Source organism: Syzygium oleosum, unplaced genomic scaffold (genome assembly GCF_021117445.2).
Source record: "Syzygium oleosum isolate NSW1041296 unplaced genomic scaffold, Sole_v2.1 Sole_v2.01, whole genome shotgun sequence".
In the NCBI taxonomy this organism is placed as follows: domain Eukaryota; kingdom Viridiplantae; phylum Streptophyta; class Magnoliopsida; order Myrtales; family Myrtaceae; genus Syzygium; species Syzygium oleosum.
The window spans coordinates 32,322,333-32,608,259 of record NW_026607485.1 but is presented as its reverse complement, the minus strand read 5'-3'; the positions used below and the strand labels follow the sequence as shown (position 1 = coordinate 32,608,259).

At 40.7% G+C, this 285,927-nt stretch overlaps 21 protein-coding genes, 5 long non-coding RNA genes and 3 pseudogenes across 33 annotated transcripts in view; 14 read left to right on the top strand and 15 right to left on the bottom strand.

The window, feature by feature from the left end:
* LOC115668662 (B3 domain-containing protein Os11g0197600-like) overlaps positions 1-798 on the bottom strand; it is a 4,134-nt gene extending 3,336 nt beyond the window's left edge. Inside the window, exon 1 of the mRNA XM_056319062.1 lies at positions 1-798. This exon is cut by the window's left edge and continues 453 nt beyond it. The gene's annotated coding sequence lies outside the window, so the exon portion shown is untranslated.
* A 973-nt stretch (positions 799-1,771) lies between these two features.
* Positions 1,772-2,352, top strand: LOC115682558 (ribosomal protein S2, mitochondrial). The gene has a single exon (XM_030606816.2). It carries the CDS (start codon positions 1,798-1,800, stop codon positions 2,350-2,352), a length of 555 nt encoding a protein of 184 aa, XP_030462676.2. The 5' UTR covers positions 1,772-1,797.
* Positions 2,353-4,076: 1,724 nt separating this feature from the next.
* LOC115665958 (cytochrome P450 CYP82D47-like) lies at positions 4,077-8,174 on the bottom strand (annotated as a pseudogene).
* A 4,652-nt stretch (positions 8,175-12,826) lies between these two features.
* Positions 12,827-17,360, bottom strand: LOC115665957 (cytochrome P450 CYP82D47-like; annotated as a pseudogene).
* Positions 17,361-29,315: 11,955 nt separating this feature from the next.
* Positions 29,316-34,293, bottom strand: LOC115682522 (B3 domain-containing transcription factor VRN1-like). The gene is made up of 7 exons (XM_056308919.1): positions 34,075-34,293; positions 33,004-33,448; positions 32,422-32,600; positions 30,620-30,899; positions 30,115-30,243; positions 29,847-30,019; positions 29,316-29,588 (listed from the first exon to the last, which is right to left on the bottom strand). Exons 1-7 carry the CDS (start codon positions 34,291-34,293, stop codon positions 29,316-29,318), a joined length of 1,698 nt encoding a protein of 565 aa, XP_056164894.1.
* Positions 34,294-41,598: 7,305 nt separating this feature from the next.
* On the top strand, positions 41,599-47,273 carry LOC130137823 (uncharacterized). The gene is made up of 2 exons (XR_008816270.1): positions 41,599-41,828; positions 47,115-47,273. It is a non-coding gene; the product is annotated as an uncharacterized LOC130137823 (long non-coding RNA).
* Positions 47,274-50,030: 2,757 nt separating this feature from the next.
* Positions 50,031-54,469, bottom strand: LOC115682502 (B3 domain-containing transcription factor VRN1-like). 2 transcript variants are annotated; one of them, XM_030606735.2, is made up of 6 exons: positions 54,334-54,469; positions 53,958-54,228; positions 52,535-53,102; positions 52,142-52,329; positions 51,189-51,474; positions 50,031-50,480 (listed from the first exon to the last, which is right to left on the bottom strand). In XM_030606735.2, exons 2-6 carry the CDS (start codon positions 54,099-54,101, stop codon positions 50,272-50,274), a joined length of 1,395 nt encoding a protein of 464 aa, XP_030462595.2. In that variant the 5' UTR covers positions 54,102-54,228; positions 54,334-54,469; the 3' UTR covers positions 50,031-50,271. The 2 variants fall into 2 exon arrangements, with proteins under 2 accessions (XP_030462595.2, XP_056177447.1); XM_056321472.1 differs by having other exon boundaries at positions 54,348-54,467.
* A 1,916-nt stretch (positions 54,470-56,385) lies between these two features.
* LOC115682490 (uncharacterized) lies at positions 56,386-60,344 on the bottom strand. Its single transcript, XM_030606718.2, has 5 exons — positions 59,967-60,344; positions 59,006-59,242; positions 57,976-58,059; positions 57,334-57,463; positions 56,386-57,237 (listed from the first exon to the last, which is right to left on the bottom strand). The coding sequence occupies exons 1-5, from the start codon at positions 60,266-60,268 to the stop codon at positions 56,617-56,619; spliced, it is 1,374 nt and encodes a 457-aa protein (XP_030462578.2). The 5' UTR covers positions 60,269-60,344; the 3' UTR covers positions 56,386-56,616.
* Positions 60,345-63,707: 3,363 nt separating this feature from the next.
* Positions 63,708-65,790, top strand: LOC115682492 (GDSL esterase/lipase At2g23540). Its single transcript, XM_030606720.2, has 5 exons — positions 63,708-64,242; positions 64,468-64,598; positions 64,689-64,937; positions 65,025-65,280; positions 65,436-65,790. Exons 1-5 carry the CDS (start codon positions 63,972-63,974, stop codon positions 65,657-65,659), a joined length of 1,131 nt encoding a protein of 376 aa, XP_030462580.1. The 5' UTR covers positions 63,708-63,971; the 3' UTR covers positions 65,660-65,790.
* An 8,959-nt stretch (positions 65,791-74,749) lies between these two features.
* Positions 74,750-76,077, top strand: LOC115682491 (dof zinc finger protein DOF3.4-like). The gene has a single exon (XM_056316185.1). The coding sequence runs from the start codon at positions 75,094-75,096 to the stop codon at positions 75,853-75,855; it is 762 nt and encodes a 253-aa protein (XP_056172160.1). The 5' UTR covers positions 74,750-75,093; the 3' UTR covers positions 75,856-76,077.
* A 2,840-nt stretch (positions 76,078-78,917) lies between these two features.
* LOC115682576 (uncharacterized) lies at positions 78,918-83,687 on the top strand. Its single transcript, XR_008816307.1, has 4 exons — positions 78,918-79,344; positions 80,281-80,350; positions 82,544-82,695; positions 83,184-83,687. It is a non-coding gene; the product is annotated as an uncharacterized LOC115682576 (long non-coding RNA).
* Positions 80,362-80,999, top strand: LOC130137859 (uncharacterized). The gene is made up of 2 exons (XR_008816308.1): positions 80,362-80,507; positions 80,591-80,999. It is a non-coding gene; the product is annotated as an uncharacterized LOC130137859 (long non-coding RNA).
* An 18,378-nt stretch (positions 83,688-102,065) lies between the features above and the next one.
* On the bottom strand, positions 102,066-110,632 carry LOC130138258 (uncharacterized). 3 transcript variants are annotated; one of them, XR_008816654.1, is made up of 6 exons: positions 110,357-110,632; positions 109,322-109,413; positions 108,654-109,027; positions 108,462-108,528; positions 102,529-102,694; positions 102,066-102,452 (listed from the first exon to the last, which is right to left on the bottom strand). It is a non-coding gene; the product is annotated as an uncharacterized LOC130138258 (long non-coding RNA). The 3 variants fall into 3 exon arrangements; XR_008816653.1 differs by having other exon boundaries at positions 110,248-110,369; XR_008816655.1 differs by having other exon boundaries at positions 102,529-102,649; positions 110,248-110,369.
* Positions 110,633-116,748: 6,116 nt separating this feature from the next.
* Positions 116,749-121,607, top strand: LOC115682549 (nuclear pore complex protein NUP58). 2 transcript variants are annotated; one of them, XM_030606799.2, is made up of 6 exons: positions 116,749-117,202; positions 117,762-117,876; positions 118,473-118,946; positions 119,233-119,767; positions 120,987-121,027; positions 121,205-121,607. In XM_030606799.2, the coding sequence occupies exons 1-6, from the start codon at positions 116,934-116,936 to the stop codon at positions 121,241-121,243; spliced, it is 1,473 nt and encodes a 490-aa protein (XP_030462659.1). In that variant the 5' UTR covers positions 116,749-116,933; the 3' UTR covers positions 121,244-121,607. The 2 variants fall into 2 exon arrangements, with proteins under 2 accessions (XP_030462659.1, XP_056172627.1); XM_056316652.1 differs by having other exon boundaries at positions 116,749-117,206; positions 117,766-117,876.
* Positions 121,608-123,643: 2,036 nt separating this feature from the next.
* Positions 123,644-125,201, top strand: LOC115682486 (methyl jasmonate esterase 1-like). Its single transcript, XM_030606713.2, has 3 exons — positions 123,644-124,097; positions 124,551-124,682; positions 124,850-125,201. Exons 1-3 carry the CDS (start codon positions 123,720-123,722, stop codon positions 125,135-125,137), a joined length of 798 nt encoding a protein of 265 aa, XP_030462573.1. The 5' UTR covers positions 123,644-123,719; the 3' UTR covers positions 125,138-125,201.
* Positions 125,202-130,704: 5,503 nt separating this feature from the next.
* Positions 130,705-134,285, top strand: LOC115682487 (methyl jasmonate esterase 1-like). The gene is made up of 3 exons (XM_030606714.2): positions 130,705-131,082; positions 132,966-133,097; positions 133,995-134,285. The coding sequence occupies exons 1-3, from the start codon at positions 130,705-130,707 to the stop codon at positions 134,283-134,285; spliced, it is 801 nt and encodes a 266-aa protein (XP_030462574.1).
* A 2,027-nt stretch (positions 134,286-136,312) lies between these two features.
* Positions 136,313-173,433, top strand: LOC115682519 (methyl jasmonate esterase 1-like; the record flags this gene model as incomplete). Its single annotated transcript, XM_056308914.1, has 3 exons — positions 136,313-136,702; positions 164,376-164,506; positions 173,082-173,433. Coding segments are annotated over 3 exons (873 nt in total), but the record flags the coding sequence as incomplete, so codon positions are not given.
* Positions 173,434-177,990: 4,557 nt separating this feature from the next.
* LOC115682563 (methyl jasmonate esterase 1-like) lies at positions 177,991-182,264 on the bottom strand (annotated as a pseudogene).
* On the bottom strand, positions 182,133-184,991 carry LOC115682561 (methyl jasmonate esterase 1-like). Of its 2 annotated transcripts, none has more exons than XM_030606818.2 (3): positions 184,514-184,991; positions 182,789-182,920; positions 182,133-182,651 (listed from the first exon to the last, which is right to left on the bottom strand). In XM_030606818.2, exons 1-3 carry the CDS (start codon positions 184,760-184,762, stop codon positions 182,367-182,369), a joined length of 666 nt encoding a protein of 221 aa, XP_030462678.2. In that variant the 5' UTR covers positions 184,763-184,991; the 3' UTR covers positions 182,133-182,366. The 2 variants fall into 2 exon arrangements, with proteins under 2 accessions (XP_030462678.2, XP_056170952.1); XM_056314977.1 differs by having other exon boundaries at positions 182,813-182,920.
* A 2,000-nt stretch (positions 184,992-186,991) lies between these two features.
* Positions 186,992-194,498, bottom strand: LOC115682562 (methyl jasmonate esterase 1-like). Of its 2 annotated transcripts, none has more exons than XM_056314964.1 (4): positions 193,868-194,498; positions 190,722-191,124; positions 189,024-189,140; positions 186,992-187,475 (listed from the first exon to the last, which is right to left on the bottom strand). In XM_056314964.1, exons 2-4 carry the CDS (start codon positions 191,097-191,099, stop codon positions 187,185-187,187), a joined length of 786 nt encoding a protein of 261 aa, XP_056170939.1. In that variant the 5' UTR covers positions 191,100-191,124; positions 193,868-194,498; the 3' UTR covers positions 186,992-187,184. The 2 variants fall into 2 exon arrangements, with proteins under 2 accessions (XP_056170939.1, XP_030462679.2); XM_030606819.2 differs by having other exon boundaries at positions 190,722-191,101; positions 193,895-194,498.
* Positions 194,499-196,630: 2,132 nt separating this feature from the next.
* Positions 196,631-200,687, bottom strand: LOC115682564 (autophagy-related protein 101). The gene is made up of 7 exons (XM_030606821.2): positions 200,400-200,687; positions 200,202-200,238; positions 199,766-199,851; positions 198,854-198,949; positions 198,302-198,464; positions 198,052-198,217; positions 196,631-196,904 (listed from the first exon to the last, which is right to left on the bottom strand). Exons 1-7 carry the CDS (start codon positions 200,430-200,432, stop codon positions 196,829-196,831), a joined length of 657 nt encoding a protein of 218 aa, XP_030462681.1. The 5' UTR covers positions 200,433-200,687; the 3' UTR covers positions 196,631-196,828.
* Positions 200,688-214,601: 13,914 nt separating this feature from the next.
* Positions 214,602-216,088, top strand: LOC115682554 (dof zinc finger protein DOF5.6-like). Its single transcript, XM_030606813.2, has one exon. It carries the CDS (start codon positions 214,698-214,700, stop codon positions 215,784-215,786), a length of 1,089 nt encoding a protein of 362 aa, XP_030462673.2. The 5' UTR covers positions 214,602-214,697; the 3' UTR covers positions 215,787-216,088.
* A 5,817-nt stretch (positions 216,089-221,905) lies between these two features.
* Positions 221,906-226,050, bottom strand: LOC115682548 (L-ascorbate oxidase homolog). The gene is made up of 9 exons (XM_030606798.2): positions 225,766-226,050; positions 225,535-225,689; positions 225,306-225,415; positions 224,470-224,740; positions 223,651-223,747; positions 223,187-223,532; positions 222,565-222,930; positions 222,400-222,478; positions 221,906-222,285 (listed from the first exon to the last, which is right to left on the bottom strand). Exons 2-9 carry the CDS (start codon positions 225,676-225,678, stop codon positions 222,082-222,084), a joined length of 1,617 nt encoding a protein of 538 aa, XP_030462658.1. The 5' UTR covers positions 225,679-225,689; positions 225,766-226,050; the 3' UTR covers positions 221,906-222,081.
* Positions 226,051-228,619: 2,569 nt separating this feature from the next.
* Positions 228,620-233,135, bottom strand: LOC115682547 (pentatricopeptide repeat-containing protein At4g37170). Its single transcript, XM_030606794.2, has 2 exons — positions 230,177-233,135; positions 228,620-229,650 (listed from the first exon to the last, which is right to left on the bottom strand). The coding sequence occupies exon 1, from the start codon at positions 232,978-232,980 to the stop codon at positions 230,932-230,934; it is 2,049 nt and encodes a 682-aa protein (XP_030462654.1). The 5' UTR covers positions 232,981-233,135; the 3' UTR covers positions 228,620-229,650; positions 230,177-230,931.
* Positions 233,136-239,569: 6,434 nt separating this feature from the next.
* LOC115682587 (transcription factor HHO5) lies at positions 239,570-241,991 on the top strand. The gene is made up of 5 exons (XM_030606846.2): positions 239,570-239,790; positions 240,081-240,232; positions 240,334-240,685; positions 241,233-241,309; positions 241,402-241,991. Exons 1-5 carry the CDS (start codon positions 239,592-239,594, stop codon positions 241,669-241,671), a joined length of 1,050 nt encoding a protein of 349 aa, XP_030462706.2. The 5' UTR covers positions 239,570-239,591; the 3' UTR covers positions 241,672-241,991.
* Positions 241,992-255,634: 13,643 nt separating this feature from the next.
* LOC115682500 (LOB domain-containing protein 36-like) lies at positions 255,635-259,275 on the bottom strand. Of its 2 annotated transcripts, none has more exons than XM_030606733.2 (3): positions 259,128-259,275; positions 257,230-258,279; positions 255,635-256,018 (listed from the first exon to the last, which is right to left on the bottom strand). In XM_030606733.2, exon 2 carries the CDS (start codon positions 258,204-258,206, stop codon positions 257,307-257,309), a length of 900 nt encoding a protein of 299 aa, XP_030462593.1. In that variant the 5' UTR covers positions 258,207-258,279; positions 259,128-259,275; the 3' UTR covers positions 255,635-256,018; positions 257,230-257,306. The 2 variants fall into 2 exon arrangements, with proteins under 2 accessions (XP_030462593.1, XP_030462591.1); XM_030606731.2 differs by lacking the exon at positions 259,128-259,275 and adding an exon at positions 258,761-259,036.
* Positions 259,276-266,526: 7,251 nt separating this feature from the next.
* Positions 266,527-268,356, bottom strand: LOC115682518 (protein LATERAL ORGAN BOUNDARIES-like). Its single transcript, XM_030606760.2, has 2 exons — positions 268,242-268,356; positions 266,527-267,638 (listed from the first exon to the last, which is right to left on the bottom strand). The coding sequence occupies exon 2, from the start codon at positions 267,579-267,581 to the stop codon at positions 266,685-266,687; it is 897 nt and encodes a 298-aa protein (XP_030462620.1). The 5' UTR covers positions 267,582-267,638; positions 268,242-268,356; the 3' UTR covers positions 266,527-266,684.
* Positions 268,357-279,929: 11,573 nt separating this feature from the next.
* LOC115682553 (uncharacterized) lies at positions 279,930-280,855 on the top strand. Its single transcript, XR_004005897.2, has 2 exons — positions 279,930-280,389; positions 280,504-280,855. It is a non-coding gene; the product is annotated as an uncharacterized LOC115682553 (long non-coding RNA).
* Positions 280,856-284,203: 3,348 nt separating this feature from the next.
* On the top strand, positions 284,204-285,866 carry LOC115682551 (peroxidase 10-like). Its single transcript, XM_030606810.2, has 4 exons — positions 284,204-284,571; positions 284,830-285,021; positions 285,145-285,310; positions 285,403-285,866. Exons 1-4 carry the CDS (start codon positions 284,359-284,361, stop codon positions 285,807-285,809), a joined length of 978 nt encoding a protein of 325 aa, XP_030462670.2. The 5' UTR covers positions 284,204-284,358; the 3' UTR covers positions 285,810-285,866.
* The last annotated feature ends 61 nt before the right edge of the window (positions 285,867-285,927 follow it).

The window sequence follows — 285,927 nt, the reverse complement described above, 5'->3', positions numbered from 1 at the left end:
AAGCACAAAATTTATGTGACAAGTGCTGGTCCCAAAAGACAAAACACTTTTACCTGAAATTGGATGCTAACCCATGCTGCATACTAAAAATGCATGATGGTTGAATAAAGAAAGGTCATTCCATGCAAAGACACTGTGAGTGAGAGAGAGAGAGAGAGAGTACGAGTCTTCCATCTTGAAGGGCATCAGACAGAATGATCTTGAAGAAATGGGGAGTCTGGGACTCAAAACATCTCCCTCCCATCATCTCTTCAGAACTCTAGAGAAGTTTTACGTGCGCGCGTATGTGTTTGAAAGAGGTCTGGCGAGTTACGTGTAACGATGGAGTGAAGGGTTCTCGGGTTTTGTATCCTTGGTTTTAAATTTTCGTCGTTTTTCAAAGAGAAGGGAAAAGAGGTACAGTAAAAGCTCCGAAGGAACATCTGTCATAAGTCCTATTGACCGCTTCAACAACTGGTGTTGAACGTCAAACCGGCAGCCCTGCATTTTGCAGCATCCGGAAGGAAGACTCTGTGAGGCGTGCGAGCCCACTGTCAGTCTCCGTTTGTGGGTCACCAGAAACTGAAACTGAGGAGGAGGTGTCAGAGTCCCAAGTTCTTCCATCTCACGTTGACTTAAGCATTCATGGTAACCGGAAAGAACCCGAGAAAATATTAGGTGGTCCTTCAAAACGCTTGCATCTTTTCTCTCTCTTCATTACTTGCTGGTCTTCTTTTCCCTTCGTTTGCGCGAAGCCCCCCTCACTGACACTACTCTCTCTCCTCTGTCTTCTACATCATCTTCTGAGAAAAAGAGGAAGCCCGCTCTCTTTTTTTTCAAAATACTCTCATGCGTTTGATTCGGCTTTTCAAATGCTATTTGGAGGATGCAAATACCTTTAGGTGAAAATCACTTGAAAAAATATAAGTGGTGTTTGGTAAAAAAAAATTTGTAAAACTACTTTGGCCTAAATAATGTTTGGTAATTTTTTTTTTTGTAAAGGGCTTTGACAACTTTTATTTTTAATATTCCGATTTTGCCCCTATACTGTTTATCTTCTTCACCGGCGAGGGTGGCCGGCAAAGGGCCGACGAGAGCGGATTTGGGCGGCGAAGGGCCGGCGAGGTCGCCCGACCCAGGCGATGGTCGCATGGGGTCGGGCAACCGCCCGGGCGCCGTCGCCTGGGTTGCGCGAACCCAGGCGACCCAGGCGACGGGGTCGCGCGACCCAGGTGACGGCACCCGGGCGGTCGCCCCACCCCAGGAGGCCGTCGCCTGGGTCGGGTGATCTCGCCGGCCCCTTGCCGGCCCTTCGCCGCCCAGATCCGCCCTCGCCGACCACCCTCGCGGTGAGGAAGATGAACAGTAACAGGGGCAAAATCGGAATATTGAAATTTGAGTGAGGGCAATTTGGGAAGGGAAAAATAGGCTTTAGCATTCCAAATGCTAGCTTTCGGCTTTTCGGATTCGAAAAGCTGAACCAAACGGTTCAGCATTTGGCCAAGGGGCTTTCGAGGCCGAAAGCCCCTTCCAAATGCTGAACCAAACGGGCCCTCTCCCTCTCTCACTCCCAAGAGCCCGCGGTCGCGTCCCGAGCTCAGACCCGCCACCTCCAGCACGTCGCCTCCGCCTCCGCATCCACCGGCGCCCGTCAGGAGCCACACTCCCTCTCTCTCTCTCTTGCTTCCAAGAGCCCCCGCCGGTCGCAGCTGCCGGGTCCCGAGCTCCGCGAGCCATGAATTCCACGCGACACTCTCTCCCTTTCACTCTCCAATCCTGAAACTCACCCCGAACTTCCAAACAAGTCTCCTCCAAAACATGACGCTCCACTCCATCGTCATCCAGAAGCTCCTGAGCACGAACTCCCACCTCGGCCGCCGTGTCGCCACCCACAACTTCAAGCCCTTCACCTACGGCAGCCGCAACGGCATGGCCATCATCGACTCGGACAAGACCCTCGTCTGCCTCCGCAACGCCTGCGACTTCGTCGGCTCCATCGTCCGCCACCGGGGCCGCTTCATGTTCGTCAACACCAACCCGCTCTTCGACGAGATCGTCGAGCAGATGACGCGGCGGATCGGGTGCTACTCCCCCAGTGGCAACGCCCTGTGGCGGACCGGCGGGTTCCAGACCGACAGCTGCAGCTCAAAGAAGTTCCGGTCCCGGAACAAGAAGATCTGCTTCGGGCCGACGCAGCCGCCCGACTGCCTCGTGGTCATGGACATCGAGCGGAAGTCGTCGTCGGTGATCCAGGAGGCCAAGAAGCTGCAGATCCTGGTGGTGGCGCTTGTGGACTCGAGCATGCCGTGGGAGTGTTACAAGAAGATCACGTACCCGATCCTGGCGAACGACTCGGTGCAGTTTGTAATATGATCACCAAGACCTTCCGCCAGGGAGAGAATGAATATACGAGAAGGAGAGAAAGCTCAGTTATGTGGTAAACATAACTTTGGTTCTATCCGTGCCACCGAATTGACTTGGAATCGGTGAGACATCATGGAATTACGTCCGATATATAATTTTCCATACATGAGAAGAGTGATTAAATGGCGTATATTGCCTATTCTTATTACATTTCATAATAATTTGACAGGCAGATAGAAGTATAAAAACATATCTTATAAATGTGTAAGAGTTTCGAGGATCATGTGACAAAGTAGGTCCCTCTATGCAAAGAAAGAAATTACACACATTTACGAAAACATATTGCACTTGAAATGTCAAATCCTTTTCATGTAATATTACTTGTCCTCTCATAGTTAAAAAAAAGTTTTTATTTAGATTGTGATCTATAGCCAATGTTATTTTGCCCACTCCGACCGTACCCTTTCCAAACACTAGAGTCAAAATTCACAGGAATTCGAGCTTGTATTTACGCACTGCAGTACTAGAGTGAATATGATCGACACTAGATGTACGTAAGGCTTTAGCCCGTACTCGAAAGTATGTAGCATGATTTTTTTGTCTATGCCCAATCGGTCCAACAGCCGCGCTGCAGCAAAGGAAAGGCGAAAGGTACGAAAGTAGGAAAATAAAAAAGCAACAACCCTATCTTATATGGTCGACGTCCATTTCTTCATTCATATTCAATAGTTGAGTCTATTAAAAGAGGGACCGGCCTCGTCGTGGTGATTAGAGACATAAAGATATACTTTAGTCTTAGCTCTTCCAATCGAATATTGCAAATCATCTATGTCACTGCACATGAAAAAGAAAATCTTCACTATTATGTTAGAAGTGTCATTATTTTTAAGGATTATTATTGCGTCTACTGTTAGGGTAACGAACTTTTTTACATATCTACCGTTGGATGCGTGTTCTGCGTAGTTGAAAATATTAGTGCGATCGCATTCATCCATATCGGTGAATGTATAAAAATTTCTTTATACGGACGGTAGTCCTGATAAAAATCTTATTTTTTATGATTTTTCTTTTACTTTGAAAAAAGAAATACTTTATGACCTGAAAATTATTCATGCTAAATTTGGGACTTCTACGATTATAAGTCTATTCTTGCACTGCGAGTTCTTATCAAGTTCTTTTACAATGACAAGCAGTTCCAACAATAAAAAGAATAATCTGATTATATTTAAGTTTAGAAGAGATTTATAAATAATGTGCAAATTTAATATAATTGAAAAAGTGCAAGCAAAAGAAAAAATTAGGAGATTTTTTTTAAAAAATCAAAAGGACTTTTTAATCTTTTCACCATTCCTTTTATATAAATAAAAAATTGCATTGGGTAAGAGAGGCCAACTGAAGATTATTAGAAGGAGATGCTGTGATTGTTTTTTCCCCGAAATACCTTCCACTGCAATATTGAAACTGGTCATTGATGCGATGACAATTTGGAAACTAAGATTGTGTTTGTTTGAACGAAAAAAAAAAATTTCGCGAATTAATTTTCTGAGCTTGGTACGTGTTTGGTTTTATGAAAATGATCGGTCAACGGAAAATTATTTTACGGATAAAGAAAATATGCATGCTGAAAGTTAGGAAAATAAATTTTTTAACCTGAAAAGGCGAAAAAAATTTCTTGAAAAAGAATTTCCCAAAAAGCGTTGTCTTTTATTTTGAAGTTTTCTCCGAAACAAACACACCCTATCAATATAACTAAAAACGATTATGTAAGCAATTGGCTTCAAGTGTAATATAATCGAAAGTCTTTGTTTTGTTCCTAATTGCAATCCTTATTAGCCACTGAGGTGGAAATATTTACATTCAAGTTTGATTTGCTAGAGAAAGTGGAGCCTGTGGCTCCCCTCATAATAAAGTGCTAACGATAGTCAAGGGACTACAAACTCTCTTACTCGTCTCTTTCATAAGCCTTCTGATCAAGGCGCGGAATGAGCAGAACCTCAAGCGGGGTCGTCTTCAAATTCGTCAAGCCAGGGCCCTCGGTCATGTCCACCGGTTCGTCCGAGACCGTGTTGATTTCGAAACTTTGCAGCAAGCTAGCCAGGGTCAGGTGCATTGTGTGAAGAGCCAGCGAGGTTCCGGTGCAGGACCTCCTCCCCGCGCCGAAGGGGATGAGCTCGAAGTTCTGACCTCTCACATCCACATTCGCATACGTCGTGAGGAACCTCTCGGGCTCGAACTCTTCAGACCATACTCGCTCATCCCTCTGTATTTTCCAGTAGTTGAACAGCAAACGCGTACCTAACCATTGACACAGTACATGGGCTTTTCTAGAAATAGTGCAAACACGGGGAAATTTATCACAGATATTAAGGAATGAAGATGCAGGTTAAAGTCACAGAGAAATTTTGGCAAGTTAGGAAGGGGACTTGCCCTTTTGAATCAATCGACAGATTCAAATTCTGAGTTTAAAGACATAAAAAGTTTTTGGATTTTGACATGGTACAAAGACTACGTGACTCATTGTTACACAACTCACATCCATCAAGTTGGCACGAGTAGTTGTGATTTGAAAAATTTACTAATTACCCAAATCAATGGTAATGTATATGAATTGTATAGAAGAAGATACCACAAGTTGTATATTTAAAACTAATCCAAAAACTTTTTCTACAACATCGTGATTGGTTATGGTCTAGACTTCTGCTGCTAGACCCGACCATAATCCTGTGTAGCAACGTGGTCCATTCACGACCCCATGAAAAAAGACATGGACTGCATGTTTATTTCATGAATTGGCCCCGATTTATCACTTCGATTTTAGAGTATATTTTTCAATGCCAAAGAGATCGTACTATATATCGACGTCCTATATGCTATCGATTTCTGCTAGCACGCAAGGGCCACATACCTGCAGGAATGCGGAAGCCGCCGGAGAAGGTGCAATCTTCCATGGAACTTCTGAGACCGACGATCGGAGCCGGTGGATACAAACGCAGTGTTTCCTTGACGATGGCTTGGAGGTAGGTCAAGTTCTTCACATCGGACTCTTCCACATGCCTGCTCTTGCCGACATGGGTGTCCAGCTCTTGTTGCGCCTTTTTCAATACGCGGCGGTTGTTCACTAGCAGCGATAGCGCCCAGGTGGTGCCCACTACCAAAGTATCCGTCGCAGCTACTATAATGTTCTATATCCAAAAGGAAATGGGATTAACTCAATTGCTTTAACATGGAAAGGTTGGAAGATGTCGGATGATGGTGATATGGACTAGATTTAATATGATTTTGATGTATCATGTCTCCTATTCAGATGATTTGAACAAAGTAATTGTAAACGAACTTAAATCAAACTAGATTCGAAAGATCAACATTTCACACAGATTGCATCTCGAAGAAGAACAGACTTAAAATAAGTAGTCTAAATTTTTATTTGCCCTCAAATGGTTGCTGAAGTTGAAAGTGTTTTCGTCCTTTTAGTTTGAAGCCTAATTCATCATCTTACTCCACTTCCATAATATAAATCTCATGGAACGTGAGATGGGGAATTGTTAATAGCGCACAGAAATTCGATACCTTCAAAAAGCTGAAGTCTGAACTCGTCATCATATTCAATTAAACTACCTTTACTCAAAATCTTAAAATAATGAGTGATGGATTAATTACTATATATTAACTGCTTTATATCATATTAATTTTTTTTAAGACTTTTTTAGCACAACTCAGTAACGGGAATTATCAGTTAGCTAAACAAAGAGTCCAAACCTTTTTGCCTAGGCGATGGATTCTTACTTAAGAGGTACAAAGTTATCTGGCGCTTTGTGCCATTTTCTTTCTACTTTGGACATTTTAGTTGGTCTCTGACTAATCTCCTCCGTCCAGCGGAATAGAATTCATGGTTGATAATGATACAATTAACGCTATCTTTCAAAAGCAGTCAAGAGTTCGTCTCTTTGTGTTGAAGAGTGGACAGATGTCGTTACAGATAAGACGTAAACTTCTGACTTGTCAACTATTTTGTCAAGTTAAGAACAGAAGTAGGCCAAATAATGCTAGGTAGGAAAATTGATGGGTACCGATCGGTCACAATACTGTCTTTTCCTAAATCGGATGGTTGCAATCGCTCCTCGAGCACAAAAAAAATCTATTCAGGAGCATCTGGCATTTGCTTCAGATGAACATACTAAAACTGTATTTTTCTTTTGCCAGATACTAAAACTGGATTACTAAATGATATTTGAAGACCCATTTGCAATCAGCGGTATATCTTAGTTTACTATGTTAGTAGACCGATCTTAATATATTTAGCATCGTTCTTCATGTCTCCTTGTTTACAACTTCCTATGGAGTTTCTTACAGCAACTAAAAATTTATACTGACCATAAAAAAAATTATGATTCTGTAAGTCCTAGAAGTAGATAGCTCACACAAGTTTAAATGTTTCTCTATTACCGGTGTAAAACTATTGCAAAATCTTGATATGATCAAACTGTACTTCGAAAAACATGTGAAGTTGTGAACATGAAATAAGTTTATTATCATTAAATTATAAGTGGATTTTGCCAAAAGTACTATACTTCTGCTGCTTATGGATGAAATGACAATTCCAACAGAATTGCATTCATGAAAAAGAAGCATTAGAGAATGCATTAGCATGATCTCAGATCAAATTTTATGCACACAGTTCTAGTTTCAGAACATTGTAAGCTAGATACTCACCATACAAGTTGCCTTAATAACTGTATCGGCGTCAAAATCTGAAAACTTCACACCTTCGACGACGTTCAGCATCAAATCCATGAAATCCTGCTCTCCATCGCCCCCAGGGCGGGACAACCTCTTCCTTCTACGCTCCTCTAGCCACCCCTGAGCCAAAACATCCAACTCTTTTGCGGTCTCGTTCATCAATCGTTTATAGCCACCTAAGTCCAACCAGCCGAGAGCTGGGATGGCATCTGACAACACGACGACTCCGTATAGATAGAAAAACCTCCTGATTGACCTTTGGAACCTCTTTGCCTCGGTGTCATCACAGTTAGCGTTCGAACCACAGTATCTTTTTCCTCCTACCATTTTCGCCTATATATTGAGCATCAAATCTCCTAGCCAAGACTTCATTTCCACCAGCACTCCACTTCTGGGCCTACCCTTTTCGATCCAGGCCTTGAACAAGTCTTTTATGGCTGTCTCCACCTCGAAAGCTCGTATGTGCTTCAGGGAGTCAAGCCGGTGGTTCGACAGGAGCCCAGCTGTCACAATCTTGCGCATCTCTCGCCAGTATACCCCATAAGGAGCGAATGCGAACATGGCACCGTTGAAGGCCATGACTTTTGTGGCGTTGATCATCGGTCGATCGGAGAAGGCCTTGTCGTGGACGGTGTAACACTCCTTAGCCACTTCCCAACTGCTCACAACGATTGCTCGATGAGAGCCTAATCTTATGGTGAAAATTGGTCCGTACTTGTTGGCCATGGAACCCAACTTTTTGTGCATCAGGTCCTTGTTGCTGAACAGAGGAAGGTGGCCGATGATAGGCCAACCGCCTTCAGCTTCGGGTACATCGTGACGGTCTTTGGACATGTGTGATCGGTAGAGAGAGATGGGCAATAGCAGGGCCAAGGTTGAGATCAAAATTATCAGCAATTCAATGAGAATTGGCATGATGATTGATTCCTGAAGTATAGCAGCGCGGAGTTGCTGCTTTCCTGGGAGTTTCTAGGAGAAAAAATGGACTATGGAATTTCAAGTCCAATGGACATACTTATATTCTAAATGAAGTGCTAAAATACTTGTCTTTTTCTGGATTTTGGGAAAATTCCAAATTAGTACCCAAAGTGGGGTCATTTTCTAAAAAATGGTCCAAAGTGGACATAATGTCAAATAAGGACGTGAAGTGTCAAATCAATCTTAAATAGGGGCCCGAAGTGCCCAATTAGTCTCAGTAAGGGCTGGTTCGCCGTGGCCAAAATCTTCATCTGGCCAGCACGTCATCGTCATGTTTCGATTGCCGGAATAAGGGCAATTTCGTCTTTTACTTTTTAAATTTTTTTTGTTTCTTTTTTCCTTTTGTTGTTTTTTTCTTTCTCTTTTCTTTTTTTTTCCTCTTTTCCCTCTGCCGGCCATAGCCGGGGCTGGCGGAGGTCGCCAGCCTCAAGCGGAGGCCGCCCTCGCAGGCGTCGGGCGGTCTCCGCCAGCCCTAGCCAGGGCCAACGGAGGGAAAAGAGGAAAAAAAAAGAAAAGGGAAAGAAAAAAACAGTAAAAGGAAAAAAGAAACAAAAAAAAATTAAAAAGTAAAAGACGAAATTGCCCTTATTCCGCGCGATCGGAATAGTGACGTGCTCGTCGGTCGGTGAGCATTTGATCGGCCAGCGAACCTAGGCCCTTATTTGAGACTAATTGGGCACTTTGGGCCCCTATTTGAGACTGATTGTGCACTTCAGGCCTTTATTTGACATTATGTCCACTTTGGACCATTTTTTAAGAAAATGACCCCGCTTTGGGTATTGATTTGGAATTTTCCCCTGGATTTTTGGTGTTGCGAAAAATAAGCATTCGTACACAATAACATACAGAGTGAGGAAGTCATTTAGGGAGAGCAGTATAAGATTCCACTTTAGATTATTGCAATGTAATGAACGCACTCAAATCACTCAGTATTTTTCAGCCGCCAATTATATCCGATAATTCACATAATGTTTAACCTTGCCAATTTATCACGAAACAATATCAATTTGATAAGTCAATTACACAAATTTTTTGTTCAAAACACCTTTCAAATTGCACTTTGGATGTCAACACGATGAAGACCACCTTTGTGAGATTTTGTGGAACTATTGCTAATTATTCTTGAAGTTTAAACTGTTAAATGAAAGCGTAATTTAATATTTAAATATTCTAATACTTCCCTTTACGTATAGACTGGACTTTGACCTAAATCATAGGATCTCCAACTCTGATATCATGTGAAATTTTGTGGGATTACTGCTAACTGTTCTAAAAGCAGAACATATTGTCACAACCTTCCTAGAGGTAAACCAACAAGGGAAAGCTAATGGATTACTAAGCAAACACTTAGTACAAACTCTCACAAGCCCGTACCAATCGCAACTTTGAATTTTTTATTTAATTAATTAAATATGTAATTTTAATTCATTTAGAAATTGCCACTAATCTATTATACGTCGATTAAAAAGCCAAGTATAATGCGGGAGAACATTTTACTTTTGCGAACCTGCGATTTCATGGATACGGGGACTTGACTATGCTAAATAAATCAAATGCCCTTTTGATACATTTTCTCTTTATTTCAAAAATATTTTGCAAGCAGTCTTGGTCGATTTTGTCCTAAACCATTAACATGCGGGTGATCAAGCGGGTGCGCAAGTAAGAATCTAACATTCAATAATCAAAGCCATAAATAAATTGCGAAAGGATTTGAGTAACCTTGATGCACTAAGCAAGCCAAAAGCTCTATTATGTCCATATCCTGCAAAATGTTAACTGAAGTCCAAACAACGTATGCATGACCGGGACATGATTTCTAAATGCAATGTCAATTAATTCTTTGTGGGTTTTTCTTGTTGGAAATTAAACTAAGTGCTATGACTATATGAGTTCTAAACTAACATGCATTAATGAACTAGAATAAAGCTCTAAATGACATGTATATCATGCTCTAGTAAATTAAATGCAACCTATGTGCAATGCTAATGATGATATGGCATGAACAACAATTTCTTGAACCAATCCCCCGCTCATTTGCAGTGGGCCTAATGTAGAGTGTAGCAATTGAGCATTAGAACTTTCAATTAAACTCTTACTGACAATCGAATAAAAGTTTCCAGCATGTCTATAATATCATACGGCCCTTAAGTTTAATATCTTCGGTTGCAGGTCTTCATGCGTGTGCTTTTATCCGGTCATCAAAAGCACAGTTTGGACTTTTATAATATCCCTTTGGCCAATCAATCTGAGCTTGACTAATCTTTATTATGAATTTTTATCCTAATATGCAATGAAATGCATCCCAAATGCAAATGCAAACCATGTGAATGATATTTTTGTTTAAGGGTCTGGGTCGATTCCTAATTTTCTTATGCAGTAAATGACTATAATGGGATCGCCAAAATTTATCTGTCAACACATGCCCAGGGCTACATGTAGAGCGCTTTTAAAGCACTCACATGGCATGGCACTAACTTAAATAACCCATAAAAATGCTGTGTTTTAAGCATGGGAAAAAAACACAAGTTGTTCTTGAATTTTGGTCCAATGTACATTATCGTCCATAAATTTTTAATTTATTCAATGTGTTTCCCGAATTATTTGTAAATGCTCAATCTAATCCTTAAACGATATGAAGATGTTCAGTATCGTCCTTCCATTAATTCAAGTTGACGGAATCAATTGATGTGGTTTTCAATCAGTTAAGTTTGAATGGCGAACAAAAAAAGTATATGCGGATTGTTCGAGTAAGATATTCATCTCATATCAGAAAAAGAAATTTCCACTTAGGATTTTTGAAGTCCCTGATTTTTTTTTGTTACCTAAAATAGATTAATGAAAAAATTGGACATGCTGACACGTCATTTTTAAAAACCCAACTCAGCAAATATAATTTATGTCGTCAAATAATGTCCGATTTAATGTTTGAGCAAACAAAAGTGTTATATTAAACATTTACCGATAGTTCAAGGACCACATTAAACAAATTAAAAGTTCAAGAATGATATTGCACATAGGGTAAAAGTTCAGGGACCATTTGTGTTTTTTTTTCCCCTTTAAGTATTAGAAAACATAACTTAATCCGACTCTAACTTAAATTATAAAAGTTGACTTCTCTATTTTATTCCGAAACTTAGTACAATTTGGACTTCCCTTTTTAATTTCCAAATTCGAATGTCCATTGGACAAAGGCCGGACACCTCAAAGAGGAAATCTTCTATGTGAATTCGGAATTTCACTTAGGGGCTCAAACTCAAGTCATATTCAAACGCTTGGAGTGTTCGTGAACAAAAGCCAAAAGTCAGCCTAAGACTAAGCAAATTAACCATTGACCACCACCTAATAACTGCTCACTATTTAAGTAAAACTTCTGTGGCAAGATGACCATCACTTCCCAAATTGCTTGTTCTTGCTGCTTCTTCTGCTTAATTATTTCGATTACGTGCGACGAACTACACTCAGAGTTGGGTGTACTTCACTGTTCAACCTGATGATTCCCCCAAAAAAAAGAACTTTTTGTATGCAAATTTGCCAGTAACTGTAGCAGCCTCAGATTGTTTATGAGTCATATAAGTACTTGGCTTTGGTTCTGTTTAGTTCTCTGATAGTTGCATACATTCAATTCTTGTCTGATCAAGAAGAGATGCTCTTCTTCCAGATCATGTAATTTTGACCTGCAGTAGGAGGAATCTTTGACTTTTATTTAAAGATGACACGCATGTCCTCGGTTCATCCTGCGTCTGACGAAATGAAGGGCCTGAAAAAGGATTTCCAACTTGTACCTTGCCAAAATGAACACAGAAAGACATGGACCATTGCAGAAATTAGCTTTCAAGCGAACCTGTGCAAAACTACTCGAAACTGCTCCTTCCCCGGAAGAGATCTTCGGTATGTACTCTGCCTCAGATTGTGTCTGCTATCAGTGTAATGAACTTTTTACACAGCTACCGTTGGATGCATGTCTTGTGTATTTGAAAATATTAGTGTGATCACGTTCATCCATATATGTGAATGTATAAAAATTTCTTTATACAGACAGTAGACCTGATAAAAATCTTTATTTTTATGATTTAGCTTTTACTTTAAAAAAAGAAAATCTTTATGACCTGAAAATTATTCATGCTAAATTTGGGACTTTTACGATTAGAAGTCTACTCTTGCACTGTGAGTTATTATCAAGTTCTTTTACAATGACAAGCAGTTCAAACAATAAAAAGAATAATCTAATTAAGTTTAAGTTTAGAATAGATTTATAAATAATATGCAAAATTTAAATAATCGAAAAAGTGCAAGCAAAAGAAAAAAAATTAGGAAATTTAAAAAAAAAATCAAAAGAAGGAAGTGCCATTTAAAGATTACGATTCATACCACGAAAAACCCAAAACTGGTACACCTGTGACAAGTTTAGCTCAAACTAATTTTTTGATCACAAAAAGCCCTAAACTGGTATACCTGTGACAAATTTACCCTCCGTTAAATTTTACCATCAAATTGCTGAGTTGAATGAGACATGACAATTGACGGGTGTATTAGTTTGGGGTTTTATCCTCCGTTTGTCATAAGTGTACTAGTTTGTGATTTTTTGTAGTAATACTCCAATTAACAGATACTAACGGAGGGTAAATTTGTCTTAATTATGTTTGTTTGATCGAATTTTTTTTTTTGCGAAACGTCACATTTTCCTCAAAAAGGATTCCTAGAAAGGGTTGTCCTTTATTATGAAGTTTTCCCTGAAACACACATGCCCTAACAATATAACTAAAAATGATTATGTAAGTAATTGGCTTCAAGTCTAATACAATTGAAAGTCTTTGTTTTCTTCCTAATTGCAATCCTTATTAGCCACTTAGGTGAAAATATTTACATTCAAGTTTGATTTGCAAGAGAAAATAGAGCCTGTGGCTCTCCTCATAATAAAGTACTGACGATAGTCAAAAGACAACAAATTCTCTTACTCGTCTCATTCATGAACCTTCTGATCAAGGCGTGGAATGAGCACAAGTTCAAGCGGGCTCGCCTTCAAATTCGTCAAGCCAGGGCTCTCGGTCATGTCCACTGGTTCGTCCGAGACCCTGTCGATTTCGAAACTTTGCAGCAACCTAGCCAGCGTTAAGTGCACAGTATGAAGAGCCAGCAAGGACCCGGGGCAGGACCTCCTCCCCGCACCGAAGGGGATGAGCTCGAAGTTCTGACCTCTCATGTCCACATTCTGATGCGTCGTGAGGAACCTCTCGGGCTCGAAGTTGTCCGGGTTGGACCATACGCGCTCATCCCTTTGAATTTTCCACGCGTTCAAAACCAATCACGTACCTAACCAATGACGCAGTATAAGGGCATTTTTACTAAAAGTGCAAACACGAGGAAATTCATCACAGATATTAAGGAATGAAGATGCAGGTCAAAGTCACCGAGAAATTTTGGCAGCTTGGGAAGTTGAATTGCCCTTATGAATCAACTGAAAGATTCAAATTTCGAGTTTGGAGCCGAAAGAGACAAAAAGTTTCTGGATTTTGACATGGTACAAAGACCGTGCCTCATTGTTACACTACTCATATTCATCACGTCGGCGCTAGTAGCTGTAATTTTTAAAGTTTACTAATTATGAAACTCAATAGTGATGTATATGAATTGTATAGAAGAAGATACCACAAGTTGTATATTTAAAACTAATCCAAAAACTTTTTCTACAACATCGTGATTGGTTATGGTCTAGACTTCTGCTGCTAGACCCGACCATAATCCTGTGTAGCAACGTGATCCATTCATGACCCCATGAAAAAAGACATGGACCGCATGTTTATTTCATGAATTGGCCCCGATTTATCACTTCGATTTTATAATATATTTTTTCATGGAAAGAGATTGTACTATATATCGACGTCCTATATGCTATCGATTTCTGCTAGCATGCAAGGGCCACATACCTGCAGGAATGCGGAAGCCACCGGAGAAGGTGCAATCTTCCATGGAACTTCTGAGACCGATGATCGGAGCCGGTGGATACAGACGCATTGTTTCCTTGACGATGGCTTGGAGGTAGGTCAAGTTCTTCACATCGGACTCTTCCACATGCCTGCTCTTGCCGACATGGGTGTCCAGCTCTCGTTGCGCCTTCTTCAATGCGTGGCGGTTGTTCACTAGTAGCGATAGCGCCCACGTGGTGCTCACTATTGTAGTGTCGGTCCCAGCAATTATCATGTTCTATATCCAAAAGGAGATGGGATTAACTCAAGTGATATAACTTGAAAGGTTAAATGATCCAATTTAATTTTGATCTATCAAATCTCCTATTCGAATGATTTAGACAAAGTATTTGTGATTGAACTTAAATCAAACTAGATTCGGTGGATCAAAATTTCACACAGACAGCATCTCGAAGAAGGACAGACTTAAATAAGTTTCTGAATTTTTTTAATTAACCTCAAATGGTTGCTAAAGTGGTAAGTGTTTTCATCATTTTAGTTTGAAGCCTAATTCGTCATCTAACTCCACTTTCAAGAGTATAAATCTTATGGTGCGTGGAATGGCAAACTATTAAGAGCATTTGCAGAAATTCAATACCTTCACCGAGCAAATTGCTAAAAAGGAGCATAAGTCTGAACCCGTCATCATATCCGGTTGGACTATGTTTACTCAAAAGCCTAAAACCAATGAGTTACGAGTCAACTAAGTATATTAACTACTTCACATCATGCCAATTTCTTCTGTGGACTTTTTTAACGGGAAAATTACCAAAAAAATCGTAAACTTATTGCAATTGTGCCAATTCAATTCTAAACATTTATTTTTACTAATTGAGTCTCATGACAAAAAAAAAATCCTAAACATCTATTTTTACCAATTGAGTCTTAAACATTTTTGCATTTGTGCCAATTCAGTCCATCTGGCCGTCTTGCATAGCGCGACTGACGTTGACAGGATAAATTTTAATAATATTTTAATATTTATTCGATTTTTTTATTTCTTTTTTATTTTCTTTTTCTTTTTTTTCTACACTTCTTTCTCTAGTTGGCAAGGTCAACCTTGTCAGCCACTAGCGAGGTCGAGCTTCGCCCCTGCGAGCCTCAACCTCATCGGCCCTTGCCTTTAGCTGGTCGCTAAGGTCTGGCGATTCTAGAGGTAGTAGGGAAGAAAGAGAGAGAAAAGGAAAAAAGAAAAGAGAAAAAATAAATAAATAATTCAAAAAATGTGAAAATATTATAAAAAAATTTGTCCACGTTGGCATCGGCCGTGTCACGTAGGACGGCTGGCGTCCATGTTAGCAATTTCTAGCCAAAATTGACCGGATGAACCGAATTGACTCCAATACAAAAGGTTTAGGAATTAATTACAAAAAAAAGGTTTAGAACTAAATTGATACAATTGTAATAGATTTAGAATTTTTTTGGTAATTCTCTCCTTTTTTAACACAACTCAATAACCATTATTAGTTAGCTAAAGAAAGAGTGCAAACCTTTTGGTCTTCCTCGGCGATAGATTCTCACTTATAAAGTACAAAGTTATTTGGCGCTTTGTGCCATTTTCTTTCTACTTTGGATATTTTTGTTGATCTCTGACTCATCTCCTCTGTCCATTGGAATAGAATTCAATTCGTGGTGACAATGATAGAATCAACACTTACCTTTCAAAAGCAGCCAAGAGTTCGTCTCTTTGTGTTGAACGGTAGACATACAGTTTTAGATAAGACCTAAACTTTTGAGTGGTTAACTATTTTCCCAAAGTTAAGTGATTTTTTCTTCTGGATGAAAGCGAAATGTGGTTGCCAGTCCATCCTGGATTGAAACTGAGGACAAAAAATAACGTTTGGTGCAACAAAAGTAAGCAAAATAATGCTAGGTAGGAAAATTGATGGGTACCAATAGGTCACAATATTGTCTATTCCTAAATCCGATGGTTGCGATCGCTCCTCGAGCACAAAAAAACACGATCTATTCAGGAGCATCTGGTATTTCCTTTAGATGAACATACCAAAAACTCCATTTTTATTTACCAGATACTAAAACCGAATTACTAAATGATGAAATGATATTAAGTTTATTAGCATTAAATTATAAGTGGATTTTGCCAGAAGTACTATACTTCTGCTGCTTGTGGATGAAATGACAACTCCAACAGAAGTGCATTCATGAAAAAAGAAGCATTAGTGAATGCATTAGCATGACCTCAGATCAACTTTTATGCACACAGTTCTAGTTTCAAAACATTATAAGCTAGAATTACTCACCAAACAAGTTGCTTTGATAACTGTATCGGCGTCGAAATCTGAAAACTTCACACCTTCGATGACGTTCAGCATCAAATCCATGAAATCCTGCTCTCCATCGCCTCCGGGGCTGGACAACCTCTTCCTTCTATGCTCCTCTAGCCACCCCTGAGCCAAAACATCCAACTCTTTTGCTGTCTCGTTCATCGATCGTTTATAGCCACCTAAGTCCAACCAGCCAGGAACCGAGATCGCATCCGACAACATGACGACTCCGAATAGATCGAAAAACCTCCTGATTGACCTTTGGCACCTTTCTGCCTCGGTGTCGTCACAGTCAGCGTTCGAACCACAGTATCTCTTTCCTCCTACCATTTTCACCAATATGTTGAGCATCAAATCTCCTAGCCAAGACTTCATTTCCACCAGGACCCCATTTCTGGGCCTACCCTTTTCGATCCAGGCCTTGAACAAGTCTTTTATTGCTGTCTCGACCTCGAAAGCTCGTATGTGCTTCAGTGAGTCAAGCCGGTGGTTCGACAGGAGCTCGATTGTCGCAATCTTGCGCATCTCTCGCCAGTATTCTCCGTAAGGAGCGAACCCGAACATGGCACCGTTGTAGCCCAAGAGTTTTGTGGCGGTGATCATCGGTCGATCGGTGAAGGCCTTGTCGTGGACGGTGAAACACTCCTTAGCCACTTCCCAACTGCTCACGACGACTGCTCGATGAGAGCCTAATCTTATGGTGAAAATTGGTCCGTACTTGTCGGCCATGGAACCCAGCGTTTTGTGCATCAGGTCCTTGTTGCTGAACAGAGGAAGGTGGCCGAAAATAGGCCAACCGCCTTTGGCTTCGGGCACATTGCGACGGTCTTTGGGCTTGTGTGATCGGTAGAGGGAGATGACCATTAGCAGGGCCAAGGTTGAGAATAAAATTATCAGCAATTCAATCGGAATTGGCATGATGAATGATTCCTGAAGTATAGCAGGACAGAGTTTATCTGGAAAACTCCTTTTAAGAGTTCATTTGCTGCTTTCCTGGCAGTTTCCAGAGGAAGAAATTGTGTTTGGAGTTTTAAGTCCAATGGATTTACATATATTCTAAATAAAGTGCTCAAATCCTTGTCGTTTTCTGGAAGCTTGGAGTGTGTGGGGACAAAAGCCAAAAGTCAGCCTAAGTAGATTGTTCTGAAGCAAATTAATCATTAACGACCACCTAAATAACTACTCGTTGGTAAGTAAATCTTCTGTGGCATGATGATCATCACTCCCCAAAATTGCTTATTCTATGCTACTTCTGCTTAATCATCTTGCTCACATGCAACGAAATATTTGTGCGGTCGGGTGTACTTCATTGTTCAACCTGAAGTTCCTCTCATATCAATGACTTCCTATACGCAGATGTACGAAATATTTGTAGCTGCCTCAGATTGTTTATTAGTCATGTAAGTACTTGATTTGGTTCTGTTTAGTTCTCTGATAGTTGCATAAAATCAATTCCTAGATCAAGGAGAGATGCTCTTCTTCGAGATTATGTAATTTTGACCTGAAGCCCGAGGAATCTTCGATTTTTATTTCAAATTGACATACATGTCCTCCGGTTCATCCTATGAGTGATGGAATGAAGGGACTGAAAAAGGATTTCCAACTTGTATATCGCCAATGGACAGAAAAGACGCAGAGCATGCGTAGACCACTGCAGAAACTAGCTTTAAGCGAACCTGCGTGAAACTACTCAAACTGCTTCTTCCCCTAAATAGATCTTCGGTATGTACTCTGTTTGGTGACTCATTCATATCTTCCCTGAAGCGCATTTGACCCTCCACCCGAAACAGAGAGCTACAGCCAACTTTCACAGTGTGCAAATGAGCTCTCAGACAAACCACTCTTATCTCATTGCCGGCATGACAGCAAAAGAAAGGTACTATGGAATTCTTGTAATTAGACACCAAGGTAACCTGTCTGAAATGAGTATGAAATGTTATGAGCTAAATCAAGAGTGTACTAAAATCTCAAACATTCATTTGAACAATCTCCAAGAACCTTACTTTAGCATTTCTCATTTGCTAAAGCCTCGCTCAATCAATGTTTGTGTGAACGGATACCTTGAACACGATTTCTTCGCCATCAATCAACTCGAACAAACTGGTATCGCCAGACTGCAGATTACTGCTCTTCGTGAAATCAGTCCAACCTTCAAAGAATCCTCCCTGGAAATTTGGATACGCACACAACCTCACTGGCCACGATTAATCTGCATACTGAAGCTTCACGGTTTGCTTCCCAGTTTTGAAGTAACTCTTAATGAATTGCTAAGGTATACGCTGAAGAAAATTAAGGAGAAATTTGGATGATAGCTACATAATCAAAAATAAATTTTACGCATGGAATTTATCTTCATCCACAATCACAATAACATATAGTGAAGTGCTTTGAATCTCGGAAAAAGCCTGTTCGGCCTGAAAATGAATACTATAGTCTATAAGAATGGCTAATCAAAATTCATTATAGTTAAATAGGGTCCTGAACCTACCAAATATCGGGGGTTCCTGAGAGAATTCGATGTGAGAACCACTTTGAAGCAGGCATGAACCACCCCATTCACATCCATGTCATACAGAGCCTCTTCTGCATCCTCTCCAGGTTCCGATATGACATCGGCATCTTCATGCTTGAGATTCGGTCCTAATGAATGAAACGCGTCGTGCTCTTCGCCGCTTGTGTTTCCTCTAGGATTATTTTCATCGATCGGAGCAGAATCGCCGCGTTTGCGCTTCCTAGCGAACTAATGGGTTATATCCTAATTCGAATCAGAACAATCACACAGATAATAGAAAAATTGACACTCGAGTTTACCACCTCAAAATAGGGTTACATCCTGTAAAGGGATTCCACTATGATATTTAGGTTTACAACCACAACCTCTCATCACACTGATCTCTCATATGAGTACAATATATAGGACTTAAAATGGATCCAAAGCCCAAGCCTATCCGAATCCCTTTGATCCCGCAGTAAAAAGGTCAGCTTAAAACACAAGCCTATGGTCCCTTTAGTCACATGTCGTTGGTTCATACTTCGATTTTCCGACATTCCCGACAACAAGCGGGACCACCGACATTCCGTGCGTAGGGGTCAAATGTTGTCGGTTCATACTTCGATTTCCCTAAGCTCACGTGGGCGTGCCTGATATGAGAAACAAAAGTCTCCAAAGTATTCGCCAACTCCAACACGAACGACTGGACCTCCTTCTCGCACTCGTGCAATCCGCACACCCTCACAAAGAATTTGGACACTCCATCGTGAGGTGGCTAGCAAGGATCACCTAGAGGGGAGTGAATAGGTGATTTAAACAATTCTTGACCAATATAAAGCGGAAGTAAAAGATCAAGAACAAAGTATGAATATCGTTCAGATTTTAAACAATCTTTTATAGCAATTGTGCAAGTGTGCAATAAATAGTTAAAAGGAGCTTTAAGGGACAAGAAAATCTGCACACAAGATGTATAGTGATTCAGCTTAGATCAAGTCAAGTCCACTCTCCTACGCTGACAGTCTATCGGCTGGATTCCACTAGAAGATCAATCAAGAGATTACAAATTTTGAATTATAATACTCTGTGAAAGATAGGTCACTGTATCTCACTCAATCACTTTACAAAAGGTCTCTCAAGATTGTAGATTTTAGATCATAAAAGACAAGTGACGCCGATTTGCTCAGACTTTGAAATGGATGATTTTGGATTCCATCTCTCCTTCTACTCCTTGAAATGTCTCCTCTTATACTCCTCCACTTCCAAACTAGCCGTTGGACAATTTTCAGAAGATCATTTTCCAATCCTCACTTGGACATATTTGGTAAAAATGATTGAGTAGCCGTCGGATGATAAAATCTGAATCCCACTGAATATGGTCTCCCATACAACCAAAACTTCGGTTTCCGTAAGAAGAACTTTTCCGTGAAACTTATCTTGGGTTTGATTGTCAATCAAATGTTAAGATATTTTGCTATAAATATTCCTTGCAAAATATCATTCAAGATCGAAACAATCAATACTTTTCAATTGTAAACCCCAAGCCAGATTACTAGCCGTTGTGTACGTTCTGAGTTAGCGTCAAAGTCTGGATAAAGTTTGGTTCTTCACTCGCCTTGAGAACTTAAGTCAGGATGGGTTACTCTACAGAACTTTAATCTTTTGATACAAACTGAAGTTCTTCATCAGCCATATATAAATTCTAAGCTTCATCTTTGTGGTATAGAATATGAACTTCTCCTTCTAAATTATGTAAAGTCTGAACTTCCAGATTATAACTCCTTGGATTTAAATATTGCACATCATTTATCAGACTTACAAAATTCTCATAAACAGTTTTGTCAACTTCAAAATCTATTAGGAAGTTTTCTCAACACATTGAACTTGAAACCAGGAAGTCTCCGAACTGCAATGAATTGTCCTGAGCAAATACTTTCGAACCTCTTGTGAAGAAAAGCCATCGTCGACCTTCTCAATGTTCACGCGCCAAAATCTTCCGGCACAATTCGTTAGCTTGAATCTTTTGGGATTTATTAGTCCAGGAAGATGCTTGACGACAAACCTTGAGGGATTCGCTGCCAAAATATAAATTGTAGGAACTGTATTGAATTCAGTAGCAATAAGGCAATTAATACCGAAAGAAACAGAGGGAGAGCAAAACTTATCAACTGGGTGTCGAAGCCATCACGAATAAGAACCTAGAAAAATCTAGTTCTGGAGCTCCTTCTTTTGCCGTCCATTTCCGTTCTGTTGATAAACGATCATGCTGAGAGATCGAGAGAATTTCAGAGAGTCACTAAACAAGGGAGCGATAAGGATGAGATTTCCGAGGCATCGGAAAACGAAAGGGCATGAAAACTTTTGGGTATTATGCAAATGATGGTGATGATTCAGAAATTAATCACTTTATGTGCAGTCTCAATGAATGCTACTGACTACGGAGGTGGGGAAGGAAGAGGGGGAGAGAGATGAAACATCAGCTTTAACTTTGAAAGTGTCGATCCATATTCTAGGATCGTGAACATCAATGTACATGATTGTGATGAAGAACAACATATTTATCCATCGGGGTCTTGCCTTGGATTTTTTGTGATGGTTACCGAGGTTACCTCACCAAAGTAGGGGAAGCAAATGCTTCCAATTGGGGCTGCCCTGCTTGTCCAGGTGTAAACACAGGCTAACAGGATTGCATTCTTTATTTTAACATTCCGATATCCGTATGTCTAGCCCTCCAAGTTGGGGATAGTTTTTCTTTCCTCACCCCAAGGAATATCCCATGTTTAACGTCCCAAAGTTCAAACGAGATAGTTTAAGGACTTGCTCAGGTCCAATATCAATGTACACGATCGAGATGAAGCACAACACATTTATCCATCGATTCAAAGACCATCCATGAGTCATTCTGAGTCAAGTATCAACTTTTAAGTGTTGGGGACCAAACGGGAAAGTACTCAAAACCAGGAAGAATTGGACGTCCTTGATTTGCTTATTTGATTTTGCACTTGCGGATGGAAACTTCAGGGACCATGAGGTTTGAATTTATGTCCTCAGATATGCAGATATCTCCCGTTTGAGGACCATTGTCCCTTGCAAAATTGAACCACCCTGCAGAGATTTTACCCTCGTTTACTATCCATCAGTTGCGGGAGTTGCTTCTGCATATGGTCCCTTTAGTCTTTTCAAGTTTCCCGCTCAACTGACCGTTCACCTTCTACACTCTAGTCCTTCCAAGCGAATTGATCTCTTCTTATTCCACACAGCTGTTCACCTATAATTGGTCTACCAAGCCTTTAACAAGTCCCTCGTTGTATAACTTGTTCATCTTCTACACAGGTCCATCCAGCTTTAGATACCATTATAACGTCCAATACTTTGTTCGTCTTCAGTAGAAAGCACTACCAGCTTTTAGACGAGTCTGTTGGGACTCTATCTGTATATTGTCCTGTGCATCCACAAGCTGACTGTACACAACCAATTGAGCACATTAGAAGCATTTGCTTAGTTTGTCATCTTCAAAACAACATAGAGAATGGTCTCAGCAATCTCCCCATTTTTTTTTAATGAATATGCATATGTTTTCACGCAACAAATGATATGGAATTTATATTGCGCGTAATTAAAAATGAGATTTGCTTATCATGCCAATACAATGTGAGTTCGGGCATCATAAGCAAGCATTGAAATCTCTAAATTATAAGGTATTCAATGAATATTACAGGAGATATCCATGTAGAAGCAATATGAGCAAAAATATAAGTTTTTACCGGCTCTTACTTCTACACAGATTACTTAGTCACATGATAATCAAATGAGAGCACTATCTCATCATTGGACATAAATGGTTTTCAAAATGTTGTCTACCATTTTTAAGGATTAATCAGAGTTACTCTCATTTTGCAGAATTCAACATATTCACTAATGCTTCTGCAACCTTAGAATTATTCAAAAGTTAACTGCTCCTATAAACACGGGACTCATCTCTTAGAGCTTCTGTAGATACAGGGCCTTCTGCAAAGTGAGTATTTATGCTTATGCACACACTGCACCTTCTGCATATATAACTTTCGTGCATCTATAGGTTAAATATCTTCCAAGTTGTGCAGACACGAAACACAGTTGCATATATATACCTTCCCCCCTTTCTGTCATAATAAAAAAGCGATAAGAATTCAAAGATAAGTCAAGTGAGGAATATTCAACTTCATTCATTCATTCATAGCAGCTGGTCAGTCAAAACAAAAAGACAATAAGACTGAAAGCCATTTGATATTAGGGAGGAAACAGGGCCTTGATACCTAGAAAAAATTTCGATCTTTCTTCATTTTCATGTTCTGCTGAGAGGTGAGAGATGATTTTGAGGTCTGAGTGGGGTCAACGTAAAGGTCGATAGGATCGAAGCATGATAGAGATTGGATCATTTGTTTCACTTGAAAAAGATGATGGCCAAATGCTCTTTGCAAACTTTTCACCTTGATCACAAAATTGGCAATCTCTGTATCCTGGACCTTCAGCTCATTGAGGGTACTCATGACCGGACGGATAACAGGCTCATACTTCTCAGCATCACTTATCAAGTTAGACTCCCCTTGAGTCATAGCCTTTCTTTTCTTTGTTGGGGTTCCCTTTACTGGTTTTGCCTTCATTGGTGTTTGCGTCTGCATAGTAATTGGTTCCTTCTGTTTGTGCTTCCTGCTCACGTCTCATTCGGTCCCTCTCATTCACTGCAACCTCATCTTCGTCAGTTACTCTCAGGGAGTAAAGAAATCATGTTCATATCCGATGGAGGCAATTATCATATCTGTTATAGAAACCAAGTTTAAATTGAATGACGATCCTTTGAAGGTGTAAAATTATGTGCCACTCACCGTGCTTGCAAGAAGGGCGCTGACTTGCATCTATATTGGCTCTGAAAATGACGATTCTGAAGGAAACCTTGTCGATCCTTATCAATTCAAACGCACAAACATCGCCAACCCTCAAAAGATTGTCCCGCACAAATGCTTTCCAACCTCGACAGATCTTCACTTGTGGTTTTCCGTTGTATATCCCAAAGTAGTATTGAGCAGGCCACATTCCCCCGTTCGAATCATAGAGATCTACATCAAGGTTTTCGTTCACGTTACGTACGTACGTCATAAAAAACCGACCGGTAAGTTCTGCACAAAAAAGAAGAACAGAATCTCAGTTAGAAGTATGTAAGTGTAACCATCAGTTCAGGATATACTGTCCTCCAAAGGGAAATTCGAAACTGTCAAGAGTGCCCACTATCTCAAAACTCTCACGAAAATATTGATCTATTAATCTTTGAAAATTAGTTTGATTTCCCAAGCACTGAGAAGTTAAAAGTACTTATTGGACCCATCACACTTTTCATTACAATTTATAGGACAAACATGTTTATGTTAAAGCTTTGTGTGGTTTTATTTCTTACCAAAGTACATATGGGATGAAGGAAGGATGGTTGGATGAGAACCAAGAAGAATGGATTTGTGGATTGAAATGAAGCTGCTCTTTCCAACACTTGACGCCCCGCGTCACCGCGGGTCGAAAGTCGGACCCTTCTCCAAAACCCAGATTCAATGCATGAATTATTGGCACAAGAAAAGCTCCCACCTCTTTTTGCTACAAGGAGAACTTCCCGACGTTAGTACATAACTTTGAGTGTCACATCCCTCAAATAATTATGTCAATAAAATTGATTTCACAAATGTTCTATAACCGGTTAGAACCGACGGTTCCGACTGTAGAACCGAGAACCCCAACCAGTTCTAGGTTCGCAAATTCAGAAACCAAATCGGATTGAACCGACCGGTTGATGGTTGAACCGAATCCGGTGTCCACTCTTATCGCAAAGAGTCGTGAACATGGAAAATGGGACAAAAAATCGTGATATTCTTTTTTGATAACTAAGAGGCGTTATCTGATAATTGTTTTTTGTGCAAAACAAATGGCAAGAAAAATATAAAATATTCTAATAGAGAGGGCAAATAGTCGGGTTGTAAATTCATACCTCCGAGTTCCTCTTCCTTCGACCTTCGTCTTTTCTTAACCCGAGATCTGTCTCTGCAAATCGAAGAATAGCCCGAGCTACCTCCAACCCCATTAATGGCTTCCTCATTCGCACGTTCATCATCAGAGGCTTGTGAGCTTGTTTTCTTCTTCTTCTTCTTCGAAAGCGGAGATAATGCCGGCAACGATGGCAGGTCCTCGAACCTTTCTTCAACTAACACGACGTCCCCTTCATCTCCAGCCTCCAGTTTTGGCGACAACAAACGCTTGCCGTCGCCACCATTTTCAGAGAGAGCGGGGTAGTCAATCTCCGATGCACTTTTATTGAATATGACCACGCGAAACACCGAGTCTCCTTCGTATCTGAACACTAGGAAGTGACCATGTTCGATCGAGTAGTGCTTCACAAAGTCTGGCCAATTTCGTTGGAGCCAAACGCCGTCGTTCTTTCGCAGCAGCTCCACTTCCCAGGAGACGCCGTTGGCCAGCTTGAGGAAGACCGAGTTCGACAGATTGCTCCCGTATTTTCTTACGAATCTCTTTGGAATTCCCTGTTGCATGAAGGACACGAGAAGAGAACAATTTTATGCATGAGAAAGTGTGTGCTCGTCCCGAGAAAATTTACGTATATTTATCAAAAGAAAATGTGGTACGAGCATTAAGTAGCCATATCTGTTATTTTTGTCGCGTGATTTATGTATCAAACCAAAAACTTTGGTGTGAATTTGGTAACATCTCTCAAAAGGGTGAATTTACAAGTCTAGATTTGCAGAAGAAATACAAAAGATAAGAGAAGAAAACAGAGGGAGTGACATTACAAGCCGGCCATTTTGGATGGTATCAGATAGAATAATCTTGAAAAAGTGGGGAGTTTCGGACTCGTAAAATCTGCCTCCCATCGTCTGAGCTCGGGGACCGTGATCGCCTTTTGCTAAATCTTAAGAAAGGAGTCGATGGTTTTTCGTTTTCTGGATCAGAGAAGTTTGTGTGGGGTGTCTGAAACGAAGACTTTGGGGCAGTTGATATGAAGGCGTGTAGCAAACGTTGAAGTAATTGCATGCATGTCCATCTTTTAATTTCGCTGTTTTCCAAGAAAGGGAAGAGCAAGACCATTCATTCGTTCATTGATTGCCGTCTCTGATCAAAGTCCTCAAGTGCTGCAATGTATTTGCAGCGATGGTAGACTCTTAACCATTGTCAGGAAAGGATTTCAGACGCAGCAAGAGTAAATTTCTGCCGTGCAATTTCAAATGAACCACCTACCTTGACAAACTCGGATTTGAACTCTCGCTTAACACTCCAAGTGAAAATATTAAGTTTCTGTTGCATGTCCCCATAGAAATGGAATTGAATGATTGTCGTGCAACCCTTGCAGACCAAAATCGTTTAATTAATTCGTGGTTGTATGAAAAACATAATATTGAGAAAATATTCTAATATATATTTTGAAGTTGACAAAACTATTTATAGTTGAATCTGATAATTGCATAGAAGTTTTTCTTACAGGAACTACTCATGAAGAATAGTTTATTCAGATTCTACTTAATGTTGTTTGAATATTGTGGCCATGAAGAGAAGTCTATATTAATCTTGATGTTATTCGGACTCCATTTGCTATTGTTCAAGTATAGTGGCTGACGATTTCTTCTCGGATATCATCAATGTTATTGCATGGATATCATCACAATAACAGCATGGATATCATCAAATCAACAGTATGGATATCAGCAAAATTTACACACGGAAAATATCGCAACAGTTAGTGATTTGATTCGGATTTCCAACGTAGAAAGTATTGAAGATTGTTTTACAAAGTGATTTCTCAAGCAAGACATCCTTACTGATTGGCAATCATTCCAAAGACAAGCTATGTTTCTTAATTGAATAACTCTACTTATGAAAATCAAGATTTGTTTGTATGAGCGACCGAATCAACAGAGATTCAGATCTTATCACTCAATGGTTACTCAATTTTCTTTTGAGCATTTGCATCTAACAGGTTGCTGGGAGAATGATCCTCTGAAAATTGTCCAACGGATAGGTTAGAAGTGGAAGAGTATAAAAGGAGACGAAGATGCCGAAGAGCAAGAGAGATTAAGAATAAAAAATTTCAAAGTTCAAAAGAGTTTCGATCTCACATATTTGTCTTTTGTGAGTTACAAACTATAATTCTTAAGAGGCATTGAAAGAGAGATTGAGAGATATTGTGAAACCTGTCACAAGCTTGAGTATCATTACTCACTGTTGTAACCTCTAATTGATTGACTAGTAAAATCCAGCCAATAGGCTGTTAGCGTGAGAGAGTGGACGTAGGCTTACCCTAAGCCAAACCACTATAAATTCTTTGTGCAATTTCTTTTATCCCTCAACTCTTGTTCTCTATTTTTGATAGAATTTTGCACACTTTTGAATATCATCGTATCTCTGTCAGTGTTCAGACTCTGATTTCTCTTGAGTCTGATATTACCCAACTTGACTTTCTTAATTCCACACTAAATTGTCAATTAATTTTTTTAATATCACATATTCACAACCCCACCTCTAGGTGATATTGCTAGCTGCAACACATGACAGTCTTTTTTTTAATAGAGAATGTTGGGAAGGCATGAACAATACTGACAACTTTTTGGACGTTATGATAGGAGTTCCACACTCACGGTAAAAATATTGGGTTTGATTTATAGTTACCGCTCATTTTGCACAAACCCATCACTGTCGCACAAATGAATGCAAGTTAAATGAAATTGGAGTGATCATTTCGCCTGACACACAAGTTGAACTTACACTAGAGAGGAATCAAGATTCTTGGTGATCGATGAGTGATTGAAAAATTCAAACTTATGGTGATAAAAAAAAAGGTTCTAAATTAATTGGAAATAAGAACCAACTCGACTAACTACCTTGATTGCAAAAAACAATATAATTGGTGTGTGGGATATGTAAAGTTTTATTTGGCGTGCAAAAATGAAATAGAAGATGAGGCAATAACATCTATAGATATTGATTCAAACGGTGTTTACTTGTTGTGGCTGAACATTCGTATTGGTTTCAATAGGCATCTTATGCTCTAGTGGACCTTGGGAAGGGTAATTTTAGGAGTAAAGAAGTTCTACTCTTTGGTACTTCCATAGGCGTGTTTTGGCTTTAGATTTGACATGGATTTTACATTCAAGATCCATATTTTCCAACTTTCGATTGTTGTATTTTATTTTTTTCTTAATTAGTCTAATCTGATTGAATCTGTAATACGTGACATCGCATACATATATTTCCGGTGTTTACTAACTCAAGATACCAAAAAAAAAAAATAGTCCGCGCGTCTTTTTCCTCACAATTCAAGATACCGGAATCTCTAGATCATGCATGTATAATTGATGCACGTACATCTAAAATTATACTCTGACAACTAGTAAGAAGGCAGTATATTGCCGAGCACTAGAGCAATGCATTTTAGATGCAATCCATCTATAAACATAGTAAGATCAAGTACTCCATTACATAGGCCTAGGAATTTTACATTCAAAATAGATTTCATGGTTAAAATCTGCAAAAACTACCCAACCCAGATTTCTGGAATTTTTGGCATATGGAAGAGCTTATACATATTTTTTGTTGCGGACGCCAAACAATCGAACAATAAAATTGACAGAATAAGAAAATAAATCGGACACCAGATTTATGTTGTTCGGTCGTAGTGACCTACATCCACGGGGAGAGCAGCACGGAATTCCACTCTAGATCAAGCGATACAACGGAGATTACAACCACACTCGAGTCACTCAAATACTCTCGATATTTCCCAAGCCCCAATTACACCCAATAGCTCACGCAGTGTTTAGCCCCACAATTCCTCACGAAATAATCTCTCAATCTCACGAAGGAATTATACACAAATCTTACCACAAGAATTTCGCTTGAACACTAATTTATCTTGGATGTAATTGCATGAATGAAACCAATGACAAGCGCTCGCGTCGAAAAGCGACGCTCCCAGGACACCTTCACAGCCACGATGAAGTCCTCTGCGATTCAACGGCTGCACCAAGCACTCACACAAAAAAGTGGCGCTTCAAGACCATATCTTTTTACTCCCACGAACAGAAGATATATATGTGGCCACAACTAAAAAGAAATAAACCCTTAATTATGTGCAAATAGCCACCGCCAGGAAAGTGCATATTTCGGTCAACAAAATCCACCTTTTGACTTTCCTATTTTGTCTTCTTTCTTCACCGAGTCCAACTCGTAGAAGGAAAGAAATACGTTCTTGATCGTGAATTCGTTACCGATGCAATTTCCGCATTATATATTGCTCAACTTCAAATGTCCATAATATCCAGCTCAGATTCAACCTCCACAAATAACAATTAATCTCAGGTTAAGTTTCGTTCATGGGCTCAAACTCGAGACATATTTTTTAACATTTTTCATGGTATGTAAACTACCATGTGCAAACAGCAACTGGTTTACAGTCCCGGCACGCTGCATAAGGGAGACAACCAGTTGTCATCATCAGTGTAACTTAGTCGACACCTTCCTGAAGATGGAGACTTTGAGAACCATGAGGTCTGAAGTGAGGAGCTCGAATGTGCAGATATCTCCTGCTTGAAGAGCATTGTCCCTTGCAAAATTGAACCACCCTGCAGAGACTTTGCCGTTGAAGCTGTTGGAATTGCGCTGAGGATACACACAAAGCTTGATAGGCCAGGTTCTGCGGCCACCTCTTAGAGTCCCCATTATGTGTCTATGCCCTGAGAACCTCCTGGCAAAGCCTGCCGGTAAATTCTGCACGCAGACCATCAGTGCATGTTAAATAAATTGGAATCGAAGAATGTGTGTGAGCTCGGCTCAATTTGGTCCATCTAGAAGATAAAACAAACTACAGTACATCTCGCAACTGTTTTGGGCAAATGACTACTTGGATTCTTATAAGGATGGTCAGTTCGTGCGAAACTTGCTTGCAGTTTCCAAAGAACTTGTTCTTTTTTTATGTATGGCATGTATTTTCTACATATGGCAAATGTATTTGGTATTGTCACTAACCGGAGTAGATCTGCGCAAGTGTTTTGGGCGAATGACTATTCGGAAGGATGGTCGGTTCGTGCGATACTTGCTCGCAATTTCAATAGATGTTATACCACTTGGCGAAACCATTCCACCGGTGCCTTCCTCCTCGCCGTCGCCGCGTGCTTCAGGGAGGGCGTACATTTGCATGGCTGTATAATACATCAAATCATCATGATGTTATATTGTCTACATGTTATTTTCTGCCAATGGTAATCTTCTAAATTTGGATCTCAAGCTCTTTTACCTGGTTCAACCTCAAAACTTTTGCCTGCAGATTGATCATGAGAAGCGGGTTCTTCATTTTTGGCCTGGCCATGCTCAGATTTATCCGGTTCGCTGGAGCTTGTTTTGAGCTTATGTTGAGAAGCCTCTTCTGTTTGAATTGATCTCGCCCATAGAGGCAAAACGAAGAATGAGGATTGGACAGCAAAATCCAAAATCATAAAGACCGTAATGGATTATGTCCATTTGGAGCTGAAGAGACTTTGATTAAAACAACTATGCAAGCTCAAGAATTGGATTAAACAATGTAGTTCAACAACTTGGTTGAAAAAATGCTCAAGGTTTCTAAACTTTTGAGTAGCTTTCCGACATAAGGAAGCAAAAGTGAGAATGAACTAATTTCCAATACCAAATGCATCGTATTCCAACAGAAGGCACAAATCAAAGTAGATACTCATATGAGCACCCTCCAAATCGTAAGTTATTGAATGAAACAAATTTTAATGTGCAAATTATATGTCGCCTACCGAATTCGACTGCATCTTGGTTGGCTCTGAAGATGACAACTCTGAATGAAACTTGGTCAACCTTCCTCGTCATTTCAAACACACAAACATCACCCAACTTGAGATTATTGTCTTGCACAAAATGTTTCCAACCACGGTTGACTTTGATTTGTGGCCTTCCGCTGTATATTCCAAACTTGTACCGGACCGACCAAAATCTCTCATTTGACATGTATAGATTTATGTCTCCACCGCTTCTGAAATTGGGAATGTACTTCATGAAAAACCTAGCCGGTGCACTCTGCAACATGTCGCATAGTTGAAATATTTCATCAGAACACTATGGCAATAGAAAATTTTCATTTAATTAAGGACACGAATGATAATCATTCTGTTCCAGAAACAATTCTTGGAACAAAAATAATCTATTTCTGTTCCCAGGATGAGTTTCTGAGAAAAGAAATCCGTTTGATAACGACCAAAAATTTCTATTTCTAGAACAAAAACCCGTCTGATAACAGCAAAAAATTTCTATTTCCTCGAACATAAACCCGTTTGATAACAACACAAAATTCTATTTTCCGGAACAAAAATCCATATTTTTAGAAATGGTCTCTAAAATGAAAACCAATCAAAACACCAAAACCCTAGTAAAGCCCTAAAGGATTATTCATTCAAATGATTGTGTTGTTTTTTAGGGTTTTAGGATTTTTTAGGGGTAAAGACCCATTTTGGAGGTTAAACTCGTTTTAGGGTTTTTTAGGGGTTAAAACCACTTTTAAATCCCTAAACTAAGGAGTCTTCAAAAATATTATTTGGGCACCTCAAAAAATTTAAATTTCACTCAAAGTGGGTGACCATAGGTATTCTAAGCCATTCTATGAAGTTAAGAAATTTTTTATTTTTTGAAAAAATTCACCAAATTTCCTATTTTCCCGAAATCTAACTTTTTTTTATTTTCCGGAAATTTTTATGAATTTTTCTGGAATTTTTCAATTTTTATGGATTTTCTGAAAAGAAAATTTGAGATTTTTAGGAATTTTCCAGATTTTCTATTTTTTTATTTTTTTTATTTTTTTCTGATTTTTCTGAATTTTCTAGTTTTTTTATTTTCCCGCCGGGACCGAACCAGTTCGGAACGGTCTGACCATGTTAGACCGGGGCCAAATTTATGAAGAGATGTGTTTTGAAAAGAGAAGACAGGTTCTTTCAGAAATGATTTTCATTTCTCGTCTAGAAACAGAAAGCCTACTTTTTTTTTTATTCTGATCTTTGGTCCAGAACCAGTTCTGAAACAAAAGGTTGTTCCAAAAATAGAAAAATGGAATTGCATTACCAAACAGGTTTCTGTTCCAAATCTGTTCCCGAGAACAGAAAACTAGTTCTGGGCAGAAACAAAATGATTATCATGGACGCCCTAAGAGTAATGCTAGATTTGTTAAGGCTGATTTTAAAAAAATTTAGTGAGTGAATAGTACGAGCGCTTGAATAAGTGGACCATTTTCTGACACTCAATAACATTATCATTCAACAATTGAATGATCCATATAGACTTTATTGTTCGTAAGACCACTCAAGAATTGTAACAACAGAGCATCTCACCAACAATTTTTTATAACATTAGAGACAAACTCTAGTAGCCTAAACTTACTCAAGCAGGCGAACCCACAACGTATGTTTAACCAAACCAACCATGATTTTATTTTCATAAGACTCCATCTCCATTTGACGCATCTTTTATTAGCTGATAAGGTTTAACGATGATTCGAATATCACTCTTAACTCTTAGGCATTGGCTAGAGCTTAGTGATTTGATTCCTTACCAAAGAGTGGTGAATGAAGGATGGTTGCATGAAAGCCAAGAAGAATGGATTTGGAGACAGGAAAGAAGTAGCTCTTTCTAGGGCCTCAGATTGTTCACTGCCTCTGAAAGGATGATACCTTCTCCAGTAGCCAGATTTGAGGCCTGCACTGACATCAGAGACACTATAGCTGCCACCACCTGAAATTTCAAACAGATGAACACAAACATGTTAAAGATCGGGCAGAGATTTATTAGATATGGCCTGTTCGGTTGCCAGAATAGCCTTTTCACCCTGAAATCCTGTTATAACTAAAACTATAGGAGGTATGGCGTAGTTTTGTGTCAACCTTTGCTACATTAATTGCTTACTAGAAAGAATCTAATTAACATTCGGATAATGCTTGATTTCCTAAAACTGTTTTGATAGACTTTTATAAGAGAACATATGTTTTTTTATGGGTCCACTTGCTTAAACGCTCTCTAATAATCTAACACGACATTTAGTACACTAATCTTGTGCATTGAGATATAAATACCGTTGCTACAAAAATGTATAGTTGCTTCACAATGTTCCAATAAATAGTATAAAATGAAGAGCTACCTCCAACTGCTTGCTTATTCAAGCGCTCATTTGTTTTCTTCTTCTTCTTCGAAGATGAAGATAATAATGTTGATGAAGGCAGCTCTCGCCTTTGGTTTCGGCGTGACTGATGGGAATGATCCTCAAATACTTCAGCTAACGTGTCCCCTTCATCTTCTTCCATTCTTGGATCATCATTTTCAGAAATGACGGGGTATTCAATCTCCGAAGCACTCTTGTCGAATATGACCACGCGAAACGCGGAGCCTCCTTCGTATCTGAACACTAGGAAGTGCCCTTGTTTGATGGCGAAGTGCTTCACAAACTCTGGCCATCCTCTTCGGAGAAAAGCGCCGTCGTTTCCTCTCAGCAGTTCCACTTCCCAAACATCACCGCTGGCTACCTGGAGGAAGACCAAGTTCGACAGATTGCTCCCATATTTTCTCACGAACTTCTTCGGGATTCCCTGTCGCACGATGAACATGAAAACATCGAATTTATGTGAAGTGCTAGTCCTTGAGGGACTCGTTTTGAAAGGGGAGAAAGAGAGATAGAGATTACAAGTCTTCCATTTTGAAGGGCATCAGATAGAACAATCTTGAAGAAATGTGGAGTCTCGGACTCAAAATGTCTGCCTCCCATCATCTCCTCAGGAACTTGTTAGAAGCTTACGTGCGTGAATGTGTTTGAAAGAAGAGTTGCATTACATTGAGGGTTCCGTGTCGATTGAGTTGCGTGTATCCTTTGTTTTACTTTCGTCGTTTTCCAAGGTAGAATGCAATGCAACTTCAGTCAATTTGAACTGTTCAACGTCAAAATTGCTGCCATGCGTTTTGCAGGATTTGGAAGATTTTGTGTCCTTTGTCAGTCTAGTTTTGTGGCTCACGGACTTGACAAAAAATTGAGGAGTTGCCGAGTCCCAAGTTCTTCCCTCTCACGTTGACGTAGAGCTGTTTCTTTTCATTGGAAACTACGTAGACCCTTTACGCTTGACTTAAGCTGTTCACTCTCACATCTCTTTTGTTTGACTAAGATAAATCTTTAAACATAGAGAAACCCAAATAGTTGGACAAACAGAACAGAGAACTATACCTTGATGTTGTTGTATCTTTTTGCTTGGGATGGAGGGTACACTTTCCTAAATGGCTCATTCAGTGGGTCATCAATGGCTGTACTTGCTTTCATCTTCTTCCAAGTTCTGCGTCGCCTTGAAAAACATGATGGTTGTTCTTTCCTTTTCTCGAATTCCGTTTTCGAGTGACAAATCCCGCTCAATCTCATCATGCAGGCTGCATTTTTTGCCATCTCCATCCCTAGCTTGATATTGGTCGATCAGGACGCAAGTTCTATCAAATATCATCATGTCGAGTTTCCTTCGTGTCTGAAAACTAAAAGGTAATCGTATTCGTTTGAGTAGTACATTACGAAGTCGGACCTATTGTTTTCCAGCCAAACGCAATCATCTCTCCTTTGCAACTGTACTTTTTAGAGAGCGCCATTTGGGACCTTGAAGCAGATTGAATTGGCCAAATTACTACGCATTAATCCACAATTAGCTAAAAAATGATGGTGACTCCAAGAAAACCGAACTCATCTTTCCTTGAGAACAATGACCAATCGTGAGTATGAGTTTTTTCGGTCTCTCGTATCTTTAACTCTCCTCTCTCTTTCGGGCTTTTGCTCCGCCACTTTGCTAGCACCGGAGTCAAACAGTGCACCTTCTCTTTTTCAAGTCATTCTCTTCGCCTTTCACGGAGGAGGAATGCCAAACGTTGGGAAAATGCGATGGTCCACGTTATTTGCATTAGAATTCATAATCTCATGTGTTAAAATATGTTTCGAATTTGAGTTCGCGAACGAAACCCAACATAAGATGAATTATTATTTGTGGGTGTCTTGAATCGAGCAAATCGGATTACAATTTGGAGTGGGTGCAAGAAAGAAAATAAAAGACAGACAAGGAAAGTCGTTGCTGTCAGAGAAAGAAGAAGAAACAAAAGACTCTGAAATCCACTTTCCTAGTGCGTGTGAAGTCACGGTCAAAGATTTGAAATGTCCAACATGGACTTTGAATTTGACCTTGATTTTCTTGTACATATTAATACATGTTTCCTGCACATTGGATCATTACGAATTGAAGCGTCGATTTCTCATGAGTGCCGCTGGTGCGCAATACTGTCAGTGACCGCCCATAGGTGGTGGGTGCTTGGCCATGGGTCTTCATGTTGTTCGTATAGCGAAGCTTTGTTCGTGAATTGCATCCAAAAGACCAAGAACTTTTTCTGTTGAAGCCGATCAAATTCTTATGTTAACAATTTGTGTATAATTTCTTGGTGAGATTATGAGATTATTTCGTGAGGAATTGTAAAATTGGATCATTACGAACTGAAGCATCGTTTTCTCATGAGTGTCGTGGGTGCTCAATATTGTGAGTGACGTCCCATAGGTGATGGGTGCTTGGCAGTGGGTCTTTGTGCTGTTTGTGTAGCGAAGCTTTGTTCGTGAATTGCATCCAAAAGACCAAGAACTTTTATTATTGAAGCCGATTAAATTCTTGTGGTAAGAATTTATGTATAATTCCTTCATGAAATTGTGAGATTATTTCGAGAGGAATCGTGTGACTAAACACTGCATGAGTTATTGAGTGTAATTGGGGCTTGGGAAACACTAAAAGTGTTTGAGTGACTCGAGTGTGATTGTAATCTCCGTTATATTGCTTGACCTATAGTGAAATTTATTGCTGCTCTCCCCGTGGACGTAGGTAACTATGACCGAATCACGTAAATCTGGTATCCAATTTATTTCCTTGTTCTATCTATTTTATTATTCGAACGCTTTCTTCCGCAACATCATGCAATTTGATACTTATGGTACTTGCTACATTAAAACGAACTTTAATGTGCTTTGATCATACAAAAAGGTAAATTTTGCTTGCTTGTTCCCCCAAGATTACCTTCCTCATTTTTATATCCAAAACAACTAGAAACCCTAAATCCATCGTCCAAATCCTGGCTCAGCCCCTCATTTTGGACGTTGTCCATCTCTCTCTCTCTCTCTCCGCAGCCGCAAATAAGAGAATATACAAAACGAAACGTCCATCATCTCTACACTATGCCGTGTCGGAGACTTGCAGGACAATGCCCCTGGAATGGACTGGAAACGAGATGGGCCAAAAAATAGAATAGAACTGAAGGTCAAATGAATCAAGTCGATGTTTGAATTTGGTATGTTTATGCGCGACGACCATATATGATTGGAGCGGAATAGAAATCATAGCCCTGCACCTCATTTGGTTTGACTAAGTGTATTCTGCGAAATACTTGACAATAAGATGTTCGAATATCCTTTAAGCGACAAAAAAGTAGGGGCACGGAGCAATAGGAATTATGTTTCTTAGGAAAAACAAGCAAAGGGGATCACAAAAAATGATGAAAAACAAAGCAAATCAGGAATCAGGCATCAATCGATTCAATCCTAGTCCCCTTAAATCCTATGTCACCACATAAAACGTGCTCACCAAAACCTTTGAGGCATGCAGGTGCATATGCCGAAAGAGAAAGCAGTCGCTTCGTTAAAATGAAAAAAGAGGACGAAGACTTGATTATTGGGGGCGATTCTTGCATGCCTGCTAGGAATCCTACTTTTACGCAAGATAACATGAAATGCATCAGCTTGTTTATTACGCATTAATGAGAAATGCTTAAATGGCTGTCATTAATCTATTGTGAAAATAACAACCTGTTTTGGGTCAAAAATAATAATAACAAAAAATTGAAAATTGTTGTGGGATCCACTCTTTCAATAATTTGTGGCTCACAACATACTATTATTTTAATAGTGGTCAAAAGACTATTATGCTAGCAAAACCCCGCATTAAGCTATGTCCCCTTAATCGTCGCAACACAACTAGGCCTATATGCACCCGTCAAGCAAAAGGAAGGAAGTCGATTCAATACTTACAAGCCAATGCATTTCATTTTTTCTCGGGGAGTGTGCGAAATTAGGATTCCTAACGGGCAAGCAAGCATTGTCCCATCTAGTCTGTGTCTTCGTCCTCTTCTTTCACCTAAACGAATCCACCGCCTTCTCTTTTAGCATATGCACCTGCACGCCTCATAAGGATTCCGTGAGCACATCTTGTGGGAAAATTCAGCTCAAATGAACAAGGAACACACGGATTTAGAGCTCACAAGGTTCACTTCTGAATCTCTTAGTGAAATTGGTTTTTTTTCTTGCAGCAACTTGTGTCATAAGTGGCCACTTCATATGTCTCATGACCAACCATTGCGAGAACCACCAAGTCCCCTACTTCTAAGTGCAACTCCTTCACAAACTTTGCGAAACCTTGTGAAAAGTCGAAGCCTTCATTAGTTTCTCCTGTCTCAGTGAACCGCAACCTCTTGTCGAATTTCAAGAGAAGTTTCCTCGGTAAATTTCCTTGGAAATTCTTCTGATGGCAGGATTCTCTTCGCATAAGCAAATAATTTTCCCATGCATGTTTCTTGTTTATCCTACTTTCTAATCAAATCTACATGAAATGAAACATAGGATGTCAATTTGTCACATATATACAAGTTTGGGATTTTTGATGACCTAAAAATTAGTTTTGGGTAAATTTATCACAGGTATACTAGTTTGAAATCTCCATTTTTAACTTTATTGAATCCATCGGCGAAAATTCAAGTGTCAACATTCGCAGGTTAAGAACATTTGCATGGCCAATGTTCTCATCACACTCTATGCCATCCCATAAACAAAAGCCCCGGTTTGGTTTCCAGGTTAGAGTATTTGGATAAGTAAGAGGATCACTCAAAATTTTGGCGAGTAATAAGATTTCCTTAAATTGAAGCAGAGCACACATCTCTTCCATACGACACTACGGCTTTGAGCTTAATTAGAATAAACCCATAGGGATTAAGTCTATTATTGAAAAAATTAAGATTAGACCTAGGATTTTCGATATATATGTGTGCGCGCGTGCACCCCTTGGTTCTCACAATTTAAGGAAGATGGCTCACAATTACACAAACACATAGAGCGAGCAAGAGAAAGACAGAGAGAGAGAAGTCGTGGATCCCTCTCATGACCGTGACCTTGGCCGCCTCTCTGCCGGCGTCTGCTGCCACCACCAATAGCCGCTGCTGCTGTCCATCGCCTACTACACTTCCCCCGGATCAGCCGAGACTAGCCCCGATGCCGAAGCTCCCTTGCCGCACCACTATCATGATTGCCAATCTCTATCACTAAACCAGATCAGCCGACAACTAAGTTGCTTGTGATCCTGCACCGAGAAGCCTATTGTCACATCAAATTGTCCCTCTGACCCATGTATTGTCTATTTCCACAGTAGTCCGATTGTAGGTGATTGAATTGTTCAATGAATGCAGAATGGTTGAAATATGTGATTAATGGTGGCTTGATGATAAGCAAATTGCAGCATTGTTTTGAGGATGAATGAACGTTGATAGATCTTGAATAACCTAAATTTGATAATGGTGGGTGGCAACAATAATGGACAAAAGTGATAGTCAGCCGTAGGGGGTGTACTTTTGGTAATGGTGACAAATCGGTGGTCAGTGGGGGTAAACGATGAGTTGTGCTATTCACGATTTAGATATGTACTTGTGTGGGACTGTGGCTAGACGTTAAGAGCAGCGAATCAGTGATTGACTGTGATCAATAGTAGTTCATGTTATCTTTGATTTGGTATGAGATATGGATATGTCATTGTTGAAGCTTTGATGTTCCAGAATCAATAAGTGTTAAAAGCTACCTGGTGAGTAAAAGGAGATAGGATGGGAGGAAGACGATGGAGGAAAAATAAATAAATAATATAAATAAGAGAAGAGGGGAAAAGAGAAATAGAGGTGTAATTGGAATTTATATTAGGAAATAGATTTCATAGGAAGTGAGGTATTATCCCGTACCTCACTTGGTTTTTAGCCTATCTCAATAGAATAGTGGCAACTCCTCATATAGAATTCTCATAGGATTGATCGAATTAAAATGAAAATCGCAACGTTGCGTGAGGCAAGGGTTTGGGAGAACCCACACCGATTGACATCCATTGGTCCCCAACTCAACATTACCTCTAAATCCATATTTCGTCGATCCCTGAGTCGGGAGGGTCGCGACAGTGGGTATGCATACTAGTTTTAAAATATCCTTGCGGGCCGGTCACCAGCAATATAGGTGATGACCTAGCCAGGGGAGATTTTGGTCACCTTTGTCTTGGGTCATTAAGCATGATCATGGTTAAATATCCGAGCACAAGATTGATCAATGGAATGGACCATTGATGTGTGATTTGATGAATTGATCAATGGACTGGATTATTGATATTGGTTTTAATATTATTAATGAAATTGGCATTTCTTCTATGAATATGGTTATGTTGAAGCAATATATAACTCATTTTGATCTTGTATGTTTGTTTTATTCTAGATTTGGTGTAATGATTTATGTTTTTGTGTTTCAAACGTGCATAGTGAATGCTCGATCTTCTTAGAAGAGAAGCACTACTCATTGGGCTATAGCTGCTCATTACATTCGTCATCCATGGTTTTCAGGTTCCTTTGTTAGTGGCTCCTTTGTTAGTGGCAGATATAATGAAAGTGTTCGTATTATCGCCGGGTTTTGTTTTTATAAGCGGAATTTTGGTTATGAACTTAGTTAGTTGTATACATCTGAGTTGTACATGATTGAGATGAGTTTGCTGGGTCTAGTTGTTAGTTGGTGATGTATATTTCTTTACGATGGATTATAAAAACTCTGATGATGTTGTAATTAACCTGTTAGTTTATATATATATATATATATATATATATATATATATATATATATATTAAGATATATATTTTGATAACAGATTATTGGTTTATGTTTGAGGCTGCGTCCTTTAGATGAAAGGACAGCCGTGTCATTCCCCCCCTTTTTTTTTGTTTCGAGGTGTGACATTTGTTGGTATCAAAGTATGACCTCCTCTGGTAGGTGTGTGGTTGAGGAACAAACCACGCGGAAACTGGTAGACTCGTACAACCTAGTCCGACGAGAGTGGGGAGTGATCGTCGAGGCATGACGGCCTGGATGAGGAGCAACTTTTGGCAGACTTTTAGGATGGTGAAAGGGGCACCAAATAGGAGGAGAGCGATTAAGGGATATGTGTGTATTTAACTCACAAATGGGTCTTTTGACGTACCAGCAAGCTTTGCTTTTGAATTACAAAGTTAAGCGTGCTCAGACTAGAGCACTATTAGGATGAATAACCTCATGGAAAAGTGCACGCATGTACGCCAAAGGACAAAACATGGGATGGGCCAAACCGGACAATATCTCAAGTGAGTTAACTTAAGGATGTCACAGTAAATACAAAAAATGATCTACGCCATCTCAAATTAAGGAACAAATGCAACTTATTTTCTAGGCCTCTATCGATAAAGTCCTAGTTTGATAAACTCAATTCAATTTACTCCTTGATACACATTATTTAGTATTCAGAGGATAACACGATATATCAGGGACTTAAAAGAAAAAAAGAAAAAAAAACATTTCTCTACTTGCTTGGGGGACTTCTCCAAGGAGCTTCATTGGGGACCAGAATCAGATAATTTGTCAAGGATTAAATTGTATTTATTTGGAAATTTAGGGCTCTTTAAAAAGAAACTTATTGATAAAATTAAATTTGTCACGCAGAAGAAATTCTCACAATAGATGGCAACTTATTGTTACCTTTTTACTAAACCTTAGAAATCCATATCATTCGATTAGATGATATATCAACCAGATCCTCATTAGATGAAAAATGATAATCTTTCTCCTCTATATACCAATCTAGTTATCAATTAATTTAGCAAAAACCTTTCTCTACTCGCTTGGGGGACTTCCCGAAGGAGCTCTTCAGGGGACTAGAATCAGATAATTTGTCAAGGATAAAATTGAATTTATTTAGAAATTTAGGGCCCTGTAAAAAGAAACTTATTGATGAGATTAAACTTGTCAAGTACCCAAGAAGAAATTCCCACAATAGATGGCATTGTCACCTTTTTACTGGACCTAAAATTAGGTTAAAAATCAATATCATTAGATTAGATGATATATCAAGCAAATCCTCATTAAATGAAAAAGGATAATCTTTCTTCTCTACATACCAATCTAGTCATCAATTCATTCAGCAAAAACCTTTCTCTACTCGCTTGGGTGACTTCCCCTGACTTCCCCAAGAAGCTCCACTAGGGACTAGAATCAGATAATTGGTTAAGGATTATATTGAGTTTATTTAGAAATTTAGGGCCCAGTAAAAAGAAACTTATTGATGAGATTAAATTTGTCAATTACTTACATATAAGAAGAAATTCTCACAATAAATGGCAACTTATTGTCACATTTTTAGTAGACCTAAATTAGGTTAGAAATCAATATTATTCGATTAGATGATATATCAAGAAGATCCTCATTAAATGAAAAAGGATAATCTTTCTCCTCTACATGCCAATCCGGTCAACAATTCATATATCAACTTGAAAGAATCTCTAAGTATATAAAGGTACCATACTAGGTTCATCTCAACACATCATTGCACTAGTTCACAAAGCTATCAAGACTCGTTGAGAAAGAGAGAGAGAGAGAGAACAGTTTAGGTGGGAATAGCCATGGTGATAACAACATCCAAGAGAATGGGGTCAATGATGCTTGTGGCGGCTCTGATACTGTGTTTGTCTATCGGTGCCAACGCCAACTTTCTGGACGACCTACTGCGCCGGATTAAGTGTTTGACGTACTGTGGCCCGTCAAGAGCTTGCATTATAGAATGCCTCCGGCATCATTCCACAAGGTCCTTGACCATCCTGGTAATGATCTTCATATCAAGATTGAAAATACGTAGATTCGTATGAGAAGAAAGTCATTGTATAATTATTTTCTTTATCAGTGTTTCATTGATATATTTTAAGAGGATGGTTGTGTACTAAATCATTTGATTTCCTTGGACTTCGATATTTGAACTTATGTAGACGCCAAGGAAGTTGGAGCAAACGTGAAGAAGGTTGGAGCTTGTGCGGATTCATGCTCTCGAGGTTGCTAGAAAACTTATGCATTGCACTAAAGTCGTTGAAGTTTTGTAATGCCTTTGTGGTTTCATTCCTCAACTAATAAAAAGTGCATTTTTTAGTTATTGCTTGGCCATGAGTGAAGTACATTTTTATGAAATTTCAATTGTGCTAAAATGAGCATGCTCTCTATTATCCATAATTTGATTATGAAATATAATTACAAAAGAAAAGGTAACCTCTACAAGATATCGAAGTAGGTTTTGTCATGCTTCTTTGGATTCGCATCAAATCACAATGTATGTCTTCACACAATCAAAGTTTTACGATGCGGATAAGATTGTCAATCTCTGGCACGACGTGACATGAGAGCATGACTTGGTGGTGCTGCCAACTAGATGAATGAAATGATATGTATGAGCACCTGTTAAGCCAAAAATAAAGAATTATATATATCATTCACCAAAGTTAACTTTGTGAAATATGTTTGGATGGAAATTTCAAATAAGACAAGATATCAAATATCTTACGGTCACCCATTTAAATTCAGCCTAAAATCAGGGAAAAAAGTCTCTCCTCATAAGGGCGATGTTCTCCATTCTATTAAACGAATGATGCAATGGTTAGCTCTTTGACGAGTCATGTTGTCTTCTTTGTAGTTAGCTAAACATTTAATAACGCTCTTTTCAGTGTAACTTAAATAGGCATAATACCCTAAAAAATCCCAATATTAATTTCAGTCCCAATTCTATCATAAACTTTTTTCCATCACATAAAAAATTCCTAACTTTTGGTCCAATCCCAATTTTATCCTAAATTTTTCTTTATCTCTTAAAAAACCACAAACTCTATGAACTTTTTTTGTCTTATAAAAAACCACAAACTTTTACTTGAATTAAACATTTGCCTCTGTTAACCCTCCGTCCAAAATTGTCCTTAATGATATGGCATTTCCACGTCATTGCTCTAGTTTTTTCCCCAAATTTCATATCCAAGAAGATGTCTTTTAGAGATGAATTTCTATATCAATCCAAACGACATCTTATTGGATCCGAAATTTGCATAAAAACTAGAGCAATTATGGTTGGTTTTTCTCAATTGCCCTTACTTTTAAGAGAGTCTTCTTTCTATCTTGCTCAGGGATCTTCCGATTTTACGCTCAGTCTTCAATCTCTCATGCTCGGGAATCTTCCATTTCTTGCGGTCAGAGAGCTCGCACTAGAGACAATCGTTTCGGGAAGCTCAAACAACTTGCGCTCGCGATTTTTCCATCTCTAGGTGTTCAGAGGGTTTACGATGATAGATTTAGGACTCAAGTAAAAGTTGACGGTTTTTTATCAGACAAAGAAATATTTTTGGTAGAATTGGGACTTAACCTAAAATTGGGGTTTTTTATGGGACAAAAAAAATGTTTAGGATAGAATTAAGACCGAACCTAAAATTGGGGATATTTTAGGGTATTAGGCCTAACTTAATATAGATTTAGCTATCAAGCTACAAGATAGAGAAGATAAAATTTCAGTGTGGTGGAAGTGCCGTTGCTAAGTTATCGTTATTCATAGAAGTTTCCACAAAAAATTTAAAAAAATAATCTGAATGTCGTTATTATTTTTATTATCGAAAATTTGTTATGGTAATGTTATTATTGATCATCTCAAATTTCTTGTAGAATTGTTATGGCTCTTGCTTAAAAGGTTTAAACGTTACCATACCACAAACTATTAGGGACATTTTACTTTATTTCACAGTTGTAGCGGTAAACATTCTTATGCTGAGGATGTGGAATTATTACCTACATCACTCTTTTTTCATTTGTTGCAATGCTTTTCCAATGTCATAGATAGCATATTAAAACAGGCATTGGTTGGTTTAAATTTGATTTGGCCAAAAAAAGGAATAAAGAGGTTTCACATAGGCAAATGCTATATTTACTTAATATATTTCTCAGAATTTGTACGCCGATCATTCCTAAAATTTGCATTAGTGAAAAGTGAAGAAGCTAAAAAAATCTTATTTAGCAGCCAACATCTCAAGTTTATCTTCACAAAATTTTATTAGCTCTAAAGCCCTAGTCATCACATAAGGCCAAACGTATATGTGCAAGAACTATCCACTTGTACATCAAGAACCAGACTTAATTATACATGGTCCCCAACTCGACATTACCACTAAATCCATATTTCGTTAATCCCTGAGTCGGGGAGGGTTGCGACAGTGGGTATGCATACTAGTTTTAAAATATCCTTGTGGACCGACCTTCAACAATATAGGTGGAGATCTAGCAAGGGGGAAGTTTGGTCACCTTTGTCCCGGGTCGTTAAGCATTATCATGGTTAGATATCTGAGCACAAGATTGGTCAATAGAATGGACCATTGATGTGTAATTTGATGAATTGATCAAAGGACTGGACTATTGATATTTGTGTTGATATTATTAATGAAGTTGACATTTCTTCTATGAATATAGTTATGTTTAAGGAATATATAACTCATTTTGATCTTGTGCGTTTGTTATATTCTACATGTGGTGTAATGATTTATGTTTTTGTGTTTTAAACGTGCATACTGAATGCTCGATCTTCTTAGAAGAGAAGCACTACTCATTGGGTTATTGCTGCTCATTGCATTCATCATCCATGTTTTTCAGGTTCCTCGGTTAGCGGCAAATAGAACGAGAGTGTTCGTATTATCACCGGGTTTTTTTTATAAGCGGAATTTTGGTTATGAACTTAGTTAGTTGTATGCATTTGAGTTGTACATGACTGAGATGAGTTTGCAGGGTTTAGTTGTTAGTGTGTGATGTATATTTCTATTTGATGGATTATAAAAACACTGATGTTTTAACCAAGCTTTTTGGTTTATCGGATAAATATATATATGGATGGAGATATATATTTTGATAACAGGTTATTGGTTTATGTTCGAGGCTGCGTCCTCTAGATGGAGGGACGGCCGTGTCATTCCCCATTTTTTTGGTTTCGAGGTGTGACATTTGTTGGTATGAGAGTATGACCTCCTCCGGTAAGTGTGTGGTTTAGGGACGAACCACGCGGAAACTGGTGGACTCGTACAACCCGGTCCAACGAGGTGGGGAGTGATCGCCGAGGCATGAGGGGCTGGATGAGGAACAGCTTCTAGCAAGCTTATAGGATGGCAAAAGTGGCAAGAATGAAGTGAACCATGCACCGAATAGGGGGAGAGCGATTCAGGGATATATGTGTGTGTGTCTGTATCAATGAAAACTAGATTTAACTCACGAAGGCGTCTTTTGACGTGCCAACAAGCTTTGCCTTGGAATTCCAAAGTTAAGCGTACTTATGCTAGAGCACTATTAGGATGGATGACCTCCTAGAAAACTACACGCCTGTACGCCAAAGGACAAAATCGTGAGGCTCGGCATGGAATGGGCCAAATCGGACAATACCTCGAGTGAGTTAACTCAGAGATGTCACAGTAAATACAAAAAATGATGTACGCCATCTCAAATTAGGGTACAAATGCAACTTATTTTCTTGGCCTCTATCCATAAAGTCCTACTTTGGTAAACTCAATTCAATTTACGCCTTGATACACATGATTTAGTGTTCAAAGGATAACACGATGTGTCAAGGGCTCAAAAGCAACAAAAAAAAATCTTTCTCTACTCGCTTGGGGGACTTCTCCAAGGAGCTCCATTAGGGACTAGAAGCAGTCAATTTGTCAAGGATTAAATTGAATTTAGTTAGAAATTTAGGGCTCTTTAAAAAGAAACTTACTGGTAAGATTAAATTTGTCAAGCAGAAGAAATTCTCACAATAGATGGCAACTTATTGTCACATTTTTACTGAATCTTAGAAATCCATATCATTTGATTAGATGATAAATCGAGCAGATCCTCATTAAATGAAAAAGGATAATCTTTCTCCTCCCATACCAATCCAGTCACCAATTCATTTAGCAAGAACCTTTCTCTACTCGCTTGGGGGACTTCCCCAAGGAGCTCCACTAGGAACTAGAGTTAGATAATTTGTTAAGGATTAAATTGAATTTATTTAGAAATTTAGGGCCCTGTAAAAAGAAACTCATTGATGAGATTAAATTTGTCAAGTACCTACGTATAAGAAGAAATTCTCACAATAGATGGCATTGTCACCTTTTTACTGGACCTAAAATTAGGTTAGAAATCCATGTCCTTCGATTAGATGATATATCAAGCCAATCCTCATTAAATGAAAAAGGGAGAATCTTTCTCCATTACATACCAATCAAGTCGTCAATTCATTCAGCCAAAACCTTTCTCTACTCGCTTGGGGGACTTCCCGAAGAAGCTCCACTGGGGACTAGAACAAGATAATTTCTCGATGATTAAATTGAATTTATTTAGAAATTTATGGCTCAGTAAAAAGAAACTTATTGATGAGATTAAATTTGTCAATTACCTATGTATAAGAAGAAATTCTCACAATAGATGGCAATAGTCACATTTTTACTGGACCTAAATTAGGTTAGAAATCCATATTATTGGATTAGATCATATATCAAGAAGATCCGCATTAAATGAAAAAGGATAATCTTTGTCCTCTACATATCAATCCAGTCATCAATTCATTTATCAACCTGAATGAATCTCTAAGTATATAAAGGTACCACATTGGGTTCATCTCAACACATCATTGCATTAGTTCACAAAGCTATCAAGACTCATAGAGAGAGAGAGACTAAGAACAGTTTAGGTGGGAATAGCCATGGTGGTAACAACATCCAAGAGAATGGGGTCAATGATGCTTGTGGCGGCTCTGATACTGTGTTTGTCCATCGGTGCCGAGGCCAACTTTCTAGGCAAACTAATCCTTTGGATTAGGTGTGTAGCAAGATGTGGCGGGGGAGAGGGTTGCATGGCGATTTGCCTCCATGATCATTCCGCACAATCCTTAACCATCCAGGTAATAATCTTCACATCGAGATCGAAAATATAACGTAGATTTTTATGAGAAGAAAGTCATTGTATAATATTATTTTCTTTATCAATGTTCATTAATATATTTTAAGAGGATGGTTGCATAATAAATCATTTGATTTCCTTGGACTTCGATATTTGAACTTATGTAGACACCGAGAAAGTTGGAGCGGACGTGAAGAAGGTTGGAGCTTGTGCGGATTCATGCTCTCGGGGTTTTCTAGAAGGCTTATTCATTGCACTAAAGTCATTGAACTTATGTAATGCCTTTGAGGTTTCATTCCTCAACTAATAAAAAGTGCCTTTTTTAATTATTGCTTGGCCATGAGTGAAGTAGATTTTTATAAAATTTCAATTGCGATAAAATGAATCTGCTCTCTATAATCCCGAATTTGATTATGAGATACAATTACAAAAAAAAAAAAAAAGATAACCTCTACAAGATATCGAAGTAGGTTTCGTCATGCATTTTTGGATTCGCGTCAAATCAAGAATGTATGTCTTCACACAATCAAAGTTTTACGGTGCGGATAAGATTGTCAATCTCTGGCATGACATGACATTAGAGCATGACTTGGTGGTGCTGCCAACTAAACGAATGAAATGATATGTAATATATATCATTCACTAAAGTTAACTTTGTGAAATACGTTTAGATGGAAATTTCAAATAAGAAAGGATATCAAATATTTGATGGTCGACCAATTAAATACAGCCTAAAATCAGGGAAAAAAGTCTCTCCTCATAAGGGCGATGTTCTCCATTCTATTAAACGAAGGATGCAATCGTCAACTCTTTGATGAGTCATAACATCATGTTGTCTTCTTTGTAGTTTGCTAAACAATTAATGACGCTCTTTTCGGTATAACTTAATAGGCCTAATACCCAAAAAAAACCCCAATATTAATTTCAGTCCCAATTTTATCATAAACTTTTTTCCGTCTCATTAAAAATCCCTAACTTTTGGTCCAATCCCAATTTTATCGTAAATTTCTCTTTGTCTCTTAAAAAACCACAAACTCCGTGAACTTTTTTTGTCTTATTAAAAACCATAAACTTTTACTTGAGTCAAACATTTGCCTCTATTAACCCTCCGTCCAAAATATTTCTTAATGATGTGGCATTTTCACGTCATTGCTCTAGTTTTTCCCCAAATTTCATATCCAAGAAGATGTCTTTTGGAGATGAATTTCCATAAAACGACATCTTATTGGATCCGAAATTTTCATAAAAACCGGAGCAATTAGGGTTGGTTTTCCTCAATTGCTCTTACTTTCAAGAGAGTTTTCCTTCTATCTTGCTCATGGATCTTCGATTTTACGCTCAGTCTTCAATCTCTCATGCTCGGGAATCTTCCATTTCTTGCGGTCGGAGAGCTCGCACGAGCGATCTCGGTTCGAGAGGCTCAAACAACTCGCGCTCGGGATTTTTCCATCTCTAGATTGTTAGAGGGTTTACGAGGACATATTTGGAACTCAAGTAAAAGTTGATGGTTTTTTATCAGACAAAAATATATTTTTGGTAGAATTGGGACTTGACCTAAAGTTGGGATTTTTTATGAGACAAAAAAATGTTTAGGATAGAATTAAGACCGAACCTAAAATCGGTGATATTTTAGGGTATTAGGCCTAACTTTAGAGATTTCGCTATCAAGCTACAAGATAGAGAAAATAAAATTTCAATGCGGTGGAAGTGCCGTTGCTAAGTTATCGTTATTCATAGAAGTTTCCAAGAAAATTAAAGAAAAATAAATAATCTGAATGTCGTTATTATTTTTATTATCGAAAATTTGTCATGGTAATGTTCTTATTGGTCATCTCAAATTTTTTGTAGAATTGTTATCACTCTTGCTTAAAAGGTTTAAACGTTACGACACCTCAAACCAACTAGGGACATTTTACTTTATTTCACATTTGTAACTGTAAACACTCTTATGCTGAGGAAGTGGAATTATTTACCTACATCACTCTTTTTTCGTTTGTTACAATGCTTTTCCAATGTCATGGATAGCAGATAAAAACAGACATTGGTTGGTTTAAATTCGATTTGGCGAAGAAAAAGGAATAAAGAGGTTTCGTATAGGCAAATGCTATATATACTTAAAATATTTCTCCGAATTTATACACTGATGATTCCTAAAATTTGCATTAGTGAAAACGGAAGAAGCTAAAATCTTATTTAGCACCCAACATCTCAAATTTATCTTCACGTCATTTAGTAAAAAAATTGTTTCAACAAAATTTTAGTAGCTCTAAACCCTAGTCATCACATAAGGCCAAATGTATATGTACAAGAACTATCCACTAGTACATCGAGAACCAGACTTAATTATACATGGATATTAGGGATGAGGCCTATCTCATTTAAATTTACATGAACCAAGCAACAATATTTACCACCAAAAAAGAGAGGTACAAGGGTATGTCTACATGCCCATATAAAACTCTCTGCTCAACATCCATCAACAAAAAGAACAAAAAAGAAAAACCTATTTATGCCTGAAAAGCATCTACTTTTTAGCCCGTTTGCCATGAGCACGCCTAGGTCCTTCTCTTCCTTCTCTGCTCTTGATTTTCAACTCCATGACATTACCCTCGCCCCTCACCGGCAATCAAGGCGTTATAAAAATTATAGGTTAAAATATACTTAAAAGAAGCTATCGTAATATCTATAACCACAAAAAAGGTAAAAGGATAATTAAAAAAGCATATTTTTTGTTGATTTAAAAAATAAATTGAAATGAAAAAATATTGGAAGATCCAAGCAGTTAGTCTAATAATGAAAAAACTTGGAGCAGTAGATTGATTTGACTTTGTATAACGAAAGTTGATGACTAAACTAAAAAAATTGAAATTTGATGAAATAAATTGCCCATTGCACAATAGTTTAACTAAATCGCATAATTTGCTTAAGAAGTTGTGATAAAAGGATTATATTGAACATTGAGAAATAATTCGATTTCCACATTGGACAAATTGAAAGTCCATTAACGACAGTGCACACGTTGAACCAAAATTCAACCATGAGCATCATACTCTTGTAAATTATACTTATCGTTGGTCTGAGCATTGTCGAATTGCGCCTCTTATTCGTGAATAGTAGTTCCCTTAAGTATAATAATTGTTATGGACGAATCTTTTGCGCCTATCTGATCTCACTTAACTTGAAGCAAACTCAATTGTCTCCATAAATATATATTCTTCAATTTGAAGCAAAGATACATGCCTCTGTTAAGGATCTGTTCGAGGCATACCACAAATTCACCATGCCTCCTCTTCCACCTTGTCTACCTTTCTAGGTCTTCCCCTACTACGCCTTCTTATTATGGGTTCTGATCACTTCGATCTTCTCGTCGCGTGGCCGCTTCTTTCTAGGTCTTCCTCTGCCCCTTTTAACTGGAGCCTCCGCCGGAGCATCCAAATGCCTCCGTTGAGCTTCTTTCGGCTTCTCTTCAATCGCATTCTTGATTGGGTCTTTGGTTTGGTTCTTGATTGGCTCGGGATTGTTTCTCATCGTATCTAACATGATCAGATCACGGATCAATCAGAGTTCATAGATCATCTAATCAATGAGACTGTTGGATGATACATACAACAAAGATAAGTAGATCAACTTGTGCACAACAGAGTCAATGCAAGGGATGAACTGTAAACATACAGTTAGGTTCAAAAACAATCTCAAAATATCCAAAAAATTATTTAGATCGTAACCCAAAAAATAAAATTAACATTGAACCAACACGAACGACTAATAATTTTTCAGCTAAGATTTCCCATGAATGAAATGATGACCATAATTCTTCTCAATAACAATAATGACCATTACTGAGGCAAAAATTACTGATTCATTAAACAAAATACAGCTGCCGCTACTCATATCACTCCGGTTGATTCAGCACTGTTGATAGAACAAAGTCCCTCACATCATATTTAGTTTGTATACAAGCAAATCGCATTTCTTTTTTCCCGTCGTGATAATCCGCGGAAAGGGTAATGTGTTTATTTCGACATATTTTTAAGTAAAAAAGTTGCCCACTGTTTAACTCATGAAAACTTGAAAAATCATTAAAGTCTAACAAACATGGAAAAGTCTTATGGCAATTTACATATCACGTTCGCATGTTTTCAAAGGTTTTCGGATGTTTAATCCTAAACAAAGTCAGTCCTAAACAAGGTCAAGTAGCTTGAGCCAGAAAAATGGACAAAAGTGAAGTTTCTGTGACTTACTAGATGAAAAACCACGACTTGAGCATTGTTTGGCTCTGTAGATGACGACCTTGAACGAAGCTTTACCAGCAGTCGTCAATTCAAAGACACAGGCGTCGCCTTTCCGCAATCTGTTGTCCAGCACAAATGCTCTCCAACCGCTTTGGGCCCTAACCTTTGGTTTTGTGTTGTACATCCCAGAATGGTATCGGACAGTCCAAACCCTCCCGCTAGAGTCGTGTAGCTTCATGAAACCGATTCCGCCAGCCTTAGAGATGTGCGTCTTGAAAAATGCAGCTGGTATATTCTGCAAAAGAATTGGAGGGGAAAAGGCAAATGTCATTCAAGGGTAAGAAAATCTAATTCTCCTTCACAGGCTTGGTCCTGTAATTGGTATTATATTTTTACTTGATCTTTTAAGTCGAATCAATCCTCTAACTCGTTCAATTTATTTTTTCGCCGTTCGCATTGTACGCTCTTACTAACTGTAAGAAAAAGGGCTATATCATATAAATCAAGTGAAACAACCAGAATGTACCACAAAAGGCTAAAGCATAAGACTGAAGACATAAGAATCATGGTGTAGTGATATATAAAAGTGCCATCCCCTGAGTCTCCATTATATCAACTGTTAGTGACCATTTCGAGGCGCATCGATGATGTTTCTGTTATGTTTATTTGAAAGCTACACCAATTGCTGAAAGTGGTAAGGAGGAATTCATGAGGTACCCTTTGGGTATCTACTTCCCTCAGCTGCCAGAGTAGAGGGGATTCTATTCCATGTTTACCGCTTGCCTTCCTTAGCCGGTTTGGAGGTACGCGCTACATTGAGCCCTAAACCTTTGCGGTTATAAAAGAGCATGTATATATATGCCACCACCCTAAGCTAATCAAAGCATAATCAAGTGCACCAAACAAATTGTGGTCCTTAAGAGATTCCAATAATTGTACTGCGCACCCGATTCATTCCTCACCAATGCATATGGACTCTGAACATAGGATGATTGCATAAGGACTATGAAAAATGGATTCGTGGTTTCAAAAGAAGCAGCCCTCGAAAGCACTTCAACCTCTTCTGGGACTCTGAACCGTCGGTTAGTCAAACAAGGCACCGATTTCGGGCGATTATTACCGTCGGAGATGTGTCCATCGCCGTGTTCATCTACAACAAAGATATGTCATTTTATTTTAAATTAACTACCAAATATATACACATGAAATACCTTTCTACTTAGAATAAAAAAAAATAGCAGATTCTAAGGAATTAACAGATCCACAGGGTTTAGTAGGCTTCCGGTGTTTTTTTTCCTTTTTGATCTTTTGACTTTTTCTTCGACTTCTAAAGCTTGAAATTAGATCATTTTTACCTTTCTGAGCTTGAGGTTCTTCTTCGTTTGAACTTTTAGTCCATTCTGGAGACCCACTATAACTGCTTGTTTCCATGGATGGCTCATACAAAGAGTCATCATCATCATCTGGTGAATTTGTCTTCCTCTTCTTCTTCTTCTTCTTCAGGGATCGAACTTGTGTTAATGATGGCGATTCTCTCCCTTTACATTCACATGACTGAAAATCATCGTCCGATATTTCAATTATAATGTCCTCAGTTTCTTCCAATTCTTGTGACAACAAATGCTCGTCACTGAGCTTGGATTTCCCACAATTTTCTTTAGAAACCATAGGGTATTTGATTTCTGAAGCACTCCTATTGAATATGACCACACGAAACACAGAGTTTCCTTCATATCTGAAGGTTAGGAGGTAACCGTGTTTGATTGAGTAGTGCTTGACAAAGTCTGACCAACTGTCTTGTAGCCAAAAGTCATGATTTTGCCTCCGCAATTTCATTTTCCAAACATCACCACTAGGCACATTGAGGCACACGAAGTTGGAGAAATTATTCCCATATCTTCTGGCGAATTTTTTTGGAATCGTCTGTTCAAAAAATCAGAGTATAGTTTAGGCAGAAACTTGGAGTCAGGCATGCAGGATTTTATTGTTTGCTTGGAACTATTACTCATTGAAGATGTATTCATCACACCGTAAAAAAGTGATTATACATAAGCAGGAAGATCTTTTGACAAACAATAGATGGTTATTGAAAACCCATCACCTGTCAAAAGATTCGCCCATCTCAAGCAATCAGATTGTGTATGCTACACATATAGTATAACTCATTGATTTAAACCCAGTATAGAATACTGCTAAAAATACACATCGCTTGAATGTTAAATATGATGACACCCTTTGCAATCTATCCATGACTTTCTAAACCAGTTACTTCCGTAGATCAATCACAATGCACCCACCATTACTCTCCAAAAAGTATCACCTAACTCACCACAACACAGTGTTCCTATCCAAATGTCTGATTATGTGAAAAAAAAAAAAATTCAGAACAAAGCATACGAAATGAAGTCCCAAAAGAGACAGGTCGTATATCTAAAAAGGAACCACGCACAAGAACAAGAAAAGCAACCAAAAGACAAGAACAGAACAGGCTCATATACAGAAGGAAAGAAAAAGGACAACCCCCACCAAGGAACTAACAGCATAACCCAAAAACAGCCAATTCTTACTCATGGAACTAGTAAAAGATTGCTTCTTTTTCTTTATTTGGGTCACAGAAAGATTGATCATGCAACCAAAAGGAGCTGCTAACTATTAGAGTTGATTAGAATCTGCATTAACTCTAATACCTACGGGTCAAGAAATGGAAACAGCAGCAGCAAAAGGGAGTTTCCAGAAAAGAGAAAATTGCATGGGAACCGAGACGAATCGAAGGCTCACAAGCTTTCCACCCTGGATGTGGCGGGCGCACATGAACTTGAAGAAGTGGGGAGTCTTGGCCTCGAAAAGCTGACCATCTTCATGGGCACAAAAGGGACCAGAGTTGCTCCAGCGCGCATTTCCCTCCCCCACGGCGGACGTCATGAACGAGGGCTGTTGGCGGGAGCTCGCAACAAGAATTCCTCCCCCAAAGCCTCTCCCTGTACCTCTGCCAATCCAAAGCTGGAGGGTCTTTGATGCGCAGCGCTATCACCCGCCGAACATATAGCTACTATACTCCAATCCAAAACCCAAAAAACACCGGAAGGATCGTAAGGACGCTAACAAGAAGAAAAGTGATGATAGTCACGGCCAGAGAAGAAGAAAAAGAAGTTACCATGATAGACATACTTGCTCCCGAAGTTCTTCGAGAACTCGAAGCTCCTGTCGACCCCCGGTGACCAGCCCCTCCGCCTCACTCGCCTTCAGGGAGAGCGCGGCCCTTGACGTGCTTCGCCGGCCGGCGGCGGGGCGAACGGCCGCTCGCTTTTCTTGAGAGAGAGAGAGAGAGAGAACGTGACAGCGTGCGGCAGGAGATGGAGTAGAGAGACAGAGGGCGCGCGTGAATAATGAAGAGACCAGGCGGTGAAAGAGCTCGGAGGTGGGACCCGCGGAGCCAGGTGTCGCCCATCGAGCGGTCCGGGACCACAAGTGATGCCTTGTCTCTGCTTTTCGGACAGGACTGAGTCAAACTGTTGGTCAAAACAATTTTGTCGTTTACCTCGCAAAAAATTGTTGGTATTTTCATATTGATTAATATCATAAAAAAAATCCAAATTGATAATGCTACAGAAATTAATTATTCCATAAATTAAATTAATATCACGAAAATAAAAGATAAAATTTTAAATTAGTACACATGTCAATTGTCATGTGTCATATAACTCGGTAATTTAACGGTAAAAATTAGCGGAAACTAATGGAGGGTAAATTTGTTACAACTCTATATGTTTGAAATTTTTGTGATTAAAAAATTAGTTAGCGATAAATTTATCATAACGATTTGGGTTTTTTTTTTGGATCAAAATAACTGTTTGGATTTTCCCTGTCATTATCCCTATTATATTCATGGCATAATGCATTTAAGGAGCACTTATCTAATGTAATTCCTATTTTTCTCGATATATCGATAAAAAGAAATTAAATACCATGAGAAGAAGAAGAAAAAGAGGATGAGAAAATAAAGTCATGCACAATGCATTTAAGTAAGAAAAAGGAGGGAATCATCGTAAGCGCCAAATTGCCTTTTCAAATGCTTTGTTCTCCTTTTTTTTCGACCAAAAAAAAATTGCTTAGTTCTCTTGGACAAACCCGTACGATCCCAAGGAGGAGTTTGCGTGAAAAGAGGACAAGATCTTTGCCAACAGCGACACCATTTATCATCCCCGATATCAATAAAACAGAGCAAGCAAGACAAGACAGAGGGAGATGGTACTTTGGGGCTGTCCGATTTGTTGTTTTCTTATGTGGTCGAACACGTTTCATTCCAATGCACCAAGAAAAGGAAGGTAGCTATAAGCCATGTCTCCCTGTTTAATTTAATGTTTGCACAAACAGAAAACGTCACTTCCTTTTCCCTTCAAAAAGAGAGCATCCGGGATCTAATATGTCCTTAAACTCTTCCGTTTGAAGTCACAAAACAACTAGATGATAGTCCATCCGTCGTGGGAAAGAAAAAGATAAGGGGGTGGAGGGGAATAAGGAAGGATTGACGTGCGGATATCAACACGTTAAAATAAAGAATACGGTCATGACAGTCTGTCTAATATATACACCGCAATTTCCATATAGCCCTTTTACACTTGAAGCTGCTTTTACTTCCGCTCAAGATTCAAGTCCCTGGCATTAGCAGTGCAGGTACTTTCCTTCCACCAAATGTCACCACCCGGTCCACGCCACAATAGCAATCCGGCAATTGATTTTCGCATCGGACCGACTAACCACATCCTTGCGTGGGGTTCTACGATCACTGCGCTACTCTTCTTCCCGAGTCCCATCTCTGTAGCAGATTGAAGCTGCTAGGAGATACTGAAACACTCCGAAATTATTTATCGAATTATTGAACTTCCTTGGAGCCAAATGGTGTCTACAACTTGTTAAACCTCAATGAAACCCCGTCCCCCTTTTAGAAGATGCAAGAAATGGTTTACTGAAAGGCGTTTTACTAAGAGGAAGAATTTTATGGCATTGCGACATGTTATTTTTGATACCTGAAAATCACGTATTTCATTGTCAACAGGAGCCTGGAAATGATCTAAAGTCAAGAAATTTAGAAACCATGATATTGGTCGATTGAGCTGCTATACTAATCGGTTCATCTTTTCTAATAGTCCTGATGCTCTTGTGCTCCTCTTACATGCAAAATAACCACGAATTGAGTTGTAACACCAAAACTTACAGGCCAAAAGCTGGATTGCTAATCCGGGGACCAAAATGCTTCAGAACAATGTTTTGGCCTAAATCTAGAATCATCAGCAAATGCTAACCGAGAAATACTATATACCACATCCCTTTCGGCCTATATGCTATTCAAAATGTTGCCTGGCCACCACGCAGTTTACCCGATCAACCAGAGATTACTGCTGGGTTTGCCCTCAAACCCTACATCGATATATGCGCGTCAATCACTTACGCAGTGGATTTCCTTCTCTTCACCTTCGTCCTTTTCCATCACGATATCGTGAAGATTCTTGCCATCTGAAACTTTTCCCTCATCTCTCGGCTTGTCCAGATTTCCCTCGCTAATCCTGCGCCTGAGCCTCAATCTTCCAGCAATGCTATCAGATGAAGGATCATGGCGGCGGTTCCTCTTAGATACCGGTTTAGGGCCTTTCACTACTTCAGTGCAATCCACATTGAGATCTTTGACACCATTTTCTAGTCCTTGTTCGCATTTGGGCTTGGACAGTTCACAATTTTCGTTGTATTCAGCAGAACATAAATCATCAACACTTTGAACATGTGCTTCCTTGCCAGAAAAGGGCAACGACCTTTTCACAGAAACGTGACCAGCGGAGTTTTCTCGTACAACTTGAGGATCAGACTCAGACTCTGACAATGCAATGGCATCATCATTGGAAAGCACGGAAGATGCATTCACCACTGTTTCCATATCCAAGAAGGGCAGCGACCTCTTTGCAGAACCATGAACAAGAGAGTCTGAAGTTTTTTCATCCTGCGCTTGCAAGCTGCGGGTCTGAATTAGATAATGTGCTACAGACTTAAACCCCAGTCTGGATACCTGAAAGAAAGGCAAAGGATTTAGTCTAGCTTGGCATATATGATCGATCACTTGGTCAGGAGAGAGAGAGAGAGAGAGAGAGAGAGAGAAGATGACCTTCTTATAAAGAGGACCAGTAGGAGGCCACCCTTTTGCTTGCCGGCACAAACTACAATTGCATATTCCGCGACAAACTGGACATACCCAGTTCGGGTTTTGCCGGGCTTCCAGCACATGTTCCCCATATCTGCAAGATACATGAACCAGAAGTATGACATATGTAGTTAGGATATGCTAAAGCCTCCATGCATACGCTTGCCAGCAAGTTGCAAGTTTGGCAGCCTAATCTTGATCGACCGGCCAACTTAACATCCAAACGGACTCTATGACACTGTCTCCAACACATAGACCAGTTGCTAATCTATTCAGAATATGTAAAGGATCCTCTTACTAACTGTATGAATAATAGTATATTTCACATGCAGCTTCCAGCTAGGCGTCTGTTTAAAAATAGTCAGAGATAAAAAAGAAGACTTGTTGATCCTAGGCATGTCAAAGAAGACAGACATCAAAAGACTATAAATGAGTTGCGTATGCAATTGTTAACGTTATGCATGCAGAATTAACAATCCAGAGCATAAACATGTTTTTCTCCCTGGTTGTCAAAATCAGGGTTAGAGCATGGTAAATGGCGTCAAAAAGCCTTGGAAAAAAAGAACTCAACAGTGAGAAACTGATCGGGGTGTCCAAGAAGCTCACCTCATGTACAAACAATCTCCACAAAACTGTCCCTGCACCAGGGTACATTGGCTGCATTGAGTTCGATAGCCAAGAGTTTTCTGCCTGTTGAAATGAAAGCAACTTTATCTTGGGATTGAAAGACATCACATGAATTATATGTGCAATTTAATCACCACATAAAAGATCGATGTGGTGAAGCGTGCTATAGTGGGTACCTCATACTCATTGGCACAGTGATTTATATACTCGCTGATTCTAGCAGAATTTGAGAGATTTTTCCATCAATAAATTCCCTATTCCAAAGACGCTTGTCTTCATGGCAAAGCAAAGTAAAAAAGATGCCATTTTCCCAAATCATAATAAATGAAACTAAGATTGTTTCCAAGTACCCGTTGCCATATACCAAGAGAGACAAAATCTACCAATAGCACAGATATTCAGAATCAACAAAAAGTGATTGAATTCGACTCAAGAGCTCAGCCTTCTTAGAAGAGATCATTATGTATTTGGACCACGATTGAAGTTTTAAATGAACTGCTGATATCTCAACTGGAGTAAAAGTACTTAAGAGTCAGCAATGTGGAATTAATCTCCAACTTGAGTATCATATCACAAGCTCTTAGCATTCCATGTGACACTTGGGTGTTAGGGTGTCATATTAAATGATTTAAGAAGACCAGAATACTAATTAAAAGAGTATGAATCCAGTTTTGGTATACTCCATATTTGGTAAAACTCTATTTGCAAAAACTAGATGAAAGAAAACAAAACCAGTATCCGACATCAGTTGCATAGAGTTGAAACCAAAATTTTAATCGTTAAGCCAGGATAACACTGTCCACTTCAGGCCATGGGCATAAAGGGAACTGAAGCAAAATCATCACTGAATGCAGAACTTCAAACAGTAGTATTTCACAAAACTAATGGTTGCAGGTTTAAGGTCATATAAAGGAAACCTCAATGTTACTTCATCTTTGTCTAATATAGAGATATGATTTTAATATGGTGTGTATCGTGCTCAGATGACACACAGAAACTACCAACTTACCTACATTGATGGCAAGTCTTGCCTCGGATTTGATCATAAATACGCTTCCCGTCTTTCCCACACCCATCCACGAAAATTTCCCAAGTTTTCTCAGTGTTGCCCAACAGCTTCTCATGCTCCTCTGTATAAATCTCCGGCTTCGAGCCCTCTTCCAGAACTATTCCCTCATCTTCTAAAGACCTGTCCTTCTTGTGCAACCGAACTTCTGCATAGCTTATCGGCATGACGCTCTGCAACCTAGCTCCCACAATATTACGGACACAACAGTATGCGAACACAAATTAGAAAACCAACAATGTGCGAAACTCCGCAACCTAGCTCCACAACATTACAGACACAAGGCTACGCATACAAAGATTAGAAAAATCAACAATGTGTGAACTTATACCAGAATTGAAATACGTTTGTTTGGTGCAATAGGATGAATAAAGATCCATTACTAGAAAAACTCTACAGAAACAGGAAAAAAACCAGAATTATATCCGCAAGGCTACAGTTGAATTCATCATCTTGTCAAACCAGGTTAGGAGCAAAATACTCAGCAATTTCTCGTTTTTTCACTTTTTTTTTCATCTATAATCAGAAAAGCAGGAGAGACACTGGTAAGTGAAGCATTTTCCATCGAACCAGCTTCACAAGATACATGCGCATGCATCGGAGCCAATGCCTTGTTCTTAACTTCTCAGCAAACCATTCTCCACTCCACAACTGTATTTTCTCAGTAAACAAACAAGACCACGGACAACCCACACGCGAAAGCCGAAAAGGAACGAAGAAACAGTCCCATCGGTCGGGAAAAAAGAGCATCTAAAAACCTCGTAGACCGTAAAGGAGACATTTTTACCAAAAACAAAACGCACGAGCGTCCCTCATCAAACCACACAAACCTCCACCACACCACCGCATTCTCCTCAGCCACCAAACGAACCCACAGGCACAACCCAAACTCCCGACGACCCACCTGGAAGACCGCCGGACGGGACCGGAGGGCGGGACCGGAGCGCACTTCTCGGACGATCTGCGGCACGGGGTCCGCTTGGGAGGCGGCACGGAGGAGGAGGAGGAAGACCGGAGCTTCTGGGAGAGGTCGACGATGCCGAGCTTCTGCATCCGCTCGAGGTTGGCCCTGATCCGCTCCTCCCTGGACTGCTCGTAGAGGGAGATCTTCCCGGACCCGGCGTGGTCGTCGCCGCCGCCGCCGGCGTGCGAGCTCGGGGTCGAGATGGGTCCCTGGGTCCTCGCTCGCTTCCTCATCGTCGGCATCTTCCCGGGTTCTTGCCGCACAGAGAGAGGGAGTCTCCAACGGTCGAGTTTTGAAAAGGGGAGAGAGAGAGAGAGAGAGAGGGAGAGGGAGGAAGGAAAGAGAAGGGCTGTGAGCTTGTTTTTGGTTTAGTGCTGTAATGGTGGAAATGGACAGGCTTCTGTATTTTTTCTCATTTTCTTTTGTTTTTCCCTATTTTTTTACTCCTTTTGGGTTGCTTTTTGAATATGAAACATAATGAAATTGAGTTCTCAAGTTAGGTGCTATTGCACTTGGAGACCATATCGTTTTTTATATCCTCAATTTTCGGTATCGAGTACACCCTCCCATTAGTTTTGTTTATTATTTGCTTTTGGCCATACCCTTTTGTTTAGTTTATTCTCCAGAAGAATCGAGGCGAATCCGCAGTGGCGATGGTGCCGATGGTCGTCGAGGCCATGGGTGGCGAGATTCCAGTAGCAATGGGGAGGCCATGCTGCAACGGGCCGTGGAGAATGAGGGCTGGTGAGGGAAATCCGAAGTACGCGGCGATTGCATTCCTCTCGAGATTTGAAATATTCATAGGTGTAAAAACAAATAGTCGTGCATACCTTCAAACCATTTCCACCTCCTTTCTCTATAATTCTTGGGCTAAACACTATAAAAGATTTCTTTTTTCTTTGTTATGATAACGATGGCATTAAGTACTTAAAAACTCAATCTTCCAACGATTTAATGTTATTCAATATATTTGATAACCTCTAGGTCATGCAACTTCATTTATCAATTCAAGGGACAGAAGCACATAATACTTCCACTTCATTGACATGTGTCCTTCTCATTGTAGATGATTATTTATTTTCTTTTGCCAAAGTAAATAATCACTTGTGAAGAAATGTGAATTTGTAAGGTTATAAATACAGCATATTTTTACCTCTTCAAGCCCACTGCCTACATGGGCCAAAGTTCTTCCATGGCCCTGGCCCCTATTGGGCTTGAGATGCCAATCACAAATCAGGCCCACAAACAGGTAGCAAACCCAAAATCACCCTCCGCAAGGCCCATAAAACGTAGTCTCCGGCGGGCCCAGGTCAAGATGATTGGCTTGTGACCATTATAATCCTCTGGCATCTCAATCTCATCGGGACAATCATTCAATCAGTCCCAAACCTATAATTCTTATGTCAATTCAGTTGTAAACCTGTCGATTTTGTCGATATAGTCATAAACCATCATGCAAAATTCCAATGTTACTCCTTCTGGCCAATTGCTGTCCGATATCGCTGATGTGGCGTCCGATCATCGCGGGCATAAGACGTGGCATGCTGATGTGGACAATTTACGTATCGCCACGTTAGCGATTTCTTATGACAATTGGCCGAAAGTAGTAGTACATTGGAATTTCGCCCCAATAGTTTAGGTTTAGGATTATATTGGCAAAATTGAGGAAAAGTATCGAAAGAGTCATAAACTTATTGCAATAATGCCAATTTAGTCATAAAGCATTTAATGATGCCAATTTAGTCATAAACTTTTTTACTTAGAGCTAATTCAATCCTTCCGCTAATTTTGGCCAGATATTGCTAATGTGGACGCCGGTCATGTCATGTAGGCCAATCAGCATTAACGTGGACAACTTTTAATAATATTTAAATTTTATTCTAATTTTTTTCTTTTTTTCTTTTTTTTTTCCTTTTCTTTTCTTTCCCTTCTATCTTCCTCCAATCGGTCGCCAGACCTCAGTGATCGGCCACTCGCCTGCCACTAGCGAGGGACAAGCCTCGCCCAGCCACTGGCTAGAGCAAGCCTCACCGACCCTCACCTCTGGCCAGTCCCCGAGGTCCGGTGACCGGCTGGAGGAAGAAGGAAGGGGAAAAAGACAAGAAAAGAAAAGAAAAATAAATAAATAATTCGAAAAAATATTAAAATATTATTAAAAGTTGTCAAAGTCAGTGCCGGCCATGCCACGTAGGCCGGCTGGCGTTTGCATCAGCAATATCTGGCCAAAATTAGCTGGAATGACTGAATTAGCTCTAGATCATAAAGTATGACTAAATTAGTACAAATACAATAGGTTTATGACTTTTTGATACTTTTCTTGACAAAATTAGAAAGTTTAGAACTAAATTGGTATTGTGCCATAGATTTATGACTGATTAAATAATTTTCCTCAATCTCATATGTTTTCGAATTGTTGACATGTGAGGTCAAAATCGAGCCATGTATTTCACGACATAATAACCCTTAATTTGACCCAAAATACAGGTGAAGAAAAATGAAAAACCCTATGCATGCTAAAACGATCATGTTGGCTTCTTATAAATCTTTAAAAAAAAAAGGAAAATGACACAAACAGTCCCTGAACTTTGATCCAATGTGCAATTTGGTCAATGAACTTTTAATTTGTTTAATGTAGTCCTTGAACTTTAACCAAATGTGCAATGCGGTCCCTGAACTTGTAATTTGTTCAATGTCATCCCTAAACTTTTGGTACATGTTCAATTTAGTCCCTGAACTATATGAAAATGTTCAATGTAGTCCCTGAACTTGAATTAATGGAAATAACTGTATTGAACATTTTCATATAGTTCCTTACTAAAAAAAAACATTTTCATATAGTTCATGGACTAAATTGAACGTGTACCAAAAGTTCAAGGATGATATTGAACAAAATAAAAGTTCAGGGACCATATTGAACATTAACCTAAAGTTTAGGGACTATATTGAACAAATTAAAAGTTCAGGGATCAAATTGCATATTGGGCCAAAGTTTAGGAACTGTTTGTGTCATTATCTCTTAAAAAAACGAATCGGATGACAAGAACCCAATCTAGCCCTCAAAAATGCGGAGAAGCTGGTGAATGCGCCCCCGCTTCAATTGGCTCGGTGCGCAAGATTTGTCAATCTCATGTGGGTTCACACGATCCAATGGACACGCACGGATCCGGCCTATATGATCCGGGCGTAACGGGGCTCGTGGATCTAAGTCCTCTCTCGATTTTGTCAAACATGACTAGGTAGATAACCGGAGGAGACCTAAGTTTAGCTACCACGAGGATCAATTTTTGTGAGCATTAAACTTGGTTCGAGTCATTTTCCAGCCTCGTGACCAAACACACACCTAAACTAGTACTCCCACAACTGTCTCTCCCTCTCTATTTGTGCCACAACCACACTAACACAAGCCTCCACCGAGTAATAGTTAAGGTGATATTCTCTGTGTTCTTGGGCGGGACTTACAATAAAATGTGCGTACGATCAAGCAGCATGCCATCTGTTCACTGCCCAAGTGACCATAATTTCGAAAAATTTCTGCCATTTTCAACGGAAATCCCGATTGTCACATGTGACATGGGAATCACAACTTTTCATTTGACCGAATCCAAAGTGGGTGGGACCTTTTCTTGAGACGAAAGCAAGACAAACTCTGCAAACTTTCATAACCGTTCGAGGACATGTTCTAAGTGTCGATGAACCACCACCACCAATGAAACTTCGCACGATCCAACCCTTCCTGTCCTCTGCAGAACAATGTCAAACCAGATTTGCAACTCCACCATAAGCTAAGCTCAAGCTCACAAGTTTCACCAATCGCCCGTCCCTCTTTTTCTACTCTAATGTGTCGACAAGAAGGTTGCTTATAACTAGCGTCTCAGCGCCAGACCAACATGGTGTTCTAGGACTTCCTGTCTAGGACCAAGCGCAAGATCAGCGAAGAAGCTAACAATGGCCTGGATTCGACCTCGTTCTCTGATCTTGGCTCTTTTGCTAGCAAATGCCATTTGCTTCCCGGGCAAAGCCGATGACACCGGCGACGATTCTCTTGGGCTCGGAGCTTCATACATCTTCGGTGACTCGTTAGTTGACGCAGGAAACAACAATTATCTGCCAACTCTGTCTCGGGCAAATATACGTCCAAACGGGATCGATTTCGCAGCATCGGGAGGGATACCGACCGGGAGATACACCAATGGGAGGACAATTGGAGACATTGTGGGTATGTGCTCTAGTCCTAGAGTTAAAAACCTCTTCCGGGTCATTGAAAGGCTGGGAAATATATGATGTCTAAACTTTATCTCACGTTATGGGATCTTCGTACTATTGAAATTGATGAATGGACAAATGCAATTGTCGTGATAAAAACAGTGCTACATGACTGTTAGTTTGGCAATAGACTTTGCTGTTCTTAGATATATGTTTTCTTCGTTTTTGCTTTTTCCAGGAGAAGAACTGGGACAACCACATTATGCGGTACCCTTTTTGGCCCCGAACACGACCGGGAGAGCGGTATTGACAGGAGTGAATTACGCGTCCGGCGGAGGAGGCATTCTGAATGCAACCGGAAGAATATTCGTCAGAACTCTTAACTCTTTCCTCGTTATAACGGGAGATTATGCATCTTCTGCAATGATTAATTGATGTGAATAAGCATTTCTCGTGCAGGTCAATAGGCTGAGCATGGACATCCAAGTGGACTACTTCAACATCACAAGACAACAGATTGATCAGTTGCTAGGCTCTTCAAAGGCCAAGGAGTACTTGATGAAGAAATCCATCTTCTCCATCACAATCGGAGCAAACGATTTCCTCAACAATTACATGCTTCCGGTTCTCTCCATGGGCGCCCGGATCTCCGAGACCCCCGACGCCTTCATAGACGACATGATCAGCCACTTGCGAGACCAACTTACGGTGCGTAAATCTCTTCACATAGTCGACCTCTGTGAGATGACCTTGGAACTACGTTTGACAGCATCTGTTTGGCCATGTCGATTACAGAGGCTCTATAAGCTGGATGCTAGGAAGTTTATACTTGCAAACGTCGGCCCGATCGGGTGCATTCCTTATCAGAAGACGATAAATCAGCTGAGCCCAGACGAATGTGTCGACTTGCCGAACAAACTCGCAAAGCAGTACAACGGAAGGTTGACGGATCTGCTGGCCGAGCTCACCGACAACCTCCCAGGAGCCACTTTTGTCCATGCCAATGTCTACGACATGGTCATGGAAGTCATCACCAACTATGACAAATACGGTACTGTCTTAATACTTACAGAGAAACTTACACTTCTTTAACGATACTCAGCATAAACCATGTTCTTACAAGCAACACAGGCCGATTCACAGACACAAATTTAGTCTTTAGATTTCTTTATTGAGAGAGAATGTGCACTCGGGTTCAAATCTCAGGATTTGAGACGGCAAACCGGGCATGCTGCGGAAACGGAGGCCAATTCGCCGGCATCGTACCATGCGGCCCGACCTCTAGCATGTGCTCGGACAGGTCGAAGCACGTGTTCTGGGACCCGTACCACCCGAGCGAGGCCGCGAACGTCATACTCGCCAAGCAGCTGATCGACGGCGACAGCCGTTACATCAGCCCCATGAATCTCAGAAAACTCCGAGATCTTTAATCGTAATTATTGGCGACCAACTGAGGCCGCATTGTCGATTGTCGCTCGTGCATTTACATGCACGCGTTGCTTCTTTGTAGCCAGATCTTGAAGTTTCAATATACTTTAAAGGACATTTGGTTTTATTTCAATCTTCATATTTATGGTTCAATGTTCATGTTGCTTGAGAAGCAAAAGATTTCTATTTAGCTAACAATGTCTAGCGCTGAGAAATCAATAATCATCGGCCTACACCCCTTTATTAACCTCTAAGTATGCACAAGTTCATCATACTAACCATTTTACATTTTTTCTAGATTGATCAATGGACATCCATTTGCTCTTCCATTAGAATCTTGAATTAGACGTGATATTTTTATTGAATCTAAAGCGCAAAGTACACTAAATTGCTCACGCACTCTTTTCTAGACTCCGTAAGTGCAGTTGTGGGTGGTTGATCTAGCACACGATGAGCTTTGGAATTTGTAAGACTTAACCCAAAGCTGCTTATTGTTGGTGAGCTACTACGGTGCATAGTCTTACCAAATCTTGACTAATGTAATGAAAGGTCCATGAGGATAATTACCGATTCAGTCCTAAACGCATTATAAGAAGCCCAATTCAGTTTTAAACTTTTCGATTTTGCTAACGTAATCCTAAATTTTTGCGCGAAATTCCAACATAATCTTCCCGACCATTTGTCGTCGAAAATTGCACGTAGTGTCCAGTAATCATCGGTTGTCCTACGTGACATGCTAACATTGACAACCCACAGATTGCCATGACAGTGATTTCCGGCGACAATTGGCTGAAAATACTACATTGAAATTTCGAACAAAAATCTAGGATTAAATTGGCCAAATTAAAAAGTTTCGGATTGAATTGGCATCATACAATACGTATTGGTAATTTTCCTAAGGTGCATGACTTGACCGCTTACGTAGTCATCAAAATTCATTTTCCTGCTAACTAAAGATTTGACTAGAAACAAGGAGTCTTTCTTCAGAGGATATCAGTCATTCCCAACAATTCCTTAATAGTAGGAACAACAGTAAAACGACTCTGGTACGTTTTTGGATACAAACAGCAAAGGATTAATCGTCTTTCATTGTTTTTTAAACTACATCTCCTAAGTTAAAAGCTCTGGCGACCTCTCAAGGAGAAATTTGTGACACGAGTTCAGTATAATATTACACTCGATTTAGATTACTGAAAGGGTGTGAATCCCATGCGAGTCTAACAAAATATAACAATCAATGTTCATTTTAGAACTTTCTAGCAAAAAAAACGTTCATTTTAGTACATGCATTAGGATCCTACAATAATTTTTTCCTCACATTGGGATTATGTTATATGTACATGAGTCGCGAGCATAACCAACTTGAATAGCATCACCCGCAAAGGTATTGCCTCCGAGTTGGTTTTGTTTGGGGAAAATCTTGCCTGGACTCGTATCCAATAATAGATGGGATCAATCATAATCTCTCGTGGCTCTACTTGTGGCACAAGATTGACCGACGTGATCGCATCCAGTTGGACGCCACGTCGGACCCATAATAGAAGTTGGGGTTATGAACCGGATGCGGTACAATCATCGATTTTATGAGACCAAAAGGTGGAGCCTCTTTCTCTGGAAAATTATCTAAAAAATCATAAATTTATTATATTTTTACCAATTTAATCATAAATCATTTAATTTTATCAATTGAGTCATAAACATTTTTAACTTTTGCCAATTGAGTTAATCCGATCAATTTTGGCAGAAAAATCACGAACGTGAACGCCGACCGTCCTACGTGGCATCGTCGGTGTTGATATGAAAAAATTTTAATAGTATTTTTTTGATTTTTTAATTAAGTTTTATAATTTCTTTTGCATTTTCCTTTCTTTTCTTTTCTTTGTTTTTTTTTTTTCTTGTTCCTCTACCGTCGTCAGCCTCCTCGATGACCGGCAATAGGCCACAGGGGAGAGCCAATGAGGGCTAATCTCGCCAACCGAGCAAGGTTCACCTTGTAGAGCCTCAACCTCGCAGGGGGGAAGTCGCTGAGGCGGGCAAGGTGCTCTCATCGGTATTTAGCTAGGGCCAACCTCTCTAGCCTTGAGCAAGGCTCGGCCTCACCAGATTCGATCGAGCCTTGACAAACCAACCTTTGTCGAGCCTCACTTGAGGCCAACGAGGTCGACCCTCACCATATACCGCCTCGGCAACCTTGCCCCTGTGAGGCTTTGTGAGGCGAGCCTCGCTCGGTTGTCAAGGTCAGCCCTCGCTGGCTCTTCCCTGTGGTCTATCACTAGCCGTCAAGGTGGCCTACGATGGAGGAAGACGAAGAAAAAAAAAGAGGAAAAGGAAAAAGATTATAAAAAATCGAAAAATTAATAAAATATTATTAAAAAGTTTCCACGTCAGTGTCTATAGTACCACGTCAGCAATTTCTGACCAAAATTGGTTGGATGGACTTAATTGATAAAACGTGAAAAGGTTTATGACTTAATTGGCAAATTTGAAAGATTTCGAACTAAATTGGTAAAAGTGCAATAGATTTATGATTGTTTGGACAATTTTCTCCTTTCTCTCGAGAAAACATTCACTCTCTGAGGATGTATGTGCACACGCACCTGCCTCGTGACTAAGGTTTGCAGCCTCAAATCAGCGACCACCTTGAAGTCAAGCGATATAAAACTAATTTTAAAAAGCTCAATAACTATATTGAAAAAAAAATCAAGATTTATATTGAACAATGAGGAAAAACTCAAAGACTCATGATGTCACCACTCTTTGTTTAAATTCAGAGCGCAAAATTGGATAAGCAAGGTAGAACCAAGGTCGCTGATCATGAAAACATAGATTATCTTCTCAAGTTATCATCCAAAAGAACCTCAAACTTCCCATGATGCAAGCTGAAAGGAACCTTGAGGAGGCCATCGACGCAATAGCAACATGCAAGGTAACAGCAAATGATGGTCATTAGATATGATGCTTCATTGCAATCATTCAATTAAGAATACCGGTGAAACTTGGGTAAACCCTAAAATCGACTTTGGAATTTGCGACCAATAAGTTTCAGGTGACAGAATATGCAGGTATCTTTCAGGTCCTAAAAGTTTGATAATTAGTTTCGATGAATAAGTTCCAAATGATATTTCGATTGATCCTAAAATCGCTCGCTCCTAATGCAAAGGAAGGGGGAGAGCGAGCGAGAACTGTGGTCATGGTCATCAATTACCGCACATAATGCGAAAGGGGGACACACAATGGCGTACCCTTTCGATAATGATTGCATCTTTGCATGAGGGAAGGAGAGAGAGAGGTGGAGGGGAGGGGAATCGCTGTCCCGCAAGAAATGGCCAAAAAGAAACAGGATGAAAAAGGAACAGGATAAAATCATCGAATCCGAAACGGGAGACTTACGTTGGGGAAGAAGGGAAGGAAAGGAAGGTAGAGAAGGGAATAGGGGCAGGCGACAGAGAGAGACGAGAGGACAGCAACATTTGTCAGTTCTTATGGGGCGACCGAACGAACAGGAGACAGCCCTCACTCAGTCACACTGTGTTCGTAGACTTGACTGGGAAGGAAGGAGTAGAGAAATTTGCAGAGAGAGAAAGGACGTCGTAGCGATGTAGATAGGCAATAGCGACAGCGTTCTCGGAGGCGAGACATATACAGGAAAGCGACTCGTGATGGGGAAGGAAGGAGGCTGACGACCGCGCGTGCCCGGACCCCCCCACACGAGAATCTTACCGACAAATGCCTCCCTCCGTCCCTTCGCTGTCACAAACCAATATCATTCTCAGTCCCTCTTCCTCTTCCTCTTTCTCTTCCGTGCGGTGCGGTGCGGGGAGGGGCGGTGCGTGCGGGACCACCCACCGCCCTTCGCCCAAGAAGAAAGCCTGGCCTAGCCATCCCCCAGAGACAGTAAAAGTCCATGGAGTGTAGATGATTTTGCATCCTGCACTGTGGGGGTGGTTTGGCTTTTTGTATGGATCAAGTGGCGACACCGGCTGAGGCTCTGTCCTTTGCCAAATCATGCTCTGTTGCTCCAACAAAAAGGGTTAGACCTGTTCAAGGATTTGGGCTTTAACTGAAGTCCAAGTATTGAATCTAGGGTTGAGTGGCTTCATAATTGGTAGATTACAAATCTAGAATCTAGAACCTATCTTGTTGATACCGGTCCCCAATTTTTCAGTTTTTGGGACGTGGAATCTACTTTGTAGAACCTGGAATCGACTATGTCGGTTCGGTTCGGTTTTAGATCTACTCGGAAACTGGCCAATTCTTTTCTTTTTGTTTCATTTTTTTTTTATTCCTTAAAAGGATAAACTAAAGTAAAACATCGTTTTATTTACAACCAAGACAAATAGCACTTACAGAAAAATAATAAAGCAACAAAAAGGGCAAGAAGTACAGTACCACAAGAACACAAGATCCAAGGTAAAACTAAAAGGAGATAATTAGAATTTCTCGGTCCCGTTCCCCGGTCTAGTCCGAATCCTCGGTTCAACCTAGTTTCGAGAAACTATTTGATTTCAAGATTAACCCTAGACTGGTGCTCACCCTTATTTGAATCTACCCTTTAACAATAAAATTGAAGAGAACTCTTTTATGATGGCAAATTTCATCTTACTTTACAAAATGTTGCCGAATAGGATCGGTCATTTCTGGTTCCAGGGTCTACCCTAAATTGGTGCTCACCCCTAGTTGGATCTATCCTTTACCTACGTGGCAAATTTCATCTTACTTTACAAAATGTTGTCTCCATTCTCGAATTTTTGGTACATCATAAGAAACTCGAAGAAAGATTAACTCTCCAACCAAAAGTGTCCAACCATGCTCTAAGGAACCCTAATTGTGAGTGCCCTTGACTCCCTCATCGAGTATATGTGTATTTTAACTAGTTCATAGATAGGGTGTAGAAGACTAAATAAATTTCACCCTTAATTCTTCATTGACCAAAAATAAAGAGCAAGAAAATGGTGTTACCTTGGTCCACCGCCACCATGCATCAAACCACCACTATCAACCATCTGTGTCGATTGCCACCGGCTATTTAGCAGCTGTTTGATGTTGCCAATGGTTGTCGTTGTTTGGGTCCTTAGGGGTGACCCGAGATCCCTCTGGTCTAGGTAACCATCGGTTGGCTCAAGACATCGTAAATCAGTTGGTCCTATATCATCGTCAATTGGAGTTGGATTACCAGTTGTAAAGGTAATCATTGGCTTGGCCTAAATCAAGCCCGCGAGGCAAGCCTAATTTGTTTCTCGGGGTTGCCCATTACCTAAACAAACGGTAAGTACATTTTAATGCGTGCATTACCGTATAAAAGTTCATCCATTTTCAAAATATTTCTCAATCGAAAAAAGATGTTTTGCATGAATAAATAAGTTCAAATCCTTCGATAGCCTATCTAAGGACTAATTCCCCAATTTCCATCATCATTGCAGGTCGTGATAACATACATCCCGATCATAATTAAAACACTAACCATCAAAACAAACACTAAAAACTTTTAGTGCATTTTGTCAAACCCAACTTCGAATTTCGATTGGATCGACTCTATCACGATCATTTCATCTCGTTTTCCAATTCCACGTGTGAAACCCGCGAGATAAATCGTTGATATTCTCAATTCGGTCCACATGCTGAACCGGCTAATGCCGATCGCCGCCGTCGGATCGGCCTGGGTTCGAGACAGGAGGAGATCATCGGACGGTAGAGGGAGGGGGCAGGAGGGGGAGTTTGGTGAGCGGGGAATGCGCCGGTGAGGGAGGTGTACGGAGGAGGAGGAGGAGGAGGAGGAGGAGGAATCCCGGTGGTGCGGACAAGACGCGTCCGGAATCAGAGGGGACGGCCCCCCAATTATTTCTCCCCGCACTGCCCCGACATCCATGATTCTCCTGTCGCTCCCTCCCCCTCTCCCTCTCTCTGTCTCTGCACTCTGCCCTTCCTTATCTCCATCTCCTTCTCTCTCCTTTGACCGGACGCGAGGAGAGAACGAAAACCCCATTCTCTCTCTCTCTCTCTTCCCCGCCTTTGACCATTCAAACCTGATCCCGCTCTCACCTTCTTCTTCACCCACCCCCACTCCACAACTCACACCCCTCACGCACGTACGGCCTGGTTCATGGTTACTTAACCCTAAAATCTTGGGTGAGATCCCCATGAAGATTTCATCAATTGGGTATGAGTTACAAATCGCTCTCGATGTTGCCATGGAAACTACTGGAGTCTTCCAAGATCTTGGAGATGGGTCTTGTATTTATCTCCAGATTAGTTTGGAGTGTCAGGTGAAAGTAATTAAATGGTCGACGTCCGCTGTTATTTTCTTGTTAAGTTTTGTCATCGAAACAGCGACGTGCCGTGGTTATAGGGCCGATCGACTATGATTTTCCAACCAATGGAATATCGGACGGTGGACTAAGGACTTGATTCATCAAAACACAGTGTATAATCATGTGTGCTCAATGAAAAATAACTAACTTTGGTACTCGTCCCGAGATTAAGTGCAAACGGGTCTTACGAATTTCTCAAGAAAATATGGTTGATGTTAGAAGATGTATATATGTTGATGATGATTTATTTTTTCTCATGGTCTAGTAGGTAATCTTGTACAGCTTTCTTTAAGTAATTTCAGCTGTGAAAAGGGTGTTATAACTTTTAAAGAGATATCTCTAACTCTTGCAGCAACCCTAATGTTACCGGTAACTTGTAAATGGCTTTTGAGAAGTAGCCTCGCCCGGTATAAAGTTACCATAGCTTTAGAACATAAATTTACAACACTTAACGAAGCAACTACAGCTATATAGAACAAGCTTTACATTTGTAGCACTTCGCAGCCATCCGTGTAATATCAAGAAAAATTACATGAGAGACCTTCGGTTCCGATGTAATTAACATCGTGTAAATGTTCCTCGAAAGAAAAAGTAAATTTGAACACAAATCCTATAGTATATAAGTTCAATATTATGAGATTTCAGATTATTCGATAACTATAATTGCGATCCGTTTAGTTCACTTAATTTGTGCAGTTGCCAATCAATCTACAGCTAACATAGATGTAAATAATTAAGAATCAATGTGTGCAATTGTCAATCAATCTACAACAATATACAACGCGCCAAAGATAGAAGCTTCAGGGCAATTATTAAGGAGTGTCTCGAGGTACTTGCTGATTATCCAAATAAAGTAATTTTGTCATTCTTGAAACGTTGTTTTCTTCGTTTTTGCGCTATAAGTGTATTGAAAATGAAGACCTTTCTTTGTTAGGTGCGTTTTCCCCTGAGGGCACTTGTTAACAAGTGTCGTTGATACTCGCCGACAAGACATTAACACAAAAAAAAAGAGAGGACATCACTTCGTCTCTAAATTCAGGAAAGGGGTGATCCCGATACGGATACGAAAAATAAAACCCGAAGAAATGGCACGACGAATTAAGCATACCAAGATTAGCCACTAAAATAACTAATAATAGCCCAATGAGTTCGAACTTATTAATCAATCGTGCGTTCTTACATCTCGCAATCCGCGGCATTAGTTTACCCTAGAACAAATAGCACCTCTAACCATTCTGAAGTACTAATAAAATGCCCTGAAACTGGCCGTTGAAGAATTGCAAAACACATAAAGTTTGGGAAGTTTGTCCCACCAAAGTTTTTCTAGCTTAAGTGTTAGGAAACAAGTGACAAAACTTGACAATGAAGCAACTCGGCGGATACCCTTTTATAGGAAATTATATGGCGGAAAGGTCTACAGCATCATCAACAAGGAAGTTGCACCAGAAGCTTCCACTCATGTAGGTTAGCAGTGCCTTCTCGAAGTGGGTCACCTTTGAGGAACAAGTCGTTTTTTGCATTTTAGTGCTTCTTTTCATGTGCGTGAGAAAAGATTGATCTTGCACATTCCCACGAGTTCGAGAGACAATAATCCGTATAAGTTGTTTTTACTTCCCAAAAGGGTTTATGCAAGCGAGGGTTTTGATTGTATTTACGAAGCTTCGTCGTTTAAATATGCAATTGCAGACGCATTTATTCATGTATGTATGTATATATGTATGCTATGCATATTGTTTTAGGGAAAATGGCTCGAATAATCCTTGAACTTTTAATTTGTTTGGCGTGGTCTCTGAATTTAAACGTGGTTTCTATAGTTTTAATTTGTTTAATGTTGTTCCTAAGCTTTGAGTAGTCCATGAACTAAATGAAGATGTTTAATATTGTCCTTGATTTTGAATTAACGGAAGGACTAGATTGAATATTTTCATATAATTCAAGGATTATATTGAACATATATAAAAAGTATAGGGACCACATTGAACAAATCAAAAGTTCATGGACCGTGTTGAACATCGGGCTAAAATTTACGGATCACATTAAACAAATTAAAAGTTTCAGAAACTACGTTGTACATTGGGTCAAAGTTAAGAGACAATTTGTGTCATTATCTAATTGTTAAACATATGAAACAAATACATGGGCAAAATCGATACTTTTTGTGTGTGGAAGCTAAAGAACATTTGACACGAGTCTATCTCTCTTGGACAGGAATATCTATGCTACTTCTCTGAGGAGGCATCATGCTGTGGTTTTCTCAACATTGGTTGCTTCAAACCCAATTTATGATGATAACTTTAATTTGATCTCAAATGAATGTACGGTCAATTATCATGATTAGATTCTTAAAATCGAAAACCACCGCCAACCGCCGCCGCACACTCATAGCTTTTTAACGGGGAAATATTTCATCTTCCGAAAAGCCAATCGGGGGTAAACCTTCAGTTCGTCCAAATGGCACGCGCATCATGTGTGGTTTCCTTGGACTGCGGACCCATCTGCGAACAGACGGCAATTAAGGCCTAGGAACCAAAACCTACGACAGACAAAACTAGAACAGAAGCATGGAACCATTTCATCAAATTGGCTTGGAGTTCGTTTAGTTTAGGTGATCATAATAAATGCAAGGACCAATCCAAGAGCCATCCCTACAAAGATGCTAGCCCAAGGTTTCGAACCGACGACTGACTAGCTTGTTGTGATTTTGTCTCATGTGAAGGAATGATGAAGCCGCACTATCCGCTGCAACATCTACTGAAAAACAGCCGACTCAGTCAAAAATTATTCTCCCCCACCCGAAGACAAAACAGAGAAGAAAATGAAGAAAGAAAAGCAGAAACGTGAATTTTCTCTTCTTTGAGCCGTCTGAAACCAAACAGCATGATGTCGTGCATAACAGAAGCCTGTGCTAAAGCTGTGCACTCCCCTCTGCACATATCATCTCTCTCTCTCTCTCTCTCTCCCTCCTCTCTCTCTCTCTCTACGCTACCAACCATAAAACCCCACCTCCACCACCACCCTCCACCACCAGATATCAAGAACTCGGCCACCAACTTGCCCTAGCATTTTCAAGAACTCCCCAGAGATCAAAGAACCACCTGATACTGGTGTCTTCCTGCTGCGTGCCCGATATGCCGTCGGAGTGCGCCGACCGCAAGCCTGCGAAGGCCCCCCAAGGCCACGGCCACGCGGCCGGGGCTGCTCCCCCGCCGCAGCAGGAGCAGGAGCACCTCCCCTGCCCGCGCTGCGACTCCATCAACACCAAGTTCTGCTACTACAACAACTACAACTTCTCCCAGCCCCGCCACTTCTGCAAGTCCTGCCGCCGCTACTGGACCCACGGCGGCACCCTCAGGGACATCCCCGTCGGCGGCGGCAGCCGCAAGAACGCCAAGCGCTCACGCACCGCCCCCTCCTCCTCCGCCTCCGCCGCCGTCGTGCTCCCCGGCGTCGCTCCTCCCGACCACCACTTGTCCGCCGCCTCCCTCCTCCTGCCCTTCGCCGCGGGCCACGGCGGGTCCGTACACCTCGCCGCCGGCGATGGTAACGGGAAGCCGAGCTTGAACGTGTGCGGGAGCTTCACTTCCCTGCTGAACGCTCACGGGCCTCCTGGGTTCCTGGCCCTGGGCGGGTTCGGGCTCGGGCTCGGGCCGGGCGGGCTCGACGACATGGCGTTCGGGCTCGGGAGAGGGGTCTGGCCCTTCCAGGGTGTGGGAGACGGTGGCGCCCACGCCGTAGGGGGCAATGGCGGGCCGGTGGGGATCGGGAACGCGTGGCAGTTCGAGGGCGGCGAGGAGGGCGGGCTCGTGGGCAGCGCTGGCGGCGGAGGCGGCGATTCGTGCTTCTCCTGGCCGGGCCTGGCAATCTCCACCGCATGGAGCGGCCTCAAATGAGCGTTGTTACATGTTACATTCCCATCTCTTCCTCTTCAATATTACTCTCTTTCTTTTTTCCTTATAGAGTTTTTTAGGGTTTAATCAGTTTGCTAGGTGTGAAAAGAAAAGAAATGCAAGATCTTTTAGAGATATGTCCGATCCCCATCTCCATGTAATTTGAGGAGTTTATGCTGTACCGTTTTGTTGATGCTTGTATGGCATGGAAAATTTGCTCTTTAACATTACCCTCTTAGTATAAGTCAGTCTAGCTTTTTCTTATTATTATTTCAAATTCTATTAAATGAGGTATGAATCCTTACAGGAAGTTTGAAAGTTGGATTGATAAGTTTGGCCAAATTGTGGTGATAGAAAAAGTTTTGCAGAGGAAAGCTTTTTTTCAATTTGAATCTTAAGGAAAAAAATTGCAATATGTGAGATTCTTTTTGGCCCAATTCCCTTAAAAAAAAAAAGTCTACTTGGGTCCTAAATTTTCAGAGCATCGATTCGAGGTGTTATTTCACGTGTACTCAACGACTTGCAACATGGTTGTTGTTGCCGGAACCATTGTCAAAATCCTAACCAAGCAAGAGGAGATAACGTGCACATGAAGCTTGGATTTTGGCGACAGAAATGGAAATGGACAGAGGAAATGACTTCTCTCATGGGCAACCGAGGCACGAACATCGATTCGCTAGATCCGAGCATGTTTGAAAATTGAGAAAAACAGAACCTTGAACTCGCGATCGGTAGCTTTCGAAAATAGGAGAAGCTCTCGGATTGTACGATCCTTCCTCTTCAACATAGCTGTGAGTTGCTGAATACGTGTGGAATGACACGTTGCATCTTTCACAATATCACTGAACGAAAGCTGGATGGGGTTCATACTTGGATACCGACCGAAAGTTGGTACCCTTTTATGAGATAGAATTGCGATCCAGTTTAAAGTTGGTATGATTTTTTTTCATGAGACAAAAAGAATTTGGAACATCATCGAAACATGAGGTAAAGTTGCGGCTTTTGAAGTGAATATGGCCGATTCTTTTCATGTTCTTTTTGGGTCAAGAAAGACGAGCTTCAGGCATAAAATTTTAAGAGCAAATTGGAGGACATCCTTTGTGTTTTGTCAAAAATGGAAAATATGCCTTCAGAGTTTGAAAATGGATAGTAACACTCTTGCTCTCAGTTCCAAATTTTGCCACACATCGTAGATTGCCATATTTGAGAAAGAGGATCCACCACTAGATGGGCCTGACAGCTCGAAGAGCCCACTGAGGCCCAACGTCCATATATATCCGTTGAAAGAGGGTCCGCCATTGCCCGACCGGGTCGCCGATCATCTTCCGACACCGGAAACTGTCGTAAATCCGCTCAAATCGAAGAACGTAGAAAGAATTCGTCGGTTCGATCTGAACCCGGATGTTCTCGGGTCTCTTCAATGCTCCGAAATGCAAGTCATTCCGGGAGTCGTGGGACTCGGATCTCCCGGCCTTAGCCAATAGTCCATCCTTTGCCACAACTTGGGATCAGACCAACACTGTTCCCTATATCAAGACTTTAAAATTCACTTGTGTAGCTGTCGGGAAATGAGTTGATCCCTTGTGATTTAGCACCCTATTTGCTCTCCGCAATGTGGAACTCACAAAAAACTTTAGACGATGTGGCGATTTTTGTCCCAGTGACCACGGTTGTGTCTCGATCGGTGTCGACATCGGCCTACCCTCCTTCTGCGTCGAATTGGAACGCCCACGTGGCTCCATTCATGCTACCTTTGGCTCAGTTATTAGTTGCCGACAATTACCCTCTTCTTTGCAAAATGTACCCTTACGTTGTCTGCCGCGACAGTCCAGTTCACGTCCCGTTGGACCATGCCCTGATCAACACGATAGAGGTGGTCACGATGGACGGGGCTCTCGGGTACACAAACTTGTTTGACACGTTGATCGATGGGTTTTGTTGGGCGTTGGAGAAGGTATTAGTAGTCTGCCCTAGGAATCAATCAAAATTGATACTTTAATATTAGTTGTGGATTAGGTTGTGTCGGAAAACCGACCTTCATTATACTTAGATAGTCATAATGTCTTGCTAGAGACTGCTTATGACTTGTGGGTCAAAAAGGGTTTTGAGCACACTGCTAATGTTTAGTGAACCTACAGGGTCGCACACAATAACGAACTGAGTTAATATTTTCTGTGCACCGGGATCTACTTAAAATAAGAAGTAGATTTTAATTTATTCTCCTGTTCAACTTATCTACACGGTCGTGCACGTTATGAGATAACGATTAAACGTACGATTGAAGTGGACAGTTTGGCGGGCTCAAATCGCCCGGCCCCACTTCTTTTAATTCGCGTAGATAATGAGGCTATATATATATAGCGTGTGGGTGAAAAAGAACCCTAAGAAAAAATGCCTCCAAGAGAATACGAAAAGAATCGTTTTCTATTCAGAGATCTTTGAGAGAGTCTCGAAGATCAAAGGCGATCAGGAAAAAGAAGTTCAAGATCTTTAGCTAGCACTTGGATCGTTGGAGACTTCCGTTCGTGTGTATGGATACCGGTAGAGGCGCAACACTTAGGGCGCTAATCCAGACACAATCGATTGTCAATTTACCTTCGATCTGCAAAAAAGTATGTGTCGAACTTCTGTTTAGATTTCAATATACGCATGAATCCTGTCTAGGGTTTCGGTTTATAAATTTCGCTGCGTTTTTAGCACTTGAGGAACCCAACAGAAGGTCGGAGCAGCAAGTGTCACGGTGGTCGATGAGTAGTCGGTGACACTAGGCGGCTATCGATCGGGCCGAAGAGATGGATACATGGTTGAATGCCTGGACCTATAACAAAAACTTTGGTGGGTCACATCATATCCAATCTAGGGACACCAAAAAGGCCAGAGAAGGTGAAAATATTCACTAGTATCATACTACCAAGTCATTGTCCTACATGGCAAATATGCTCCATTAAAAAAATGACACGTGTCAAGTGACGTGAAAATTAAAAAACAAAAAATTAAAAGTTTTCAGGCTTGCCAGCGTCTCCTCTCTCTCCTTATTAATTACATGCGCGCTCTCTTTCTCTTTTCTATGTCTTCTCCCCCATCTTCTCTCTTTTTTTATTTCAAAATTTCACGCCTCACACCTCCCTCTCTCTGTCTCGCAAAATCTGATGATCATCTCTGGACGACCATCTCTGAATGTGTTGCTGGAAATTGATGGAGGCTTGGTGGAGTGGAGTCGGGGTCGGAGGGTTGATGGCATGAGCTTCCCTCTAAAGAAAAGGTCGTTGGAGAGAGAGACAGATGTGAGTCGTGATTCTAGCCGGACGACCCAAACGAGAGGCGAAGTCAAACTCCCTATCGATGTCATCACCGTCCTCGTCACCATCTCCGCATTCACTGGCAGTAACATCTTCTTAGTTGCCCGCTTGTTCTGCTTCCGTCTCTCCTCTTCCTCCCACTCCTCTGCCTCCGTTATGAGGTGATTAGGTGATTAGTTAAGCAACACCATCGGTAAGCTTACATTTCTGCCGCTCTTGACTAGTGCAACCTTACCACTGCCGCTGCTGTTGACTAGTGCTTGAAATTTGTTGCCCTTAGTTGCCCTTGATTTTGTGCATCGTTAAGGGAGAGAGAAAATCGCTTGGGAAAAAAAAAGGCCTTTTTCCTAAACGTGGTTGAACTTCGCTCACCTTTGCCCGTTGTCGTTAGCCATTAGGTCTCGAGAGGGTACAAAACCAACCCCGTTCTTTTTTGTTTTGTGTCCGGAAACATTGAAGAGGCGAAGCCGTGCTTGATTGTTGTTCATAGTTTGGACATGAGTCGAAAGTGCAAACGACCTATTCGACAAATTGTTCATGAGATTTATTTGCAAAATAATACTTTCTACTGTCGAATCCGAAGATTAATCGAAGTAGTTTGCATGTTATAAACCGATTAATGGTCATTGAGTGTAATTTCTTAGTCACCGAGAGTCTCTTCTGTCTTGTATTTTTTTTTTTTTTTAAGAATGAAGAAAGCCTTGACATGCTGAGAATCAGTTTAGCGTAAAGCATTTTCATGAGCATTTTGTTTCATAACAAAGGCTTGTGTGATGTACCTTCTTCGCCTATCTTCTATTTTGTATAAAATGACGGCTTGTCCACTGGTGGTAAACTTGCCATAGCCATATTGTGTCTTGTTGTGTTCCATGTGCTGCTTTAGGTGGTATACATATGCTGCATAAGGAGGGGAGGCATGATTATGACTTTGCACTGCCCTTATCTCTAATGGCTGGTTTTAGATAGTACGTTTGCTTGGTCAATTTATAGTAGGAACAGAAATTAAAAGAAATCACCACACCGAATCCTGAACACAACACAACCAAGCAACTATTCTCGTCCTATTATATTATTACTCCTTTTTGTCACTTTATGTCATTAACACTTTTTTTTTGGCATTTATACATAGCACTCTCGGTGGTAGTCACAGTGTACTAAGAGTACACTACAACGGTTGACAAGGTGATTTCTATGCCATGGTATGCTGCTATTTCCTTTTTGGTCTACAATATCAGACATTTTCTCCTATCTTCTTTTAAGTTGTAAACGTCTGTTTCATGGTAAATGTTGATTTGAAGAAGTGGAAGCATATTCTAGTCCCCCGTAGCTAAATCGACTTGTTCTCGGGATAAATGGGTATGACTTCATCTTTTTAGAATGAAATTTGTTTCCATTTTATCTTTCTTCTCTAAATAATTAGATATTTTTTAAAATTGTAGAGGCTCCATAAGATAATATCATCGTGCATAATGTTGATCAAGAATTTGAATTTAGAATTGGCATGGTGTTTGCTAATGAGGACGAAGCTTATAATATATACAATGCATATGCAATTTGCAAAGGATTTGGAGTGCGAAAAGGACAAAAAGCAAATAATAGCAAAGGAATACTGCGATGATGCAAATTTGTTTCTAATTGTGAAGGACATTCTCCACCGATCCCACCTCATGAGCAAAGAGATGTTTATAGGACAATGAAGAGAACTGGATGTCAAGCTTATAGTAAATTCATAATTGAAGATAGAGTTTGGGTAGTTTCTAAGTTTGAGGATGTCCATAATCATCCCTTCATTGAAGACAAACAAAAACATCTTACACGATCATATCGACGCATCACGGATACTAGTAAAGGTATATTGACTTCCACGTTAGGGGCTGGTATAAGGGCTACGAAAGTATATACCTACCTTAGTGGTGAAGCGGGGGGACCGGAAAATGTTGGCTTTACATTACGCGATTGTCAAAATTTCTTGCAATCTAAAAGAAGGAACTTGATTAGTGCGGGGGATTGTCAAAGTCTTATTAACCATTTTAATTGCTTACAATCAAATGAAAGCAATTTTTCTTATACATTTCAATTGGATGAGGAACAAAGACCGACCAATTTCTTTTGGTCCGATGGTATATCCAAGTTGGACTATGAAAATTTTAGAGATGTGTTGATATTTGATACCACTTACAGTACAAATAAGTACAATATGATATGTGCACCATTTGTTGGCTTGAATCATCATTGGAAAAATGTTCTATTTTGTTGTGCTTTTTTGTCAGATGAAATTATTGGTTCTTTTGTTTGGGCATTTTGATCCTTTTTTGAGGTGATGGGTAATAAAACACCTAAGACTATTTTCACCAATCAAGATCATGCCATGCCAAATGCTATTAAAACTGTTTTTCCGAATTTTGATCATCGCTTATGTGTATGGCATATTGCGAAAAATGCTACGCATCATACTGCACATCTTCTTAGAAAGCCGGGTTTTCGTGACAAATATTGGCAAAAGCTTCTATATCATTGTGAATTTGAATTGGAAATGGAGAACACTTGAAAAGCAATGTGTCAGGAGTGGAGCCTGGGTGACGGCAAGTGGTTGGATAGTTTGTATCAACTGCTTCATAAATGGTGTCCTGCATTTGGCCTTGATTTCTTTTATGAAGGAATTAGATCTACACAAAGAAGCGAAAGCACAAATAGTGTCTTTCAAGATATGGCATGTCAGACCATGACCTTGATTGGATTTGTCAAACATTATGAAAAGCAGGCTGAAAAAATGCGCAATGCTGAAGTTGTTGATGATTTGGAGTGTGCTCGAGGAAAGCCACGAATTATGGTTGACAATGCAATTTTGCAACATGCTGTAAGCATATATATTCATGTCATTTATAGGAATTTCCAAGCCGAGTTCATGCATGTTTTGTCTGTACATGTTCTTAGATCAGAAACTGATGGGCCGTTGCACACTTATATCATGGGAACCGGAAGTAGTGAATGGAAGCATATTGTCCATTTTTGTCCAAGTGATTTTATCATTACATATAGCTACAAGTTATTTGAAATGCGAGGATAGTTGTGTAGGCATACTTTATGCATCTTGACCCGTGTTGTAAATGTTACAAGCATTCCATCGCAATACATTTTGAAGAGGTGGACAAAAGTCGCAAAACAAGGGACTTATTGTGATGATGTTGCACAAAGCTCTCGTCATGCGGTTAAATCAAAGACATTGCGTTTGAAGAGGTTGATGCGGTTAGCTTTCAGTGTTATGAATGACAGTGCCAATCATGATGTTACATGGGAGCTTGCAACTACAACCTTGTTGCGTCTTCGCTCCCAAATCACAAAAAAAATGTAATCTTTAAGGGGTAAAGATCATGTTGATTTCTTGGTGGAAGGTGATGAAGCTGAATATGCAAAAAATCGTGGAATTCAAGTACTTGATCCACTTCGGATAAGGCCAAAAGGTGTACCAAATACTCGGATCAAGGGCGCTGCGGAAAAGAGAAAGAGAAAAGCGTCTTCATTCACAGGAGGCACCTTGCACAAGGTATGATGCTTGTTTAACGTGACAAAATGATTCCATTAATTATTTTAGCTCATTTTTGCATGAAGTAATTCTAATACTCTCATTTTTTTGCAGGATTGACATTTGACAAAATTTGTAGTTATTAGTGTTGATCTTTCTCAAGGTAAGCCACATATGCACTGCGTAGACATATCTCAAATTCTTCTCAGTTCATTATTTGAAGTAAATCAAGTAGAATATGTAGAGGAACGTTGTTACAACTTGAATGTCATTTTAACCTCTGCCATAAGGCAATTCAAGTTGCCTACCTAGTCCTGAATCGCCCATTTTTTCCGCCCTGGTTTCTACACTATGATGCCTTCATTGTTTGGATTGCTTTTTTTTCACTCTGGTTTTGCTAGTGAACATGTTTGACCTGTCAAAGATGAAATTTGACATTTTGGAGCATGATTTGAACTTCAACATTGTAAGTAGAAGTAATGACAAGAAATGTTTGCAATATGTTGCAGCCACTTGAGGGAATTTTGTACGACGAACCGCCGTGAGAAGGAGGTTGCCATCGACAAGTTGAGAGAGAAATGGTCCACAAAATCAAAGAAAGTTGGAGGAGGGAACGCAGCAGAATGAGCAAGATGAAGGATGGCTTTTGACTTTGAAATGATGAGACTAGTTCTCCTGAAAGTGTAGGTAGTTAACTAACTTCAGTTAGTGCAGCTTCTGGGTCTTTTTGCTATGAGCATGCACTTCTACATAGGGTAGGATCGATTGGCAAACTATTTTTGGGACTTGTACAGTTCACTGCTCCTTCTAGAATCAACAATGCCATATTTTGATGTTGAATTGCTGTTGATCAATACAACAATATGCTTTTGGGTGTAAGCAGTTATTTATTTTGGAAATTACGTCTCGGGTATTATACCCACTGAACTACTATTGGCACCCTCTAATGTAACTAAATATTCGTCAAATGTTCTTTATGTATGGATTCATGAAAGTGATGATTTGGATATGTTCAGGATTCAGTGTGGTGATTTCTTTTAATTTCTGTTCCTACTGCAAAATGACCAATCAAATGTTTAGATGCAAACTGCACCGAGGGTTCTTGAATTGTTGACTCGGATGCCTCCAGTCGCTTTAGTACTCGAGTGTTCATGTCTTCAACAGACTTTAGAACAGGAGAGAGGTCAACATACAAGCCCTTCACATTGTTGTCACTTACATTCTCTTCGCAGGAAATGCGTTTGGATGAGACAAGCTTGGAAACTAAAGACCAACCATTAGTATGAATTCTTGGAGATTACTTTCTGCGGTTATTGACACCTAAATTTGGTCTAATCATTTAGGGTTTTATCGCATAGAAAATTAGGGTTTAATTTTTAACTCCTAAACCAAAATATTTTCATTAAAATTGCATGGCATATAGAGATTAGGTGCATTTACATTAATAGAGTCTATTAGAACATATAAAAAAAAAGGGTTTCCGGGCCAGGTTAGTTGGCCCATTCTTTTTCTTCTCTTTTTATCTTCGCGCGGCCCATCCTTTGTTTTATTTTTTTTTCGCGCGGGCCGGCCTTCTCTCCCCGGGCCCCGGCCCGCGTACTGTTCACCTTCTCTCCCCCCAGCTTGCTCAGCGTTTCTGAGCGTACGGGGGAGAGGGAACAGAAGCCAACAGAAGCCAAAACGAAAAAGGGGGAGCGGAGGCCAGAGGCGCGGGGCATACCGGCGTGATCCTCGGGTTGGGATCAGGACCGGCCGCGGTAGGCTGGCGGTGGCAGGGGTCATGCTGGCCTGCCTGCTGGCCAGCCTTAAATCGGGGGAGAAAGGAGAGAGAGATCGGAGGGAGAGAATGAGACCGAGAGTTCTCGAGAGAGTGAGATTCGGTGATTAGGCAGCCTTCCGTCGGTGACCGCCACGTCTCAGCTGTGGCCGGTGAAGCTCCGACCCGTTCTATTTCTCGTGGTAGGTCCCGGCCTCGAGTTTTCGTCGAGTTTTTGTTCGATTTGATTCGGGGTCGATTTTCCGAGGATTTTGGCTCAGAGGCGTGCGGGGCGACTGGACGAAGTCCGATCTATCACATTCGCTCCCCGTTCGCCGCCGCCAAGCCGGATAGGGAGCGCCGCAACGGCCGCCCCTCCTTCCCCTGTTTCTCGGGCTCACTGGTCGGAGCTCACAACTGTCCGGCTCGCGCGAGTTCCGGCCAGTGATGCCTCATGTTTGCTCCCGCTTGCTCTTGTGGCTTGTGTTGAGAATCCTGGTTCGTTTTGAGCCCCGGTCGAATAGAGAATCTTCCGTTTTCGCGGCACACCCCACCTGTTTGTTGTAATGTCCCAAAAGGTTTATTTTTCACACTTGGTCGGTAATGACGAGACGAACAGCGACTGGGCATGGGCTCGACTGCAGAGAGACGAAACCCGACCATGTAGGCCGGGCGGACATGGGTCGAGCAACGGCTGAGCCTGCTTGGCCACAGGACCACAGGCCCTGACCATGGAGGTCAGGGCATGTTGAACGGCGGCCGAGCACGGGCTCGGCTGCCAGACCAGAAACCCCGACCGCGGAGGTCGGGGCTCGAAAGAGTCGATACACGGGCCGGTCGGTGCAAGCGCGGCAGCAGGAGGCGTGGCATCGGGCGACGGCGGGAGGCACGGCGTCAGGCGGTGGTAGGAGGCACGGAAGCTGGGTTTCCAAGCGAATCGGGTCGGTAGCTAATGCTCGGTTGGGCACTCGAGTCGCGAGCGCTAGGGTTTTGGCATTCGGGTCGGCGGCCGCGAACCGGGTCGGTCGAATGGGTTGTAATCGGGTAGGGTTTGGCTCTAAGGTTTCGTTTAAATGGGCTAGAATGGGTTGTGGGCCAGTGTATTTAGGGCTTTAGGGTTCTATTTTCTTGTTGGGCTATGGGCTTTTGTTTTTTTCTTTTTTTAAAAAGAATTTCGGGTTGGGCCCTTTCCCTTTTAAAAAAAAATTTGCCAAATCGGGCTCAATAAATGAGCCCGGTTCGGTTGTGGACACGGGCCGGTGCGCCCGGGTCAGTCTTGATCCGGGTCGAATATGGAGATCCGACCCGGGTCCGTTTTTATATTATTTTAATATTAAAAATGTTTTTTTTTAAAAATTTAAAAATTTTAAAAAAATTTCGAAAAATCAAAAAATATTATTTGGACTTTGGAATTGGTTTTTCTTGCCCTATTGTGTGATTGGTGTCATGTTTGATTGCACGTTACTTGATTCACACACTTTGAATTGCGCGTTTAATTTAACATCGCATGTAGTTGATTAGGCATGTTAGGTTCTTGTGTTGATTATTGCTTACCCTAGTTTGGTTAGGAATCGAATTTTGAGACTTTCGATTAGTGTGATCACATTAGGCGGTAATTGAACAAGGTTAGGTACTGAAAGGGCACTAATTGGTCAATTAGTGTAATCAAGTCCCACTACCCATTGAATCTCTGGTTCGTAAAAGTGAAGCATTTCTCCCGTGTTTTACTTGGGTGTCTAATCGACCTACCAAAAACTGATTAGTGACAACTCCTAAATGAAATTGATTTGCATGTTAATAACTTAAACTTAAGTCGCGAATTGGTATGGGCTTGGGAGAGCTCGAGCTAGGTTTAACTTAGTAATCCATTAGCCAAACCACTTAGGCGGCGAGCGCCGGTTCGGGGAGGTCGCGACAGTTTGGCGACTCAGCTGGGGAATTTGAATAGAATTCTTAGTGGACTTAGGCCGTTTATCTTGTTCAATTATGTTCCTAATGTGAATGTTGTTGCAGTTGGGAGTTATAAGGTGATGAGTAATTGTTGACCCCTTGTTTTGTAGGTTTGGGGTTTGGGAATAAATGTTTATTTTTTTGAACTCTTGAAGTGTTATTTGTTTATAAACTATTGTGCATGCTTTAAATGTTTTAGCACTACATTGTTGCACACACAACCATGCTACCGGACTTGGGCCGCGATAGGATACTTTAGGATGGTGTTAAGAAAGATACAACCTCGAACGCGAGACTGGGATGTAGAGGTTGCCTTTTTTTTCCCCGAAAATTCTCTCTTGGTGTCGTAAGTGTTTATCCTTGTCCGCGAGACTGCGTGACTATAGGATACTCTTTCGACTGAGCCGGAGTTAAGAGGGCTTGACACCAACACAAGACTGCGACGGTCAAATCACCCTCTTAGCTTCACCTTGTTAATCTGTCTTGATAGAAATCGAGCATCACTCCTCATGTGCATGTCCTTGTGTTTGCCATGGTTCTTGATAGAGTAAGCCTTTTTATCCCTGTTGTTACGCAATTCATTTATTTCCTTTCGTTGGCCCATGGCAAATTAGGTTGGTCGTTAGTCTCAATCTATATACGATGGGGAGAGCCGATGTCCAATTTATTTCCACTCCCAAGAAAGAGCTCATAGGGTGGTGGCATCAGTTGGATCAAGGTGGCCGAAAACAAGTCGAGGCAAGGATTGGTCGTCTCCTCCAGTTACTCGAGATCAACATCCACTTAGGAGTTATACAAGCAATAACACACTTTTGGTGCCCCCAGACATCAACCTTCATATTCAATGAGTTCGAGCTAACTCCGACCTTGGAAGAATATAGCACTGCCATTGGAATGCTTCTTGGGACCGAACTTGTCAAGCCACCCGTAGGTATAGACCCCATGTCTGAGTTGTCGCAATTCCTGAGAGTTAGAGCCGAGGTGGTAAGGAAGGTTGTTAAAGCTAATTGTTATGCGTGTCCATTCTCGTTTTTGGCCGAATGCTTTTCAAATCAACCGATGGCTCAAAAGAGTAGGATTTTCATTTTAGCATTTGTCGGGCTCATAATTTTTCCTCATCGTAAGAATGTCATAAATCCTTCAATTGCTTGGGTAGTCAAATACATGTGTCCCGGGTTAAACTATGTCAACATGATTTTAGCTGAAACATTTTTGTCTCTTAACCGTTTTAAACAAAACGGAGAAAAAATCATACGGGCTTCTCTGGAAATTTTGCAAATATGGTTTCTTTCTCATATAAGGGGATTTGGGCACCTTATGCAATTGTTTCAAATAGACGAGTTTATGCACCCAATACAAAGGTTTTAGGTCTTAGAGAAGCATTCTCCTGACAAAGAATATTCTCGTTGGGTAAATTTTCTAAAAGACCGAGTCTCAAGGCATTTCTATGGCATGCTAAACGGTTCCGGGTTGAGGAAACCCGCTTCGCTCACAAGTTTACCAATCTGATCCCGCTGTTCGGTCTCTCTAACGCTACTTCATATTACCTGTACAGGGTGGCCTGCCAGTACCGAGCTCTTCAAGAAATCCCACCACCTCTCAAGACGGAATTGTTCTAGGCTCGCTTCACCCGGACAGACTACGACTACTTCGACGAAATTCGCGCAATCGAGATTGCATGGAGTGAATGCCATCCGGAAAGAATTGTCGTGCCCAAGAAGTTGAAGGAGTAAGAGGAGATTCACCACGCCTCCACATATTACATTCTCAATCACCGGATTCCGGCCATTCTGCGGTCGATAGTCCCGGAGGTGACTGACAAGGCCACTCAGAAAGCGCGGATTGAGCGTCTTGAAAAGAGGGTGAAAATGGACAAGACTCGCATCTCGAAGTTAACTCAAGAGAACAAGTGGCTTTGCAAAGCCGTGGACTCCCCATCACATATAGAATGAGTTGCCTCGAGGAGTTCGAAAAGTCACTTCCACTCCAGTTTCGATGTTTAGGAGGTTCCGTTTCTTTTTCTAGTGCCAATGTTTAGGGAATTCCGTTTTTCTTATGTTCTAGAAGTTTCATGTATTCTACTAGTTTAGGTGTTTAGGTAATTTCTTCCTTTCTATTTTAGAGATTTAGGACTTGTTATGTACCTTCCTTGCTTCAATGTCCAGGGAATTTCATTTTCTAATTTCAATGTTAAAGAGTTTTCATTCCATTTATTATCTTTAATGTTTTTTTTAAATAAAAAAAACGTCCCAATCTCGATATTTAGAAAGTTTTCTCTCGAGGAGCATAGAACGCCTAGACCATTGCCATGAGCCAACCTTCTATTCGAATTGTGTGCTCACGTATTCTCATTTTTTAGGTGATCACAAATCGTCCATATTCTCCAATTTGAGCTCATTCAGCATGCGAGGAGAGGAATCGAGAGACCAAGAGGTCGGGGAGAGAGACCTTCCGGCAATCACGGTGTCCATGCCGAGGTTGACAACCCACCAACACCCCTTTTCTTCGCCAAACCAAAGTTACGGCTTCGAGACAATCGCCGATTCGTACACGATCAAGGGTTGCACGATTGAATATTGAGGAGCAAAACGCTCGTTTCACCGCTCTCGATAACAAGATCAATGATCTTGCTGCCCAGCTCACTCAATTCACCAACAATATGAGGGCCGCGTTGCCGGCATCAAACGCTAATCAAGTCGCACCACAAGTTGACCCCGAGCCCGTAGAAGAACCTGTGAAAAGGAATGTTGTTGAGGAGGCATTGGGTTCTACACCTGTAGTGGTCGAACTAGACCCCATTTCGGAAGTTGTCACAGCTCGTTTGGAGGAAAAGCACAACAAAAGGTTCACGAAGATGGAAGAGAAACTTCGTGCGCTATGAGGATATGGGGAGCACATGATCAAGGATCTGTCTCGATATGCAAAAATGAACTTTCCTGAGAAGTTCAAGATTCCCGATTTCACTAAGTATGATGGGACTGGCGACCCAAAGATCCACTTGAAGTACTATTTGAACCAAATGGCGAGGTATGCCTAGAATGTCCCATTAATGGTTCAAACTTCCTAAGAGAGTCTGATGGGACCTGCATTGCAATGGTATGTGTTGTCGGAGCCCTGAGAAGTTCGAGAAGTGGGAGGAGTTGGCTGAGGCGTTCGTCCTGCAATACAAATACAATATTGAGATAGCCCCCATACGTGAAGTGCTGACTCGAACTGAAAAGAAAAGAAGTGAGTTCTTCAGAGTCTTTGCTCAAAGATGGCGTACTCTCGCCGCTCAAGTTCGGCCCCCGCTCAATGAAAAGGAGCTACTGGATCTCTTCCTCAAGGCCTTACCTAATGATTTCTAGTTAAAGTTGGTAAGTTCTTGATGCCTGACCTTCTCTCAGTTGGTAGATGTCGGACAGAGGGTAGAGGGGGCCATGCATGATGGTAGACTGAGCGAAGGGACTAGTCGGAAGGTCCCGAATAGAAAAGAAAAGAATGTGGAGATCGCGTATGTACAAGCGCCGGTTGTGATGAAGCCCCTTGCCTCATCCTCTTAAGGCCCGTCTGTGTTCCGAGAGAGGACATATCAGAATTATGAATTTAAAAGGAGAGCACCGAGGCAGTTCACTCCCCTGCCTAGACCCCTATCCAAGTTGTTGCCCATGCTGTTGAGAAGGGGAATGATAGCCAAAGAAGTACCTAGAGATAATCCTCCAAAATTCCTCGGGTTCGATTTGTCGAAGTCCTGTGAGTTCCATAGAGGCGAAAAGGGTCATGATGTAGACAACTGCTTCACCCTTAAGATCAAAGTTTAGGATTTGCTCGACAAAAGCATTTTATCCTTCAAGGATCCACCCCCTAATGTTCAACAAAACCCGTTGCCCAATCATGCTGAGAATGTCAACGTGATTATTGAGAAGGGTAATGAGGGTAAACAAACCTTCGAGGTGGATGTTCATAAATTGTATGAGCTATTAGTGTTAGCTGGACACCTTGAAGAAGTGGATGATATTTCGATTGTGGATAAGTTGAAATATATTGCTTGGACTGTGGACATGGGTATAATCTCCAGTATGAAGGAAGATGGTACGATGGCCCTGACAGCTGTTGTTGACTCGTTTTGTAAGAATGAGTCAGAGGAGACACCTGTTGAGCTTACAGAAACTAACGAGCCGACTGGTGATGGCGCGTCGGAGAGTCTAATTGTAACCGACAGTGAAGGGGAGAATTCGTAGGATGATTATGGGCCTCAAGCTAGCAATGTTGATTGGAACCACGAATTCATGAGGATCGCCCGCGAGAATAGGGAGGTGCTTGACACACTGGGTCAACTTAGCGGCAAATTCAACTAGTTGGTAAAGTATTCGCCCCCATCAAGTTTCTTCATTGATCCCAAAAATGTTGTTCCTGATGGATAGGGGGGTATGGATGACCTACCCAAGCCAGATGAGGAAACGGTTAGCATGATTACCCCCGTAGTCATTGACTTGTTTGTTGAGGAGGATTTATGCACGCTTGATGAGGGAGGTGCCGAGCATGTAGTCATTGACCTTATGGCCAAAGAGTTCGCTCTCGCCGGAGGATGAGGAAGACATGATAGTAAAAAAGAGCCCGAGTTACAATCCCAAGGCAGTTCCTAGAATTATAGGACGAACGAGATTGATGCCGTCACACGTTTAGGCCGTTGCTACGCACCCGGTGGGGTAGTTGAAAAGAAAGCAGTATTAGATGAGGAAGCGAAACAATTCTTGGCAATTGTCAAGACGAGCGAGTTTGACGTTGTGAACCAGTTGAGAAAGATGCCTACCCAAATCTCTCTCTTAGATCTCTTTAAGTCGTCCGAGAAGCACAAAAATGCACTACTGAAAGTCCTTAATGAAGTGCATGTACCGGAGGACATCGATGATGGTAAGTTAGAAGAGTTTGTTGGGTCTATTCTACTGAAAGATCAAATCTCGTTTGCTGATGAGGACTTCCCCGCTAAAGGCCACAACCATACCAAGGCCCTACTTATTTCGGTTAAGTGTCATGATAGAATGGTGGCAAGAGTGCTAATTGATAATGGGTCTGCATTAAATATTTGTCCACTCGCCACCCTTCATCGTCTGGGAGTGAGTGAAGAAAAAATTTTGTCATCTAAATCTACCGTTCGCGCTTTTGACGGTATGAAGAAGGAAGTTATTGGTGAGGTCGAGCTTGAACTGCTGATTGGTCCAGTCCTTTTTCTGGTCAACTTCCAAGTCCTAGATATTCTTAGTGCATTTAATTTTCTACTGGGACGACCTTGGATACACACCGTCGGAACTGTGCCCTCGAGTTTGCATCAGAAGGTCAAATTCATCGTGGATGGAAAGTTGGTAACTGTTTACGGAGAAACTGACTTTAAAGTTTTTCACAACACTGTAATCCCGTACATAGAGCCCGAGAATAAGGCTGAATCGAGCTATCAAACTTTGGAGTTAGTATCGGTGGTCCATGTGCCTGTGGGAACTATTATGCGTAACCCAGAGGTGGCTAAGCCTTCGATGATGTCGAGCAGGGTGTTGCTCGAAAATGGTCATATTCCCGGAGCCAGCCTAGGACTGCATGGACAAGGCATCAAAGAACCCATTCAGGTTTTCAAGTGGCACAAAACGGCATGCCTAGGTTATCATGGAGGTAATTTTGGTGGCCGAGATAATCACGGAAAACGAGTCGATTTCGAAAGTCGAGTTAATCGTGGAGGTCGTGGTGGCCGTGGAGGCCATACTAACTACGGAGGCCGTGGAGGCAATGAATGTCGTGGTGACTATGAAGGCCTAGCTACTCATAGAGGTAGCGGAGGTCGTGGAAATCTGTTTGGACTAAAGGAAGGTCAGAAGGGCTTGCTTCTTCTAGAGCTGAAAGAGATATTCCCAGGTCTACCCAAGCTGCTGCAGGAAGAGGAGGCCATCCTTGGTCTAGTTGATTTGTTCGAGGAGGAGTTTGCTTGTGCTATCATGGAAAATGAAGAGGCCGAGCCTTTTGTGGCCACTGCCAACCCTTATAAGTAGAGATGCTACTTTTCTTTCCGGTTTCATCTTGTTTAAGTCTATGTTTATCCCTTCCATGGGAAGTCTGTTTAGATCTAGTTGCTACTTTCCTTTGTAATCAAAATCTTGAATTGCGAGCCGTCGGTTCAAGACCTCGAGTCATGTAAACGGCTTTATTCTGTTAATAGAATCATGAATGTGTTTTATTAAGGAAGTGTAGAAGTACCCAAACTAGTCTAATGATGATGCTTTAAGGCCTGGACTTTCACACGCTTCCTAGTTTTCAAAATTCTTTGTGGATAGGGACGTCCAAGGATATAAGGACGGATCTCTCATTTTCTATGTTGAAAACTCTTTCAAAATGATTTCAAAACAGATGCATGTCATCAATTGCAATAATGTTTGCCAATCTAATTACTAACCTTCTTTGTGGCATCTCAGGCATAGCATTCCACATGATCATGATAGGTGCATTTGTGAGTCAGATTTGCTTGATGAAAATTCCTCCGGGTCTGATGATGACAAGGATGACTGTGATCAGAGAAGCATCGAACGAGATTGGATTCGCCATGAAGAATCTAAACCGTTGATTGCAGAGCCTACAGTTACAATAAATCTGGGTGATTCGGAGAATGTTAGAGAAGTTAAGATTGGAGCTGGCTTTTCTGAGATTAAGTCTAAAAGGATGGTCGGGCTGTTGAAGGAATACCAAGACGTGTTCACATGGTCGTATGCGGATATGCCGGGATTAGATAAGGAAATCGTAAAGCATGCTCTCCCAACTGATTCGAATATCCCGCCTAAGAAACAAAGGCTCAGAAGAACAAAGCCCGAATTATCCAAGAAAATCGAAGAAGAAGTCATGAAGTTGTTAAAAGTGGGCTTTATAGAAGTGTCGCACTATTCTGATTGGATCGCCAATGTTGTCCCTGTCATGAAGAAAGATGGTCGGGTTAGGGTTTGTATTGACTATCGCGATCTAAATTGAGCAAGTCCAAAAGATGATTTCCCGTTACCTCACATTGATGTGTTGGTCGACAGTACTACAGGGTTCGAGCTATTTTCCTTCATGGATGGATTTTCTGGCTACAATCAAATTCGGATGAAAGAAGAAGATAAAAGTAAGACCTCCTTCGTTACCCCATGGGGAATCTTTTGTTACAAGGTAATGCCTTTTGGCTTGAAGAATGCCGGGGCAACGTACCAAAGAGCAATGGTCACCCTGTTCCATGATATGATGCATAAGGAAGTGGAGGTCTACGTAGACGACATGATTGCCAAATCCAAACATCGAGAGGATCACATCGAGGTGTTGCAAAAATTGTTTGACCGACTCTGAAAGTTCAAGCTGAGACTTAATCCCGCCAAGTGTGTGTTTGGGGCAAAGTTTGGGAAACTATTGGAATTCATGGTTAGTAGTCGAGGCATTGAAATTGACTCGTTAAAAGTTAAAGCCATTTGTGATTTGAAACCTCCTTCAACTGTCAAAGAAGTTCAGAGTTTGCCAGGGAGACTGAACTATGTGGTGAGATTCATATCTCAATTGTTTGAGACAGCTAAACCTTTCTTCAAGCTCTTAAAGAAGAACGCCAAAGTTGAGTGGAATACCGACTGTCAAAAGGCCTTTGAGGAAATAAAACAATATCTTTCTCATCCGCCAGTTCTAGTGCCACCTGTTCTCAGAGTGCCATTGATACTCTATTTGACTATTCATGATGAGTCGTTGGGAGCTTTGCTAGCTCAAAAGAGATTAACTGATGACAAAGAATGTGCGATATACTATCTCAGTAAAAAGTTTACTTCTGCCCAAATAAACTACCCCGAAGTTGAGAAAACGTGTGTGGCTTTGGTGTGGGTGTTACACTATTTACGCCAATACACACTCCATCATCGGATTCTGCTTGTAACTGAGAATGATCCCATCAAATACTTGCTAGAAAAACCCGCATTGGATGGAAAGTTAGCAAAGTGGCAAGTTATGGTGTCCGAATTCGATGTCCACAGCATGACGCAGAAGTCCGTCAAGGGAAGAGCCATAGCTAACATATTGGTAGAAAACGTCGAAAGGTCGGAAGACCATGATCAGTCAAATCCCATAGAGGAGCGCATTTCAGAAATAGTAAGTGATAAGTGGACTATGTACTTCGACGGTGCTGTTAACCTAGCGGGTTCTGGGACTGGGGCAGTTCTTATTTCCCCGACGGGTCAACACCACCCTGTGGCCGCCAAATTGGTATTCCCTTGTACCAATAATATCTCAGAATACGAGACTTGCATACTCGGATTGCAATTGTCCGTTGACATGAAAGTTAGGAAGCTGCAAGTCTATGGTGATTTCGCTCTCATCATTTTTCAGATAGAGGGCCAATGACGGACTCGTGACCCCAAATTGATTCCTTATCACGAATTCCTTGAGGAGTTAATAAAGGAATTTAAGGAGATTTCTTTTGAGTATTTACCCCGATCGCAGAATCAGTTTGCCGATGCCCTTGCCACGTTGTCATCAATGCTACAAGTTATGGAAGGGTTGGACATCGAGCCACTAAAAATTGAAATCCTAAGACGTCCGTCTTACTGTTCGGCAATCACAGATGAACCTGATGAGAAGTCGTGGTATTATAATATCATGAACTACCTTCAAAAGGGTGAATACCTTCGTAAGAGTGAACTAGCAGATCAGAAGTACATAAGGAAGCTAGCGTCAAAGTTCTTCATAAGTGGCAATGCTCTTTATAAGAGGTCGTTCGACTCAATTTTGTTGAAATACGTTGATGCTAAAGAAGCTAATCAGTTGATGAGAGAAATACATGAGGGAGAATGAGGTCCGCACATGAATGGTCATCTTCTGGTTAGAAAAATCATGAGACTGGGATATTTTTGGATGGCTATGGAGGCTGACTGTATTCGGCATGTTCGTTATTGTCATCGGTGCCAGATTCATACAGATAAAGTCAACATATCGCCCAACGAATTGCATCAAATGTCTGAGCCATGGCCCTTCTCAATGTAGGGGATCGATATGATTGGGCCAATTAATCCTAAGGCCTCCAATGGACATCGCTTCATCTTGGTGGCCATTGATTATTTCACTAAGTGGATTAAGGCGAATTCATATGCCAATGTCACTGCTAAGAATGTGGCCAAGTTTATCCGCCGTGACATCATCGTTCGCTATGGAGTCCCAGAGGCGATCATCACTGATAATGGCTCAAATCTAAACAACAAGGTTGTGGATGACTTGCTCGACAAATTTCATATTCGTCACCTGAATTCCTCGCCTTACTGCCCACAAATGAATAGGGCTGTGGAGGCAGCTAACAAGAACATAAAAAAGATCCTGTTAAAGACTGCCGACAATTATCGAGTTTGGCATGAACGGTTGCCTTATGCATTGATGGCATACCGAACTTCAATTCGCACTTCGACAGGGGCGACTCCTTTCTCGCTCGTTTATGGTATGGAAGCGGTCTTGCCCGTGGAAGTCAAAATCCCTTCATTAAGAATTCTCTCACAAGCTGAGCTCTCCGAAGAAGAATGGACTCAACAGAGATATCATCAGTTGAACATGATCGATGAGAAGAGACTAAAGGCTTTATGCCATGGTAAATGCTACCAAAGGCGAGTTGCAAAGTCTTTCAATCGCAAAGTCTAGCCTTGACATTTTGAAGCTGGAGATCTCGTGCTAAAGAAAGTGTTGTCCATCACACTCGAATTAGGTGGGAAGTTCGCCCCTAATTATGAGGGCCCGTATGTCATTGGAAAGGTGCTACCTGGGGGTGCTTTAATTCTTATAGAAATGGATGGCCAAGAGTTGCCAAAGCCTGTAAACGCCGATTCGGTGAAAAAATATTTTACTTGAATGAAATCCAAGGCCCAAGAGCCATTTTCGATGCAATCCAAGCCATTGTAGATTATTCACATCATGCATATCATGCATACATGCATACATGTTTGTTTTGTAGGTTCCAAACGATCTGCAAATGGATTCACAAATGACTGGACAGTCTTGGCAAGCATCCAGCAAGCCAAATGCGAAAGAGGGGTAATAACGTATCGTTCTGATCTCGCACTCCTCAAATGATTCATAATCCTTGCTCCTTTGTCCTTCGTAGGATTACCAAGTCATTGGGCTACAGATAAGTACCATTTTTCTCAATGCCAAAAGAAAATCAAGTAAAAAATTTTCTTTGCAAAAAAACAAAAAAACAAAAAAAAGACAAAAGAAAAATGAAAAGGAAAAAAAGGTTTTGGCGGGTTTGAGAAAAACAAGCATAAAAGTGGAAATTGCGAAAACAAACTTTTCATAAAAATTTTGAATACCATCCTTATCCAAAGTTGTCTTGCGCTCGGTGGATCATTCATTTTGAATCAAAATTCCCTGCGGAGATCAATCAACTTAGGTGATCTTAGCAAAACGAGAGGAAATATGTTAATCATGCCAAACGAGGAGCACTTAGAAAAAAGAAAGGCGAACCATTCCCAAACACATCCTATAAACACTTTGTGAGTTGAGTGTCGAAAAAAATCGTGTTTTAGGACAAGGGATTCATTCGCAAATGGTATATGGATCAAAGTGAAAAGAGGCATTTCTTTCATCCATCCTACACATTACAGGTAATCATAATTAAGCCCATTTAAGCCTTTAGATGTGAAGAATTCACAAAAATACCCCTGTCACGAATCACCCCACAATAGGGCAAATTTGAAGATTGTGGTTGACACTATTTGGTAAAGAAGATGGGAAAGACTTCTTCGCTTTTACTTGCATTAATCTTTTGTGGTAACTTCAAACGAGTCCTTATGGAAGCTCGAGGCGTCCCAAAATGAAGAAGAGCATTTCTTTCTCTACCCAAACACTCATACCCTTTGTTTAGCCAAGTTGAGCTTGAACATTCATTCCAAAAGCCTGAGTGGTGATTATTTCCCCACACTGGGGCAAGGAACATGATTTTCCAAAGCAATTGGCGCATGTGCAACAACGTGTAAAAAAAAAAATCTCGAAAGTCCTAAGAGCTCAAAGGGTTCAAATGAGCAAAAGAAAGCTAGGGAGCATAAAAGAGCAGTGTGCCTGGTAAAAGCAAGGCCAATGCCCATGAAAAAAAAAGAGAAAAGTTCCCGTGTGAAACAAAATGTCAAAAGAAAAATACTGGCGAGAAAAGAAAAATCATTGCAAAGACAAAAGCCATTAGAAAAAGAGCAAAGCTCTTATGTTGAAATGATTAGCCGATGGACTCTCGAGACGAGTCAAGGAGTCATGCGCTTTTTGAAAAGATTAGATGATATGGTAATGATGCGATGATAATCATCAGCTCTTGAATCTCTTTTGAAAAAACTTGAGCCTTTTGAGTCTTTCACCAAATTAATGTTACAACCTTTTCCAAAGTCTCTTCTGATTGGGATGGTTCAAGCAGAAATTTGGACTTCCAAAGAAGCTACCGCTTGAAAAAGTGAGGGCAAGATTCTCTTATCTCGTCTTAAGGTTTCTTGACTTGTAAACTTGGTGGAGATGATGATCGATGATTATTTCATTTCCCGGCTGATAATGTTTATCCTTCATTGAAACCATGACCAAACCTGCATTACAATCCTTAAAAGACCTCTCCAATTGGTCAATGTGTACTTATGCGAATAATTCTTGAAGCCTTCAACATTGGTAATGTGAGGTACATCAGAAATCAGACTATTTCCTACATCAATGGATGGGATCAAACAACCTTCTTGAGAGTATTTGAGAAGCCCCTTTCGATTAAGGAGCTCTTGTTTGGCATATTTAATGAGCCCTCTTCATGGATCAAGGTCTTTTTTCTGACAAATATTTATCTCTTAAGGGAATTTGATGATTAATGACATTTCCCAAGCCCTGATGGCAATTTTGTGATATCGAATGATGTTGAATGTTTTCTAAACAATTGAAACTAGCTTGAATTGCTCATGCGATCAATACTTCCTTAGTGATGATATTCTTTTGATAGTGTCTTTCATGACATTCGAATGATATTGATCTCGCCCGGTATGCTTCCCCTACCAGGGCGCCTATTATAACATATTCCGTTAGATGTGCAGTGGCCATCTCGGAATCTTTTTTATTACTAGATTTACAACCTCGTAATTGCACGGTGAGCTTTCGCAGCCCGGAGCACCCCATCAACCTAGCGAGCTTTCGCAGCCCAAAGCACCCCTTTGACCTGGCGAGCTTTCGCAGCCTAGAGTCTTTTTCCTTGTACGGTGAGCTTTTGCAGCCTGGAGTCTTTTTCTTTACACGGTGAGCTTATGCAGCCCAAAGCATCCCTTCGACCTGGCGAGCTTTCGCAGCCCAGAGTCTTTTTCTTTACACGGTGAGCTTATGCAGCCCGGAGCACCCCTTCGACCTGGCGAGCTTTCGCAGCCCAGAGTCTTTTTCTTTGCACGGTGAGCTTATGCAGCCCGGAGCACCCCTTCGACCTGGCGAGCTTTCGCAGCCCAGAGTCTTTTCCTTTGCATGGTGTGCTTTTGCAGCCCATAGAACCCTATTGACCTATCGAGCTCTCGTAGCCCAGAGTTTCACTCTTACATGGGGAGACTGCATTTAGCCAAAAGCCTGTTCCCATACGGTATGGCTTCTTTTTTGGTCAAAGTCCATTTTTGCACGGCACGACCTTTTCTTTTGGTCGAGACCATTCTTACATGGTAAGACCTTGTTGAGTGGGTATAAAAAAAACAAAAAAACAAAAATTCAAGTCAAATCATATCTCATGCTTCTTCTGATGCCCTCTATGAACAAAATTTAAGTGTCTCTTATCTTTGAAAGGAACCTCTTCGAGCTCCCCTTCAAAGAGGGGCAGCTATTGACACCTAAATTTTGCCTAATCAGTTAGGGTTTTATCGCATAGAAAATTAGGGTTTAATTTTTAACCCCTAAATCAAAATATTTTCATCAAAATTGCATGGCATATAAACATTAGGTGCATTTGCATTAATAGGGTCTATTAGAATATATAAAAAAAAAAGGGTTTCCGAGCCAAGTTAGTAGGCCCATTCTTTTTCTTTTCTTTTTATCTTCCCGCAGCCCATCCGTTGTTTTATTTTTTTTTCGCCCAGGCCGGCCCTCTTCCCCCGAGCTCGGCCCGCTAACTGTTCACCTTCTCTCCCCCCAGCTTGCTAGCGTTTCTGAGCGTAGGGGGAGAAGGAACAAAAGCCAACAGAAGCTAGAATGGAAAAGGGGGAGCAGAGGCCAGAGGCACGGGGCATGCCGGTGTGATCCTCGAGTCGAGATCAGGACCGGTCGCGGCAGGCTGGCAGTGGCAGGGGCCATGTACGCTTGCCTGCTGGCCGGCCTTAAATCGGGGGAGAACGGAGAGAGAGATCGGAGGGAGAGGGTGAGACCGAGAGTTCTCGAGAGAGTGAGATCCGGTGATTAGGCAACCTTCCGTCGGTGATCGCCACGTCTTAGCCGTGGCCTGTGAAGCTCCTACCCGTTCTATTTCTCGTGGTAGGTCTCGGCCTCGAGTTTTCGTCGGGTTTTTGTTCGGTTTGATTCAGGGTCGATTTCCCGAGGATTTCGGCTCGGAGGCGTGCGGGGTGATCGGACGAAGCCCAATCTGTCACATTCGCCGCCCGTTCGTTGCCGTCGAGCCGGATAGGGAGCGCCGTAATGGCTGCCCCTCCTTCCCCTATTTTTTTTGCTTCCCCTATTTCTCGGGCTCACTGGCCTGAACTCGCGGCCGTCCGGCTCGCGCGAGTTCTGGCCAGTGATGCCTCGTGTTTGCTCCTGCTTGCTCGTGTGGCTTGTGTTGAGAATCCCGGTCCGTTTTAAGCCCCGGTCGAACCGAGAATCTTCCGTTTTCGCGGCACACCCTACCTGTTTGTTGTAATGTCCCAAAGGGTTTCTTTTTCGCACTTGGCCGGTAATGACGAGACGAACAGCGACCAGGCATGGACTCGACCGCGGAGAGACGAAACCCGACAATGTAAGCCGGGCAAACATGGGTCGAGCGGCGACCGAGCCTGCTTGGTTGCAGGACTACAGCCCTGACCATAGAGGTCAGGGCATGTTGAATGGCGGTTGAGCACGGGCTCGGCTGCCAGACCAGAAACCCCGACCGCAAAGGTCGGGGCTCGAAAGAACCGATACACGGGCCGGCCGGTGCAGGCGCGGCGGTAGGAGGCGCGGCGTCGGGCAACAGCGAGAGGCACGGCGTCGGGCGGTGGTAGGAGGTACGGAAGCTGGGTTTCCAAGCGAATCGGGTCAGTAGCTGATGGTCGGGTCGAGCACTCGGGTCGCGGGCGCTAGGGTTTTGGCATTCGGGTCGACGGTCGCAAACCGAGTCGGTCGAACGGGTCGTAACCGGATAGGGTTTGGCTCTAGGGTTTCGTTTAAACGGGCTAGAATAGGTTGTGGGCCGGTGTATTTAGGGCTTTAGGGTTCTATTTTCTTGTTGGACTATGGGCTTTTGTTTTTTTCTTTTTTATAAAAAAAATTTCAGGCTCAGCCCTTTCCCTTTTAAAAAAAAATTTGCCAAATCGGGCTCAATAAATGAGCCCGGTTCGGTTGTGGACCCGGGCCGGTGCGCCCGAGTCAGTCTCGATCCGGGCCGATGCGCCCGGGTCAGTCTCGATCCGGGTCAGATATGGAGATCTGACCCGAGTCCGTTTTTATATTATTTTAATATTAAAAATGTTTTTTTAAAAAAAAATTAAAAAAAATTTTATTAAAAAAATTAAAAAATTAAAAAAAAATTCGAAAAATCAAAAAATATTATTTGGACTTTGGAATTGATTTTTCTTGCCCTATTGTGTGATTAGTGTCGTGTTTGAATGCACGTTACTTGGTTTACACACTTTGAATTGCGTGTTTAATTTAACCTCGCATGTACTTGATTAGGCATGTTAGGTTCGTGTATTGGTTATTGCTTACCCTAGTTTGGTTAGGAATCGAATTTTGAGACTCTCGATTAGTGTGATCACATTAGACGGTAATTAAACAAGGTTAAGTACCGAAAGGGGACTAATTGATCAATTAGTGTAATCAAGTCCCCGTACCCATTGAATCTCTGGTTCGTAGAAGTGAAGTATTTCTCCCGTGCTTTACTTGGGTGTCTAATCGACCCACCAAAAACTGATTAGTGGCGACTCCTAAATGAAATTGATTTGCATGTTAACAACTTAAACTTAAGTCGCGAATTGGTATGGGCTTGGGAGAGCTCGAGCTGGGTTTAACTTAGTAATCCATTACCCAAACCACTTAGGCGGCGAGCGCCGGTTCGGGAAGGTCACGACAGCGGTCTCTTCTTAGATTTGATGTATGACTCGACTTCACTTGCTAGGCTAGAATCACCTCCTCTCTTTCTCCTAAGTGACGACTCTAGCTCCTGAACACATTCCTTCATTTGCGAGAACACGTCTCTGATAGTTCTACAAACATCCTTTTAATTTCTTTTAATTTCTGTTCTAAAGTCTGTTGAAGATATGAACCCTCTGTGTAATGATTTGGATGTGTTCAGGATGCAATTGCATCTCCCAAAGTTATACTTTTACAAATGAGAATATGAACCAAAGAGGCATCAGCCCTCTCATTGATTTAAATGTGACAACTATTGCAAAAGCAAACATTGGGTTAAACTGTCACTCTAATATTTGATTTTGATATCCTATTCATTTGCACAAGATGAAAACGATATTAAACACTTCAACTGAAGAAACATTAAACTGAGTTCAAGAACAGTAGGCTTAATCTCTGCTCATTCAAAATTGCAAACAATGCCACAATAGATGAAACAAAAACAAAGCATATTAGAAGGGCAACTTTATATGCCAAAAGTTTCCTGTGTCCAAATATCAATAACTAAATCCTTCAAAATAACCTTATTATGCCCCAAAACAATCATGACAATTAAGTAGAAGCTGGTGCTGCGTGTTTCCTTCACATGTGTGCACGGAAAAGCCGAAGTTTGAAGAGTCTCATTTGCGAATTTTCTTCGTGTTCTACTGTGAACGAATGCAGCTTGGTCCCACGTTGCAGCTGTTGCTTCTATACAATATCCAGAGTCCCATCACCGAGGAATACCCTCACTGGGATAAAGGAAATCTAGTTCGAACACCTAAATAAGAAAGGGTTATATTAGCAACTTATGCATGCGTACAATAACAAGCAGAAATTTTCACCATTTGCAAGACCTGATAAGAGAATCCTGCATCGCGAGGCATAACTATTGCCCATCTACTATCAGCTGTACCCATAGATGTCACGTACAAACCCTCCTTCCACTTTTTGTAGATCCACTTGAACGGAATTGATCTGCTAGTGGACAAGCCGCCATTTAATACAAATATGCACTGATGGCTATAGTCAGCATAATGAACACAACAAGACACTTCATCAAAATTAGACATGGGAGCTGGTTAGGGGGCAATGCAAAGATACTTCCTACATCACTTGTTGTTCCTGAGTACAAAGATTAAAAGGGCAATGCAAACTACAAATCAAAAGTTCGAATGATAATGCTTTTACTCCATAATCCATGTAAGTAGAATAATGATGTATATTTTTATTGATCAGAAAATACGGTATATATACACATCAAAATCCCAAAGACCATTATACCCTTTAACACTCCCCCTCAAGCTAGAGCATGGATATCAAGCATGCCCAGCTTGTTACAAATATACTCAATCCCACTTCCCCCTAGAGATTTGGTAAAAATATCAGCTAGTTGTTCACCAGTCCTAACATGACTAGTAGAAATAACTCTAGCTTGAAGTTTCTCACGGACAAAGTGGCAATCAACTTCGATATGCTTGGTACGCTCATGGAAAACTGGATTTGAGGCAATATGGACAGCTGCTCGATTATCACACCACAACTCCATCGGTGCAGGGTCTTCAAATCCAAGTTCAACTAATAATTGACGCATCCAAACTAGCTCACAGGTAGCTTGAGCCATAGCTCTGTATTCTGATTCTGCACTTGATCTAGCCACAACACTTTGCTTCTTACTCTTCCAAGATACTAGGTTTCCTCCTACAAAGGTACAATACCCTGATGTAGACCTCCTATCTATAGGAGATCCTGCCCAATCAGCATCTGAGAAGGCTTCCACCCTTTTGTGACCATGATCCTGATAAATGAGACCACGACCGGGAGCTTTCTTCAAGTATCTCAAAATTTTGATTACAGCAGCCCAATGTGAGGTACGGGGAGAAGACATAAACTGACTCACAACACTCACTGGAAAAGAAACATCAGGTCGAGTGATAGTCAGATAATTTAGCTTTCCAACAAGTCTTCGATACCTCTGCGGATCATCCAACATCACCATCTTCTCGCTTGTCAATTTAGAGCCCACTTCCATTGGTGTATCCAAGTGGTTTAGCACTGGCATACCCGTCTCTCGTAAGCAAATCCGAACATATTTTCGTTGTGAGATATAAATACCTTTCTTCGCCCGTGCTACTTGATACCCGTAAAATATCTAAGAAGACCCAAATCCTTTGTATGAAACTCGTGTTGCAAATACCTTTTCAACTCTTTAATCCCTGTAGAATCATCTCCAGTTATGACAATATAATCCACATAAACTACAAGGAATATCCGACCAGCTCCAGAAACTCGATAAAACATAGAATAATCTCCAGTACATCTACACAACCCAAACTGGAGTACCACCTCAGTAAACTTCCCAAACCAGGCTCTGGGAGACTGTTTCAAGCCATATAAAGATTTGTTTAAGCGACAAACATGACCAGACTCCCCCTGACCAACAAACCCTGGTGGTTGCTCTATATACACCTCTTCCTGTAAATCTCCATGAAGAAAGGCATTCTTTACATCGAGCTGAAATAGAGGCCAACAAGCAGACGCAGCCAAAGAAAACAAAAGACGAACGGAGGTCATCTTAGCCACCGGAGAAAAAGTATCACCATAATCAACCCCATAAGCCTGTGCATACCCTTTAGCAACCAGTCTAGCTTTGAGACGAGCAAGAGAACCATCAGGGTTAACTTTAACAGTATATACCCACTTACATCCAATGGTCATTTTCCCGCAGCAAAGGAACAAGATCCCAAGTCTCGATTTTGGTCCAAGGTTCGTAATTCCTCTTCCATAGCCGCCCCACTGGACTAGATAATGCTTCAAAGAATGCTTTAGGAATAGGATGATTATCAATGGTCATTAGACTAGCTCGACAAGAAGCAGATAAACCAGAATATGAGACAAACTGGGCAATAGGGTGTTTGGTACAACTACGAACTCCTTTGCGATGAGCAATAGGAATATCGAGATCGCATGTGACCGACTTACCTCAAAGCTGAGAAGACGAAGTAGATGAGATAGGTTGAGGTACATCTCGCAGGGGCTCCACATGCTAACGAGGACGTCGACTATAAACATACTGGACAGGTGGAGGAATAACTGGAGAGTCCGAAGTGGGTGTTGATTCCATAATAACATATGTTAAGGAATCATCATCCACTGTAAGAGTCTCCATCGAATTATCAAAATAGACAGTAGACTCGAAAAAGGAAACATCTGCAGTGGTGAAGTACTTATGCAAAGAAGGACAATAACAACGGTAACCTTTCTGTGTACGAGAATACCCAACAAAAATGCATTTAAGGGATCGAGGATCAAGTTTGGAAAGTCCTGGACGATGGTCACAAATATAACAAACACAACCAAATATACGAGGTGGCAAATGAAACAAAAGGTCAGAAGGAAAAAGAAGAGAGTGAGGAATGGCACCCTTAAGAACAGAGGACGGCATGCGATTGATAAGATAACATGCTGTCATAACAGCATCAGCCCAAAAGGATTTATCTACCTTCATTTCAAACATCAAACAACGAGTAATTTCTAACAAGTGACGGTTCTTCCTTTCGGCTACACCGTTTTGTTGTGGTGTATCCGAACAAGAAGATTGATGAAGAATGCCCCGTTGGGACATGAATTCAGAGAATGTTCTAGAAAAATACTTCTTGGCATTATCACTTCTAAGAATGCAAACAAAAGCAGAAAATTGAGTATGTACTTCATTAACAAACGCACAAAAAATAGAGAATAATTCAGAACGACTTTTCATTAGATATAGCCAAGTGGCTCTTGAATAGTCATCTACAAAAGTCACGAAGTACTTGAAACCCAACTTTGAAGCAGTAGGACATGGACCCCAAACATCAGAATGAACTAAAGAAAACGGCCGAGAAGCTTGTTTATTGACTCTTGAACTATAACTAATACGATGCAATTTTCCAAACTGACACGACTCACACTCAAAACTAGATAAAGAATGAAACCGAGAATTAATTTTCTTCAAACTTGCTAAAGAGGGATGTCCCAAGCGATAGTGAACTTGATGTGGAGAAACTGCTGAACAAGCTACACTGGTAGCATTATCAAACACATATAGTCCCCCTGACATATGTCCTTTACCAATCGTCTTCTTCGTCTTCAAATCCTGAAAAACACAGGAATCAGGATAGAAGGTTATAGAACAGTTATATTCTTTGGTAAGATGACCAATGCATATAAGGTTAAATGGAAAATTTGGGAGGTACATGACGGAGGATAAAGATATGGAGGATGTCGGTGGTACGTGCCTATCCCTTTTATCAGTGACAGAGAGCCATCGCCTAATGTAACACTAGATGAAGACTCGTGAAAGACAGAAAAGATACCTGAAGATCCAGTCATATGATCGGTAGAACCTGAATCAATGACCCAGGGGCGAGAGGTAGATGAAAGACATGCTTGTTGCATTACCCGTCCGGAGCAAAGTAGCTGTGGAAGAGGAAACTGGCCGAGAAACTGAACCGATTGTACCTAGCAAGTTCCTCTTCCGACATTCTAATCGCTGTTCCTCCTTCAAGACCGCGAAGAAACACCCAACTCTACTGCATTGGCTACATTAGCAACAGCCGAATGAGGGGGCTTTCCATGAAGCTTATAGCAAAAACGCTGAATATGTCCAGGCATACCACGATAATGACATGTTCGTGCAAGTCCGGTATTACTCCCTTTGTCACTAGAGATGCTACCGTATGACTGTGATTGGCCTCTATTGAACCCACGGCCACTACCACCACTATTAAAGCCACGACCACTACGACCACCACCACGACCTTGACCACCACCTCGATTTCCTTGGACTGCCAAGGCAGAACTATCACCTGTGGGGGATATATCCTTAGATGACTCACGTGAAACCCTTAAGACCCGAGAAAAGGTCTCCGTTAGTGAAGGCACAGTATTTCCTCCAAGAATTTGTGAACGAACTGCATCGAACTCTGGTCCAAGTGCTCCCAAAAATCCCATAACACCAATTGTTCTCGTTGCTCCCGCATCGTCTTAACATCGAGGTAATTGGCAAAAGATGATTAAACTCCTCATACATTTGTTTAAAATCAGCAAAAAATTGAGTAAGAGACCGATTCTTTCTGTCAGCTCTAAAGAAATCTTGGGAGATTTCATAGATCCTTGAGAGATTATTTTCCCCAGAATAAAGAACATTCAAGTAATCCCACAAATCCTTAACGAGAGTGGCATGTGTAACTAAGGCGCCCACGTGAGATTCCATAGAATTCCACATTTGCCCAAGAATTCGGCATCCATGGTATCCCATTTAGTATCGCAAGCAGTTCGTGCACTGTCAAATGGTGATTTTGCTCTCTTCCGGTCAATACTATCACCACAATTCTCTTCCAATGCTGAAAGTTGGTGATCCCAGCTAATTTTTCCTCAGTCAAACGATTAGAAGATGTAGATACGACTTCAGTCAATACTCCTTTGTTCTTATCTGCCATAATCACTCACACTAAACCAGAAACAAAACTCCACAACCTATCACAACAACTTCAAAATGATCGACCAAATCCGAACCAATCAACACATCGCCCGCACTGCAAATTATACGCAACAAGATCGCCCCCTCTCTCAATCTACATGTATAAGCACTACACGTAATCACCAATTAGCCAAACCAACATCACATCCAATCATCCAAACCAACATACACAAGCGATAATCTCCCTTCCCGCAAGCATATCAAAGAACTAAGTCAAACTTTAGAACACATTCACCTCCTCCTCCTTCTTCTTCTTCTTCTTCTTCTTCTTCTTCTTCTTCTTTTTCGATTCCTCTTCAATCAGCAGCCATCAGAAGGGGTCGCTCCTCACTTAGTGACGTTAGAAGATGTCGAAGTGGGTCGCCTGGCCTGGAAACCTTCGATCGACGCCTGGAGGACTTAAATCGGCGCCGGAAATGGCTTCGCGGCCCGGGCGACCTCGGTCGGCTCGCAGCTCGGCCCGGGCGACCTCAAACGGCTCACCGCGCCAGCGGCCCGGGCGACCTCAGGTCCGGCTCGCCGCTGCCACGGCCCTGGGCGACCTCGAGATCTGCTCGCCGCGGCCCGCGGGGCCCGGGCGACCTCGAGATCTGGTTCACCGGCGCTTCGCCGGGTCGCCGGCGCTTCGCCGGGACGCCGGGATGAGGTCGCCGGCCTTGTATGAGGTTGCCGGTCTTGGGTTCTACGGTGGTTGGTGGTGGACGACGGTAATTTTAGGGTTTAGGCTCTGATACCATGTAAGTAGAATAATGATGTATATTTTTATTGATCAGAAAATACGGTAGATATACACATCAAAATCCCAAAGACCATTATACCCTTTAACAATCCACACTGTACAATCATGCAGTGATACTTCGAGAAACCTCTTCCAATTTATTATTGAAATCAACAATAATGGTCTTGTTCATTCATGAAGTTCTACAAACCTTTATTTTTTATTAGAAGAGGTTGACACATCTAACCACATAAAATACATCTTGCTAGGATGGTTCTACACTCTCAAGTGAATCAAGGCTATTCAAGCAAAATATTTCAGAGTCCATCACTATATTCCGCAGGTGAAATGGCAGAACATATACCGGAATATGGCACTAGCAGAGTAGTAGTTTATCAACATATCACAATGGCATACCATTGATGCTTGATGCAGTAGCAAGATGAAATCATTATTCTTGTTCCATACATGGATTTTGCCTGTAATTTTCCTTCTGATTCTCACAACTTGGCAAGAGGCATATTAAAAAAGGTAGCTTTTATGAACTTTACCTTAGATAGAGTCACCTTTCTTCCGGTTCTCACCATAGAAGCATCAATGACCAACTGGAACTCCTCGCTGAAACCTCGAATGCATCGAAATCAGCACCAAAAAACAAAGCGATCATACTTATCTTGCACTAAGACCAGAAATTTAAAAAAGAAAAAGAAAAGATAGCATCAGATCAGTCTTTTACTATGTACCTTGCGACAACGGAGGCTAGACGTTAGCATAAATCATCTTTCCTTCGGAGGGTTAGGGTCGGTAGGAACCCCATGACGACAAACCAATGCTCGTGTCGTAGCCATTGAGGAGGATCGTCTCCTTTGGAAGGCAGTTGCTCCAGTTGGGCAACGGGTCCTACAGGGGCAAGTAGCCAGCCACGAAGGTGTAAAGTGGGTCGGGTCCGGGTCTTGGCAAGGGCCAGCCGAGGCGTCGAGGAGAGGAATGGGGAGGCCAACACGGAGGTCTTTGAAGCGGTAGTCGGTCTTCAAAGCGAAAGTGGCAGTCGAGTGGCGGTCTTTGCGATGAAGGTCTTCGAAGTGAAATGGAGTTCTCTGAGCGTAATCGCTGAGATCTGTGAAGAGAGAAGTAAAAAGGGACGAAGAAGATAAAATTTGAGCGATTGTTCAAATTTTTTTCCTGTAAAAAGCTACCCTATGCATTTATTGCCATAAGTCCACTTTTTTAATGATTTTATCTAATTGTAATCGTAGGCGAGCCCTCTGCTCATGGATCAGTTTGTTGCTGTAGATAGAAGCGTGTCCGTCTTTTCGCAAAGCTGAGAGCATTGTTATGTCGATAAGATATGCAGAACTATGTATGTCTTTAAGTACTTCATCTACAACTCTCATCTGCTCTAGGTATTCACCTGGATATGCAATTCTGCTCATCGGCATTGTCTCACCATAACAGTTTTTGGTGGTTGTGTCGATTGTTGCTCCAGCACTCCATTTAGCCAGGCTGTAGATGTCATACAGTCACTTGATTCAATCACATTTGTTACTCAAAGAAAATCTTTAGTTTTCGAACTAAGTCTATCTAAAACTAGCCCCTAGAGATAACAGCAGTGTAAAGTCATAATCATGCCTTTCCTGCTTATGCAGCATATGTATACCACCAAAAGCAGTACATGAAACACAACAATACACAATATGGCTATGGCAAGTTTACCACCAGTGGACAAGCCACCATTCATACAAAATATAGGACATGCGAAGAAGGTATACCACCCAAGCCTTTGTTATGAAACAAAATGCTCAAGAAAATGCTTCAAGCTAAACTAGTTCTCAACATGTCAAGGCTTTCTTCATTCTTAAAAAAAAAAAAACAAGGCAGAAGAGACTCTCGATGACCATTAATCGGTTTATAACATGCAAACTACATTGATTAATCTTCGGATTTGACAATAGAAAGTATTATTTTGCAAATAAATCTCATGAACAATTTGTCGAATAGGTTGTGTACACTTTCAACACAAGTCCAAACTATGAACAACAATCAAGCACGGCATCACCTCTTCAATGCTTCTGAACACAAAGCAAAAAAGAACAGGGATGGTTTTGTACCCTCCCAAGACCCGATGGCTAATGACAACGGGCAAAGGTGAGCGAGGTTCGACCGCGTTTAGGGAAAAGGCTTTTTTTTTCTTAAGCGATTTTCTCTCTCTCTCTCTCTCTCTCTCTTAACGATGCACAAAATCAAGGGCAACTAAGGGCAACAAATTTCAAGCAATAGTCAACAGCAGCAGCAATGGTAAGGTTGCACTAGTCAAGAAAGGCAAAAATGTAAGCTTACCGTTGGTGTTGCTTAACGAATCACCTAATCACCTCAAGACGGAGGCAGAGGAGCGGGAGGAAGAGGAGAGACGGAAGCAGGACAAGCGGGAAACTAAAGAAGATGTTACTGCCAGTGAATGCAGAGCTAGCGATGAGGACGGCGACGGCGTCGACATGGAGTTCGACTTCGCCTCTCTTCTGGGTCGTCTGGCTAGAACCATGACTTGCGCCTGTCTCTCTCTCCGACGACCTCTTCTTCAGAGGGAAGCTCGTGCCATCAGCCCTCCGACCTCGACTCCCACTCCACCAAGCCTCCGTCGTTTTCCAGCAACGCGTTCGGCGATGGTCATCCAGAGATGATTGTCAGGTTTTGTGAGACGGAGAGAGGGAGGTGCGAGGCGTGAAATTTTTGAAATAGAGAAAAGAGAGAGGGTGGAGGAGAAGATGCAGGAAAGAGAAAGAGAGCACGCGCATAATTAATGAGGAGAGGGAGAGGATGCTGACAAGCCTGAAAACTTTTAATTTTTCGTTTTTTTAATTTCCACGTCACTTGACGCGTGTCAATTTCTTAATGGAGCATATATGCCATGTAGGAGAATGACGTGATAGTATGGTACTAGTAAATATTTTCTCAGCCCAGAGAAGGGAATAGAGGCATACATGTTTGCCTTGTTCAATGAGGACCTCAAGCCTGCTGGATTAGAGCAACATTATGGATTGTTCTACCCCAACATGACTCAAGTTTATCCCTTAAGGATGCGTTTGGTTCAGTATTCCCAAGAGATTTTAGGAGAATGCAAATACCTCTAACTTAAAGCCCCTTGGAAAAATGCAAATTGCGTTTGGTAAAAAATCCTCTGTGAAGCTATTTTGGCCCAAGTAGTATTTGGCAAATCTTATCTTGCAAAGGGCTTTGGGATTTTTTTATTAAAAAAAAATCGATGTTGACACCTATTTTTAATTCGCCCAAAATTAATTACACAAAATTTAGGAATTAATTTTCTTTAATTCCTAAAACAAAAAAATTTCTATTTAAATGCATTGCATATAGAAATTAGGCACATTTTGCATTAATAGGGTCTATTAGAGAAGATTAATTAAAAAAAAAAAAATTCGAGTCGGGCCGGGTCGGGGCCGGGCCGACCCGGCCCTTTTCTTTTTCTTTTTCTTTCTTCCCCGCGGGCCTCGGCCCTTTTCTTCTTTTTGTTTTTTGTCTTCTTCCCCTCCCCGCGGGCCCAGCCCGCTTCTTTCTTCTTCCTTTTTTTTTTTTCTTTTGCCCGTGCGGCTGGGCCTAACCCGGCCCAGCCCCTTCTTCTTCCTTCTCCCCCCGTTGCTCTCCTTCTCCTGTTCGCCTCTGTTCGCGACGTCACGCCGACGCACGGCGGCGCCGCTCCTCGCCGTCGCTATCTGGCCAGAGGAAGGCCGAGAGAGCACGCCGACGGGACTAGCATTAATTGCCGGCCCCGTCCTCTCTGCTTTCCCGCCTCTCTCTCCCCTCGTTTCGCTCCCTCTCGCCTCGCCACAGGAACCGGACCCTCGCTTCTGCACCGGCTCGCCATGGCCACGAAAGTCATGGGTGGTGTAGGCGGTGCAGTGCCGTCGTCATTGCCGACGCAACGGAGCCGGGGGACGCTGCCTATAAAAGGCCAGAGAGAGAGAGTCCCGGTCGGCCAGATAGAGAGAGAAACAGAGCAGCTGGAGAGAGAGCGTGACCCGAGAGAAAGAGGGAGACGGAGCGAGACAGAGTGAACAGGGAGCCTCAGTCAGCCTCGCCGTTGTGCGTAACCTCCGGCCGCCGAGCCAGAGGCGATTTTTGAGAGAAAAACAGAGAGAGAGAGAGAAAAAGAGCACCGAGAGAAAACAGGGAGAGAGAGAGAAAAAGAGCACCGAGAGAAAACAGGGAGAGAGAAAGCAAACCGAGAGCTCGCCAGAGCAAGAAGGAGAACCAGCAGCGTCGCCGTCGCCCACGGAGCAACCGAAAGGCCACCCAGACGCGCCGTCGACCGGTGAGCCCCCCTCGGCCGAGAAGCTCCTCTGTTTTCCCCTGTTTTTTTTGGCATGGTCGGGCCGGGACTTGCGCCGGCCGTTTCGCGTGAATCCCAGCCCATACCGTCGTCGGTCCCGATCCCTAGTCGCCGTCGGAGGTGAACCCAAGCCTCCGGAGTCGACCGGATCGCCGGAGGAGGTCGGAATCCCTCGTTCTTCCACGCACCCGCCAGGCGTTTGACGAAATGCCTCAACCAGGCTGGTTTTTGTTTCATCGCCGGCCGGCGAACGGTGGTCCGACGGCGGCTCAGTGTGAGTGGGCACAAATTACACGTGCGGTCCTAGCCGGGCGATTTGGGGGCGGCGGCCTGTTCTGGGTCACCTCTGGCGGACGGCCAATTTTGGCCTCTCCGCGCCCTCCTCGCGGGTATGTATGTTCGGGTCGGATTCGACCCGAATCAACAGATCCGACCCAGGTCAACGCCCGAGTCGGATCCGTTGACTCGGTTCGATTCCGACCGACCCAGATTAACAGATCCGACCCGGGTCAACGCCCGTGTCGGATCCGTTGACCCGGGTCAACGCCCGGGTCGAATCCGACCCGACCCGGTTTAATATTATATTATTATTTTTTTATTATTATTATTTTATTTAAAAAAATTTAAAAATTTAAAAAAATTTTTAAAAATTTTTTTTAAAAAAATTTACATTTTTTGTTCTTTTGTTCTTTTTCTGTATTATTATTATTTTTTCTTTCGAAAAAAAAAATTTAAATTTTTTTTAAAATAAAAAAGAAAAGATCTTTTTTAAAAAAAAAATTATTGTGTGATATATTCTAAATGTTTAATTTATTGTAGTATTATTGTGCATAATTTACCATGTTTAAATTAGATAAGCCTAGGATTGCGCGGTAGTATTTTGCATGATAGTTTTTATTACCGTTGTATTGTTATGCATGTTTTTAATACAATTGCATGAGCTGTTGTGTTTTGAATGTCATCTGACTTAGTTAAGGTTAGAACCTTAGGCTGCATGAATTGTTGTGTTCCTGATTGCTGATCGTTTCTGATTATGCACTCGCTTGATCACCTCACATGTTAGGAGAAATGTCCTAAAATCAATCCAAATTGCCTGACAAATATTTTCAGAAATGAACAGGGTGAAAAGGTACCGAAAGGGCATTAGTTATCTAACTAGTGTAACCAAGTCCCCGAATTCAGTTAATCTCTGGTTTGCAGGAATAGGGTGATTCTCCCATCACCCTATTTGGGTTTCTAATCGGCCCACCCCAAATCGATTAGTGACGACTCCTTGATATAAATCACCTGCATGTTAAGAAACTTAAACCCTAAGTCGCGATATGGTATGGGCTTGGGAGAGCCCAAGTTAAGTCCCAAACCTAGACTTAGCACGTACTAGGCGAGCCCCCCCCTTTTTTTTGCATGTTGTTTAAAAAGGGCTCGGGAGTTCGGTCGCGACAATCGCAAACCCCACACCGGAGCTAGTGATGGGCTACGATTGCCGGCAAGGGGCTACGATTGCCGGTAAGGGGCTACGGCCACCGGCGAGCTAGATTTGGCGCCAGCGGCCGTAGCCCATCGTCGTACCTCAGGCGGCTGTCGCCAGGGTCGGGCGACCTCGCTGGCCCCTCACTAGCCTCTCACTGGAGCTTCGCCGTCCCGATCTGGTCTCGGGTGGCTCTGGCCGGTTGCCCTCAGCCCAAAGAAGATGAATAGTCACGAGGGGCAAATTTGGAATATTAAAGAATTAGTGAGGGTAGTTTGGGAAGCAAAAAAAATTGATTTCAGAATTAGTCAAATGCTGGCTTTCGGCTGAAAGCTAGATTTGGTCGGACTAGCTTTGAGCTTTCAACATTCCTAATGCTAACTTTCGGCCAAAAGCTCATTGGAAATGCTTGCCACATGCCTTAGCATTTCTCCAAGGGATTTTCGAGGCCGAAAGCCCATTGGGAATGCTGAACCAAACGCACTCTAAGTTTTTAGACCATGTTGTGTGAAAATCTTCTTTATTTTATTTTATTATTTTTTGATTTAGAGAGGAATGGAAAAGAGATAATTAAATTCAAGATGTTTTTACTATTTTCACATCAGGACACATTACAAACCTTGATTGTGCATGATTACTGGCGTTGAGTGTATATAACACACTTGTTGAGTAGTTCCCCGAAGTCAACATGCGGTAGATTGGAAATAAAAATAAAAAGCACTTATGTTTTATCAATATGTGGTTGATGATCTAATTTCATCCATTGTTGAATTATGTTACCCGCTACGATATTGACCGTCATCTTAGAAATCTGATTCACTATGCATAAAATTATAGTCCAAACGATCATAAAGTTCGGGACCATCTAAAATAGCTAATATCTATGAATTTGCATCATTAAAATGAACAACTCCTAGATAAATCTGCCAATTTTCATTGCACCTAAAAACCAAGTCTTAAGATTTCTTTAATAGTGATATTTATATCATTTATGAGAACGATTTAATGAAAATTGCTTTGATTAATAACAACAATTTACGCTTAAATATTTTTATTGATAATAAAAATGTGTTTTGTTAATTCATTCTGCCAAGTGATATAAACATTTGAAATTGGGATTTTTTTTTCAATTTTTTAATTTTGACCGACACAAAAGCTTCCTTATTTCTAAACTTTTCGCGACTGTTATTTTCTTTTTTGACATGATGTTTTTGTAAGAATCCAGAGGGATAGAAGCATTCATGAAGTGCAATTAAATATCCAGACACCAACCATTTAAGAACATACGTGCCATTATTACATGTCAGTAGTTGTACTTTAGTTTTTAGGGATGTCTCTTTGTTTCATGAAAATTTCATTTTAGATGGCTATTTTTCATTTCCCTAAAATTAGTAAAAAGCTTGAATTTTCTTCTCATTAGATGTATTGTTTACTCATGGACTTTAAAAATATAATTTATTTCGCGAAAAATAAATAATTTAAAAAATACTTTCCTAAATATAATCGCTTGTATTGCTTACAAAATTGAATGACCGAAAAATATTTTCATCATTCCCAAAATTATTTGACATAAATTATTGTTGATGATAAAAATATTTTTTATCGATTAATTATTTCAAGTGATACGAGCGATCATTTTTAGAAAAATATTTTGCAAACCTTTGATTTTTCGCACAATATACGGATCCTTAAATCGTTCTCACAATTTCTTATTTATGGACTCTTTAGCTAAATAAATTTTCAAAATCCATATCCTAAAATTGTGCCCTTGTTCATATTTCTAAAGCACTTGTGCGGAATGATTTATGAAAATGAGTGGTCAAAATCGAGATTACTAGAAAGTTAGGGACCGGAACAAGATTAAGTGAAAAAAAAAATTGGGATATGTTCACTAGAAGTCCTAAAACTTATCATCAAAGTGCAATTGAGTCCTAAAGTTAACACCGTCCAATTTGACTAACGGAAAATGCTGATGTGGCTTTTTTTATATCCCATGTGGCGATGACATGACTTTTTATCATTATTTTAATATTAAATTTATTTAAATTAAATTAAAATTTTTTTTTTAAAAAAAGGGGAGGACAGACAGGGGCAGGGGAAGCCTTGCCCTTCCCCTCGCCGCCGCCGTCGCCCCGCCATCGTCGAGAGGGGTCATTGAGGGTGGGGGGACGGCAGACGAGGGTCGCCGGGCCCCGGCCAAGGGCCAGCGACCCTCGCCGACAGCAGGCAAGGGGTTGCGAGCCCTCTCCTAGATCGAACGAGGGTCGCCGTCCCTCGCCTAGACCTGGCCAAGGGTCACTAGTGGTCGTTGACCCTCGCCGGATCTGGGGGAGGACCGCCACTGGCAGGGGTCGGTCACCACTGGCGACCCTTGGTCAGGTATGGGCGAGGGCTAGCGACCCTCGCCCGATCTGGGGAAGGGTCGTGACCCCTCGCCCAGCCCGCAAGCCCTCATCTGCCGTTGATGCGGGTCGCCCGGCCAGGGGTCGACGACCCCCGCTTGCTGTCCCCCCACCCTCGCCGGCCCTTCTCGGTGATGGTGGGGCAATAGCGGCAACGGTGAGGGCAAGCCCTCCTCCCTCCCTGCTTGTCCTCCTCATTCTTTATTTATTTATAAATTTTTTTTAATTTTAGCTTTTTTTAAATTTAATTTAAATAAAAGTAGTATTAAAAATCAAATTTGGGTCAAAACGACATCGTGTTAGCCACGTCATCGCCACGTAAGAAAGAGAAAATATTAAAATAAGTCATGTCATCGCCAAGCTGGTATTTTCCGTTAATAAGTTTGAAGGTATTAACTTTATGACTCATTTGAGCCAATTTGATAAATTTTAGGATTTGATTGTATTTTGGTAATAAGTTTTAGGAGTTTTAGTGAACATATCTCAAAAAAATTTAGAGAGGAAGAAGAACAAGCACAAAATTTAAAATATTGAAAATTGTAAATCACACCTTGAAAAGAAAAAAATAAAAATAAAAATACAAGAAAGGAGAAAAAGCTAGGCGGGCGGTTCTTCTTCCCTATCCTTCTTCTCCTTCTCCACCTTCTCCTTCTCTCTCTCTCTCTAAACCCTAGTGAGAGAGGGGGGTTTGCAGTAGGGCGTTCGATCCCCAGTTCCGACCTCGACTTCATCCGCCATACCCAAATGTCGAGCATGTGAAATCTTGAGGTGGGTAGCGGAGAAATCTTGAAGCGGCCGAAGGGGCGGTAGAATGTCGTTCTCTTTCTTCTCGACCCCACAGCCGCCGCCGCCGCAGCAGTCTCCGTCGCTGTTTCAGCCTCAGCAGCAGCAGCAGAGCACACCCATTTGGTCGCAACAGCCACAGCAGCAGCCCCAGCAACATATTCATCAGCAGCAGCAGCAGCAGCAGCAACAGCAGCAGCAGCTTTATCTCTTCACGAACGATAAGACCTCGGCGAGCTACGGCACCAAGTGGGCGGATCTCCACCCGGATTCTCAGAAGATCCTGCTTCAGATTGAGTATGTTCTGGGGGTCTTTTTTTCTTGTTGGGTGTTGTTGGGTTGCTCTTGTTTTCCGTTGTTAGACTGGTAATGGGTTGGTGGGAGAATAAGCGGAGGAATTGGCGTGGGGCTTTGGCTGTTCTTGAAGATAATTGCCGAGGTCTCCTTCTCTTTTTCGTTTTCCTAGTACGCGACTTTGCAAGTAAGGGAATAGCTGGAGTGGACAAGTAGAGGTTTTTTTTGGTCCTTTTTCTTTTTTGGATTATGTTGGCTCTTGATTGAATGTAAGCTGATTACATAAAATGGGAAGTCCTGTCTTGTCCTGGCTTTCTGTGGGAGGTGACCGGTGGTGCCGGGGGAGAACTATGCGAATTGTTTGGAAATTTGTCTCTTTTGTCTCTGGCAATTCATTCGCGGTTCAGTACTGGAGTGAGAATTTAAAGTAGTTTCAGCACAGAGCTCTGAGTTTCGGTATTGATTACCTTTGAGTGTAGCTTTCTTTTGGGGGGATGGGGATGTTGCGTTATGTGGTCTCTAATAGTTCTTCTGAAATGCTTTATCCTTGTTTTGGATGCAGGGAGAAGATACTAGAATACAGGGTTGAGAGCCAGAAGCTCGATCAATGTAGCCGTCTTTATGATTCCTCTGTTTCCAGTGATGGTTTTGAGCATGATGCGAGCCATATTGTACAGGTTGTTCCTTTGATCGCTTTTCATTCCTTGTTTAATCTGCTTTGCTTCTACTTCTAATTTGCATCATCTTTAGATTATGGATGCAAAAAAATTATGGTTGTTAACTTCAGACTCTTCCTCAAGGAGTCCGTACGGCTACTGTTCTTTTGAATATGTTGAGAGAAGTCTTCAAGTTTTGCTTTTCATAGAATGTGATGAAGCGCTAGATATTCATAGTCAAAGTGGTGTTTTGTAACCATTATTTGATCGACTCATCCTCTCAGTTGCTTATTGCTGAACTGTTGAGTGGAAAAAGATTGATTAGGTATGTGGTCAACAAAGAATCCATGTTTGACTTCTTGTTGCTAAGTCGACGGGGAAACAGGATGGAATTTAAAAGGAAATAAAATTGCCTTTCCTTCTTAAGACATAACAAACACGGGAATACTCAGGCATTGTGCATGATGTTTTTGCTTTAGTACCTGAGTTTTTACTAGTGCACCGTGGTTTAGCTTGCAGATGTTCCATTGAAGCTCTTGATATCCATGACATAATGTCTACTTCTTTTTCATTAAAACATTATAATGTTAAAAGATCTTTCTGCTGCGTGTGTCTAGGAGCTTGGGGGGATCAGTACCTCTATGGAACGTCAAAAAGCTTTGCTGCAGGAGTTGATGGCTGCCGTTAAAGATATGCTACGCAACACCGAGGTAGCTGTTCGTTCTTTCATGATGCTGCGACCAAGGTTCATTCATTCAAATGCTGGAAGCAGTACAAATGCCACAGCACCATCCCAAACTCCGGGAGCAACTGTTACTCCAAGTTCAAGCGGTCAACCAGCATCAGCCTCTGTAGTTCCCGTATTTGATTTCTATAGTGGACTTCCGAAGAAACCATCTCCCTTTTTAAAGCAAACAGTGGCCAGATTTGAGAAGTATCTCAGTGCATGCCGCCAGTGGGTCGAAGAGTTGGAGCAGCTCCTGCTGTTAGATTCGGACAGGAATGGTACCAATCTTAGTTCCTCATTGGTGGAATCTCTTCCCAAAGTCATATCAAATGTGCATGATTTTTTTGTTCATGTTGCGGCTAAGGTAAATGGCATCATTGTTACTGATCTTTGCTCGAGTCTTCACATTGTATTAATTTTTGAGCATGCTGGTCAATTAGTAAATTTTAAGAGTAATAGTGTTTGCACTAAATGGCAATAAGTTCATGCTCTTTGATTTTTTGAACTCTGAGGACTTTTCTTTAACAAGATTGTTGTTTGCCTCATGCTAACTCGATTACTATGCTCTAGGGACAGTTTAAGTAATAGCAGTTTTTACTTTTTATCTCTTCAATGCATTTATCTAGATGTGTTTCCCATGTCTTTGTAAGGTGGAGAGCATTCATCAATACATCGGATCAATGAAAACTGCATATCTTGCTGACCAACGCCATCGAGGCGATGGGAATGATCCATTTCTTGAGGCAGACAGACGCGAGACCGCCAGACAAGAAGCTGCTGCCAAGAGGGTACATCCAACCTTGCATTTGCCTCCAGTTCCTCAACCTTCAACACAAGTTGCTGGGCTTTTTGCCAGCTCTGCTACTCCAGGGTCGTCGATTGCTCCCCAGACATCCGGCGCAATTGTAACTGCATCATCTGGAAGTGGTTTATCGCTTTTTAGCACACCATCTTCGGCTCCTTCTCTGTCGTCATCTTCTTTATTTGCAACACCCAGCACGTCAGCTCCAGCTTCTTCTCTTTTTGGAACCGCCGGCGCTTCTCCTCAGACACCACATTTTGGTTCTTCACCGGCTTCTTTATTTGGGTCTGCGTCGACTCCCTCATTGTTCGGAAGTAGTGCTCCATCTTTAGGTTCTACCCCTGCTGTTGGTGGTTCACTCTTCTCCACACCATTTGCATCAGGTAGCTTTTCTGACCTTTTATTGGGGCATGGTTGGTGGTCGGTGAAGAAAATGCTTAGTGCTAGAAATTTCGTTGTGTTTTGAAATGTTTGTTCCTGGTAATACTAACCCAAAACAGAGGGAAGAAAAGGACGAAAGATTAGAGTCCTTATTGATTTCTATGATATTGATTTCTATGATATTTACTCAGTTGAGTGATGGTAAAACTCAGCTTTTGGACTTCTGGGGATGTCCAAAAGCTGTGATTATGTTGTCATTGTTTATAAATAATACAGAGTTGCAAATTTATTTGCACCTAATCATTTAGTCATTATGTCTTGAGCTTGATAGTTTGAGAAAAAGCTATGTCTGTCTCTTCGATAGAGGTTTAATTATTTACTTGTTCTTATCGCTAGGTCCACCGCCAGTGTAAAAATATCCTTACACATTCACGTTGGATGGGTGACATGTGTGGTTGGAGCTAATTTTGTAACCTAATCTGTCAACCATCTAACGGTGAACGTGTACATTAATTTTTACAGGCGGACATCCAAAAAATTAGCAGAAGCAGATAGTTTGTCCAATGTTTCATAGTCATGGTGTACTTTTACTCTAACAAAGAGAATATACTTTGTGTCCATATTTCAGGTTTGCAGATAGATTACCTACTGATGCTTTCCGAAACATTAGAACGACTAAAGTTGTTTTCTCTTGTTCCTGGCAGAGTAGATTACTGACCAATTTGTCTAGCTTTTTTTGAGCTTGAAAGTTTCCCTCTTCATTTTGTCAGTCTAAGGCAATCGAATGTTATTGCTGATATTCTTTCCTATTTCGTTTTTGTTTTTAGTATGATTAGTATGAACCTTGAGTTATGCATAATTTCGACATGATAACCATCTTTTGGAATTCGCCTATGATTTTTAGCAATTTTGATGTAGAAAGACATTATTTCTTCTACACACTTAGTGGGCCTGTTATGGTTTTGTTTCATATTTTATGGGTTCTAACTGCTTATAATAGGACCTAATGCCCCCTGCACATATATTTTGAACAACTAGGAAGCAGTTGCTAAATTGGTCATGTCTCATGGCAGAGGTTTTTTTTCTGGGAGGCGGTAGATTGAAGGGGTTACGTTGATTGTTGACTGATAGTTGCATGTATATGATTCTGTGACGTATATTAGAAATACTTTCTTGAATTCATTTTACTGTAGTGCTAATAATGGATCCTTTTCCTCTCAGGTGCTGCAACTGGATCCGGGGCAAGCTTTGGCAATGTATCTGTGAGTATTAGTTATCCCACCATTTTTAATTGTTGCCTTGAAACAAGTTAAATTTCTCACATGCCAACACAAATAGCTCAACATTTTTTTTAAATGGCAATCCTTGTAGAACAGCCTCGTTATTAGAACAAATGACAGTTTAAAGCACTTCCTCTAAAATTTCATTTATGCCTGCAGAAATCAGCTAGGCCAAAGTCTCGCACAGCTCGTCGTTAGCGAGTGGGATTCACATGACTAACTCTGGCTGCTATCATCTCACCCCTCCTAAATCGTTTTCCAGCCACCTTTACCATAGAAAAGCAGAAAGCTCGGAGAGGTAGCCGAATGTGCTTCAAAGAGTTGCGATCTGATTCTTTTTTTTATTTTTTTGTGGGACTAGTGGAGATCACCTCTCTTCTTCTGGGAGGTCGACATCAAGAACATGTTACTAAACTGTGAGAAATATAGCGGATCTCTTTTGTACCTTTAAATTCACATTTAGGTTTAGTGTCCGAGTACACTTTCAGTAACATTGTATGATCGTATCTTGTAAAATGGCCTTATCAACTGAATTTCCTTGAAGAAGTTTGAAGTTCACGCCGCATTGATCTCCTTTTGCTTGAATTGTTTTCTTCCTTTCTCTTTGCTTGTGCCCTGGATAGACTTGCTCGGTCAGCTTCAAAGCTGGAACTGCATTTTTTCGTGGTGTTGTCCAATACGTTTGTTCATCTTGTGGGCTGAATTTGTTGTTGTTTATGAAGAGACAACTAAAGGTGGCCGAAGCTTATTTGCATCTGTATCGGATAAGCTGTTTCGATGGTTATACTTAGCTTGTATCACCATTCTATGGTGAAATGATGACGTAAACTCTGATGATTGGGTTGATGGTGAACTGTACTAATGTCCTGACATGTTATTGCCCCAGTGAGTTGCTTCTCCATGAATCGGATTGGCATCAAACTTTACAAATTCATGATCTATCATGCAAAAAGACCAGTAAAATTTGTAAACATCTAAACCTGATCACTATTTTGCCCTTGAATGGCTTGTCCTTTAGTCTATGTATCGGCAGTTGAATCGACTGTATGCAGTATTTATCGGTGGAGTTTTTTCCTGATAAGTGAAGAGAACATCACTGAGGAACCAAGGGGTGCCGACACATTTACAAAACGAGCTCGAAGCCAAAAGAGAGAAAAGAGCTTGTTTACAAGATAAACAGTACACATTGTCAATCAAACCATTGACATTGAAGTATAAATCTATACTGTACCAAACGTGAGCAACTTTACATCAACTTTTAATGAGTTCTTAAACGGAGACTTCTATCCTCAAAGTTACTCTTGTTTCATTCTTTCCAAATCGATCAGAGAACAATAGGAGGAAACCACCAGAAAACAGTAGGGATAAAGTTATCCATCCGCTTTGCCGTGTGCGGCGGGTTTTGAATACCTTGTCATGATGCCCACAGTTTTTCTTCAATAGACTCAACTACAAGTCGAAATCCGAATAAGTTAAACATCCGACTAGGGTGAAAAGTATCAGAAAAGTCATAAACCTTTTGCATTTGTACCAATTGAGTCATAAACCTTTTTTTGGTGCCAATTGAGTAGTAAACCTTTTGTCTTTTTGCCGATTCAGTCCTTCCAGCTAATTTTGACCTGATTTTGCTGACGTGGATAATTTTTAATAATATTTTAATTCTTTTTCTTATTTTTTTTCCTTTTTTCTTTCTTTTCCTTTTTTTTTTTCCTCTTCTCCCTCCTTACTCCAACTGGTTGCCCTCGCCAGCGGTCGGGCGAGGCCCGACCACGCCAGATCTGGTGAGGTCGAGCCTCGCCTGGCCATGGCGAGGCTCGCCTTCGCCGTCGCTGGCGAAGGTTGAACCTCTCTGGCCATGGGCGAGGCTCGACCTCGCTAGCCCAGCGCGAGGCCGCCCTTGCCAGTGGCTGGGTGAGGCCAAACCGCGCCGGATTTGACGAGGTCGAGCCTCGCCTTTGCCGTCATTGGCGAGGGCGAGCTTTGCCCATGGCCGGCGAGGCCGCCCTCGTGGCCATCCAGCGAGGGTGAGCCTCGCCAGTGGCTGGCCTCTGGCCGGCCGCCGGAGTAAGGAAGAAGAAGAGGAAAAAAAAAAAAAAAGAAGAAAGAAATTCAAAAAAATATTAAAATATTATTAAAAATTATCAACGTCTACGCTGGCCGTGCCACGTAGGCCAGCCGGCGTCCACGTCAACAAAATCCGGTCAAAATTAGCTAGAATGACTAAATTGGCACAAAGACAAAAGGTTTAGGACTCAATTAACACAAAAAAAAGGTTTAGCATTCAATTAACACAAATGCAAAAGGTTTAGGAATTTTCTGACACTTTTCCCTCCTATTAGGACTTTCGTTGTTGCAAGAAGTTGGTCACAATTTCACTTAATTTTGATCACAACTTGAGAAGATACCATGCCGAATTTTCCAACTTTAGTCGAGAACTGCTTTATCACAATAAGTTTCAACGTTCTTCGTCGACTCCGGAAGGATTGGATAGAATCAATTTTATTGACTTCTCTACAAGGAAAAGAAAATCGCACCGACAAGAGTCCAATTAATTACGGACCCACGAGACAACAATTATTAAATCTCCGACCGTAGCAAAACACAAATCCTGAAGCAACCAAAGCGAAGCTGGCAAAAGCCTGAACACACACGAACCGCACACAACTCATCAGATATGGAGGGCAAAGAAACAGGGAGAGAGAAGCACTTTGTGCTGGTCCACGGGGCTTGCCATGGAGCTTGGTGCTGGTACAAAGTGGCCACCCTCCTCAAGTCCTCAGGCCACAGGGTCACTGCCCTGGATATGGCCGCTTCAGGGGTCCATCCGAAGCAGCCTGGAGAGCTGAACTCGATCGTGGAATATGCCGAGCCCCTGTTCGAATTCTTCGAGGGTCTCCCGCGAGGAGAGAAGGTGATCCTGGTGGGTCATAGCATGGGTGGGATTGTGATTTCAATGGCCATGGAGAGATTTCCTGAGAAGATTGCAGTTGCTGTGTTTGTAGCTGCAATCATGTATGGTCCTGAGCTCAGCGCTACCTCTGCTGTTGAGGAGGTAGGTACTTCTTTCTACTCTGACAAGTAAATTAAGGAAAAATAAAACATGTTTCGATCGTAGTTTCGATTCTGATCCCGAACGACTCGTGTATATCAACAGATACACTTCCCATTTAGCCTCCGTTAATCACTCTGTTGACCACATCGGTTTAAATTCAGTGTAAGACGAATGAGTTTGGAATATCAGTCGACGTACATGGTCTAGATTTTCCAGTTAAGAGCCGGGTGATCGAGTTGGGAAAAAATCTGTCATGGAGAGGCAATTATCTAGTTATCATCAGGACCAGAAAAACAAACAGAGTAGTCCCGAAAGGTTCTCTTTTCCAAACATGGAAGAAAATCCATTGCAGCAACTAATGTGTTTCAAGATCTTCAAGAAGAACATTTTTTTTGGTATAAGATAATTCAGCAGCTCACTGCAGTGATATGTATACTGCTTGCGAATCCTCAGTATACACGCAGGGTGGATTCATACATGGACCCAGAATATGCTTATGATGATGGCCCTGAAAAGCCTCCAACCACTTTGCTGTTTGGATACAATTTCATGGCCTCTAAGCTGTATCAACTTTCTCCACCCGAGGTAAGTACCTTCAGCGATTTTATCAATGAAGATTCTCGTAATTTCGTTTATTGACATCAAGCAAAACTTCGCAAGTGATTAACGAGCTCGGAATCAAGTTCTTTTATTAGCAGTATCAGTTCTATTTAGCCGAGTTAAGATGCATTTATTCACTTCATTTTTTGTAGGATTTGACATTGGCCTCCTACTTGGCGAGACCTATCCGTATGTTTCTGGACGAATCCAGATTGAAGGAGGAAGGAACGGTCACAGTAGCGAAGTACGGTTCGGTCCGTCGAGTTTACATTGTGTGCGACGAAGACCTGGTGATAAAAGAAGACCTGCAGAGATGGATGATCGAACGCAATCCAACGGACGAAGTGTGTGTGATCTCTAATTCAGATCACATGGTCATGTTCTCTAAACCACTGGAGTTTTGTTCTACTCTTAAACATATTGCAGAAAATTATTTCTGAGGATTGTAAGTGTACTTTTGTCAATACGACTAGAACTCAGTTAAGAGGCATGTGCTTCTATAGATTTCTAAGCCGTTTTGACAAGTTAATGTTAAAAAATTGCAGAAAAAAATTATTTCTGAGGATTGTAAGTGTACTTTTGTCAATACGACTAGAACTCAGTTAAGAGGCATGTGCTTCTATAGATTTCTAAGCCGTTTTGACAAGTTAATGTTAAAAAATTAAGTGTCTAAACCATCTCCGGACTTTCAATTGGTTCAATAAAATCCTCATACTATTTTGGTACGTTCAATACCGTCATCCCATCAGTTTGCGTAGATGAGTTTTGCTAAGATGGACAAACAATCTAATAAACTTCACACTGAATGGAGAAAACTATTCGCGTGGATTTCGTCACTGCAGAAAATAATATCTAGTATTCATTTCAAACAGACAATTTAATATTCACTTAATCAATGGAGTCGACCTTCCATTCTCTCTTCTATTAGCAGGTTTAAAAGTGTAGTGTTACGGGCCATGGAATAGCCCGTGTGGCGCCTAGCAAGTTGAGAAAATTCCACGCCAGCCTTCCTTCTATGGTTGTTCCAAAGAACCGTATGAAAAATATCTTCCTCGTATCGATTGTGCCACGCTCAGCTTAACTTGGGTGTCTAGTCTATCGAGCGACACACACGAACACTTTAGGCACAACAACTCGTTTCGGCCTGCCATACCCTTATCTGGAGAGCGGCATCAGCTCTCGATCAATTTATGCATGGAAGGCCAATCCCGCTTTCAGAATTCCGTAGAAATATAACCTTTCCATTTTAAAATTCCTAGCACCAACCGTCTTGACACCACTCTCATGAACCAGTCGTATTAATTCCTTCTACATCATCACTCTTCATCCGATAATCCTAAGCTCCAACCATAAGGGCACACGAATACGGAAGAACTCCAGCCTCACTTCAATCCGTGATATGTTTTGGGGTCTACTATCCATATTCATCGGTTCTTGATTTCCCAGTAAACTCCAATACCTCATATATGTGTTGGGATCTCTGTCAACATGAGATCAATCCAAGAACGGGTCACGTGATAGAAGATCATCCGTCGCCACTGTCTCGTCTTCAAGTTGCAATACCAAAACAAAAGCCACAACCTCTCAAAGACCATATCCATGGCTGAACCCCAAGCTACGTGTGGCCCATAGACGCAGACTCACCCTTGTCCCGACAAGCCGCCCTTGCAACCCTCTTTTGTTGCCATTTGATCGCCTTTACTCTCATCTGTTCCAGACAGGAGGAAAGATTACAGTAGAAGTATGAAACTTTCTCTTTATCGCTGGAAATTTGATAGACATAATTAGTAACGCTGCACCAAATTGGCAAATTGTTAGGGTTCAATGTGATTATTCCCTGTACCGCACCACCCACCACCCCACCCCACCCCCCCGACGACCCTGAATGAGATTCGGTTGAAGAATAATTAACCGAGCTCGAGATATGACTACCTAACCATATCAATTTAAATTGGTGGAACGCCCAGAAATGCTGACCTTCATCTGAGAGATCATTAAGAGAGCTCAAGTCCGAGGTCACAGCAATATTTCCAAGGGAAAATTACCAAAAAAATCCTAAACCTATTGCAATTGTGCCAATCCAATCCAAAACTTTTTTTTTTGCCAATTGAGTCCTAAACCTTTTGTATTTGTGCTAATTCTCTCCATTCGGCCAATTTTGGCTGGTCGGTGCTCTCGGCTGTCCTATGTGGTGTAACCGGCGATGACGTGGACAATTTTAAAAAATCTATAGTTTTTCAAATTATTTATTTATTTAATTTTTTTTTCCTTTTTTTTTCTTTCTCTTTTTTTTTCCTTTCCTTCTTCCTCTGGCTGCCGAGGTTGAGCTCGCCCTCATCATCGCTGGGTGAGGTTGAGCCTCGCCATGGTTGGGCGAGGGTGAGCTCGACCTCGCCAGTGGTCTGTCGCGCTCCAGACCCCACCGAGCCCGCGATATCCCTCCATGGTCGTATTTCGAATGCGACGTCCTAGGACTTGTCGTCGACCCACACGAACATCAAAACATAAAGCGCAAGCGAAAACAATTAAAAGCACCCAGACAAGATTAAAGACCAAGGGTAGTAGAGAAAACACTTGAACAAATCAACCACATACTTCATTCAACGGCATGTATTTACAAAATCCAACCTTACATACAAAAGGCAACTAGGGTTAAAACCATCGTCATAAAAAAGGGACTGGTCGTCGGGTAGGCTAGCCTAGCTGTACAAAAAGAGTCCACCAACTCCATGGGCTCCTCTTCGGGGTCTTGCTCCATTGGCTCTTCCTCGGGATCCCAAAACGCTCTGTTGGATTGCTTATGGTCGGGGTCGAGAGTCTGAAATGGTTATATAATAACCATGAGAACGAGTCTCAATAAGCAACACCCTAAACCTTACCTAGGCTAACACGTACCTCTAGACAAATAGAATAATACCCAAAACATTCAATCAACATGTAATAACATTCAAAGGCACTCTCTAGCCTTACCTCGATGCATATATAACCATGCATGTTAGTTGGATCGCAATAACTTAACCAACTTCTCAATGCACATGCACTCCAAGATACAACTAATTTCCTACACATGCATCCATAATAACATTCCAACCTATTCTAATCTCAATCTCTACACGTGCTCACATCTTTCAACTTCCGACACACACATGTGTCCAGCCCGATCAATACCGACCCGCGTAACACGCCCCAGGCCCACCTCATCGTACGATTCGCGTAACACGCATCAAGTCTACGGCACGACTCGCGTAAAGACGCATCAAGTCGACGGTTCTCCGGTTTATCCGGGCATTGTCTCGCGTAACACGCCTCCAGACAAATCCAATTCCTCGCGTAAACACACCTCAAGGATTATAGGATCAAACGTACATCCTCATTCAATTTCATGCATTTCCCCGCATCAACACACCTCAGGGCCTATCGATCATACGCGATACATATCTCATTCCCTTCACACAACATCCACATGTCCTAATCACACACAAACATGCTCAATTCCAAATCATCAACTTAGCCCAACCAATCCATTCATAAGGGCAGCAATGTAGCTCAACCATATCGCCCAATTATTCCAACACCTTTCAATCAACAATTCAAGCTATACACTCAATGGCATAAATCCACACATCCCAACATTCAACTTAGCCACCAAGCACCACAATATTCAACTTACCCACTAAGAACCACAACTCAGCCACAAGAGGAAGAGAAAACCGAATACACAGAATCGGGGCAAATCTGGGCCAGTGCACAGTTCTAGAATTCCTGTTACAATAAATAGTAATTCAACTCCAAAAATTATGAATTTCGAATATGTCCTAGACAACATCCTGATGAACATTTTTCATGAGAACACAAAATCCAGTTCTGTCTAGAACCACCTTTTTTTGTCACCCAAAGTCGGACATAAAATATTTCGTTCGGACTGGCCATCAGGCTTTCAAAATGCATTTCAAGCAGTAACCAAATCTCTTTAGAAAGCTTTGAAATTTTTATATGTTATAGCCACAAATGTCCCCAACAAGTTTTGTGAAGGAAGTATTTTGAAATTTGGTCTAGAAAAATTTATAAAAATTCGAACAGACCCGAAGGTCGGAGGAACAGTGTTTCCGACAGACTAATTTCGGTCCAAAGATGGACTTCCGAATGGCCTTAAATGACTTCCAAAAATTTCCAAATTAAATTATGTTATATTTCAAGATGTTTTGAACAACTTTCATGAAAGATATTACCCCAGATTCGACCTACACAGGTCTCGGAAAAAATAGCAAAACTCGGCGGCACAGTAGTAACAAAATCCGAGAACACAACCAACAAGCAAATCTACTCGTCTAGCCCTTAAACCAACTAATCACATCCACTAATCAACCCCTAATATGCCCATTGATAACCCCCTAACTTAGACAAGGTTTAGAATGTCACTTACCTAGAGAACCTAAGTAAAATCGAACAAAACGAGGGGTGGCAGCAACTGGACGGCGGCTCCGGCGGTGGCTGCTGGTGGTGGCCGAGCAACAAGGGAGAGGGAGAGAGGGGAGGATTTGGCTGAAGCAAAGGGGAAAGGGGAAAATGAGGGAGAGAGTGAGAGAGAGAGACTAGAAGGGTAATCATCTTTGGTGAATGGGAGTGGGTCAACCACCCCACTCACACTCTCATCCAAGGGCTCACATTCAAACACACATTACATCCACCAAGAATCAATGACCAAGGTTGCATCTTACACAAAATATCTAAGGGCATAGAGGGAAATGAGCAAAGTTGATGGGGGCATTCTTGTCTTGTGATTTTCGGCCATACTAGAGGGAGATGGGGCAGCCAAAGACCACTATAACCTTCACTTAATCAAATGCATTCACAAAATTCCAAGGGCAAAATGGTAATTTTCCACTCTCGGTCCAAATTTCAAATTTCCGACAAATCTAATAAACCTTAAGGTTGGCCACGCTTATGTGACGTCGTCCAAATAAATTAGTCGTGACACTTCGAGAAATTCGACATCCAATTTCGAATTCAAATGATGATCAATTTCACTCAAATGCGACTTTAGTGTATCTCTGATTAACGGGCGACTTTTTAGGGTTTACGTGTATCGACCTGCGGTTACTCAAGTCATGGCGACCTCGATCGTCACCGAAGGTTGACTCATGGTCGAGTTCTTAGGTCCACGTATATTTCTCTAGGTAGCCATTCCCTAAAGGTTAGTATCCCGAGAATGATCAATTCCGGGCGAGATTTAACTACAAATGCATTGAAGAATATATACATTTCATTTATGCTAAAAGTGGGTCGAAATTCAGAATGTCACATGGTCGGCAAGGTCGCCCTTCCCGGCTTTAGCCTCTGGCCGGTTGCCGAGGTCTAGCGACCGGCTAAGGGAAGAAGGAAATAAAAAAAATGGAAAGCGAAAGAAAAGAAAAAAGATAAAGAAATAAAAAAATTTCAAAAAAATTATTAAAAATTGTGCACGTCAGCGCCGACTGCGCTACGTAAGACGACTGGCGTTCATGTCAGTACCGCCCGGCCAAAATTGGGCGGATGGACTGAATTGGCACAAATGCAAAATGTTTAGGATTCAATTGGCAAATAAAAGATTTGGAACTGAATTGACACAATTGTAATAGATTTATAACTTTTTTGGTAATTTTCCCATATTTTCAATTGAACCTATCCTCACTCTATTGAGCAATTATATCACTGGTAAAACATTTTAGGACTCTCACGAAATAGACCTTACACAAAATAATATATAATCTCCAAAACTGAGTAGTGGAAGGCCTAGATTCAGCTGACAAAGTTTCAATCGGTATTCCCAATGGAGATTCTGTCAGACGTATGGACATCGTTTCATCTTTATACCTTTTGGTCTGTTCCCTTTGGCTTGAGCAATTATTGCCATTAATCTAATTGTATATCCTCCTCTCCTGAGGCCAACCTCGAGACTAAAGACAATGGCACAAGGAACAACTTTTATTGCTTTCCAAAACTGAAAGCAAAATCCAATCTTTCTAACATGGAGGACAAACAGACTCAGAGAGAGAGACACTTTGTGTTGGTCCATGGGGCTTGCCACGGAGCTTGGTGCTGGTACCGAGTGGCCACCCTCCTCCAGTCCTCAGGCCACAAGGTCACTGCCTTGGACATGGCCGCTTCGGGGGTCAATCCAAAGCAAGCTCAAGGATTGAATTCGATCGTGGAATATGTCGAGCCCCTGTTCGAATTCTTGGAGGGTCTTCCTCAAGAAGAGAAGGTGATTTTGGTAGGGCATAGCATGGGCGGGCTAGTTCTGTCAATGGCCATGGAGAGATATCCTGAGAAAGTAGATGTTGCTGTTTTTGCTGCTGCTTTCATGCCTGGTCCTGAGCTTAGTATCCGGTCCATCCGTGAAGAGGTATGCGTGAACCGACAAAAGGTCCAACTTTTATTTGGGTTATTTGGGTGCATGAAATAATTTATCAAAGAGAACTCATCATCATCAAAGTATATCTTCATCTGTACATCCATGCATGCAAGATGATGATTAATGAATCACCGCTAATATTTCGACCAAAAAGAGAGAATTGCCGCTAGTAAAGTTAACCATGGTGCTCCTGGATTCAACTTGTTACAACTTGTAAGGGTTTCTTCCAAATTAGCCTTTTAAATTTTAGCGTTGTACATGATCTATTGCTAGCACAGGCTTAGACCCGTCAAACGGGTGGGTCGAGTTGAAAATGGTCTGATCCAAATAGACCTATTTAATTCGTTTCGTCTCATATTTATGCAATGCAAATTTAGTGACCAATACCCGACCCAACCCATATTGCTAAAATACGACCATATTAATCAAATATAGGAAAACTTATACCAAAACTGAGATGAGGATGCGGAGTTAGTGATTGCAAGATCGAGTGAGCGCGAGAGAGAATGAAAAGAGAGTCATAGATGTAGGTTGGGGTTTAAGTAAGTTATAAACCCATTTAACACCCATATATGATCCTAGACTGAATAAAACTAACCCATATGATAACTCAGCTCATTATATATGGGTTAATTATATATGAGTTAAGAAATGGGTTTATGACCCATTTTGACAAATCTACACAAGCTCTATGTGCCCATTAAGACATGCTTTCAGCACACGCTGTCCAAAACTTATCCCTTCCATGGAGAGGTCCGCATCGTTGTGTGAAGATCAATGCTTAGATTAAACAATTTGATAGGTCGAATGCGATATTATCAAAGTGATGCGATAGATTTTTGTTTGTTGTTTGAATATCATCTACCTGTTTATATTTAAATATTCATAAATTTTGTCATTACCCATTTATCGATTGCAAAGAAGTATTTACATGTGTGTACTCTGGTTACAAACATAAAGTACAAAGAAAGGGTTCTAGAGACAACATCACTTAGAAAGACAAATGAATGAGCAGGGGACATTGTTTAATTTAGTCCTAAATTTTTTAGCTTGCCAATTTAGTTCTACAACTTTGTGCGAAATTCCAATGTAATATGTCTGATCAATTTTCTCTGGAAATTGCTGATGTGGCGGTGTACCACATAGGACGAAATTGATGACGGTCTACGATGACTGGACTACCACGTCAGTAATTTCCTGCAGAAATTAGCCAAAATGACTACATTGGAATTCCACACCAAAGTTTAGGATTAAATTGACAAAACTAAAAAATTTGAGACTGAATTGGCATCCGTGCGACTGGTTCGGGATTGATTAGGTAATTGTGAGCACTATCATTAAATATTAGAATTGTCAAGCAATCTAAATATGGTTTGGCCAAAAGCAAAGTAGACCAAAATGGGGGAGAGGCCGGCCACTCACTGAAAATCTGGGTATTGCATCTTATTGCATCGAAAACATCCTTTATCAAGGGTTTTTTTTTTTAATTACCAAAATCAGATCCCTAAGACCTCATCACCCTTTATCTCTCTTTCGCTGGAGGAGAATTTGCACATGGTGCCAAGAAAAAAGAACACGTACGTTTGATGTTCTGATTTCTGCCGAATGTCCATTTGATGTCGAGAGTTATACAACTTCTCAAACCGAACTTATAATAGATATCCTCTAAAACTTAGAATATCTTCGTAATTTATCTCCTCAGAAGATGACAATAAGCATATTGAATCTTCAATGGCTCAGATGTATTCTTCTTAATTTTTATTCTATTTTTTTTCCCTTTTTTCCACTTTCCTTATTAGTGGAGAATAAAGACCTATGCACGAGATTATCGCACGACTCTTTTGATTCGATTTACCCTGCAAATCCATCTATAGCATGCTCGCAGATTGGACTACAGCATGGGCTCGGCATGTGCTTTCGATGATGGCCATGAACAACCTCCCACTTCCCTGTTATTTGGATTTGATTTACTCTCTTCCAAGCTCTATCAACTCTCCCCACCTGAGGTTGGTGCTCGAATCTTCTTCTGTCTTTTTCCTTTCTTTTATGTCTTTCTTTCTGTGTTTCTCTATAGAAGTCACCGAATTGAATCAGCACTTAGCAAATGTATAGGCTGCATGGAAAGTTTATATATAACGATGTTGCCTTGATTATGGTTTGCTATAGGTCGAGGTAAGGAATCGGGCATTGATAGATGTGGCAACATGGGTTAATCACGGACTTTTTTAAGTCGAATCTGTTGAGCTGAGATGTATATAGTTTTAAAAAGAGTACTTCTAGTAAATAGGTTGAAATGGGTCTAAAAATACTCTAATCTCATGCGGGTGTTAGTAGTTTTAGAATAAACCCAGTTTCGATCCAATTTTAACAATTCATAAAGGACGGAGTGATTAGATGAAAGTCCACCGCAACAAAGTACATTGGTGGTGTACCCATGCATCATGGGTGTACACCAATTTTGGTCAACTTAAGATTGTGGTTCGTTTTAAGGAATTCATCTGGATAATTCCCTAGTGTCATTGGAAGATAATAGAACGTTTTGTAGTTATATTTCCTTTGAAATTACAAATACAATGCAATGTGTTCACTATTGGTAATCGAATAGAGGTAGGCACTAATCACCGTAAATGGTTTTAAAGAATTCAATAGCTTCAACTAGGCCACAAATCCTAGATTTATTTAGGCATATGTTTGTCTTAATTCAATTAGTATGCAATTAAGTCGCTCGAATCTCTAAATATGGCGGTCTAGAACATAAAAATATCATGAGGAATGATAAAATCAGATTGCGGTTCTCGAGGGAGTCGTCAGTGATCACGGTAAAAGTGATATACGATATCGTTTATATTAAAATTAAAGTTGCGTTTTGATTTTCTCATGATGAATAATTGCAAATGTCGTAGGATTTGACTTTAGCGTCCTACTTAGTGAGGCCATTCCGTCTGTTCCGTGACGAAGCTAAGATGGAGGAGGAGGTAGCAATCACAAAGGGCAAATACGGCACCATCCGCCGGGTTTACATCCTGTGCGACCAAGACCTCATCCTACCGGAAGACCTGCAGAGGTGGATGGTGGAGATAAACCCGCCAGATGAAGTGAAGGTGATCTCTGGCTCGGATCACATGGTCATGTTCTCTAAGCCACATGAGCTTTGTGATGCTCTTGGAGAGATTGCTGAATGTTATTGCGCTTGAGATTTGTAAGCCATGCAAGTTCTCTCTATCACCGTGGGAATAAGGTGGATTGGTTTAAGACATTTGGAGAATTATGCATAAAACTATATGAAAACACATCGATTAAAAATCTATTGACGTGCATAAGAATTAGAGATGTACTGGGATTATAGAATTTGCTAAAGCGAAATATAAAAAATAACTTACTGGGTCAACCTCGTATTTGAGTGTGCCGCATGACTCAACCTTGTATGAGCTTTTACCCAAAGGGTCAGAGGATGACAGATTGTAGCCCCACCAATCGGACAAGTAGAGATATCATCGGGGGAGATCTTATCCAACCAATTATTTAGGAAAACATGCCCATTAATATGTGGTTGTAAAACCCTATGTCCCTAGTTTTAAAATGCATCAAGTTTCGTACAATTTGAAGTCTTCTGGAGAAACTTATGGCCAAATTTCTAAAGTATTGCTTAATTCAGCGAGATAGAGTTTTTTAGTTTTTCTCTGTGTTGTGTCCCACAAGTTTATTTTGTTTACTTAGTCAAGTAGAGTCAGGGTTAATATAGGTACTATATTTTGTCCAGGAAATGCTGTTCTTGTCTCGAAAACTTGGATCTACATAAATGCTCCCTTGATGACTCGATAAATCTCAATTGTTGATTTTTCTAAATAAGGTTTTGATCAATAATTGGAATTCATGGAGGTCAAGAGCACCAAATGGGATAGAGGATCTTTCTTCCAAAACTCAGTTAATCATTGTCATGATTTTTCCTATATTTGGAAGGATGTTACAAAGCCAAGTCTATTTAAATATCTCCGCGGGCCTCTCGAGGATTAAATGAGTGTTTTGATTAATGAATTTCATATTTGAACTTATGGATTGGTGCGTCGTTTCAATTCTATACATTTAGGTGGATTCCAATGTGGTGAGCTACATGTCATGTATCTTAATGTGGACTACCTAGAGAGCGAGAATTTTTCTTGTGGAGTTTGTGTTACGTCCTTCAAAATCTCTCATTGCTCCAGTATCAAAAAGTTCTTATTTATTTCTACGTATAGTGAGAAATTAAAGTATTTGAAATAAACTCACCGTGTATTAGCATGCGCGACATGTCAAATTTAGTGTGCTACACACATCAATCGATACCTAAACTTACATTAGTATATCTTGTGAATTTGATGATGTCAGTGAAAGTTAAAATCATACAAATTCTGTAGATTATACAAGTTTCTAGTATATTATACACCAAGCCTACCATAATAATAACTAAAAGAATAAGAAATACGCATTTTCTTTATTATTGCACCCCAACTTATGAGCATATTGACACATTTTTAGTATTTAATATAATTTCGTGTCATAAGAGGATGTTGCTATCGCGCTTTGTACGGGGAATGAGCAATCTAACATGGAGATGCAGCCTCAGATTCTCCTGGTAGGTACATCAAACAAAATTGGCCGGAATGATTATATTGGCAAATTGTCAAAAAGTTTAGGACTAAATTGGCCAAATTAAAGGACTTGAGACTACATTGACATTTATATAATATGTTTAGGATTGTTTTGGTAATTTCCCCAACTAACAAACTATGCTCATACAATTTAAGTATCCTCTCTTGAAAATAAAGAAAATATAGCATGTTATGAAGAAATTAGATTGCTGACGAGGTGAAGTAACCTAAACAATTTTTATTCAAATAAATTGGCTGGGTGTTTGCAAGACAAGGAAATTTGATTATAATAGCTTGTATATAACCGGTGACGTAGATGTTCTTAATTAAAATATTCTCTCATATTTAGTACGATTCTAATTAAAACAAGCATATGCGAATCATCCGTCTTTTTATCGTGATCAGATCTTGTTTCTCTTACATGTTGAAATTGATATCATTTTTAAAAAGTCGGGGACACTTGTCATTATTTGCTATTATTTGCTCTGTGTGTGATCCCAAACCACACAAACAATTAGTTGAAAGTGAGAAAGGAAACACAAATGCGCAAAGAGCAAGGTTATAAAACAAAGCCAATCAGAGGCCTAAGCTAACTCGTCACTAGACATGGAAACAAGGAAGCTCAGAGAGAGAAACACTTGGTGCTAGTCCATGGGGCGGGTCATGGAGCTTGGTGCTGGTACGGAGTGGCCACCCTCCTCAAGTCCTCAGGCCACAAGGTCACTGCCTTGGACATGGCTGCTTCGGGGGTCCATCCAAAGCAAGCTAAAGAGTTGAATTCGATCGTGGAATATGCCGAGCCTCTCTTCGAGTTCTTGGAGGGTCTTCCTCAAGAAGAGAAGGTGATTTTGGTGGGGCATAGCATAAGAGGGCTTGTCCTGTCAATGGCCATGGAGAGATTTCCTGAGAAAGTAGATGTTGCTGTTTTTGCTGCTGATCTCATGCCTGGTCCTGAGCTCGGTTTTCACTCCACCCTTGAAGAGGTATGCGTAAACACCTCTCTCTCTCTAAGGAAGTCTACTTCTTTAATGTATGACACGCACACTTGCTCTAGAGCTAACTTGCCGTCGTGGGACGGTTCATGACAATGTCCTATAACCGAAAAGAAGGCCCCTGGAAATACCAACACGAGGCAAGAACATGTCCAGTTCATGACTCGTGACTAATACTTGGTTATATTGTTTTTCAGTGTGATTGGATTGTCAGCGTTTGATCAGATTGTTTTTAGCGTTAATCTGCTCTTACATCTCCTAGTTAGGAGGAACGTGTATAGACTCTCTGCCACTCGTAATGCAAATTAGTTCTCAATATTTGCAAGAATCCGAGAAATTACACTACAAAAAAAGCCGGGTTTTGCCACGAATTTTGCCACGAAAAATTTCGACAAAATTCGTGGAAAAATGAATTTGCGACGGAAAAAAATTCGTCGCTACTAGGCCGTCGCAAAATTTTGCCACGGAAAATTCCAATTTTCGTGGCTAATTTGCGACGAATTTTTTTCGTCGCAAAATTCGTCGCTAATTATTCGTGGCTAATTTTGCAACGAAAAATAATTCGTCGCAAAATTCGTCGCTAATTATTCGTGGCAAAATTCGTGGCTAATTTGCCACGAATAATATTCGTGGCAAATATCCGTCGCTAATTTGCCACGAATATTATTCGTGACAAGAATCCGTCGGTAATTTGCCACGAATATTTGTCGTGGCAAATATCCGTGGCTAATTTGCCACGAATATTATTCGTGAAAAGAATCCGTCGGTAATTTGCCACGAGATCTATTCGTGGCAAAAGTCGTCGCTATTATTTTGATTTATTTTTTGGTCGCGAAATTGCGACGAAATATTTTCATTGCAAAAAGTCGTTGCTAATTATCACGTGGCTAATTTGCCAAATTTTTTTTTTTTTGCGACGAGTTTATTCGTGGCTAATTTGCCACAAAAAAATTTGTGGCAAAATTCGTGGCTAATTTGCCCGCAAATTTTTTTTTTATCAGTATTTTGCCACGAAAAATTTTGACTATTGCGGCCGACATTATTCGAAAACAAATTTGGCGACGAATTTTAATGAATGCTTTAGCGACGAATGTTGTTTAGGAACAATTTCGATTTGAAATCTAATTAACATTGATAGAAAATCACAGTCAAGACAAGAACAAACCCCAAAAAGAAAGAAATGAAACAATGTTCTAAATTAGCGAGTTCGCAAACTGTTGTGGCAAACTATTGATCTTGCCAAGAAGTTCTTTCACGTTGTGGCAAACTATTGCAGCAAACTGTTGCGGCAAACTATTGATTTCCAAGAATCGAAGTCCTGTCCATCTGCAGCGCAAACATCACAATATCAAACTCCTAAACCCTGTTAATTTTTTCACATCTATTCAACAGCAGAAGCACAAAGATATAAATACCTCTTGGAAATTTAAACTAGCAAGGATCATCATCATCAGCAGCATCAGCATCAGCATCATCATCATCATCATCATCAAGAATCTCATTATCATCATCATTGTGGCCATCACCTACTGGATTAGTAGGAGGTACAGGAGGACCGTCATTAGCTTCGAGGTTGAGGTGTTGCATGATCAATTGCAAACGTTGGTTCACTCCTTTCATTTCTTCGTCCTTCTGTACAAGTAATTATTTCATTTCTTCGTCTTTCTGTACAAGTAACTGTTTCATTTCTTCGTCCTTCTGTACCAGTAATTGTTTCAAGCGGTTCAATTCTTGGTCCGTTCGCTCCTCGTGTTGTGTCCTTAAAAAAGCCGCACTAGAGGATGAAGTTGCAGCAGCCGGCGTTCTGTACATCCTTGACAAGGATCCCATCCCAAATATTTGACCTCTTCTCATTCCACCCGATGCCTCCATCCATAATGCCATACTGTCAACCGATGGCTCGGACGCAGCAGCACCATCACCATCACCATCACCATCACCATCACCACTAGCAGAAGCCGTGCTCATTACAAGTTCATCATATTTGTCCTACATTAACAATATCAATAAAAATAAAAATAAAACTTCATATATATAAATACAAAATATAACCTTACATACCTTAATAACTTTTGCTCGATTGCCGGTCCATGTCTTATCTTTTTTCTGAAAGGTGCATTCAAATGTAGCCATAAATGTTGGTTTCGTCCCCAATTCATCTGCCTACAAAATATAAATATAAATGAAATGAGTAATTATTGATTTAACTTTACAACATGTTTAAAAGACTTACCATTCTTTTTCTATGCTCCCCGATATTAATAGAGCCCCCAGCATATGTGGCAGACCCTTCACTAGAACTAGAAGCTCGATTCTTCTTATTAATTTCACTGATTTGCTTATGCTTTTCGGTGTCCCAAGTTCTTTTGATTTCCGCCCAATTGTCAGCTGTAATAAAATCCGACTTTTCTTGTCTTCTCTTTGCTCTATTCATCACATTTCGCATGTGATCACCGGCTTTCTTCTTAAAAATTCTTTTAACTTCTTTCTCTTCCGCTTCATCCCACCTGAACTTCCGCTGCAAGCAATCAATAGAAAAATAATTGTACGCTCAGTATGCTAAATCGAACTTAGTTTGTGAGGAAATAAAAGGACAAAACTTACCTTGAACTCATTCCACCACAATTCCTTTACTTCTTTTGGAGCAGTGGTCCAACTACTAAACTGCCCCGTCCAATAGTTATCGATTATTTTATTAAGTCTCCTCACAACATGCGTAGAATCCGTGAATCTGCAAACGGGTTATAACTTATTTCAACATACGTAGCATCCGTAAAGCATACAGACAATTCAGTTGACATCCATAATAATTCACATATATTTAAAAAAATGAAATACTTACGAATCTCCAAATGGGGCTATCATGAATCGGGTATCTTCTTCATAATTCGAGTGTTGCGTTGAAGAAGAAGGTGGAACCGAAGGCGATGGAACTGAAGTAAATTCAGTTCGCATTTGAGGGTCGGAGGAAGGGCCAATGTGTCCATGTACTAGTTGAGGGTTAGATAAAAGGGCAGGGGCAGGGGAAGCGGAAAGGGATGGGGATGAGGACGAGGAAGAGGAAAGGCCTGGTCTTCTTTGTGAAGCATCATCACGACGCATGTGACCTCCACGTTTATACTAAAAGGTGCAAGGTTAGACAAAAATAAAGAAAATTATGAACATATATTAAGGACACATAATGACGTATGTCGTGAAGCTTACCATTTTGTTATTAAGAGCAAGAGAGATGGCCCCTGAAAAAAAGGAAGCTATCCGGAAATGTCTACGAGCTAAATTTTTGGTCCTACAACGGTAAAAAAGGAAGAACTCATCTAGCTGGTCAGGGTCATCAAATTTTCAGTTAATTTCTGTAATTCGACTTGTTTTAAAATTTAATTGCATGTTTTGAAAGCCTTAGAACTTAATAAGTTACACTTTCACAACAAATTTTATGATGCAAGTAAATCACTAAGTTATGTTCAAAATGAATATATCAACTTCAACAAGAAAATCAATAAGTTTTTACCTCGAAGGGAGCCACTCTAGAAAACCCAAATGTCACGGAAATAGTTTTACCCCGATGGCCAAAGCTTCAACCTAGGCCAAAAAAGGTTTGGAAATAGTTTTCAAACCTAGATAATGATAAAATGACTCCGAAACGAAAAAAAAAAAAAAAAAGCGGAAATGTCACGGAAAACACTATTCACTAGAATCATTTTTTTGCCAAAAAACCCATCTAAACGACTCCAAAAAGCCAAAAAATGGCTTGCGTCAGAGGCTCTGAATTTTGATCAGCGGGTCGTTTCCACTTGACCGACCAAATTTCAGCTCATTCCGACCACATTTCACCTTATTTCGACCAAATTTCAAACGAATTTCAACTAAATTTCAACCTAAATTCGACCAAATTTCAACCTAAATATGAGAAATTGATCATGTTTCGTTCTGTTTCGTGGGCGAACGAAACAGATTGGGTCTGTTTCGCCCACGAACAGAATCAAATTCATGGGCGAAACAGAAACAGAACCATTCTGTTTCGCCCACGAACAGAATCAAATTCGTGGGCGAAACAGAATGGTTCTGTTTCTATTTCGCCCACGAATTTGATTCTGTTTGTGGGCGAAAAAGACCCAATCTGTTTCGCATAGAAGCCAACACCCAACACAGAAGCGCCCACGAAAGCCAACACGGAAGCGCCCACGAAAGCCAACACGGAAGCCAACACGCCCACGAAACTGGTTTGTTTCGCACACGAATAGAACCAAATTCGTGGGCGAAACAGACCCAACTGCTTTCGTCCACGAACGTAACGAAGCGGACCCAACACGTAAGCGTGCGTGAAGCGCGAGAAGCGTGAAGGCGTGCGCGAAGGCGAAAGCGGTACGCAGCACCCAACACGTAAGCCGCCCAACACAGGCACGCGTACCCAACACGTAAGCGTATAAGGCAGCGAAGCTTAGCGAAGCGGGCGCACGAAGCTTAGCGAAGCGTAAAGCGCGAGGCGTAAGCATAGAAGCGTAGGCATACGAAGCGAAGCATAGAAGCGAAGCTACGGAGCGAGCACCCAAACGTAGACCCAACACATACATTGAACAGAAGCATAAGCAGACACAAACGCCTAGAAATAACGGCGAAAAGCAGACCCAACAGAAGCATACCGAACAGAAGCAGACCGAACACTCTCGGACGCCGCCGAAGAACCCAACAGAAGCAGACCGCGCACTGGGTGTCCACGCTTCCCAGTGTCCGCCGCCGAAGAACGCCAAGAATCGCGCCGAAGAATGCCGAAGAACGCCGAAGAACTGCAACAGAGACAAAGAAAGAGGGAGAAAACAGAGACAGAGGTAAGGTGAGAAGATTGGTTCGATCGTGAGAACAGAAAAGAAGAACCCTAATTTGTACCTAGTTTGTTGAATTTTATTGAAATTAACCACGGATTTAAAATCGTGGCTAAAATCGTGGCCAATTAGCCACGAATCTTATTTCGTGGCTAATTTGCCACGGATTTAGCCACGATTTCCAATCCGTGGCTAATTTGCCACGATTTTAGCCACGAATTGTTATTTTCTCGCGGCAAATTCGAATCGAAATATAAAATTGTCGCAGTAATTTTGGGGTCTTTTTCAAATTCGTGGCTAAAAATCCGTGGCAAATTTGCCACGGATTTTTGCCACGAATTTCCTGAAAAAGCCTACAGAAGATTTTTTTTAAAAAAAAAATTCGTGGCTAAAATCCGTGGCAAATTTCCCACGGATTTTTGTCACGAATTTCCTGAAAAAGCTTACAGAAGATTTTTCATTTTAAAAAAAATCCGTGGCAAATTTGCCACGGATTTTAGCCACGAATTTCCTAAAAAAGAATACAATATATTTTCTGTTTAATAAAAAAATCCGTGGCTAAAATCCGTGGCAAATTTCCTAAGAAAGAATACAATAGAATTTTTTTTTAATAAAAAAATCCGTGGCTAAAATCCGTGGCAAATTTGCCACGTATTTTAGCCACGAATTTCCTGAAAAAGCCTTCAGATTTTTTTTAAAACAAATCCGTGGCTAAAATCCGTGGAAAATTTGCCACGGATTTTTGCCACGCATTTCCTAAAAAAGAATACAATAGAATTTTTTTTTAAAAAAAATCCGTGGCTAAAATCAGTCGCAAATTTGCCACGGATTTTTGCCGCGAATTTCCTAAAAAACCCTACACACGATTTTTGCATTTTAAAAAATATCCATGGCTAAAATCCGTGGCAATTGCCACGAATTTCCTAAAAAAGAATACAATAGATTTTTTGTTTAATAAAAAAATCCGTGGCAAATTTACCACGGATTTTAGCCACGGATTTTCTAAGAAAGATATAATAGAATTTTTTTTAATAAAAAAATCCGTGGCAAATTTGCCACGGATTTTAGCCACGAATTTTCTAAGAAAGATACAATAGAATTTTTTTTAATAAAAAAATCCGTGGCAAATTTGCCACGGATTTTTGCCACGAATTTCCTCAAAAAGCCTACACACGATTTTTTTTTAAAAAAAAGCCTACAGAAGATTTGCCACGGATTTCCTAAAAAGCCTACAGAAGAATTGCCACGAATTTCCTAAAAAAAGCCTACAGAAGATTTTTCTTTTAAAAAAAATCCGTGGCTAAAATCCGTGGCAAATTTGCCACGGATTTCATAAAAATCCACAATCATTCGTACGGCCTTTGTTTACGAAATCTGTGGTAAATTGCCACGGATTTTTGCCACGAATTTCGTAAAATTAATTTTTGGCTTTTCATGAAAAATTACTTAGCCTTGTGAGTGGGATTTTTTCATGAAATTCGTGGCAAATTTTCCACAGATTTTAGCCACGAATTTCATTTCTACTATCCCACACTCGCGTAATTCATTTTTTTTTCCGGACAATAACGTTTCATTAACAATAATAGCAATAATAATATTCAACAACAATTACAATAATAATAATAATAATAACTACCACAACAACAACAACAACAACAACAACAACAACAATACTAATAATTACGGCAACAACAACAATAATAAATATGACAACAACAATAAACTTTGTCATAATAATAATAATAATAATTATTATTATTATTATTATAATAATAATAATTACGACACAATTAGTAAAAAGTCTCAAAAATCTAAATCTTCGTCTTCACCTTTGTCTTCATCTTGATCTTAATCTTCTTGTTTAGCATCATCGTCATCATCGTCATCATCATCGTCATCGTCATCATCATCATCATCATCATCATCATCATCATCCTCTGTCTGAAAATCAGATTCTGCAACACCTTCTAAATTTGATTCACGAATTTCAGTTAGATCTACATCTATCATTGCTCCACATGGATCTCGTAGAGTAGGAATGTTATATTCCTCAGTTTGAACCGCATTATAAACTTTCTCTTGTTGATATGTTGTATCCTTCCAGTGTTCATCGATTTTTCTTCGTGCTTTGGTTTTACATACAGCCCACCAATCAGCTTTGTCACGTTTCAAACTAGGATATGATGCATAATATACTTGAATTGCTTGTTGTGCTAACACAAATGGTTCATATTTCTTATACCTTTTCTTGTGATTTATTTCAACCAAATTAAACTTCGTATGTACCTTCATTCCTTTGACGGGGTCGAACCACATGCACTTAAATAACACAACCCGCATTAATGGTCCGGGGTACTCTATTTCGATGATTTCATCCAACAAGCCATAAAAATCATCTTTTGAACTACCACAATTGGATGACCGAACACACACACCACTATTCATTGTGGCTTTTTCCATTCCATATTCTCGAGTGTGAAAATTGTACCCGTTTATGAAATATGCTGGCCAACTTCGTATGCTTGACTGTGGACCCCATGACAGATAATATAGTAATCCTTGCTCTTCAACTTGATCATGATTACTGTGAACCTAAGATTACACACGCAAAGTCAATAATATATATTTAAATGATGTATAAAATATTAATAACTTGGTTTTGGTCTATAGGCAACTTACATATGTTTTGAACCATGCTGCAAATTGTTCATTGCACAAACGGTCGAACTCATTTGGTGGTAGTCCATACATTGAATTTTGAAAAATCCTATTAACAATTTACATTTAAATATTAGTAAATATTTGACACGCAATACATATATTTGCAAAAATATACACTTACTGGAAGTATGGCTCCACTTCTGGACAGTTCAGTAAAATATAGGTATGGGCTGCCTGCCGTTCTTCGCCTGTTAAGCAACGAAACTGACATGCGCCGCTTGGTCGACCGAGATAATTGAAAATAGAGAATGATTTGCAATTGGGATCGATGGGACCCTCATCATTTCTTCCTGCTCTCCGCCTCTTGCACTGCACGTGCGGCTCAAAATAGTATGATGCAAATGTTGTCACTTCTTCTACAATATATGTATTACAAATTGAAGCTTCAACACATGCCTTATTCTTCACTTTTTTCTTCAAATGATATAAGAGCCTTGTTGCAATAGAAAGAAGTTTATCAGAACATAATATATAATAAAGTATTTTGAATTTTATTTTGAAAAAATTTTTACCTCTCAAATGGATACATCCATCGAAATTGGACGGGACCTGCAACTTTAGCCTCATAAGGCAAGTGAACTAGGAGATGCTCCATTGAATCAAAAAACGATGGAGGAAATATCCTTTCTAAATTGCAAAGAATAATTGGAATGTCTCTCTCCAGTTTCTCCATGTGTGATGCTTTTAACACTGTTGAGCAAATATCATGGAGGAAATTACTTAACTCTGTAATGGCGCCCCATACAAAGTTTGGTAGAAATTCCTTCAAAGCTATTGGAATTAGTCTTTCCATAAATATGTGACAATCATGACTCTTTAATCCTGTCAACTTGCATTCGTTCAAATCAACACATCTCCCGATGTTCGAAGCATATCCATCAGGAAACCGCACAGATTTCAACCATTGACAAACGACTCGTCTCTGCTCCTTATCCAATGTATAAACTGCTTTTGGTTTTGGTCCCCTGCTGCTTGCATCCACATCTAATGTTGGCCGATCACAAATATCTCTCATATCTTTTCTTGCATTCAAGTTGTCTTTTGTTTTTCCCGTGACATCCATCACAGTATTTATGACATTGTCGAAAACATTCTTTTCAATGTGCATAACGTCAAGATTATGATGAATAAAATGAGCTTTCCAATATGGTAGATCCCAAAATATACTGCGTTTAGTCCACTTATGTGCACTTCCGTACGCAATAGTTGTGCCATGAGGGTTTTCAACAACAGTTGGAAAGTCCTGCACTTGCTCCCATATTTGATCACCAGTCAACCTCAATGGTGGAGGAGTTCTTTCAATCCTATTATTGATGAACTCTTTTTTATTCCTTCTGAATGTATGATTCATCGGCAAAAATTGTCTGTGACAGTCAAAATAGCAAGGCTTCTTACCATGTCTTAATCTGAATGACTTCGATCTCTCCAAACATATCGGACATCCTAAGATCCCAGCTTTACTCCATCCAGATAACATTCCATAAGCTGGAAAGTCATTTATCGTTCAAAGAAGAGCAGTCTTCATTACAAATGTTTGATTAGTAGAAACATCATACGTAACGACACCTTCATTCCATAGCCGTTGTAACTCTTCAATCAATGGTTGTATATAAACATCTATCAACTTTTTCGGATTTTGCGGCCCGGTCACGATCAATGTCAAAAACATATAAGGTGTCTTCATGCACATACCGGGTGGAAGATTGTACGGAGTTAAGATAACTGGCCAACATGAATAACTTTTCCCTGATTTTCCAAATGGGGCAAATCCATCAGCACAGAGACCTAACCTAATATTTCGAGGCTCTATCGCAAATTCAAGGTATGTTCTATCAAAATATTTCCATGCCTCTGCATCTGAAGGATGACACATTAGACCCTCTTCTGTTTCATGATTTGCATGCCAAGTCATGTGTTCAGCAGTGGCTTGAGACGCATAAAGCCTTTGTAATATGGGGATTAAGGGCGGATAAAACATTTGCTTGCATGGTCTACGCTTCGATTACGACCTTGCCTCCCGTTCCCGTTAATCTTGTACCTAGGTTGGCTACGTAATTTGCAAGATTCTGCATTTTCATCATCTCTCCAATATAACATACAACCCCTACTACATACATCAATCCTTTCAACTGGAAGACCTAAGTTATCCACTAACTTCTTCATATCGTAAAAATCACTTGGCATTATGTTATCACGAGGCATTACTTCTCGCATTACTTCAACAAAAGAGTTAAAGCAATTCTCAGACACATTATGCTCTGCCTTGATATTTAACAATCTTGCTGTCACTGATAACGAAGTATGATTGTCACAACCTGCCCATAAAGGTTCATCTGCTGCTTTCAACACTTCCCAGAACTGATTAGATGGAAACGTTTCATTACACACATTCTCATCAAAACTTGTTACTCCTATTTCTTCAAATTGTTCAAGTCTTGGAGTAAAACTAGTACTTGCATGGTTTGGATCTGAATTATGACCAGCTGCATCAATCACCATCTTCTGCTATGGGTTCATTTGGTCATAATAGCTACATTCTTGCCTAACTGAAAATTGGTCACTTATTCGATATCCTTCATCAGATATAAATGGTTCACCATGACAAGTCCAATTATAGTAGTTCGGAGTAAACCCAAATCTACAAAGATGTTCTCTAACTGTATCACATACATGAAATTTACCATTACTGCACTTTCTACACGGACACCTTAACTTATTTCCATCCATCAACTCATATTTACTACTAGCAAAGTCCAAAAATAGTTCCAACCCAGTACGAAACTCATCGGTCAATCCTCGACGTCCAGGTAAGTTCTTATTATACATCCAAGCCCTGTCTCTTTGCATTGTCTATATAAAAATAACAAAATCTCGTAAAATATTAATGCCAAAAAATTTTCGATATTAAAACCATAAAATTCTAAAAATTAAATTTTTGTTTTTGCCTAAACAATTATTTTGAAATTGAAAAAATTAAAACAATTGACTTACCCAAGTATTTCACTGAAATCTTTGTAGTACAAAGTGCTCAATTTGACGAGAATTGCAACGTTCACTTCATCCGCGAGACTTTCAAATGAATACGTACCTACAAAAAAAAATTGAATTCAGATTTTATTTTTTTATAATAATTTTTTTTCCCCAATTTTTTTTAATAATTTTTTTTTCGAATTTTTTTCCCAAATTTTTTTTCCTTCATTTTTTTCTCCGGTCCAGGCGACCGGGCGACCGGCCGGCGAGTTGAACCCGCCGGCCATGGCCGATCTGGACCTCGCGGCGAGGTCCGGGGTCGCCGCTCGACCTCGCCGCGAGGTCCAATGGGCGGCCATGGCCGCCGACCTCGCCGCCGAGCGGCCATGGCGCGCTCGACCTCGGCGCCCGTGATCCGGGCGGCGAGGTCGAGCGGCCATGGCCGCCTCTGACCTCGCGGCCCAAATCGGGCGGCGAGGCCCAAGCTCAACCTCGCCGCCTAGATCTGGGCGGCAAGGTCGAGCGGCCATGGTCGCTGCTCGACCTCGCCGCGAGGTCCAGATCTGGCCATGGCCGCCGCTGGACCTCGCAGCGAGGTCCAGATCTGGCCATGGCTGCCGCTGGACCTCGCGGGCGAGGTCCGGGCCAGCCCCATGGCGAGGCCGCTCGGCTCGCCCGGATCCGGGCGAGGTCCAGCCGCCCCGCCCATGGCCGGCGCGCTGCGCCTGGGACCGCAACCGCGACGAAGTCGAAAAAAAAAAAAAAAAAAAAAAACTCAATAAAATAACAAAAAGGAAAAACCACCAAACCCCAAACTTTCACTTGTGACACATTTACCCGAACTTTTTGTGACACAAAACCCCAACTTTGTTATTTGTGACACATTTACGATATACATTGTCCATGGGCATTTCGTCTTTTAGCTTTTTCTTTTCTTTTTACTTTTTTTTCTTCCGCGAGGGCGGCCCTCGCCGGCGTCAGCGAGGCTCGCCCTCGCTCGCCGTGCGAGGCGAGCCCGCCCGACGCCGGCAGCGAGGCGAGGCTCGCTGGCGCGGGCGAGCCTCGCCCGGCTCCGGGCGAGGGCGAGGCTCGCCCGACGCCGGCGAGCCTCGCCCGCCCGGGCGAGCGAGGGCGAGGCTCGCCCTCCTCGCCCTCCTCGCCCAAAGCGAGGGCGAGGCTCGCCCGCCCCTCCTCGCCTAGGCCGGGCGAGCTCGCCCGACGCCGGCGAGCCTCGCCTCGCTCGCCGGCGTCGGGCGGGGCTCGCCCTCGCCCGGGCGAGCGAGGGCGAGCCTCGCTCGACGCCGGCAAGGGGCCCTCGCGGAAAGAAAAAAAAAGTAAAAAGAAAAAGAAAAAGCTAAAAAGACGAAAATGCCCATGGACAATGTATATCGGGGTAAATGTGTCACAAATAACAAAGTTTGGGGTTTTTGGTGTCACAAAAAAAAGTTCGGGGTAAATGTGTCACAAGTGGGAAAGTTTGGGGTTTTTTGTGGTTTTTTCCCTAACAAAAATTTGAAAATAGTTTTGCCCAAATTAATCACACCACTTACCGGTAGAAAAGGTTCACCGAGATAGATTTTTGCGCGTGCGGAGAGATTTATCGAGAGGAAGGGATAACAGCGAATAGGGAGAGGAAGGGAGAACAGCTAATAGGGATAAGAGGAATTAGCAGAGAGAGAGAAATTGGTTCTACAAGTAGAGGAGAATTAGCGACGAATAACAATTCGTTGCTAATTCCGTCGCAAAATAACCACGAATTTTTTTTCTTGGTAAATTTCGTCGCAAATTAGCGACGACATTTATTTTTCGTTGCAAATTAGAAACGGAAAAACATTCGTCGGCAATTTCGTCGCAAATTAGCTACGAATGTTTTTTCGTGGCAAATTTCGTCGCAAATTAGCCATGAATGTTTTTTCGTGGCAAATTCTGTCGCAAATTAGCCACGAATTTTTTTCGTGGCAAAATCCGTCGCAAATTTTCCACGAATTTTTTTTCGTGGTAAATTTCGTCGCAAATTTGCGACGATTTTTTTTCCGTGGTAGATTCCGTCGCAAATTAGCCACGAATTTTTTTTCGTCGCAAAATTCGTCGGAAATTTGCGACGAATTATTTTTCGTGGCTAATTTGCGACGGATAATATATTCGTCGCAAATTACGTCGCAATTAGCCACGAAAAATAATTCGTCGCAAATTTCCGTGGCTAAATCCTTGTTTTTTTGTAGTGTTATTATAAAAAAACCCGGTGTATGTACCTCAAATACATGTGAAACATTGAGTCCTCTGGGTTTCATGCGAAAGGTTCTTAAGATTGTCTAAGCTATAAAAGATAGGAGGGGATTAAAACGTTCCACACAGTGATATGGAAGATAGTGCACGATACACCAAGATGGAGCTATTAAAATGATTAAAATACAAAAAAAGGAATGGTCTTATTGCGGGAAAAGTGTAAAATAAGTCCTAAATCGTTTGCATTGATGTCAATTTAGTCCTAAACCTTTTGCATTGATGCCAATTTAGTCCTAAACCTTTTTTTGATGCCAATTTAGTCCTAAACCTTTTGCATTGGTGCCAATTTAGTCCTAAACCTTTTTTTGGTGCTAATTCAGTCCTAAACATTTTGCATTGGTGCCAACTCAGTCCTAAACCTTGTTGTCTTTGTGCCAATTCAATCCTTTCGGCCAAATTTGGCCGGATTTTACCGACGTGGACGTCGGCCGGTCACCGATGCTGACGTGGACAACTTTTAATAATATTTTAATATTTTTTGAATATTTTTTTTATTCTTTTATTCTTTATTTTTCCCTCCCTCCTTCCTCCAGCCGGTCATCGGACGGACCGGCGACAGGCCAGAGGGCAGAGGCCGGTGAGGCCGACCTCACCGACGGCTGGGTGAGGCATGACCTCGCCAGATCTGGCGAGGTCCAGCCTCACCCAACCACGGCGAGGCTCGCCTTCGCCGTCGCTGGCGAGGGCGAGCCTCGCCAGTGGCCGGCGAGGACCTCGCGGGCCTCTGGCCTCACCGGCGACCAACTGGAGGAAGGAGGGAGGGGAGAGAAAAAAAAAGAAGAAAAAGAAGAAATAAAAATTTTAAAAAATATTAAAATATTATTAAAAGTTGTCCACATCAGCGTCAGTGATCGGCCGCCGGCCGGCTGATGTCCACGTCAGCAAAATCCGGCCAAAATTGATCGGAAGGACTGGATTGGCATAAAGACAAAAAAGTTTAGGATTGAATTGGCACAAAAAAAAGGTTTAGGACTAAATTGGCACCAATGCAAAATGTTTAAGACTAAATTGGTACAAAAAAAAAGGTTTAGGACTAAATTGGCATAAATTCAAAAGGTTTAGGACTTTTTTGGCGCTTTCCCCGTCTTATTGCATCATCGCTTGAAAAAGAAGATTGAACGACTAGCAGCATTATTAAGGGTAGTATATAGATTTTCCCTCCCAACTATGTTTATCCTAATAATAATTTCCTAAATGAGCTTGCAAGTTATGCAAGTATTATTGGTGGGTTCAGTGCGGGATATTAGCTGTCAATTTCGACGTGTTTCTTGTCCTTTTCTGCATAAACTAAACTTTTGATGTGTAGCCCACTGGGTTTCATGTGGAAATTTTATGTAGCTCAGCAGATAAATGGTCCAAAGTTCATTTGGGTGCTTGAAAATATATCTCAAAGAGACCTCATCATCACCATCCTCAAAGTGATACTTTCTCTGTACATCCATGCATGCATGCATGATGATGAATTACCACTAGCATTTTGATCAAAAAGGAGAAAAAGAAAATCTACTAATGAAGTTAACGATGGTGATACTGAATATAACTCGTAAGGGTTTCTTCCAAAGTAGCCTGTTGGATTTTTAGCACTGTACATGGATCTGTTGCTAGCACTAGCTCTATGTGCCCATTGAGACATGCTTTCAGCGTCGCATGCCATCCGAAACTTATGGCTTTTTGTGGTCACTATTGTTAACACAATGATATTTCGAGGAAGAAAACCACGTTCCTCACTTTTCTGTATTTCTTCTTATTAAGTTTACAATGACCTAGAAGCGTATATATATACAAAGAAAAGAAAGAATCTTAAAAAATATATCCTCTAAACTAGCTAACTATAATCCTTGATTCTAGCTAATTACAATCATAAATATATTTTACAGCTCATTCTCACACTCCCCCTCAAGTTGGTGCATAGATGTCGTGAATGCCCAACTTGTCAAGTGAGCTGTAGAAGATCCTGCTTGATACAGCCTTCGTCAGAATATCTGCCAACTGATCTTCAGATCGTACAAATGGAAATCGAATCACTTTGGCGTCCAAGTTTTGCTTGATAAAATGACGGTCCACTTCAACATGTTTGGTACGGTCATGTTGAACTGGATTATGAGAGATATCAATTGCTGCTTTGTTATCACTGAACAACTTCATCTCGGCTTTAGGAGCGAACCCAATCTCTGACATTAACTTCTTAAGCCATAGGAGCTCACACACCCCTTTGGCCATCCCTCTAAATTCAGCCTCGCACTTGATAATGCTACTACTTTCTGTTTCTTGCTTCTCCAAGTAACTAAGTTTCCTCCCACAAAAGTGAAGTATCCTGAAGTTGATCTTCGGTCATGAACACTCCCGGCCCAGTCCGCGTCAGTAAATCCTTCGATTTCAAGATGACCCCTTTTTAAGAACCTCAAACCGCGTCCTGGAGAAGACTTCAAGTAGCGAAGTATACGCAACACTGCATTCATATGATCTTCACTTGGGGCATGCATAAACTGGCTAACAATACTCACCGCATATGCAATATCAGGACGAGTATGCGACAGATAAATTAGTTTGCCAACTAACCTTTGATATCTTTCTTTATTTGTTGGCACTTGATCCGGATACTCCCAAGTCTATGGTTCTCGAACAATTGGTGTGTCTGCAGTTTGCAATCCAACATTCCCACCTCTGCCAATAAATCTAGCACATACTTTCTTTGTGAGAGAAATATTCCCCCTGTCGACCTTGCTACTTCAATCCCTAGGAAGTATTTCAACCCCCCAAGATTTTTCATCTCAAACTCCTCAGAAAGTTTCTCTTGAAGCTTAGATATTTCTATCAAATCATCTCCAGTGATAATCATATCATCAACATAGATAATCAACATTGTAACCTTCCCTTGATGTCGTTTTAGAAACAATGTGTGATCTGAGTCACTTTGGGAATATCCATACCTCTTCATCGCCAAAGTGAACCGGCCAAACCATGCTCGTGGAGACTGCTTCAGACCATACAATGATCTCTCTAACTTACACACCGCCTCAGACTGTGAGGATGAAGAATAACCTGGCGGAACATCCATATAAATCTCTTCTTCGAGATTACCGTGAAGAAATGCATTCTTGACATCATACTGGTGTAGTGGCCAGTCTAAATTAGCAGCAAGAGACAACAAGACCCGAACAGTATTAAGTTTAGCAACCGAAGAAAATGTCTCTTGATAGTCAATTCCGTAAGCTTGCGTATACCCCTTTGCTACTAGTCTTGCCTTGTACCTCTCAATCGATCCATCTGCTTTGTACTTCACGGAAAAGACCCACTTACATCCCACAGTCTTCTTTCCCTTGGGTAAATCTACTAGCTTCCAGGTCTCATTTTTTTTCAATGCAGCCATCTCCTCCTCCATTGCTTGAACCCACTTGGGATCTTTCAGAGCATCCTGTACCCCTTCTGAATACGAACTGCGGACACGTTCGATATAAATGCCTTTACTGGGCCTGACAACCTTTTGGTTGACACATAATTTGCAATAGGATATGTACATCTCTTTTCTTCAGCATCCGGCGAATATCTATTTGGAGGCTTACCTCGATTGTGTCTAGCAGGTAATTTATATCCCACAGAAGTATTAAGCTCATCAAAGATACAAGAAGGAGTAGGAGAGGTTACCTCAGGAATATTCTCAGGAGTTGAGTCGAGTACTGGAGAAGAGAGAAGCTGTTCTTCATGATTTTGCTCCTGTAGAAGTTGGCCACCCTCAGATGATACCTCTTCTACTTCCTCAGATGATACCACCGCCTCAGACGATGTCTTCTCCACACCCCCAGACGATGCCTCTTCCGTCCCCTCAGACGATGCTTTCTCCACCCCTCCAGATAATATACTACCATGCTCTTCCGCCCCTTCAGACGATACTTTCTCCACCCCTCCAGATAATGTACTACCAGGAAACTCCCACCAATTCGCCCTTTCTATCTGTATCTCCCCCTGAAAGGAAGAATGGGAACTCGGATAAAAAGATTCAGCTTCCACAAACGAGACATCCATAGTCACATAGGTTCGCCGGGTAGAAGAGTCATAGCAACGATATCCCTTCTGGTGTGTACCATACCCCAAGAACAGACATCGTAGTGCACAAGGATCAAGTTTCGTTCGCTGATTCTTTGGGATATGAACAAATGCAACACACCCAAACACCTGAGGAGGGATGGTCAGGACTGAAGGTAAAGGCACATATGTGGACAAAGTCTATAGTGGTGTTTGAAAGTTTAACACTTTAGACGGCATCCGATTGAGGAGATGGACAGCTGTAGTCACACTATTGTCCCAAAATCTCTGAGGCACATGACTTTCAATCAACAGAGCTCGAGCTGTCTCAAGGATATGTCTATTCTTTCTCTCTGCCACACCATTCTGCTGAGGTGTTTGAGAGCAAGATGACTCATGAATCATGCCATGTTGTTGAAAATACTCCTTAAGGTATTCATTCATGTACTCCCCACCATTATCACTTCTTAGAACTTTGATCTGTCCACTAAATTGGGTCTGTAACATAGTATGAAAATTTCTAAATATCTTGGCAACCTCATTCTTACTTTTCAGCAAGAAAAGCCATGTCATTCTAGTACAGTCGTCAACAAATATCACAAACCACCTACAACCCGAAACAGCAGTAATAGGAGATGGACCCCAAACATCTGAATGTATCAAAGAGAAAGGAGCTTCACTTTTATTCAAACTTATAGGAAAAGGAACTCTATGACTCTTAGCCAATATACAAGTCTGACATTGCAAATTTAAATCCTTCAAATTCAAAAACAATTCAGGAAATAATCGCTTCAAATAACCAAATGACGGATGTCCCAACCGTCGATGCCAAAGCCAAATCTGTTTTTCTCTACTGATGGATGTACTGCTAGCATGATTTGCACTCCCGGAACTGAAGTCATCCACATAATACAACCCCCCTCTCTTAGTATCACGCCCAATTATCTCTTTCGTGAGAATATCCTGAAACAAACAAAAGTGGGGATACATTATAACAGCACAATTCAAATCTTCAGTAACTTGTCCTACCGAAATCAATTTGGTCGATAATGAAGGGACAAGCAAGGTGTTAGGAAGAGAAAAAGCAGGAGAAATCGCAACAACTCCAGCCCCAGTCACCGGATAGGTGTATGTCGCGACCTCCTCGAACCGGCCCCGCCACCTAAGGTGGTTAGGCTAATGGATTACTAAGTTAAACCTAGCTCGAGCTCTCCCAAGCCCATACCAATTCGCGACTTAAGTTTAAGTTATTAACATGGAAATCAATTTCACCTAGGAGTCGCCACTAATCAGTTTTTGGTGGGTCGATTAGACACCCAAATGAAACACGGGAGAAATGCTTCACTTCTACGAACCAGAGATTCAATGGGTACGGGGACTTGATTACACTAGCGATCTACTAGTGCCCTTTCGGTACCTAAACTTGATTACTTGCAAATTAACGTACCGGGCAACCTATCGAAAAGCCTAAAGCTCGTCCTAACCATGCTAAAAATGGAAAATAACAACCAATGTGTTTAAAGTGCACAACCAAAAATAAACAACTAGTGACTTATCATCGTCTCTAGAAAGGAAAATGCAATCAAAAGCCCCAAGGTAAAGCCCTAATAGCTTGTCCGATTTTTGAGAATTTTTTAAAGGATTTTCTCAATTTTTACGAATTTTAAACTAAGCCCATAATGAAATTAAAACTAATATCTAGTGAAATCAAGCCCAAAAGAGATTTCTGAACATTTCCTAATTTTCTAATTTTTTTGGAATTTTTCCGAATTTTTTTGAATTTTTGAATTTTTTAATGTTTTTTTTAATGTTTTTCAGACTTTTAATATTTTTTTTGGGTTTTAAAACATTTTCGAATTTTTTTTGGAATTTTAATTAACTTTTTTTAAATTTTTTAATATTTTTTAATTTCGGGATATTTTAATATTTTTAATAATGTAATAATTCCGGACCGGGTCCCTTGACCCGATCCGCCCAACACCTGACCCGGGATCCCCATTCCCCACTCCTTTTCTATTTTTTATTCTTTTCTTTTGGTTTTCCTTTTTTCTTTTTCTTTTGTTTGTTTTTCTTTTTTCTATTTTTCATTACTCTCCTTCATCCCTGCATGTCTTTTTGCCCATGCACGTGAACTTCTTCCATAATGTCCCCTCCTTTGCTGGGACTTCTTCCGAGAGCTTCCCCCGCACGCAAACTTCCACCGTGACTACGCCAGGGGACGCCCACCGCCGGCCGTCGGCTCGGGCCGCCAGCGTCGACGACCGGCGCCGGCCTTACGCTGTCATCGCCGGCCGACACTCCGGCAACAACACCGGTGGCTGAAAACGAGCATATCTCCGCACTTTTCGACAATCCAACATTCGACCCCAACAATGGACGCTAAGTCTGAACACACAAGCATACACGCACAAAGTAAAACGTATAAAACTAACACGGTGGGGCTCCAAACTAAGGCGTCGCCGGGAACGAACAGCAACTCCAACTCATGTGCTCGTCCATCGCCATGGCCGACGTCGGGGAAACGATTTTCGTGCCACAAAAACACACGAAGTCGCAAAGGCAGTCACCCAACATTAGTCTTAAGACAAACAGAACGCAAATCGAAGGTCCTACGGACTGATTTCATGTTTTCTCAGTTTCGGACCACACTTTGACATTTTATCGAACGGGTGGTATACGAGTTCAAGCGAAGGCTTTAGGCCGCGATTCAAGGTGTTCCTTGGCTCAAACGTGATGGGTGAAGCTTTAGACAATCACAGTGGTCACGGTTTGCAATAGAATGCTACACAATCATACACGCGGATCTGGCATTTCAAGTTTGAGGGGCTTCATTGAGGCATTTTAACAAACAGGTGCTAGGCGCTTAGAAAAGGGAGCTACAGAGACGACTTTAACAAGATTGATGGCCATTTTTCGACATACAACGCTCAAGTTGGGCTCATGCAGTGTCAAACAAGTGTTAGTCTCCGTCGACGGGGCCAGACGATCACCAAATGGACTCGGTGCGCCCAGCACCCGAGAGGCAGGGGAGAAACAGGGGAAGTGCGAGGGTCTCACCTGCTCGCAGCTGGTCGGTAGCCAAGCGGCGGTCGGAGGCTCGTTGGCGGCACCTCAGGGTCTCCTTCAGGCGGATGGGGACCCTCCGCTCTCAAGTTTTCCCCCGAACTCTCTTGGTCTCTTCCTACTTCTCCCCCAAAACTCTTTCCAAAACTCTCTTCTTCTTTTTTGCTGTCTGTTCTCTCCTCTCACTTTCAAAAACTCCACCGCCTCCTCTTTTTTTCCGAGCTCCCTGTTTCTCCTCTTCTCCCTCTGGAACCCTCCCTCTCCCCTTTTTCTGTCCTTTCCCCCTTTTTCTTCTTTTTCGCAAGTGTCAGAGGGAGAGTCACGGGAAAGAGCTCCCCTTTGTTTTCTCTCTCTTTTTTTTTATAATTATTTTATGTAAATAAAAATAAAAAAGAAGTAAAATAAAAGCGAAAATATGTTTCACTAAATCTATTAATGCAAATACGCCTAATATCTACATGCCACATAATTTAATGAAAATATTTTTGTTTAGGGGTTAAAAATCAATCCCTAATTTTTCATGCAATGAAACCCTAAATGAATAGGCAAAATTTAGGTGTCAACAAAGTGTATCCATTAGCATTTGAGATACTGTCACGTCTTGGTTTTGAAGTATGAACAAAGTCATCGAGTAAATGTCATGTGATCGTAGCTCCCGAATCAATAACCCAGTGATTGCAATCAACTTATTAGAACTAACCAAAGCACTTCCATGGTTACCTCCCGACATCAAATTCTAAGGATCAACGTGAGGTATCAGTGACAGTTGAGGCTCAGCAGTTGCTAAAGAAGCTTTCCCTTTTCCTTCTGCTTGCTTTCGAGCTTTCAACTCTTTCCACCAATCTGGATACCCATGAAGCTTAAAGCACGTCTCCTTGGTATGCTTAGAATTACCACAATTCGAGCAACCTCCCCCCGGAGAAATTTTCTGGCGTAGTGCCGAGCTAGGCTTTCCCCCTTCCTGCGTAACTCCTGGCTTCGCTATTTGCAACAGCGGTTCTTGATTTGTTTTGACATTCGTCCTATTCCCCCGAGATACCATGGCTGCCGAATCATGGATCGTGTCGCTGTTGGTCAGCATTACAATTTGTCTCATGTCTTCTCGACGGACACGCGCGTAGGCTTCTTCAACAAGAGGAAACGGCCGCATCTCGCAAAACATCTCGCTCTAACCTTGTCAAGACGATCGTCCAACCCATCAAGAAATATGTATACCCGATCTTCCTGTATAGCCATATTGTATCTTTCAATATCTTCAGGATACCGCATTGGGTTCGGACGGCGAAAGTCGATTTCTCTCCACAAGCCTTGAAGGTTGTTGTTAAATATGTCCTTGAATTTTATGTTCTCGGTCCGGTTCAACACCCGACCCGACATATTTTTGTGCGACACGAAAATTGAGATTTAGTTCGCGACGCGGAGAGTTGGGCCGATAGGCCCAACTCGTAGACGAACCAATGTTTCGGGGTTCGGGCGTAGCCCCGAGGAAAAATTCGGGAGCACTATTTATATCGCGGCTAGGTTTTCTCATTGATGTAGAGAGAGAATTTTATTTTCAGAGAGTTTTGTAAGCCGTGAGCTTTTGTCGTTGTTTCGACTTCGAAACCGTACTCTCTTTGATTATAGTGGAATTTTGTCTTGCCTCGCCCAGTGGATGTAGATCACGTTGTGATCGAACCACGTAAATCCTCGTGTTCTGTGTTTTCTTTTCGCGTTTGCTACAACAAACCGGTATCGAGCTACGTCCGATTCTAGGGTTCGAGCAAGATGGCATCTTTGAAGTTTCGAGATCTCATCTTTTGACGGACGAGAACAACTTCGGATTATGGAGAATAAAGATGAAGGCTTTATTGAGGCGAGAGGGTACTGTTAGTGGCGCTTGGACGGAAAATATCCAGACGATATGACCTCGGCCGAGATTGAAGAGATGGACGAGAAGGCGCATAGCGCGATCCAGTTGTCTCTTGATGACAAGGTTTTGCGAGAAGTCGCCGATGAAGAAACAACGACCGGTCTCGGAAGAAACTGGAAAGTCTCTATATGAAGAAATCTCTAACATCGAGACTTTATTTGAAGCATCTTTATACCCTAAAGATGCGCGAAGGTACGTCTGTTCAGAAACACTTGGATGAGTTTAATAAAATTGTTCGGATATGAAAAATCTAGATATTAAACTCGAGGATGAAGATCAAGCTTTGATCGTATTATGTTCACCGCCCGCCTCATACGAGAATTTTGTGAACTCGATGCTTTATGGACGTGAATCCATAACTTTGGAGGATGTCAAAGCATCTTTGAATTCTCGTTAACCGAGAACTAAATTGAATGGGAATACCAAGTGAAAACAAAGCGAGATGGTTTGTTTGTGAGAGGCGGACCAAGAGCGGGGATAAAGCTTTCCGAGGGAAATCATGATCGTTCAAAATCTAAGCCACCTGGAGATAAGATGAACGTTGAGTGCTACTATTGTCATAAAAAGGGACATTACAAGTCGATTGTCCTTCGCTCAAGAAAAAGGATAAGCGAAGATGGTCAAAAACAAGATTCGCGAATGTTGCAAACGAAAATGAGGCTAATGCGTCGACAGTGTTCTTACGGCATGCTCTGCATTAATTTGTCCAATGATGTTTGGATAATGGATTCGGGAGCATCATATCACATGTGCCCAAACAGGGAATGGTTCACCACATACGAGCCATTGAATGGTGGATCGGTCTTGATGGGGAATGATGCTTGTATGCAAAGTCGTGGGTATTGGTACTTGTCGGATTAAGTGCCACGACAAAGCAAGTAAGAACCTTGACCGAAGTAAGACATATACCAGACTTGAAGAGAAACCTTATCTCGTTGAGCAGTTTGGATTCCATTGGGTGTGCGTACTCAGGTGGAGGTGGAGTTCTCAAAGTTACAAAAGGCAATCTCGTTGTGATGAAAGGAAGCAAGGTGAATCACTTGTATCATTTGCAGGGTAGCACAGTTATGGGTCCTTCGATTGGCACAAGCAATTCTGTTTCGATAATGATAGAACGAAATTGTGGCACATGCGTTTGGGCCACATGAGTGAGCGTGGTATGTCGGGCTTTGAGTAAACGTGGTTTGCTTTGTGGGGAGCGAGACGACCTCGCTAGATTTCTCGTGAGCATTGTGTTCTTGGCAAGCAATGCGAGTCGATTCGATAGGACGCATTCGACAAAGAGCACACTCGACTATATCCATTCGATTTATGGGGACCAAGACAGTTCCATCTAAGGGTGGAGCTCTTTACTTTGTGACGTTCATTGACGATTATTCCAGAAAGGTTTGGGTTTACTTTCTGAAAAGAAAAAGTGATGTGTTTGAAACCTTCAAGAAGTGGAAAGCTCTTGTTGAGAATCGACAGGGAAGAAGATCAAACGTCTTAGGACCGATAATGGTCTTGAGTTACGTGGTGGCGATTTTAATGAATTACGTGCGGATGCAGTATTGTTCGACACCGTACAGTTAGACACACTCCACGACGAGAATGGAGTGGCGAACGTATGAACAGAACTCTATTGGAGAGAGCAAGATGCATGCTCTCTAATGCTGGCATGGAAAAGGATTTTGGGTTGAAGCATTAACACGGCTTGTTATCCGGTTAATCGCTCTCCTTCAACAAAGAATAGAATGCAAGACTCCTTTTGAGATGTGGTCGTAAGCCTTGTGATTACTCTAATCTAAAGGTTTTTGGATGCCCCGCTTATTATCATGTTAAGGATGGTAAGTTAGAACCTAGAGCAAAGAAATGTATTTTTGTTGGGTATGCTGATGGGGTGAAAGGTTATCATTTATGGTGCTAGGAACCTAACTCACCTAAGTTCATTATTAGTAGGGATGTTACATTTAATGAAATGCATATGCTTGATCAAAGGAAAGTTGCTGATGAGTTTGCAGGAAAACATGAGAGTGATATGAATGAGGTGGAGGTTCAGGTGGAGCTTCCAGAAAAGACCTCTCAGAATGTTTTGAATGAGCAAAATGCTTGTGTTGATTCAAGTTCAGATGAGGAAGCTGTAGATGAGGTGGAGCAGCCATACTCTATTGCTACTGGCAGAGAAAGGAGGCAGACTCGGCCTCCTCAGAAATATGGGTTCTCGATCCGGTGGCTTATGCTCTTACGACAGCGAAGATATGGGTATTCAGGAACTTTCTACCTATACGTAAGTCGTTACTTGCACGGAATCGAGAAATGGGCTATTGCTATGGTTGAGGAACTTGAATCACTTCACAAGAACCCGACTTGGGACTTGGTGCAGCTTGCCTAAGGGAAAAAGAGCCATCGGGTGTAAATGGGTCTTCAAGAAAAAGGAAGGAATTCCAGGTGTTGAAAATGCTAGATGCAAGGCTCGGCTCGTAGCTAAAGGCTACAACCGAAAAGAGGGAATTGATTATGACGAAGTTTTCTCCTCATGGTAAAACACACTTCCATTCGTGTGTTCTTGGCTATAGTTGCTCAATTTGACTTAGAGCTTGAGCAACTTGATGTGAAGATCGCTTACGCATGGCGAGCTTGAGGAAACTATTTATATGGCCCGCCCGAGGGCTATTATGTAGAAGGCAAGGAAGATCATGTTTGTAAATTGAAGAAATCCTTGTATGGTCCGGCAGTCACCAAGACAAAGGGTATAAGAGATTCGATGACTTTATGATAGGGAGTGGTTATCACAGGAGCAACTATGATAGTTGTGTTTACTTCAGGAAGGGTTCAGATGGATCCTTTGTCTATCTTCTCTTATACGTGGATGACATGCTCATTGCTGCAAAGAACATGTCAGAAGTGTTGATCTTGAAGAAACGGCTCAGTGAGGAGTTCGAGATGAAGGATCCGGGTCTGCCAAGAAGATCTTAGGAATGGAGATTCGGAGGGACGGGGAAAGGAGGAAGTTATATCTCTCGCAATGGCGGAGTTATATTGAGAAGGTACTTGAGAGGTTTGGCATGCAAAACGCTAAGCCCGTGAGTACACCGTTGGCATCCCATTTTAGACTTTCAGCTCTACATTCACCTCAATCGAGGTCGAGGAGGCTGCGATGTCTCGTGTCCCATACTCGGTGCGATCGGTAGCATTATGTATGCTATGGTATGTACTCGTCCGGACATTGCGCAGTGCTTAGTGTGGTTAGTAGATATATGGCGCATCCTGGAAAGGCCCATTGGCGAAAGGTGAAATGGATACTTAGGTATCTTAGAGGCTCCGCAGAGTTGGGCCTAGTGTTTGATAGAAAGCAGTTCCAACGGTACCTCAATCGTGGGATTTGTGGATTCCGATTATGCGAGGTGATCTCGATAAGAGGAGATCTTTGACTGGCTATCTTTTCACACTATCTAGTTCGGCTATTAGTTGGAGGTCAACCTTACGATCGACAGTTGCTTTGTCTACTACAGAGGCGAGTATATGGCAACGAAAGCGGTGAAAGAAGGTATTTGGTTAAGGAATCTTGTTCAGGAACTTGGGCTACAGCAGGAAGACAATTCGGTTGTCTTTTGCGACAATCAGAGTGCTATATACTTGATTAGAAATCAAGCATATCATGAGAGGACTAAGCACATCGATGTCGAGTATCACTTTATTCGAGAGGCGATTCTTTGAGAGAAATATGACAAGAAAAGAAAATTGGTACAGCTGACAATCCTGCTGATATGTTGACCAAGCCAGTCCCTGCCAACAAGTTTAAGCATTGCTTGAACTTGATTGGCATGTTCAGTTGAGTTTGCCCTTTTGGGGCTTTGGTGGAGAGGTAAATGACAGTTCTACATTTGTTTTTGAAGTGGATATGTTCTTTCGTTGCAGCCCTTGTTTCCTACATCGAGTTAGCTCACGTAGGCTTAGGGACGCCGAGAGAATGTGTTCGGCTTCTTGACTGTTTTATTTTGGGAAATTCAAGCCAAGGTGGAGATTTGTTAAATATGTCTTGAATTTTATGTTCTCGGTCCGGTTCAACACCCGACCTGACATATTTTTGTGCGACCCGAAAATTGAGATTTAGTTCGCGACGCGGAGAGTTGGGCCGATAGGCCCAACTCATAGACGAACCAATGTTTCGGGGGGTTCGGGGGCGTAGCCCCCAAGGAAAAATTTCGGGAGCACTATTTATACTGCGGCTAGGTTTTCTCATTGATGTAGAGAGAGAGAATTTTATTTTCAGAGAGTTTTGTAAGCCGTGAGCTTTTGTCGTTGTTTCGACTTCTGAAAACTGTACTCTCTTTGATTATAGTGGAATTTTGTCTTGCCTCGCCCGTGGACGTAGATCACGTTGTGATCGAACCACGTAAATCCTCGTGTTCTGTGTTTGCTTTTCCGCGTTGCTACAACAGTTGTTGTAGTACGCCTCAATTGGTCCTCCTCCTTGTCGCATCCGAGCAACACGCCTCTTCAAGTCATAAACCTGAGAGGCATCCGTTCCGTCAAAGAAAGTCGTTGCAATTGCATCCCAGACAGATTTCGCTGTTGGGAAGCGAATGAAATTGCCAATCAACGCCGAATCCATGGAGTTGATAAGCCATCCTTTCACAGTCGAGTCTTCTGTTTTCCACCTCCGAAAGCCGGTAGGCAGTGGCTGAGGAAGGTCTCCATTGATGTATCCCAGTTTGTCTTTACCAGTGATGTACATCTCGACAACCTGAGACCATAATCCATAGTTGGCTCCATCCAGTTTTCTTTTTCGCTCGCTTTCTCTATTGCGGGACCGCCGTAATCGAGGATTCACGTACAGTACTCACAAAGAGCAAACCCTTGGCTCTGATACCATGTTAACACAATGATATTTCAAGGAAGAAAACCACGTTCCTCACTTTTCTGTATTTCTTCTTATTAAGTTTACAATGACCTAAAAGCGTATATATATACAAAGAAAAAGAAAGAATCTTAAAAAATATATCCTCTAAACTAGCTAACTATAATCCTTGATTCTAGCTAATTACAATCATAAATATATTTTACAGCTCATTCTCACAACTATCGCTTCTGAAGATGAATGCTCAGATGAAACAGTTCGATAGGTTTCATGTGATATTGTTGAAGTGATTTGATAGTTTCTTGTTAATTGCTTGACTATGATCTACCTGTTTAAATTTATATATTCACAAATCTGTGGTTATCCAGTTATTGATTTGAAAGGAAGTCTCTGCGTAGATGTATTTGATGTCTCAAAATCAAGACCAAGGGACTGCGAACTTAAAGTACAGAAGGAAAGGGTTTTATAGACAACATCACTTAGAAAGACAGAACGATCGCTCTCATTGAGGGCTAGTACATAGTTTCGTGGGCGAGACCAAGGAAGAAGAAGACTGATTAGTGGATTATCTAATATCTATGTATGAAATAAAGCAGTCGGTTAAGCAAGAACAAATTCGGAATTATTAAGCAATATAAATATTGTTTGACCATAAATGAAGTACTTGGTTCTAAGCATGACCTTAAAATACTTCATCTTGGTCTTCGTCTGAATCTTGAAATCACCTGGATGTAAAACAAACAAAAGGGTATTCCCTCTCCCGGGGAAAACAAAGATACACGGGGAATTGGGGGTGTGAGGCGTGCGGGTACTAGCACATTATAATAAGAAACGCATCCGTGGAGCCTGCCGTCCCTGTATATCAAACGGACAGGCTGCGGAGACCCTCTTAGGAGCTTCGGCTCCATGTGCCTTTACAATTCAGCAATTGTTCCTTTCTTATTTTCGATATTGATCGATCGGAAATGCTTTTGCGCGAGGTTATCGGACAACTCATTTGATTCATATTGCCCCTGCAAATCCATATAGCATGATCGCAGGTTGGATTTCAGCATGGACTCGGCATACGCTTTTGATGATGGCCCCGCACAACCTCCCACTTCCCTGTTTTTTGAATATAATCTACTCTCTTCCAGGCTCTATCAACTCTCCCCACCTGAGGTTGGCGCCCGAATCTTCTTCCTTTTTTCTTTTTGTTTCTCCCCAAGTTTCTCTACGAAAGTCTCTGAATTGCACAGCACTTAGCAAATGTATAGGTGACATGAAAACGTATTTATGAGAAAAGTTGACTAGATTGTGGTTTAGCAAGTTGAGTTTAGGAATTTGACATGGATAAAGGTGGCAAAATGGCCAATCACACACTTTTTAACTCGAATATGTTGGGCTGAGTTGTTGCATATTAATAAAAAGAACTTGTATTAGAAAGGTTGAAATGGGTGTAAAGTCTAATCTCGTGCGGGTGTTAATGGGTTTAAGATAAACCCATTTTCGACCCACTTTCAACAATACAAAAAGAATGACATTATCAAATAATAGTCCGCCCCAACAGATTACACTAGTGTTGTACCCCATGCGGCATGTACTGTTCTTTTATTAGGGTTGGTTCGTCAACTTGAGGTTGCGGTTGCGGTTCGTTTTGAGGGATTCATCGGGATATGTCCCTATCATCATAGGAAGATAATAGAACGTTTTGTAGTTTTATTTCCTTTGAAATCACAACAATGGGTCGATTATAAGTAATCAATAGAGTAGCCACTGATCACTGTACATAGTTTTTATGAATTCAATAGCTTAAGTTAGGCTGAGAAATAGACTACGGATCCTAGATTTATCAAGGACTATTATGTGATGGGGTTGCTCTGGATGGCAAGTAAAAGTATAATTTGGAACGATAAAACAAGATCGCGGTTCTTGAGAGTATTGGTCGTGGTCGTAGTAAAAGTGACATATAATATCACTTACCTCGAAATTGAACTTATATTCCGATTCCCTTGTGGTGACTAATTGTGAATGTCGTAGGATTTGACGGGCCGTGGCCCATCCGTGACCAAGCTTGAGCTTGTCCGCAGGCCTACGACCTTTCGGCTTTCCATGTCAGACGACCCTTCAACTGAATGACCCTACAGCTTCCCTTGGCAGGCGTCCTTTGAGCTCCTCCACGCCTCTAGGGCCTCTTGAACTTCTTGTACAGCTATGTAATGATTGTATCGGTTCAAACACCATAGTTGGATCATGAGGGGATCAACGGTTCAGAATAGCCCCGCACTTGTATATATACGGAACTGTTGAAAATATGTCTCGAGTTTGAGCCCGAAGTGAAAATATAAATTTCGAGAAAAAAAAAAGGAACGAAAAAATCTGCTGCGCGTTGGACTGAGCGGCTGAATTTGGAAAGTGAATTGTGGAATTTGAGTTGGACTTTGACTCAGTCTAACAAAGGTCAGAGAAAGAAAAGGAAAATAGAAAGAATATTTTATTCTTTCCTAATTCTAGTGGGAGTCAGAGTTTGCCAAAAAAAGACGAAATACGAAAGTCCAAACTTGGACTTGTTGATCGAATCGTGAAATATCTTCTCCACATTGAGTCGGCCACCGTGTGGTCCTTTGCTGCGGAATATATATTGTAGGGAACGTCATGGCAGATGCAGTCCTGAAGCGCCCTAATGCGAGTGCCTGATAGTTGGAATACTACTGGAACTGCTGTTAATAATTCCTCTGAGTCAACAAGTTTGACATTTGATGGTGTTCGAGATTTAATTCTGAGTGAGGACATCCGTAGAAGAGAATATGGCGAACATGTATCTACTGCTTTAGTAGGTGAAAATAGAGGAAGAACTTGTACATGTGTTAGTAGAAGTGGTATGAACTCGAATAGACGAACTCAGTCTAGGACTGGTGGTGTTGTCTGTTGGAGTTGTGGCAAGAGAGGGCATCTTAGAAGGGATTGCCTTAAGCTGAAGAATGACAAGGGTAAGGGAATTAGAGTTGATCCTGCGGATGATGTTACAGCTATAGCTGATGATTGTAATTCGGATAGTGCTGATTATGTCTTGTCTGTCACTGATGATTCGTCGTTTGGCGGATGAATTATGGATTCTAGTTGTTCTGTTCACGCTACACTAAATAGGAATTGGTTTACTACTAAATCATTGCACGGATAGTAGTAAAGTGCAGTTGAGGAACAATTTCGAATGCAATGTTATAGGTGTTGGTGATGTTAGAATCAAAATGCATGATGGTATCGTGTGGACATTGACTGGAGTGAGGCATATTCCAGAGTTGAAGAAAAATCTGATTTCCTTGAGTGTCCTGGATTCAGCTAAGTGTCGGTATTCTTCAGAATGTGGAGTTCTGAAAGTTGTTTGAGGTGCCTTTGTGATAATGAAAGGAATCAAGCATAGAAGCCTGTATGAACTTCAAGGTGAGACAGTGATGGAATTCGCTGCGGAGACGTCGGATGCATCTGTTCGAAAGTCTGAATTGTGGCATATGCGTTTGGGGCACATTAGCGATAGAAGCCTGAAGGTTCTAAGTGAAAGAAATTTGCTATGTGGTTATGTGGCTAACGAACTGAATGTATGCAGGTGCTGTGAATTAGATCAACAGCAGAAAGTGCAGTTCAGTACAGTTGTTAAGGAAACCACGGATATTGCAGAATTAATTCACTTGGATATTCGCAGGTTATCGCGGTTTCCTTCGAGGAAGAGTGCTAGGTTTATGCTAACATTTATTGATGACTACTCGAGGAAGACTTAGGTGTTTGTGCTTAGGCACAAGTTTGATGCTATTGTCAGGATCATGCAGTTGAGAGCTTTGATCGAAAAGGAGACTGGTAAGAAGATCAAGCATGTGCAGATTGACAATAGTATGGAGTTTTGCTCGGAGCTGTTAAATGAATTCTGCATGAAGGAAGGTATAGTGAAACACCGCACTTGTGCCAATGAATCACAACATGTTGCAGAGTTGATGAGTAAAACATTACTAGAGACGGCCTATAAAATGCTCTCTAGTGCTGGTATGGCTAGGAGATTCCTAGCGGATGCGCTTAGTACGGCAAGCTACCTGAAGAATAGATTCCCATTGACTGCGATTGGATGTCAGACTCCCGAAGAAGTGTGGTCAGGTAACGTTGCTGATTATTCTGTTCTTAGAATATTTGGTTGTCCATGTTATGTTCGAGTTAGTGATGGTAAGCTCGATGAAAGGACAAGAAAGTGCATGTTCCTAGGTTATGCACAAGGTGAGCGAGGCTATAAGTTGTGGTGTCTAGAATTAAATTCACCTATTATCAGCAGAGAAGTTATGTTTGATGAGTCTCCAGTACTTCTAGGTATGAGTGTTAATAGCAGTGTTCATACGGATTTGAACGGTGTTCAGCTTGAGGTGGAGTTGCAACCAGAAACTCCTGAGGTAGCAGATACTAGTGGAGTAATCAACACATATGGTGCTCATAGCGAGGTGGAGCCTATAGATCCGACGGTTGTTGTAATTGTTGAAATTGACAAGGTGCGTATTCAGTCTTCTTGTAAATATAGATGCAATGATGGTTTTGTTTTATCTACGATTGAGGAGGTTGTGTTGAAAAATCCTTGTGGAGCAGTTAAAGGTACATGTGGAGTTGGTGTTCTGATAAAGTCCACGGCTATGGCGAAGTTCAAGCGAGGCTTGGACTTGGAAGATGTTTGTGGCAGTTGAGCCCATTGGGGGCTGTGGAAGAGTAGTAGCGAAATTCGGATTCTATCAAAGCGATTGTGACTTGGCTCAAACGTTGAGTCAAGGTAGAGATTGTTGAAAATATATCTCGAGTTTGAGCCCGAAGCGAAAATATAAATTTCGAGAAAAAAAAAAGGAACGAAAAAATCTACTGCGCGTTGGACTGAGCGGCTGAATTTGGAATTCTGAATTGTGGAATTTGAGTTGGACTTTGACTTGGTCTAACAAAGGTCAAAGAAAGAAAGGGAAAATAGAAAGAATATTTTATTCTTTCCTAATTCTAGTGGGAGTCAGAGTTTGCCAAAGAAAGACGAAATAGGAAAGTCCAAACTTGGACTTGTTGATCGAATCGTGGAATATCTTCTCCACATTGAGTAGGCCACCGTGTGTTCCTTTGCTGCGGAATATATATTGCAAGGAACGTCGTGGCAGATGCAGTCCTGAAGCGGCCCAATGCGAGTGCTTGGTGTGCCGTGCAAGTGAACAAGAAGCATTGTTATTGTGCACGAAGAAGGAAGCGCCACGTTTGTGAGTGCTTGGCGGTGGGTATTTATGTGGATTCTCGTTCGTGAATTATATCCAAGAAGAATTAGTGTTCAAGCGATTAAATTCTTGTGGTAAGAATTTGTGTATAATTCCTTCGCGAGATTGAGAGATTGTTTCGTGAGGAATTATGGGGCTAAACACTGCGTGAGTTATTCGGTGTAATTGAAGCTTGAGAAACACTAAGAGTGTTTGAGTGACTCGAGTATGGTTGTAATCTCCGTTGTATTGCTTGATTTATAGTGGAAGTCTGTGTTGTTCTTCCCGTGGACGTAGGTCACTACGACCAAACCACGTAAATCTAGTGTCCGATTTATTTTCTTGTTCTGTTAATTTTATTGTTCGATCGCTTGGCTTCCGCAACAGGGACCCTCCCCCTTCATTTGTACTAACTCATGCACAAGTAATACTACTACGCTGCTTTCTCTCCAATCTTGTGAATCGAGTGTGTGTGTGCAAGACTGACTTGGGAGGCCGTGCGGGTGTGGGATCATTGTGAATCAATCGACTCGTGACCAATGGTGTCAGAGCCTTCATTCCTAGTGAAATGGCTGATCCACGTTCCAATGCCGCGAATGCCTAAGGTGAGGACCGCGAGAATCGTGGAAGGGCGACCGAGAGAGTCGGCGTCCAAACCAAGAGGAGTCGTGCTACCTCTAGCTCGAGGGATCCGATGTGTGACTTGAAAGGCCAAATGACGGCATTAGAGGGAACCGTCATGGACGTCCAAGGGATGGTCGATGATCTGTAACAAACTGTCGAAGGAGTGGACGCTGGAAGGGAGGAGCTCTTGATCGAGTTGCAAGAGCTCAAAACCAGCATGGGAGAGCTCCGCGACGAGGTGTTAGGGGCCGTGACCCACGAGCTGCAGCAATGGGACGAGACCTGGGGGGGCGCCGCTGAGATCGCCGAGCTCAAGGGGAAGCTCGCTGAGGTAGAAGCAGCACGCGTGAACGGGATGATCACCGTGCATCCACGTATGGACGCACCCAAGCCGAGAGAGTTCAAAGGCTCGCGAGTGGCCAAAGACGTGGACAACTTCCTGTGGTAGATGGAGCGGTACTTCCAGGTCACAGGGATGAACGACGACACGACCCAGGTAAACACAGCAGTGCTGTATTTAGCTGATAATGCTTTACTGTGGTGGCGTCACCGCTTTACTGTGGTGGTGTCACAAGTCAGACGATAAAAGTGGCGACCCTATCACAATCTAAGCCAAGTTCGTTGAGGAATTTTGGCGGAACTATTATCCCGCCTATACTAAGGAGGAAGCTCGCGACAAGCTCAAGCGCCTTGAACAAAAGGGCATTGTTCGTGAGTATGTGAGGCGGTTCTCAGAGTTGCTACTCCATATCCCATTAATGAACGATACAAAGATATACCACAAGTTCATCAGTGGCCTCAAGCCGTGGGCCAAACAAGAGCTCAAACGGTGCAATGTGAGAGATCTCACGACGGGCACTTCCGTGGCGGAGTCCCTAGAGGAACCTAAAGTTTCGTTCACAGCCAAGTCCGACTTTCGTCTGAGGGATAGGGCCAATGGTGGGGGAGATCGGAACAAATACAAATGTCCGAATGGAGGCAAGCCAACAACGGCACCACTTAGGGCCCAACCGGAGTTGAGCGGTTTGGGACAACGAAAGGTACGCACCTATAAGTGCTTCTTTTATGACGGGCCACACATGGCTCGGGAATGTTCCAAGAGAGGCAAGCTGGCAGCCCTATGCAAAGAAGATGAGCCGCGAGAGGAGGCGCGGCTGGGTTCGCTGCGAATCCTTAGTTCCATTAAGGCCAAGAAGGCCAAGGAGTCCAAAGTAATGATGTTTGTGGACGTGAAGATTAGGAGTACCACGATGAGTGCGCTCGTGGATACCGGTGCGTCCGACCTCTTCATATCCCAAAAGGCCGCGAAGAAGCTAAATCTTCGGGTGGAGAAATGAGGAACTGGTTGACTCAAAATGGTGAACTCCAAGGAGGTCCCGCATTCCATACTTAGTAGTGTGTGCAACTCGACGCTTTGTTCGGGGATATTCAAGTATCAGTATGCCACTCACGGACATGTTGAAGAAAGAAAGGCTGTAGAAGTGGACATATCAATGCCAAGAAGAGTTCGATCGGCTAAAACGGGCCATGATCGAGGAGCCAGTGCTCGTGCAGCCCGATCATGCTAAGCCGTACAAGGTAGAGATTGATGCTTCTAATTTTGCGATAGGTGGTGTTCTCATGCAGGATGGACACCCGGTAGCGTTCGAGTGTCGGAAGTTGAATGAGACCGAACGACGGTATATGGTCCAAGAAAAGGAGATAACCGCAGTAGTGCACTGCCTCCGTACGTGGAGGCACTATCTCCTAGGATCAAAGTTCGTCATGCGGACGAATAACGTGACCACGAGCTACTTTCAGACCCAAAAGAAGCTAAATCCGAAACAAGCTCGGTGGCAGGACTTCCTGGCTGAGTTCGACTACATGCTGGCGTATAAACCAGGAAATGTCAATTTGGTGGTCAATGCCTTGAGCCGAAAGATGGAGTTGGCCAACATCATAAGTTGACCCAACTGCCCATGGATCGATTGTATCAAAGAGGGGCTCAAGCATAATCCAACAGCCTAGCAACTCCTTGATTATGCGTTGGAAGGCAAAACTAGACAATTCTGGTGGGAGGACGATCTCCTCTACACCAAGGGACGACGACTATACGTGCCGCTCTACGGGAAACTAACGAAAGAAGTGCTGCAACAGTGCCACGATTCCAAATGGGCGGGACATCCGGGGATTCACCGCACCATGGCGCTCATTGAGGACCAATACTACTGGCCTTATATGCGGGACGATGTCGAGGCGTATGTACAACAGGACAAGATCGAGTAACGTTCATCGTTGGGGCTCCTCGAGCCACTTTCCGTCCCGGAACGTCCATGGGAGAGTGTCTCCATGGACTTCATTGTGAATTCGCTCAAGTCCGAAGGGCGTCAGACCCTCATGGTTGTGGTGGACCAGTTCTCTAAGTATGCGACATTCGTGCCTGCAATAAAAGATTGTCCAGTCGAGGAGGCGGCCAAACTATTTGTTAAGCATGTCGTCAAATACTGGGGAGTCCCACAGACGATCGTGAGAAACCGTGATCCTCGATTCACCGGGCGATTTTGGACTGAGCTTTTCAAGTTACTAGGGTCGAACCTCAACTACTCTACAAGTTCGCATCCCCAAACCAATGGACAGACGGAGAGGATGAATGCACTCCTCGAAATATATCTCTGGCACTATGTGAGCGCAACACAAACAAATTGAGCGAGATTGATCGATGTAGCTCAATTCTCGTACAACTTACAACGGAGCGAGTCCATAAATCGAAACCCATTTGAGATCGTGACGGGGCAGCAACCGCTCACTCCAAGCACGGTTGCCTCGGGCTATCGGGGAATAACCCATCCTCGTACAAGTTCGCCAAAGAATAGCATGAGCAAGCGGACTTGGCGCGGACGTGCCTACACAAGGATTTAAAACGCATGAAAAAATGGGCCAACAAGAAGCGACGGTACGTGGAATTCCAGGTCGGGGACCTAGTGTTGGCCAAGCTACATGCGATCCTCCGATGCAAAGACGTGCACAAAGGCTTGATCCGTCGCTATGAGAGGCCCTTTCGAGTGCTCAAACGGGTTGGGAAGGTCACATACAAGCTAGACTTGCCACCGAAGCTCAATCTACACCCGGCATTCCATGTAAGTATTCTTAAGCCCTTCTATGTACATGAGGAAGACCCGGATCAAGGGGAATCGCAGCGGGCGCCACTTGGGGCAAAAACCTCATATGACCGAGACGTCGAGTGCATCATGGTTGATCGGATCATACGGAAGTGATATTGTTCGCCGAGGCGAGAATACTTGGTTCGATGGAAAGATCTTTCAGAGAGTGAAACAAGCTGGGAACCCTCCGAGGCTCTTTGGCAGTTCCAGAAGCACATTGACGCATTCCATGCCGAAGACGCGACTAGGGTGTCACCCGATTAGGTGGGGGAGAATGACATGGCCTAAGAGCGCGAAGGGCTTCGAGCTAGCTCGAACGAGGGCCACGGACAGGCCGTGGCCTATCCGTGACCAAGCTCGAGCCCGTTCGTAGGCCTATGACCTTTCAGCTTTCCATGCCAGACAATCCTTCAGCTAAACGATCCTACAGCTTCTCTTGCCAAGCGTCCCTTGAACTCCTCTACGCCCCTAGGGCCTCTTAAACTTCTTGTACATCTATGTAATGATTGTATCGGTTTAAATACCATCGTTAGATCATGAGGGGATCAACGGTTCAGAATAGCCTCGCACTTGTATATATAGGGAACCCTCCCCTTCATTTTTACTAGCTCATTCACAAGTAATACTACTACACTGCTTTCTCTCCAATATTGTGAATCGAGTGTGTATGTGCGTGCAAGGCTAACTTGGAAGTAATCCTAAGGTCATGCAAGTGTGGGATCGTTGTGAATCGATCGACCCATGACACTAGCGTCCTACTTAGGATGGCCATTTTGTCTCTATCCTGATCAAGACAAGATGGAGAAGGAAATGGCAGTCACGAAGGACAGGTATGGCTTGGTTCGCAAGGTTTACATTGTATGCGACCAAGACCTTCTGATAATGATAGGCCTGCAAAGGTGGATGGTGGAGATGAACGCGCCAGATGAAATGAAGGTGATCTCTAGCTCATATCACATGGTCATGTTCTCTAAGCCTCTAGAGCCGTGTGCCTCCCTTGAAGAGATTGGGCAACATTATTGTTACTTGAGATTTGTTACGCAAGTTGAATTTTTTTCTTCTAACATGAACAATAAGGTTGATGAATGAAGAGTGTGCTTGTTTCTTCGTGAAGAAATAAAGAGTGTTGAAATAGTTTGTTATCATAAAAATAAATTATTATTGGATATGAAAAGAGGTGATTGTTGAATATGAAAAGAAGTAATTGCTGACATGAAGAGAAGTGATGATTGATTATGAAAGGTAGTGATGGTTCCAATAAGGTATCAAATCTCAAGAGATGTGTTGTTTGATTATTTATAAATAGAATCAAATCATACATTGTTCATGTTAAATGGCACTATTTCACAAATGATGAAGTGTGTTATGAGTGGCACCCTTTGAAAGGGTGTGAGCTGTCTTCTAAGGGAAGTTAAAAATCACTTCCTGAAGATAGAGATGAGATAAGACACTCGTGTACAGAAAATAACGTACGTTTCCTCTCTATTGAATAACACACAAAAAGGGCTTCCATTGTTACTTTGAGAAGACGATTGTCATTATTGCTGTAGAACAATAATATTTTTCTCGTGATTATATTTGGAACGGTGTGAAGTTGTAGATTCGTCTAACATTCGCTGGTAATTCAATTCACATTCCTAGGTAATTCTTTTGTTGTGCATCGAAAGGTTAGTCAATTTCTTCCACGATCTTTTTCCCAACAGTTCAAAATAAGACCAACAACTATCTCTTCTTCATAACTCTCTTTCCTTCGTAACATTCTCTTTTCCTCTCTTTTCATGCACAAGTTTGATAACAAATTCAAGGTAAAATTCTAAGAGGGAAATTATGAAATTGCTTAACTCATTTCTCTATGATTATGGTATATTTGAGGTATAATTTGTTTCAAACCTGGTGGCAACAATAGTGGGGTAAATAATACCTTAAGGATTTTGATTGCTATCACGCATCAAAGCATCAAATGACTATAAACTATTGTTCTATCTTCATGAACAAACAATTTTTTCCTAACAATCTTAAGGTATTATTTTCGTGGAGATGGACACAGTGACTGCGTCAAGTGCTCACAATCCGGACAGAGAAGTATTAATGAAACTTTTGTTTCTATTTATATGGTTGAGTCATCTTCCTTGTGGCATAATAGATTATCTCATGTTGCTATAGTACTTTGAAATTTACGTATAAAAGTGGTCCGATATCATGTGATAATCTAGATAAAAAGGATTGTGTAATATGTTCAAAAGAAAAGATGACTAGGATATCGTTCTCAAAAGTAGAAAGATCTACCATAGTATTTGAATTGGTGCATTCTGATATTTGCGAATTATATGGTATAGTAACTAGAGGTGGAAATGTTATTTTATTATATTTATTGATGATTACACTAGATATACTCATGTTTACCTTATGAAATCAAAAGATCAAGCTTTTGATCTGTTCAAGGTATGTAAGGCCATAGTTGAAAATTAATAGAATGAAAAAAAATCGAAATGTTGAGAAGTGATCAGGGAGGAGAATACTTCTCATGAGATTTTTCTAGCGTTTTGTGAAAAAAAATGGTATTGTACATCAAGCAAGTGTACGTTATACACCAAAACAAAATGGAATGGCAAAAAGAAAGAATCAAATTTTAGTAAATATGGTTAATTCCATGATCTTGTGAGCAAAATTGCCAATCAATTTGTGGGGAGAAGCACTTCTTGCTACATGTCATGTTCACAACAAAATTCCTTCAAAAAAAATTTAAGATATCTCCATATGAATTATGGAAAGGAAGAGTACCGAATATCCATACTTTAAAGTATGGGGATGCCTTGCATATTATAGAATTTCTGATCCTAAGTTAACCAATTAGGACCAAGGGCATATAAAAGTATGTTTTCTAGAATTGTTGAAAATTTTAAAACTTATCAATAATTAGATATTAAATATAATATTATTGTGGAATCAAGAGGTGTTGAATTTCTTGAACACAAATTTCTTAAAGATTCAAGTGATATCTCAGCATATTTACAAACAACAATTGACACAAGCAATCCTTCATTAAGTAAAATAAAATTGTTTGATTCTCCGAGTGAACCGAGGAGAAGTCAAAGAGTGAAGAAAATGAAAGATTTTGATTATGATTTTGTAAATCTCTTGGTAGAAGGAGATAAGGAAAATGTTATGAATAAATTACCCATGTTATTTCACTTCGATGAAGATCCAAGAACGTTCAGTGAGGCTTGACATTTAGAGATGCATCATTTTGAAAGGAAGAAATTAATGATGAAAGGTGCCGAGAAAGAAATCTTAATGCTCTGTTAGATCGTCTGCATGAAATTTTTCGATTTTACACAAATCTCAATTGACATACAAACAAAGAATAGATAGATTTACTGCTTTGAAATATTTTGAATTTATCATATGATTAATTGAAAATCTATTTCTAAGCAAGTGGAGGAATTTCAAATATATGTTACCAAACTCAAAGTTCTTTATGATTGAAGTTTGTAAACCTTTTCAAGTTACTAAAATTATTTCAAAATTGCCTTCAACTTGGAACGATTATCCCAAACTTTCCCACACAATCAAGAACCTAAATTACATGATTCCGTGATGTGCCTACTTGATAAAGATGAGATTACAATCTTTCAATTCCACTCACTCTTAAGTGTTTCCCAATCCTAGATTAGGCCCAAACCTAGGATGATCAATCACAAGAAAAGGGCTTTATCACACTCTTAAGTCTGTTGGATGACGGCTCTCAATACTATTTGTGTCTCTTGCAAGTTTTCACACATATCAAAGCACACTCACTATGCACACGAGAGCAAACTCTCAGGCCATAATGCATTTTTTAAACAAAATTATAACTTAATTCCTCCAATTTAGCTTATCTACTTTTCTCTCTGATTATTTAAACCTTTTCTTTTCTTTTCTTTTCCTTTCAAATTATCTCTAATAATTATGGGGATAGTGATTAATGTAAGGTTTAAAACCTGGTGCGAGGCAAAAAGAAAATATAGAAAACAGATGATGATAGCGAGTCTTCATCGGACAATTTTGAATGACATGACTTAGTCATGGCAATTAGTTGGTATGGAGATTGGCTTAGCAAATTTACCTGTAAAAACATACAAAAAGAAGTCGCCTTGACTTGAGCAAATAAGCCCAAGCCGAAAATGAGGTGAAGCAAGCTAAACTGTTTCTTTTTTTTGTTTTTCCAAATAAACTGATTGGGTGTTTGGAAGACAAGAAAATTTGATTATAATAAGTTGTATATAATGGGTGTGCTTCTAATAAAAACAAATGGTCGTGTATCATCGATTATCTTATTGTGAACCCATCTGTTTCATGTACCGGATCCCAATACCTCGTGTCGTTCGTTCATAAATTTTGAAAAGTCAGTGACACTTTGCCGTTATTTCCTATGTGATCCAACCTCGAAAATAACATTGGTCGACCCTGAAAGCGATGTTGATTAGAAAGTAAAAGCAAACACAAATGCGCCAAAGAATAGGAACAATGTTAGGTATCCTGTTACTGATGTAAAACCCTTTCAAACCTAGAGAATAAAAAAAAAGGAAAAGGCAACCTTCAATGTTCTCCAATCGCATATAAAAACTCCAACAGTGAAACCAAAACCAACCGTAGGCCTGAGCTGACTCATTACTGGACAAATGAAAGCAAAGTCAACCATCAGTATATTGTTTTCCATCCCTTCTAACTATGCTCATCCTAATGATAATTTAACAAATGGGCTTCAAATTATGCAAAAGTATTTCGGGGAAATTGGAGGCACAGGACGTGTGAGCGCAAACACATTAAAATAAGGAACGCGTTCATAAAGTTCGACGTCCCTGTATATAAAACGAATAGGCCATGGAGGCCCCTATGGGAGCTTCGGCTCCTCTTCTGTAATGAGGTTACCTCGTAAGCAAACACTAATGATCCACATGAGATCCATGATTATGAGAATGTATTGGAGACAAAAAACGAGAATTTGTAACCGGCAATTCGAGACACACTTACAATAAAATGTGGTACAAAAAAATTTCATGATTGCTATTACAATATATTTTTTCTCACCACACAACGAAAATACTTAAAGCTCACTACTAGCTTATATAAGGACACACCCACAACTCTTATTTTTTTATGCTCTCGTGGCTTACTCCTAAATTCACATAAAACTCTATTTATAGAGCAATGGTCGGCAGGCATGGTTACAAAAGCTGCTGCACGAGGAAAATATTGCGGCCGAATATATTGAAGTGAACAACCTAGCTTCGCGCGTGATTGAGATCTCTGAGAAAGAACAACACTTCTTCAATTTGTATTACGAAGGAATTTAATGCTGGTGCCCCTAGCTAAGGAGAGTTTTGTTATTGATTTCAAGAGGTGTTGACAATTGAACAATCAAGATCAATTTCATAAAGATTCACCACCTGAGGATCGGAATTTCTCGTGCAAGATTAAAATGGGTAAGTGGGTCGATCTACTAAGAGACAGTGCCTGTTTAGGGTAACAAAGATCCCATTAATCGCATTTAACCAGCCAAACAATCGGATTCGACGTGCAAATGCTCAGCTGCTACAACACGTTGCCCTTGGAGCTTTTGTTGTAATGTTTACATTGAAGGTAAAAACAAACCAATCCCTCGACATTATCTTCTCCACGCTCTTTATATCTTCTTGAAGAAACAGACATAACCTTCGTTCATCAACCTTATTATCTTATTGATGACCATGGGATCAATAATGCTGCTCAATCTCTTCAAGGGAAGCACAGAGCTCTAGTGGCTTAGAGAACATGACCTTGTGATCGGAGCTGGAGATCACCTTCACTTCGTCTGGCGGGTTCATCTCCACCATCCATCTTTGCAGGCCTTCCATTAGTAGCAGGTCCTGGTCGCACACGATGTAAACCCTACGAACCAAGCCGTATCTGCCCTTCGTCACCGCTATCTCCTCCTCCCTCTTGTCTTGGTCGGGATGGAGATGGAAGGCCGCCCTAAGTAGGACGCCAGCATCAAGTCCTTCGAAACGATGAAAGGAAAATCACAAGATGAGTTCTAATTTTCGATACCCTTTTTAATTTCTTGTGAATTAATTACAATTAAACTATGTTTAGTGTTGATAATTTTATGTGTATTAAAAAAAAAATAGGTAGACTAACCTCAGGTGGTGAGAGTTGATAGACCTTGGAAGCCAGGAAGTCAAGTCCAAATGAAATATAGGTTGGAGGCTGTTCGGGGCCATCATCAAACCGGTATATCGGATCCATATTATATTCCACTCTACGAGAATGCTACAATCATACAAAAAGATAATGCAACATCAATGATCATGACGCAAGTAAATATATACATGTATATATATAATGATGTGACATAAAGAGAAGGTTAATTTGATATTTACTGTGTAGATTCTCTCGAGTACTTGACTTAATTTGGACAATCATGTCATGTCAATGCATTTAATTGGGTCCCATTTGTGGCGCTATACATCCCAACATCTTACGCAACGAAAAGTACATTAGAAATCGATAACAAAATGCCACATCGCCGTTTTAGACAATCTAAATCGTTAGAGCAACTTAAATGAACGAAATTTAAAAGTTAATGAACTTAAATGAGAGATCGAATAATTGCGGCATTAAACTAAGCGATGTGTGAAAGATTTGAAATTTCTAATGTACTTTCCTGCAAATGCACATTAAAGGGCAGAGTTTTATGTCGGCACCATGTTGGCGAATGTTCCACTATATGGACGTGTTAAATAAAAGCTACAAAAGGAAATTAACAGTTTTTTTTTTGTGACGATCATAGCTAGGCTTTTTTGCAAAATCAAGTGCAATAAGAAGCATATTACCATGCCACAAATGAAAATGAAAAAGAAGATGCATTACCATGCCATGTGAGCTGATAGTAGTCTTATTCCTTATCAGATAGTGACCGGCTTCGCCTCCCCTATTTGGGTGTAATCTTTTGTAGCCATCCCATAATTAGATTACTTGATAATCTCAAGTACGATACTGCTTATACATAAAAGGACAAGAAACACCTCGAGATGACATCTATATAGGTGTTTGATACATTCTATAATCCCTTAAATTGTATTATTACATTAGGTTTCGCATGTGTCCCGCACTGAACCAACCAATAATACTTTTTTGCCTAATTTGAAAGCTCCTTCAACAAAATTGTTATCAAGATAAACATAGTTAGTTGGGATGGAAAACTATATGCTAACCTTAATGACAAAGCTCATCATTCGATCATTCCTTTCTAAGTGATGATGCAAGTAAGATGACTTCATTTTTGTACTTTTAATTATTTTAACATCTCCATCTCGAAGTAGAGGAGATGATATAGATTGGACACTCGGGAAAATTGTCCAAAAAGTCCTAAACCTATTGCACTTTTGTCAATTCAGTCATAAACATTTTAAGTTTGCAAATTCAGTCCTAAACCTTTTCACTTCTTGCCAATTAAGTCCATCTTGCCAATTTTGGCCGGCTAGCGCTGACGTGGCCGCTGGCCGGCGCCGACCTTCCAGCCAGCGCCGGCCATCCAGCCAACGCTGACATGGCCGCCGGCCATCCAGCCAACGCTGACCTGGCAATTTTTAAATAATTTTTTTCTTTTTTTTTCTGACTTCTTTTCTCTAGCCAATCCGACGACTACCGACCAGAGGCAAGAGCCGGCAAGGTCGACCTCGCCAGCCTCTAGCGAAGCTCGCCCCCGTCGGCCACCGGCGAGACTTGCCAGCCCTCGCCTCTGGCCGGTCGGGTCACCGATCATTAGATCGGCTAGAGGGAAGAAGTCAGAAAGAAAAACAAAAGAAAAAACAAATTCAAAAATTCAAAAAAATATTTAAAAATTGTCTCGTCAACGTTGGCCAGACGGTCGGCGCCGGCCGGCAAAAATTGGCTGGATTGACTTAATTAGCAAAAAGTGAAAAGGTTTAGGACTGAATTAGCAAATTTAAAGGTTTAGGATTGAATTGGCAAAAGTGCAATAGGTTTAGGACTTTTTGGACAATTTTCCCTTGGACACTCGTAAGAACCTTTCTAGGGAAAATTTGTATTCATCATCATATGTGTGGTTTACTGTAGCAGAAAAATATCCAAAAGCTACTTGTTTACCATTTTGTTAGCCAAGTTTCATAAGACAACATTATGTGGAGAGAGAGAGAGAGAGAGAGAGAGAGAGAGAGAGAGAGAGAGAGAGAGAGAGAGAGAGAGAGAGGTACCTCTTCAAGGATGGAGTGATAGGTGAGGTGAGGGCCAGGCGTAACGGCTGCGGCAAACACAGCAACTGCAATTTTCTTAGGAAATCTCTCCATGGCCATTGACAGGACAAGCCCTCCCATGCTATGCCCTACCAAAATCACCTTCTCTTCCTGACGAAGACTCTCCAAGAATTCGAAGAGAGGCTTGACATACTCCCCGATCGAATTCAATTATTGAGCTTGCTTTGGATGGATCCCTGAAGCGGCCATGTCCAAGGCAGTAACCTTGTGTCCTGAGGACTTGAGGAGGGTGGCCACTCGGTACCAGCACCAAGCTCCATGGCAAGCCCCGTGGACGAGCACAAAGTGCTTCTCTCTCTCACTTTCTTTGCAATCCATGTGTAGTAACGAGTCGGCTTAGGCCTCTGATTGCCTTTGCTTTCACGGTTGGATTTCTAATGGGAGCTTCAAGAGTGTTAAAGGTTCTATTTATAGAGCAATGGTCAGCAGGCATGGTTACAAAAGCTGCTGCACGAGGAAAATATTGCAGCCGAATATACTGAAGTCAAGAACCTTGCTTCACGTGTGATTGAGATCTCTGAGAAAGAACAACACTTCGTCAATTTGTATTCTGAAGGAACTTAATGCTGGTGCCCCAAGCAAAAGAAAATTTTGCTATTGATTTCAAGAGGTGTTGACAATTCAACAACCAAAATCAATTTCATTATACCTTGACATTAACTCCTTCCACACGGGGTACCAAGTCTTTCGAAAAGTGTCAAAAAGTCATAAACTTTTTGCATTGGTGCAATTTAGTCCTAAACCTTTTTTGGTGTCAATTTAGTCTTAAACCTTTTACATTTGTGCCAATTTAGTCCTAAACCTTTTTGGTGCCAATTGAGTCCTAAACCTTTTGCATTGGTGCCAATTCAGTCCTAAACCTTTACATTGATGCCAATTCAGTCCTAAACCTTTTGCATTTGTGCCAATTCAGTCCTAAATATTTTTTAGCTAAATTAATCGGAATGACTAAATTGGCACAAATACAAAAGGTTTAGGACTAAATTGGCACCAATGCAAAAGGTTTAGGACTCAATTGGCACCAAAAAAGATTTAGACTCAATTGGCGCCAATGCAAAAGGTTTAGGACTCAATTGGCACCAATACAAAAGGTTTAGGACTGAATTGGCACAAAAAAAAGGTTTAGGACTCAATTGGCACAAATGCAAAAGGTTTAGACTGAATTGGCACCAAAAAAGGTTTAGGACTAAATTGGCACCAATGTAAAAGGTTTAGGACTTTTTTGACACTTCTCCCTCCAATCGGTATAACTATATCTCAACCATTGATGCACTTAGCTACTACTTACACAAAATAATCATTCACATCATCAACAATAGAGAGGATAAATAGTGTACAAGAGCACCTGCGGATGACGTTGGATTCTCTTGAAAATGAAAGACATTGTACCGACCGAATTAAAAAGCATAAAGATTCACCACCTGAGGATCGGAATTTGTCGTGCGAGATTAAAATGGGCAAGTGGGTCGATCTACTAAGAGGAAGTGCCTATTGAGGATAACAAAGATCCCATTAATAGCATTTAATCAGCCGAGCAATCGAATTCGACGTGCAAATGCTCGGCTACTACAATACGTTGCCCTTGGGGCTTTCGTTATAATGTTTACATTGAAAGTAAAAAAACCAATCCCTCGACATTATCTTCTCCACGCTCTTTATATCTTCCTGAAGAAACAGACATAACCTTCGTTCATCAACCTTATTGTCTTTTTGATGACCATGTGATCAATAATGTTGCCCAATCTCTTCAAGGGAAGCACAGAGCTCTAGTGGCTTGGAGAACATGACCATGTGATCGGAGCCGGAGATCACCTTCACTTCGTCCGGCTGGTTCATCTCCACCATCCATCTCTGCAGGCGTTCCATCAATAGCAGGTCTTGGTCGCACACGATGTAAACCCTACGAACCAAGCTATATCCACCCTTCGTCACCGCTATCTCCTCCACCATCTTGTCTTGGTCAGGATGAAGACGGAATGGCCGCCCTAAGTAGGATGCCAGCATCAAGTCCTTCGAAATGAAGAAGGAAAAATCACGAGATTAAGTTATAATTCAAGTACCCATGTAATTTCTTGTGAATTAATTACTTTTAAACTATGTTTAGTGTTGATAATTTTATGTATATTAGAAAAAATAAGTGAACTAACCTCAGGTGGAGAGAGTTGATAGACCTTGGAAGCCAGGAAGTCGTGTCCAAATGAAATATAGGTCGGAGGCTGCTCGAGGCCATCATCAAACCGGTATATTGGATCCATTTTATATTCCACTCTGCGAGAATGCTATGATCATACAAAAAGAAAATGTAATATCAATGAGAATGACGCAAATGAATATATACATACATATATAATGATGTGACATAAAGGGAAAGGATAATTTGATATGTACTGTGTAGATTCTCTCAACTACTTTACTTAATTTAGACAATCATGTCATGTCAACTTGCCTAGAAAAGTAATGAATAGTTGAGATGCATGTACAAGTAATTTGTCTAAATCACGTGGAGGGTACATGTTATAATCATTGAGCTTCAACATCAATGCCTGAAATATTTGTTATTACAGGCAAACCTAATGAAATGAAGTCAATGCATTTGATTGAATCCTATTTGTGGCACTGTATATCACCCAACATTAGACACAGCGAAAAGTAAATTGGAAGTTCCAAATCATTCAAATGACACTCAGTTTTGTACTACAACTTTTTTATTATTCCTTTAAGTTCCTTAACATTCAATTTTCGTTCATTTGAGTTACTTTAGTCACTTGCTCACGTGAACAATAAATATGACATTATTTGGAAAAAACCATGTAGCAGCGATCTTCTCAATAACAAAATGCCTCATCACCATTTCCAACTATCTAAGTTGTCAGGGTAACTTAAATGAACGAAATTTGAAAATTAAGGAAGTTAAATGAACGACAAGTTGTGACATTAAATTGGGTGCCGTACGAAAAATGTATAATTTTTTATATATTTTTCTGCAAATGCACATTTGTGTTCGCAGTTCTTCGTTGGCAGCATGTGTGCAAATGTTCCACTATAGTGGACGTGTTAGATAAAAGCTACAAAAACAAAATAACAGCTTTTCGGTGAAGATCTCAGGTGAGGTGTTTTTCCAAATTTAAGTGCAATAAGTTGAATTATCGTGCCACAAATGAAAAAGTACCATGTGAGACGATATTAGTCTATTCCATACTGATTAGTGGCCGGCCTCACCTCCCCGGTTTGGGTGTAATCTTTTGTAGCCATCCCATAAATAGATTACTCGATAATCTCAATTGGGATATGGCAAGAAGCACGTCGAGATGACAGCTTCATATGTGTTTGATACATTTTATGTCGCATGAGTCCCGCACTGAACCAACCAATACTACTTGTGTTGTGCCTAATTTGAAAGCTCCTTTAACTAAATTAGTATCAAGATAAACATAGTTAGTTCGGATGGAAAACTATATGCTAACCTTAATCATACTGCTCATCATTCGATCTTTCCTTTCTAAGTGATGATGCAAGTACAACTTCTTCTTTTTTGTACTCTTAATTATTTTAACAGCTCCATCTTGGAGCATTATGCAGTCTTCCTTAATCACATAGAACTCAGTAGCGGGTGCAAATGTCTAACAAGATTCGGACACGATTAGTTCGAGAATATCACCGTTTGAAGCGTTTGAATCCCCCCTTTTGAACTCATAGATTGGGCACTCGTAAGAACCTTTCTAGGAAATATTTTTATTCATCATCATGTGTGGTTTACTGTAGCAGAAAAATATCCAAAAGCTGACTTGTTTACCATTATGTTAGCCAAGTTTCATAAGAAAACATTACGTGGAGAGAGAGAGAGAGAGAGAGAGAGAGAGAGAGAGAGATACCTCTTCAAGGATGGAGTGATAGGTGAGGTCAGGGCCAGGCATGAGAGCAGCAGCAAACACAGCAACAGCAATTTTCTCAGGAAATCTCTCCATGGCCATTGACAGGACAAGCCCTCCCATGCTATGCCCTACCAAAATCACCTTCTCTTCCTGACGAAGACTCTCCAAGAATTCGAAGAGAGGCTCGACATACTCCCCGATCGAATTCAATTCTTGAGCTTGCTTTGGATGGATCCCTGAAGTGGCCATGTCCAAGGCAGTAACCTTGTGGCCTGAGGACTTGAGGAGGGTGGCCACTCGGTACCAGCACCAAGCTCCATGGCAAGCCCCATGGACTAGCACAAAGTGCTTCTCTCTCTCACTTTCCTTGCTATCCTTGTTCAGTAATGTGTCGGCTTAGGCCTCTGGTTGGCTTTGCTTTCACTGTTGGAGTTTTAATAGGAGCTTTCGAGAATGCTAAAGGATTCATTTTCCCCTTCTTCTTATTCTCTCGGTCCAAACGGTTGTGCATCAATTTCAGTGTACCAAACATTATTCATTGTTCTTCTGCTCATTCGGGTCTCCCTTTTTACCTTCAACCGATATCGCTTTCGCTTTCAACGCTTCTTTTGGATCACGGCCAAAACATATTTGTCCGTTTCGATATCGGATCACCCGTATGGAAGATGATAACAAGGATCACTAACTTTTCGACAATTATATGAATGAGCGTCTCGTATCGAAAATCAATGCATGTGAAACAAATTTGGTCGCAATAATGTGTTTTTTGTTAAAATTGTTGGAAAAATGTTAGATAATATGGAAAATATAATAAGAATTGGAAATTTATTGAAAAATATGAGAAAATAATATCAATTGTCTGAGGCGTGCAAGCACTGTCCTTAAAGAGAATTCCGCTCCTCGGAGTGCGAAACTTGGTGTGCAAGGCTCTAGCGGCTATCCTCCCAAGATACAACATATCTTATTCTATACTCCGCACAGAATATTAGAAGGAACAGGAACAACGTTATGTATATAACTCAACAAAGAAAAAAAATAAGAAGGAAAGGAAATTATCTTTTTTAATTCATTCTCTTCAAGGGTTGTGGTTTGAAATATTTATATTCAGATGAAAAAGGGCCCTTAAATAGACCGTTATAAATTTATTGATAATTAATAGATGAACGCCATATGGCCGTTATAAAATGATGAAGAGTTTATATAGAAATAAATCAACGTTATAAAGCCGTTACACGGCCGTTACAAAGCTATTATAAAACGTTACAAAAATCATTTTACATTAATAGACCGTTACAAATTGACCGTTACAAATTGATTACGGTAAAAAAAACATTACAAAATCAATAACTTCTGGGAAAATCTTTGCATTAGGAACATCCATTTCATCAATTATTTACAACTTATTATAATCTAACATCCTTGTCTTCCAAACAAACCCACCCAACCAGTTTACTTTGAAAAAGTGTTTAGCTTGCTCCACCTCGATAGCAATATAATTTCTTCATCAGATGCTTTTTTCTGCTAATTTTCAAGGGAGGAAACTTAAATTTGAACGAGCATAGTCTATGAGGGCGTTACTTGGTATTAAATAAAATGATTAATATATGGCACCTATCCAGGGAATATTACTCTGGGTTTTGCTCAGGTCAAGACATTTTCCTATTTCCAGAAAAGCTCAGATTCAACTTTAGGTCGAAGGGGGGAAGAGGACAAAAGATTGATCTTTGTTGCTGCTGAATGAATCCGAGGCAGCATCTCCATGTTGAGCTAACGATAATGTTCGGTAGCTGTTACATTAAGAACACATCATTGTAGAAGTTAACGAATATAGTCATGTGTCAAGTACTGATTATGGATAACTTACTTAATGCAATAGGACAGCCAGCGCAATAGGACAACGAGCACTAACGTTGATAATTTTTATAATTTTTTATTCATAAAAAAAAGAAACGAAAGAAAGAAAAAGATAAAAGAAAATTTTAAAAAAATTCAGAAAATTTTAAAAATATATATTAAAAATTTTCCATGACAGCATTGTCGGCATTCATGTAAGCAATTTCCTGCCTAAATTGGCTGAAATGACTAAATTAACAAATGGTCAAAAGGTTTACGACTAATTGGCTAAATAAAGTGAACGATTTATAATTGAATTAACACAAACGCATTAGGTTTAGGATTTTTTTTGAAATTTTTTCAGAATAGAGTGTCACATCATGAAACAAATTCGAGTTGAGTGTTCAATTAAAGAACCCCATAAAAAAGATGGTGATTGATGTTGGCTTAACACCTATCGCGCCCGAAAGGAGGGGCCGAACTACTCAAATAGGAATGAAATTCGGTGCATGAAGAGGCAATAGATTTTCGATTATGTCAAGATAGAAATTCTTTTCCATGCCTTGCTCAACTGACGAATCATTTTGCGCTCAATCGCGATTAACATCGAGTAATTTCCGACAAACTATCACCGTCTCTTAGAACTTACTTCGATCATAGATTCTTGCAATGTTGAGAACTTATTGTGATGACCAATTCTAAAGCATATATATATAAGTTCAAACTCAAAACAACCTTAAAACAGGTGGGATGGAAATAAGATGATTTAAACCATGCCTTAGACCGATCCAACTTTATTTTCATGGTGATAGAGAGAGAACTCGCATGGCCGCAGATCTCAAGAGCAATAACGTTCAGCAATCTCTCCAAGTGCATCGTGAAGCTCCTGTGGCTTAGAGAACATGACCATGTGATCGGAGTCGGAGATCACCATCACTTCATCCGGCGGGTTCATCTCCACCATCCACCTCTGCATGCCTTCCGTTATAGTGAGGTCCTGGTCACACACGATGCACAACCGACGGACGCCGCCGTATTTGCCCGTTGTGACTGCTACTTCCTCCTCCATCTTGGCTTGATCAGGGTACAGACGAAATGGCCTGACCAAGCTGGACGCCAAAGTCAAATCCTATGACATTTGCCGATTATTCATCATGAGCGTATCGAAATATATGAGGTTAATTTCGAATTACATGATATCGTACATGGCTTTTACCGCAACCACTGTTTTGCAATCTGATTTTATCACGCCATATCTGGCCATTTGAACGAGCCAATCACATACTAATTGAATTAAGATAAAACATACTATTATCTTCCTATGATACAAGGGAATATCACAATGGATTCCTCGAAACGAACAGCAACCTTACTTTACAAACCAACCCTAACCAAAAACCCTCACATGCCGCCAAAAAGTGGCGTACCCCCGTGTAACAATTGTTGTGCGACCGAGAGCATGGAATCAGGACGTGGAACAGAGTGGAAGAAGAAAAATCAATACGAAAAGTTTACGTGATTCGATCGGAGTGCCAGAACCTACGTCCACGAAAAGAGCTAGCAAATAATTCACTATCAAATTAGAGGAATATAACAGAGTTTACAATCACTCATGCTTAAGTGTTTTCCAATTTTATAAATTACACCCGATAACTCACGATATTTTCTCTACACACAAGTCTCTCGGAGCTCTAATCTCTCTCTCGTTGATGAGCTCTCAGTCTCCCCTCTCGGTGCTAAGGACTCGGCACACCTTCTTCGTTGGACGCCTCTCCCTCTCCTATAACGTAAAAGACAGAGAGAGAGTCTCCATCATAGTCCTTTAATTAACGCGCACATGGGACAGCTTCACCTGTTCTTTCCTTTCTATGGGCATGCATGCACATGGCATGTGAATGCATTAAAGAGGGAGACAAAGAATGGACAACATAATCAATGAGGATGGGCGCCCACCATACTATTTAATAAAGAAGTCCAATATTCTTTCTTCTTCAGGCTGCACGTTTCCTTCGTTTAATGTAAAGGTATTGAACTCCTTTTCTTCAGCTGAAGCAAATCTCTTCTCCGACTTTCCTTGCAGTCCCGAGCGAAGCCAAGGAAATAAGGAAGGCACGCGTACTGCTTTCTTTGGATTCTTCCTTCTACGCAGAAAAGTCCGACTTGGACTTTGTTCATTCGGCTAGACTAGAGTGTATTTATCGAGCTCAAACTAGAGATATATTTTAACACTAATTTATTCTATTGAGGTGGAATTTTATTTAATCTTACCATTCTTATTGTATATTAAAAGTGGATCGAAACTGGGTTTACTCTAAACCCATTTAATACCAAGCATGAGATTTAATTTTTTTCTTCCATACCTAGCATGAGATTAGACTTTTATGTTTTTAGACCCATTTCGACCAATTTATAAGAAATCTTTTTTATCCGTATACGACTCAGCCCAACATATTTGAGTTAAAGAGTGCATGATTGACCCATTTTGCCACTGCCATGCCCAATTCTTTACCTCGACCCATAGCAAATCAAAATCTAGGCAACATTGTCACACACACACATATAATATATTTCATCTATCCATTTGCTAAGTGCTGATGCAATTTATTGACTTTTATAGAGCAACCCAGAAAGGAAAGAGAAAAAAAATAAAAAAGAAGAAGAAGATTCGGGCACTAACCTCAGGTGGGGAGAGTTGATAGAGCTTGGAAGAGAGTAAATCATATCCAAGTGACATGGAAGTGGGAGGTCGTGCAGCGGGTGCCGAGTCCCTGCGATATTCCATTCTGCGAGCATGCTATATGGATTTGCAGGGTAATACGAATCAAGAGAACAAAACAAGGAGAATACATATCAGCCATTGAAGACTCAATATGTTCATTGTCATCTTTTAAGGAGATCAACCACGACAACATTCTAAATTTAGAGGATCTCGACTCTAGATTTAATTTGTGCGATTGTATAACTCTTGACGTCAAATGGACATGCAGCCGAAATCAGAACATCAAATGTATGTATTTTTTTCTTTTGTCTTAGCACTATGTGCCGATTTTCTAGCAATGGGGGTAAAATTTAAAGGCTGAGGAGGTCTTAGGCATCTGACTTCTGTAAAAACTTCGACAAAGGATGTTTTCGATGTAATAAGATGGGATGTCCAATTTTCCAGTGAGTGGCCAGCCTCTACCTAATTTTGGTGTACTTTCTTTTTTGCCAAACCACGTCAGATTGCCTAGTGATTGCAAACGTGATCTTGTCTACGCACGAAAGGGCAAGAAACACATCAAACTTACTGTTTCATACATAGAAATTTCATTAATTAGTCTATGTCCTTGGTCTCTCCCACAGAACTATATACTTGCCCTTTAATGATGGTGCTCGTTTTTCTAAGTCTCTAAAACCCATTTCTCTTGCACTTTAAGTTTGTGATCCCCTGGTCTTCATCTCGAGACATCGAGTACATATACGCAAAGACTTCTTTACAAATCGATAAATGGATAATGACGGATTCATACATATTTAAATTTAAGTAGGTGGGTCCTATTCAAGCAATCAACAAGAACCTATTTACGTCATTTTATTTATATTGCATTCAACCAATCAAATTGTTTGATCTAATAAGCATTGATCTTCGCACAATGATGGTGACTTCTCAGTGAAAGGCATGAGTTTTGGATAACTCGCAACACTAAGAGCAAGTATCAATGGGCACAAAGAGCTTGTGCTCGCAACAGATCATCTACAACGCTAATAACGAAAAGGCTAATTTGGATGAAACCCTTAGAAGTTGTATTCAGTATCACCATCTTTACCTTTATTAGTAGCTGTTCTTTTCCTCTATTCTGGTCAAAATATAAGCGGTGATTCATCCTCGTGCATCCATGATGATGATGATGTCTCTTTGACAAATTATTTCACGCAACCAAAAAGAATTTGGACCACATATCCGTTGGTCCACATCAAATTTTCACGTGCATTCCAGTGGACTCAATGTTTCAAATTACTCTATAAATTTCGTATTTCTGGAAGACAATTCCTTCTCAACTAGTTTTCCAACCTGTACGCACATATTGTGAGGGGTTTAATTCGCATTTCGAGAAGTGGAGAGTTCCTACACATTCCCTAACATGGAGATGTTAGATCAAGTTAACGCTTAAAGCAATATCATCGGCACTTGTGTTCATTTTCCACGGCCTTCTTTTCTATTGTAGGACATTGTCAAGAACCTTTCCACAACCGCCAATTAGCTCTAAAGCAAGTCTGTATTCGCGTTTGTCTCATTGTGTAGCACACAAAAGAAATACTTGCTCCCGGGGGGGTGGTGGTGGGGGCGTGGCGGGGGGGAGAGCAAGAGAGAGAGAGAGAGAGTATGACAACATACCTCTCGAATGATGGAGTGATAACCGAGCTCAGGACCAGGCATGAAAGCAGCAGCAAAAACAGCAACATCTACTTTCTCAGGAAATCTCTCCATGGCCATTGACAGGACAAGCCCTCCCATGCTATGCCCTACCAAAATCACCTTCTCTTCTGGAGGAAGACCCTCCAAGAATCCGAAGAGAGGCTGGGCATATTCCACGATCGAATTCAACTCTTGAGCTTGCTTTGGATGGACCCCCGAAGCAGCCATGTCCAAGGCAGTGACCTTGTGGCCTGAGGACTTGAGGAGAGTGGCCACTCTATACCAGCACCAAGCTCCATGACCAGCCCCATGGACAAGCACAAAGTGTTTCTCTCTCTGAGTTTCCTTGTTGGCCATGTCTAGTAGTGAGTCTTTGCTTTCACTGTTGGAGTTTCCACATATAGGGTTATGTTTTGTCTAGGTAATGTTGATCTTGTCTCAAAAATTAAAAAAATAACAATGAGGGATTTGGATCTAACTCATAGGATGCTTCCCTAGTGTTGTGACCTTCTCAGAGGCGAACCGCCAAAGGGAAAACTAATGGATTACAAAGCTCAAAAACCAGGCTCGAACTCCCAAGCCCATGACAACCCAACTTTCGAGTTTTAATTTAATCAATTTGAACAGGGAAAATTACCAAAAAAGTCATAAACCTTTTGCAATTGTGCCAATTCAGTCCTAAACCTTTTTTTTTTTTGCCAATTCAGTCCTAAACCTTTTGCAATTATACCAATTCAGTCCATCCGGCCACATTTGGCCGGCCGGCGCTGACGTGGACGCCGGCCGGCTGACGAGGCAATTTTTAATAATTTTTTTATTATTTTTCGAATTTTTTATTTTTTCTCTTTCTTTTTTTTTTTCACCTATCTTCTTCCCTGGTCGCCAGTCCGGCAACCGGCGAGAGACTGAGGCCTGCGAGGTTGACCTCGCCCTGGCCATGGGCGAGGCTGGCCCTCGCCGGCACTGGCGAGGTCGACCTCGCCATGGCCAGGGCGAGGTCGAGCTCGCCGTCGCTGGGCGAGCTCGACCTCATCCGGCCATGGCAAGGCCTCGCCCGGCGACGGCAAGGCCACCCAAATCTGGCGAGACCTTGCCGTCGTCTGGCAAGCTTGACCTCGCCCGGCCATGGCGAGGCTCGACCTTGCCCGGCGACGGCGAGGTCGACCTCGCCGAGATCCGGGCGAGGCCTCGCCGGCGACGGCGAGGCCGCCCAAATCCGGCGAGACCTCGCCATCGCCATGGCCCGGCGAGCTCGACCTCGCCCGGCCATGGCGACGGCGAGGTCTCGCCGATTTGGGCGACCTTGCCGTTGCCGGCGAGGCCTCGCCCGGCAACGGCAATGTCGCCCAGATCCGGCGAGACCTCGCCGTCGCTGGGCCAGCCTCGCCGTCGTCGGGCGAGGTCGACCTCACCTAGCGACGGCGAGGCCTCGCTAGATCTGGGCAGCCTCGCCGTCGCCTGGCGAGGTCGAGCTCGCCGTCGCTGGGTGAGGTCGACCTCGCCCTGGCCATGGCAAGGTCGACCTCGCCCATGGCCAGCGAAGTGGACCTCGCCGGCCTCAACCTCTCGCCGGTCGCAAGTCGTCGGACCGGCGACCGGGGAAGAAGATAGGCAAAAAAAAAAGAGAAAATAAATAAAAATTCAAAAAATAATAAAAAAAATTATTAAAAATTGCCACGTCAGTCGGCCGGCCGAAAGTGGCCGGATGGGCTGAATTGGCACAATTGCAAAAGGTTTAGGACTGAATTGGCCAAAAAAAAAAGGTTTATGACTGAATTGGTACAATTACAAAAGGTTTAGGACTTTTTTTGTAATTTTCCCATTTGAACATGCAATTCAATTTACGTAGGAGTCGCCACTAATCTATTGTGGGTCCATTAGAAGCCCAAGTAAAGTGTGAAAGAATATTGTACTTCTACGAACCAGATATATTATGGATACGAGAACTTGATTATAATAGATTAATTGACGCCCTTTCGATACCTTTTCTCTTATTTCGAAAACATTTTGTAGGCAGTCTTGGTTAATTTTAATGTTAAACCACTAACAGTGATAGGTATTCATGCGGGTGCGCAATAAAAAATGTAACGCTTAATAACCAAGTAATAAATAAATAGAATGTGAAGAATAGGGCTAACCTCAATGCAATGCAAAGCAAAGCATAACCTTACCATGATTAATTTTCCAAATATCTGCATAGTCTAAATAAAAAAACTCATGCCTTGCCTAAACATAATTTCTAATGCAATAATAATGAATTATTTTTTAGATTTTTCATAAAAATTTGGCTATGGCCGATGCATGAAATACAATCTATTTCTAAATTATGACTGTGATCTAATTTAACATGACATGTAACATGCAATCTAAATGACCTAATTTTAAAGACAAGTAAAGTTAACACGAATTAATCTAACATGACATGTGATTTAAGTTATATAACCCTAAATATGTAATTATTATATGACGTGGACATGGTGACATAGTAATGATGACGTGGCAAGTGATGACATGACAACAATGATGACGTGGCAATGATGACGTGGCAACGTTGACGGGGCAAAAGACGATACATAATGGATGCTACTAATTCTATATGATATATGAATGTTATTTTTGCGGTTTTCTTTTTAAAGTTAAAATAGGAAACTACCTAAAATAGGAGATTAGGAAATAATTTAAATTAAATAATGTTCTAAACTAGGAAATTTCCTAAATCACTACAATGCTCCTAGATATGCAATTCTAAAATAGGAAATAACTCATTAATGCTATTTATCCTAATATGAATGCAATTTTTTTTAGTATTTTCAATATAAGAAAGTCTTCTAAATTAATAACCTGCAATATTAATAATTTTTTTTAGTATTTTCAAATGTTTTTTAGTATTAATAACCTGCAATATTTGAACCCACATACTCAAATATTCAATTCAACCCAAAATAGGAAAAAAATGAATCGATAACCGGATGTCAATTCTTACATATCAAATTTTCAATTATATACACAAGTCAAAATGGAAATTTCCTAATTTGGATAATGCCCAAAATCTCAAGCGAGATAGACTTCAGTGATTGCAAATTAGGCAACGAAGTATTGTAATTGGATTCGGTTTAGAGAGTTACCTAATTCGGAAGATGTGTTTCCAAAACGGACCGGTGGCGAGGAGAATCACGGTGACCGGCGAGACACGAACTAGAACCGACGAAAGGCAAGCTGCAAGCGAAACCGGCAATGGAGTGGTAACGGCGAGGGGCAGCAAGAGGCTCACAGCAACGACGACGGAGGTGAGCTCTGTGAGGAGACGGCGACAGTGCTCGGCTGTGCCGGGCTGGGATGCGCGATGGTAGACTTTCGGGATGCTGGGATTGCTGGAAAAACGTCAATAAGGGACTGAGGTGCCGTCCGAGGCTGTTGATCACAACGGCGGAAAACCTTCAGAAAATATCAAGGACCCTGCAAGTTATTCGGGGAGTTTGCTGGTGGTGATGAACTGTTGAGCGAAACAGCGAGGTGTGGTTGGATGGCGTCGGAATTGGACAGAGTCCTGGTGCACGGCGAAGGTACTGGTCGCGACAAAGCAGCAGTGCCGCAACGTAAGGGTGTTGCAGGACAGCAGCGGCTCGGCGACGTTATTTATATGGCGTCGGACTGAGGAGTTGATCAGACGATCGTCGGAAACACGAGCGACACTAGGGAGAGCAGTTTGTTGCACGTAGGTTGCTGCGGAAAGGAAAAGAGCTCAATCTCTCTTTAAACGGGTAATGTGTTGTGTGTAGCGTGCTCTGCAATCCTTTGGTGTTTTTTAGTATCGTATCTTTTCTCTTTTGCCTTCATAAAAAAGGGTAAATTGCACAAATGATCTACGAATTTTGGCCTAATATACAAAGTGATTCCTAAACTTTAAATTTGTTCATTGTGGTTCATGAATTTTAGCCAAATGTACAATATCATCCCTGAACTTTTAATTTGTATAATGTGGTCCCTGGATTTTTTATCCATTTTCAATTTAGTACCTAGATTATATGAAAATGTTCAATGTTATCCCTAAACTTGAATTAATGGAAGGACAATATTGAACATTTTCATACAATCTAGGAACTAAATTGAACATTTTTAAAAGTCCAGGGACAACATTGAATAAATTAAAAGTTGAGGGACGACATTGCACATTGGGCTAAAGTTCAGGGATCATATTGGATAAATTTAAAGTTCATGGATCACATTACACATTGAGCCAAAGTTCATACATCATTTGTGTCATTATCTCTCTAAAAAAATGAGAGAGAACTTACAAAATATAACTTTTTGATTCCCAAAATTGAACAAAGAATTAAATCTTCCAAAATTTTAGTTATCCACATACTAATTTTGGCCACCATAGGTCTTTACTGGGCTTGGCCAAATTTCGTGGTCTAGCGGGCTTAATCCAAAAATTAAATTAAGCTCAGAATCCCTCCTTACTTAAGTCATTTAACTCCAATGCAATATTATATGGGCTTATTTAAAATGCTCATAATATCTACATACAATTTAACCAATATTTTTGTGAGCCCAAGGTTGATCCCTAATTTTCTATGCAATAATTAACTAAATGGGGTTGTCAAACTTTAGGTGTTGACACCTTGGTAATTTGATAAATATCAACCGTTGATTAGTGAAAATGAGATTTGGATGAACGATTGAAATTTGTCGAGGTAAAGAGCATTGTATGGGATAGAGGATTTTTTTTATAAAAAATTAATTAATGATTGTCAATCCATATTTCCTGGACACGAATTCATGGCTTCCAAGCTCTTTCAGCTCTCCCCACCTGAGGTCAGTCCACACGCCCCTGATCTTCTTCTCGAATTGAAAGAACGTACAGCATCAATTATCGATGTTTAACAATTATTTCAATGTATGATTAGGTGCCACAAAGTTAAATCCGACGTGTTTTTGAAGTTTCAAGTAGTAGCAACGACACCGAAAGGCGACAGGATGATTCGTACGCGGGTTTGACTCAAAATCACACGGTTTTACGACTGAATATCTTGGGGATGGTCAATTTCTTCCCTTATGGGAATTGAATGCAACGATTTAGGATCGTTTGATCTCACAAAAGGATTTGAATCTCGAGTTCTTAACTATTCTAACTTTAGTTTGACCCGACGTGGTTATAGAGTTGTCATCTCAGGCAACGAAATAAAACTATCTTATCCTTGTGACTGCAAAACTACAGGATTTGATGTTAGCCACCTACTTGGTGAGACCTTTTCTGCTTTATCCCGATCAGTCCAGAATGAAGGAGCGAATAGACATCACGAAAGTGAAATATGGTTCGGTCCGGCGCGTTATCATTCTTTGCGAAGAGGAGCTTGTGACGAGGGGAGACGCTGAAGTGGATGGTCAAGCACAACCCACCAGATGAAGTGAGGATGATCTCTGGCGCCGACCATATGATTATGTTCTCCAAACCGCGAGAGCTTTGCGCTGCCCTTGAAGAGATTGCCGAACATTACCCTTGAGATTTTGCCTGTTCGAGTTCTCATCGCCGTGGAATAACATGGAGGTGTTAAGGGCATGCTTGTTTCATCAGAAAGAAATGAAGAAATGGGTGAACAACTTAAAGGTATTGGCTCAACGAGCATCTGTGTATCAATGTCATGACTCAGATCATATTCTCCATCATTCAACATTCAATTAAGTCCTCCAAATTAAACTTTGCAGAAGAAGGAGAAGATCCTCTGCAAGTTAGAAATGTATATAACGCATTAATCATGCTGGTGATCGCTAGAGTCGGTCAAGAGTACGTAGCTGGAAGTATAAGTGAGAGATGCACAAGTTTAACATGAGTAGGATAGTATTTGCTAATTGAACTCAACTGCGGAATACAAAGAGAATGGAAATTACAGCAATGCAAAGGGAAAAGCTCCAAATATAGATACAAAAGACTATGTACAAGGATGAAGCGGATATTTATGCAAATGAGCGTCGCTTATATGATGCTTCAGCAGCCTTTGTCCATTGGGAATGTGCACACAAAGTTAACCAATATGGAGATATGAAGCCTTCATAACACAAGATACCACACCTAAGAATGTCAATCAGCTCAGCATAGTAGGATGTCCAGTCTGAAGCATCCTCTTGATAATGTCCATTCCAAATGAAGAATCTGACGAACTGTTAAATGACGGGTAGATGTCAAGAAAGGGTCACGAGTTCAAGATAAATTTAATTCGTAACCAGAAAATAAAACACAATCAACTCGCTAGAGGACATGACACGGGGTTACAACTCAACAAACTCTGGCGTGCTGCCAATTGTGCAGTGCGCCATGGCCACGCTCATACATCAAGCGATGTGTTACAGGAATTCACACCAATCATCATGCTATCACAACTTTCTTCTCGACTATTAAAGAAATTGCAATATCTTCAGATGCATATATGTATATGCTCATTCCTAATTTCTTGTACTTCCTATCTTCTGTACTGCAGATATGGTTATTTAAACAATTTGCTTTTGACCCTGCCTTATGTCGGAAGGAAACAGTGACCACTACATTTACCACAGGCAAAAGAAAATCCTCGCCAGGTCACAGAAAGCAAAAGTTAACACATTATTTCCTTCAAGAGACTTTCATCCACCATCTCCTGTGCACACAAAGAGCAAATGCAGATAGCAGAAACCAAAAAGGAGTCAAAACCATCTAGGACCACTTTACAGAGACAAGCTATCGTTTCTAAACCACTAAAATTCAGATTCAGGCACCTGAAAACTACCGGACCAAACTGAGTAAATGTTTTGAAGACATTTTTTGGGTCGAGGTGTCAGATTAATGATTCTAAAATCTTTCATATACATCTCAGAAATGAGAACAGATGCCAATTCACTGATTCCAACCACATCAAAGGCCATCTATCTGCTCTTATTTGAAGCACTCGAAAGGAATATCTGATGAATGATATATCTGTCGAATGCACTTCACCAAGAAAACTGACTTTTTCTAATATTAAAGAAGTACAAATCTGATAAAGTCGTGCTTATCAATGAACAAGCAAAACTCAAAGATTTGATTGTGATCATTTAGTGTTTACAAAATCGAGGCACCAAAACTGGTTACTTAGTTCCACCTAAGAGCTAACTTTCCAATAGGATTGCAACCAATTGACAGTAAACGATTCAAAGCAAACAAACAAATTCTAAATAAAAAGCCAATAAGAAAGCATATATCACCCAAAATTGTTTTATAAATCGAAAGTTCAGAAACCAGACAGAGATAAACTCGTATATGGTCTGGATAGGTTGAGAAACTAGATCAACTGACCTTGGGATAGTAATTTCATACGGAAATGAGATGACTCCTTCGCGCTTTGGAATTGGAGGTACATGTTCCTTTTTGTCATTCACGAATCTTATTATCTGAAACAGAACATCGCGAAGAGAGGCGTCCAGTGATGCCCTGCGCATGCTTCTCTCCTCTAAGGTATTCTCTGCATTAAAAAATATATATTATTGTAAAACAACGAAATGAGGCAACGATGCATCTCAAATCAGATGTACATAATTGGCCATACCCCCAGTGTCCACAACTTTGGAATTATGCGACTTGAGAGAATGTACTTTCGGTTGTTGGGCCACATTCAAATCGATATACCAATGCTCCCAATCTAGCCGCTCTATTTGCTTGCTGAACCATGATACCTGTTTGTTTTTTACTTCATAGAAGGATAAACATATCTGCATCACATAATCCAACATTAGTTAGGAAAAAGAGGAACCAACACTATAACCCCCACGCACTCCCTAAGGTTTCAAAATGATGCTAATTCTAATCTCATTAAAGAATCATGAGGGGCATGATATATTCAGGGCCTCATGGGAACTGCTTATGTTTGGATATTCTTGGTGTAATCTCATCAATAAGCCAAGGGCTGATGTTCACATGCAGAAAACTTTCAACACTAACCAGATGCATGAGACATGCTTCTGTATAGTTTACATGAGAAATTGAGCACGCGCATACACTCACTTCCAAATTCAAGCTTCACTAATAATTACCATTGAGACAGGAAAACACCAAAACTATCTATGTATCAAGTAACATGTTCACAGCTTGAAGTCCTAACCTGGCTTTTCTTATTTGGATGCTTCTCGACCCAACCAATGAACTGCTCTATCTTCTCATCAATTTTCTTCTCGACTTCTTGATCCCCACATTGCACCTATATCATCAAAACAAGCACAATTCCATCATGTAAAGTCCTAGATATCACAATTTAATAATTAAGGATTGATTAGAGCTAAGTTAGATTAGACCGAACAAGCTGGAAGCTTGGTTTGGTTAAAATTGATGCTTTACTATTTTTGAGGATTTCCATGTACCATAAGATGCAGAAAATGAAACACATGGTTCATACATATATGAAGAGGTTATCGCCATTATTGACCACGAGAATCAAATAATCAATGGAAGTTTGCTTATAGTCGTTTAGACTCATGAAACAGTAGCGTCAACTATCTTCCACAGCATATTGCACTTTGCCGATACATGTCTACGTTACAAGGGGTAAAAGGCTTAATTAAACATGGGCGCAGACCATGGAAATAACTCCAATGAAGGGAACTCAGGGAGGATATTCAGCTAAAATCAGACAAAATGGCGTGTAACGAACCATGCTTAGAACAGAAACTTTACCATTGTTACTTTCATAGAGAAGTAAAGAAAATTGTTAGGTTTATATCTATCAAACTTATACCATGTAGTTGACCTCGAGAAGCAGAACTATCCAGACAAATTTATACCAAAAATCACCTCTGTTTTACAGGCAGATGACGAGAAACGCATCACAGAAATGGTGCATTGTAAGCCTCGAACAAGATTAAAGTTCCCAGACAATTACTAGATGATAGGATCGCGCCAACTCTATGAAGTCACAGCAGAGCAGAGCAACCATACCAATTGCCAACTACTGCTAAGATTAAGATAGCAGACTAATTTCAACAGGATGGAAAATAGAATGAGTAGCTCACCCACTTACATATGTAATTTCAAAAAGTTCCAAGTCGATTTCTTTGGGCCGCACAAGGCCTAAAGCTCGGTGGAAGATAATAGTGTGTAGCAAACCTGCAAAACATCACCCAATTTGATCATTCAACTAAGAGCAGAGAAAAGGAAAAGTACAACAGAGAATCGGTATATACTCTGGCAACAGAAAACATGAAATTAATGGAAAACCACTTCGACAGGAATCACAACCAAATGGGTGAAGAATGATGTCAGGGCAAAAGCGAATTCTCCTAATGAAAACACAGAGAAACCTCAGCAGATACAAAAAAAAAAAACAAAAAAAAACCAAGTCTCACGAAGCTGTTCTCTCTCATGTCTGTCCCAAAAATAGTTCCTACCCCGACAACCATCATTCGAACTCAGAATCAAATTGCTAGAAGAATCCCTTCACATGATGCAAAACTTACATCGGAGCACATCCCGGATCTCGTAGTGCTCCACCTCCTGCGAAAAACAACAAAGAAAACCCGCGGGTTCGCATCAAAAAGCAAGAAGCCAAGCTACACTGACCAGCACGAATCGACCCAACTGAACACGAGGTCAGGGGGTTCAATTCTCGTACTTCGCAACCGGGTAAAAGCGAAATCGCCGCGTGTTATGCGTACCAGTTCTTTGAGATGGCAGACTTCGCAGTTCATGATTGGCCGGCGAGACAAACGAAGGAAATTTGCAAAGACCCAGAAGAAAAAAAATGCGAACTTTTTGCTGCTGATCGGTCGATCGGAGAAGAAGAAGTTAAGGGGACGGAACCCTCGATCGCAGGGAGAGAGGCGAGTGGATTTTTCCGGCGAGATGAGAGGGGGTGATCGAGAGAGCGTCGTTGATCTTGCCTTGAAAAGCTCTCTCTTTTCTCTGGACTTCTGCTGTTTGGCTTTGGAAGAAAGCTTTTTCCAAATTTTTTTTTTGCTTATTTTTTTCTTTTAATTCTTCTTATTAAAAAAACATAGAGGAAATGAGAAATTCTTTTGTTATAAATAATAAAAAATAAATACATTTTGAAATTAGATTAAAACTATGAAGAAGACTTTCTCTTTCCCTTTTGGACAAATGACGTGTTTTTGTAAAAGAATTGAATTTATTGAAACTCAAATGAGTACTAGTTTCTTGTTGGAAACTTGACTCAGACAGAAAATCAACTGTCGAGTTGAGTGTATGGTATGCTTGAGCTTGACTCTAACAAATACTTCGGTAGCTCGAGCTCAAATCCCACTCGAATTAGGTGCATCAATCTCAAGCTATGATCAATCCACACCAAACCTACTCACAACCAGCTTGACTTAGTCTCACCCCTATCAATCAATATCAACCTAATTCAAGTTTGGTAATGGTAAAATAACGTAATTACACAATTTTGCAAGTAAGATTGGGAACCCCGTTACACATAGCATAAGTCAAAAAGACACAAATGGAACTAATCCTAGAAAGAAAGATAATAAGCTTTACAACCTATAACCTTTCATCCCTTGTTACCGTTTTCCCGCAGCAACAATAACTATGAAAAAAGAGGTGCTATAATTTTTATAAAGCGTTTCGACACCCTGCTCATGGCTGCAGCATCTCGCAGTTGCAAACTTACAGTAGCTTTTAGAATGTCTATCTTACATAACTCCGAGCTGCTGTAGATTAAAAGCATAAATTACCAAACAACGCGGCATTGCTGTAGTTAAGCACAGCTACATCACAACCACAGCTATACCAAACAGATATCGGGTATATCCTTTTGTTCAGCAGCAAACCTTTCGAGTGTTGCTGCTGATCAAATTGTTTTAGGGAAGGCCCAAAACGGAAAAGGCCAAACAATCATCAAATTTAATGATTTGGGCCTCGCCCCAGATTGGTCGGCCCAATATCCTTGTCATATGGACTCTTCTTTAAGCGTTGGCCCGAAAACATATGGACGCTCCTGAGTGTCTGTCACACACGGTTGCTGATGCTTCTTTCGGGCCACCATGGTGGCAACTTGGAAGTTATGAGTCGTCTCAATGTGGAGGTTTGAGCAGAAGTACAGTTCATAATCAGTTCCATGATCTGAGGTTTTCTGGAGAGAGGATGGTTGATGGTACTCATTCAACCGATTGACCTCGTTTTGGAAGACAAAACGATTCTTTTGGATTTATACATGCTTTTGAACCACGAAGTCGATTATTTTGTGTGTTGGATTGAGATCGTGTGCCCTCTTACTTGTCTCCCGTTCGGTACCACATCCATACAAACCATCGATCCATGCGAATAAGGATGATTGAGTAATTTATGGTTAACTTAGGAGAAGTTGAGATTTGTTGTTTCACTAGTAGACACCGAAAGGGGAGGAGCATCTTTGTCTCGCTAATATTTCGAACATCATGTCCACTGAAGATACCCTGTCTCTTTCTTATTCCTCTTTCCATTCCATGAAATGGTCATATGCTAGTGTTATATATGGCTTTGTATCAATAACCACTCCCCCTTAACACTATATTCCCTTTTCTGTATCATAACAATAACTACTGACACCATCTATAGTTAGTAGATGCAGCAATAATATGATTGTTCTGGGTTTCTCACAGCATTAAATTGATTGAAAAAAAACCATTATGTCTTATATCAAGAAAGAGACGATATATTGATCATTTTACCTTTTCAAAGAAAGCTGTTCTATAACGAACCTTTTATTTTATCATTCGCCATCAAAGTTATTGTATATATTCCACTTCCTTTCGTTCTTAATAGATTTGAGAAATAAATAGTGGAGAGGTTCTTAGTATTTCCATGAAAATGATTTGTCAATATTCAAAGCATTGCCATGACATAATATAATCAACAGTGTATGATGAGTAGGATTATTGAGCATAGTTTATACCTGTATAAGCCTGTTTGGCCTCACCAGGTCGAAAGCTGCCGTTGAGCAAAGTTTATATTTGTTTGGGATCTTCAAAGTAGATTTGCTGGAGTTTTAATCACATGTAACTGCGAGTTATAATGTACAAATAAACAAAGAAGATGCACTCGCAAAATCCAATCTTGGGTGAGGAGAAATCTCTCTCAATAGTGAAAGAGAATGGGCTGTCAGTTATATGTCAGTGAACTATATTCTCTCTCTCTCTCTCTCTCTCTCTCTCTCTCTCTCAGTCTCTCTCTCTCAAGTTTCTTCACAAACTCCTGTAAATTCCTCAACCCACATGCTATCATCTTTTGTGAAGAGAGACCTGATCTTGTTCTTGTCACTGCTTCACTTTTGTCAGGTTTTTGAACAGCTCCATTGGAATTCCAACAGTTTTGATCAATCTGCACTTTTTTTTTCCATCTATTTGGTCTCCTTTTCTCGAGAAAAGGGTCACTCTCATGGAATGTTTACCACCGAGAACCATCCATTTTTCTACTTTCAATGTACTCTCTCTCTCTCTCTCTCTCTCTCTCTCTCTCTCTGCTCACATGTGTTCCATTGGAGGACGAATACTTACAAGATTGAAAAACCCTTTGGCAATTACCTATAACTTTGAAAGGGATGTTTGTAGATCCCTAGATACAGGTGGAAGAAAGCCTAATGATTTTTGTGTTTAATTTTGTTGCGTTTTTTTCTCCTCCTTTTTGACCGATTGTCTGTTGTCGCCCATCAAATAATGCAAGTTAATATTGTCGCTCATCGATGAACGTCAAGAAATTAATACACACGGTGTACCCTACCCTAGCTTTTCTTGGCCTATTTTCTGTAAAGCTTTTTGACAGCCGAACATCCCATCAGAATTTGAAGCCATAATTTCTAATTTCTACACCCTCTTTCCTCACTTTTCTCATGCATAAGACCCAGCTTATTGATATGAGCAAATTCAAAATACATGTGTTTTCATACTATGGGTATTTGGATTTTGTTTCGAATTGAAAAACACATTAAATATATTTGAGTATGTTTAGGTGCTAATTTCGAAATCGCAAGTACGGCAAAAGTCATCTATTTAGCCTAAGCACAGATAGTCATCCATTTACACGGAGATAAATGAAAAATGTGAACTCGATTTGCATGAATAAAGGTACATAATACATATGAAAGTGAACAAATGAATCCTCCTGTGGGAGATAAACCAACGGTGACTCCGTGAAAGATCAATAATTGAGAGCGTGACATGATTTAACAGTATATTCTCTGTATTGTAATTTGATGGGGGGAGATGTGACGCCCCCTGTCAATTTGAGTAAACATAGGAGGGTCGACTTTTAAAGTTCTAGCTTTTTTCTATGTCGTTGATATTCAGAATCGTAGAGATGTCCATTGGTTAGTACAAAAGGACTCTGCCCAGCAAACGTTAATCAACCTACGGCACGAGTTCAAACTAGACTTGGAAAAATTGCTCCAAATTAGCGTATCAAAGAAGCCGCTCGCCAAGTTTCTATGATATGTAAACGCGAGTTATTGACAATAGGTCAGAGCAAAAAAGAGGAAGCTCGAGTTGAAAGCTCAAAAAGACCGCAGTTGACGCCGCATAACCAAACCTGGGTCAATCTGTTCGTCTGCATACATGATGGATCCACCATCTTCTTCTTTACTAAATGTCTGCATAAGCCATTCTTATTGCTCCCTAGCTGGAAAGCTATAATGAAAGATGGGTATGAGAAACCACTCTCGACGTGGCTTTTCTGAACTTCTGTCTGCTTCTTCTCTTGTCTCTTGGATTCCTTCTGCCAAGCTATATCGATTAAGCTTCATTAACTAGCTCGAAACACATTCGATTCCATCGTATAAAAAAGCATATATGTTTCAAACCTGGAACTGTTCCCATAGTGAATCCTCAGCCACCCCAACATTCCCATTTTCCCACCAAAAACGAAAGAGGACGAATGTTGAGAAACCCTAGGAAAAGCTAAGATTGCCGCTAAAGCGGGAGACACGGCGGGGGGCCCCCCCGTTAGAATGTGGGTGCGCATCACATCCATGCATCGTTGTCACCCTCATCACCTCCCCCTAATTAAGCACATCTGGCTGCACTTCCATCAACTGATTAGTCGTCAAGACCTTCGTGCCGCACTGCTTGCATAATATGAATATAAATATAATGACTGTATTCTCGCTACGTGAAAATTTCTAATGCTATTCGTAGTGGGTTGGACTTGTTTATTCAAAGGTTAGGTTTGATGGAGAGATTCGGCGGGAAAGCGAATCTCACTGGGACTCCCAAGGGCGAAAGCAACCGATAGCGACCGAGCATGGAAAGAGGATGATAATGCAAAGAGAAAACTTAGAACGGAGGAGATGAAATGAAAGAGGGAGAACTTACTTCAAAGGGCCGAGAATAAGAAATTTGATGTGTAAATTCTTAGTATGGATTATTCTCTTGAAAGTTGAGACAACATTAGGGAGCCTTAGTAAAGATCCAAACCACTCTTGTATCCCTAACACGGCTTGTATTGCACGTCTCGTGTGCAAAAGTTTTAATTTGACGCAATTGCTAATCTTGTTCACACTTGTTTATACACTCCGAATATTATCATATGCTTTTTGCGCATTCCTCGTCTAAAGTTTCGTCAAACGAATAATGTGAATGCACGCAACGCATGTAGAGTTCATACATCATCTGAGAAGTCGACAGGCATCAAGAATATACAGTGACTTTGATAGCTGATAGAGACTTGAGAGCTCGCCTTCCCTACTTGTGCAAAGGACCACTGTCAAGCTGCCGTGAAATTAATCAGTCCAGAGCACCGAACCGGTCGTGATCGATGACAACAACAGGTCCGACATGAATCAACATTCACAATACGTGACCGTCACAATAACGATCAATCTTCATAACCCTTCCGCAGAAGCATTCTCATCGCATCTTGTGCGCCTCACGAACCTAATCCGAAGATGGCCCACGGCGCCCCGCTCGAATCGAAACGAGCTCTGATCAGTCCCGTGCCCCCCCACATTTTCTTTTCAGGCGAAAAAGGGGAAAAAAAAAAAAGAAGGGTCCATCTTCGAATTCCGCTTGCTTTTTTTCCATATACTATTGTCATGGACCATCATCCCAGATGCACTAAGTTGAACACAATCTCAAAGATAGATAGAGAGAGAGAGAGAGAGAGAGAGAGAGAGAGAGAGAGAGAGAGAGAGGGGATCATGCAAAACGTGAGGTCGTTTTCGTTCATTCCTGACAAGGACGGGACCCGGGCAGCGGGCAGCGGTCACACTCCGCGTTTCGGTCTCGCGGACCGGACGGCACGCGCGGTCAGGGGGGCGCCTGCAAAGCGCGCGCGGGGGTTCTCGAAGAAAAAGCGGGCGAGTCAAAGCTCGGTCAACAGTGGCTCAAGAGACCAGGAGGGAAAAAAAATAAAAAATAAAAAATAAAAAATAAAAAAATTGGAATTTCTTCTCTTTTTTTTATCAGAAAAAATAAAAAATAAAAAATAAAATATATATATATGGAATTTTTAGCGAGTGGGAAACAGACATGGTGGGGGGGCTTTTCGATTTCCCCATTTTTCCCAATCGCGTCGTGATTTCGCTTTCAATTTCACTGTGGCAAGTTGTCCCTCTCTAACTCGCCATTTAATCTTGTTATTTTCGTTCGTTTTTTCTTTTTTTTTTTGGCATGGCTGGATAATTTCGACAGCTGCCATCCGAGTTAAATCACTCGGGTTTCTTGTTTTTCGGTGGTTTTCTTTAAGGAAAATTATCCTATCAGTCCTAAACATAAACCCGTTATGCGAATGCTACCACGTCATCACCGGCCGTTTTATATGACATACCATTATGTCGGCAGTTTTCAGCGAAAATCGGGACGGAACATCTACATTGGGATTTCGCGCAAATGGTCATGATTGAATCCGTATCTGTGCAGTAGATTTTATCCAATCCTTTTGGGCTCCCAGTTCATGTGAAACAAAGACTATACGTCAAACCCTAAATCAAGAATTGGACAAGAAGGACATGTTTGAACGTGAGGAGCTGGTGCTTATCCCACTAGCACTATTGTTTTCACTTGATTTTACGTTAATGGGTGTGGGTGGAGTTGGGGAATACGATCAATAATTGCGTCAAGGTCTAGGGTGGAATCGAGTCAACCTAAGCCACCCCCCTATCGGAATGTATTTTAGCATGCAAGAAAATTGTCTAGAAGACGAGGCGCCGGTTTACACCGAATTGATGTTTAGCGGACTAATTAACCCCGCCAAGACTTTTCATTAAGAACGAATTTGGCGATTGCAATTAAGCAGACCACCCACTCTATTTAATGTGAACATGAGAACGTCCGAATGGAAAATTTTGGTCTTAAGCTGTCCATATAGTTTAGAAAGTTGATTAGTAAAACACCCGTTGATTAATGCTAAATTGAAGCTCAATTTCATGCCAATTTCCAATAAGAGAAGAAACTCGCTCTTTTTTTTTTTTTTGATGTATCACCAGGATGTGAACATGAGAAACTTTCAAATGGAAAAAAAATTGGCAGACTTAATCAACGAATTAAGACGCCCGGCCTATGTGCTTGCTAATTTATCGTGCACTTTATTAGGAAACAAATTTTTTTTTTTTAACATAGTATACTGATTTGGTTATTGTGGCACTACCCTTTTGAGGTCCAGCAATTAACTAATTAAAATCACGAGATTTTAAGGATCAACTAATCTCCAAAGCAAGGATACCCAGAAGTCAATGAGCTTTGCCATATAATAATATTTTTCTTGTCATGATTAAAACGCATTATTTCAATAATTAAAACCATGTCCACAAAGATTATCTTCGAAGCCAAGTGATAAGATTTCGTTCTTCATCACCAATTATTTCCACATTGCGATGGTGATTGACGAATGGTTGTACCAATCGGGGGACAAGGGGACCCCGCTCCTTCTTTTCTTTCTTTCTTCTTTTTTTTTTTTTTTTGCCCCTTCTGTTGTTTTCACTGCTTTTTGATCTTATCATATTGTTTTCCCAATGTATCTATCAATTTACGTGGTCCAAGGTTTTCCAACTTCTAACCACAGCTTCTTCTTTTTTAAGGTAGCTTCGTTCACATTATCACGACATTTGACTGTGGATTTTGTCGCAGCATCGGTCACGTTTATCAGGTCAATACTGAGTGTAAACCAATCATTTCACTAGTAGCGGACAATTTTAGTTGTCGTTTGATTTGATCTGAGATTTTTGTCTCATGCAATTGTCACTAGGGGCAACAGTTTCGAGGGAAGACCCCGGTCGTCACGACTTCTAGTCGAGATTCATGAGTGGGATCCTTCGAATTGCCTTGTTATCGATTATTTTTCCGTATGCTTCGGGCGCAAGTCCATCGACCACATATACAAAGATTTGCTCGAATGCGTGGCCGAGAAGTCGAGAATCACATAGGTTGTTTTTCATATGTGGCCTCGCATATACCTAACACCTCGAATCGTGTCGATTTTTTTTTTCTCTTTTGGGAAATCCTTTTTAATTAGGGTGATATTCATTTCCCCTTTCGAATTTTATCTTTTCTTAAAGTGTTCGGGGCTTGTTATAATGTAAAGTTTAAGGTCCTTGAACGAGGATCCTTTGGTGTATTTGTCAAATGTGTTCATTGCTTATTAAAAAAGATAAAATTATTGTCATTAAATGAGGACCATAAGGTGCATTTATCACAAGTCTCCATTGCTTAGTAAATGATAAAATTCTACTGAAAAATTCTAGTAAATATATTGTTTATTGAAAAGATAAAAAGTACATGGGATATTATTAGGGGTGAGCATGGTCCGGATGGACAGTTATCACCCTGGAACCGGGAACGGCCCACTAAGGACCAGTTTCGAAAATTTATAATTGGGAACCACCTGTTGGTTCCATATATCCACCTAAGAATCGGACCACTGATCCAGTCTGGTTCCCTAATAGGTTCATGGAACCGGTTCCCAATCTCCACAAAATTGCATTCATCAATCAATACCTTGGTAAACCTAGTTTTTATGTGGGTACTTTTTCGGTTTCATCACGCAATTAATAAAAAAGTACTGATTATCAATCAATAGACGACTTATCAAAGAATTGTCGAATAAGCAAGAGAAATAATGAATTTTCTTTAAAGGCTATCAAATTATCAAACAAAGAGGAAAAAAAAAAAGAGAGTCTCGTGCATCTACCGGTCTTTATTGCTAGTCCATAAAATATATCTTAATCAATCATCCATGTTCACACCGATATGTTATTATCTCAATCTGGTCACGTAAAGTATGTCCATCGTTCTGATTCACATTTCACATCGAGTGTAACACGAATGTTAAACTACTTTCTCGGAAGTTATCCTAACAAATCCAAATTAGTAGTCAATTGAGACGACCAAAGTCAACTGTAAAAAAATTAAGTGTAGCGTTAAAGGGCTTTCTGACCCTCGTTTCTACTTGTTTCTATTGTTTAGTGCAGATAGTTATGCGGCACATTGGAAACATGGTTAAAAAGTAAAATGTTTAATCTAGAAGCAAAATTATGTCTCTATATTTTGGCCTTGTGCCTTTGGCTTTAGGACACAATATATATTGATTATCGATTATACATTTATAAGTGGAACATTGCAATACCATATATTCCATCTTAGTGATTTACTCGAGTGAAAGCCACAAGACTAATGATTTAATAATTTACAATTTTAACTTTTTAGCTTTAAAAACGAAAGAAAAGGTTACTTACACAAACAATACCAAACACAACAAAACCAAGGAAATTGTCCAATCAGTCAAGCTGGGTGTACGGACGTCAATTTAGTCCTAAACGTTTCGATTTTGCCAATTTAGTCTTAAACCATTGCGCAAAATTTCAATATAGTCATTTTGATCAATTAACGCCATAAATCGTTGACGTGGCAGCATACCATGTAGGATGGCCGGAGACTAAACAGCCATGTTAATGATTTCCAGCGAAAATTGACCGGAATAACTATATTATAATTTTGCGAAAATGTTTAGGATTAAATTAGGAAAATTGAAAATTTAGGACTAAATTGGCATTCGTACAGTTTATTTATGACCGATTGTGTAATTTTCCCCAACAAAACCTAAATTCATACATAGAACCATATAAATCTTTATCGCCCTCGATTTCTAATAGTATACAAACACAGATAAAGTGATTGGCATTTATCTACATTAATATATTATAAGAGAATTACCTATAAGTGTTGTCTCTAATTGTGCCACTTAGGATTGTAAATTACCAAAATGACCCTCTCCTCATCATAAGGGATTGTTTTGGGGAAAAAGACACCACAAGCGTTATATGGTTCTCATTTGAGTGCCATAACTTTTTTTTCCGATCACTTGAATGCCATAACTTTAAAAAAAATGTTTACCGTAAATGCTATGCCACGTCAGATTTCCAGTACTTGGGTAGATGTTTTTAAAAATTTTCTGGCACTTGAGTGCCATTACTATCGATATTATCTTATACAAAATTGAGACGGTAAAGAATGTACGAAGAATATGTCATATCATGTGATTGCTCTAAAATTTAATGGAAAAATTATCCAAAAAGTTGTAAGCTTACTGTACGGTCACCAACTCAGTTCTAAATTTTTGAATTTGGCCAATATAATCGTAAACCTACTTATGATTTTTCAATATAGTCCATCTGGCCTTTAGATCGATCGGAAATCGCTGACATGGTAGTCCAGTTAGCACCAACTATCCTACATGACACGACCCAAATTTGACATATCAAACGGGACTCAAAACAACGTTGTTTTGAGAAAATTTTAATTTTTTTAATTTTTTTCTTTTCTTTTGTCTTTTTTTTTCTTTTTTCCCTTCATCCCCCCGGATTTACGGTCGACGAGGCCATAGGCGATGGCGCCTCGGCCCTCGCCCAAATCCAAGCGAGAGCAGTACAATGGATTTAGGGCTTTGGGCTTTTCGGACCATTTTTCCAATCTTAATGATTTTTGCCCTCGCCCAAATCCAAGCGAGAGCCGTACAATGGATTCAGGGCTTTTTTGGCCATTTTTCCAATCTTAATGATTTTTGCCCTCGCCCAAATCCAGGTAATAGCCATACAATGGATTCAGGGTTTTACGCTTTTCGGACCATTTTTCCAATCTTAATGATTTTCGCCCTCACCCAAATCCAGGCGTGAACCGTACAATGGATTCAGGGCTTTCCAGACCATTTTTCCAATCTTAATGATTCACTTACGTGTACAACTTCATATCATCTGATGATATGTTAATGAATCGTCATATTTAGGATTGGATATCTTCCACACTCCACTTCAATCCCACACAACGATTCGCGCGAACCACAGAGTCCATGTCCAGGTTATCAAAAACAAGCAAGATGGAAGAACGATGCGCATGCATGGGCAAAGCTGCTTCACCGCACGCAACGACGTACGTGCGGAATATAATTGCATAGCGCATTAAGATGTCCCGATGTGCCACGCACGATGGGGCACGGCAAATCATCTTTTTTTCCTTTGAAGGTTCAGCCATCAGTCTCCGCCATTGATCAAGCTTTTATTATTTAAGAGAGAGATTGGCTGATGTCGTCGTGGGGACACTCAGCTTTACACGTTCCTCCATGTGATAAGCCTTCTCCTTTGTGACCAGTAATCATTGTCTATCAACCAATCATCTTTATTTAATGAAGGGGACATAATACCTCAACATTGATTTATATTGTTCCTGTTTTTTTTTTTTTTTTTTGTAATTTTTATATTATTGGGGTTGTACACACTAGGATTATTCTTTTAGAAATCTTGATTGTCATCATAATTATGATCTCCCTCTCTCTGTGCCAACAATGTGTAAAATATTTGGGGAGCAAATCGATGGCTACCATAATCTTAGAGCACTACACCAGATCATTCTTGAGATGCTTAGTTTCGTCATACAAAAACATGCATGAGTTTGTTTATTCACAATAAATTGTAACGAGTTTTGCCATAAGAATCCGGCATTTCTTTCAAGTCATTGTGTAGGTTTGACCTTAATAAGATGATAGAGAGATCTAGATGTCTAGAGGAAGATAACTTCGTATTCGTCAAGTTTTAATATTTCCACATTTGTTCGGTGAATTTTTATTTAGTGAGTTCCTTAATTTAGTCAATTCATACAATCAAGTGTTTTCGTAAAAAGAAATGTTATGAGAGAGGGGGGAGTGGGGGGCTCTGGTGGCAAAACCCTATAACCTAGGAAATCCTTTTCGCGGGTCGAAGACCGTCATTTGAATTCAAGTGATGGCCGATCACCCCTTCTTGCCGTGCCGGCCAGGGTTACGAGAATGAAGGATGTGATCTTTGCCCAAATTGAAGTGAGGACGTCATCACACATGTGAGGGGCTGTGGTGGCAAAATCTTATAACCTAGAAAATCATTTTCGCAGATCGGAGACTCTCATTTGAATTCAAGTGATGGCCGATCACCCCTACTTGTTGTGCCGGCAAGGGTCACGAGAATGGAGGCTATGATCCTTGCCCAAATTGAAGTGAGGGTGCCATCACATGTGTGAGTGGAAAGAGTTACTCTAACGCCATATCCGGAACTATCTCTCTATCAAATGATGGTACACGTGTAACTACTAATTGATTTATAGAGTTGGTTTAAATATCAACTTATTTACATACTCGCACAAAACATATCCGATTATATTTTAATGAATTTTGTAAACTAGTCTTCGCACACTAAAATTTCTCATACTTATATTTCTAAACCGTTCTTCAAATTATAACCTATGACTTAAAATCCACTTAATAAACAACTAAAAGATTATTGCCAAATTTATTTCCAAAATACACCTTATGGATGCATGAGAGGTATTTGAGAAAATGTAATAAGATATTTGCTGAAATTTTTTCCCAAAGTCTTTCAACATAGAGGAAAGATCGCTGTGGCAATAGGGAAATTTGTCGATGACATTGTGAACTTCAAATCCTCAAAAGGTAGAACAATTTGGAAGGGTCAATTTTAATATGATCGTAAGGTGGTGAATTGAACCCTCAGTTAACATATAAATTGCGAGAACCAGTGGATATATAATTAATTATAGGCTGCCTGTGGTCTTTTAGAATTTTTTTTTTATCGAACTTGCGTTTCAAGTTTCCTCACTCAACCTCAGTTTGAATTAAATCTCTTTTTTTTGTGTGTGTGTATAATTCTCTCGTGTTAAATGGTACTTTTATTTACTTTTGTACCTTTATTGTTTTTTCTTTTCCAGAAACCTGTAATTCTTTATTCAATAAAAACAAAGTTTACAAAGAAACTAGGAATTCTCGATGTCCATTGATTTCTACAATTAGTATATGTAGAATCAGCAGAAAGCTTTTCTACTATAGAAATCAAAGCAAGACTTAAGCTCTGCAATTTTGGCATAAGAAAACATCAAATCCATATTTTGTCAAATGTTGATTTCTCTTTACCCAATAGCAAATTGTATTTTTAGATATTAAACAAGTTGAATCAATCCATGTGCTTCCATCTTACTTCTGGCTAGCAACAAGTGTAGTTCTTAAAAATATTATAGAGATGAAGTGAGACATAGTAAGTACAAATGCTCAATCTCTCACCCAATGGTCTCCCAATTTTCTAGCATTGTAACCCTATAATGACCCATTAGCTATAAAAAAAATAAATTACTTTTTGTCTCAAAACGATTTTCTATAACCATTTGATAAATTGAATTCTCTGCAATTTCACTAACATATGAACTCATCTAAATCGAATCTCATTCCAAATTAATTTGTTGAATGATCTCTTCTAAGAAATAATTAAAGTTCAAATATTGGTCGTGATAATTGGCAAAAAATTCTACCTAAATCTCAATGAAAGCATAAATGTATTTTGATACTCCGGAGCATGATTGTGCTCCAATCTTCTAATCAAACCCGCGATATTTTTGTAATTCATAGGCCAAAGATGTTCCTTAGATAAATTTATATAAACAAATTTGGAAATTAGAAGAGTAGGGAAGATATTTAAATCAGATTGTTTTATCAAGTGTCTTAACAGTAAACAAGAAAAAGATGCAAGACAATAGGAGACAGATGAAATTGAAAAGGCATATCGTTTAAAGAAATAAAAGGCAAATCTACGAATGCTTGAGTATATATACTTGTGCATGAAGGAAATTTTGGTCAATTTACTAAAAAGTATGTGGTTTAAGCTACATAGGGTGTGTAAACAGCCCACCCTTAAGACAAAATACTCGTAGTAAGTTCCATACACTTGAAGATCATACAAAAAGGAAAATTATTGCCTTTAGGCAATGAACCACGCCATCATCCCGGGTGGTCATCATTACCTTCGCCGAGTATAGCGAACCTTTGGCAATGGTTTCAAATCCAATCTATCAAATGTAGTCTTAATGTCAGGTTAAAAGTGGAATATATCATCTTGCAACTATTTTACATGAGAAATTATTCTTACAAAATGACCACATACCAAAAGTAGTTCTATTGTGGCAAACGGAACCTAATCTGTTTATACAAGATTCAAATATCAACGTTTTATTGACATCAGACCCAAAAAATTCACCCAAGAACCTAATTGCTATATGTATTATTTAAATCTTATCTTGAGTTCACGTTCTCTGTAGCAGGTAACTAACAAAGATCAGTGATTTTGGAATGTGCTTTTAATGAAATAAAAAAAATTTCAATTTATAATGGAAGGAGCCTATTGTGTACTATATCTACATTTGAAGTTTGAACCATTCCCACCAGCAACGAAAGAACTCGTCGACAAAAAGCCATCCAACTCAGCTTCCTAGGGCAACCGAATGTGTGCCTCTCTCTCTCTCTCTCTCTCTCTTTCTCTCTCTCTCTCTTTCTCTCTCTCTCTCTTTCTCTATCTCGCGATCATATCCACGGTACTATAAACTAGGAAAAAGAAAGGAAAAACCCTACTTTGCTTTAGCTTTTGCACTACTCAAAAAGACTCACTCATCTTTGCTTTTCTTGTTTTTGGATTGTTGTTAGATCCACCCAAAGAGAGCGGAAAAAAGATGATTCAAGAGCTGTTGGGGAGTCCTGCACTTATAGGAGAGAGGAAAATCTCCATGAACCATGGCGCGGTCATTTTAGAGGGCATGCCTTCTCCTTCTCCTTGCTTCTCTCCATCTCCCACGCCTTCGCCTTCTTCTTCTTCCTCCTCAGCCATCGCGAAGACGACAGCGCAAGCGGCGGCGACGACAACAACCACCGCTAATGGGACTTCGACGACAACGAATTCATCGAATCCGGAGAACTTGAGGTGCCCGCGCTGCGATTCTTCAAATACCAAGTTTTGCTACTACAACAACTACAACCTCACGCAACCTCGCCACTTCTGTAAGACGTGCCGTCGCTATTGGACCAAAGGAGGAGCCCTAAGGAATGTTCCTATAGGAGGAGGATGCCGAAAGAACAAGAGCTCAGCTGTGTCATCCTCTGCATCCAAATCAAGCGCTTCCAAGTTCAAGAACCTATCGTCTGAGATCGGACGGTCGAGTTTCATCAGTGCTTTCGATCCCGATATCCCACCAAGCCCGGTCCTTTGGGCCTCACCACAGAATTCCCACATCCTGGCCCTCCTGAGAGCCAATCAGAACCCTAACCCTAACCCTAGTAGCCTTGGTCACCAACCCTCTCCATTTGTGACTCTGAAGGAAGAGACCAATCTGACTGGAAGCCACATGATGCCTGAGCCAGGAATTGCAGACGGTGCAATGAATAATGCAAGAAACCTGGGCATGATGGACCCTCTCATCCATTTTCCTTCTTCTTGCACCTCTTTCTTGAGAGGCAACCATCAACAAGCCCCACATCAACTCAACCATCACCAACAAAATGGTTTCTTCCTCAGCAGTGAAGCTCAAAACTCCGGGATACAATCGCTATACCAAAGGCTCAGAGCTTCCACAGGTAATAATTATGGTTACAGTGAGCACTCCCCGGCAATTCTAAGCAGCGTGGCAAGTACCCCGCCGCTGTCGTCTTCCCTCTCCTCGTCCATTCTAGAGTCAGTCCCAGCCACGGCGACAAGCGAACTTGGGTACTGGAACCCGGCTTTCTGTGTGTCGGATCTTCCCACCACAAATGGTTCATATCCTTAGAGACAAATCACACTCTTTCTAATGAATTTTATGCATGCCACTTCATTTTCTCCGTCTTCACAAAATTAGCTTAGGACATGGTCGTGATAGTTTCTTCTCTGCTTTTCTTTGGGATTGTGTGGTTCACTGAGCTAGACTTTAGCGTCGGCTCTCTAAAGCTATATATGCAAATTTTATTAGTTTTGTTACTTTTCTCTATTAGTGTGGTGTGTGCTTAATGCTCTTTTGTCGTGTATCCAACTTCTGGGGTTGTACCAAGGAACCAAGAAATCTAGAAATGAAAAATTCAAGTGTTTCTTTGAGGTTGGATGTAGAGGAATATATTTATGCTCATTTTCTTCAGTAGTCTTTTGCCTAAACATTAAAAGAAAAACAGATAAAATTGCAAGATCTTACTCGGGAAGCTTAAAAGCTTATCGTCTTGGTCGACTCAAAAACATCTTAGGGTTTGTAACTTTCGTAAAAATAGCATATGAACGTAAGATATATGACGGTAGTTTCCAAGCTAGTGTGTGGCACATGACATGAAGATTCTGTTTTTTCTCTCCTTCATGTGTTTTTTATCTTGGATTTGATGAGGAATACCGAGTTTCATGAGGGCACTATGCTGAGAAATTTGATTATTTCTCAATCGAATCAAAGTTTTCAAAAGGAGGATTCCTATTCGCAGCCTTTTCGTCAAAGACCCTGTAAAAAGTTTTTGTCTGCCACTCGCCTTCTCTTTTCTAGCTTCGTAGATTTAGCATGGAGAATGATAGAGAACACTGTGTGCTTGCTTTTCTATTCGCAAGCGCTTTTGCTTCTTGCTTTTTTACTCACTATCTTTGGAATGATGTTACTGTGTCCACCTTCTATTTTGTAATTTTAACTACGACTTTATGTTTTTTTTTCCCCATTCCATGCTTGTTTTCGTGGTTTCTGAAGCTATTTCCCTTTTCAATTTTCTGCTTTCATGGCATTGTTTGTTTTCAAATTTTCTATTTATGTCTCTTCATAGTTTGTTGTTCATATATTTTAGTCAGTAATCGGTAAATCATGAGGAAATTTTTCATGAAAGTTCACTTTTTGATCACCTTTTAGTTGGAAAACACTCGAAACAATTTGCTGTGTGTTCCAAATTCTTTAGAAAACTGTTGTTTTTGGCTTCACGAATTTGAAAAGCAGTGGTGCCAGCAAAGATGACTCCAGAACAACAACGTTGTCCACACTTTGAAACTAAAATAAAACGATAAAAAGATTATTCATAACTAAGTGGTTATCAATACTATTCGGACATAACCTTTGGTACGAATTGGATCATCGTACTATTATGTTTGTAAGAATGAAAGGGGAAAAGTTACATCTGGGATAGTCTTAACCTAAAATTTTACCTTGGACTTAATTGCATCTTACTATTCTTGTGGACTTAATTGCATCTTTTCGATTTTTTATATTTTTTTCGATTTTTTTTTACTCTTTTTTTCCTTTTCTTCTTCCCCTGGCCGGTCCGGCGACCGGCGACCGGCCAGGGGCTAGGGCCGGCGACCAGTGTCGCCGACCACTGGTGAGGCTCGCCCTCGACCTCGCCGTCGAGGGCGAGGTCGGCCGAGCAGCGGCCATGGCAAGGCCGCTCAGCCTCCCCCAGATCTAGGCGAGGTCGAGCGGCCTCGCCATGGCTGCTCAACCTCGTCGTCGCCACAGATCTGGGCGACGGCGAGGCCATAGCGAGGCTGCTCGACCTCGCCCAGATCTGGGGGAGGCCGAACGGCCTCGCCACAGCCGCTGCTCACCTCGCCGTCGCCCAGATCTGTGGCGACGGCGAGGTCGAGCAGCGGTCCGCTGCTCGACCTCGCCGTCGCGGGCGAGGTCAGCCATGGCGAGGCCGCTCGGCCTCGGTACAGATCTGGGCGAGGCCGTGCGGCCTCGCCATGGCCGCTGCTCGGCCGACCTCGCTGGCGACGGCGAGGTCGAGGCTCGCCCTCGCCAGTGCCGGCAAGCACGAGCCTCACCAGTGGCCGGCGACCAGTGTTGCCGGCCCTAGCCCTAGCCGGTCGCCGGACCGGCCAGGGGAAGAAGAAAAGGAAAAAAAAAATAAAAAAAAATCGAAAAAATAAAAAAATATATTTAAAATTGTCGCGTCAGCGTCGGCCAAAATTGGTCGGATGGATTGAACTGACACAAATACAAAAAAGTTTAGAACTGAATTGGCAAAAAAAAAGGTTTAAGACTAAATTAGCACAATTATAATAGGTTTAGGACTATTTTGATAATTTTCCCTCCATCGTATATGGCATTTTTCTTTCACATGAAACGAGAATTTTGAAGCTGCAATTACTCTATGCTTATGCACTCCATTCAAGTTTTGTTTTCCAGATTATGTTCCTTATTGATTATATTATTTTTCTCCTTCCTTTGATATGAAAAAGATTCATAGTTTTTGGATACTCCATGGCCAAGGTCGATTCGTGCCAAGGCAAGTAGAAGAACTTTTTATTTGGTATTCCCCATTTGAGCATCGGCCGATTATCTAACTAAGTTTAGTCCTCATTTTCGCGTAACTTTGTAACTTGTTACCGCCCATTTTGAGAATTATCATTTTGCCAACATCGGCGGGTATATTTACTTAACTGTGTTGGATAGGTACACAACTTACGAGGGCTTGATTAAAGCCAGACTAAGGTTAAGTTTTGGGTGGTGATTATATGGTCGTGGGACGATGAGGCAGATAGTATCCATGCATAAATGCGCAGGCCAGCAAATGAAATCTCGTGATGTCTTTGGTAATATGACGCAAGAAAGACTACACTATAGTAGATAAAGAAAGCACGAGAAAGAGAGGGAAAAGAGCTTTGATGTTCTTGCATGAGTAACTTGGAAAAATTTCGTTCGCATGCACCCAACACGATGATTGTTTGGTTGACGCGATAGGGGTTCTTACTACCGATATATAAAAATAGTTACATGAAATGACTAGGGTTAGGTGACCGCCACAACAAAAACTATTTAATACTTTATTGGTAATCATTAAAATGGCACCCCGTGACCACCATGCAAAGCATGTGTTTTTCACCATAAGAATGGATGGAATGAATTTACATGGTTGGTCCAGATGTTACACTTTGACTGAACTCCATTGTGACATCTCTTGCATTTAGCTTGTCTTAGAGAAACGAACAGTTCTTATTTCCCTATCGAAGTGTAAGATTAACGTCACTTAAGAAAAGAAAACTAATGTTGAGATGTTTAATTTATTTCAAAACCATCTGAAACTGAAGCATTATTTGTGCTTCAATGCATATATATTGATTAAAAGTAACACAAACTGTACATGTTCTCTATGCATTCGACTCTTGATTTTTTTTTTCCGTCAGTAATTAGATGCATGGAAGGTAGGTGATTGTGATTCATAACAAAATTTAGTCTTAGGGGAAAATACTAAATTCCTTACTTTTGAAATCTCTAATATGTACCTCCAATTCTGCGAGTAAATTTCAAATGGGACCAAATTTATATGTCGTTTTCTTCTCGAATTTCCCTAACCACTTTTCTAAACCCTCGCTTTGAGTTTCCTCTATTGAAAAGAAGGTAATTTGGTACTTGAAGTTAGCTTAAGTTGTGAACGGGAGGTTCTAAAAGTGGAGGACACGATTGAAAAGAAAAAAAAAAGGGTTGATGATGCAAAGTGATACTTAGGTGAAGCGAGGAGTATATTTAAGCTCTCCCTAATTAATTTAAAATTGTTATTTCAAGGTTTCCCAAAGCATATAACTACTCCCATTTTTGAATGCAAGTAATGAGGTTGTATTTACTTAGTTGTTAGATATCCCATGTATATATCTAGTTATGAATTTTTTGAAGCTGCAACAAAGAGATTGTTCTTACGTTTGCCACGTGGTATTCGAGTTAGTGTGCCTGGATCTAACACATTGCATTAGAGAAGTATGTTTAAATTGATTTTCAAACGAAAAAATGAAGTGGTATTACATAAAGGTATGATATCTTCATGATTAAAATCGTGTAAATTGAATCTATATCTATCCATAACCAATGCAATATTTGTTAAAGCTAATATTGTAACGTAGCTGGAGAGTTAGCGGTGTCGACTACATGTAAATATTGGGAGCGAAGATATTCTACATAATGTGACTATTACACCTAAAAGTTTTTTTTTTGGGTACAAAATAATCGATATGTGGAGCTAGAACAAGTGATTGCTGAAATTGACGCTGAAACATAAACTTTAAACTTGAAAGAGAGGGTTTGATTCGAACAAACAAAAAAAAGGGAGGGTTCGAAAACATACTTATTTTGAATCATAGGTAGAAATGCACACCTTAATTGTTTTTGAACAAGTTCTGTCTTGGTCTGAGTAGGAATAGCATTTTTCTTCAGCATGTACACAAAATTTTGAAAATTCAAAACATCTCAGAGATAGATGGAGAAATAGGAAATTATCAAACGAACTACACTCTTACATATACATCGAGAGTCCATTGATGAGAAGGGGCTAGGGAAAGCTTGGATCCAATTTCCATGCGGTCATAGCTTTGTAGTCTCCTCCTGCTTGGGAGTTCTGCTTGGGAGTTTATGGTTTCATATTCTATTTCGCTCCTTGGCGGGGTTCTTTTCACCATTCTCTCACCATACTATTTCACTATCGGTCATCCGAGAGCATTTACCCTTCGCAAGGTGATCCTTACTGATTCACATGGGATTCCGCGTGCCCCATGCTACTCGGGTTGGAGCCTAAGCTAGCATGCTTTTGGTTACCGGACTCTCACCATCTAGGGTGTAACACTCCATTACTGCACCTAGTAGTACGACGCTTGTGTTGTTCTCCTACAACTCTGTTTTCACGGTTCAGGCTACTCCCATTTTGCTTGCCGCTACTATGAGAATTTGTTTTACTTTCTTTTCCCCTATCACTTTGCTTCTATTTGTCTAGCTAAGATCCAAGCGCGTTCAAGTGCCTAAAGAGCACATTTACTTAAACAAATCCGATTAACTCGATAAGATATGTCTTTCATTCTTCATTTGCATTGTTTACGAAATTTAGCTTTTGGGGTTATGGTAGATGGTTCTTTCTCAATTTCATGTCTATTATAGAATCGGACATGAGACTTTCTTCTAATTCGATTCCTTACAAGTAAAAAATTTCAAATATTATAAAAAAAATGCTGAATCGACGACTCTTCGACACGATTCTTACTAAGCGATCATAACAATCAATAAATGGAGTATATGAATCTCCAAGTACCAGATAAATCTCAAGAAAAAGATACGCTGCCAACCAAGGTGTGTGATATCAGGATTCAAACCTATAACATGCCTCGGCCAAGTAACAAATTCGGATCAAGACAAGTACCAAAACACACTCGATCTCAACTCGGTAAGATATTGGAATAACTCGAGCTCGACTTTAACTTGACGTCGCTCGAGTCAAATTGCAGGGCCTACCTTATTGAGCACGGAACATGAATTGTTCGCGATTGGTTTCCCTCGTTCATACCCATACCAAACAATACTTCTTACAAAAATCAACTGAACCTAAGTCTGGTGTGGATTTGTAATGCTATTGAGAGAGAAGTCAAAATTCAACCTAGGCATTAAACCATTCCAGCCCAATAACATTCGTCATAGGCCATTATGTCTTGGGCAATTATAGCCCCACTGGCGTGAAATTACAAGTAAGAGGAACTTGGGCCAAAGTCCACTTTGGAAAAGAGCAAACCATCAGGCCCCAGGATGGAAATTAAAACCCACAGGCGTTATCCGGTTCATTGGGTATATCGGCCGATGGCACATAGATGCGAAACGGAGCAAAGGCCAAGACAGTACTGAACTGAAAAAGGTCAGTCCAGTCTAAAACAGCTTGGCAACAAGTTGAGTTTGCTCCAAGACATATTGGCCTGACCTTGAAGCTGATTAACACATTCAGTCCTCAATATGATCCAAATTTGGTTACGTTAGATGACCACAATTTGAAACCAAACTCCGAGAAGAAAGCATTGCCCAAAAAAGAGAAAAGAACTCGGAGAAGAAAGTAACGTCGAATATGGCCCGAACCGAACCAGTCGGATTAATGGCATTCGAAGCCTTCTGTTAGATGTAAAAGCTTAAGGACACCCAGAACCAAATAATTTGGATTTTGGACAGAGATGAATAAACTGAATAGCTTTCGCATGATTCCCGTACATGTAACTGGCTCCGAACTAAGAATCTAATAAGGAACAGCTTCTTTTTTCAATTCTCTGCAGTCAAACCTTCATGACTAATTGAATGAACAAATTATAGAAACAGTCTAAAAGTCGTCTTTCTAATGGTGCCGTCCCACGGCTTGGCCACAGAGCAGAGCGTTGGAGGGGATGTCGTACTCATTGGCAAGGCTCTGGACCGGATTCCAGACCCTGAGATAGAACTGCTGCCCGAGATACTGCCAGTCCCATATTGCTGATCGCACATTCCACATGCCTTGGTTGTCCAATGACATGTATATGCTTGTCCATGAATTTGGATACACCTGCAAGATTTTGGATGAGGCTAAAAAATTAGGCAAAGAAGAAAATCACAGTTACAGAAAACAAACACGAAGGCAACCTCCAATTGATTCGCAATTAGCACGCCAAGGAGTTACCTGAGCAGTGTGTCTTGTGAGTGTGTCAACGAGATTATAACTGCTCCTACTAGCTGGTGTCCACTGCCCATTACCATACCTGTATTTTCGAAGCAAATAAAGATCAGAAATTCTGACCGACTAAAATAGAGACATCAATGTGCTGAGAGTTGCGGATCGACTCACCCAACAACCCAGAAATCATAGCCATCGAGATGCCAGGATTGAATGGTGTTCTCGTTGTTTTGGAAGACAATCTCGATAAAGTCATGCAGGGAGGCCTTTATCACTGAGGTGGCAATGGATGGAGAACCACCGGAGGGACTAGTTTGCATAGAATCTGTGCGGAATACTCCCGGAATGTTGAAATAGTCGGCAAGTTTAAGAGGAGTATCAGCATTGATGAAGGAGACCCCATTGACGGCGCAACGTTGTTTTCCATTGATGAGAGGGGCCGAATTGGCCAACATGATCGTCCTTGATGGCGTGATCTTTCCATAGTGGAAAGAGCCTTGGGGGTTTGGTCTAGCGGCATTCGCAGTCAAATTCCACCTTAAAGAACAATCAAGAGGTGAGTCGCAGATCTATATCTCGTATTGATAAATGCATCACAAACTATTGACAAGAACCATCCCGTCGTGATCTCCTAACCTTACACTTAATCTGCTCTCTTAGAAGACCATGTTGCTTCTTAGCTTACGACAATAGTTAGACTTAGTTAAATTTATTCATTGTGCTATGACGTGTAAGATTTTATTCCCATTTGCCTAAAAATATATAAGTGCCTTGTCTTAGAAGATGCATATACCTGTAGGTTCTAGCTTGTTTCATGGACCAGTCTACTTCAATTGTTGGACCAGCTGGCAGAGGCCCGGAAACTGGGGTGCCAGAGTTTGAGTAGTGGAGAACCGCCGTTGCAGTGAGGACAGTTGTTGTGAACCGAGTTGATGCAACAATATAGTAGTCCTTTGGTGGCTGATTCAGTGTCACCAAGACAGTGATTGATTGGCCAACATGAACATCAAGAGAGTCATATATGTTCTGAACCGTGTGAGATCCTTCGACCTCGACCAGTTTCAGTGTATGGCCCTGAATCCTGAAGTTCAACGAGGTCGACAGCCCAACATTTGAGATTCTGAACATGTACGTTTTACCTGAAAGAAATGACATTGAATGGAAACGATTTCTGATAAGCGCTGTGTTCACATTACATGACATGACATGACATTTTATAGCATAACGTAATGGCAAAATAATGTTTGAATGAGTTACCTTGATCACCGGTGAAAGTCGCATGAGGCTGGCCATTTATAATGACACCATCAGGGAAAGGAAGAGATTTTCCAGAGTCCAAGTTCTGGCGTAATGTCTGCAAGTGGCAAATAGTAAAGATTGATGGCGTAAGAAAGAATGTGAGACTAGAGCGGACACAAGCAACCACTCTCCTAAGTTTTGGTTCTCAAGAAGATAACAAAACATTTGACTCGGGGAGCTTGACAACAAGTAACAACCAATAAACCTATCAATGTTCACAAAATTTTCAACTATTCTCACAATGACTGCCAGACATCACAAGAAACAAGAAACGGAAAACTGATTCAACACTAAAATAATTCCAAGTCTTCAGTTATCTCTAGAATTAGTATCAGAGGAAGCATTAAGCAAAGACATAAAACTGTAAGTTCAAAAAAAAAAAAACCTTTGGATCCACGGGTTCAACGAAGAGCAAGGAATAGCTTTAATCAGTGTTAACATCAAACACAGGCTACCATTCTGTCATGAATGAACAATAGAAGCTTGACTAGCTGGTATTGAATCTTCACACTCTTAGCTGTTTTGCTCTAATGACGAAACTTTTCAGCCAATGGCGAATGCATCAACATGGCAACAACAATTTGCAAACATCACAGAATGAAGAGTCAACGGGGTATTCGATATGGACATAGTACAAGAGATGCTAGCCCACAATCTAATGTACTTCAAGTCATGGAAGTACATCAAGCACACTGGAAACATACACTTTTACCTATGCATTCATCTATGGAATAGGATAGAAAAATCGATGAATAACTAGAGGAACATAGTCCGCACCTTATGGCTGGTCTTGAACCAATCACCAACGAGCAAGGTAAATTCTCCATCAGGAGGTGAATAAGGGATAGGAATCTGAGGTCTATGATAGACGTTAAGTGCTCCATATCCGCCAGCGGCCTTGTGCAGGGCAGTCGAGGGGAAATATGTGTAGGAACCAATCTGGTCCTTGGGCTGAAAGTTGTATGTGTAGTTAGAGTTTGGCGGGATGGGACAATTTGTGCCCAGGACTCCGTCTTGCCATGAGTTCTTCCTCTGTTTGATCCCGTTCCTGATCGCAAAGTACCAAGCGGGTTATAATCACTAAAATCATCCCGAGTAAGACACGAAGCGGTCTAAATAACTTGGCCAAATGCAGTTTCATACAATCATTTAGTCTTTTTCTCTCTCTTATGTCTCGTAAGTGTTCGAGCAAAGCATCAAACATTTGGCAGAACTAGATGTCCTAGAAGCATAGAGACTCCACGAAAAGGAAGAATATATTAAAATGTCGTTACTTTAAAAAAACAAAATATTCAACTACTTCTGCAAATGCTGCTAGATCCATGAATTGACATGAAACTGACATTTTTAGGCCGAGGAAGTGTAAGATACAGACTAAATCAAGGATTTATAAAACAGGAAAACATATGAATAGAAAGTATATCCTGTTCGACTTTGCTATTCAAAATCAAGAACCTGAAAAAACAGAGCATCTGAAAGCGACTATTGCTGTTGGCAACAACCTCAAGCTAAAAATATTGCAGATATACTAAAGATGGATCTAACGGCGGACCTAAAAAAGGGAAAATAACAGCTTGAGCCAAAACAGCTTATGTGACTATACTAACACTCACCAAGTAAGAAGAAAAGGCTCGTCCAGCTTATTGATCAAGTTGAGCACTAAGTTGTCATTGGTGACCACATCGAGTCTTGGCCCAGGAAATTGACCATTTATCAGGATAACCTTCAAAACCCCCAAAACAATCGTCAGAAAAAGAAAAGCGGAGAACTCGAGAGTTCTTCCACCAGCTCATTGACCTCAAACACTACAAAACACAGGGACAAAGTCATGCAATCAAGAACCTGTTGGGGAACACCTAGTGGGGAGATGGTGCCGTAAGTCACAGTCCACGTGTAGAATCTATAAGGGTCGTCGGCTGTCACCAGGGACACGCTGAGGAGAGCCAAGACAGCACAGATCTGGCGCACCACCCTCACCATTGCCATTGCCACTGTACCTGCAAGAAGCACCACAATCAGCCCACAGGCCGCTCACATTCTTGAAAAAAAACAGAGAGAGTAATCAGTGCCTACCAGATTTCAGGGATGATAGTACTCGGAACAAAGTCAGAGAGTCTCTATAAAGAAGGGGGTGAGTGGGGAGCAGTGTGCCAGCTGCAGAGCCTTAAATAAGAACCGACGCGGGAAACAGAGCTTTAACTCGACATGAGGAGTGCCAATTATTAATCTGTTTTCTTTATCTTTTTCTTAAAAGCTCTGTTCTTGATTTAGTAGTAGTGCTTTCCTCTCTGTTTTGGGTTTGAACAGGGGACGAGCCCCACCACGGACACAAGCAAATGATGAATGCTGTCTGGGTGAGGGAGGTTGGAACAGGACACGATATCATTCGGCAAGGGTTCACGCGTTTCCCCCTGTTGATGATTGATGGAATTTTGCTTGACACCAAAGTTAGGTAGCCCAAAAAAGTAATATACATTCAAAGCATACGCATGCATTTGAACAAGTAATAATAATAAAAATACAAACTTTAGTGTTCTTTGTTTGGCATTATTGTTTCTTTGGATTCACAGTAAAGATTCAATGGATGATTTATATCCCACCGCCATATCCTCTCTGCTCATTAGTTTTCCTTGGAGTTGATGTCATTAAAAATTTCCAAATCGGTATTGACTATGAGGTATTTAGTCCGAATAAGTTTTCGTCTCACGAGATATTAGTAACATGCAATACATTCACTCAAAACTAATCTTCGTCTCGCAAAGAAATGTCATATGTGTATCCCGTGACTTGATTACCTCGAATAAATTTTCATCTCACAAACAAGAAAAAAACCCAAATTGGTGTCCTATTCCAAATCTACCCTCTATTAAGGTTCCGTCTAATGTTTCATCAAAAATGCATACATGTCAACACATGTGACGGACGACGACAAGTTGAATATGAGGTAGAGAATAACGGATCTGACATTGAAAATTAGCATGTGTTGGCACATATGCATTTTTGACACATGGTAGATTTGGGTCGGGATGCCTGTTTGGAAGTTTTTTGTGATATTTTAATTGGTTTGTGATATTTGTGTTATGGACGCCAGCTTGAGAATTTTTTAGATAAAAGTTAGTTTGGAATAAATATGTCGCGGAGATACACCTGTTTAAAATTTTTTGTAGAACAAAACTAAATTGGGGCAATTTTATTATGAGAGTACCAATTTATAATTTCAAGAGATATTAACCCAGTTTTATTGTTCCCCAACATTCTTTGGAACTAGTTGCCTATAAATGCTCTCTCTCTCACACTCAAGTCATAGACTTCAGAGTAACATTATAAACACCACAATGGCAAAAGTATACCATATAAGATAATAATGGTTTTTTTTTTTGTATATTGTGTTGATATTGATTAGAACCAGCTTGACACCACTTCCTCATTATTTCCTTTTTGTTTAGTCAAATGGGGTCCTCATGAGCAAACGAGAAAGTTCGTGCACTTCTTTAATCTCTTCTCTTTTTACTCCGAAATTTTCCATTTCTTTATTGCAAAAAACTCAAGTTCACGTTTTATCCACCACCAAAGCAATTTGAAAATTGAATAATTCACCGCAGTCCAGCTAGACCAATTTGCAGGACAGGTTGGCTAAAACCTTAAATTGATGACAACCTCGGACTTTCACACCCCACGACTTTCTTCTGTTTTTGTGGGTCAAAGGTCTTCTTTATTGATCGAAAGGCAAATTTTATATATATATATATATATATATATATGTTGAATTTTCCGCCAGTATTCGAAAGTCTGTTGTGACTTTAATTGTCATTTTTCTTAAAAATATTAAGCTTTTGTTGTCAATGAATGCAGTTGACCTCTGCCCACTTGTCTTTAATCCCCAACCCTCAGCTCCGGCAAGATGCCCGGCGACACATGCTCTGTTTGCGTAAAAATATGAGTAAATAAATTTGGATTTTCATTTCGTTGCACTACCCGCGTAAACTATATTCCGCGTAAGAAGGGTTTGCATGAAAAAATGTTGATAAATTTTTTTGTTTCACAAAGACCGGTTTCTGGAATATTTTTTTTTCTGGGAAGAAAAAAGGGTCAGGCGAAAATAATTTTTTAAAATTTCGAGAATGATGCATGCAATTAGTCAATTTGCCATGTTAGGGATGGGGTTACTGTGTTTTTAAAAGCATACATACATGGACCCAAAAAAGATTCTGGTCAGATTGAAGGAAGCAACATTTTCAAAAAGGAAAAGACAATAACGGTTGCCGACGTTGGACTACCGACAGACATGGGAGGAAATTGGATTAGGTATTCTGAATCTTGCATATATATATGTATGTATGTATGTATAAGTTATGTTTAATTTTCTTTGGATAGCAGAAAGGGTGTAGAATCTCTGCGCAAAACAGAGACAATTTGCTTCTTTTTTCCCTACTACTTACGGAAAATATTTGGCGCATGAAATGAAAAAATTTACTTGAAGAACTGAATTCTTAAAAACCCTGTGTAAATGTCTTTCAGTATTCCTAAAGAAAAAGATATTATTTATATTTGGCATTTACGAATGCGTTACTTATTTAACTTCACTTTGTTTGGGGGTCGTTCCTTGTAATTAAATTTGCACATGGAAAAACTTGGCGTCCACATAAAGGTGAACACCATTACATGACCGATAATGTCAGTTCGTCTCTGTATGATCCTCGATCGCATCTCTGATTGATGGATTGCAGATCGTGGGTCGAACTTAACTAAAAACAAATGTGGATGATATACATTATTGTAACCCATCAATCAGAAAATTGATTCGAAGTAAATTTCCTTCGTCGAATAAAAACGGAACTACTTCGAAAGCTGTCGATACCATCTGTATTTTAAACAGTACACATTTTGTTTTTCCTTACGATGGGAGTTTTGGCATCCCCATGGAATCACACTCACAATCATCCATAATATTGAATATGAGAAGGTATCCAAAATGAATTGAATCCCATTAAACAGAGCTGATAAAATCGCATCAACCCCATCAAAACAATACCTTGGCTCTAGTTCTTTGGCTCCTTGATCCGCCGCAGAACCAAATTAGCATCAGCAAACAGGTTGTAACCCTAATCCTTGGGTGTTAAGCTCATATGCAGAAGCAAACATCATCTGGCTCTAGCCATTATTCTTACTCTTACTAGCTAGTTAGGAGGTTGCAAAGTGAATCAGTATAGATCCCTTGGAATTACTTCATACGAATCATCGCCAATCTCCTCATAGAAAAGACACTGCTTTACTCATTTCTAGTGGATCCGATAACTAAAATAAGAACACCCCAACTTGTAGGTCTGCATCTACAAACTTAACGGTCGTTTAACAAGTATAAATCATAAGGTTATTCGTCATCCAAGTCCTAGAATTGATCAGATCACCACACAACAATGTGCTTTAACTAACCTTCATATAGTTAGCAGAGACCGCAATGCAGCATTCTTGACCTTGAAGTTCCAGCCAACAGCTGCATTTTTTTTCTTTCTTTTGTCCTCCCTTTCTTGATAACCAGGGAAAACCCACGACCACAAAGATTCGTGGGCCGAGTAGGAGCAGGCAAGTTGCCCCATCACCCCACTTCCCAGATGAGAGGTAGATACGTGCCTCAAGAGGGAAATCGAACCCTCCACCTCATGGATCGAGTTTTGGGTCTCCCAAACACTAGGGCGCACTATACCGGCACTACACCATGACTGCAAGTTAATATATTATGAAGCAAGCATGGACATTGAGCATCCTGAGATGACTTTAAGCACATTAGCTTATGTTTTCAGATAATCGGTCAGCTTTAGGGGAGCGTCAGCATTGCTCGCTCTTTCCATTGCTGAGCAGGGCTATGTGGGACAGTACGATTATTCATGAGGAAGTGACTTTCTGTAGTGGAAAGGCCCCTGGGGGCTTGGTCTGGCAGCACTTGCAGTCAAATTCCACCTTCAAGAACAATCAAGATAGGAACTTCAATTTGTATTATACAAAAATTGGTAGTATGTCAACTCATGATAAATATCAATTCTTTCCCTGCTAGGATTAACTTCGGTTCTGACTAGCACGGTGCATTATGTTAGGACACATTTAGACATCAAGACAGCCAATTTATTAATTCCACATCACAAACCATTAGCGATCATGACATTATTCATGGGTCTTCTCTAACCTTTCGCTTAATCTACTGTTACAAGAAGACAAAGCTGTCTTATTTGTAAGATAGACTTATTTGAAGTTGAAATCATTCTTTCTGCTTAAAAGCAACTTGCGTGATTCTCATTAACCACAAAATATAGAAGTTTAAAGAAATTTGCCCTTCTGAGATAAAATTTCACTCACTCAGTGACTAAAAATTTCAGTCATTGGTTAAAAATTGGCCAGCAAATTGTCCAAGTGCGCCAATCGCACAGTACATTCAGTAATTAAATCATAATTAAGTGATCCAATTGCAAACTTGCCAAAAGGTATGTACCTGTAGGTTCTAGCTTGTTTCCTTCATCAGTCTACTTCAACTGCTGGACCAGCAAGTAGAGGTCCAGAAACCAGGGTGAGGGAGTTTGAGAACTGATGTTGACGGGAGGATTTGAGTAGATAAATTTTACCTCAAAATTTCTGTTCCTAGATATGGTGATGTTGATGGGAGGAGTCGTCTTGGTTCTAACTGCGGTGCTTGTACATGTGAGGAACTTCGAAAAGCTTATAGATCAGCTCTAAGATTCTCTTTCGAATATCTAGCCACCAAAAGGCAATAACATGAAATGAATATCAACTACTAAGATGCAAGCCTTCTCAGTTGCTCCGAAGATTGTATTGTTCATATGTCAACATTGACGAGTGCTCTAACTTTGCTGTTCTGGTGGACTAGAGAAAAGCAAGATGAACTCAATCGTCGATGCATGGCCACATCTTCTTGAATAAAAAATTGCATTTGCATTATGGCTACCTGATTGATGTCACTAATCCCAGAACTTCCCTTTGGAGGATGTCTTAATAGTGTTTGGCAACCAAAAGCAACAGCCTTTCTAAATATCCAATTACCGGATAATTTGGGCGAACAAGGACACCTCGCTCAGATAGGTCATTTAAATCTCATTCCCCAGCAATCTCTGCTATCAACATTGAGACGGAATCTGTTCAACAAGAAGATTTTGAGTCTTCATGGAAGACTCCCAGGACGACGTCTTCATAAGACCCATGCAGATGCTGGGCATACTCAAACTTTTCTAATCACCAATAGTCTCCACATGAACAAATCCCATTCTCAAAGCAATGGAACCGATTCGAGTCCCGCACTATAATCTTCCTCCTCATAATCTTTGAGATGAATTTGATAGCAGTGTGGCAGTCTACACATGTTCTTAAGTTCTTATACACCTTAATGGGAGTTCCTGGCAAGGTTGAAAGAATACCATAAGCAACTGCAAGTTTCTCACTATGGAAGGCAAGATTTTGCACTTTTTGCTCTTCCTCCACATCATGTAGCACAAAATTTGTGTCAGGCACATATCCTTCTTCTTTCATCCTCTTGGAGATCTCCGTCAAAAATATATGTATCTCATTTGATTTTGGATGGGATGTATCTCCGACTAAGAAAACATGTTGCTTTCTCCCGATCTGAGTCCAGCTCAAACCAGGTTTTTTCACCACTCCTCTATCTTCCATAATCTTTCTGATTTTCGTAACCTCATCCCACATACTAGCCGTAGCATACATGTTAGCCATAGTGATGTAAGTAGCTGGATTCTCGGGCTCAATTTGAAACAATTCCTCGGATGCTCGTTTTGCCAGTTCCATGTTTCCATGAATTCTGCAGCCCCCGAGCAAGGATGCCCACAAAAATCTGTCAGGCTTCATTGGCATTGTGCTAATGATCTCTTCAGCTTCTTTAAAACGGCCTGAACGAGCTAATAAATCAACTATACAAGCATAATGATCAGGAGTATGTGTCAGTCCATGCTGTTCAGTAATTGAATGGAAATACTCGAGACCTTTATCTACCAACCCAGCATGAGCACAAGCAGAGAGAACCCCGACAAAAGTGACATGATCAGGCCGAATACCTGATTCTAACAACATGTCAAAATATTTAAGAGCTTCCCTAGGAAGACCATTCTGAGCAAATCCAACTATCAGTGACGTCCATGAAACTAAATCCGGGTGTGGCATCCCTCTAAGCACTCTCTCTGCACTCTCCATATTTCCACACTTGGAATACATGTGGACAAGGGCACTTGCTGCAAATGAAAATGGATCAAATCCACTGCGCACCATGTAACCATGGACCTGCTTACCAACCTCTTCTGCTGCATGATCAGCGCATGCGTTCAAGACCCCTGCAAATGTGAACTCGTTTGGCCTAATCTTGGAGTACATCAATTCAGAGAACATCATAAAACCCTTTTCAATCCTCCCATCACCGAAGTACCGATCAATCATTGCTGTCCATGTGACAACATCTCTATCCACCATCCTATCGAAAATGTGCCTAGCCTCCTCCACACTCCCACATTTGCCGTACATATCCGATAGAGCACTCCAAACAACCTCATCCGACTCCAACCCCAGTCTCAATATATGACCATGAATCTCTTTTCCTTTGCGTAAACACGGAATAGCCGCAGCCGCAGCAAGAGCACTGGAAAAAGTGAACTTGTTCGACATCGGAATCTCAAGCATTTGCATCATTCTAAACAGTTCGATCGCCTCTCCGGGCATGTCGTGGCGAACATAACCAGACATCATTGCCGTCCACGAAAAATTGTCTCTTTCCGGCATTTCATCGAACAATCTCCTCGCGTCCGAAAGTCGACCAGCTCTCGCATACCCGGATATCATAGTATTCCAAGAACACAGGTCCCTGTGACGCATTTCATCAAACGTCTTCTGGGCATCGACCAGGCTATCGCATTTCGTGTACACGTCGATGAGCCGGTTAGAAATGACAACCCCGGGCAAGAACCCGGCTCTGCCCATGTGGGCATGGACCATTTTGCCGGCTCCGAGGTCTCGCTGCCTGAGGCAAGACTGCAGGAGGGTCGAGTACACCAAAGCAGAGGGGCGTTCGATTTGGTCCAGCAACCGGATCGCGTCCCTCAGGCGCTTCTGACCGCACATGACGTCCATGGCTTCCTTGAACTTCTTTTCCTTGCACAGGCGATGCACGGTCCCGTCCCTGGCGTTCGGTTCGAAGAATGTCTTTTGGGCAAGCGGCTTGCGTTGCTGGGCTTGAGAGGAACAAGAGCGAGAGAAGGAGAGTCTTTCTACGAGGTGAAGCATATTCTCGAAGAACGGCGGGGCTTGGAATCGAAGATGCTCGTGCTTCGGTGGGGGCGAAAACCAAACTTCAGTACTTGAATACGGTGCTCGAACTCGTTCTTCTCATGGGGAGACGAGGGTGTCGTCAACTGCCATTAGCGAAGGAAACCGCGAAGGCAAACTCTGTAGCGCATTTTGCTTTGGGCTAATACCATATATAAAACTCTCCATTTGTACGCCTGCGATAAATTTACCCCAAATTAAAATAGTGCGCCTATCACAAATTTACCTTCAGCTACTTTCTATTAAATTTTATTGTCAAAATGTTTAGATACTCCCATTTTTGTATTTTTGACCATATTATCCTTTATGGGGCCCATCATTTCTAAGTACAACTCCACAAAAGTGATCTTTTTTATTATTTGGATATCATTTCTTTCTTTTTTCCCTTTGCGAGTCTCACTTTCCTTCTTTTCACTTCTTTCTTTTTTTAATCCAATTTAACGAAAACTAACAAAATGTAAATTTATTACAAATATAACAGTTTAGAGGATTTTTGTGATTAAAAAATTTGTTTTGAATAAAATTGTCATAGGTGTACCGGTTTGGAGTTTTTGGTAGTCAAAGTATCAGTTTGAAATTTTTCATGATATTAACCCAAGGTACAAAATTAAGTAAATTAAAGTCTAAAGGCTACAATCCCAACTTTATCACCAAACAAACATGAAATGGTTCTCTAGGAGGTTACAAGTAGAACGTAATATCCAATAGCTTCGCTAATCCAATATTGGCAAGCATATCAGCAGGCGGATTGCCTTCCCGAAAAATATGATGTTTACTCTAAATTAAAACAGTACGCCTATCACAAATTTACCCTCCGCTAGTTTCTATTAAATTTTATTGCCAAAATGTTGAGCTAAATCGGAGACATGGAAAGAAAGAAAAAAGGAAAGTGGGACCAAAGAAAAAGAAGAAGGATCGAATAATTAAAAAAAAATCACTCTTCAGAGTTATACCCTCTATTTGGTGGGCTTCACAGGGATGATATGGTCAAAATACAAAGAAAAGGATGTCTATAAAGGAGGAGTGGAAAAGCGCGACCCAAATTTTATTACCAAAATGTTGAGCTACAGTGGTAAATTTGTTACAAATATAACAGTTTGGAGGTTTTTTGTGATTAAAAAATTTATTTTAAATAAAATTGTCACAGGTGTACCAGTTTGAGATTTTTGGTTGTCAAAGTATCAGTTTGAAGTTCTTCGTGGTATTAACCCAAGGTACAAAATTAAGTAAATTAAAGTCTAAAGGCTACAATCCCAACTTTATCACTAAACAAACATGAGATAGTTCTCTTGGAGGTTGCAAGTAGAACGTAATATCCAATAGCTTCGCTAATCCAATATTGACAAGCATATCAGCAAGCCAATTGCCTTTTCGAAAAATATGATGTCTTTTGAACTAAAAATGAGAGCTCGGGAATCTTTTGATATCTTTAAGTAGTGTTGATCCATTGTTATCCACTATATTCTTTTAATCTTGGTTAATAAGTTCGGTGATAATTTTGGAGCTCAATAATGAGTTTAGGGAAATCATGCTGCTTTGCGATGGTAAGTCCCAACCATAGCGCCTATATGGCGCCTATAGTTTTGCTTGTGAAGATGAACATATTCCAAGAAACCACCAAGCTAATCACCCCCTTTGTATCGGAATAATCCTCCGACTTCTGCAAGTCCAAGATTACCTTTGGACGTATTAGGATCCCAAGCGACCATGATGGGAGAAGTACCTTGTCCACGTTTAGTCAAGTTGATCATGAGCGAAGCTGTGATTTTCATTGTGTGTGATTGGATTACTTGTACAGGGTTCGAAGGAAAAACAAAGCTTTTTTGCAAAAGTGACTTATTTCGCCGTTACCAAAAACAGTCGTGGGAGTTGCATCTCCCATTGTTAGCTAGGTTGGATTTCAAGTGTTGAGATAAATTCATTGAGAAGAACTTTTCAAGACAATTTTGTGGGACGAGGTTAACCCATATGTTTAGAATAACTGGAAAATCTCGTAAAACATGCAAAGTTGTTTCCGTTGAAGAATCACATCGCGAACAGCAAGGGTTACATCCCAGATTGCGAAACGTCATCAATTCATTAGTTAATAATTGCTTATGTACCACAAGTGAGAGGGAGGTTCTAATATGTGGAGGTTCCCTCCACTTCCGTATAAGGGGTCATGTCCAGTCAGTTTCTTCATTGTCGGTCCCTTTGATAATTTCACACGTTAACTTAACAGAGAAAGACCTATTGCTATTACCTTTCCACGATAAACTATCTTTCCCATCTGAGGCTATCTAGGGTTTGATAGCCAACTCTGTCGCGTGTTTGATTTACTGGAATACGTATTTTTCCGCTATTTGATTTGAAAAAAAGAAATTTCATGAAATCGAAGAAAATATCTATTTCATATGACATTGCAATTACTTAAGTAACATACATGGTCAGATGAAGTCAATGATATATTTAAATTTATATGTCATATGACCCTGCAATTATTTTACTAATTATACGTGGCCAAAGTAGATTAGGAAAATAAAGATGCTCAAAACTGTAAATAACGGACGAAATTTTAATTGGTGTTAATTTATGGGTTGGCGCATACAATAGAAGTAGCCATAATTTTCGTTTAATTCATAATGATGATGTACAGTTTAAATCCACGTGATACTCATTTATTATACACAGAATGGCAAGTCCTATTTGCAAAGCAATTATTAACATGAAATAACATCATTTGCACCAATGAAATTTCACTCAGCAAAAATATCTCTATTTCTCTAAAGTTAATCATAGGCTATGTGGGAATAGTTGGACCTTATGCCCATCTTTCCTTAAATTACATGGGCCCATTCCCCTTAAAATCCAGTGGGTGCTGGGCCTTGGATCATACCCTTTGAATGGCGGTATGCTCGTTTTCCTCCAACACGCAAGACCCTGTCTTCTTGAAGCAACGAATGAGACTGTTTGTCAGTTTCCGAATACTATCGATCTCCATCTTAAGGCCTGTCTGGCCTCGGAATAGCTAGCATTCTGATCCGTCTTTTAGTGACAATTGGAGAGCATACTTGTTGAACCACATCTCATCTTATAATTGTTTAAGTTTCATCCTTCGACTATCACCGGGCCTAGACGAGAATGATTTGGAAGAACGTAGCAGAGAACTCAGTAGAATTTTGGGAAATTTTTTTCTTTTCACGACCTAGGTTTTTACTCAAACATCACCTCCCTCTTGTACGGCTGAGGTTAAGAGCAATAAGGACATTTTTCAAGTCTAGCACCGCGAACAAAGCATATAATAGAATGCCAAAAAAATATCACAATATTACTAGACCGATAAAGCGTGATAAGATTCGATACATACTCAACAATACGACAAACCTTACGGTGTTAACTTTATCACAGTAGTCACGTGAACTCTAATAAATTCCCTCACATACTGATGGGTTCCTGATCTTGGTCGAAATGAGAACCTTCATCAGAGCTATGAGTCTAGTTACCACGTGCCTTCAAGATACGATTTTTCCGAAGTCCCGTGGATCTCGGGAAAAATCCATTGGTTTTGGTTGATTTCGCTTGTACTCATCAAATGTTTGGCGGGTGGCATCTCTCCTGGCGTGATATGCATGGGAATAATCCCTCTCGGCATTTCCTCTTGACAAGTAAGATGGGTCATAGGAACTTCGGAATAGGCCGATTCTTTATCTAGGATCCTTTAAAGTTCTCCACATTCTCCGCGAGTTTCTATGAAGCTCCATCTACAAGATTTGTTCAAAAGATAGTTTCCATTCCCTGTTGAAAAGATAGTTTGTATGGACGGACTTCTTGGAGCCCTGCACTTCAGTTCAGCGTGAAGTAGGTTTCTATACCAATACGGCATTGGGTTTAAAAACCACTCACGAAATCCTACCACATGCTTAAGAGAATATTTCTGAAAACCTTCAGTAAGAAAGGCAGTAAAAACCAATGGTCATGACGTAGCTGCGAAACAAATACCGATCTAAACCATTTAAATTACTCCGAAAAACTGGCGACGTCGAATGTAAAGATACGGATCGACGGCAGTCTGGCCTGATCCCGAAGAAAAAAATCCAGGATTACCTTCACGTTATCCGAAAGCAAAACGATTTGAACGTTGAAAATATCTCTTTCATCCGAAGCGCCGGCGATGCATCCAAGTGCACGCTCTTTCTTTCGAAGGCGGGGGCCCCCTTCCCGGGGCGAAACAACGGTACGGCACGTCGATACGTACATGTCTGACCGCTCTTATCTTTACACTCGTGTGGACACGTGACGGGGCATCGACGAGTAAAACCCATTAGAAACACATCCCTAGTAAATAAAAAAAAGTTGACCAAAAGAGAAAATCTGAAGAATTTTGGGGAATCGCCAAGCGAGCATCGAAAATCACGGGGCCTAAGTTTTGCACGGAAAAGTCGAAATGAATGGCGACGGAGGGGCGGGCTGTCCATTTCCAAGGGAAACGGCATCATCGTCGTCATCTTTTCCCCTCCCCTTCCTTCTTTTCTTTCCAACGTCGTCGTCCTAAAAACAACCAAATGAATTAAAAAAACAGAGAGGAGGAAAAAGGACGATGGCGAATCCTTATCTCTTCTAACAGCAGCCGCGAGATCGCACCACCACCACGAGAGACTTTGCAAGAATTTCTTCTCTTTTCCCACGGACGGAAAACATGCGCAATCGAAACCGGATGCTCTCGACACGTGTCCCTCCTTGAAGAGAGGAAAACAGGGGTGCACGATCTCTGGATCGATTCCCTGCTTTCTCGTGAAAGCTAGGGGTGAGGACGCGTAGTTTCAGATTATGTGAGTTTTGAATGACGTGGATTTCGATTCCCAGGCTTTGTAAGAAACAGGGCAAAAGTTTAAGAGTGAGCTGAGAGTTAGAGTATGATAAACTCAAAAGAAAAAAAAAAATTCTCTGCGTCGGGCTAGGGAGGGGAATCTGAAGGGGGAGGTTCTCGCCACGTGTCAGCATCGCGTTGGCCGGTGCCGAGGGGTCCCTACGGACGGACGGGCGGACGGATCGGAGGTGAAAAGCTGTGGTGGCGCTGAGGAATCTCGCATGTGAGAGGGATTCCCCCCCAATTCTAAACCAAGACTCATCCTTTTTCTCTCTCTCTCTCTCTCTCTAGCACCCCATCGCACCGATTTTATTTTTTTTTGGCTTCAAAAGTTAGATTCGGTTCTACCCCTAATTCTCCAATCGTGGGATTGTTTCTTAATGCTCTTCCACATTTCTTTCCCTCCTCTCGTGTCACGCTCGTCGCGCTGTGTACGGAGAGGCTTATGCTTTTTGCTCGATTTACTACTGGTCTCAAGCTAACCAGACTCGTGGTCGCCTCCCGATCGAGGTGGGACCCGCTCGTGCCCGATGATAGCGCGGTGGTCGGGCAGTCGCCGATTCCATCCGGTCACGAGACCACCTTTGACGGTATTTGATACGAATCTGCACAAATCGACACGGTGAAAGGGAGCAGAGAATTGGCCTAACTCGAAAGATGAAACCATTTGAAGGGTTGACCGAATGATCAATTGCCTTCGTCCGGACATGGCAAACCCGATGCCGTAAATTACATCGATTTTAACTTATGTCGACCTTGAACGCCGCGCTCGTTAATCTACGGACGGAAAAAGCAACACCAAATACGTGGAATCAAAGGTAATCAGGAATAACTATCGGGGCAGGTTTTCTCCGGCTTAAGTTGCGTTAAAAGTACCGAATGCATCTGCACCATATCACCACGTCCGAGCAAAGCATCTTCCGTCACGGAATCATGAATAGCACGTCGGAGATTATTTTTAAAAAAAAAAATCCTCGAGCACGACGCTAATTTTTTTTTTTTTTTTTGGGGAGGGCAAAAAATCGTGTTTTTCTCATTCATTCGGATAAAAGAGCATTTCAGAACGGAGCAAAAATCCCACCGTTTTCTTCGTTTCGGGAACCACTAAAGCAAATCTCGTGCAAGATCCTCGACCGGATTTCTCCCGGAGCGCGAAATGACCAGATTGCCCCCGACACGATCCCCACCGGGACAAGGGGGTGCACGTGGGGGCCACGACAGGTGTGTCCCCCCGGGAAAAAAAGGGTTTTCCCCCGGGCAAGGGCATAAATGGGAATGCGGGAACCGCGATCGCCAGCCCATCGGGTTGCTTTTCATTTTCGCCGCGTGAGAGAGAGAGTCCAGAATCTCGGAGATTCTCGCCGATCCGACCCGGGGAACTCGCTCCGAGCCGAGGCGCCGAGTCCCCCCCGCCCGAGTCGCCGAGTCCCCCGTCTTTCGCAAGCAAAATACGCGACGACCCGAGAGAGGAGGCGAGGACAGGAACATCGAATCTCCCCCGTCCCTGAATCTTTTCACCGTCTCTCTTTATAAGGAGCAGAACAAGGAGAGAGAGAGAGAGGCGCTCTCTCTGCCTTTCCTGTCCTCCTCGGGCCGTGCGCTTAGACGCATGTGGATTGAGAGCGAGCGAGAGAAGAAGAAACCGAAGAGAAAGGAAGAAGAACCGAGGAGAAGAGGGAGAGAGGGAAGTCTTGTGGGGGAGGGAGTGGAGAGAGAGAGAGTGATGGAGCTGAGCTTGGATTTGAGCTTGGCTCGGGAGCCCCGGCCGGTGTCCGAGTTCTTGAGGGAGGTGTCCGGGACCCCGGATCGAGGCGAGAGGGTGTCGAAGGTCGATGAGTACGTGGCGAGGTTGGAGGAGGAGGTGCGGAAGATAGACCCTTTTAAGCGCGAGCTCCCTCTCTGCATGCTCCTCCTGAACGACGGTGAGCTTCTCTTTCTCTCTCTCTCTCTCTCTCTCTATCTTCAGCAGTGGGTTTTCGGTGCTGCGATGGTCAAGGCGATGAATTGGCTGAATCCCGTGGGATCATTTCTTGGGAAGCTCTCTCTCTCTCTTCGATCTTTTTCTCGCCAAGAAAAAGGAAAAAATAAGGGAACTGGCGCTTTCATCGTTTCTTGGCATGACTGATTTCTTTGGGAAAAGCTGAAGTTTTTGTCTTGAGAAAAAAAATGGATTTTCTGAATGAGTTTTTGGTTTTTGGGTTAATCTCTGTAGCTATGGAAAGGTTGAAGGAGGAGCAATTGCAGTGCAAGAGATCGGAATCTATTCGACCGAAGAGGAATTCTGATAGGGATAAGAGGGTAGAAGTGGAAGACAAGGATTCTGGTGATCAGAAGAAGTGGATGAGCTCTCCTGATCAGAATCTGGTGAATAAGACCTGTTCATCACTAATTCGTGTTAAAGTCTTCCTGATTTTTTTTTTGGGCTTTTGGTTGCAAGATATGAATCCTTCTCGTGTGGAATTCAGGATCACTGTGCGGCCGAGGAGAACCCAATTGAGCCGCGTAGCTACAAGAAGAAAGGAGGGGCGTTCTTGCCGTTTGGTCTCCAGAGAGCTCCACCCAAGGAGGGCAAGGATTCGTCACCGATTTCTAGACTTACCCTTTCGACTCCGACCTCTATGTTGGCCTCTCCTGATAATGATAATCTCAAGAAGCTCGGTATCGAGGCGCCCTTCTCGAAGGACCACATGAAATTGCAGAGAAGTCCACAGCAGCAGCAGCAGCAGCAGCACGCACTTAGGAAGCAAAGGCGGTGCTGGTCACCGGAGCTCCACCGCCGGTTTGTGGAGGCGTTGGATCAGCTCGGTGGAGCGCAGGGTCAGTCACTAGAACCTGAATTGTGTCTTTCTTGGATTATTACTTCTTGGACAACCGTAAATTGTGACTAGAGATCCAAACCGTATTATTCAGATTGTGAGTGATTTCCGCCATTGTTTTTTGTCGAAATAACAGAGTTCTCACCTGAATTGGAATTTTTCGCACTTAGTTACTCTATCTGTCTTTGGACTTGAGGGAAGCTTGTCTGACAACTTGTAGTTCGATTTATTCCAAATGATTGGCCCGACCAGTCTGGTGCGATCAACACGAGCATTTGCAAAGCCCTTTAACAACATTTAGCTTTTCCCTTGTCCTACTTGTAGAATTGGAGTGATGAAAAAGAGTGGAAATGCCTATCGCTCCCTGTTCCCCTGTAGTTTCATGATTCCCCAGATTTGAATTGAGTTCATGATGATAAATGAAGTCACTTGCTCTAATTTATGCTGTCCGAGTTGATTATTGTCTGCATAGGGATTGACGAAGCCGCCTGCATTTTCCGATAGATAGCAGATGAAATCTGATGTCTCTCTTTTTTTCTGAATTGCAGTGGCTACTCCAAAGCAAATCAGGGAACTCATGCAAGTCGAAGGCCTCACTAATGATGAAGTTAAAAGCCATTTACAGGTAAATTGTCGGTCATCCATAGTGAAGTTTCTTCTCCAATTACCTCATCATTTGCTAATTCTGATCACATAACTGTTTCCAAATTCTTGTAGAAATATAGACTTCATATCAGGAGAATCCCATCACCATCTGCCGCCATGGAAAATGGCTTATCTTTATTGCAAGAACGACGTGCCGTGGACCGCTCAGAACTTAGGACCCCGGAGTCTGATGATTCTCCCCAAAGCCCTCTTCTTGCCCGTGCATCTGCTCTTGCAGTTTCTAGTGCCGGAGGGGAAAGCACGGAGATGACAGATGGAGAAGAGAACTCTGAAGGCCACAGTTGGATAACTGTGCTCGGAGAGAAACTCGCCGCCCACTAAACTCGGCAACCGAAACCGCTAACGGGATCTTAGAATGTATAAATAAAACTCAGGTGATGAGGAAGGCTAAGGATTATTTTCTTTTTCTTTTTTTACGAGGCATTTTCGGAGGGCATAAATTTCGCCGGTTTTAGTAGACAGAAAGTAGAGAAGTCTTGGATTCGATTCCTCTCTTCCCGTGTTTACGAACTCGCTCTCTGTTTGTATTAGTTTGGGGCTCCATATCTTCCCTGGATGAAGAGGTTTTCTCTGGAGCCATTGATGGATTCGCGAAGTTATGCTTAACTCTGCTGACTTTATCAAATGTGAGGGTTCTTCCATATGACTGGTGCTTCACTGATCTCAGTTGGCGGTGAGGTGCTGTCCAATGCTCCCAACGAGTTTGAGCAAGAGTGCAACCACCATTTGAGTCACTATCTTCTGCATGTTCATCAGATACTGTCGCATCAATGCTAGCTTCCATACAATGCTCTGCTGTCGGATCTGCTGGGGGGAATTCAAAGAGGAGCGGTGAAAACTCGGAAAAAAAGTATGAGAAAGAAAGCAACGCAAGACTGATCAATGATACTGTCTTAAAGACACTAATTTACCCGGACAGATTCTTAATCCAGTGCAGTTGGCTCCGATGGAAATGCTGTCCCTAGGATACAAACGTCCATGCTCAAAAGTTCCCCTTTTTGCATGTAAAGAGACTTGATCAATAGGCGAGTTAGGCTAGGCTCATCGGCCGAAAAGTGCTCGCTTAATCCCGAAATGATTTTAAAGGAAAATTAAAATCAATTTTGCCAATAAATTAACCAATATAAGTAGGTCAAGCCTGAAAAGGAAATTGCTTGTCCAGACTCGTCATATAAATGCTTTAAGTCCTGGTGGATTAGGTGAGGCTGGACGGTTCAGTGAGCTGTCAGACTATGATCAGATTTACATTTTAAGTAAGAATATAAATGCAAAAAAACTAGGGGCGGACAGTTAGCTTGCTTGATGTCGAAAATCTTTCCTTTAATGTGGATGCACGATTATAAATGCGAAGATTGAAGAGTTGTCAATCATAAATTATGTGCCAATCAAATCTACCAACTAAAACTAAGATTTTTTAGGACATGAAATTGTGGAAATCTACTTAATCAATTGAATGAATAGGTTCCCTTATATTTTTGCTAGGAAGGAGTCATTTAGCCAATAATTATGTATATGTGCTTTCCGCGTTACTTTCTTTTTAATATGTACTTGAAATTTTCCAACTTACTTTTTCCCTCTCATCTCCATTCAATAAGGTTTCCCATAGAAAAAAACTCTAAGGATGCGTTTGTTTAAGGGAAAGTGTTTTTCGGGGATTCGTTTTCCGTACTTTCACCCGTTTTGTTCGCAAAAAATGATTAGTCAACTGAAAACACTTTCCGGTCAAGGAAAACATTCATGTATAAAATTAAGAAAGTGAATTTCCTAATCTAAGAAGGCGAAAACACTTTCCGAAATTACTTCCCTTGACTTTTTTAATATTTTCTTCTTTCCTTTCTTTTCTTATTTTTATTTTAAAATAAAAAAATTAAAAAATTCGAAATTATTTTTTTGCTTGAGATAAAATCATGGGATTGAAATCATTTTCCAAATGATATCCAAACACCAGAAAAAACTTTCGATCACATATCACCAAATAAAGGAAAACTAACCATTTTCCTGGAAAATGATTTTCCGAAAAATATTTTCCAAAAACGTTACGTTTTCCGTGAAACAAACGCATCCTAAGTCCCATGTGGAATTGAAGAGAGCTTGTCGATTGATTCATAAGTGAATACCGATCCCCAAGGCCAATTGGGCATTTCTCTTTTGGTTGGTAAAAAAATAGTACCAGGACAAGACTTCTCCCAATAGACGTATGTTTCGTGGACCGACTAACTTCCAACTCCTTTTCAAGAGAAAGTACCCATATGCAATATGGCGATGACGCGTGGAGAAACAAGTCAACGAGAAAGTGAGGAAATTCAAAACTCATATGCAAAATCGGATGAGAAGGCAAATCGTGTAAGAAACGCGGTTGCACACCATATCAGCGGCGTCATCAAGTCGACCAATAAATGAAATCCTTTCCTCCTGGTTACACCCACTTTGCTCTTGATTTACATTTTCTCAGATCTTGTATGTCCACCTTTTTCATTTTCTGGCCAGAAACTTACGTGCATACTTCCAAGGAGCAGTTGGGCAGCAGATGTTTGTATTATCTTAGGCTGCGGCGAGGGCAACTTTTCCTACTAAATCCTGTTCAGCATCTGGGAAAACGATTAGTCCCACTTTATCATCTTTAGTTGGCTAGTTTACAGGTATAACCCAACGCACCAAGCAATATAGACAAAGCGGTCATTTTCAAGATGAGACAAGAGATCAGGATACGGTGACCCCACGAGAATATTGCGCTGAGGGACAATGGACGACTCAGAGTCGCTTCGCTTCTTTGCAATAATACAGCACCCCCACATGCTTTCCATCTTCATCCCGTCTCCAGCATCCTGCTGATGAAGCTCCTGCTCACTGCTTTATACATCTTTGAGTAAGTGCAGAAATTTTCCGCAGCAAGCCCCGGACAGCAACTTCAGGAATAATTTATCTGAATGCATCGTGGGTAAAAATGCTGTACTCACTTCGATAGTATAGTCAATTATGGTGGATCCTGCGGTAACGTGTGTTAAACACACTTGACGTAACGTTTTAGACTTTTAAAACAGTTGATAATGGTCTCGTCATAATTGAATATTATATCGGAGCAAGAAGTCTTGACACTTGAGTTTAAAATACTTTCAAGCAAATCGTTGGCTTACGTAATTATTGATTTCCACGCTTTAGACTTAGGCTGAATCCTGACTTACACTTCCGTCTAAAGCCATAAATATATTTATTGGTACTAGGAAAATATATAGGGAAAAATTGGGAAAAATTGATCATAAGGGTAGGCCCCTTCCCAGCAAAAAAAAAAGTATATATGTATTAATATCAACGATATAGAAAGTAATCTCATATTTAGTTTCAAAGCTCAAACACTTTTTTTAACCGAAAATTTACGTTAAAATCTATCTAAATTTATCTAAACTGAACAGCAATTGTACGCTGTATGCGATATGCAAAGATGTAAATCCATTGGACAAGAATGAAATATCTCAAATCTAAAAGATGTCTTCTCATCTATGAAATATTTGAATTTTCTTCAACTAAATAGATGCAAATAATTTGTCTATTTCTTTTTGTTTCGTACTTTCTTCCAGTTTCCAATGGATTAAAATAGTGACATCTAGAACAATTACTTTCTATGTCAAATGAACATAGAATTGATTTAGAAGTTACCACAAAATACTTTTTAGTTTGTTTGAAAGATAAAAACCAGATAATGAATTCAAATTGCATGGGTCATCTGTCTGAAAAAGTACGCTTTTTAAGGGTTAATACCACCAAAAACCCTAAATTGGTACATGTGTGACAATTTTACCCCGAACTTTTTTTTTTATCACCAAAAACCTCAAACTGGTACACCTGTTACAATTTTACCCCAAATTTTTTTTTTACCACCAAAAATCCCAAACTAGTACACCTGTAACAATTTTACTCCAAACTGGTAAACCCGTGACAAATTTATTCTAAACTATTTTTTTGACCACGAAAAACCTCAAACTAGTACACCTTTGACAATTTTACCCCGAACTAATAATTTTTTAATATTATTTTTTATTTTTTCGAATTTTTTTATTTTTTCTTTTCTTTTTTTTTTCTTCATCTTCAACCTCTGGCCGGTCGCCGGTCCAGAGGCGGAAGCCGGCGAGGTCGGGCCCGCTGTCGAGGGCCCCCCTCGCCTGACTCAGGTGAGGGCTACCCTCCCCGGATCTGGCGAGGGCGGCCCTCGCCGGCGTCGGGCGAGGGCTATCCTCGCCCGCCCAGGCGAGGTTGGCCCTCGCCCGACTCAGGCGAGGGCTGCCCTTGCCAGCGTCGGGCGAGGGTCGCCCTCGCTCGACGCCGACGAGGGCCGACCTCGCCAAATCCGTCGAGGGCCGCCCTCGCCAGATCCGTCGAGGGCCGCCCTCGCCGGCGTCGAGGGCTGCCCTCGCCGGCGTCGAGCGAGGGCTGTCCTCGCCCGCCCAGGCAAGGGCTGGCCTCGCCCGACGCCGGCGAGGGTAGCCCTCGCCTGACGCAGGCGAGGGTCGCCGCGTATCCGGTCCGGCGAGGCGAGCCTCACCGGCAGCGGCGGGCCGACTCGCCGGCTTCCGCCTTTGGCCGGTCGCCGGTCCGGCCGACCGGCCAAAGGTTGAAGATGAAGAAAAAAAAGAAAAGAAAAAACAAAAAAATTAATAAAAATTCGAAAAAATAAAAAAATAATATTAAAATTTTAGTTTAGTGTAAAATTGTCACATGTGTACCAGTTTGGGGTTTTTTGTGGTATGTTCAGGGTAAAATTGTCATAAGTGTATCCTTACAAAAAAAAATTGTCACAAGTGTACAAGTTTGGAGTTTTTTGGGTATGTTCGGGGTAAAATTGTCACATGTGTACCAGTTTGGGGTTTTTGGTGGTAAAAAAAAAATTTCGGGCTAAAATTGTCACACGTGTACCAGTTTGGGGTTTTTGATGGTATTAACTCTTCTTTTAATATTATACTCTCTTTTATCCTACCTTATATTTATGGGAGCATTTATATTCTCACTCATATGGCAATGTATGTTGCCTAAGTAAATTTTCCATCCTTAAAAGAATATTATTTAAATATGGATGAAGCCGACATTAATTGAATATTTTAGTAGAAATTTTACTTGCAATAAAATAACTTTTAGTTTTTTATACAGTCATAATCAAGATACTTATTTACGTTCATATAAAAAGTTCAAGAACGACCTTTAGGAATTTTCCAATTGAACTTTGTATTTTTTAAAACTCTTTAATGACTAATAGACACTTCGGACGGCGTTTGTTTCACGGAAAATGAATGATTTGGAAAATATTTTCCTAAAAAAAATCACTTTTATAGCTTACCAAAATGAACGAACGAAAAAAAATCTCAATCGTTCATGAAAATATTTAGACATTAATTATTCTCAAGAATGAAGCATTTTTTATTAACTAATTATTTCAAGCAATACAAGCGATTATTTTTAGAAAAATATTTTCCATATTATAATTTTTTCGCAAAACAAACGGAGCCTTTAACAGTGGAACTTTAGTCAAAATTCCCATGTAAATTTTTTTTGACTCCATCACTACCTACTGCCAGGGGAAGTGTTACAGTATTCAAACATTAAATTGCTCCTTCATCAATAACTTAAGACTCCGTTTGTTTAGCGAAAAACATTTTTCTCATTTTCCGGCATTTGAATCGCTCAAGAAAATGAGTCAATAAAAAATCTATGCTTAAATTCAGGAAAATGATTTCCTCTTTAACAAATTGGAAATCATTTTTCAAAATACGATTAGACATTGACGCTTGGATTAGATACTCTGCCTTTGGGCATGAGAACCCTAATGCTTGTTCTTAGGCCCTTGATAGCGAACCTGGGTGTAGAGGTCGGGCCCAGGTCCACTTGGGTCCATCAAGGCCAAGCCTGAATCCAAAGAGGCCAAGTTCGGAACTCCGATGCCTAGGTCGGGGTCCATAAAGGTTGGGCTCGAGATACCAGCGCTAGTGGCTGGGCTTAGGACTCGGGTAATGTTGTTTGATGCCCCGGCCGGGTTCACAAAGGCTGGGCCAAGACCCCCGTGCTCGTGCTCGGGTCCATTGATGTCGAGCTCAAGTCCACAATGCTTAGGCTTGAGATCTCATGCCCGGGATTGGGTCTATCAAGGCCAAACTTGTGACCTCGGTACTAGTGCGCGGGCCCGGGTCCATTTAAGCCAAGCTTGGGTCCTCGGGGCCTGTGCCTGTGTCCTCGCACCCAGGAACGAGTGCATCAAGGCTAGGCTTGAGACCTCGGTGCTAGTTCTCAGTTTCGTGTCCATCGGCTCGAGCACAGGTGCTGAGCGTCCGGGTCCATTGAGGCCGAGCTTGGGACCTCAATGCCCGAGGCTGGGCTCTGGTCCATTGAGGTCAAGCCTGGGACTCTAGTGCCCGTGCTCGAGACCCAGAGCCCGTGCCTTGGTCCTCAACGCTCGGGTCCATCGAGATCGGACTCGAGTTTGATGCCCAAGAACCAGGTACCCATGCTTGGGTTAGGGTCCATCGAGGTTGAAACCTAGGCCATAGTACTTGTACTTGATTTCCCAACTGTCCATGTGTATGTCACTAGCACCGGAATAAGTTATGTATATTTAGGAAATCAAATCAGATTTTCCTAACCAAATGATGAAAAATATTTTCTAGTTTATTTTCGGGTTTCAGCAAACACTGGAAAATATTGTTATTTCCCTGGATAATGACTTCCTAGATAACATTATTCAGAAATTTCACATTTTCCGAAAAAAAAAAAAAACAGAGCCTAAGTTTTTAGAATAATTGACAATTGTCCTTTAAAGTCTCAGTGAGCCTTAAATATTGAATCTTCTTAAGTTATTTCTGCACCAAATGATCCCATCCAAACAATTGATAAATTTTAACATATTATATTATTGACACCAAAAAATGATCAACTTTTGGTTAATATCGACAGGTGTGAAACTGAGTTGATAGAGGTAGTTTGGTCAGAATGGTCGACAACATTAAAGAATTACCAACCCGCTAGTGAAGTCATCGATAATAGACATTGTTGACACCCGAATTTTCGTCGACCATCCAAGCATCTATTTCTTTGGCAAAATTATAAAGATAGAAATTTTTGAAAAAAAAATAAAATCATTTGGGCCTAATTCATTCGTTGGCCCATTCTTTTTTCAATTTTACTTTCCAGCCCTAGCCTTTCCTTCACTTTATTTCCTTTCAGCCCATTTATCTTACGGAAGCCCAGCCCATTTATCTATATTTTTTTTCATTGATTTATTGGCAAGAACATCGTTGTCTGAGTTGACCGCGCGTGCACTTCTCCTTCGCCGGAAATTCATCCCCTCGCCGGAGTTTCCGCGGTTTGAGGCCACTCTAGTAAGTCCGTTTCTCATTCTCTGATATGTATATGTATGCTCTGTGTGCTAGAGTTAATAGAGTTTTAGTATATACGATTTATGAGTTTGAAAATCTCTCACCAGAGTTTGTCCGGCAATGTAGTAACCATCAGCCAACTAGTGGCCGGTGGTGATTCGTGGGTGGCGGCTTATTAGCATCGGAGAATACTTTGGTAGTGATTAAAGTGTCGTTTTAAGATTTTTGGCGAAGCTCAGTGAAGGCGTGAGAAGGGTGAGCCCTCGGTGAAGCTTCGGTGAGAAAGGTGAGAAAGAAAGCCATCGGGGAAGAAGACCAGAAAAAAGGGAATAAAGAAAATGGAATAAAAAAAACTAGAAATAAAAAAAAATAACAAGAGTCGAATATAATTAGGGTGAGCATGGTTCCCGGTTCTACCCGGAACCTGAGAACCCGACCAATGGAAACCTCTAGGTTCTAGATTTCAAGGTATGCATGGTAGGTTCTATGTTCCAAAAATTGGGGAACCTATTTCGATGGATAGGTTCCAGGTTCTAGGTAGGTGGAACCTGGAACCTGAACCTGACTTCTCGTGATCTTGCGGTGTTTCATGGCATTAGATGATGAGTGTATGATCCAGAACAACTAGTCTGAGCTTTTATTTTATGACTTGTTAATATTTCATATTTTTTGTATGTCTAAATATAAGTTGTGGTTAATGGATCATAGCAGTAATCGGTGGTTAATAAATGTGATGATTCACTGCAATTATTCAATTAATAATACGGGTGGAATCTGAGTAGACTATGGAACTAACCCTCGAACCTGTGATAGGGTAGTTCCTAGTTCCAAAAAATGATAAACCTATTATCATGGGTGGAATTTATACGGAACATAGAACTGCTCACCCCTAGTATCGATTCACGCAATGACTTCTCATTTTAGTTATATTTATTTAAACCGTAATGCCAGGAAAACTAGTATTTGGTATTCTTTTTGATGAATGACAAGCTTGTTTAGTATTGTTGCAATCATTTTTGTTTTATTTAACTAAAAATGCAATAAAAAAAAAGAACCTGTTAGATCTTAAAAACTACCTTGCATCCCGTGACAGGGTAGGTTCCAGGTTCCAGGTTCTAGGTTCCGACCGGTAGGTTCTAGGTTCCAAAAAATGAGGAACCTGTACTCGAGGGTAGGTTTCAAGTTACATGTGGAACCTGTAAGGAAACTAGAACCGCTCACTCCTAAATATAATGGAGACCCGATCAGATTCTAATTTGGGTGGAGCAGAGGTACAATGGGCCGTAGGTCAAATCAAGTGAAGGGGCTAAACTCGAAATTGGGCCAAAATGAATTAAACAAAAGAAGTTAGAAACTTGGGCTTGATTTGTTGTGATGGCCCATCAGAAGAGACCTAAATTCAGACTGGGCCCAAAGACTGGTCCAAATTACGAGTCTGACCCAAACCGCTAGAGTTTGGATCAGACCGGCTAATTGGATCGGGTTCCTTGACTGGGTCCAAAGTCCTTTTCTTTTTTCGAAATAAAAAATAAAAAATAAAAAATTCCAGAAAATTCAAAAAAAATGAAAAATGTGAGAAAAGCTAAAAAAAATGTAGAATTCTCTTAGTTTAGGGCTTTCGATAAACACTTTAGACTTGAACAAAAATTGAATCTAAAATTGAATAAGCCTTTAGGGCTTTACTTTAGGAATTTTTGATTGCTTTTTTTCTTTTAGAGATGATGCTAGGTCGTTGTTTGTGCATTTTCATTTTTGATTTCAATTGATTGTACATTTTAAATACTTTGTTTGTTGTTCTCTTTAGGACGGTTAGGACGAAATTTCAAGATTCTCGATTAGTAAAAAAAATTGCCCCGGCATGTTGGTTAACAAATAGTTGAGTTTAGGTACTGAAAAGGCATTAGTTGAAAAACTAGTGTAATCAAGTTTCCGATCTCTAAGAGTCTCTGGTTGAGTATACAACGAGGCGATACTTCCACGTCTCAATTTTAGGGTTTCTAGCCGACCCTTAATCGTGGCTAGTGACGACTCCAAATAGAATACATAAATTTAGACAACCAACGTCACGCGAGATACGGACTTAGGAAGTGTTTTGTAAAGTACCTCTAAACCTACTTTTCCTGAGGCGGCCCTTGAGGGTTAGGTCGCGACAGACATCACCAACTGTCAATGAGAATCTTCACTGGTCGACAAGGTCATCGACAGCTATTGCAAATTTTATTAAGTGTTGGAATTCAACGGTAGTAATGATGAATTGACACAAGAACGTAACTTTTGGGTAGTTATTTCTGTAGAAGGTTTGTTATTCTTTGTGAATAAGTGTTGTAATAGGAAATCGTGTAACTTCTTGTAACCACCAATAAGATTAGATAGTTATTTCTTTATTCGAAGTATGTAACCGCCATATGTAATCGTCTGTAGAGGATTATAAATATCCCAAATGCATTCACCGTAAGTCCCGCCAAATTAGAGAACTCAATGTTCTCACAAATTTATCTTTTATCTTTATTTTCTTGGAATTTTCATGGTTGGACACGATTGTCTCCGGTGTCTGTACATTTAATTTTCTTGTTATTTACTTTTCTATCCAAAATCTATAAAGGACCATTTGCAACCTTTGTCGATTCATATCGATTCATCAATATTCTTGAAGGATACGACATCACATTATTGGCGAAATATATAGTTACTAATAAAATCAGAAAATAGCATGGAACTTTCTTTTTTGAGGTGCCAGAATAACACCTTTTTACTGGCCATTTATCTATTCGAAGATGATCTTAGATTTTGTGAAGTGGCCAATCGATTGGTTTCTATTTAAAATATGCTAGTTGTCCTGCTTGTGCTATACATATGCAGTACTACTTCCGAGATAATATTATTTAGGGAAAAAACCACCAAAAACCCCAAACTTTGTCATCTGTGACACATTTACCCCGAACTTTTTTTTGTGACACCAAAAACCCCGAACTTTGCTTTTTGTGACACATTTACCCCAATGTATTTAGTCCATGGGCATTTTCGTTTTTTTTTTTTTTTTTTTTTCCTTCCCGTGAGGGCCCTCGCGGCGTCGAGCGAGGGCCGCCTCGCCGATCCGGCGAGGCGGCCTCGCGCCGGCGGGGCGAGGTTCGCCCTCGCTGGGCGAGCGAGGCGGCCCTCGCCCAGGCTCGAGCGAGGTCGACCCTCGCCGGCTCCGGCGAGGTCGACCTCGCTGAGTCCGGGCGAGGCCGCCTCGCTCACCCGAGCGAGGGCGACCCTCGCCGGCGTCGGCGAGGTCCGCCCTCGCTGGGCGAGCGAGGGCCGCCTCGCCGACGCCGGCGCGAGGGCGGCCCTCGTACGGGCGCGGCCGCCGCTGACGCGGCGAGGGGCCTCGCGGCGTGCCGGCAAGGGCGCCCATCGCCGGATCCGGCGAGGGGGCCCTCGCCGGCGTCGGGCGAGGTTCGCCCTCGCTCAGGGCGAGCGAGGGCGGCCTCGCCCGACTCAAGCGAGGTCGACCCTCGCCGCGTCGGGCGAGGGTCGACCTCGCTGAGCCTCGGGCGAGGGCCGCCCTCGCTCGCCCGGGCGAGGCGAACCTCGCCCGACGCCGGCGAGGGCCCCCTCGCCGGATCCGGCGATGGGCAGCCCTTGCCCGACGCCGGCGAGGCCCCCCCTCGCCGGAAAGGAAAAAAAAAGAAAAAAAAAAGCAAAAAGGACGAAAATGCCCATGGACTAAATACATTGGGGTAAATGTGTCACAAAAAGCAAAGTTCGGGGTTTTTGGTGTCACAAAAAAAAGTTCGGGGTAAATGTGTCACAGATGGCAAAGTTTGGGGTTTTTGGTGGTTTTTTCCTTATTATTTAACCATATCCGTAGAATTAATTTAGTGATATTATTCTAAAAATAGAGGGAGAATCGTCCTATATAAAAGTACAGGTTAAAACCTTATTCAGCATTAGAATGATATTTGCGCTTGCTTAAAGTGAGATTCTTAATTAGACAAAATGGTAAATGGGTGGTTGCTCAACAAATGAAACTTACAATTGGTAATTTTGAAAAGTAAAAAGTGAGATGGATGGCATAAGTTATACCCTCAGTTTTGGGCCTTCTATTTCATTCCTTGACCAATTGCTAGGTTGGTGGTCCAGACATATATGGAGAAAATGTAGTCGACAAGGAAGTGTACAAATCAAACCATGACAGCTTTTGGGCTAGAACAAGAATATTGGGAACCCATTTATATAAGGACAAAATATCTTATGCAAATCAATTTATGAAACCTAAATTCTGTGCAAGAAAAGCAGTTTGTACTTTGTAGGGATGCGTACCAACAAGTAAGAGATCGACATTAAAAAAAAAAGGAAGCAAAATCTATGACCAAGTATCGCATAAAAGGAAATTAAATTTCTCTCGATCATAGCATAGTTCCGCAAACTTGTGTCATATCAAATTCTTAATTATCTAAACTCTATCTAGTACATACATATTTATTTATTTAATTAAAAGTTGTTCTACATAGTATCTGCACTTTTGTTCAAGATACCCCGCGCACATCAGAATAGGTCAAACATGACCTCTATGGTTTAACGAAAATAAGGATGTAAAAATCATATCTTAAATTTGAGAGAATTTATAAATGTCTCTTGCAACTTTGCTTGTGTTTACGGCTTTGTGCATGAGATCCTAATTTAATTAGCATCATTATTCTGTAATTAACGTGATTTTTTTAAAAAAAACATTTATCTACGTGTACATGCACTCTTGTTTATATACCTACTATGTATATACAAGTTTATATATATCTTATTAAAAAAGAAAGATTAATACCACGAAAAATCCCAAACTGGTACACCTGTAACAAATTTGTCCCAAACTAATTTTTTGACTACCAAAATTCTCAAACCGGCCGGTACATTTGTGACAAAATTACCCTCTGTTAATTTTCATTAAATTGGATTAATACAAAAAAATCACAAACTAGTATTGTGACAAACGGAGGGTAAAACTCAAAACTGGTACATCATGTCATTTAATAAAGCAACTTAACAGTAAAATTTAACGAAAACTAACAAAGGGTAAATTTGTCACAGATGTACCAGTTTGGGATTTTTGGTAGTCAAAAAATTAATTTGGAACAAATTTGTCACATGTATACCAGTTTGGATTTTTCGTGGTATTAACCCAAAAAAGAAACATATATAGGTATATATATATATATATATATATATATATATATATATATATATATATATATATATATCATGCCGCTATTAAACGTTATTCAATCACATAAAAATCTAAACTTATATATAATTAAATAAATATATACACGCAAATATATAGAATATACGACTGATATCTACTTAGAATATTACTATCTGTGAACATAATTTTTCAGAAGCTAGAATCTACATTAGAATGGAATAAAAAGAGATTATTGTTACTTGAGTTGTATGGTTATTGTCTCTCTTGTTCAATTTTTTTTATTTGTTTGACAATGGATGATTTAAAGCCCATGTAAATCATATGGAATTAATTAATTTGGAGCATGTGAAGGGTTCAATTCGTTTGGTACTGGTTCGATGTAACAATTCTCTTCAATCTTTCTCTAGAGACCAGCACCACGTTGCTTTCGCAATTTCACATGCTAGTGCTAGTTAAAGCTAAATGAGAATCATAACCAAATAAACAAACAAATAAATGAATGATATTAGAATAAAATAAAACAAAAGCTATATGAGCATTGAACTAGATGTGTACTATATGACATGGAGATCGTAAATCGACCAATTTTTCTGCTTTTAATACACATTTAGTGCACATATTATAAACTAATGGATCGCACATGGTCATCAAGTCATTTCACTGAAATCTATAAGCTGAAAAGATTGGACTTTGGACAACTTCGAAAATATCTTAGTTTTATTATTAATGATAAATAAATACGACAGTGCGATGTTAGATTAGATTGAACTGAATGTTTAGATCCGCCGGTCAACATGGGCTCCTAGTATTAAATCCTGGTCAACTAGCTGAAAGATAAACATATACAAAAAATAAATTAAATTAAATCTAAATGATGCCCCGGATAATGGGGCAAAAATAAAATATCGATTACTTGAGGGGTGATTTTCTGGGGTACAGAAAATTTTTCTGGTGTCATCGAGCCACTCAAGTCGAGAAGAAATTATTTTATCTAGCGCTAATAGTAATGTGTTAAATCAAATTCAAGTTCCAGAAAGGCAAATTGCTCGTGAAGTAATTGAGAGTTACGTCCGCAAGGTATTTCTTTTTCCTTTTTTTTTTTAATTTGGAGAAAAGTCAAAGCCTTAGACCTTTTGTACGAGATGCAATCAAATCATAACATGTTAATTTATGGAATATAATCCTAATCAAATATTTGTTTTCGAAAAGTTGTGATGCAATCCTTCCGGTCATTCCCCCACTTTTCCTACTTGGCATTATATAAAAGCAAGCATATCCAAAGCTACCAGTAGGGACAAAATTTAATAAGACCATATATAGGCTATTTTTTTTTGACAGAATTTATAGGCTATTTAGATACTTAATTTAAAAAAATATATACATTCTGATCGATGTCAGATTCTCTTTTCTATTCCTAACATTGCTTCCGTTCCATTTCAAGAACCTGATCAAGACCCAACATTTCATAGCATTGCCTGAAATCTTGATTTGTAACATGCAAAGTCATATATCAGAACGGTCTCTAATGGGATTCTTGAGAAAAGATCATATAGATGAGTTGACAAATCGATATGCTTAAGCTGACCGTTGCTACTAATTGACCGTAAATATATGGTCTGAGTAAAGAAATGCCTGTAGATACTATCTACCCAAAACTGAACCAAACGAACCTGTAGTACTATACGTTCATTCCGTTGGATTGACATCCGTTTGAGTTTACCTTATTATATTGGCGGGCAACGTATAATAAGTCCTTAAGGGTACGCAAAATTAGGTACCATCTAAATGATATCCATGAGTAAAAAACGGTACGGTTACATTTAGCTTAAAGATAATCGATTTAAGACACGATAGCAGAAAAAGAATGAGAAAAATACTAGCATTTTCCACGATACAAATTTACAAATTTTTTTCAATGTAAGACAGAAGCATGAACATCATTACACTAACAATGAAATTGCACTTCAAAAAATTATTTGCTCCTAGAAATTGTTCTGTATCGCTAGCCACTTTTTTGTGTATCTCCCAGGAAGTAAAAAGCTTCAGAACCTGCATATATCCATTGGGGCACAATGAACAACATTCTCTGCATCTTTGAATCTTCCACTTGTTTCTTCTCCTCATCTATGAACTGCACAAGTGTAGAATTACAAAAAGAGAGGGTCATCAGCAGAACTCTTGACATAAACCCTGGTTTGATTTTGCACAAAATCAATAAAAAATGTGGCGCTCCTTACATTGATAACATGAATTTAAGCAATAAACCATCGAGTCAACAGTTTTGGTTTAATTAAACCCTAGATATATCACTCTACTCATCTTTAGTGCTTGACTAAAACACACCGAAAGTCAGATTTTGTACTGTGCTTCACTAGCTCACAGAAATTACAAGCCGGAATCTCGGGCATTGCACTGGGAACAAGAGCTATTTACTAATTGCTCAACTCAAAAGCAACAGAAACATCAATTTCCATAGATGATTATTGAAATGGAAGGTTCCCATCAAACTTATTAGGTAGGCACTTTCTGATAGGGCTTGACTTGTCCTTTCTAGGAAAAGAGGAGCATCATAGCACCAAAGTCAATGTACAAGATCTCCTTTCGCAAATATGCACATGCAGAGGATCTTATAGTAACCAACTAAGATGTTCATCACATATATCACAACACTTTCTTCCTTGTTGCCGTCAGATGCTATCTTTAGTCAAATTTCATATGATGGCGCCTCCTAGGACACACTGAATCAATTATATTCCCCTCATAAGTTAACCCAAATAAGCACTTTCTACGTAATTCTACATGTTCATAGGATGTGGTGAAACGGGCGGCGGACATAAACTTGAACAATAAAATGCTGCAGTTTGACATAGGGTTGCTACCAAGGATTGAACATTCCTCTCTCTCTGTACAAAGAACAAAAGAATGTGCCCCCAAAACCAATCTTTGCTGGTTCAATCATCAACTATAGGCACTAATTTGGGCTCTATGGGTCTCTTGAGCACCATAATCTCTCTATTATGACGATCGATAATCATGTGCATTTTGTCGCAATTCCAAAAGATCTCATCACGTGCAAAACCTTGTCTATATGCAGCGATCTAATGGCTACCCAGGCCCCCGAAAACAACCATGAAATTTAACCTTTCTTTTGCCTACCAAGGCCACCTTCCCCAATTTATGAAAGAGAATACCAGATTCCACACTTCAAGCACCAACACTCCATAAATGCAGAAGACGACAAAAAGAATCACTCACGGAATAGAAAATTCCTTTTGTACAATCAAAGCAGAGAGAGAAAGAGAGAGAGAGAGAGAGAGAGAGAGAGAGAGAGAGAGCACGTACCTAGAACCATAAAAACCGCCTCAAGAAACTCAGCATGGGAAGAAACAAGAACTTAGCCAAAAAAAGGAAATTGTTCATCAACAGGAAGGACCACCGTTGTTGTTGTTGTTGCTTCGCTCCTCACTTCCAGACCTCTGCTCTTGGCCATGCTCTTGCTGATCTTGCGCTTGTCCTTGTTGTGGCTGCAGCGACAGCTGGTGCGCCTGAATCTGGTATGGATTGTCAAAAGTCCCCAACGCCAGCGACGGGGAAGCCGGCGGCGGAGGAATTACATTGCTTGTGGGGTTGTACCTGGACGGAGACACCGAGTTCCCGACACCGTCAAAGCCGCTTGCATCGAACTTGATTTCAAGTTGTTGCTGTTGCTGCTGTCTAATTTGCTGCTGCTCATAAGCCCTAATCATCTCTTGCTGCTCCCTCGCTGCCACAGCAGCTGCGAGTTGCTGCACGTCGAACGCCTGCTGCTGCTGCTGCTGGCTCTGGTGGTCCCTGATGACTAGCGGTGGCCCACCGGAAGCGGCGGCAGTCGGGATGCCCATCATGGGCATCATGTTGTAGGGCACCACTGTGGACATCGAAGGATTCCCCATGTACGGTGGAACTCCGGGGGGTTGCATTATTGTGGGGACCATCGCGTGGGGCCCCATGTAAGCGGCGAGCTCCTTCTTGGCAGTGGTGAGCTCCTTCTGGAGCAGGTCAAGCTTGTGCTGGAGGATAGAGATGAGGCCAACGCAGCCGTAGACTGGGTCCCGCAGGCGGGTCTCCGCCTCGTAGGCGAGGGAGTTGACGGCGTCCTCGCGCTGTGAGACGTTCAGCTCGTTGAGGAGCTTAGTCACGTTGCTCGCGCCGAACACTTTGTGGACGTAGGCGAACTTCTGCGGCTGGTCGGCGGGGAAGTAGGGGGCGAAGACACACTCCTGGGTGCACTTCCTGCGGAGGCACTTGCACGCGGCGCACGGAGAGTTCGATGACGACATGTCATTTGCCCAATTCCTCGTGGGGAGAGAACCTCATCAAAGAGAAGAGACCCAAGATCTATCAAGAGCGGCACTGCGAGATCATAGAAAAAACTTCAAGGACGAATTGAATCAAGCACGCGAAAAAGCGAAATTTAGCGAAATACTCGAATCGAGTTCATCGACACTCCATGTATGGAAATTCCGTGGAAATTAAACCTAGGTAAATAAAATTCGAAGCTGTTAGGTGGAGGGTTAGCATGTTCGTCGAAGAAACAAAGGAATCAGATGCAGATGCAAACGCAAATGATTAAAACTCAATCCGAGAGAAATCTTAAAGAAAATAAAAGAACGGATGAAACTTCGTCAGATCTTCCACCAAATAATCGCCGTCACCACAATCTATGAACGACGGAGGAAGGCGTCAACGCAGCCGTGATCCGGTGAGTCCGGCGGGGGGGTTTCAGAAGTGCAACCTAAACCTAAGTGGTTTCGAAAAGGTTCTTTCTTCCCCGTCTCGGAAGAAGGTGGACGGAAATCAGACGGTTGGTCATAAATCATAACCTCATGATTACCTTCACCTTTTGCGTCTAACGCGTAACTCCAAATCTGAATCTGAAAAATTCTCTCTCTCTCTCTCTCTCTCTCTCTCTCTCTCTCTCTCTCTCTCTCTCTCACGTCGTATCATACCCCACCGTTAACAGCCGCAAAACAAGATTTCCCCACCAATCCTCCTCGTTCGTCTCTTCCATTTCAACCCCCCCGAACAAAACCCAGAAAATATTTTCTCGGAAAAACGAAGCATTTCGAACGAAGAAGGGAAAGGAAATACAAACAAAGACAAAAGAGAGAGAGAGAGGGAGAGAGGGAGAGAGAGAGAGAGAAAGAACAGAAGGAAAAACTCAAAGTTTAATCACCACACCATCGGTATGTATGACGTACCTGGTCCACGGTCTCCAACCTGAGCGATGAATCTCCCTGCCTCTCTCTCTCTCTCTCTATGTGAAAGGAGAGTGCAGCGGATGGAGACAAAAAAACGATTCAAAGGAGAGGCGCTGAAACTCGAGAGAGAGAGAGAGAGAGAGAGAGAGAGAGAGAGAGAGAGAGAGAGAGAGAGAGAGAGACGTGGGCGTGGAGAGGAGGGATTGCGCTTATTTTAAAGGGTGGAAATATGGGGGAGAGGGGGGGGGGGGGGGCGGATTGGTAATGACAAAGCTTCATCATTGACCAAATCCGATGGCTCCATGGAATTTGTGGCTTCCTTTTCATTTTCCTTCCATGTATTACAAATTTTGTATTCATACGACGGGGGGTTTTTGACTTTTTCCTTTTTGTTCTCTCGGTTGGTTTCGTTACCGGGATAACAACAAAAGTTGGTTTCGCCTAGGTTTGACAAGTTCTTGGGTGTGGGGGTTAAAAAGCTGCTGATCTCCACGAAGCCCCTGTTTGTTTATCAACACATGTGTGCGTGCGTGCGTGTGTCTGTGTGCTTGTGGTGATTCATTTTGATTTTCGGGTCATTTAAGAAAATGGGGGCCACACTAGGAGACAAAAAGTAAGAAGGTTAAAAAAAATACCCTGCAGATCGATGTAATTATCCTTAAGCATGGTACGAGCTCTCTGTGAGTAATATAAGAGATGGAACTATACTGTCGAGATACACAGACCGGTTTATGTATAGCCATTTTCCATAAATAATGTTGGAAAAGTTCGATGCAACAATATTAAGATCGTAAGAATGATACCATCATGATTTTATGTTGGGTCTAAATAAGAAGAGTTTACGATTATAATAGGAATATCGGAAATAAGAAGATTTTGTAGAAATGTCGTATCGAATGATTGAATTTTGTTGCTGATTCGGGTTATCTAACAAAAAAAATCACTAGAATGTTATATTTATTTTCATGATGTGAGATCAAAAGGATCATGTTTTGGGTATGCAAATTATTCTTGACCTACTACATCATTAATCGACTAAAGAAAAGACATGAAATAAGTGCAAAACCGAAGTATTTTTAATTACTTGTGTATAAGATGACATGTATTTTATATGTGTATAATTCGGTTTTTTTCTAAACGAAGAAGTATCTATCTTTAGCAAACGTGTGGGAGACGGGATATTCATTGAAATCGCGTACCTACGTGTTTTTTATATGAGAGCATGAGTATTTTTACCAAAAGAGATTACAACTACTAACTGACATAACAAACCTTAACTAATATTTAAATAAGATGATCACATTTATGGGGTTCGTCTATAGTCCAATTGTGGTAATTAGTATGTCGTTCAAGGGGTTCGTCTATAATCCAATTGTGACAATTAGTATATCGTAATCGTAACTGACGTTACAAGCAATAACTAGTTTGTAGATAAAAGGATCGCATTCAAGGGCTTTGTCTATAGTCCAATTGTGGTAATAGGTATGTCATTCAAGGGGTTGTCTATAATCCAATTGTGATAATTAGTATGACGTAATCGTAATTTTCTCGATATTATTGTAATCTACTCAATACCTATAGTAACATATTACTAGTTCCATGCACATAGAAAACCCTAGGGAAATATTAATCGTAATTTTTTTTTTCTAGCAAAAAAAAAAAACAGCCTCTCTAATCTTTGCAACTTTACCACTTCGCTTTTAGATATACATCTTTTGCATCGTTAGATAATTGTCATCCTTTGAAAGATCCCAATCTCTCAAATTCTCCACAAACCCAAGCCCCCAATCACTGAGAAACCCTAATCTTCCACCACTCATCATCGCTCGTCGTCTCCAGCGGCCTCTAATTGCCTTCTCCTTTCTAGGCGCTGTCACCTTATATGGGAGAGGGAGGGAGGGAGAGAAAGAGAGGGCCGGAGGGCGAACTCACATCGGAGAGAGAGAATGGAGGGGTGGCAGCGAGTAGATTGGCGATAGCCAGAGACAGGCGACAAGCAAAAAACCTTTGATGATTTGATAAATAAACTCAATGCTGTTTATGGTGAGATGCTGTCTGAATCTTAGTTACCAAACTAAGGGTACAAAGATTAGGATGCATTTGATGAAAAGTCGATAGTTTTTTCCAATTTCCCATCATCCTATTTAAGGACAAGGAGTCCATCATATATTTTGTAAACAATTGGTATCATTCATTGCTTAACATTCCATAAAGTCACTTTAACATCAACTTATACATAGCCTTTTGTTATGGAGAAGCAAGAGAGCTCAACTCTAGGAAGTTTCTCAAGTGGTAAAAGCATGTTTCGCCTCACTCAAAGCCAGGATTAAAATTACCACTTGCGTAATCTCTTTGCCCCCACCCCCAGAAGTACACCCATGCATATTAGTCGTGTGCTCAGCCAACCACCATGAACCACAACCCTGACAATCAACGAAAAACTCCACATTCACGCAACCACCATCAACGAGACAACTGTGCACCTCGGATCCGACGTCATGAGACCTCTGTTAACGGCCAGAGAAAGAGAATGTGACTTGCGAGATAGATGCTCTAAGCGGGAGAGACGAACCAAGTGTGGGGTCGGAGGCGACGACGAGAAGCCATTTTTGAGTGAAGATGTGAAATGATAATGAAACGGTTCAGGAGCATCGGCTATAGTCATAAGTGAATTTGGCCAACTCTCTAACTAAACCTTAGGGAAGAAAATCAATGATACATTAAGGGGAATGTGACTTAAGCCAATCAAGGAAAATCAATAGTGATGGTAATCCAACCTATGTAATTTGCGATGCCATGAATTAGGTTCATATGGGTAATAACAAGTCACTTGTTAATCTAGTGACCCACTATTAAAAATTATTGTCCATCCTAAGGTGAGAATAGGGTAAGACTGCAATGAAAAAGAGGTTGAGCTAAGCTCTTGATGAATTCCATAGTAATTATTGGTGATGTATTAATTTGCAGAATACACTTCATAAAATCATTTATAAAAGTGGGGAGTGAGGCTGCTCCTATGAGAATTTTGGCAAAATATCTAGAGCACTTAATGAATAAACCCAGCACGCGAATGGTCTATTAGTGCGAAACAACGTTAAACAACAAAATTTGTGAGGGTTGTAATGTGATTGGTGAAAATTATGATTTACATGAGAAATTCTTGATTCATTAAAGTTGTAAAGTTCACCAATGACTTCGTGAATTGTATTTCATTCTTTCTAGGTCTTGTTCATAGCCAAAAAGGCACCAATTCTGATGTATTTCATTCCATTTAGTTTAACCAAGTATTTATCTTTCCTTGCTTTTGAAAACCTTTTGAAATATTTGCGTGATTGTTGGATATTTTTAACAATTTTGAAAATCTGAAAGCCCTCAAATTGTAACGGCTTTGTAACATCTGATTTGATTTGTTTCTTTATGAGAAAATGACATAAATAGTCCATAAACTTTGGTCCAATGTGATTCATGTTTGTTTAATGTGGTTTTTGAAATTTAACCTAATGTACAATATGGTTCTTGAACTTTCAATTTGTTCAAATTAATCCCCGAACTATTGGTATATGTTCGATTTAGTCCTCGAATTATATGAAAATATTTAATGTAGTCCTTTCATTAATTTAAGATCGGGACTATATTGAACATTTTCATATAGTTCAATGACTACATTGAAAGTGTATTAGAAGTAGAGGAACCATATTGAACAAATTAAAAGTTCAAGGACCACATTGACCAAATTAAAATCTTAGGGACCATATTGCACATCAGACTAAAGTTCAAGGACCATTTGTGTCATTATCCTTTTCATTATTAATCATCTCCTTCATTTTCCTATAAAGGGAATCTCCAAATCATAATCCAGACATACCAAACCAAGAAATTCTATCTTTTCTTTCCAATTATTTACTGGGTTTCACAAATAACGTGGATGTTCCTATTACCTCTATTTATTTAGTGTGGAGTAAAGAGGAAGATCCATTGTATCCTAGGATAATACCCGCTAGAGTTTGTCGTGCCGAGTATCATACTTTGAGAAACATAATTTTCTTTAAGGACAGTATTTGCATATCTCAGATATTTATTTTTATTTTCGTCTTTTCTAACAGATTTTTCAGCAGAAAGTTCACCTACTTAGATGAACACAAAAAGGGTTGGGTACTCGATTGCAAATCCGGTAAAATTCAGGCACTTAGGTGTCATTATTCCGTTATTCAAGAACAAGAAAAGAAAGTCTTTAAGTTGTGTAGATTATTGCATTGTATGGCCTAATATTGCACAATTCTTGGAATGGAAACTCGACAATGGTCGGCAGGATACCAAAATGCAAATGTTGGATTGGGAAATGTTTTCCAACAAATTCAATTGACACTTCGAACAATATGGGAATTCAAAATAGGAATATTTAGACCTTCTATATAGCATGCACCTTGCTATTTAGGTTGACCTGGAGCGACATTATTGGACGGCAAAAATATTGAAAGGGTCCAAACTTTGAATATTATGGGAATTTGAATAGTGCAAATTTTTTTTCCAAATGCACCATGGATATGAATAACGAATTGGGATAGATCGACTCACTTTCAAAAAAATTTTGGGGTGAAATTGACATAAAGAACAATTGACATTTTGCGCTAGAGCCCAAAGTATGAAGGCCCCTATGTACAATTTAATTGTCTGGTCATTCGTTCTACTGTTAATATAAAATATTAGGTGTTAGATTTACCGATGAATAATTGAGATTGGGATATGAATAGGATTTTTCTGATCCTATATAGGGCCCGCCCGAGCACAAAGTCGAAAAGGACTTCCACTTTTTGGCAGAAACCTACCTATGCCATGCATGTCAACCATTTTGACTCCTCCTCTAATTTTATAACCACTTTTCATTGTCCTGTTTTGGCCCTTTTTCTACTCCTCTCCATGCTCAGGACATTTTCGGTTTGAGGTTACCTATCATGTGCATGGCTTTGAGGTTGATTGGGCTGACTCCTTTAACATACATCATATGAATACCGGGAAAAGTTGATTCTGTGGTTCCAAGAGGCACCGTAACTTTATAATCTTTCATCGTCAAATTAAAATATAATAGATTCCAATCATTCGACAAATCTCAATATGGACAATTGTGATTTTTTTACTTTTCGATCTAACAGGTATATAATATACATATAATATCAAAATGAGTCATATTGCATCAATTAAACTTTATACATATCAAAATTACCCATTCAATCAATAATATCGAAGTATATATCAATGGTCCAGTCCATTGATCAATCCAGTACTCAATATCTAACTAAGCTCGCGCTTAACGCCCCGTGACATGGCTTACAAAGATTCTCCCTAGCTAGGTCTCGACCCATATCTGCATGTGGCTTTGCCCAAAAGGGAAGTCCATAAGACAGTATACATACTTACAACCCTTCAATGGGTTCATAACATGGCAACATGAGCATACGACTGACATCATCCTCCAATAACCCCCAAAGGCAATTCAGAATTTATCTCATAAATTGGTTTCATGAACCAAAACATATAACCTTTAATAAATCAATTCATCAAGCAGAATACATTTCATAAACCAGATTCATAGTGCAAAACACATAACCTTTTGCAATTCCTTTCATATAGAATGTCTCAAACCATTCACAAATAATCAATTCAAACTATTTCAAGAGATACTTTACTACTCCATTTCAAATAACTAGAGTGGTAATAAATGCTCGATTTGGCTTTTATGTAACAAATATGCTCCAACCATCACATTTTCTTTTGGTAAAATCATACCGAGCGATGCCTTTCATAATTTATAACATATCTAATGCCTACCGTAGTAGCGCGCTAGTCTTTTTAGGTAGTAAGTTGTATGTTTCATTTTGAGTCCAAGTGATCATGAGTTCTAAAGATAAATGAGTCATTACCTCTAACGGTCGCCGAGGTGAGGGTCTGGTGACTCTCGCTGGCTATAGTGAAAAAAAAAAAGAAGAAAAGAATAAAATAGAAAATATATAACAAAAATTCAGAAACATTTTTAAAAAAGTGCAAAAATTATTCATGTCAATGCCGGCTGTATCATGTGGACTTCACGTCAGAGATTTCCAATCAAAATTGACTGAAAAAACTATATTGTCATTTTGGTAAAAGATTTAGGACTAAATTAGCAAAATTAAAAGATTTATGTTTAAATTGAAATTTGTACAGTAAGTTTATGACTTTTTTTGGCAATTATTTCACTGGAGATGTGTCTCAAGATTCTCGATGCGCACCTTCGACGAGTAGACAAGAGCATCATTATGATAACATTCCCGGCTCGCAGAAAGCAAGTGATGAGCCTCCACCAGCTTATTACCCAAACAAATTTAGCTGGAGTTTGTCAAGTGAAGATTGATTTGCATCGTCAAGTAAAGGAATCAGGCAGAGGTGAAGCTACTCAAATGAAAAGTCTAAGAGGAATCCGAGAAACGCAAACTCACACGATTAGAAAATTGTCATAGCAAATCGTGACAAATACTCGTTTCAGGGAAAGACCCCACCTTAACACACATTTTTTGGGATCTTCGTATATTATCCCATTAATTCACAAAATTAACCTACAGTTAGAATTACAAACTACAAGCAACTAATCAATAATATGATCATACTAAATGTTTTTGGACAATTTATTTTATTAATATAGAAATGATTTTTTCGGTTTTCATGCATTTTTACATTATGAAGTGAATATGGAGAATTTTATAGCACTCCATGTAGTTTTTTGTTTAGCCTTATGCTTCTTGCAGTTTGATAAGAACAAGTTTTAATGATCAATCTCATTCACATCTCATTAAATTTTTATTTTTTCAATAACAAATATTTAAAATGAATGGCATCATTTAAGAGACTTTTTTTAGATAGAATCCATCTTTTAAGTATCAATAAATTATTATAACAAATAGACCTCATTTAATGTCGTTCGATGAGAACAATTCACTCACTACGCTCATTCGAGTTTTCAATAACAAAAAATATCTGAAATGAATAACATCAGTTGATAAACATTTTAAAGAGATTTTATCTTCCAACAGACCTCATCTAGTGAGAGGATGCAAGTGTATAATATCACATGTAGTGATATATAAATTTATAGAATGGAGATGCCCTAGGAGTAGGGGATCTATTATGAGTGTGCAAAAGAACCGGAAATTATTTCGACGGCCCAAAATGACCGGTTTGATGGACTCACCCGAGGACCGGATCACTACCATTGGTGGTTCTCAGTTCCCATTTTGTGGAACCGGTCTTTAGTGGGCATTCCCGGTTCCAAGGTGAGAGGAACCGATCACCCCTAGGATCTACAGTAGATTTATGCTCTCAACAAGCAACTTCTTCAATTCATTAATCGTTTGAAACTTGATTTGGCATCTCTAACATTATTAAAACAACATATATTTCCAATTCCAATGTAATAACTCACCGAATATCTGAATGAGAGAAAGAGAGGGCACACACCTAAATATTAAAAATCGCCCCCGAAAATCTCAGGCATCAAAGATAGAATTTAGTGAAATGAAGTAAAAACGTTCAACAGGAAAGGCTAAAATCATTACACCGGCGCTCCACGCCACCGGATCTTTGCTCTTGAGCTTGCTCTTGATGTTTCTTGATGCATGATGCTTGTTCCGACTGCGATGAGAGACGATGAGCTTGAATGTGGTATGGAGTAGCGAAACTCCCCAATGCTAGTGATGGCGAAGCCAGCGATGGAGGAATCACATTATTAGCGGTGTTGTAGTCTATTGCAGAAACAAATTTCCCAACACCGTCAGAACCATTTGCACCATACTTAATTTCATGTTGATGTTGTTGCTGTTGATCATGATGCCTCCTAATTTCTTGCTGCTCACGAACCCTACCCATGTCCTGTTGCTCCCTCGCTGCTGCAATAGCCGCAAGTTGATGCTCTTCAAACAACTGTTGTTGCTTTCCCAATGTCGACCCTCCACCATGCCACAATGTGTCACCCTCGCCCCTAGCCGTGATCCTCGGCGCCGTGTTGTACAGCGCCATCATGGACGACAAGGGATTACCGGCCATGAATGTCGCCCCAGGAGGTTGCATTATGGTTGGTATCATCGAGTGGGGTCCAATGTAGGAAGCGAGCTCTTTGTTGGCATTGCCGAGCTCCTTCTGCAGCAAGTTGAGCTTGTGTTGGAGGATAGAGATCAGTCCGACACACCCATAGATGGGGTCACGGAGGCGGACCTCGGCCTCATAGGCAAGGGAGTTTGCCGCATCTTCTCGCTGCGACACGTGGAGCTCGCTCAAGAGCTTGGCTACATTGCTCGCGCCGAAAACCTCGTGGACGTAGGCAAACTTTTGGGGCTGGTCCGCGGGGAAGTATGGCGCGAACACGCATTCTGGGGTGCATTTCCGGCGTTGGCACTTGCACGCCGCGCACGGAGAACTCAGCGACGACATAACATTTGTCCACTCTCAATGTGAGGAAACCCCGTCAAAGAGAATGAATGTCCCCAGCTGCAAGATCATAGAGAAGGAGAGACATTTAAGGGTACTTGAAAGATATGACTCCAGATTCAACCAAGTAGGCTAAAATCAGAAACTAACATAATCAATTCAATTCACCTATAGTCCATGTTTCGAAACACAATGAAAATCGATCAGATTAGACGTTTAAGTTGTTAAGCGAAAAGATAATCACTTCTTAATTGGGATGCTCAACCAAAAAACATGTATATTATTAATTTGCAAATGATCTAAACTTAATAGGCTACAACCTAAGCCACAGATTTTCGATTAGTATATATATCTCCGTACTTTTTTCTTTCCAGGATGTTGATCTCAAATCATATCACCTCGATTTCGTCTCTCACGGGTGAGTTCAAATCTGAATCTGGAATTCTCTCTGCAAAGATCATCTCAAGCATCCTCTCTCACCTCTTTTCACTTTCACTCTTTTCAGAATACAGAAATGGTCGAAAATCACTTCTTCCTTTGATTCTCCTCACTCTTCCCTTCTTTCCAATTCACCCAAACAAACCCAGAACAGCAAAAGCATTTCGAGGAACAAACGAATGAATCAGACAGAAATATTACGTTCAGCATTGATGCACGACGTACCTGGTACACGGTCTCCTCCAGCCTGAGCGATCCCTCTGTCTCTCCCTCTCTCTGAAGAGAGTGCAGCGGATAGAGACAAAATTGATTCAACAGAGAGATGTGGGTGTTGGAGGAATTGTTATGCGTGTTTTTTTAAAAAGGAAATGCAATCTAATCTATTATTATTTAGTATATAAATCCAGATAATATTATATCATATATCTGTCTACCTTAATATTATATCATATAAAGCGAACTCAATACATCTTCCTACCTTAAAATTTCATATAAAAATGCTCTAATCAAAGCCAACATCCATTGTAAGATTAACAATGGAGTACATGACTGATAAGGTACTAATTTAAATGACTTGCTTGAGTCTTTTAAAATATAATAGAAAGATAGATGTTTTAATCTTACAATAATTTGAATTCATTTCCATAAATTGTAGCAACTAAAAAAAAAATTTCTTTGCACTATATTTGTTAGGAGGGATTAGGAGGGAAGGAAAGGTTTCTGAAAACACAATCGTGTTTAGGGATTAGTAATCAGTTTTTATGTAGGATTTGATGGGATTTGTGGATTAGTAAACAAATTTTATTTTTCTTTCTTACTTATACCCTTATTTGCATTAAAGAATTTTTATTTCTTTATTTCCCTCGTTAAATATTATAATTCAATCCTCTCTAATCCCTTCTTTTCTTTCCTCTCATAATTATTTCAATCCATTCTTTTGCTTCTTAATTACTAAATCCAAACTCAACGTTTAAATTTTTTTTTTCATTTTTCCACACGCGTGTACAAATAACCTAGAGAATTCTTTTTCTATGAGTATCACTACATATCTATACACATCGCATGTAGACTTTTTAATTCTCAAGACATTATTCGTGAACATCAACTGAAGTAATCGTAATGCTTATAATTGAATTGCCAATTAACATTATTTTCAGCGAAGACCATGAAAATTTATGAAATTTTTTTCTAATTTACCTGACTTTTACAACGTGATGAGTTGCTTTTGTTTTTAGATAGTTTTATAGGAAATTTCTTATTTCAAATAATGTCTTTTTTTTTCAAATAATATCTTTACTAATCATGACTTATTCACTTTACTATTTACATAAACAACTAAATACAACACTAATAAAAAAATGCTTGTTACAATACTATTCAAATTAACAAACTATGTCAAGCAATGTTGGAGAATTGTTTAGGATACATTATTTATGAACTCTTTACATGCCACATGGATCAATCATTTCTGTTCACATGAAAAATGTGAGGTGATAGGATCCGGACACGTGGGTAACCTATTTTACCCAGCTTGGTGCTTATATATTGCACCGGTCACATATGTTTTAATAAGTAGATAACAAATTATGATATTCTGAAAGTCACACAAAAAGAATATTATCTACAAATAATCCAGAGGATTCATTTTTCTCCTGTTATCACTGCACATCCTGTTTAGGCTTTATGATTGCTCAGACATTACTTATGAAGATCAGCGAAATTAATCATGATGATTACTAAATGAATTGTCAATTACTATTATTAAATCATGGTAATTTTAAAAAATCATTTTCTTGACTTTTACAAAGTAGTTTGCTTTTATAGTTAAATCGATTTTCAATTGTTTTATGGATGATTGCACATTTCAATTATTTTTTTACACATCACAATTGAATGACTTTTCTATTTTACATAAACAACTATTGTATAGTTTAGATTATACTTATTCAATTAATTAAAAATAATTATTAATGCAGTCTCTTTATATGACTAATAAATGAAAAGAAAATCAATAATGAATTTAGCTTGTGATTAATTACAGAATGAGAGAAATGAACAAAGTCTAACGCTTGATCAAAAGATTGTGAGTTTCTTCATTTTCCACCTTTTTATCAATATCCACTTTTATCTTCTATTCAAGAAGTCTTCAAGCCATAATTTCTTTAGCCTGGCACTCTTAAAAATGAATGCTTTTGCAACTCTCTCATTTTCCTCTAGATAATCAAAGGCATATGAGAGGGTGGATCATTCATGAGCCTTCACATATTAGAAGGATCAATAATGTCAGTTTATACGAAATAGAAGAGTCCGTAGGATCATCTTTAGTGTAATAAGTAAGTAACAAGCTATAGAAATTACCATGACAATCAGATTGTTAAAATCATATGAGAAAAGTCAAGCAATTAAATCACTTCAGTTTCATATGAATTCAGTTCATTCCATTAGTACTAGAAAAAGAAGACACGCTTTGCGTGTGAAGAGAAAGTAGGAACAGTTCATTCTATTAGGCAATTCTTATGGGAAGGAAAGCTGAAACTCACAGATCCCACAAAGTTGCATAGAAAGTAGCTTGCTCGATCTGAAACTCAAGAATAAAGTATTGCCGGGCCACATGCTTTGGAGTCTCATCAATCATTCGACCTCATCCCAATGCAATATTGGATTTATCACACTAAATGCATAGGTACTAATATTATGCAACTCAACATAAAGGGCAGTATGGCTTGGAGTTGGTGATGTATTCTCAAGCTATGACTTGCTCTAACACCTATCATCTATAGCAAACATACTGTTGCAAGAGATATACAAGGAATTCAGATAAGAGGGACCAGGAGTGAACTGGTATCAATTGACTTGGACCAGTGATATTAGCAAGTATAATTTTATCGGCTTGCTTGTTTGTACATATAGGCTACTGACAGAAATAGTCATATCACGATGGTTAATACTAATTATAACTTTTGTATGACTAGAATAGCAAACGAAAACCACTTATTCTTTGAGTGCACTTAGACAAGAAGTATATGATGCAATATTCTAGCACAAAACGGAATTAGGCGTTCTACAGGAGATTTGAATTTAGAATTTCAATGGATGATCAAGGCCACCAAGGGCAAAAACTTGGCGGCAAGACTCCTTAAGCTGTCTTTCTTAGCGAATATCTATTGCATTTGGATGGAACGCAACGGCAGAATTAGTCTCTACCAACATTGTAGGCCTTCTCGCAAATATTTTTATTGGCTACTATATGGAGGCGTCCTTCCCCCATCTTCTCGCATAATTAGTCTCTTTGTAATGCTAGGGGATTCTCCTAACCTTTTTAACTTCATTTGATTAATGATATTCACATATTTACACACAAGAAAAAGTGGGAACAAATTAAATTTATAAAAAATAAAAGAATGATTTTTATCAAGTCCACTCCTGGTATAAAAAAATAACTTTCACATTAACTGTTGGATGGTAGACATATGGCAAAATTCAATTATAAAATTAACTCCAAACACACATGTCACTTATCCAACGGTGAATGTGTAAGGATATTTTTACTCTGACATTGGACCTGATAATAACTGTTAAAACAATATGTTTTGTATATAATTTATATTGTCGTAAAACGAAAAGTGAGAGATTCATGGAATAGTTAACAAATATATTGAATTGGAATTTAGAAGGTGAAATATGCATTGATTACTTGCGAATTATCTTGGTTATTGTAAACTACGGTTTTGTCCATCTATAAGTATGTGCAATCCTAAGGTATTTGAAATATATGCAGCGGTTTTCATGGAAATTTCTTCCTTAAAGTTTGGGTTGAAGTGGTCGATGAGCTTGCTATTGTATAAATATGAATTTTCTTGATGTTGTCTGTCTTAGTATCTCCAATGAAAAGATGAACTTTTGATAATTTACACATAATATATTAATGTAGCTTAAATTGAGAGAAACAAATGGAAAATAAAAATCATGCGCAATGTGCGGATTGACCTATTCTAATAAATTTGATGGAATGTGTGATTCCTCCTTATCCTTGTTTTTCCACACGTTTTTTTTCACTATTTCCATTTGTCGAGGGCAGTTTTGTTACGAGGGGAGGATAACAAAAGGTTCGTTTTGCAAACATTGAGTGTTCTTGCAAACTGTCATGTCTAAGTGCATAGATGCGTACTTCTGTCGTTAAATTATGATCGATGTTTACGCATGACAAATATATTACTATTCATCACAATGTTTCTGAACTTTCTAACAGGGGCTTGTGCCTAAAGACTTGGTGCAAGTACACTTTGTGCATCGCATGCACGACCTCTGCGGAGTTAACTTTGGATTAGTGGTGGGATCCCAACTTAACTCCGTCTAATTGAGGATAATTTAGAGAGTTTTGATTTGGAGGATCTCCGGTTTACCTACCTCCTAACCTTTTTCTATCGGGCTTCATGTTGACCCATATCGTTATTACATATCTCTAGTCGCAAGGTAAGATTCTTTTCCATAATAAATAATAGGCATAAACAGAGGGGATGAAAGTAATAAGTAACATATAAACTCAATAATAGATTAAAAAAGTAAGCAAAATAAGTAAAGAATTGGATTTGTCAAGGTAGACATTTTGTAGTGCGAAGCAGATAAACGATTAGAAAATGACTCTATATATGCTCAGCCAATGCCATTGTGAACGCTTCAACTAAGTTAAGAAGCTTTCATTTTCACAAGGTACAACAGGGTCAACCAAATCATTTGGATCTTGTTGACCAGCAATTAGTATAGTTGATGTGGCACAAATTTGTTGATTCATCAAATCTAGTCATTAAATGTTGAGCATGACATTTTAGAAGGGGGGAAAAAGACAATATTCACGAGCCATATAATGCCAAGAAATAAACAATTGCTAGCTGTTGACTTGCTAACAAGGGTAGCGTGAGCGGCCATCTGTAGAAATTGAGCACAAACGGACAGAAAGGGATCGCTGTCGATTGGAAAAGTTTTTCAGTTCATTAGGTATTTTCATGTCACCCGTGTTGAGATTATGATTAAGATGGAAATTGACTAGACTTCAATTCATTGAAGCGGCTAGATATTCATCGATCACGGTTGAGCAAACGACCTCGTTTCCGCGGTCTTTTGCCAATTGGATTTCTCTAGCCGAGCCACATCGACCGATTTATAATTGATTAATATCAGGTCAGATTTTTCGGCGAGAGAAATCGCCGATGACGCTCAAATAAACGGTTTTTAAAAGGTATAAAAAAAAGTGAAGGAAGCGTTACACGAAATTTGCGGGATTTTTTTTCTTACTAGATATATTATCCTTTCTTGGTAATGTGCGAATTAAAGGAGTGCTACAGTTGCTTTCTTCCCACTTGTCAACCATCGCTTTCAAGAAGGTTAGACGCAATTCGGGCACAATAATTTGCTCCTAGTAGTTGACCGTATAGGTTATCTAAGTATTTCACATTCTACTATGGTCATACTATAATATAGACCTCAAATTTGTGAATTCCAAGGCACATGGTCCATGCGCAATTGGTCATCATGCTACCATTTTCAAATGAAATTTTAGGAACAAGGGCTGTACGTTTGTTTTTTATTATCCAGTACATAAACTGCCCTCCAGTTTAGATGTTACGTTGAATATGTTAATGGTGTGTGTGTGGGCGTGCAATTTTTTTTTTTTATTATTGGTAATGAGAGGAGAAATCTAGAGGGCTGGACGATGAGATATTTGCCAATATATGAGATATTTGTCAATACATGAATATTTCAATAAATATTCTTTAGAGCACCCGTTAACCAGCTAAACAAGAAAAATTCCCAAATTACAATATATTAACTTTTTTTCTCTGTAAAATGTCTAGTTACCATGATTTTGTGTGATAACAAGATAAAGTCGAACAAGATCACAAAGATTATAACAAATCATAGTCCCACACAACACCCTCCCTGAAAAAGTCAAACTCAAGGTGATGGTGATGAAGCACGAGGCTCGACATGGGAGAGAAGATGACCACGATGGCCCGATAGAATGACGAATCTGGTTCATTAAAAATGTTGGCTCCCACGTGGGCCTCATGAGATCTGACAATCCAGATCCGATTTACTATGTCCACCAAGTTCATGTAAAAATTGGCCCAACTCCTGGTTATGGTAACGTGCCATCTGCTTAGGGGAGAGGGAGAATTAACATGGCATTATGGTAAGGAATGAAATAGGGTATCCAAAGAAAAAGAGAATGGGACGCATCCCCTCTCGTGCTCTTCCCTATAGCTCTCGTGACAAAAAAGATTATATAAAATACGTCGTCAGTGTAAGGTATTTTTTACACAAACAATCATGGAATAGAAACTTTCATCTACTCATAGGATAACTACATATACTAAAATTAAAAATTCTAAACGTGTCAGCGCCTGAACCCTGCTGGTGTAACTTTTCCTTTTTTAACACCGCCGGGGTGCCAAATAAAAGTCCTTAAATAAGAGATCCCACTAATCCTAAGATGTTAGACCGAGCTCCTCCAAGCTAGCCAACAGTTCAGAAATATTTAATGGGCCTCACCCGGTTGGCCCACGAAACTTTTCAGCCCGATCCCATCAGCCACGAAGAGGAATCTTGGGGAAGCCCAAACATGTGAAGAAGAAGTTGAATCGAGGTGAGAAATCCGACTTCAAATTCACCTTCCAAGTGCTCCAAAGAGTTAAGAGACATCATGCCTACTGCTGATTTTATTCAATCAGAAATATTTATCATCATATAACATTACTGTGCATAATTAATGACTTGAAATGATAGGCAATAAATCATAATTTATAAGAAAAATGTTCAACATTAAGTTTTCGGAAAATATTCTCCTTTGGAAAATATTTTCCCGGAAGTCATTTTCCTGGAAAATATTTTTCCGAACATAATTTTCCGGTGTTCGCGACCAATATGAAAAAGTTTCGGAAAATATTTTTCACCGGGCGGATCTGCGGCGGCCGGCGTGGCTGGCCGACCGGCGGCGGAGACCGGCGGCCGGCGACGGCGGCGGCCGGCGACCAGCGGCGGCGAGCGACCAGCGGCGGGCGGCCAGGCCGACGACGGCCAACGGTGATGACCGGCGATCAACTTTCTCTCCCATGGAAAATATTTTCCCTTCCATGGGCAATTTTGCCTTCAATTTGGGGAAAATGATTTCCTCTTTGTGAAAAGAGGAAATCATTTTCCTGAAAACAATGAAGGATTTGGGGGGGGGAAAAATGTTTTCCGGTCCTCGAACACCGGAAAACGCGAAAAATATTTTCCGGAAAAATATTTTTCCGCAAACGAACACAGCCTTAGTTTTGAATGGATAACGAAGAAAAGAGAGTGAAGAATTAGAAGGGTAAGTTCACATAACTGAAATTTGCAGTAATTTTGTGGGTTACAAGTTTTTATTTTTCCTGTTTCTAAATGAAATTGCATAAGATATTCTAGGACGAAGGCAAATTTGGTGGCCGTTGGTTAGCTGTGGCGACGAAAATTTTTTGATGTACAAGATTATCTAGAGGCTTTCAATCTAAATTGTAACTAGAATGCATCATTCGAGTCTATACTTGTTATTAGTATAAGTCATAATCACATGCCATAACGTGATGAACAAAATCGCAATTCTCTAACTTGTAAGATATCCTTCTTTTGTACATAGTGAAATGTCCGAGATTCATTGAGCACCTGATTAAATCCTCACTATATACGGCATCCGCCAGTCCCACGGCTGTCGATTGATTACCGAAACGCACAAACATGTGCGCTCTTAGGTGAAAATGCTTGAAAGAACGCGCTGTGGTGATTCGGACACGAGGCTTGAGTGACAAGAATGAACCCACTATCATTTGGGCAACCCCTTAGGGTTAATTGGAAAGTATTTTTAATATGTCACTTACACGGGGTCGATTCAGACCTCCTCATCCACAAAAATTCATATTCTTCCCAGAGCATCAAATTTTCAAACATATGATCCCTTTTAAAAATTTAAAACTTTCTCTCTGTTTTTTTTATAATTGTTTCCTTTTGCTCACTCATAAATATTTCCCCTAAGGCCGGTTGTTCACCTATACAAATCTTCAATCTGATAAATGTTATCTATGCAAGTCAGGGAAGAAAAGGAATGAGAAGTGCGGCTTTTTAGACATTGCAATCCTCTTAATTACAATGGAATTTATTGACTAGTCACCTCCAGCTCAATTCCACTAAAATATTTCCAAATGGGTAAGTACCAACTTTATCAGTCTGGCTACACTAATGAGGAATAATGCTAATATTCCTCGTACCCAGTCACTATAGTCTAAAGTATAGCCGACCATCTAATGTCAATCTCATGACCAAGAGATTCCACTTCCAACTTTGGGGAAAGAGAAAAAGCTGAGATAGCACTCGCTATGAAAAGTATCATATTACGATGGAAGATGAATTTCATGAGATAGATGTGAAATTGTCCTAAGAAAAACTTTAGAAGGCTTCATCCTGTGTGTCATCCGAACCTCATGATCTCTAGAATGTAAGGCAAACAGAGGGCATTCTCTCTCTTCAAGGAAGAGAAAGATATGGAAGGAATTGGGAGCGTAGGGCATGTGTGTACTGGCACGTCAAAATAAGGAACGCATCCATAGAGCCCGTCGTCCTTATAAATCAATCGGACAGGCCATGGAGGCCCACATGGGAGTTTCGGCTCCTTTACCATGGTGAGGTTACTTCTTATAGCCAACCATCTAATGTTGATATGATGACCAAGAGATTCCACTTCCAATTTTGAGGAAAGAGAAAATGCTGAGATAGCACTCACTATGAAAAGTATCATATTAAGAAGGAAGACAAATTTCTTATGCAGATGGAAGTGAGATCAGTCCTTTCCTGTTCGTCCATTGAATTTCACATGTACTTTCTTCGAACACTATGTGTACTAGTTATTGGTTTATTTCTTATGCAGGATGATCACTACAACGAGGACCGCGATGATATCTATTTGCATGTTTGCTTGGTTTTCAGGTCAAGCAATGGAGATAACAATATGTTATACATTTTAAAGAATTACTATAGAGGTTTAGTCGTAGATAACTCGTAGCCATTTGCAGTTAAGTTATTTTGATAACTAGCTATATAGACATAAGAACGAAGAAGAGTTTTCTTTTTTTGTTACATGTTAACACACTCATTACAGTTGGGAACTCCAACTCGGGATCTAGGTCACGATCAACATTGTTACTAGCATGTGTCGACGTTGATGCCGTTGGCCTATGAGAGAAGAATATGGTTTTGGTTTTCGATCTTTTTGAAAGAACAATCAGTCGTCGAATCTGGCAAAAGAAAAAAGAAAAATAGTTATAGAAATTCAAGATTTTGATTAGAATGATGATTGTGATAATTAACATGCTTACGTTTAATAAGAATTATAAAAGATTATTCCTTTACTATTTCGAAGTCATGTATTTCTAGCGATTAATAAAAGGCTCGAGCTTTTTCTAACTTTTTTTTTTTTGCTACAGACACTCCCTACATCTTGATCTTCTTTTGCTCGAAATCAAAGATAAGCAAGCTTCACTTGAACAAGATGTGAAGAATCTTCATAAAATTGTTGAGGAAAACAATCAGACTCAACGGTTTCAGGCAGCAAAAGATAAAGCAGAACTTGAGGAAGCTATTGCTCTGTGCTCAACCAACATGGACAAAGCTATGGGTGAATGTTCTTCGAAGATTGAGGAAGCTGTCTCCATTTTGGAAAACTTTCAACTCATTCGAACCCCTTCCAAGAAATAGCCTGCTTTTTAACATTTTTTCTCAAAAACTATCTTTTTCTCACTTGGTCTGTAATATTTTAACAATTCTTCATGTTAGACTGTTTGGTTAATTAATATCAATGCTTTATTCTATCTATTATCATTTTTGCTGATGACAAAAAGGGGGAGAAATTATATGCAGATTATGCAGATTTGCCATACTATCTTACGCAGGATCATATGCAGGTTATATACAAAGGAAGAGAAAGACATAGATATCAACAGAGTTTGCTCTTTCAATTTCAATATGTGCTTCATGCGCTTAATATGCTTTTTTACTTCCAAATTAATTTCAAATTGATTCAATCTTCAGGAAAGTTTTGTCACCATAAAAAAGGGAGAGATTGTTGAGGAAAACTCCTATTGATTTTGAAGTTGACAAAACCTTCCATGTTATTGTAAATCTGATACTTATTCTGAACTATTTTATTCCAGGTATGTATATATTCTAGAAACTTAGAAGGAAATTTTCAGACTTCACAAGCTAGCAAAATAAGAAGTTCATATCTTATTGAAGACCCACATAATCTTAGTTCTGAGAAGCAGACGCAGAAGTTATTCAGATGCAGACGCAGGCACAGAAATTATTCAGATGTAGAATTTCTTCAGACACAGAACTCAGAACGAAACATAACAGCTAGTGATCTGGTATGGATTTCACAGAAGAAAAGTTTTGATTGTCTCAATCTCAATCAAATTGATTGACAATCAAACATTACGACAAGTATGCATTACAAACGGATAAAGCTCTACTTATGGAAACCAAGATTCTGATTGTATGGGCAACCAGAATCAGCGGGATTCAGACTCTGTCATCCAACGGCTACTCAATCCTTTTTATACAAATCTGTCCAAGGTGAAGATTGGAAGATGATCCTCTGAAAGCTGTCCAACGGCTAGTTTGGAAGTTGAGGAGTATTTAAGGAGATCAACGAGCAGCAGAAAGAAGTACAGAATCAAGAATCAACAAGTCCAAAGTCTGAGCATACTTCAATAATTTCTTTTGTCTTTCTAAGCTGAAAATTAAGATCTTGAGGGACACTTTGTAAGAGTAATTGTGTGAGATAGAGAGTCCTATCATACACAAGAGTCTTTGTCACTCGAAGTTGTAATTCCTCTTGATTACATAGTGAAATCCAAATAGGTGAGGTCATCGGCATGGGAGAGTGGACGTAGGCTTGCTATAAGCCGAACCACTATAAACTTGTGTGCAGTTTTTCTATCCATTATCTCTTACTTTACACACTGCACATCAAGAGCACTATCTATATAAACTGTTTTAAATCTAAATTTTATTCAGACTCAACTATGATTTTTCATTTCCGCATAAATTGATAAAAATTGGTTAAGATCACCTATTCACCCCCCTCTAGGTGATCCTTGCTAGCTACATCAGATCTATGGCAAGCTCGCTTGAGGCCGCTCAAGCTCATGGTTTTGTGGGGGCCATGCGAGTTACCCTTGAGCTCGCAAGGGTCGCGACTGGCTGCACAAGCCTCTACAACAAAGCTAGCGAGTTACACAATTATGAAGCATAGCCCGATCACATAGCTGCCATGGCTAACGAATCGAGGTCATTTGACATTGATCTAGCTTTAAGCTGACCTTGCAACTATCATCAATCTCAAATTTAAGATTGGTCATGGTTGCGATTGCCTTTGGAGGACTGAAAATGGTGCGCCCAATGCAAAGAGGGAGATTGCCGCTAGGTCTATCCTTGGGTAGAGAGAGAGAGAGAGATTTCTTGAAGGGGGTAATTTGAGAAACAAAATGACAATTTGATAAATTTTCTATGGATCAGAGATTCACCTCGAGATCCAATATAAAATATGAAGATGATAATTGCAGGTTTCGAAACGTGAGAAGAAGCATTTGATAAGAGAAAATACGATTTGAAATTGGTTCTTGTAATTTTTCCATTGAAACATAAACGCAAACAAAAACGAATATTTAAAAGCATCTACTTTGTGGGTGGATGGTATTGGAATGTCCAGATCACACACTTCATTTGAATATATTACAATCGTCAGGAATGGACCAAAGAAAAAGATAATGAAACCCCATCGGGCCTCTCCCCTTCATAAGTCCGGTGTCAAATGAAACATAAAATAAAACAAAATAAAACCTTCACAAGTCCAGCACTTCCCCGGTCGTTCCACTTTTTGATGCTGCACTTGCGATGGATGATGTACACTTTTCTTTTTCTTTATTGGACTTGTTTTACCATAACTGGGTCAACACAATGTCACAAAAAGTATACACTTTTTCAACATTTAGAATATATTAAGTAATAAAACCAAGAAAGGCATGTCGGTTATTTTCTTTGCTAGTGCAATCACGTGAAGATATCCCCACCACCATCATCTGCAGATTTCACCATTCCTGTCCATCGAATTCCTCCTTGAAGTACAGGAAGAAGAAGAAGAAGCGTCACCCCTCGACAGCATCCACAGAGAGAGAGAGAGAGAGAGAGAGAGAGAGAGAGAGAGAGAGAGAGAGATGGAACCACCTCCGACCCAGGACATTAGCAAGAGTTACTCAGTGGCAGAGGACGAAAAGGACCAAAAGGACAAAGCCATCAACGAGTGGTATGTGTTCTTTTTTCCTTTCGGGTCTTGCAGAATTGTTGTTTTAGAAAAGCCGGGTTCTTGTTTATTTCTAAGTTTTCGAGATGTTGCGTTTGGTTGATCTTTGGGATGCAGTTGTTCCTGCTGCTATGACTGCTCGGACAGCTGCTTCGATTACATCTTCTGCAACCTTTGCTAGTGGGGCGACCCCCTCCAGATGACAGATATGGAAGACTTACCATCAAATTCTGATCTGCGGTTTCTCTTCATCAGCAAAAACTGTAGAGCACGCTGAGAGAGAAACGTGGTGCTATTTATTGGGTTCTCTCTGAACTGTTCTGTGATGGTTATGAAGCACTGGATTTCAGCTAGATAGTATTTTTTTTTTTCTGGCTTGTTGTCTGATGCAAGAAAATCTCTGTTCTGTGATCTCGTGTTTGAGATGTGGCTAAAGGTCGAGGTCCAATAATTTGGATTTCGGATTACAGTTCCCTGTGCTCTGCATCACCTGTGCTTGTCTCTCTTACATATTGCTTCTATGAGAAGCTTTTGAGTTAATTTTCTGTCGGGAGACATCTAATAAAATTAGAACGATGGAGAGAAGATTAGCATGATGCGCACAAAGGAAGCTTTGAGTTCATTGATAGGATCGTCTGGCTCTGTTACCTTACTGGTTGGCATTAAAGGGTAACTCTAGTGTCGTGTGACTCGTGTCGAATGGTACCAGAGCTCAATTGGTTCTCGAAAAGGACTACTCGAGAAATTTGATACTTACAGGCCGAACTAGATGACAGGCTGGGAGTACAAAGATGACTGTCCGTTTTCGCGGTTGGGTCAATATAGTTCAGTTTCCTTAAAAGACTAAAGTCACCTACCGATTAACAGTGAGTTAGGTTCATTGTCATTAGTAATTTGAAGAAATGATAGCATTGAATTGAAGCCTAAGAGAATTGAAACTTGAAAGCAGTGGCGAAGCATGGTTTGGCTTACAGTGGTGAGTCCTTCTCAGACTTGCATATCTCTCTCTCTCTCGCTCGGCTGAGCCCTACAAAGGGCCTCCGACTCTGGCTCTTTCTTTTGCTCCGACTCCAGTGTCCTTTTAACAGCCAAATCATGTATCTGCCATAAAAAAGAGGTCGCTAAAATACACTGCCTGCTCAATCTTCTAATGGAACTATGAAAGGATCAGAATCGGCACTTGGCACAAGGATTCGTCCACTGCAAGAAAAGAAATTCAAGTTGTTTGAGAATACGAAACGTCTAAGGTGATTGCCACAAGAACAGGAAAAGAAGAGTTATAAAGAAAAATGGGTCTAATTCCCTAAAAAAACCGTCAACTTTAGGTCAAGTCCTAAATATGCCCCGAACTTTTTTTTTTCTTAGAAAAAGACCCAAACTTTAGGTCCAGTCCCAAATCTGTCCCGAATTTTGTTTTGTGTAAAAAAAATCACCAAAATTCAATTTATTTTCGAAAATATACCCCCGTAATCTAGTCCCAACTTGACATGGCACTTTCACATCGATAACAAATCCACATCAATAAAGTAACGGGGCTTTTTTTTAGACAAAGAAAAGTTCGGAGCAAATTTGGACCGAACCTAAAAATTATGTTTTTTTTTTAAATTAAAAAGTTTTTTGGGGTGGATTTGTTGTCGTCCCTAACTTTCATATCCTAAAATGGTTTTATTTTGGAGAATTTCAATAATTTCCATTGGGTTGGATTGGTTATCGAAGTGGAAATGCGACTTCGGTATGTACCTATCGCCCCATTACTTTACTGATGTGGATTTGTTATCGATGTGGAAGTGCCGCGTTAAGTTGGGACTGGATCATGGGGTATATCTTTGAAAATAAGTTGAAATTTGCTGATTTTTTTTTACACAAAACAAAATTCGGGGCAGATTTAGGATTGAACTTAAAGTTTTGGGTTTTTTTTTAGACAAAAAAAAGTTCGGGGCAGATTTGAGACTTAACCTAAAGTTTGGGGTTTTTTTTTAAGATAAAAAAAAGTTCAGGGTAAATTTTGGACTTGACCTAAAGTTTGGGTTTTTTTAGGGAATTCACCAAGGAAAATGCATATGAAACTAGAGAAACCAGTCCACATAGCGCAAAAGTTTTGCTCCCATTGAAACGGGCTCAGAAGGATCTCTTTATGCCATTGAAACGGGCTCAGAAGTTTTGCCCCCATTGCAATTGACAGCAGGCAAGGTTTTGCATGCAAGTCGGAGGATTTGGATTTAGTCTGCCAAGCACAAACAGAGTGCCGTCGAAGATCCAATTCAATATTGGTCATTCGACGATTAAGTTGATCAGTGAGCATAATGCACCAGCAAAAATTAAGTAGTGACTTGGTGGGAGCACACATCCCTTCACCCGCACACCTTACCAGGATCAAAAGTTCTCAGTGCTAATGCTGTGTCATTCAATGCGACCTTTTGAACTCAACTTGCGCTAGTTTGATGTCCTAACATCAGTGGTCGTTGACAGCTCTTGAGGGGATTTGACCATCTAGAGGGCTTGTTGCAACTTTTCTCAGCTTCCCAATGAGTCAGCACGGCTCGTATGATCCTATTGATGGCTCAACGACCCGACTAAGGTGGCTTCTAGAAATAAGTTCAAGCCCTTCATCTGATCCGTTCGTTCTTTGTCAAACACGGCACTCGATTAACTGGTTCAATTTGTGTTCAAGATACTGGTATATCATGAACTACACATCTTCAATACTTGACAGGACTCTGGAGCTGTAATAAGTCAGATCGGTTTCTAGGGAAGGTAGATGTCCCGGTCCTCCAGTTTCCTTTTCTCCCCAGACAAAAGAGATCAGCGGCTTATTTACTCCATTTTACTGTGGCAGTTTATGAATGATGATGATGATTCTGAGCATGAGCCGTGCCTTTTTTACCGCTTCGCCTTTTTTACCGCTTCTGCACATGAGCATCATGCTTCATGCAAGGCAAAAACCATGTGCTTGGAATCGAGACCCATAGAACGATGTTGAAGCTGCCCTCAGATTCAGAGGAAAACTCATGGAACCACATTGTAGAGGGGCCATTAACATGTCATGATTAGACTCGGAATAAGCCATTTTCGGAGATCATCTGTTGAAAAATCTATAAAACAACTAGGAACTCTGCATGACCCAATCGAACAAACTTTATTTAAGCTGGAAGATTAGCGGACGTAATCATGCTCTATCCATGTAGACGAGTAAATGATACTCGATTCTTCTCTGTTCCTATCATCATCTCCACCAGGTAATTCTGCATTTTGAAGGGAGGTCGATCTGAATTTGGACTTCAGAGGCCTAATTCAAATGCTAGCCAGATTGATGGCAAACACCTACTCTTTTATGACTTTAGGAAAAAATTGAAATATCCGAGATCGATTTTGCGACTTGGGCCCCTAATCTGCCCTTGCAGAACACTACAATTTGCTTTTGCTACTGTATGATACTTGACTTTCACCACCATTACTTACATGGCCGGAGCTCTACTGCCAGTGCATAATGGATCATTCCACTAAGACACACTGCAGATAATCATGTAAGACTTTCAGCATTTTTAATAGCTATTCCTCGCTATAATATACATGCACCTCGGTTCTAATTGATTCAAAAAATGGGGGCGTATCTGTATAGAGCAGATCTTTCTTTTTCACGTGCGACATTCAATTCAACTTTGAGAGTAAGTGCACTTTATGGACTAATCACTGTTCTTTCTTGGAATAATGCATCACTTGCCACTTCCCTATGCCTCTCTCTTTCTCTCTCTCTCCCCATTAACCAAAATTGTGGAATTGCACCAAACTCATGCGAAAGCGACGTCCAATAGTGGTCCTTCCACTCTCTGATGTAGTTAAATTCCAATTGACAGTCAGTTCCAGCTGATCTGTGTTAGCTCTTCTCGTATAAATTGCTTGTGCTGATCAGTGATCTCTACCACTTGTCACTCAACCAGTATCAAAACAGCTGTCATTGTTTGTTGTGAAGATATGAAGCGCAGCTCTGAACTTTCATGGCTTCCATGCTTCTGCATCTTGTTCTGCAGCCTTCTTGTCTCCTCTCAGCTCGATTATAAGTTCTATGACAACGCTTGTCCCAGTCTGACAAAACTTGTCCGGTATGGCGTTTGGTCGGCTATCGCAAACGAGACCAGGATGGCTGCTTCTATCTTGCGCCTACATTTCCATGATTGTCTTGTCGATGTAATTGAACTCTTCGATTGCTTCTCGCGGATTTTGTAAATAGGCACATCCAAAACTTTCTTTTTTGAAACTTGGACTAAACTTAAATTGGTTTATGTGACAAGACCTAGACAGCTAAAATCTTTGCACGGCTCGAATGAGCCTTCTGAAAGATTATAAAATGCTTTAAGCTATACCGTTACTGAATAAATTTTCTTTATCTGATGAACCTAATTGCAAACTATTCCTAAAAACATCTTCTCTTGTTTTCATTATCAGGGATGTGAAGGGTCGGTCCTGCTTGATGATACAAGCACAATAAAGGGAGAGAAGAATGCATCTCCCAATCGCAATTCGGTGAGAGGTTTCGAGGTCATCGATGCCATTAAGGCAAATGTCGAAAAAGCATGCCCAGCCACAGTTTCTTGTGCCGATATTCTCACTCTAGCCGCAAGAGAGGCTGTTTATCTGGTAATCAAGTCTGCTGTTGTGTATCCACTCTTCATGAGAATAGCTAGATTCGCCTTTCGACCAGCTCATTCTGATTCTGGATCACTAAACGAACATGCATTTGCACTTTTTTTATATCTTTAGACAGGAGGGCAATTTTATGCAGTGCCCTTGGGTCGCCGAGACGGCTTAAGTGCAAGGGAAAGCGCCGTCAACGAGCAGCTGCCTTCACCCATCGAGCCCCTGGAAAAAATCACTGCAAAGTTTACCTCAAAGGGTCTTGACATCAAGGATGTGGTAGTGCTTTCAGGTTTATATCTGTCTCTACAACTACTAACTCATATTATTTATCCTAGCTAAGATGATACGACCAATTCACGCTCTTTATTTCGGGATGTGCAGGTGCGCATACGATTGGCTTTGCACAATGCTTCACATTCAAGTCGAGGCTCTTCAATTTCAACGGCTCCGGCAAGCCCGACCCAGCGCTAGACACATCATTTCTGCAAAATCTACAAGTCACATGCCCCAACCAGGACGACTCTAACTCCAATTTGGCTGCTTTAGACACAACCTCTGATAAATTCGACAACAATTACTACAAGAACCTCATCATCAACTCCGGGGTTCTCCAGTCGGACCAAGCCCTCATGGGCGACAACAGAACCGCTGCAATGGTCATGTACTATAGCAAGTACCCCTTTCTGTTTCCGAGGGATTTCGGAGTGTCGATGGTAAAAATGGCCAGTATTGGCGTGCTCACCGGACAGAATGGTCAGATTAGGAAGAATTGTAGGGCGGTGAACTAGAAGCGTAAGCATGCAAGGACAAGAACTAGCCGAAGGTGGTCGAAGTTCTTTTTAAGTGTGTAAATTAATCAACTGTAATCTGCAGTCAGTGTTGTATAATCAGTGGCACCATAAGCAA

Coding starts and splice junctions, on each gene's coding strand:
- LOC115682554 (XM_030606813.2), top strand. CDS start 214,698: ATGATTCAAGAGCTGTTGGGGAGTCCTGCACTTATAGGAGAGAGGAAA.
- LOC115682548 (XM_030606798.2), bottom strand. CDS start 225,678: ATGGCAATGGTGAGGGTGGTGCGCCAGATCTGTGCTGTCTTGGCTCTC. Junction 224,741..225,305: donor GAGCCTTTTCTTCTTACTTG/GTGAGTGTTAGT, acceptor CTTTGCGATCAG/GAACGGGATCAAACAGAGGA. Junction 222,286..222,399: donor TCACAAGACACACTGCTCAG/GTAACTCCTTGG, acceptor AAAATCTTGCAG/GTGTATCCAAATTCATGGAC.
- LOC115682587 (XM_030606846.2), top strand. CDS start 239,592: ATGGAGCTGAGCTTGGATTTGAGCTTGGCTCGGGAGCCCCGGCCGGTG. Junction 240,233..240,333: donor GCTCTCCTGATCAGAATCTG/GTGAATAAGACC, acceptor TGTGGAATTCAG/GATCACTGTGCGGCCGAGGA. Junction 240,686..241,232: donor TCAGCTCGGTGGAGCGCAGG/GTCAGTCACTAG, acceptor TCTGAATTGCAG/TGGCTACTCCAAAGCAAATC.
- LOC115682487 (XM_030606714.2), top strand. CDS start 130,705: ATGGAGGACAAACAGACTCAGAGAGAGAGACACTTTGTGTTGGTCCAT. Junction 131,083..132,965: donor TCCGGTCCATCCGTGAAGAG/GTATGCGTGAAC, acceptor ATCCATCTATAG/CATGCTCGCAGATTGGACTA. Junction 133,098..133,994: donor ATCAACTCTCCCCACCTGAG/GTTGGTGCTCGA, acceptor CAAATGTCGTAG/GATTTGACTTTAGCGTCCTA.
- LOC115682500 (XM_030606733.2), bottom strand. CDS start 258,206: ATGTCGTCATCGAACTCTCCGTGCGCCGCGTGCAAGTGCCTCCGCAGG.
- LOC115682492 (XM_030606720.2), top strand. CDS start 63,972: ATGGCCTGGATTCGACCTCGTTCTCTGATCTTGGCTCTTTTGCTAGCA. Junction 64,599..64,688: donor ATGCAACCGGAAGAATATTC/GTCAGAACTCTT, acceptor TTTCTCGTGCAG/GTCAATAGGCTGAGCATGGA. Junction 64,938..65,024: donor ACTTGCGAGACCAACTTACG/GTGCGTAAATCT, acceptor TGTCGATTACAG/AGGCTCTATAAGCTGGATGC.
- LOC115682486 (XM_030606713.2), top strand. CDS start 123,720: ATGGAGGGCAAAGAAACAGGGAGAGAGAAGCACTTTGTGCTGGTCCAC. Junction 124,098..124,550: donor CTACCTCTGCTGTTGAGGAG/GTAGGTACTTCT, acceptor GCGAATCCTCAG/TATACACGCAGGGTGGATTC. Junction 124,683..124,849: donor ATCAACTTTCTCCACCCGAG/GTAAGTACCTTC, acceptor CATTTTTTGTAG/GATTTGACATTGGCCTCCTA.
- LOC115682547 (XM_030606794.2), bottom strand. CDS start 232,980: ATGCTTCACCTCGTAGAAAGACTCTCCTTCTCTCGCTCTTGTTCCTCT.
- LOC115682564 (XM_030606821.2), bottom strand. CDS start 200,432: ATGAACTGCGAAGTCTGCCATCTCAAAGAACTG. Junction 199,852..200,201: donor GATCCGGGATGTGCTCCGAT/GTAAGTTTTGCA, acceptor GATGTTTTGCAG/GTTTGCTACACACTATTATC. Junction 196,905..198,051: donor TATGAAATTACTATCCCAAG/GTCAGTTGATCT, acceptor GTCATTTAACAG/TTCGTCAGATTCTTCATTTG.
- LOC115682502 (XM_030606735.2), bottom strand. CDS start 54,101: ATGACGTCCGCCGTGGGGGAGGGAAATGCGCGCTGGAGCAACTCTGGT. Junction 52,330..52,534: donor AGAACCTCAAGCTCAGAAAG/GTAAAAATGATC, acceptor TCTTTGTTGTAG/ATGAACACGGCGATGGACAC. Junction 51,475..52,141: donor TTCAGAGTCCATATGCATTG/GTGAGGAATGAA, acceptor ATTCTTTTGCAG/AATATACCAGCTGCATTTTT.
- LOC115682549 (XM_030606799.2), top strand. CDS start 116,934: ATGTCGTTCTCTTTCTTCTCGACCCCACAGCCGCCGCCGCCGCAGCAG. Junction 117,203..117,761: donor AAGATCCTGCTTCAGATTGA/GTATGTTCTGGG, acceptor TTTTGGATGCAG/GGAGAAGATACTAGAATACA. Junction 121,028..121,204: donor CAAGCTTTGGCAATGTATCT/GTGAGTATTAGT, acceptor TTATGCCTGCAG/AAATCAGCTAGGCCAAAGTC.
- LOC115682558 (XM_030606816.2), top strand. CDS start 1,798: ATGACGCTCCACTCCATCGTCATCCAGAAGCTCCTGAGCACGAACTCC.
- LOC115682561 (XM_030606818.2), bottom strand. CDS start 184,762: ATGGCCACTTCAGGGATCCATCCAAAGCAAGCTCAAGAATTGAATTCG. Junction 182,921..184,513: donor ATCACTCCATCCTTGAAGAG/GTATCTCTCTCT, acceptor GTATGATCATAG/CATTCTCGCAGAGTGGAATA. Junction 182,652..182,788: donor ATCAACTCTCTCCACCTGAG/GTTAGTTCACTT, acceptor TTCATTTCGAAG/GACTTGATGCTGGCATCCTA.
- LOC115682491 (XM_056316185.1), top strand. CDS start 75,094: ATGCCGTCGGAGTGCGCCGACCGCAAGCCTGCGAAGGCCCCCCAAGGC.
- LOC115682522 (XM_056308919.1), bottom strand. CDS start 34,293: ATGGAGATGGCAAAAAATGCAGCCTGCATGATGAGATTGAGCGGGATT. Junction 30,244..30,619: donor CCAAGATGCAGTCGAATTCG/GTAGGCGACATA, acceptor CAATTCAAACAG/AAGAGGCTTCTCAACATAAG. Junction 30,020..30,114: donor AAGTTTTGAGGTTGAACCAG/GTAAAAGAGCTT, acceptor TGTATTATACAG/CCATGCAAATGTACGCCCTC.
- LOC115682518 (XM_030606760.2), bottom strand. CDS start 267,581: ATGTCGTCGCTGAGTTCTCCGTGCGCGGCGTGCAAGTGCCAACGCCGG.
- LOC115682490 (XM_030606718.2), bottom strand. CDS start 60,268: ATGCCGACGATGAGGAAGCGAGCGAGGACCCAGGGACCCATCTCGACC. Junction 57,464..57,975: donor GGAGATTGTTTGTACATGAG/GTGAGCTTCTTG, acceptor TGTATCTTGCAG/ATATGGGGAACATGTGCTGG. Junction 57,238..57,333: donor CTGGTCCTCTTTATAAGAAG/GTCATCTTCTCT, acceptor CCTTTCTTTCAG/GTATCCAGACTGGGGTTTAA.
- LOC115682562 (XM_056314964.1), bottom strand. CDS start 191,099: ATGGCCAACAAGGAAACTCAGAGAGAGAAACACTTTGTGCTTGTCCAT. Junction 189,141..190,721: donor ATCACTCCATCATTCGAGAG/GTATGTTGTCAT, acceptor AAATCCATATAG/CATGCTCGCAGAATGGAATA. Junction 187,476..189,023: donor ATCAACTCTCCCCACCTGAG/GTTAGTGCCCGA, acceptor CAAATGTCATAG/GATTTGACTTTGGCGTCCAG.
- LOC115682551 (XM_030606810.2), top strand. CDS start 284,359: ATGAAGCGCAGCTCTGAACTTTCATGGCTTCCATGCTTCTGCATCTTG. Junction 284,572..284,829: donor TCCATGATTGTCTTGTCGAT/GTAATTGAACTC, acceptor TTTCATTATCAG/GGATGTGAAGGGTCGGTCCT. Junction 285,022..285,144: donor CAAGAGAGGCTGTTTATCTG/GTAATCAAGTCT, acceptor TTATATCTTTAG/ACAGGAGGGCAATTTTATGC.